The 251,534-nt window shown below is 42.3% G+C and overlaps 1 protein-coding gene and 1 long non-coding RNA gene across 3 annotated transcripts; both read right to left on the reverse strand.

Annotated features, from left to right (window-relative positions):
• Positions 1-53,464: 53,464 nt before the first annotated feature.
• On the reverse strand, positions 53,465-216,465 carry Man2a1 (mannosidase alpha class 2A member 1). The gene is made up of 22 exons (XM_038339431.2): positions 215,804-216,465; positions 191,474-191,725; positions 189,245-189,389; positions 178,101-178,272; positions 162,626-162,753; positions 153,913-154,086; positions 150,518-150,704; positions 146,608-146,785; positions 140,869-141,062; positions 136,510-136,692; positions 132,244-132,358; positions 130,670-130,740; positions 101,141-101,306; positions 98,255-98,473; positions 96,733-96,855; positions 94,017-94,131; positions 76,647-76,780; positions 73,418-73,559; positions 72,229-72,362; positions 67,820-68,023; positions 57,686-57,796; positions 53,465-56,175 (listed from the first exon to the last, which is right to left on the reverse strand). The coding sequence occupies exons 1-22, from the start codon at positions 215,936-215,938 to the stop codon at positions 56,023-56,025; spliced, it is 3,435 nt and encodes a 1,144-aa protein (XP_038195359.1). The 5' UTR covers positions 215,939-216,465; the 3' UTR covers positions 53,465-56,022.
• Positions 216,466-225,152: 8,687 nt separating this feature from the next.
• Positions 225,153-237,383, reverse strand: LOC119820808. Of its 2 annotated transcripts, XR_005286535.1 has the most exons (5): positions 237,298-237,366; positions 235,046-235,126; positions 233,788-233,963; positions 232,746-232,959; positions 225,153-225,507 (listed from the first exon to the last, which is right to left on the reverse strand). It is a non-coding gene; the product is annotated as an uncharacterized LOC119820808 (long non-coding RNA). The 2 variants fall into 2 exon arrangements; XR_005286536.1 differs by lacking the exons at positions 233,788-233,963; positions 235,046-235,126 and having other exon boundaries at positions 237,298-237,383.
• Positions 237,384-251,534: the final 14,151 nt, after the last annotated feature.

Below are 251,534 nucleotides of genomic sequence, written 5' to 3' on the forward strand. Positions count from 1 at the left end.
ATCACCACAAGGTCTTGGCCTAGCAGCAAAAAAAAAAAATTCAGCACATCTACCTCTGGCCTCGGATCCATGGCTTCCCCTGACTCCACCTTCTTCCTCTCAGCATTCCATTTGTTCCCCACCCCTAGCCCCACTCCCACCTAGCTCTGCTATAGGCCCAAAGCAGTTTCTTTATTCATGAACCAATCAAGCAACACATGGACAGAAGGACCTCCCACACCATCAGAGCACCAGTGTTGCATCTCACTTTTACTAATCAGAACAACTTTGGAGCAAGAAGACTTAAAGAGGGGAATCTGGTCCCAGTTTCTTCAGGGAAAATGCTGGGTCATTGTAATTGCCCTGCACAAGGTCATACAAAGACCTGTACAATAGTCCCGGCTCCTTGAGAGTAAGACCTTGAATACTCAAGGGATAGCAAATTAGCGCCTCAAAAGCAGAACACACACGCTAGGGTTTAGATTTGAACCTGTAACCTAGAGGTATCCTCAGTACACTTTAAACCAGGATTCAAGCATGTGGTTCAGGAACTCAGGGAAAGGGCAACCCCCTCACATCTGAGAGAGCACAAAAATGACGTGGGAACGGAAGGCCGGGCAGGTGGGATGGGAATGAAAGAGACCCAGAGGGCAAAGAAGGTTTCTGCTCCCTCGCTTTCAGCAAAAGGTGTCAGAATGACTCGGGAACTTTGCCAGCATGGAAGCATGCCTTGTTCTTTTGAACCGTTTCACTACAGATAGCATCTAAATTCTTGTGCATCTTGCTTATTGTTGGCACTCAAAGTAAATAATGAATAATGGTAAAATTGGACACATAAAGGCTTATTACTGGTGTATATATATATTCTGTCTGTGTGTGTCTGCCACACACCAGTGTGTGCATACCTGTATGTGTGTGTGCTGTATTGTACATATGTGTTCATGAAGGCATACACCTATGTGAGGATCAGACAATGGCTTCTGGAGTCAGTTCTGCCCTTCTGCTGTGGTTTCTTGAGATCAAACTCGGGTCATCATGCGAGTGTAGCAAGCATTTTCACTTGCTGAACCACCTCACTAGCCCAAACCTGTACATTTCTAAGCATCATCCAACTGACTGATGATGAGCATAACCCAGGTGATTATGAGAGAAAGATCTAGAATGTTTTTCTCCCTGGAGTCTTCCCCGAGAGAGCAACTTGGATGCTGTCTCTACTGATTTTATTTTACATCTTGTCTGCTGTGAGACAGGCTGAACAGAAGTCTTGGAAGGAAAGTAACAAGGTTGAAGTTCCAATTTTAAGATTCCTTCAACTCCACCCTTTCTTTGCCTTTTGGCCTCTGTCAAGACAGCAGCAGACAAATGGTAGCTTCTTTGAAAGTCCAGGAGGTATTTATGGTTCAGATGGAAGAGTCAAGTTGATATCTTCTGGTCTGAGCAGAGCTCCCGGCCACAGCCACATCCAAACAGCCAGGCTACTTCTATCTAGGAAATGGCCATTTCTAATATTCTGTCAGAATCCTTTCCTGCACGCTCTCCCTGGCAAGGTTACCATGCATGGAAACTCTTGCCCTCAATAGTCGGCCAAAACTGTGCTTATTAATTAGACCCCACTGTGGTTTTGGGTGAGCGGTCCACATCACCTAATACAAGGCTCATTAACAACTTTACACCATAAGTCAGTGCTTCACACTGGAGTCGGGCATCTCTGGCTCCACAGCTGCCTGTGGAGCACGGCCCAGGGTGGGCTGAGAAGGTCCCCACCTCACCAGATGCCTTGCACTAACCAAGCATGAAGGGAGCAGAACTTCTGACATTTCCAGCTTGGTGTTCGTTGTTTTGCAGCATTGGGACAACTTTGTCCAAGTATTTGACATTCAGCAAACATGTTTAAAATCCTTGTCATGGCCCGGGGATGCAGTCCAGTTGGTGATGTTTGTCTAGCTTGATTAAAGAAGTGTGTTGGCACATGTCTTAGCACTTGGAAGGTGAAAGGAGGACGATCAAATTTTAAGGTTCTGATGGCAGAGCTAGATAGAGAATAGAGGCCAGACTGGGATGCATAAGTCTTTAAAAATAATCCTCTGCATACAGGTATCTACAGAGTCCAAAGAAACTAGGGACATATTAGCAACTATAATTGAGAACAAAGGCAGCCAAAATGCTGTAAAACAGGATGCTACAAGAATTCACGAGAAGCTGCTGATTGCTTCACATTCAAAGCATTGCACACCATCTGAAGAGAGCTATCAACAGTGGGTGGAATTTGAACATGTCTGGATAACAGCCTACAGACACTGACAGTAGCAAGCTTTCTGCTTGTTATCAGTTACACTCTAATATGAACCAATACCTTTTCTCCTGATAATATTTTTTTTTGCATGGATGGCTCATGCCACAAGTCTTCCTAGGATGAGACATGCACTCTAAAGAAGAAGCAGCCGATGGACGGTACAAAAGACCATGCTTGGTTAGCGCCCTTTCTAGATTCCCATTCTTATTGGCATCAGGAAAAATTTTGACTTCCTCCGACAGAAATGACAGAAAGTAAGATTTCTCAGCAACTCCTTTGGGGGATATAGGGCCAGTGGAGACAAATCAATATTTTGCTTGAAAACAGCAAGGTCCCAAATGCCCATGGCTTGGGAAGGCTCTGCAGGCTGAACGTACAGGTGACAGAAGCAGCATCTGGATGCAGAACAAACAACTCTGCTGGAGTGCTGAGTAACTGGCAGCAGCTGGTAAGCCACAGAAGACCTGGGTCACAAGGTCAAGTCCAGAAATTCCCTAAGGTGCTAAGACTGACCACAAGGACTTTGCTGCTCTGTTCCTAATAGACAAGCCTGCAAAAACAGGCAGCGAGCCACTTGGCTCAAGAGTTGGCACAGTGTCAGTCTCCCTCGTATGATGATGGTCTCTAAGTCAGCATGCAAAAATCAGACTCCCTAGAAATTTGTTGAGATGCCTAGGCCAGGCAACTGGACCAGCCTCAAGACTCCTGATAATACGCACTTGCCGCCTAACGTCGGAAGATGCTGTCTTGCCAATCAGCGTAGCTGCTGCAAAAGGTAAGGGCCGTGATTGTTGGCACTGGATAAGGAAAATGTGTTGCTCTGAAGAACATTATAAGGAAGATGAGGGGGAAAGCCAAGATCACCTTCTGAAATCAGAGCTAAGAACTGAGGTGGTGACACCATCTTGGTCAAAGGAATGCTAGCCAGTGTCGAGCCATTAAGCCTGAAGCCTACTCCACCCTGAGCTTGGGACCATCAGTGTGTCAGAAAACACAACTGTCTAGGTGACACGGGGTCCTCATAGCATGTATGTCATCATATGAATTCTTGTGAAAGAATGTCTGTGGGCTGTTGATTAGAGAAAGGGCTGAGTGAGCATGGGGTGAACATAGTGATACTAACAAACCAGAGAGTGAGAGAGACAGCTCAGGTTCATCAGTTAAGAGCAGAAGGCCTGGGTTCAGTTCCAACCACATCATTGTAGCCTGTAATGCCAGTCTAAGTTTCCAGGGGAGTCAATGTCCTCAGACCCCTGGAGACACCTGCGTGCTTGGGATGCATACAAACCTACACACAGACATGTAATGAGAACATGTGTGCAAAAGTGAAATCAGCACATCTATTTTGAAAACCAAAAGCATCCTGAGCAGAAGTTCCAGCCGAAAGAAACACGACTCATCTGCATGTGGCTGAGTCATCACACAATCATCCCTAACCTCCAGCTTACACAAATTCCCAAGTGTGCTTACTCATTTGAACAGGCCACCGTCTTCCGGCTACCACTGATGCTCTCTCCATGGCCATACTGTGTAGAAGCCAGGGTCCACCAGGGTACTCTGTAATCACAGGCGTCCATGAAGTTCTTGCCCCTGGTTCGTTGTTAGGCAGAGGCTCCTCAATCATTTCCTAGTTGCCCGGACCCTAAATAATCACACAGAAACCATATTAATTAAAACACTGCTTGGCCTATTAGCTTATGCATATTTATAGCTAGCTCTTATATCTTAAATTAACCCATTTCTATTAATTTCTATTAATTCTATTATTTAATTAAATTCTATTAAATTCTATTAATCTGTATAACCTGTAAGGTTCTGTCCAGCATCAAGCATCTGTCTCCTGAGACAGCTACATGGCATCTCATTGACTCTGCCTACTCTCTCTACATCTGTCTGCTTGGAATTCCCACCTTGCCCTGTTCTGTGCTGCAATAAGTCCAAAGCAGCTTCTTTATTAGCAACGGTATTCACAGCATACAGAGGGGAATCCTCTATCACCTCCCCTTTTCTGTCTATATAAAAAGGAAGGTTTTAACTTTAACATAGCAAGATTACATACAACAGAACAGGTATCAAGTAAGAATTATAGTTACAATATTTATATCTACTTTATCTTTTATCATAACTAAGGAAAACTATAATTATAACTATCTGTTCTTCAACTCCATCAAAGACTCCAGAAGGATATAATTTTACCTAAGTTAACAGGAAGTACATTGTAAGCAACTTCCAAAACTCTTGAATTGACAGAGACATCTCACTGCCTGGACAGTCACCCAAAGTTCTTCTGTAATGTTGTGGGAACCCATCTTCAGCCTATAGGTCCATAGTATCTGGAAGACTTTTCCACGAAACAGGAAATTTCAAAGACAGTTACACCTATACTGGCCATTTGTCAGTCACTTTCTTTTGTGTCCTGCAGAATATCTGACAGACTCTTTCATAAAGCAGGAACCCCACAGAGCCATCTCACCTTTAGGAAAGTCTAGCACTCATTTTTCTGTTTGTCCTGCCTGCCTAGTTCATCAAGCAGTCCAGGCAAGAGCAGTTTCTTGTAGAAGTAGATTGGTGCTGCCAGGAGCAGCTGTGTCTCATTGTCATGAAAAGCTCTAAGTTCTTAAAACATTTTACATGTCATATTCTGTAGGTCTTTGAACAATTCAAAGAATATCCATCCATCTGAAATATATCTCTGTATATCTAGAAAATCTACCTAACATGGCTACAAGCTTGACTATTATAGATGACTATTAATCTGTATTTCTTAATTATACATTAGATTTTTAAATGAGCTGCAAAAACACAATACCTTAATCAAGAGCAGAAATATACATATAGCAAAATTGATCTTAAATTTGTATCACTAGATCACAATCCATACCAATGCAAAGTATCCATCTCTATAGCATATCCCCCTTTAAATGTAAATAAACATTTATAAACAATATTTGGGAATTTGGGCATAGTTTTCTCCAAACTGCTTCAAGCATTTTGTTGGACAAAGTAATTTTAGGGGGCCTTTCAAGGGTCTTGTTCCATCAAACCGCATTAGTCTGGAAGGATTCCACAGGTTCTCATCCTTTGTGGAAACAAAAGCAGAACCTCTTTTCCAAAGCAACATATCCTTAGACCCAAATTTTGAGTCAAGATACCTTTAAAATATATGTGTGTGTATTAGCTTAGCAGCCTGTGCAATGAAATGTACTTAGCTCATTCACAGTCAAAAAATCTAAAGAAAATACAATAATATGCATAATCTAGACTCTCTGTGTATATTCCATCTTTATATGTGGCTTAGTTTTCTTTACTTCTTTAATCTATGACTGTCTGTACTCTGTCTCTTTAAATACTTTGTTTTATTTTTTTAAAAAACTATTTACTTCTTTTTATAACTGTCTATATTCGTTTTCTTCTCTCTCACAAGCCTATGTACATTTATTCAACACTGTGACCCATTTAGAGGTCTTTTTCATCTGAATCTGTCTTTATTGTGTATCTGTAATCCTTTTCTGACCAGAACTACTTCATAAAATGCTAAGCAGGTGTGGTTAGGACTAAGGCTGCTTTGCTTTTTTCCTAGGCCCAGTACAACATGGTCCATTCACTGCCTCTAAGGCTGCTGGGTGGGAGCTGTTCTCACCTCAACTCTGGTAACCAGATGGCCCATGCTGTCACCAAGTAACTTGCAGCATGCTGCCCACAAATCCCATTTAAATGCTTGGCCTCTTGAAAGAGCCAGAGTTTGTGCTGCCTGAACCAGGAAGCCTTCCTTTCTTATGCTGAGTCAGTAAGCCTTCTCTTAAAGGAGCCACAGCATCCCTGCTCAAAACCAGCAAACCGAGCCCATCTGCAAAAAAAAAAAAAAAAAAAAAAAAATGTGTTACCAAGAAGCTGTGCTAAACTCTGTTTTTCTGTGTCTAAAATTCCTTTTCAAGCTCTCAGGTTTTATATGGAAGTAGTTGCCCACATTGGTGCCAATATGTTGGCAAAGGCTGCTCGTTCATTTCCTAGCCACCCAGATCCAAAATAACCCCAAAATAACCCCACAGATACTGTACTAATTAAAACATTGCTTGGCCTATTAGCTTATGCATATTTCTAACTAGCTCTTATGTCTTAAATTAACCCATTTCTATTAATCTGCATATCACCACATGGTTGTGGCCTACCTGTAAGGTTCTGTCCAGAGTCCAGCATCTGCCTCCTGCTGTGGCTACATGGTGTCTCACTGACTCAGCCTACTCTCTCTCTGTTTGGAATTTCCACCTTGCACTATTCTGTGCTGCACTAGGCCCAAAGCAGCTTTTTTATTAACCAATCGTATTCACAACGTAAAGAGAGGAATCCCACATCAGTTCATGATGCGATTTTGGGATACAATCTGTTATTAAAAAAAAAAAAAAAAAACAGCTGCTGTTGATCTTCTTGGAATGCATGCTGATTTTACGTCAGAATGTCATGCAAGCTTCTTGGACTCTTAGATCACAAGTGAAAGTTTCTTGGAGAAAGATCACAGGTGATAAGAACATTCCTATATATTTTCATGCAGTAAACGTGTACTGTATAATACTGTCCAAACACCACAGGAGATAATATGTCTATTTAACTGACTTTTTCCTAATTCACTAGCCTTGTGAAAGGCAAGGAGAAAAAATAGCAGGGGAGCATCCTGCTGATAGTTTCTTTGGTAAGTGATGAAATAATATAGAAATTCTTTGTTTTCAACAAGATACCTATGTCTTCATGTCTTTTCTTTACGTCACATCTTTGATCCCTAACTTCAATCAGCCTCCACCACCTTCATTTTCCCTAATGTCATGTGCACCCAGGGCTACAAAGGACCAGAAGTGTACTGGACTATGAACACTGTATCTTCCCATCTGTAGTGCTTGGCATTGAGCCTGGCAGTTTGGGCACTTAATAAATTCTTAAATCATCAATTAAGCCAAAGGAAGATTGTGGTCAGTGCTACAGAAGTTTGCTCTGCAAGCTCCCATGGTGAAGTTTGCATCTCCTTTGTTAATTATCTGCCCTGTCAGTGGCTCAGGTCTGTTGTCAATTGGCCATTGATACCTGTCTCCTTTGGCCCCAGGGACCCTTGTCTCTGCCTTATACAACTTGCCAGTGTGTAATTCTGTTTCAGTGTCATGGGGCTCAACCCCATCCTAGCTAAGTCTTTGTCTCTCACCCTCCCTGATTCTTCCTCAGTTCCTATGCCAACATAACTATCTCAGGAAAGGAAGTGACCAAAGAACTCAGGCTTAAAACAACAACCTTCCATCAAAGAGCCGATTCTGAAGCCCATCAAAGTTGGTCAGTTTCCTCTGTGATGTTTGCGATGTTGACATATCTAGAACTTCTTGAGGAGAAATAACACCACCAAGGCTGGGGCTGTAAAGAATCAGCCTCTAAACACACTCTACAGCCCAAGGACAAACAGCAGGACTCTGAAGTCAGTTGACAGAGAAGCATCTCCTGCCTCCAGAAGAAAGATCTTCTTTCCTTGTCCATCCAAGTTACACGCAGAAATGGGAGATAGACCAGTAAGATGCTTGCTGTGCAAGCATGAGAACCGAGTTCAATTCCTAGCACCCAGGAATGGCATTGGTGCACACTTGTCACCCCAGAGCTGGGGAGGTGGAAATTGGAGGATTCGTGGGACTTGCAGACCAACCAACTAGATAAGCTGAAGGTTCAGTGAGAGACCATGTCTCAAAACATATGGTGAGGCACAATTGAGGAAGACACTGGATGGGCGATGGTGCATTGATACGTGCATGCACACACACACACACACACACACACACACACACACACACCCTTAAGCATAACAAATTAACTTTAAAAATGTTTAGACCATTAAGTAAAAGGTAGAAATAAATCACCATGGAACAACAATCTTCTACATTTATTGTACATGTTGAAGACACAATAGTAAACTTTAAAAGTTTGCCTTCGGGGAGCTTATTTTGAGAATATAGAAGAAAGAAATCAAGAATAAATAATTAAAAAGTGTAATGTTATAAACTAATATGTGCTCTAGGGAAGAAAGGTTGGGGGATTGAGGTAAGACATCAGGGAGCAAGAACTGCTGCAGGCAAGAGGCTTGGGGAAAATATTGCAAACTTCCTCAAAGAGCTGAGACGTACATCAGAGGGAAGGGCAGTAACTGAGCAAAGCCTGAAAACCAGATCATACAAACAAACCATGATGAAGACGTGAAACGTCATCACAGGTGTAATGGGAACGCATTGCAGGGCTTTAAATGAAGATCAGAAGGACCTAAAAAGAAATCACTGAGAGTGTAATGTGGAGTCTAGATCTGGAGTAAAATGGTATGTCAGAGCTGTTGGCACTAGTTTACAGGAGAAAGGGTAGTAACCCAGTAGAAGGAAAGGATCGTGGTGCTGATGTTGGTGGAAAGCAACAAGATTTGATGTGGGAGTCTGTGGCTACATGATGTGCAGGGCATGGAGGAGGCAGAACACTTAAAGGACACTCCTGGAAGTCTTTCCTCAGTGGTTGGGTGATACACGGGACTCATGAAGTATGAAAAACGTGTTAGGCTTTGGCGATGCCATGAGGCACCTGGGTATGCGTTTGGAGTTCAGGAAGCTAGAAGCAATAAGGATAGAGAAGAGACTGGATGGGAGAGCCTAAGGATACAGAAAAAAAAAAGATTCCTAAAAGAGAGCTAGGAAGGAAAAGGGAGCCAACAAAGAAACTGAGAAATAGGGGTATAAAATGGACATCAGAAAACTGTGATTTCCTGGATGCCAAGCGTAGTCTGTCATTTAAGGGAAGCGAAAGTTTGCGTTGAATCAGGCTCTGAGTTCACAAGAAATTGCTGCTGCAGAGGTGGTCACCAGAGGTAGCAGTTGGTGGCTTTACCAGATGGTTTCTGAGGAGCAGACTTAACAGATTCAGAGCTGAGAAAGTGAACGCAGATAGTCTTTTGGGAGAGTTCTATGACCAAGGTGAGCAGGAGAAGGGACACCAGTTAGGGGAAGACTCGAGACTTTAGACTGCACCAGGAATCTGCCAGCTTTGTTTCTGTTCTGTTACTATAATCTTATTACATCATCCAGACTGAGCTCAGTCAACTCCCCTACTCTGCTCCTGGTGTTGCCTTGATTAAGACAGAAAATATTAAGAGGGATTACCTGTAGGAATAACCCAGCTGAAGGAAGAAAGCAAATGATATGAGAGAGCAAAGAATTACTACAGATGAGGAAAGGGGGCTAAGCGTCTGTTCTTAACTGGATAATGGAGTTGGCTTTTGATAGGACAAAGTTTTCAATCTATGTGTTTCCCTTTCAGAGTAAAATATACTAATTATTCCCATTGTCTTCCTTAATAAGGACATTCCTCTGGGTTCTATACAAAAGACAAGGAGCTTCCCCCACTTTCCCACATCAGGAAACAGTGACAGCATCTTGTTCCGGGCCGAGAGCAATCTGCTGTAGCTGTGCTTTGGGTTTCCTGTGAGTGGTTTTTATGAATCACGAAGGAAGCGAAAGCAAGAGATTGAGTGGTGGGCAGCAGACAGCGGAACAGCTCTGTCTTAGACAGGGTTTCTGTTGCTGTGAAGAGACACCATGCCCACAGCAACCCTTACAAAGAAAACATTTAACTGGGGTGTCTGGTTTACAGTTTCAGAGGTTTAGTCCATTATCTTCATTGTGGCAAGCACAGTGGCCTGCAGACAGACATGGACTGGAGAAAGTGCGGAGAGTCCAACATCTTGCAGGCAACAGGACGTCAGCTGAGACATTGGATGGTATCCTGAGCATAAGAAACCTCAGAGTTCACCCCCACAGTGACACACTTCCTCCAACAAAGTCATACCCACTCCAACGAAGTCTCATCTCCTAATAGTGCCACTCCCTATGAGAGTGTGGGGCCAATTGTATTCAAATTACCACAATCTCCAAATTGGGCACTTAAGACATCCCCCAGAAATGACTTGCGAATCCCTGAGAGATTTTCAGGTAGCGCAAAGTGGCTTCCCATGGATGAACATCTAGCTCAGCATTCCAGCCGTTAATACTTTATGTTATGGGATAAACAGCAATAATGTCTGTGGAAACGGATTGCCTTACAGCTATGTTGTCTGTGGTTTTCTGTCCTGCCCAGTTCCCACAGTCATTAAGTCCCAAAGAAATCACACAGAGGTCTACATTAAATACATAATGGGCCATTTCACCTGATTGGCCCATTAGCTCAGGCTTCTTATTAACTCTTACAACTTATACTAACCCTTTGTACTTGTCTATGTTAGCCACGTGGCTCAGTACCTTATTCAGTGCAGCAGTCACATCTCCCTTCTTCTGTGGCTGGGTCACGACTACAGAATCCTCTTCCCAGAATTCCCTGTTCTCATTGCCCCACCTATACTTCCTGCCTGTCTACCGGCCAATCAGCATTTTATTAAACAAGTACAAGAAACAAATGCTTACAGGGTAAAACCATTGTCCCACAGCACAGCTATTCTCTTGGGTGTGTTGCTTTTAATACCCTTAGCTGTTAGATGTCACCCTTCCTCCCTTTACAGAGCCAGGGTTCAGCCTGTCCCAGGACAAGGAATCTTAGAGGACACTTGAAATAAATATTCTTGAATCTGAGTGAAGGAGCCCATCTCTTGTTCTCAGAGTCAGCTCTCAACAAAGCAAACAGCACAGGACAGTTTACCAATATAATTCAGATTACACGTAGTCGGTGACTTGTCCAAAGTCACCAGCTGATACCACATTAGATCCAGGACTGAGGCCAAGTACATATCCTGACCACAATTCTTTCTTTTCCAAAATCACCCTATAGGCAACAGGCAATTAAAACACCACGCTCATGGAGTCAATTCAAAGCAATTGGTTTAGTGTCTCATGCAAATTAAATAAGCCAAACTTTGACAAATTCACTCAAAAGTCATGTTTTCAACTTAGACCCACACCTGTCTTTTCCCCAATTATCCTAGACCAGAGATTTAGAGCTAGCAGATGGTCATTACCACTCAACAAGGGAGCGTTTTTCTCCAGCACATCCTGCCTGTCCGTCCAGATGCATTTCCCCTCAGATGGCAGCCTGGTCAAGGTTAAGGTTCATTCTGCTAGCATGCAGCCCGGGGACAGGCTAGAAACACATAGATGGCCAGAGAAAATGATCTGGAATTACCTGCTCACTGGACCTAATGTTTAAATGCATAATTAGTTGACAGTGGTTCTGGTTGGGCAGATCTTATAATGGTCAAATAAAGGCATAGCCTGCAGGACTTAAACATATGCATTTACGATTCTCCTCTTAATATAAATTAGAAACCGTGGCGTTTTCTCCCTTTAACAGAAGTTCCTCTCTCTCTCTCTTTTTCAACTCCACTTAACTATGCTTGCCCTTTAAGAATATGCTCAGAATCCTCCAAGGATAAAACCAAAGTGAGAGACAAGAGGATCCAAATCCAAAAGGTGGTTTTGGCTGCTTTGCCACATCTGCTCAGAGTTCTGCAGCTGGCAGAGTCCCAGGGACTACAGGAACAGCTAATGAATCACACAGCTCCTAGTCTTCAATGTGCTTACGTGAAAGCGCAGGGACTGGACCACAGCTTCGAACATCAAGAACAGGAGGTGTGAGGTTTCCCAGACACCAGCTACCTCATCTCTTACCAGGTCCAAATCTCCCTCCCCTCCCCCCCCTTCCTAGGAGTCTAACAGACAGGTTAGTTGGTCTTTTTAAAATATCTAAATGATGGCCTCCCGGCCGTTTCCACGGAGAGGGTATTACACGGTTCAGTGGATCTGGATGTCGTCTGACTGTGTTTTCCAGAGTCACTCGAAATCCAGCTTCTGCTAATTTCTTAACATAACTCATGTTTATTCATTTTGGCAACTCACCTGCAAGCAGCCTTTCTCCCTCTTTAGCAATTAAACAAGTGATTCCAAAATGAAAGTTCACAAGTTTTTTTTTTTTTTTTTTTTTTTTTACGAATCCAGTATGCTAAGAAGCATTGGGCATTGAACAAACACCCAGTAGCTTTATGTTCCTTCCGCTCTGACTTTCCAGCTTTCACCTCATCAGTCTCTGTCACCGTGTGAACTGTTTTCATCTAGGAGGCCTGGCGGGAGACTCAGTCACCAACACAACGCGGTTCTCCACACTGATTCCTTCCCGGGTCCTAACTGTACCTTTAAAGCTGTCAACAAATTCTACCTGGTCCAGATTCCAGAGTGGGGCGGTCACCAGAAGGTGCACACCGCAGTCAAGGTCAAGGTGGGAGACTCCGTGTCTCCAGCGGGCTCTTCTTTTCCCGCCATCACGGCATCGTCTCTCTTTCCACCCCATCTCCTCCTCACGGTGCAGCCCACTGTCACTCTTCCTCAGCCCGTCCTCCGCTCTGACCACCCACTCCTTTCAACCCCGTTGCTCTCTATGTCCAAATTGTCGCTCAGCCTACTTTTCTGTCTTCCTCCACCTCACTGTTCTTGTCTGGACCCGCACTGCACCCGACTTTCCTACCTGACTACTTGTCTTTCTGGTAAAGATAGCCCGTGTACCACACTAAACTCTTTCTTCTGTTCCTTCACCTTCTCATTTATTGACATCCAAAGACAATGTGACCCGGGGATTTTCAGATGACTTTTCCAAAACATACAATGATTATCGGCATCAGACAAGGATCCATGCTCGGACATTCTGATGGCCTCTCTCTGTGTGCTTCTACACAACACATGTCAGCAACATGCAATGAGACAGACGCTACCAGGAGAGAGCTGCATACCTGACTATACTAATTGCACCTGCTCCTAGCTTTCCTTTATATGAGAGTATGCCTTGGATCTTTTTTTTTTTACATGACTCAAAAAATAAAGGAATAGTTCCTTACAAAGTTAAATTATTTCTTTTTCTTTGCTGCATTTAGGCCAAATATGTTTGCTGAGCAGAAACGCTCGGCAAATTGTATGACAACTGGAAAACATTTTTAAAGGAGTTAAACTTTGCATCAAAATCCATTAGACGGGATTTCTAAAGACAACCTTTCTTTCGCTAAGTACTTGCTCAAATTAAACACCCACCCAGACAGCCAAACACAAAGCTTCCTTTGTCTGAAGAACTGATGTCTTCATGAGTTGTTCTGAAGTGAGGAAAAAACACACACCTGGAGAGAGCAGCCTGGGGGAGGGGACTCACGTGTCTCCACACCAGCTATTAAATCTCTAATTTCTTGTACAATGTGAACTATGGCCAATTTATACCTGGCATTATAGGCATTTTTAAAAATACTCCTCTGATTTCGTATCTTTGAAAAACACACACAACACACATGAATGCACATACACATATATGCACTCAAGTGCACACAAGTGCACACACACACGTGCTTCCCCAGTTAGGGCCAACTGCTTATCCCAGGCAAATTAAATGAAGCCCCTGGCATGCAACTAAAAGTTTGTTTCACCTAATTGAGCAGCTAATGGGTGGGAATGAATTTGAAATTCAGATAAAAAAAAAATACTGCTTTTAAAGAGCCCCTCTGATTAGCATTTCTGAAATGGACAAGGGGAAATATTTATGCAGACATTTTTGTGAGCATGTTCAAATATCAGAGAACTTCCTCCCATATCTATCTAGGAGGGCCTGCTCAGGGCTGAAAGCAGGGCATGAGTGTCTCTCTCCAGGGCTGTGCCGGGCTTGATCTATACCCAGTTCTCTCTAATGAACCTTTGTGGCCTATTCCTATATGTGGTTTCATTCAGTAACTGTGTGGGTCCCCACTCTATTGCCTCGGCCATTAAACAGGCTTGTTTAATAAATGTCCCTCGTGCTGCTGAGCCACTCTTGCAACTGGTAAAGATGGGGGAAAGAACTGACAAGTGGTCCGAGTGTCCTCTAAGGTGGTCTGTTTGGAAACCTGTGGCAGTAGCTCCCTGCCATTTTGCTCTGTCTGCTTTTACAATATTGAATGTCAAGGATGGTGACCATTTTTCTCTTCTACTTAAAAAAAAATGCTTTTAAAATTATCTTTCATGAATACATTTCTTTCCCACAATTCACAGTCCCTCAAGAAACCGAAACCAAAACATTACAGGATTCGGGTGACGTAGATGCTATTCTAAAGTTAGAAAGAAAGAAAGAACTTTAGAAGCAATGATTTTAAATGGCTGTCATTGTCACAGATTTCCTTCAAAGCCCATTTGTTAGCCTTGTACATAGACCGGCTTCTGGGGGTCCCTGTTTGTTTATGGCCTTTAGTCATCTCCTGCCCATGACTGTGGAACTGGGTAAACACTGCATATGGATTAGGACACAAGAGCAGAGCCTGTGTCCCAGAAGTCATTCTCTCTGCCCAAATCAGGGCGCTTCAGCTCAGAGATCTTCCATGGTCCCCCAGTCACTTGCTTCAGTGAATTCACAAGTGAGCTAATCGTTCTCTACCTTCACAAAATCTCATGGATCTTTACAGTTCAGGACTTTTCTGAGCGTCTGTGACTTCCTGGCAGCTGTGCTCTGCTTCCAGGAAACACGCTTCCTGTACTTGCACACAGGAACTAGATGGAGAAAGGAAGACATAATAAACATGACTGTCTCTGTGCAATCTGAGCCCTCTCCTGCTGGTAGGAGGAAATTATCTGACAGAGATTTTCAAGTATGAAGTGCCAATTGACCATCGATTTCTTGGCTGTCCTGAACAACAGGCTTCCAGGGAGACAGATGACCACCCCTCACCCTGAACGGGAAACAATATTTGTAAAGCAAGAAATTGTGGCTTTTCTAGGGTCACTTTCCGGTTGACCCAGATTAAACTCCTCCTGGCTGGGTGACAAAGTTTTGTCCTTGTGGGGTCTGTAAGACTGTGGGACTTTTCTTCCTACAGGTTATTCAGAGCTCAATGAGCTGCTCCTGCCCATGCTGAAACCATTCCGATCACATTTCTGCTGGGCGCTAAAGTGGCAGGTGCTAATAGCACACCATCTCATTGGGGTTCACTCACTAGACCAAAATGTTAGCCCTCAAGACAGACCTTTTAGGATGCAGTGTTGCTTTTGTGGAGACACAATGACCCGGAGAGTGGTCATGGTCCCTTCATTTGAACATTCTCTTTACAAAAGCTATCACTGCTATAGTCCTACATAAATGTGTGTGGTGTGTTCAAAAGCTATCACTGCTATAGTCCTACATAAACGTGTGTGGTATGTTCAAGCTTCCTCCCCACATTGAGGGAACCTGTAAAAAGGTCTAGAAACAGGGACATTGTTTTATCCTTGTGCCCACAGCAGTTTCTCCTTGAAAGTTTCTCCAGCTTGGCAGGACCAGGAGCAGGATGGGAGCTCCTGGAAGTGGAGATCTTCTCCTCCTGGCTGTCAAGGATGTGCTCACAAGCCATCCATCGGGAGCACCTGGAGGTGGAGATCTTCTCCTCCTGGCTGTCAAGGCTGTGCCCACAAGCCATCCATCTCACAAGCCCAGAAGTGTTTAATGAAGCTGATTTGGATCAGTGGAGATCAGTGTTTAGGCTGTTCTCCAAGATTGCTGAATGGCTGGGAAACGTGCCCACCTTGGGCAAGGAGCTCAATATTTCTCGTGGCTTTATTTTCCTTTATTCTAATTTTTATTTAATATGTGTGAGGATTTTGCTCCATATATGTCTGAGCACCACTTGCTTACCTGGTGCCAATGGAGATCAGAAGACAGGGTTGGCTCCCCAGAATTGAAATTAGAAACAGTTGTGAGCTGCAATGTAGGTGCAGGGAATCCAACCCAGGTCCTCTGGAAGAGCACCTAGCAATCGTAACAACTGAGCCATCTCCAGATGCTGGTTTTATTTAAAAATAAATAAAGCAAAGCAAAAACCCACTTTTCTAGCTTTTAGTAGACCATTGAAAGTTTTCACTTATTCCAGTTAAACCAATCAGAAGTATTGAGTGCCTGTTCTGTGCCAACCACAACTACAGAGCACAAAGCTCTGTGACGTACAACTTGAAGAGTTTGTAACGAGCCCCCAAGTAATGCACAGAAGCAGAATACAAGGGTTGTAGAAGAAGCACAGACAGCTGCAGGAATTCAGAGCAAGGATTCCATTAGAAGCCAGAAATCCATTCACAGGTCCATCCGGTGATCAAATGCTTAGTGAGCATAGCCTATATGTCAGACATTTGATAAGAATCAGAGAGACAGGGAGACCTAACCCCTCCCTTCAAGGCGTCTGTATTCTAGCCATAAGACAACAAGAAAATAAATGAATGAATGACACCTTGTGTGGTTAGTAGACTGTAGTGGTCTTTACTTGTTGAGGGAGAGAGGGCCTGCATTTCATCCTGGCTGCCCAGTTAGCTTACACCCGAAATAACCACACAGAAATTGTATTAATTAAAACACTGCTTGGCCATTAGCTCTAGCCTCCTATTGGCTAACTCTCACATCTTGATTCAACCCATTTTTAAGAATCTGTCTGTCACCACGAGGTCGTGGCTTACCGGGAAAGATTTAGCGTGTCTGACCTGGCAGATCCATGGTGGCTCTCTGTCTGCCCTTCTTCCCAGCATTCAGTCCTGTCTACTCCACCTACCTAAGTGCTGTCCTATCAAAAGGCCGAGGCAGTTTCTTTATTCAACCAATGAGAGAAATACATAGACAGAAGAACGTCCTACACCATTCACTAGGTGTCATCCAAAGCAAGAGTCAGGACACATAGTCTTACAATGCTGCCGGGAGCCTAGGGAGTCCCCTTCCTCGATATCCCAAGTTATGTTGCTCAAGTCATGGACAACAAGGTCCAAAAAACTGTGTGAAGCTTAAAGTTGAAGTAGTCTAAAAATTAAGCAAAACTATATGAGTTCGTTTACTTACTTTTCTGAAAGAATTCCCTTTTGTAAGTGAAATTGGGAGGTAGACTAAAAGGAGCGTTGCTGAGATTTATGGATATGTGAGGCATGTGAACGCCGCTAAAGCCAAGGCCGTGGGCATTCTGCACAAAATGGTTTTAATATCCATCCTTGAGGTTTCTTTAGGCAAACAGCACCTTCTCTGTAGGTGCTTTCCATTTTATGCATTATTTGGGTGGGTCCCTTCCTTTGTCCTCTTATTTCTCCCCGTGTTTCTAGCCTGCCTCAGCCCTGCAGGGACGGTACCTTCATTAGAAAAGTCTCAACAAGGATATGGAAGGTCTTCACGAGGATACGATTTGGGGTGGAGACCTGAAAATAAGAACCATTGAGTAGTAGAGAGGTGATAAAGCTAAACTAGAAACAAACAAATAAAAAACAGAGAACTTGAGGTTAACTAGAAAGTCTCAAAAGGTCACTGTGGTCTGCATGTGGAAGCGCAGAGGAGGCCAGCTGGAGAGGCAGCTGGAGAAGCAAATGACTTCCTGTCTCACAAGGCAGCAGCCACCACAAGGAGTGCATTTACCAGACAGTGTCCCGCGGACGTTGTGAGTTCGGAGTACCAAGTAGAGAACAGACTGACTGGGCAGCACAGCACTGCACAGCATCGAACATCTGTGGCTGTGTTTTACAAATCTGGAGGGATAAAGGCAGGTAAATGAGAGATACATGCTGGAAAAAGAATTTACTAGATTGAGTAAGACAATGAGGTAGACATAATATAAATGAAACAATATAAACGAAAACCCAGAGAACGAAAGACATGGGTGGATACAGGTATTAGCGAGGGGGCAGCAGGTAAATCTTGCAGCAGAGTCCTGGGCCATCAAATAGTGCTATTCACCTTTGCACATGGAACTTGACACTGGTTCTCTTCCTTAATCACAGCCTTGTTCCCCTGACCTTCCCTTCCTGTGACATGTGACTCCTGACAATAATCAGAATATTTATGAAGTACAAATTGTAGAGTTTAGACATCTAAGCAAACATTAAACATTCAGAATGTGTTCAGTGTAGTATTTATTGCATAAGATTATGTCCTTTTAAAAATTAAACAAATGAATGAATCAATTAATAAAAGTTAGAAGGGACTTTGTGGCCAGGTTGTTTAGAAAGTGACTTTTGAACCTGAGTTACAAAGCACATTCTTATAGAGAAGACTCTGAGATATCCTTTAATAAATAAACAGTTTTAGTTTTGTTTATTTTTCCCCTTCTAATTAAGCAGGGCTTTAGTCTCTTTGTTGCATGGGTAGACAACAGCAATCCCTGGACTCACTGACATGGGCCACATGCCCATGCATGAGTTGCAGGCATTGTACAAACTAAACCACTGGGCTCCTTGCTAAGAAATCCATGGTGAATTTGAAGACAGAGACAGCACTTCAACAGCACAGGTATGAGGTGTCTGTGAGTGCAGGGTCCCATAGAATCACTCAGAGACCACGCAGCCACAGGCTGGCCCTGTAGACCAATGAACTCACGTGACAGAATAGAAAACAGACCCAGAGAACTGGAGTGGTCGCCTCATGGTGGCAAGTGCAGTCAGGCTTGGCATCAGAGATGAACCTTAGCTGGAAGGTGAGGCAGGCATTTGCACTGGCATTTCCCATGGATCTTGATGTCACTGATGTCAGGCACTGATGCAATAGTGCCGTATTTCGTCTTGTCCTTATTGCATACAGTAGACTCTTAACTTGCTACTCAAGGGGATTCCAGTGCTCTTTGCAGTCACTGCCTTGGATTATAGTCATCAACCACAGAACTTTATTGCAGCTTTGACAGTCATTCTAGGAGCTAAGTGTGGCTTTAGAAATATGAACTGATTCAGAGGAGATGGCTGAGCAGATACAACGCTTGTTGCCAAGATAACCAGAGTTCTGTCCCTGGAGCCCAAGTAAAGGTAGGAAAAGGGAACTAGGGCTGTCTTCCAGCTTTACACAAGGGTACTGGCACACGCAAAATAGTAAATGATAAATAACAGACACTAGTGATTTGGGCCAGAGGGAGTCGCAGCTTTGGTTTGAGTACAAAGATAAGAAGGCAAGAAAGCGTGTTCCAGTTCCAGTGTGGCCAGGCAGAAAGACTTCTCCTTCAGGCTTTCCTTACAGGAATATCTTTTGTTCTGCCCAGGCCTTCAGATGGTTGGATAACCACTGCTACCCTGCAGTGGGTCATCTTGTTCACTCAACTTACCAGTAAAATGTTAGTCCTAGCACCCACCAAGTTAACATTCATCAAGTCTCTGGTCCTAGATTGACTTCACTGAGTTATATATGGCATTGACCACCAGTCCTGTACAACATCCAGTCATCTGTGTTTGCCTTTATGGCAAGATTTGTTTTTTGAGTGGTTGGGGTGGGAGGGAGAGCTACATCTGCCCATGGAGTTAATGTGATTGAGGCTGACCCAAACTCTGGGTCTCTAGGAATAAGTGACAACAGCACTCCAGTGCCCCAGAGAGAGATTTCAGAGAGAGAAGATCAGATGATTAAAATGAAAAAAGAAACTCAACTGGGGTTGCTAAGCCAGGAAGCTATCTGGTAGAAATTACTGGGAATACTATATGAAGAGGATCTACTAATGATGTGGGATGTCATTTTATATGTGTTGCTTTTATTGCTCAATGAATACAGCTGTTTTGACTAATGGCTTAGTAGAAATCAGGAGATAGATGCCAGAACATTAACCAGTAAGCCACAACTTATGGCAATACATAGATGAACAAAAATGGTTTAACTTAAGATGTAAGAGCTAGCTAGGAATACGCCTGAGGCATTAGCCAAATAGTGTTTTAATTAATACAATTTCTGTGTGATTATTTGGGTCTGGGCAGCCAGGAAACAAACAAAAAGAAAGTCTTTGTTTACATAATGGCACACAAACTTCAACAACATACATCCACATAAAGTTTAAGAAAGCTTTTAAAAAAGTGCTGTAGATCCACAAAAACAGGAGTCAATTGCAACTTCTTGGTAGCCACATTTTTTTCAGTTAGGCTGTTTGCAAGCAGAGAGGCAGCTTCTTTAAGAGATGGTTTCCTGGTTTGTGCTAGTGGCACAAATGACTCTGGTCCCTTCTGGAGGTCCTGTGGAGCACTTAAATAGGGTTTGTGAGCAACATGTTACTAGTTGCTTAATGGTGGCATAGACCCGATGCATCCCTGGAGCTGAGGCTCACAGAGGTGGTGAATATACCTCTGCCATGATGCATGGGGCAGAACCGACAGGCAAAGCTGCAGCATTAGTACTAGCCACACCACTTAGAATTTTAAAACACACTCCTAATCGGAAAATGATTACAGATACACAGAAAAGACAGATTCAGATGACAAAAAAGGCTTCTGAACAGGCCATACTGTGTTTGACCAATATACACGGACTTAAGACAGAGATGATAAAAGATAGACAGAATCATAGATAAATAAAATACTTTAAGTATAAGAAACTGAAACTATTTTAAAGGAAAAATAGAATAAAAATGGGCCATGAAAAGATGAAAAAATATGGGCTGGAGAGATGGTTCAAAGGTTAAGAGCATTGCCTGCTCTTCCAAAGGTCCTGAGTTCAATTCCCAGCAACCACATGGTGGCTCACAACTATCTGTAATGAGGTCTGGTGCCCTCTTCTGGCCTGCGGTCATAAACACACAGAATAATGTATACATAATAAATAAATATTAAAAAAAGAAAAAAGAAAAGATGAAAAATAAAGAATCTAGATTATGTATATTATTGTATTTTCTTTGAATTTTTTGACTGCAGAGAGACATTTGATTCTGGGGGCTGTTAAGCTAAACCAACATGTATATTTTAAAGGTACCTTGACTTCAAAATTTGAATCTAAGGATATGTTATTTGGGAAAAGATGTTCTGCTTTTGTGGATTCTGCTTTTGTGGTTCTGCTTCTGTGGATTCCTTCCAGGATAATGGGGTCTGATAGAACAAAGTCCCGTGAAAGGTCTCCATGAACCTTAAAAAGACTTTGACCAACAATCAGCAGAAAGTAGTTTGGAGAAAATTATTCCCAAATTCCCAAAATGATTGTTTATAAATGTTCGTTTTCATTTAAAATGGATTGGCTATAAAGGGTTAGTTGTCACAGTCAATCTCTTTCTTTTTTTTAAAAAAAAGGGGGAGATATAGAAATGAATACTTTACATTGGAATGGATTTTGGTCTATTGATACAAATTTAAGGTCAATTTTGTTATTTCTACTCTTGATTAAGGTATTATGTTTATGCAGCTCATTTAAAAATGTAATGTACAATTAAGAAATACAGATTAAAAAATAATTATCTATAATAATCAAACTTTTAGTCATATTAATTAGGTTTTCTAGGTATAGAGAAATATATATCAGTTAGATAGATAACCTTCAACACTTCAAAGACCAACAGAATACGGCATTTAAAAATGTTTTAAGAAGTTAGACTTTTCCTGGCAGTGAGACATGTCTGCTTCTGGCAGCACCAATTAATTCAGAGAGATTATGGGCATTGAAGAAACTCGTTATGGAATTTGCCTTCAATGTGACAAGGCTAGCCATTTGGGTAAGAAACTGCTCTTTCCTAGACTTCTTGATGGTATGCTGTATAAACTGGACACTCAGGGCCCACAGAAAAGTGACTGATGAACTTTCCAAAAGACAGAATGGCTCTTCAGTGCTCCTGCTTCATAGCAGAAACTGCCAAACATTCTACAGGACACAGAAGAAAGCAATAGATGAACTTTGCCAGTCGAAGGCAAAACAGATCTTCAAATTTCCTGCTTCACTGAAAAGTCTGTCAGATATTATGGGCCTATAGGCTGAAGATGGATGCCCCAACATTACAAAAGAACTTTGGGTGACTATTCAGGCAGCATATTATTTTTGTCAGTTCTGGAGTTTTGGACATTGCTTACAATGCACTTCCTGTTTACTTAGGTAATATTATATCCTTCTGGGGTCTTTGATGGACTTAAAGACTAGATATTTATAATTATAGTTTATAGTAATTTTAGTTGTAATAAATTAGATATAAAACTTTAGACTCACAAATATAGGATAGATGATAGAGTATTTCCTTAATTTGCCAAATGTAAATAGACTAAATACAGTAACTATAATTCTTGCTCGATAACTGTTTTGTATATGTAATTTTACTATGTTAAAGCTAAAACTTTCCTTTTTAATTAGACAGAGAAGGGGAGATGATGTGAGATGTATATCTGTATGTGTTGCTTTTATTGGTGGATGAATAAAGCTGTTTTAGTCAATGGCTTAGCAAAATAAAGCCAGGCAGGAAATCCAAAAAGAGATACAGAAAGAAAGTGGGTGGAGTCAAAGAGAGATCGTAAAGCCACTGAAGGAAAAAAATGCCAGAATATTACTGGTAAGTCACAGCCTCGTGGTGATACATAGATTAATAGAAATGGGTTAATTTAAGATATAAGAGCTAGTTAGAAATACACCTGAGCCACTGGCCAAACAGTGTTGTAGTTAATATAGTTTCTGTATGATTATTCCGGTCTGGGTGGCTGAGAAACAAAAGAGCAGTCTCTGTTTACATACAGCACAAAGAGACACAGTGAGAAGGGTTGTGTGGTATCTAGGGACATGTTCCATTTGACCAGTGACTACATGTTGCCTACAACTTCCAGTTGTGTAAATTACATGTGTTAGCTACAAGGGTTCCATTTCAAACTTAAGTGGGCTTAAGGTAAGTCCTCATCTTCTGCAACTAATGGGTTTTGGCAATCGCTGCGAGCTCAGTCTGCTCAGAAGTCAAGGGAACAGACCTGCCTTATCTGAGAAGCAGCACACTGGCAGCAGGCAGCTCTGAGATGTCCTTTTGAACCGTTACACCATCGGTGGGGTCAGATGATTTAGCTGGACTTAGCTCCTGAGGCTGAAGCTAAATCCATCAACCTACTAATGTCACACCATTAACTGTAAACGATTCCAGCCCTGAAATCCCATCACTTTGACAATGAGAACCATCTCGTGCTTGTTCAATATGGGTATATATAGCACATTGTGGGCCTGGATTGGGGAGTGAGCAGGCTGATAAAATTCCACTCCTATTGCTATGAGGAAGAGCAACATGATTTGAACCCCAGATGGTTTAGATTAGACACGTCGGGTAGGAAGATGGAGGCACACCACACATTAGAGCAAGTTCACACTGGTCCTGTGGCTCCCTGGGTAGTTCCTTTCCCCCTCTTCTCTGTGCCTGCCCCCACCACATACTTGGTTTCTGTGCACTCTCCTATTTCAAGCATGTGTCATAACTATAAAAGCAAGCACACGCACACACCACACACAAACCATTTACAGGCTGAAAAAGCAAGTGCCGTCTATTTCCTCTTTTACACAGAATCTCAAATATATACATTTACACACACACACATATACAAATGAAAGCAGAAGAAAGATTGTGATAAGGAAAAGAACGAGTGAGAATGAGGAAGGAGATGACAGAGGGGAACGGGAGGCAGATAGGATCAAAATATGTTGCATACTTCCTAAGATATCTTTCTGGAAACCCTTCACTTTGTATAATGAAAATATACAAATAAAATGTAAATAAATAATTAGCTAGGGCATTCCCTAATTACCTAGATGTTAGGTGGCGGGATATGGACCATGTGGACTCTTGTTTTCCTAAGCAGTTAAAACATGGCTGGCTGGAAATGCTGTTTGCAGGCTGGCGTTGTGAAGGATCCGGGGGCGGAAGGGTGTGACATATGCAAGGCTGCTCTAGTGCGATGCAGAGAATATGCATAGCCACATGAAAGGGTTCAGGCACATCTAAATTGCTTAAAGCTTTGCTGTGACTCCTGTAGCAAAAATAGGCAGGGGAATTGCCCAGAAGCCCTTGGGCCAGCTCCACTGGAGCTTAGACTGGGATGGCTCCAAGACAGACCCAGCCTCACCAAGCTGGACCTCTGCAAGCTCACCTGTGCCCGCACTCACACAAAAGTACATACCGAATAAATGAATAACTGTTAAAAGACATTCTCCTGCCTTCCTGACGCATGTTGCCATCGCCTTTCTATATAGTTTTATGAATATTTGCCTAGGTTATTTACAGTTGAAAATAAAAACATAAATGCCAGAACCTGAGAAAATTTTTAACTAAGATCTGGTAATTTATACATTAACACACTATGTGTACCAGGCTTTCTTTTTTGGCAGCAGGGGCGGGCGGTGGGTGTCACCACCCAGGTCCCAAATCATGACACAGAGACTTCTTATTAGTTATGAATGCTCAGCCTTAGCTTATGTTCATTTCTTGCTAGCTCTTATAAGTTATACTGTTTCTCTATCTACATTTTGCCTTGAGGCTTTTTTTTTTTTTACCTTTTTCCCCTTCTGTACGTCTTTCTTTCCTGCTGACCTGCTGATTCTATAGCTGGCTGGCTGGTGGCTGGCTGAATGGCCTGGGTGTCTTGTTCTCCTTCTCCCTCATTCTCTTCTCCTTCTCTTGAGTCTAGACATCTTCTCCTTTTTATTCTCTCTGCCTACCAGCCCCGCCCATCCCTCTCCTGCCTAGCTATTGGCCATTCAGCTCTTTATTAGACCAATCAGGTGCCTTAGTCAGACAAGGTAACACAGCAACACAGCTTTTTGTAGTTAAACAAATCCACCAAAAACAAATGTAACACATCCTTCCATCATAAAACAAAGGTAGCAGAAACAAATGGAACGCACCTTTGCATAGTTAAAGTAGTATTCCACAGCATGAACAAATTGTTGCACATCTTTACATAGCTAAGTAGTACACAACAGCTATGCACTCATTTGAATTCATTTTCTTTGTGATAGTCGAATGGTGTAGGCTCTAGAACACTAAGCAGACTGAACAATATGATACAGTATGATACAGTCCTGGTGGGAAAAGATACTCTAAGCAGAAATGGCAAGTCTATCATACTATTAAAATAATGATTCCTGATCAATTGAAGTTCCTCCAGGAATCTCGTGCTGGGAGAAGGCAACAGCTGAAGCCTGGGCCAGCTGGAGGAGGAACTTGTCTCTGGGAATGGGACTGACAACCTGCTAGGCCACCTTGCAGGGAAGACCCAGCAGAGACCGTGATGAGTCAGTGGTGCACAGAACCCCATCTTGATCTGGCCTGCGAGGCTCGACATACCTCTTTTTACCACGGGAGGAGCTTTGGGTGGTGAGGCCTCTTGAATACATCTTTTTCTGATTTTTATCAGTGCTTGTTTAACTGGTCTCCAGGAGACCAGTGCCAGAGCCTGGCTTGTGTGGGCTACTAACAGCTGACCCTAATACTATGGCAACAGTGCTATGCATTATGTACTCATGAGAGGGAGGGTGGGTGAGGAGGGATGAGAGGAGGGAATAGATGACAAGGAGAGTCAATAGTGATCAACTGTAAAGCTGGGGACTTTGCTGTTTCTCTGGATGCCTGCTCGCTTTTCAATGCACTCAGACTCCTTTTGACATCAGAGAGAAAAGTAAATATTAAAAACCATATCGCTCTTCGCATTTCCACAAGCAAAGCAAAGTGGCCTCGCAGACAAGGAGTAGTACCACAGCCCCCAAAGAGTGCAGCAGGCAACCTAAGACTGGTTCTCAGGTTAGAGGCTTTTCTCCCACCCCCAGACCTCTATATAATAAAAACAAAGATATCCTATGGGGCAGTCTGTACTACTGGACATGATCCATGCAAAATGCTAAGTCGTGAGACCGGCAACAGAGCTTTAAACATCTAAACTATTATTTAAAGAAAAAGAAAGGATTTTTCATCCTTCAGGTTGAAAAGATCCTTAAATCATTCATGCGAGCAAGACTGAGATGAAACGGGTCCTTTAATACAGCACGACAGACGCTGAACTTGGTGCTGCTCTCTGGAATGGAATGGTGCAGTGTGTTAATATTCTAATCTCTGCGATCTCCTCTTTCTGCCTAAGGGAACAGTCCTTGATGAGTCAGAGGGTGCTGTGAGGATTGGCACGGAGCGTGCCCTGCCGAAAACTGACAATGTTGGGGATGCCCACAACATCCTAGAATGAGGGTGCAATTAAGGAAAATTTTAAAGTAGCGTAGCGAACTTGAGAAAAAGGCAAGTATTATTTCAAAGCTAAGTTTGTTGTATTCATGTTTCAAAAGCTAGCTTCAAAAAACTAATAATCTAGAAATAAATTTCTAGGCCAGGTGGTGGTGGCACACGCCTTTAATCCCAGCACTCGGGAGGCAGAGGCAGGTGAATCTCTGTGAGTTCGAGGCCAGCCTGGTCTACAAGAGCGAGCGAGTTCCAGAAAGGCTAGGACTGTTACGCAGGGAAACCCTGTCTTGAAAAACCAAAAAAATAAAATAAAATAAAAAATAAATAAATAATAAAAATAAAATAAAAATAAATCTCTAAAGAGCTGGATTTCAAGGCTATGCATGTAAAGCAGTGTAATAAAGTAAGAGATAGTGGGGAAGTCTGTAACTTCCCAGCAGTTGCTTTTTGCTTTTCTCTCAGGTGTCTACCAAGAATGTATGCTCGTTCAGAAGTAAGCCAACATTTTTTTTTTTTTTTTATGTAGAGGCTTTTCAAAAAAGAAAAATCATTTCATTCCCTCTGTAGATTTCATTGATCTTTGGAATGAAGAATGAAAGAAGAAAAAATATTCTTTGAAAAAGTGTATTTTAGGTTCCTATTCCCAAAGCAGCCCTGTGGACTTCCATCTCTTATTCAGGGAAGCAGCCCTGGAAGCAGAATTTCCAAAGCCTGGAAATGGCTAGGGTCTCCTGCAGCTGCACAAGGCACGGTCAGGATGTCCTGTCCTTAGCGCAGGCCCACCTTCCTGGTCTCTTGCACGTCTAGACAGACCAACCTCGTAGACCTTTGCCATTTGTGTGCAAAGTACATTCTGATTGCCGTGTTCCCTCCTGCTCTCATCTCCCTCCCATCCCCGCTCTCTTCACCGTGGGTCTCTTTCTCACATTTGCACCCTCTTGTTTTCACGGGGCAGGCTGTTTCTAAGCTGGGATGACAGAACAGAGCGCGCTCGGAGACTCTGGCTCACCAAGGCCTCCCAAGAACAGGAATGGGGCTGCCTAGAGTAGGGAGGAGAGTTTGTGCTTTGGCATCAAGCAAACCTACCATGCCTTCCCAGTTTCCTTCCTGTGAACTGCCGGAAGCAAAGACCTATATTTTGAGATCTGCCTTTTGTTTACAGCCATCTTAAGTTCACAAGTAAAATGTTCACCTTTGCAGGCAAGTTCGGACCTAGGACCTTAGCCTAGAGAGACCTGCGGGCACCAGGCTTTTAGAAACAATTAGCATTTCCTTTGTTAGTCAACAATCACAGATCCCCAGTATTTACTTATCAGTTAGGGACGTCTCCAGGCCTGAATTCCAGCAGACCTGACACCCCTTCCCTTCCCCCACTTGTCCATTTGCTATATAACAGCTTCTGAGAATAATAAACTCGGCGGGTTGATTAGAAATACTGTCTTGCTGTCATTCTTCAGGTCTCTCGCCCCTCCATTGCTCTCCCCTAGGTTTATCAGGGACCACCGTTTGCACCCCGCTGGCCAGAATAGTGAACAGTGTGTGGAAGATTATTTAACCTCCTCGGGCCTCAGTTTCCTAGATTGTGAAGTAGAGATTGTAATCTTGCTTCTTTCCAGTGGCGCACACTGGTACAGCTATGCTGACCACTAAAACGTGAAATCACTTCAATGCAAGGTGGTGAGCTTCCTTCCCTTCAGGCTCCCCAAAGCTGCCCAGTCGACATCTCTCCCCAGTCCAGCAAGAGCCGCACAGAAGCCCTGGGGTTCCTGCTCACACACTGCCACAGGGTGTCCTTTGAAGAAAACCAGGAGTTGCTCCACGTTTTGAACACCAACTCTGGTTTTTTGGAACATCATCTCCGACTGTGGGAATAAAACATGAGTAGGATGGGTCATGTGGCTGGGATTATAACCGACAGAGCTTTGAAATTTATACAAGAAGCATATGTACACAGAATCTGCTCAAATCAAGAGGGCTTGTTCCCCCAGGGGACGGAGATACCTGCCCTCAAAAGCTGCAGAAACCGAAGTGGGGCCTTGAGAGCACAGCGCAGTGAGACCCGAGTCAACCTCTTGGCCTTTGAGCACTGGCAGCCCAAGCTCAGAGGAGGGGCCGCTCCACCGTCCATTAAGCCTCATAATGAAGCGTTCACAACTTGCTGTCTTTACCTTGTTCTTGCAAAAGGAAAGAGCTAGGTTTATGCAATAAAAATAGTTTTTTGAAGAGAAAGTAAAAAAAAAAATGTCTTTGATTTTTAAGAGATCCTCTGAGATCTTCTGACATTGATGAAGTTGAAAAGTCAAACTTCTGACCCACCTCACTGAAGGCCCAGGCTGCCAACTCTTCAGAAAGCAGCAACTCAGAGGGAGGAAATTCCGAGTGTATGTTTGCCTCAAGGTTCCTTAGTTCAGTCCTCTAGAGACAGGGATATGCCAGTCTTCTAGGAACCCCATGGAAACCGTCACTAATTCTGGTAGCTATTCCCATCACAGACAGTCAACATTCTCGTCCTCCAAAGAGTGTAGTGGGAGAGAGAGACTCTGTGGACAAAATCCCGAGAATCTTCTCACACTAAGACTCCTGCCAACTTGTCAAGAAAGAGCATCATTCCAGGTTTTCGAGACACGTGTTCATTAGTGATACCTAACTAAACACAGGCCATGCAAGAATAACTCCCATCTCGCCCTTGGTGGCCGTCTACACAGAACAGAGCACTGGGAGAGAAATGAGGCAGTTTCCAGGAGCTGTAACGCGTGGCTGGAAGCACAGTTGTCCTAATCTGAGAGCCCTGAAATTAGAATCCAGACCTGGGGTTTTACGTACTCAACTTCCTGTTATACATTCGCCTGTCTTAAGATGGTGTCTGTTCGTTCTCGGCTCTTGTGACATCTGGGCCAAGGCAAGCACCACACACTCGTGTGCGAGTCTTTTCTGGGCACTCACTTTGTATACCTGTCATACTAATTTGGAAACTTGATACTTGAAAGCTCACAGAACCGCTAAAGTCAATTTCAAAAACTATTATTTGGTTTTGTTTTTAATCCTTAGACATCAGAAAATGTCCTGAACTCACGGCTACTCTTTGGACGAGGGCAGCGTTCGCTCCGCAGGTGGTCCGTCTGTGACAAAAGACACACTGAGCTTCGAAAATGTCTCGTCTGCTAGCTTTTTCTGGTGACTTCTATTTCAAGGTCTTCTCTCTCTAATTAGCCTCCCCAAATGGACTGTTGAATGCATAACAATCTTGAGTTTGTTCATTCTCTGACTGGAGAGAAAATTGTGCTTCGTTTTGGTAAGCCATGGTGCTTATGCTGCACATTTATCAACGAGTGATATTTTGGAATCCTACGTAGCAGCTGTTCAGAACTTTCTCACTGGCAATATTAGATTGGGAATTACTAATGATAAATACATAAACTCCTTTTAATATCCAATCATAGTTGTTCTAAATATGAAGCTTCCTAAATTCAAATCGTTTTCCAAAGTAGATTAGTCTGATGAAATATTCTTTTGGTGGATTTACAGAAAGGTTGAAAGCACTTAAAACATTCATACATGTTATTATTGATGCTATGTTATTATTGATAATAGCATAATTCGGGGTGTTGACTTGAACAGCTTCCTAACTCTGCATCTATGCCATTTAAATGTACTTTCTCATTTTCTTCTCAGCAGCAAATAAAATATTTCAAAAAAAAAAAGTTTAGTCAGAGACAGTTGTGCCTGTATCTTGTCTGTTCTCTAAAGGCATTTTTAACATTTGCCTTTATTTGTTATTTTACTGAGAGTAAGGAAGTGGAACGAAGTAAGTACACAGCAGCTAAACTACAACTGGCAAATAGAATTCACAACATGATTCTTGCAATGATTAATGCCACATTTCTCACAAGCAACAAACATGGGTCTCTTCTGTCTCACCAAGCAGAAGGGAATGAGAAACTGATGAGCTCAAGAATCCGTAGGAGGCTAGAGGATGAAGTACAAAGGAGACAAGAGCCAGAGAACCAGTAAATGGTCCCCAAAGGCCTTGCTAAGATCTAAAGCTCGCCATTTTTATGTATAATACCTAGATCAGGTAGACAAGAACAAAGCCCAATATGCCTTGCATTTGTAAATTGGCAGATATACAACAAAAACCTGTTGCATTGTAACAAGATACAGAATCGAAGAATGGATAACGGTATAGAAGTTGTTGTGTCAATGATGTCACAGGAAAAAGGGAGATGGTTATCCAGGGACAGAGGAAATGAAATCCCAAGGACAAGGAATTGTAGAAGCGAGTGAGAGCTCAGAACTAAAGTTAAGACCACACCCTATGCAGATGTGAATCCATTGGAAGACTGCATGGATCTCGACTGCTGGCAGTTGCTACTGATTCCCAAGTGATGTGCAGTGCTGCCTACATAGGACTTGCAGTGAGGTGAACTGAAGCCAGCTTTGCAACCCATAATTTATCTCAAAAGAAGAAAATAAGAGTTGAAATTAAATATCTGGAAAACAGGAATTAGGAAAAAAAAATTGTTTGCACGTCACGTGCTGCAGTGCCCGGTGGAGTCCCTCTAATGCTTTCCCCACCATGCAGAGGGAATACTGGCTCTGTGGTGGCACTAGGAAGGTTTCAAGACATCCCTGTGATGTTTTCTCTGATCCCACACTGGCTGGTATGTGACTCATGCCTGAGAAACAAAAAAGCCATTTTTATGGTCGGAGTAGATGCCTGCCAGGAGGCTATAGGAAAACTGGGCTGTCTTATTGGAAGACATTGTTTACAGAGAGGAAGGTATACCACCATCGGGTACTCAAGGGCTGTGGGAGGGAGACCAAGGGGTTGTTAGCAAAGCAGACGCTCATATAGCAAGGATTTCCAGAAAAGGACAGACCAAAGAACTTAGGAAATCAACTCCAACTGTCCTTCTTAAATTGAGGGCAATTCATTAAGCCCTCTCCATACCCTTACCCCCTACTCCCACCTTGTTCGAGTATTTAAGAAGAATGCCGAGGAGAACTAGCAATAAGGGCAGTCAGATTCTGCTCACTTTCCCCACAGAGGTACCGATAGGAAGGGCTGTAACAAGAGACATTACATGAGATTGGAGTTTTGACTGAACATCCAGGTGATAGAGCTGAGAACACTAGGTTTCATTTTCCAAGGGAAGTCAAGCACACCCACCGCCAATTTCATCTGAGTCAGGTAATTTCCCTAGGAGGGGATTTGCTTGCAGCAGTTGTAAGAAAACAAAATTAAGTAGTTCTGTGATCGTCCCTTAACAGTCTTGTTCGTTCAGTACCGTGGTGGCACGAAAATGAGAAAGTGTAAACAGGCAGGCAGGTTAAATCAGGCTGTAGAATGCGTCTAGAAATGAGAACACGTTTAGCAGAAGAGCTGCAAGACTGGCAAAGCCTAGAAGTTGCTGGAGACACCAGCGCGGGAATCCACGATGTGTTTAGGAAAGAAGAGCTTAGCGCCTTCTGGCTGTGCCTTTCGGAAGAAACCACATCTTGATTCAGTGTCTAGTGTCTCTGTACTGTGGAAACAAAATAAGAGTGGTCTATTTGTACAGAACTAAGCACTCCTCAGTGAACTCATTGTAGTTTTTAAAGAAAGCTGGCATGTGTGGGTGGGTGACTGGTTCTGATTCTGAGATTACACCTGCCTGTCATGGAGGATGTTCATGTCCCAACTTGAAATAGTTTCGTGTGTGAGTCAGGGCAGCAAGTGTTCTCCTCCAGAGACCCATCACTAGCACATGCCGACTGCCCGAGTTCCTATGTGCCTGGGCTGGAAAAGTCGATGCTAAAGGAGTTTACCAAGCTAGCTTCTCCAGTGGAACAATGACATCGAGAGTCATGGTGTACAGAAGGAAAATGAGCACCGTGTGATTAGATGACAGCATCAGCCACTCTAGTGTCTCCCATATACCCACCCCACTCTCTAGCTACTCTCTTTCCTCATATGGTCTTTAGAAATCCCTTGCTTCTGTTAAAGAATTGCCATGAGCCATTCCCATTTCCAACCTTGGCTCTCCCATTCACTAGTGCCACAATCAAGACCAAGCAATTTGCTTTGCCAGACCGAAGCTTTACCATTCATTACAGGAAAGTTTGGGCTAGATCCGTAGAATAAAATAAAACAAGTGAGGTAAAGGGGTATTTTGATTATTGACTGTTTCTGGGTTTTTTTTTTTAATTAAACACCGTAAACCCCTTACTAGAAATTTGTGATTCAGTAGGTCTGTTGACATATCAGCACCTTTAAGATGACAGTGGAAAAGAGGATTTACGACGCATCGAAATATACGGCCTCTAAGGGCTCTAGCGATGCTGACTCCGCCACCTGTTTTAGTCTACCCTAGCTGCTTATTGAGTGTTTTCAGAACAAATGATATCGTGTGAAATCTAGTGGACTTCACGGAAATACTTGAGATCCATAACCCGAGGGTAACAAGGATTCCTGTCATCACCTCCCATCTCAGGGCTCCGCTGACTGCACACTGCCCTGTTTTCCCACTGACATAAGTCAGCTACATGACTGAACAAAACGTCCCCATCAGCCACGAGGTGCTACAATTCCCATCCTAGTCCTCTCATGGCATTAAGCCCAGGAGTTGCCACATCTTTTTTGCCATTTGGTAAAAGCAAGTATTTATTCTTTCAGGAGGCACTGGAGAAGGTTCTCTGTGTGGCTAAGAGTCTCGAGGTTTGCAAGGCTACCGCTCTAGGCATCGACAGAACTTGATTCTCTATTTTCTAGCTAAAGGCAAACTTGGTTTGGGGCAGTTCAAAGTTTAATTTCTTCCTATGTGTTATTCCTTTCCCGTCCTTTCATCTCACCTTTCCTGTATTATCAAAAATACGTTTATGTCACACTTTACTACAGCACATAAGGAAATGTCTTTAGGGTTGTGCATTGCCCTCGGTTCTCAACACTTTCTAGTTCATTTGATCCAGGACCCAGGAAACAGTGCCCGGATCGACTGGAGCGCCTTGTCCTCTTCAGATCTTCATACTGGGCATCCTGTGCCGAAGCCCCGGCTATGGGTGGAAGAACACACTCGCGTCTTTTTCTTTCTCCCTTAGTTCTTTCCTGCTCTGCTGGCTCCTTCATCTTTCATCTTCCTCAGAGAAACAACATCGTGCGGGACAAGAGGAGACTGCGTGAGAGCTAGCGATCAGCCCTCTGGATGATCCGCACAGTTCTAAAGCCCAGCCGGGCACCGTGTTAGATGCACAGTCATGCCAACCATGGTCTGTAGCTATGCCAGGGTGAAGCTGCTATTGTGGTTCCTACCACATCCTCACCGTTTCAATCCCAGCAAAGCCGCTGGGTTCTGCATGTCAGATGACTTGTGGTTCCTCCCTGCGCTCCTCTCAGCCAGCTACTCTGAGAAATGCAAAGGGCTTTTCCGGTCCCTTTCAGGTGGTTGTATTCCCTTCAGTGCCTATCACACCCCCGCCCCTCACCCAGCGTGCTAGATTCCCTGGGCTCACATTTGATTTGTAAAAGAGCTTTTGGCAGAAGGAAGCAACACCTTTTCCTTTCCTGGCAAAGTCTGAAAGCAACACCATGGACCCACTGTGAAGTTTTCAAAAATATAGTTTCCCACTGACAGACAGAAAAATGACTTCCTTCTCTAACTTCCCCCCAGATGAGGAAGACCATCGGTTTAATAAGTGCAGAGGCACACAGCAAATGATTTCTGGAAATGAAAATGTACATGTAATGCTTGCAAAAGTACTATTCTTATAAAATAGTACCCTGGCTAGGCCTGCCTTTGGGAAACTGGTCACCAAGACAATGATTTATGAGAGAGTAACAGTTGCATATAGTGCCATAGATGGTAAGCTGCTTAGGACCAACTATGAGCAAGCAATTGCACAATTTCTGAATCTCCTGATGATGTGGGATGTCTTTCTGTATATGTGTTGCTTTTATTGGTTGATGAATAAAGCTGTTTTGGTCAATTACTTAGCAGAATAATGCCAGGTGGGGAATCTGAGAATCTGAAGGGAGAAAGAGAGAGAGAGAGAGAGAGAGAGAGAGAGAGAGAGAGAGAGAGAGAGAGAGAGATGCAGAGTCAAGGAGACACCATGTAGCCGCCTAAGGAGAAAGATGCAAGAACATTACTGGTAAGCCACAGCTTCATGGAGATAGATAGATGAATAGAAATGGATTATTTTAAGATGTAAGAGCTAGCTAGGGATATGCCTGAGCCATTGGCCAAGCCGTGTATAATATAGTTAAGTCTGGGTAACTGGGAAACAACAGCACAGTCTCCATTTACATCCTGCAACCACCATGGCCTAGCAATCTATCTGAGTGCAGCACATGAAAGGAAAGCACAACAGAACTCCATACACTGAGGACAGGTGGCCTGTCCTAGGGATGGACCACCTCAGCAGTATCAGGTACTCACAGTCTGATAGCAGTCTGGCACTCCCCGCAGTGTTCCTCACCCCTACCTGTGTTAACATACTTCTCCAGCACACCAGGAACCCATGGGTTTGCAGTCCCACCGGAAGCATCCTGAGGGCCATGACTGTTCCTGCAGTTCCTCAGTGGGCACTCCTGGGCATGGGGCTTTTAAGGGACTGGTAAGAGAGAGGAAACATTACAGGAGGGGTAGGTAAGAGAGGGCAATGTGGTACGTGTGATGTGAAGACAGAGAGGAGTGCTGAGGGGAGAGCAAGAGGCCCACAAGAGGGGAGATCAGTGGGGTAACAGGCTGAATCGGAACAAAGTATACCAAAATATACAGAGTTAATTTAAACAGAATAGTGAAAAAGTGAATATTCTAAAAAAATGTGAGAAAATTCATGAACATTATTAAATATCCCATTCTCGCTCATGTTATCTTCATCAGACAGTACTTGTATTGTCATGGGAAGGAAATGCCATGTTTAGTTAGGCACTTTTTAAAAAGTGGCTTATAGTGGTGTCTTCCTTTGAGGGAAAACAGAGCATGCATAATTACTGTTTGCTATAAGCTGTCTATTCTTAAAATAACAAAACAAACATACAAACTTGAGAGTAGGAGCCACAAGGCTGAGTCTGGCTCTGGAGTAAAGGAGAAAATGGATCATAAGCACTAAGTCAGAAGCAGGGAGATGGTGCTTGTTACCGTAGTGATGGACAGCCATCCGGGCTGAATGGTGACAAGCTGACTTGTGCTAGAGAGTGGGGAGAAAATCACTTCCCTTGTGAACTGTGTAGCAGAGGACAGGAAGATCATGGAGAACCAAATCAACTCTCAGCTCGACAGCCTGTACCACGTCTCCATGAAGACGCTGGCTATTTAGGGTACCGTGGCAGCCTACAGACAGCAATCTATGGGTGACAAGCTGTGGGTGACAATCTATGGTGGAAATCTACAGGCGACAATCTACTAGGGACAACGTGTGGGTGGCAATCTATAGGTGACAATCTATGGATGGTAATCTATAGTGGCAATCTATGGTAGTAATATACAGGGTCCGTCTACGAGCCAATTCAGAGGATTTAAAGTACATAGACTCAGAAAGCAAAAGACTGAACTCCCATTTTAAGCATGAAGTACAACAGTTCCAAGGGTGAGAACAATTTGTCTGGCATCTAGTGACCTAGCTTGTAGAAGGACAGACACAAGGGTTATACCCACGTCTCACTTTAATTCAGCCTAATGCATTTTCAGTGGAGACCTAGTTCCATCAGGTCACATGTCATGACAAGAAAATTCTAACCTCACCCACAGCACACTTCAGAAATCCACGGTGGGTGATCACCCCCCAAAGGCCCTGCAGCTCATTATGACTTCCCACGCCTTGCAAGTTTACTAGAGATATAGTGGCTGTCCTGTTTCTGACTTAGTTTTCTGATCACTGCTTAATTAAATGGTTAGGAAATTATCATAAATGACAGGCTTCAATGTTTGTCCATTAATGTGACAATATCACAATTCACTGCCTGTAATTAGTAAAAGGAAATGTACATCAATATACATTAAAATGTTTCTGCATACACAGTGTTCATATAAATGAATTATGGTCTACACATTGAGCTACAGTTCTCATTTATCAGAATCCCTTAACAAATATTTACATGTCTTTATATAAAATCTACTTTATCGATCACAGTATAATGTTCTACATTATGGATATGTAATAATTTTAGACAAATATAATTAATGAATGCTCCAATTGTCTGTAATTTTAATCTACTATACAGAGGAAGGAAGGGTTGCAAACTTCCTATGAAGGATCAGATAATAAATATTCTTGGCTTATGCAAACATAAAGCCACCACGGCAATTATTCAGTTCTATTGTTGTGACAATAAAATAGCTAGAGATGATAAATTTAAAAATTAATGTGGCTATATTCCAATAATGCTTCATTTTAAAAACCAGGCAGTGGGCTGGACCTTGTCATGGTCTGTAACTTATGAACCTCTGGTTTGGATAGCTGTTGCTGTCTTTACAGGGTCTTGCTTCTATTAATGCATATACACATGCATACACATATACAATATCAGATAAGGTCATCATAACAAAATGTCGTAGTCTGGTAGCTTTAAACAATAGAAATGTGTTTTTTTTTTACAGTTCTAGAGACCAGGATGCAAGATGAAAATATGTTCTGGATAGTTATCAGTGAGAGCTCTCCTTACAGAAGCCAGTTGCTTCATGGTTATTCACATCTTCAGGGTTATTAGAGGTGTGGGAAGAAAAAAAGAGATCTCTTTTGATATATATATATATATATATATATATATATATGTGTGTGTGTGTGTGTGTGTGTGTGTGTGTGTGTGTGTTTGTGTGTGTGGTGTGTGTGTGTGTGTATTAGTATACTTAACTTGGTATATTATTTATCTTTGTAAAATGTACAGCATTTAATCCAAACAGTATAATCTATTTTTCAATCTCTCTTGGGGGCCATGTCTTCAAAATTTCTACCCCTCTTTTTATTTGATTACTATTATAATCAAATAGATGTGTGACAAACATGTAAATGTTAACTATAACCTGCTGAGTCCATTTCGTGTTGCTCACATATGCCTTTAGGGCTGACCACTTACTATTGTATGACCAATATATCTGCTGTGAGATTGTGTCTTCTATATAGGACAGAGAAACTGCATCCATTGAATGACAACTGTGGAGGCCCAAAAATGTGAGCCTATTGCCACCTGTCAGAGAGTTTGGAGGTTGTTCAAAATGGTTGACAAGTATGGCTACATGTTCCAAATCAGGACTTGATTACCTTATTCTTCTGACATTAAGATGGGTCATACAGGTAGATCTACTCCATCCTGACAAATGGTCAGGATATACAAACATACATCTGCTCCTTCTTTTGTAATAGGAGGTTACCTGGGGAGTGGCTGCCTTCAGAATACTTGGTCTAGCATAGTTTCACTGCCAAAACAACAGAATGCTAATGACTTGATGCCTCAAAGTGTTAAGGAAATTAACTGTTTGAGTTGTCCTTTGTATCATGTTAAAGAAGTCTTTTGTTGCCTTCATCCTCCTTTTGTATTGGGGTGTAAAAGTGTATGGAAAATTAAATGTGGACAGTTTCAGTATTTACTGGAATGCCCTCGTGGTACTGTGCTATGGTTTCTGTTTTATCATTTTCACATGCATCTTCGTATTCTTTACTAATATTTCTAAATCCCCACACCCCAACCCTGGTAAGAGGTGCTTTTGTGGAGGCCAGTCCTGGACAGTCAACAATGTGGTATCCTGAACAAGATCTGAGCAATAACACCACCACCAGTTTACAAGCCAGCAAAGATGTGGAAGACATCACAAGGCCCCACCCCTACAAAAAGAGTTACAGGCAATTAATGACTGTTGGTACCACTACTTTTAAGGGCACTAAAAACCATCACAAGGGTCCCTCTTTCATGACTGGTCTTTCCAAATATCACATTGTAGGTTAGTTCCCTGCATATAAATTTTAGAGGAACAAAACAGCCAGTGCATAGCATTGAATAGAAAAATGGATTTTAAAATTATGAATATCAATGTATATTATCAGATTTTTCTACAATTTATAGTTCTATCAAAGTCTGTGAGAGCATCTAATTTCCTACATGTCGTCATTAGTACCTTTATATGGGTTATATCATTATATGGTAATCTGGTGGATAAACATAATATTTTTGGTTTGATTTGCATACTTTGATTATTCATAAAAATAATTTCATGTTTATTGGAGAACTGTTATTTTCTCACCTAGGAATCTCCAATGTATATCAGTTTGCCTATGATAACATTTTTCTCATTGACTTTAATAAATTCTTTATACATGAGAGATGTCAAGTCTTGTTTACTTGCCCACATTATATGTTCCCATGACAACTGGATGTGACCTTTATAACACCCATCATATTCTAGAGCTCTTGTCCCATGTTGTCTCTTACTTGCTACATCAAGTTCCTTGAGGTCTAGACTACTTATCTCCAGTTAGTGATGGCCTAGCGTACAGTTTCTGCCCCATAGCTGTTGAACCACAAGTGATTGCAAAATATATTGCAAATATTTTTTTCATTTTATTGTAACTGTAACTTAGAATCTTTAACAACATCATTTTTAAAAAAAATGTTTTTTGGTTTTGTTCTTTTGAGACAGGGTTTCTCTGTAAAACAGCTCTAGCTGTTCTGAAACTCGATGTGTAGAGCAGGCTGGCCTTGAACTCACAGAGCTCCACCTGCCTTTGCCTTCTGAATACTGGAATAATTATCTCCAGCACAGCAGCTACACCTGAATCTATTGCTGCTTCTGCCAGGAATTGTGACTTAGTAGTTGCTGGCCCACTTCTCTGGTAGTGGCCTGGGTGGGACTTTCACATTCCACTAGATCTGCCTCCTGTGCCTGCCACCAAATGCAGTCTTAACTAAATCTCTATCCTTCTATTTTTCAGTAAGACTCGAGAGTCAGAGGCCGGGGTGAAAACGTGCTAGCTCGGAGAGGTTGAGGAGCAACTAACTTACCTTCCTTTTTCACTGGTGTCTCTAAAAAAGCTTCCTTCTGCTCCACCGAACTAAAAGGACTGCCACACTCAAGGTCCCTCCTTACTACTTCCTGTACGTCTCTCTAACCGTCTATGATTACTTTCTAGCACTACTTACTAGTTGCTGACTTTGCCTCTTGGCCCAAGGTCCATCTTACTTAGTTCACGAAAAAGCAAACTCAGGGTTCACAGTGTTATCAGATATCCCACTACTTCTGTCTGCTTTTCTTCCTTTCTGCTTTTTACTCTTTGCTATATTCATATAAGAACGCTTTCCCGGTAAGGCAGTTTTGGTTTTTCAACTCACTGTTGAAGCTGTCAGTCATTCCCCACAGGGTAAGCCAATAAGCAGGGCACTGGGTCGGGAAAGCTTCTTTTTTTCAGCCTGGCTTTCTCTATTGGCTCCCTGGCTTTGTGCCACAAAACTTTCAAGGACCTATCATCAAATGGATGTGACCGGCTTCGGAGTTACCATGAGACATGGGAGTGGAACTTCATCTGCATGTATAAAGCACTCTAAAGATTAAAAGTTCCTGAGACTTGGAAACTACTCATATATCTTATTAAGGACAATCATTACTCAAGATACCTGAAGGTGAAATGAGTGGCATTCTGTTCAAATGGAGGTGAATCATTGAAAGTGTCTCCTGTTTCCCTCCCAGGTATATTCTAAATTTGCACACAGTACACACGCCAATCAAAACTGATGGAGTTCTGAGCACCACTGTGATCTTGGCACACCTGTATCTATTGGGAATCCCCATAATTCTTCACTTAGCTCATCATTTCCTGGCAAAGTCTGCCCTAAGAGGCAGTCAGAATGAATGATTAAAATGCTGTTGTCGCAAAGGGCCACAAACTGGGTAGCCTAACACACCATAATCTTATCCTATCTTGTTCCGATTCCAAGAAAGTCAGCAGGATCAGTCTTCTTCTGGAGAATTTAGGGACACTGTCCCTGGCCTCTCCTGGACATTCCCTAACTTGCAGCCACATGGTAACAGTGGTTATCTCAACAGTTTGGTTCCACCACAGTCATTGTTCCCTGGTTTGTGTGTCTTCTAGTCTGTCTCATTAGTACATCTGGCCGTGAACTCAGGGCCTCTTCAGGAACCCTGAGATGGTGTATTTTCTAAACCTTTAACTTAATAACACCTGCCAAGGCCTTACCTCCAAATAAGGTCCTATTTATAGGTTGCAGGGGTTGGACATGAATGCATCATTTTGGAAGCTCCTATTGAAACCACTACAAGCATCTCATAAGAGGAAATGAATGTAAAGAGGGCTCAGTATATATAGTGCTGAGTCAACATGATAGCCACCTGGGCACAGCTTGTGTTAGCTAAATGAATGCTCATTTTCAGATAATGAGTTTGAACTTCTGATATTTCTCTGTTCCTAAAATACACATATAAATAGACTTGGACTTTACTTTGACTGAGATTGGATTTTAAAAATAAAAACTGAATACCTTCTTCCTCTTTGCATTCTAAATAGAAAAGAGTCAAGACAGAAGCAGCTGACTGACACATGCTTCTGTCATCATGGCCTGCCCTGAGACAAGACAAGGTTTCCATCAGCACCCACTGCTGTAGAAAGTGTTGCTCAGGACCATCCCACAAGGTAGCATTGCCCTTCTTAACCAGTCCTTTCCTTTAGTCTTTCAGGGAAAAGCTATTCTAAGACTAATTTTCAACTACAGATAGCCCACAACTAAAATTTCTTTCTTTCTTCTTGAGATTCACCTATGATGGGGAACTTCCTTCAGCCAATGGCCTTTAAGAGGCTGGACCAGGTTGGGGTGGTATGGTATAAAAAAGATACATTTAAAAAATATTTTACTTTTCCACATGCTTAATTTGTCTATATCATATCTTTCATTGAATATAAGTCTATATGAATAATGTTTAAGTTTTCCACAATGAAAAGTAGATTTTCCTGCAGTAATATTTGAAGTTTCCAGGAAGAAGATGGGGCCCCACAATAATGATTCCACCTGGTTGATATGATGTCATGATGCTTATAACACTACTATAAGACTGGTTTTGGGTACCAACTGCTCAAGATGGTTCCAATTTGATTAGCTGAAATGGTACACCTTCTTACTATGTTCTGGCCAGAACTCCAAATAAGAACTTCAGAAAAGCCTTATCAACTACTCAGAGACCATTTGCAATTATACAAGTCAGTAATCTTGAAACTTAACCATCATTTTACTTTTATAGGATCCCATAAAAAGAACATCACCCCCAAGACAATTGGAAGAAATTCTAGAAGACAACTTCCTCTCTCCCAATGAAGTTTGTCCTCAGGGTTAGGGACATCATTTAGGGGTTGATTTTATTTGTATAGGGTTGGGGGTTGGGGTGAAAATTATGAAGGTCCAGAGATCTCCTTAGAAAAATAAAATAAAATAAAAAATAAAAGGGAAACTGAATGGGATAATAGGTAATAATAATAATAATAAGTAATAGAGTAAATAATTGTGAGCTATTGTTTATGGAAAATTTACAATGGTATAGATTCTTGTATATTGATATAAGTTCAAATTATATTTTTATATTGAATATGCTATTTCTGTTCATAATAACTGTACAACTATGCAAAGTTATTTTGTCAGATTGTATGCATGCATGTTTCTTCCGTTTAAGACATTTTGTATATTGATACAAATTTTAGGATATATTTATCATATTATATTATATATTCCCACCTTTGATCAAGATACATATACATTGTTTACATTTTGAGGTCATTGTTCTCATTTACTGCAGTTGTTTAAAGATTGTTTAATAGTCTGATATGAAGACTTAAAGTTATATAGGTATTAAATATTATAGGTCAATAGTCATTGATGCTTGTCATACTTATAGTCAAGCTAATTAGGTTCTTAGATATGTAGAGATTGTATTCTACCTAAATAGGTAATCTTCAACCACTTCAAAGATCTGTAGAACATGTCATTTAAATAACTTACGGTTCTGTTAATGTGAGACACAATTGTTCCTGGCAACACTGATCTATTTCTGAGAAAATGTTGAGCATTGAAGATACTCCACTTGGAACTTGTTTTCTTCTTGGCACAACTGGCCTTTGGGCAAGGAACTGCCCATGCCTTGACCACTGACAAAGTGCACAATGTCCAGACTGAACAAACAGGATACAGGAAAAAAAGACTGCCAAACCTTGCCAAGACAGGTTAAGATGGTTTTGAAAATTTTTTTCCTGCCTCTAAAAATGGTCTGTCAGTTACTCTAGGCCTTAGCCAAATTTGGTTGCTTTAACATTGCAAATGAGACCTTGGTTGTTTGCCCAGGTAGCCAGTTGTCTCTGTCATCTACTGCTCATTTTGAAAGCTGCTTGATTGCAGTTCCTGCCAACTCAAATAATATTATCTCCCTTCTCAGATCTTTGATGGGGTTGAAGATTAGATAGTCATAGTTACCTTCCTCTTATGATCTAATTAAACCATTTCTAATACAAGACTTAGACTCCTTAGGATAAAATGATTATTAAAACATTTAGCAAATGCTCCTTGCTTAAGGTTTATGCTAGTTGTAATTCTAATTTTATATTTGATATCTGTTCTTAGTATACATAATTTTGTATTGTGTTTGGAACTCTCTTATTTAGACAAAGAGAAAGTGATGGGGAACCTCCTTCAGCCAATGGCTTTTAAGAGGCTGGATCAGGCTGGGGTGTGACTTTTGGGACCCAAAAGCCACTGTTCCACCCAGCTCACTTTCTTCTTCCCATGCTCAATACCTTGAGGTTGGATTCCCATTCCTGTTCCATGAGTTTTCCCTTTCAATAAAGAATAACCTTTTTGAATATTCTTTTTGGAGTCAGTTTGGGATTATTTGACTCGCGTTTTCCCCCACTGGATGCATTCAGCATCACACCTATTCTTTTAATTTTTTTCAATTGTGTGCATGTGTGAGTCTGTGTGTGGGTTTGTATATTGAGTAAGGGTCTGAGGAGACCAGAAGAGGAAGTCATATTTCTTTGGGCTGCAGTTGCAGGCTGTTGTTTGTGTCCTACAAGGAGTTCTAGAACTTACTCAGGGACATCGAGTGCATTAGCGTGTTTACCTGTTGAGTCATCTCTCCAGTTCAATGTCCACGTTTCTGGAGATCTAGTGAGTACCCAGCATCTCAGTTATTCTACTAAAGAGAATTCTTGTTTCTCCTCACTGAGCTGGTCTCGACCCAAGACATTCAAGAGTTCCCAGTGCAGACTCACAGTTGGGAAAGCTGTTTTCAGACAATCCTTTCAGAATTTTTCAGATCACCCTTCAAATTCTTTCATCAACTTCTCCAGAGAAAAAGCTTCAAGAACATAGTTTTTCAGATTTCGGTTGTTTCACGGGGAAGAGACTGCTGGCATTTACAAATATAAAGAAAACAAAAATAAGTTTTTGCATTAAGATCATTCTATTCCCTACCCTAAACATCCAAAGGTGCCCAACCAAAACAGGGAGACTTCAAAAGGTTATTTGAAAATAGCTGTAAGTGTTGCCATGGGGAACCGGTTAAAATACATTTTATTTCATCGTTGAAAGAACTCTTCCCAAACCAGAAAAAGTGTTCAGAAAACCTGATTTGGAAACTCTGCAGTGTGACTTTAATTAGACCAGGGGAAAAAACGATTTCTTAGGAGATGGACTGACTTAGTCAAGGTCCCACAGCAGCATTTGATATAATTAAGACTGGAATCCAGATTGGCAGATACCAATCCAGCATTCCTTCTGTTATTGCTACCACACACTTCCTAGTCTCTTCTCTAATTAACATTTCCTTGAAGTGACAACCCTGCCAATTCCCTCTGAAGTGGAAGATCCTGTAAATAGCCCTATTCCGCAACCCTCTAAGACGTGAGCCCCTCCCCTTTTCTGGAAAGAACCATTAGGGAATGTTTTCAGTCTTGCCAGCTTGTCTCTACCAGTTAGCTATGAAGTAGCCACACGAAGTATATAAACAAACATGACCATTGACTCAGGTTGTTTATGCAAACAGTCGCGGGATAGCTCCCCCTAGGGTTTTCAGACCCCTGCAAAGACAATGGTTGGAACCCAGGTTCCCGAGTCTCCACCTTTCTGGAGTGTAAGATGAGTGTTGCAATGATGTATGCATCATTATATTGGGTCTGGCTGCTAGACAATGCTGGCTATGACAAAACTTGTGCTAGCTACTATTTAACAGGACTATGGCTTTACTTCTGATGTCTTGTGAAAGGTGAAGAGAACCAAGGAGATTAACATTAGAGATACCTTCTTTCCCCTGTCGCCCCCACAACCCTTGCTCCCTCCTTAACATAGCTTGCTTCCTGTTGCTGTGATCACCATCATAACCAAAAAGGAACTTGGAGCAAAAAGGGTTTGGTTCACCTTACCACAGCGGTTCTCAGCCTGCCGAATGCTGTTACCCTTTAATATAGTTCCTTATATTGTGTGGACTCCCAACCATAAAATTATTTTCATTGCTACTTTTTAACTTTGCTACTGTTGTGAATCATAATGTAAATATCCGATATGTAGGATATCTGCTACGGGACCCTGTGAAAGGGTCGTTCGAACCCCAGATTGAGAACCACTGCCTTATTACAGCTTATGAGGAATTGAAGCTGAGCCCATGAAGGAGGGCTGCTTATTTGCTTGCTTCCTGTGTCTTGCTCAGCTTACTTTCTTAGCCAATCTGAGGGTGGAGGCAGATGAATGGGGGTCGGCCTTCAATCATTAGTCAAGAAAACAAACTACACCATACCCACAGCACCCCAGTTGAATGGAGGCACGTCATCAAGTGAAGTTCCTCCTTCGCTCATGATTCAGTTTGTGTTAAGTGAACTAACCAGCACCCTGCTTTTTTGTGGTATCCTGCATCCGGGCAACTACTACTGGGTCCTACTTGGAGGGAAGCATGTGGATTAAGAAAGCAATAGACAAGAGACAAGTGAGAGCATTGCAGGGCATCCAGTAAATACTGAGATTTGCCTTGTGTTTAATCCTCATAGGCTTTATATACCCCAACCCAAAGAGGAGGGCAAGGGCAGGAGACTTCTTTACCAAGATACAAAGAACAAAGTAATTAGCTTCTTAGTACCCAACACCAAGTAACCACACCCTAGGTCAAAACATCCTGGTAGCAGTCACATCCCGGGTCAAACCTCCTGTCGTACAAGAATAGGTCTGAACTCTCTGACCTCTAGTCAAGGTGGAAGGGATCCACATTTGCGGGCTCCCACACTTTCTAAACTTCAGTATTGCACAGCCCAGAGGCAGCATCGCCCTCTACTTTGTAGGGCCGAGACAAGCAATGGGCCTCCCATTTAGTTCTCAGTTCCAGGCAACCTCCTGGCTCCTTGATACCAGGTCCCTGTATAGATGGTTTTTCTCCAAATATTTATCAGGCTCATTTTTATCAATTATTTCTAGAGATTTTAATGAAGCCAGGTGCAGCACTTCAAAGACCAACCGTTCTTGTCATTGGGACTCTGTTCCCTGCACTGCCTTTTAGTCTGAATCGTGTGCATGAAAGAGATTCCCGTTTCTTGTATGTGTTAAAGCATCAAGAATATGCATCTCTGTTAGAACTCTCTAGAAAGCTCTCTCATTTCCCATCACGCAAATATGATGGGATTTGGGAGATGGCGGCTTAATCTCTTTACCCAGTACAGTTTTTTACTGAGTGAAACAACCTCATCATTATAAGAACACTTTAATGGCACAGGCCCAAAAGATTGTATTATGACAAAGGTCTCGAGAACATTAAAATATATTGATCACCTTTAAAGCTAAAACTATTTTCATATTATTGTATTAATTTTTTAATGTCTTGTCCATGTAGCAAATATTTCTAAGTTTATGCTTGACAAATTAAGCCCTGTAGATAGCCCTAAAACAGATTTATGTAGACTAATGAATGGAGTTACTTTAATAACCTTATAATAATCCTGTTCTGTCAAACTTAGGTTATATTTTACTATTCCAGTTTCAGGGTTTCATTGTATTACTTTATTACAGACTCTGGGAGTCAACAGATTCATGTATAAGGCATTTAAATTTCACAATTGCCTTAATGAAGCATGGCATGGCGACAATAAAAAGAATCACAAATTCTGAGGCATGCTTGTCCTTTCCCTCACTACACATTAAGCAATGCAAGCAGCTGAAGGCTTTTCTGGAAACTACACACACTCATATTTCCATTCACAGTCTCAATATTTTAAAACCTGGGTGAACATCCATAGTACCATTCATTTCCTTTCTATAGAGCACAATGTCTGGATCCGGGGTACAGGACTTCTTTAGTCAAAAACACTTTTGGTCTAACCTCTTATCCATTGTTTTTCCCCAGATCCCCGCCAGACCAGGGAGATCTAGGTTTTGCAACACAGTTGTCAACCCTCTCTTCGCTCCCATCCTAACTGCGGATGAACTTACCCTGTAGGCTCAGCTGAGGTCCCCACCTCCTCTGAAATCCCAGAGCATCTGTCCTTTGTGCTAATCTACCCTCTTACTTTCTCATCTCAGGGTCCCTTAATTCTAGCAGACTTCTTAGAGAGGAGTTCCACAGAGCTCAGCAGGGGTCCCTTACCCAATGAAAACCCTAAGTTAATGTTTATTAATGGACAGGATGATGAAAACACTGAACATAGTTGCCTTCAGGTGTTGTGGAATATTATTTTAACCGGCCAAAGATGTGTTATGTTTGTTTATGGTACAGACTATTACTCTGTGTCAGGATGTGTTACATGTTTATGCTGTATGTGTTTAATCATGTAAAGATACGTGGCATTTGTTTCACCTTGCCTGCCTAAGGCACCTGGTTGATCTAATAAAGAGCTGAACAGCTGGTAGCTAAGTGGAGAAAAGATAGGCAGAGCTGGCAGGCAGAGAGAATAAACAGGAGGAAAAATCTAGGCTCAGAGGAGGAAGAACAAGAGAGAAGGATGAGAGAATGAGGGACAGGCGTGGGACAAAATGTCAGGCAGCTGCCAGCCAGCAAAGACAAGAAGCAGTGAAAGTAAGACATACAGAAGGGGAGAAAAGGAAAAAGCCCAAGGCAAAAGGTAGATAAAGAGAAGCAGGTTAATTTAAGTTAAAAGAGATAGCCACAAATGAGCCTAAGCTAGGCTGAACGTTCAAAACTAGTAATAAGCCTCCGTGGCATGATTAGGGAGCTGGTCAGTATCCCCAAAGAAAAAGCCAGGTATATTCAGATTTGATCAAAGATACCATAAATTCTCAGAAGATAAAGATGTAAAATTTACTTAAATTTTACACTTCAAAACAGTATTCGCCGCATTTAAAAAATACATTTAGGAAGACAAAAGACACAAGGCAGGAAATAATAACTTTTTTTTTTCCTGATAAACTCACTTCATAGAGTGGTGGGGATTTATTTTGGCTTTGCATATGACAAAGAAACCCACTCCAAGAAGGGCAAGTACTTTGAGCCTTCAGTTGCAGCCAACCAAGGATGGAAGCCAACCAATGACGAAAGCCAAACAGTCATGGAAGCCAACCAAGGATGGAAGCCTTTGGATTAGTGAAGCAAGACACACTTAGACAGCAGTGACACACTGTCCTCACTAACACTCCCTTATTGATCTTGGACTAGGAAGTGAACCTCGTGGCTCTGTTGTGAATTAAATCAAACACGTGAACAAATAAACATAATCATGAAACAATGCAGAGCCTGGAAATCAAGAACTCTAGACCTTTAAGATCAATGATTTTATTCAACACAGTTCCATTGCTTCCTTTACTTGTAGATTCAGAAATACATACCTAATCTTTCAATGATACGAACCTATTCAAAAGATGGTGTCAGAGTTCCTTCTGTTTGTGTGCTGCTTTCATTGGTTAATGAATAAAGAAACTTCCTTGGCCTAGTTGATAAGGCAGAACTTAGGTAGGTGGAAAAAACAGAACTGAATGCTGGGAGGAAGAAGGGCAGAGTAAGAGATGCCATGGTTCTGCAGCTGGAGGTAGACGTGCTGAAACTTTTCTGGTAGGCCACAACTTCGTAGTGATACACAGCTTGATAGAAATGGGTTAAATTAAGAATTAGAGCTACTAGGCCAAGCAGTGGTTTAATTAATACAATTTCTGTGTTATTTCGGGTGTAAGCTAGCCGGGAGGACAGGACAAACAAAGGGCCACCTCCTCATATAACAGAAAATGTCTGAGAATATTTAAGAGTGAGATAACTCAAAGAAGCTAGCCACCAAAGACTCAGATTCCACACTTAGCCCCTCTCCCTCCCCCACATTGTCTCTGGCTTTTTGGTTGACACTGGGAAGGTTTATCCTATATCACAGGAGCCAAAATCTCACATTTGAGGCAAAAGGTTTTCTGGATGTAAATGTAAAATAACCTTTCACTCACCAAGCATTTTGTTAATTAGTCACATCACTGATTATTTGGCAACTTTTAAATTCCTCTTTTCCACCTTATATTCAAGAAAAAAATCCTCTCTGTAATATAGTGAATTAATCAGTCTTACTAAACATTTTGAGACAAAATGTTCAAGGTAGTTGGCAGCTGCGAAGACGGTATGAAAACCTATATCCTCACGTTCAAGTACATGACCACGGAAAAACCACTCAAGGAACATACAAGATTCAGCGAAGCAACTGCATGGAAGTTGGCTTCCGGCGTAGTCATGACACCCAAGAGCGTAAGCAGAAATGAGCATGAAACAGGACATTAAACTGAAAAGACTTGAGAGTCAAGTGGCTTATCATCTCATATGGAAGAAGTTTGGAGCTGGTTCATGTAGACACTCAGCAACGTCAGAGTCCTCGGCTCCGTCCAGTCTTCACGTGGTTTTATCTCTGTCCTCACACTTGTGCGTGCAGGGTTGCAAATGGCTACAGCAGCCCTACCGTCAGTTATCCCACAGTACTGACTTTGGACTTGTTGACTGCAAGAAAGACCGAGTCAGGGAAAAGGCCTCCTTCACAAGTCCTCAGCTGACTTCCACTGATAGCTCATTGGCTAGCGTGTAAAATATGTCATTTTTCAAGGTAAACAGATAGCCTGGAAAAGGGAGCTAGATCACTATAAGACGGCATAATCCCATTCCCGAAGTTCATGATACACAAATAAACTCAGAGTTTCATTGGGTCCGATGGCCGAGGGGCAATGATTGGTTGGTTGGTAAGCACAGCACATGCCATGAGGTCAAATCCTTTCAAAGGACTAGAAACCCAGCTTCAAAAAGTTTGTGTTCAGCCTGGAAATACCCTGGAGGTTTTGGCAGAAGAGTAATATAAACAAACAAAACATTAAGAGATTTTCAGCCTTTCATTCTGAAATCAAAAGTTTTGCTTCTCAACATTTGCATGAAATGAACCTGTTGTTTACTTATTGAGTGATTGTGGAATATTAGTTTAAGACGTGTTACATTCATTTACTGTGTGGAATATTTGTTTAATGCTGAAAAGATGTGCTGCATTCTTTTATGTTGTATTTGTTAAACTCTGTAAAGTTGTGTTACTGTACCTGCCTAAAACACCTGATTGGTCAAATAAAGAGCTGAACAGCCAATAGCTAGGCAAGAAAAAGGATAGGCCGTGCTGTCAGACAGGAAGAATAGGAGGAGAAATCTAGAGAAGAGAGCCAGGAGCATGTAAAAAAAAAAGAGAGAGAGGATGCCAGGGACTAGTCATACAGCCACACAGCCTGCCATGGAGTAAGAAGGAAAGAAAGATATATAGAATAAAGAAAGTAAAAAGCCCAGAGCCAAAATGTAGTTAAAGAGAAATGAAAAAGTTTAAATTAGAAAAACTGGGTAGAAATAAGCCAAGCTAAGGGGGGATATTCGTAAGTAAGACTAAGTCTCCATGTGCTTATTTGGGAGCAGGGTGGTAGGACTCCAAAGAGGGGGGGGGAAACTACACATGAATATTTAGGGGACTCCTGTGCTATAAAAGATACAGAGCGGACAGGATGAAGAGCTTGCATTCTGGGCAAGTCCAACCTACTGGATGTCAGGCTTGGGAAGAGAAGCAAGGCGAGGAAATGACTTGGAAAAGAGCAGTGCTGGAGGGACCACCACACACCTGCTGGTCAAAAGGAGATTTGCACGATGAACAGGATGAGAAGGCTGCCCCAAGCTAAGCCCCTGTGTTGCACACAGAGATCCATGAGAACAGACAGTGGGGAGAGAGGCCGGGTAGAGGACATGGCAGCTGGTCTGACAGGATTTACTGAACTTGCACAATCAAGTTCAGGTCAGGTAGGGTTCTTTGGCCCAGGCACAACTTGATGCTTTTTCAACTGTATCAGCAAACAAGAACAAACAACAAGGAAGAAGCCTACATATCGCTTTTCAGAAGCTCTCTTTGACATCTGTGTGGGGACAAACAAAGCAAAACCTAAAATCAACAGACCTACAAGCAGTCAGTTGTAGGAGCCAAGAGTAGCAGTCTGGGTGTTTTGGCAACTTAGCACTGGGCATGTTTTCTGGCCTCTGTAGGACATAGGACTATTTCTAAATAGTCAAGGTCTATTTAGGAAACATACAGAGAGACTAGTCCTCACGAAATGTGCTAGGCCAGTGCACAGCGAGGACTGTTCAGATTCCAATTCCCCTGGTCCAGGGTAGAGGCTCCTCAGCTTCCTTGTGCTTCCAGCAAGTTCCCAGGACAAGCCAATGCTTCCAGTCTGACCACCACAGTGGGAGAAGGACTGGAGCAAAATGTAGCCTCAGAGTTAGCTTATGTTTGCCTGTTCTATTCACTTATACTCACGACACGCTCCAGAAGAGGAATCATGTGACACAGTTCAGGTTGGATTACACCACTCAGCAAATGAGCTGTACTCATTGTTTCTAACATCCTGGGGTCGCAATGGCCACTGGCTACCAAGCTGGACAACACACAGGTAGAGGAGTTCTCTTTTGTGGTGCTTTGTTTAGCAGCTCTCTGCAGAGTAGAAACGTGTCCAAGTTGCCACGTTGCGCCAGGTGTTATCATGTTTCCCCATTCTGGTCTTTAACAAGCCAAATCTAAGGTCTTTTCTGCTAAGATCAGAGTAACCTTTGACAAATTACCTCAAGATGATATCTTCTATAAAACCTTTCTTGAAAGTCAAGTTAGCTACACTCTCTACTTAAATTTCCCATCTGCATTCAATTTTCCTCAGCAAAGCATTCCTACTATACTTTGCCTATCTGTATCTAAACCACCAACTCCCATCCAAAACACTGTTATCATCCTCATGCCACTTCCGTGGCTATAGATTCCCATTGTACATGTGCCCATCCATTCTCCCATGTGGTTTCACAAGTTTCTTACGTCTATATCCTTAGTGCAGTTGATGGCATGTGATACAGAAGAGAGCCAGTGATACTAGCTTGACACTAACTACAGGATGTGCTACACACAATGAGATAAAGGCACTGTGCAACATCTATACACAGGGTTTGCAATGTCTACACACATGTCTGGGTCATCTGGTGGACATGTTGCCAACAAACAGCCTGAGAATGAAGACAACAGCAGGAAAGCCAAGCCAAGAGATAAAGGTCAAACCTGGAGAACCTCCCACTTGGCTTCAGCTGAATTAAGTGCCCTGTATCTTGATCACCACTTACGGAAGGCATTTTCCTAGTTTAGATGAAAGCAGTTTAAATGGAAAGATTCTTGTCCATATTGGCCTCAAGGTATTCGTGTTCAGCTTGTTATAGGGCAGCCATGCTTGCTAATTCTTCTCTACTGTAGGTTTTGAGCCAACCATTCAAAACCAGAATCACTTCAGTTGCTTTCAAATCAACATTTATAGGACGTGTTAGAACTCATACTCAACCTAAACCAAAATTTTCTTTACCAGTTTTAATATTAACATTTCTTTAACATGCTGATAATCAAAATTTATGGAGCCAATGACTTACTTTTTATTACTTCCCAGGTAGATATACTTTTACATTTCTCTAGATTCTTACATATTTGTGTATACATATAATTTTTCTTTACTGCACATCACCCGAAATAAGTCTAAGTTTCCCAGTTAGCATGCACTTGTGGACCTTCAGGGCTCTTTGTCCTCACCCACAGAGATTTTTGAAGAAACTCCTCAGGCCCAGATGCTGTGGGATAATGCTCTTATATTCTGTAAAGATTTATCACTCATTTTTGATGGAGGAGTGTCTATGCGTTATTTTCATTGGTTAATAAAGAAACTGCCTTAGCCCCTTTAATAGGACAGAAAATTAGGTAGGCGGAGTAGACAGAACAGAATTTTGGGAGAAAGGAAGCAGAGTCAGGCAGACGCTTCAGGCAGTCGCCATAGTCAGTCACCATGCTTCTCCTCTCCAAGACAGATGCAGGTTAAGATCTCTCCTGGTAAGCGACCACCTCATGGTGCTATATAGATTACTAAATATGGGTTAAAGCAAGATGTGAGAAGTTAGCCAATAGGAGGTTGAAACTAATGGGCCAGGCAATGTTTAAAAGAATACAGTTTCTGTGTAATTATTTTGGGCGTAAAGCTAGCTGAGTGGCGGGACGCAGCCCCGCTGCTCCATCTACACACTTTCATTTAATAAAACACTGACTGGCCAGTAACCAGGCAGGAAGTATAGGCAGGGCAACCAGACTAAGAATTCTGGGAAGAGAAAAGGCTGAGAGTGAGTCACCAGACAGATGCAGAGGAAATAAGATGAGAATGCCTTACTGAGAAAAGTACCAAGCCATGTGGCTAAAGATAGATAAGAATTATAGGTTAATTTAAGTTGTAAGAGCTAGTTAATAATAACCCTGAGCTAACAGACCAAACAGTTTATAATTAATATAATCCTCTGTGTGTTTCTTTGGGACTGAACAGCTGTGGGACAGGACGGGATGGGACAGAAACTTCTATATACACCCTGGAGCTGTGTGTTAGCCTGGACAGAGCAGTGGCAGCCTCAGACATTCTCTCTTCCTACCAGCCGTATTTTCTGGATCAATTTACAAGGAACGTCTTAGCTTCATGTGCTGACTTTCTTCCATTTCCTGTTCTGTCCTATATATAGATCCAAATATAGAACCTAACCAAAGTTTTCCTATCATGTAGCTCGCTAAAGATGGACCCATGGATCCAACAGCTGGAAAGGTCTTCAGACTCCAATCCAAAGGTACTCCAAATACGATGTGAAACATACTAGTATTCATCTGCCACCTGCTCACAGAACCCCTCTTCTAACTAGAGCGGGGCTGAAGAATGACGGTTCCTTCATGAAGGAACAAAGAAAAGCTTCCCAGTGTTCTATTTTTTTGTTAATAGATCTAGTTACAAACAGGATTAAAAACTCCTCTAGACAGTGCACAGGATAAGATTATATTTTATTAGAGATCTTATATTACATATTCCCAAAAAGTTATAAAAATCTTCCAAGAGAAAAATATCAAAACCTGTTGATTTCAATGAGCAAAATAATCAAAATGAAAGTAAACATTTCCTGCTAGACAAAGGACCGTGAAAACATTTTCATCACAAGTACAGACACTGGGAGATAATTACAATGTTTTATAACATCTTACAGCATTTTTATTTAAATCAATACTTCCAGAAAACAAAAATGCTGATATATGAACAATGCACCCAATAAACAAAATTAAAATTTCAAGAAGTGGGGAGAGCGCAGTGAAGCAATGACTTGGTCCACTGAACATCTGTGACGATACATGTGATAAAATCTAACCAAACAGACCACTGAGGTCATGACTGAAACATGGCTGGCTGTTCATGGGAGCCAGAGAAACTCAATTATTTAGTTAGATCTTGACCATAACCCAAAGCAAAAAAAACCCTCTTCTTCATTTCCCTGATGTTGTAGTCTGAACATAACTCTAAAAAGCAGAAATTTGCTGGTTCAAGAGAATTTCTGCTTCACTTGTGAGTCAATGGCTGGTGGGAACAGCGCACACTGAGTGAGACCCCGATCAACACAGGGCAGATCCACTTTTATTGCATCAGCTTTCCTTTAGTCTCATCAGGATTTCCACGGTGATTAAGTACAGCCACTTAACCACAGAACACAGTGAACATCCACAGGAAGGGACACCCTTAAGAAACGCCAAGATTGCTCAAGCTATTCCTGGGATCTGCTCCCGGCTATCCTAGCCAGTGTCTGTAGAGGTCTACAGAAGAAAGCCGCTTTGTTGTATTTTAGTTGCTTATTCCCCAACAAGTGAGGAAGGGAATGTATGCTTATTGCATGGAATTACACCCTTGCAGTATGGTTGTCAACTCTGGCATTGTTTCCTTAATGATTATAGGCAGAGGAGTTTATGAGCAGAACAGAACACTGAACAGTAGGAGCTGTGTCTTGAGTCAAAATCGAGACGACTATCGGAACAAAGGGTGAGGCAGAAATGACTGTCTCCGTAAGGGGACTGGAATGACAGGAGGTAAACGGAAGTTTAGATCAGATAATACTAAACCAGGTTAAGACACCGAAGAGAACTTTTCAAAAGTGTACACAGCCAGAGAATTCTTTCTTTGCTGACATTAAATAAAACTGTTATATTAAAGAAACAATGACCTCAAATTAGCTTAAATGCCCTGTTATGGCACATGGGCGAGAATGACACACCGAGTTCACCACACACAAAAGTTTGGACCGTACTCTTTAGTAAGATACATCAAGATGAGCTACGCGCAGCGGATCTGAAAACAGTCTATTTTAAAGCATTCTCTCTTTAATATGGTTAACTACTGTGAAATGCAAACAGGATTTGGATCTCGTGTTACAAAATCCTCGCTTCAAGTTGCAGTTTCCTTGGCAGCAGCATATTTTAATTAACAATATTTTTCTTCCTTGTTTTGTTTTCTGACATCTCAGTACATTCAAATAGTCAAAATGTTTCGAGTAACACCACCACAAATTTAATGAAATAGATCAGAATGTGGCCAGCATTATCAAGCAAAAAAATTACATAATTTATGTGTCATAGAAAGTACCCACCCCCCTGCCCTGGCCTCCCAACACCCCTCCCCTTCCCAAACAGTAATATGGACACCAAAAGATTTAACAAGACTTATAAAAAAATAAGGCACATTTATTTTTGATATGGTAATTTAAAAATAGAAAACCCCACCTTGGAACACCTGTATTCAAATGAGCTGTGTAAAAAGACACCTTGTGGTACCTAAAATGGAATTGCTTCTTCTGTTTCTGTGACAATGGAATAAATTGCACCGATCCCACATTGTTAAGTAATGAAAATATGCCTCTGTTTCTACTGGTGAATGACTAAAAAATCAGCTATTGTTTTAAATGTATGGGTAGGAAAGGGCAGTCAAGAGTTCGTGGGGAAGAGTATGGAAATGAACTACATTTATCATAAGTGTTGAGGGATTGCACTTTCCCACATATTTTTAAGCACACAAGAAATTTAAATTTGTAGCAATAATCAATGATTACAACTATTTTGGCCATTAAACTATTACCCACCAACTTTTATTTTTTTCTTTCCATTTTCAAATGGGTATTTTTTTTTTTTTATAAAACTAATGATCTGAAACGTGGATATTTTTAAGAATCACTATACGACCCTCAACACAAACATACTTAGCTAGCATTTAACCTGAGATACAGTCTGTTGAGGGGTTGTCTTTCTGTAAGTCTTCATTTCTGTAACACCAGTTCACACTGATGGCGGCAGTTTGTGGACAAACTTAGAAAAAGAAACCTTTTTGAAAGCATGGCTTTTTCTTCTTTTCTTACTAGACTGGTTTTTTAAGAAAAAAAAAAAATAAATCACAGAATTCATGTTCTCACAGTAGCCAGAAGCTAAAGTAATGTGCTTAGTTATTGCACGTAGAAACCACGGAAGGTTACAAAGCCAGAGTTTCTCCACTCAAATCCGGCAGTCAGTTTCACCTCAGGCGGATTCGGAATGTGCTGATTTCCATGGGACTCAGGGTGATGTCACTTATATTCTGGGCATCTGGGGGCGAGTGCATCAAGGACAGTGACGAAGGGGTGAGACTTTCCACAGCAAACTTGTTGAAAAGTTTTGGGACTGACATCTAAAAAGAGCAAGTGACAAGATTTGCATATTCAGATCAACCCTGAGATTTGCATATTCAGATCAGCACTGAGCAAAGACTAGTAGCACATCTATAAAATCAATTTCAGGAAAGCATAGGAAGGAATATGTAATGAAGGAGGAAGGACATTCCTGAACACATGAACTATCTATCCCCTGGAGAGACATGTGGCTGTGGACTGTTCCCTTGCATTTCTTTTAGTATTGATGTGGACATTTTCAATATAAGAGAGGACATTAAGAGCCAACAAGTCCCTATAGTCCCTGAGGACTTTAAAATCATCAAACTCTTTTGGTCAATATTTATCCCTAATAATGGTAATTCTAAACCAATCTCCCCACCCCCCTTTTCCAAAAGAATTGAAAAATGAGACATAGGTCCATTATAGCAATGGTTCAGTATATTACTGACCTCAATCTACAGGGACATTGGAAAAATACATATTCTTCACCTTGCCAGGTCATCCTAAAGTGTCTCAGAATAATATATCTCTATTATCCCTTGTAAGATTAAATGCCCTAACACTAGAAGGTTCATTACACATATTTAGAACATCCCTAATAGAGTGGAAACACACTGGAGAACACACGCACAGGAAGAGTGGGACGAAGACAGTCATCCAAGCAAACCTTCTTCTCAGACCTTAGAATGTGTGATAACTCGCAGCATTGGGGCAAAACCGCTTGAGTCTGTCTGCGGTGTGCCCATGGAGTTCTGACAGAGAGCTGGCTCTGCCAGGCTGCTGGGTGGGCAGGCCAGGCTATATGCAGGGCCCAGGCAGCTGCTCTGTGAGTCACAGCTCACTCAGAGGCAAGCGACTGGATGTTCATCCTTCCAAGGAGAAGCTGATGAACTGCCAGAAGACCAACTTAAGGAGAAAAATCAAGAACAGGCAAGCAGCCAGCAGGGTGCAGCCTCACAAGCCATCTGATCTGCAGTGATGACTCAGACACAAATCTGGATCAATCAGGAGACCCAGACATACATCTACTTCTCCAGATTAATCAACTGACTTGAGCTCTGCACAGCTGCCTCTGGGTTGTGTTCAATTATTCATTGACCATGGTCTTGCTGTTTATGCTCTAGCCTTATCACTATGCCAATCATTGGTTATGTTAAAATCTTTCTCTGCCTTTGTGGAAGGTGGAGTTGACCTGCCGTGACTAAACTACATTGTACGTGAGCACGCATAGCCTGGATAAGTTGAGCATGGGGGAAAGGAGATGTAAGGTGCTTTGTAGTCTCAAAATGGAAGACCAAAGGAATGATAGGAACATTAGCTTCCAAAATTTAGATTCCAGCCATGTATTTTGACGCGGAGAAGAACAGAATTTTAGGTGGAATGAGTGTTTCTGAAGAAACTGCAGGCGGCTTGCAGTCAAGAAGGAACAAGCGGGTTCTGGGCAAGGAAGGACCATATCACACTGTCCGCACAGAGAGAGGATTTCACAGCACACCGTCTGACTAGCAAGCGACATTCTTAACTTACCTTTCCCTGAGTAGTAGAACAGGAGAGTCCCGTGCCTCTACTGGAGAACTGGCAATCGAACCCTTTTCTGTGGAGGATCAAGGCTGCCTCATCTGAATAGTCTTTGCCCATCTGAAAATGATCCGTCACAAGCATTAACATGAGGCTTTACAGTATGTCACGTGGTACTGTTTGATGTCTGCACATTTATTCAGCAATGAGACACGACATGTTCATCTCTTCTATGGTTCCACACTGGTTGGACCCACCAATTTCTATCCCCACTAAAGTTTACCACTAAAGGTCCTGGATCAGTAGCTTTCTGCCTTTGTTTCCCCCATGATCCCTAAAGGGATAGATTTCTTTTTGTCCACATGTTAGTACTGATTTACAAAAGTATCCTCAAATAAAATAATTTAGTTTTTTACATACACATCTACTGAATAAAACATACATAAACTTAGTCTCAGTTTGGTCAAGTGATGATGTAACATCAGCCTGAACGTGGGAAGGCTCTTCTCTATTATAAATACTACTTTCTGCGAGGTACACTAACATTTTCAATCTTTAATGTGTTGGTTCATTATTTTTATACAAGAGACATTTAAATTGAATTAGTTATACTATGCCAGTCCACATATATTATTAACTTGATATATCATTTTAAGTTCACATCACAGGAATCATCCTGGAGCAACGAGAAAAACATCAAACATGACCAGTCAATGATGACGAGAAACATACATTTCATTTATTTATTTATAAAGAAATATTTACAAATATTATTTGTTTATGTATTTGCTTATTAATTGAAATAAACTCTTTTACATCCATCTAAATAGTGATACCATGTATGATTAGATTTTGAGATAGTTGATGTTGAATCATCTTAATATATATTTTTTCTAAAGTGTAAGGATAGGGTCTGAGATGACGCAGTGGGATAAAGCACCTGGTGAGCAAGCTGAATGATCTGAGTTCAGATCCCCAGAACCTACATAAAAGGCAGAAGCAAAATGCGAGCATCTCCACCGTTGGCAGTCCCTACCTGACAATGAGAGACGGAGACGGCATCTCTCTGTGTTCAAAGGCCAGTTACCCTAGCTTACCCAGCAAGCAAAGGTACCCTGCCTCAAACAAGGCAGAAAAGGCAAGAACCAACATCGGGAGGCTTCTTCTAACGTCCACATGTGTACTGCAGCCCCCACACATGCTCACATATACATTCAAACACATGCAAATGAAAAAATGGATACAGGTGTTTGTGAGGGTAAGTGAAATGAATTAAAAATCTTTGGAACTTTTATGTAATGTAAGCTAGTCAAAGGAGAGCTATCTGTTGCTGTCAGTTCTGAGACAGACACAATTTACTTCTCCTCTAGCCAGAGATATGACATGGTCAAGCTCATGGTCATCATCACGAGAGGCCAAGCTTGCTTCATGCGATACAGGGATATCTATTCTGAATAATCGCCAGAAACACTCCAAGTAATTTGGTGCTAAGGGGCCGGAGCAGTTTAAACTACCCTGCCCTTGAGGTCTGCCCTGCGATAGCATGCTATGACACCCTGCACTGGCATTATTTTCAGTGGTGTTGTAAGATTTTGTCTGAAGGGAGAGAAAAAGGTTTAAAGAACTCTGAATCACCGGGGGACCACAATATACACAGCAACTTTAAATCTATAGATAATGAAGATGTCTAATAAAACTTCAACAAAATGTCGTGTCCTGATACATATTTCAGAGCATAAAAATAGCACATAGAAAACCCTTCACTAATTATACACAGAGCATCATAAGAATAGCAAAGAGAACTCGATCTTGTACCAACTGTGACACCTGGGAACAGCAATTTATTTTAAGCATCAATTCGTCTATAAAATAGAACCAATGTTTGCCTACTTGCTGCATGAATTGGTCCTGTGGATGACTCCAGCAGGAATTCGGTCTATAGTGGTCTCACAGAGCCTCAGAGGGACAGGATGTGCTAGCAGAGGAACCAAAGATCAGTGGCTCAGAACCTAGTCAGGACTTGGTCAGCCACTCTGTGCTGTGGCATTTAGTAAAACCAGGTTTTCTCTTTTCTATAAAACAGAAATAAAATGAAATGACCTAGAAAAGATGTGCTCCAATGTTTGATATAGGAAGCCCTTGGCATGTTAGCTATTTGTGTTTTTAAAGAAATTCATCTAGTTAAAATAGGTGATTACTTTATAAACATTACAAATCAATACAAATTGAATTCATATTCATAAATTTCCCCACTGACATTAGAACTTTGTAGTTAAAGAATAAGAGAACTGTCCAATTATATACCTACGGCTATATATCAAAGCCCCAAAGAGTCTATACGTTGATTTACAGATTATATGCATTCTTAATTAAACTCGTCTAGAAGCCCTTGTCACTATCAACCTAAAATATGTGGCATTTTTAACTCTCTGGAGCATTCATAAAAAGCCACTTAACCAAGTACTGTAGAAGATCACACACACACACACACACACACACACACACACGAAAGAAATGGAATAACCAAATAACAAGGAGAATGCCCTAACTAGACATCTTTCACCATCAAGTGAAACTTCCAGTGCCAGGAATGGGTTATATCTAGTAGACTCTTTGGTCAAAATGGCCCCGTGAAAAACACCAAACATCATGGGCTATTGACAAGGTTATTGATTTTCCCCGACAAACTAAAGATAAAGTCCTATTGCTGAAGACAATACTTATATATCTCATGGAGCATGAAGAAACAAACTTCACTTGAATTCCTATTCATAAATTCATAAAACTATTGTTCTGCTAAAGGAGTGTAGCATTAAAATGACTTCTAATGACATCCTACTGTATTGCCAGATCAGTGTCTCGCTCAGCCATCACCAGAGAAGCTTCCTCTTCAGTAGATGGAGACTAACTCAGACACCCACACTAGATAATGTTCAGAGTGAGAGACTTAGAAACCTCAGTCCTGAGTGGGATGCCTCCATCAAATCTCTGCAGAAGAGGAGGAAGGAAGCCTGTAAGAGCCAGAGGGGATGGAGGACTCCAAGGAAACAGCATCTTCCAGACACAACAGGACTGACACACATATGACCTCAGAGACCATGGCAGCATGCACAGGGCCTGCACAAGTTCAAGGCAGATGGGGTTCCAGCGCTGACAGTGGGAACTTGACACCAGCTCCACCCCTAACCATGAAGCTGTCTGCAGCTGACACCCCTTACAAAGGACAAATCGGTTTTCTCCAATGGAGTCTCACTGGGTATATTACCACGCCTCAGGGCAGGCCCATGCCCAGGAGTATGGCCAACTCAGAATGAACTTAATGGTGTTTTTGTAAACTTTTAATTTTATTTTGCTTTGTTTGCGTAGATCTGAGCTCCCTCTTGGAACCAGCCACTTAGGAGGGGACATGTGTAAACACTGGCAATTGACTGTCCCAACTAAACCCTCGGCTGCAGACATCAGTTGACTTCCAGCATTGTGACCAAGTCAACCCTGTCCCTGTGCTGAGGAGGAAAAGGGACTTCAAAAAAACTGAATTTAACCTGAATATGCACTCAAGAAAACTTTTATACATTCAAGCAGGTACAATACGTGTTCTAGAGATGATAAAATGAAAAAAATTCACTAGCATGCTATTAATATCAGAGAAGAAGAGGGGTGTGGGGGAAAATGTATACCCTACAAAAACTGTACCAAGCACTGTTTGGCAACTGTCTCTGTGAAATAGGCCAGGTCATATCTGAGGGTGAATCGCTGAGTTCAGGCTGGGCGTTCAACAGTCAAAAATCCATTACAAAAGTCGCTTCCAGAGATAAACTCCAACATCGAGGGAGCTAGGCTGTGAGGCTATTCCTGTAACTGGATGCAGTATGGGGAAAGATGAACTAGTATGAAGTATGAGTCCCTCAGACAAGGCTAGGATTAGAGAACGCTGGATCCAAGCGAGGTCTGAGTCTACAAACCAGTCACGAGGTTTCAAATAATTATTAAGTTTCAGTAAATGTGGGGAACTGGGTTAGATTCCCGAAGAGCCCCTCTGATGGCCAAGGGCCAACCACTGTGACCATGACAGTGATTACTACACCATGTTGAATACAGGCAGTATGTCAGACAACATGTACAACATTCTTCACTGATGAGCTCACTGTATGCACAATAACCATTAAGATGGTTGACAAATGTAATGAAATAATATAATATCAGCAAGTTTGTCCATGCAGGAAAAGGCCCACCACAAAGCATCCTCTGTCACAGTCAGAGTGAGGATGACTTATGACCCTGCTTCAGCACCCCGAGGACCTTACCATTCAATGGCTACTACACCTCCATAAGAGAAGATAAGAAAGGGCAGTCTACAATAATCAGCAGTGTCTCTCCCTTCTTATTTCAATGCTAAGAGGAAGCACGGGATGAGTCCTGACTGACCAGAGTATCCAAAACCAGCGAGGGCTACACTGCCTCCTCATAGGGCATCAAAGGCATTCACACACTAAGGCACAGCTAAGTACCCTAAATACCATGCAGGGAAATTTTTCTAAACTGCTCAGAATCTTCAAGAATTTAGACTTTTAGAAACATATTTAGTAACTCACACCACATTCATCTTCATTGAATTCTGGCAGTGAGAAACCTTAGAAAATCCCCTACCTCACTGCAAGTCCCGAGGCAGAAAGTAACTGGTAAAAATTCATTTTTTCAGGACACTCATTAAAATGCCCAATAACAGTTCTTGGTTTTGATCAACAAGATAAGATAACAGATATTAAGGGAAGGTGAGCAGTTGTTCTTAGACATGTACAACAAAGGACATTCCACCCCCTCAATTCTCACCTTTTCAGAGGCTAGGGAGATCAATAAAGCACCAATCAATTCTTATAAAAAAGGAAAAAACAAAAACCTCAAAGTGCCATTTATGGGGGGGGTAGTAGAAACAAGTGAAGACAGAAAGTTTCACATTAAAAGTAGCACTGATTTTGAAATGATTGGTTAACTTTTTGCAAGAACATAGTTAACCACAAATAAAAAATAATCACACAGAGAACATAGAGTAATATGTGCAAATTGAATGAAAATGTCAAAACATAAATAACAATGGAGTAAGTTGACAAAATCTGGGCTTCACATTATTTTTCAAAGCATTGAAGTTGAATGGCACCATCTCAAAGCTGAATGTTGGGCTAACTAACATTCTGGCTCTCTCTGTTCCCAGGTTAATTTGCAGGTCCAGTCTTCAGAACTCTGACTCAAGGTCTGTTTACCCGTGAGAGCTGTAGTGATCTGAATGAGAATGGGCCCCACTGGCTCCTATATTTGAATGCTTGTTCCTCATTTGGTGGAATTGTTTGGGAAGGATTAGGAGGTGTGGACTTGTCGGGGGAGGTGTGCCACTGGGGTAAGGTCTGAGGTTTTAAACGCCCACACCCTTCCCAATTAGTCTCCCTTTCTACATCTCCTGGTTGTCCTAACAAGTAAGCTCTCAGCCGCTACTCCAGCGCCATTCCTGCCTGCTGTGCTTCTTACCCTGATGATCATGACTGAGCTTCTGAACCTGCAAGCAAGCTCCCAGCTAAAGGCTTTGTTTTCACAAGCTGTCTTGGTCAAGGTGTCTTATGACAGTGATGAGAAGTAACTAACACAGGCATCTTTCAGCACCGCCTCCGCAAGAGAAAGCACCTTTCCCTTACAGAGTTGCCCTTTCCCAATATCCTGGCTTCCCTGCTTAGCATACTTTGGTGGTGTCTGCGTTACCCAGGCTTCAAACCTTTAGAGAAGCTTCACCTGAAGGGTTTCACAGCAAAGGTGCGAGAGATGATCAAGAGAAGACAGTTCAAAGAAGCGAGGATGGCAAGGCACGCAGCAAGGAGGTTAACAGTTAAACTCGCAGGCAGCTGCTAGGACGAGCCAGCCTACAGTACACCCTGTGGCAGGGCTCCTCAGACACCCGCTCGCCATCTCCTTACAAACACAGCACGGAATCACCTTCCAAATACAGAGAGTGTAAGTGTAAACATGCCTATATAAAAACAGAAGCTCATCTACTAATAACAAGAAAATTATTGCAAGTCTGTAACTTTGGGAAACAGAACTGGTAACTCTAAAGAAAAAAAAAAATCAAACAATGCCTTCACAGCCACAAACAGGATTCAGAATCAACCTACCAGGTGGTTTTATGTTGATTTGATCTCTAGCCCTTCTTTCAAATGGCAGTAATGCACTCATTTCTAGTCTTAAAAGGAAAGGCTTTTCTAAATCATTGTTTTAAATAAATTATTATTAATTCCCTAGGCTCTATTCCCAAAACCTACAGAACCATATCTCTGAGAGGGCACATTTACCAAACTTTCTATTTCTAAAGCTTCCCACACCTGAGCCCGATTTAGAGAACCTGAGACCTGTTGCATAGAACCATAGACTTGCCTTCCTGCCCCACCTGCCTTTCCCACTTTGGTCACACTTGCAGCACACCCCGGGCTGTTCTCACTGGACATTTCTAGCACCCCACCCCCACCCCCGGGCCGCTCTCACTGGACACTTCCAACACACCCCCAGGCCGCTCTCACTGCTCTCTGAACCCATATCTCTTTTACCCATCAGCAGCTAGGATGGCCAGACTGAAATTTAGAACTGAGTGGCCAAGGATGGAAAATGGGCAGAAAAGGTGCCCCCATGATGCTATTACTTGTAGATATCAAGAGGAAGAGCCCAGTATCTTTTATCAGGCCAAGCAGTCCTTAGAGCTACTAGGAAATGTTAATTGACGACATTCTGCCAGTGCAAACCACGGGTCTTGTTAGAAACCAAGAATTTATATCAATAGTACCTTGAGGGAGGGGGAAATAGTTGCAATCTCCAAGTGAATCCACTGTTGTATACTAAACGCTGCCAGCACACAAAGCCAGGAACCCAATTCAGAATATTGAAATCGAGCTTCTGGACTCGCCCATCCAATCCTGTCTGGCCTTCTCTGGCATTACGCTGTCACTTCTTTGGCCTCTTGTGGAGTTACAATGGGTACATTTTTAGGCAGCATTGTTAAGACAATCCTCGCACTGGCTTCACTGAATGCTAACTTTTCTCTTTGCAAAGGTTAAGGGACAAAAAAAATAACTCTTTCTAGGCTTAAATGGACCAATGAACCTCCTCTGTGCTCCGTGACTATTCAAAACGTATGCTCAGAGTCCAAAGCTAACAGAGGAACTGTCACCAGCAGATCCGATAATATAAAAACGGCCTCATGTCCTTAGTTCTGGTTACATGCTGGCATGGTACAATGCCGCTGGCACTTCAGTCTTTCCCTTTCAAATCCTGACGCTCACTTCTCTATTCCCTCCGCTCAAAATCTCCACCTGCTCCTCAGTCACACGCTGTGAGCATCACCAGCACTGTCTCTTTAAGTCTCTGTCTTCCAGAGCCTTCCCAAACATCACTTTCTTCCTCACAATGAGCTCGAGACAGATATATCTGAAATGGCCCCATTTCATAAACTAAGTTAAGTTAGCACTCTTTCGGGCTGCAGCAGAGAACGCAAGGTCCTTGAGGAGGTGGTGGTGACAGTATGTAGGGTGGAGTCTGTATAGAGCCTGGGTGCTCAAGGCTATCAGCTAATCTGGGAGGAAGTTGGATTTCTCTCACAGGTGGTGCTTGGTTGGCCTTGATTGTCAACTTCCTACAGCCACAGCCTAGAATCAGCGGAGAGGAAATCCCAGAGCGAGTAACTGTTTTTCTCAGCTTGGTTTGTAGTAGTACCCACCATTTCCCAGGCAGGTAGTCCAAGGTTATAAAAGAAAATTAGCTAAACCTGAGAGTAGGTATAAGCCAGCAAGAAGCCTCCAGGTTTCCGCCCTGACTTCCTCAGTGATGGATTCGTCCTGAAGTGTAAGCTGAAATCAATCTTTCCCTTCCCTAAACTGCTCTGGTCAGAGTGTTCGATCACAGCACCAGAAACACAAACTGGAAGAGGAAGTAATCAGACTCCACTGGAAGACAGCCAACAGAAAGACTCTAAAGAAGTTACCACTGAAAAGCAGTGCCAGCCTTGGACTACAGAGGCTATGACCCTACCCTCCACCACGTGACCAGGGCACATTGGGCTGCTCCAAGGAAACCATACTATTAACACAGTTACAGGAGAAAGGCCACTTATAAATGAGGCTGAGGGACAGTGGCCAGAACTCCCCCTCACTGGCCTTGGGGCTGTCAGGTTGCTAACGAGCTCGGCATCTACACAAGCAGGGGGATCCTGCGCCCTAGTCTCTGGTGCCCTCTCTTCTTTTCCTTTTGGCCTGTGAACTGATGACATGTTACCTCAAAGCAGCTACCTCAGCTGCTCTTTCCATGGGCCGCGCTGGCCTTCATGGGTGGGAGAGAAAATGCACAGAACGCAAGCGCAGTGGATTTCAGCCTTCCTAGCGCTGTGAGCCTTCATTGCAGCGCCCCGTGTTGTGCTGACCTCAGCAACAAGACCATTCCACTGCTACTTCATGGCTGTAATTTTGCTGCTGTTACGAAGCGTAATTTAAATATTTTTAGAGACAGAGGTTTGCCGAAGGTCTCGCCGACCCACAGGTTGAGAACTGCTGTGTTAAACAGCCTCACAATTCACTCATCCAACAGGAGGTCTCACCCTGTGCCCAGGCTCTGTCCTAGACAGGCGGACATGGCAATGGACAGAAGAACACGGGTGCCTCTCACAGTTTTCATACTTGCTCTTAATTCTGCCGAGATCATTCTCTCACTGTCCCTTACAACCCTCCAGAAATCTTGACCCCTTCCAGGCTTCTACCCCAATTCTCGCCTTCTCTATGGGGATATCTCTACACACCCCAAGCGATCTTGCTGTCTCTGAACTGCTCTAGCTTCCTTCCTTCCCCACTCAGCATCTGGTGTTGACTCTTGGTCTTCTTCTGTCGTTCTCTTCTCCTCCCACAAGGGACTGAGGAGCTGAGGCTGTCAATCTGCTTTGTTGACAGCTATCAGCGCAGTGCCTAGCGAACACCTAGCAAGCATAACACAAATTCTGCATGCCCACCTCACAGGACAAAACAAGTGTTTCCACACAAATAGCATACAGTTACGCCAGCAGCACATGTTTGCATCCTTACAAGTCACACAGCTTCCTTCAGAGCCCGACACAGGTTCCTCATCCTGGGCACGAAGTCTGTAAATCCCTAAACAGCCACCACGCAGACATCCATCCTTACTTGCTTTACTCGGTTTGCTTCCTTTATTCTTAAATCCTTCTCTCATCTTAGGTTGAGCGCCTTCCTTTCTTGACACTGAAGTCGTTTACTGTGAGGTATTTCCCACAGAATCCCTGTCACTTATTACATCCAGCTGTGCACCTACTCACAGCACCAAAACAGCTGCATCCTACATAAGCAGGACAGCAAATGTCTAATCCGTACTCCTTCCATATGGACATAAACCCAAATCAAAACACGCCAGCAGGTGAATCGGATGCCTAATAAATCCTCCCCACGCTCTTTTTCAAACATCCTAGAAGCTGGTTCTCAAGACAAGTTGCAAGGTTTTCAAACAAAAGCTGTGAAAAACAAGGCCTCTATTGTAGAAATGATTAAGCACTACATTTAGTATTTCGCCAACTTTGAGAAACACTGGCTAACAAACAGGAGTAAATGAAACAAGTGACAAGAACCGATGAGTCTGGCCTGAGCCTTAATGATGAGAGTTGAGGCCAGCATTAGCCTCTACGTATGGAAAAGGAGCAAACTCAAGCCTGCTCACCACATAGGACTGTCCTGGGAGGTAAATAAACCAAGTACTGGAATGTTCTCTATACCAGAGCAACTGTCAAATGAACAGCATAGTGAGTGAAAGGGGAAGTCCTTGTGATTATCCCACGAGGCTCAGGGAAGCTCACTATGTGTTATTAAAGATCTACGTGTGTGTGTGTGTGTGTGTGTGTGTGTGTGTACCCAAAGCCCAGCAGAGCAGAGAAGCCTGCTGGAGTTGAGTTACAGGCAAGTGTAAGCCACTCCACCTGGGCGCTGGAAACTGAACTCAAGTCCTCTGCAGGACGAGTGCTGAGCAATTGGTCCAAAGCATTTCCTTCCCCTTCCCTACCTCCTGAACCAAGTAGAGAGAGAAAGAAGCTACTGTGTGCACACACATGTTGGAGTTTACCTTTGACTGTATTGTGCGCAGGTTAACCAGATGGATGTCACACGGTAGAGATGACTGGAGCAGATGCAACTCACTCAGCAGCTCGACAGCGGGCGAGGAGAGCTTGGCAGTTAGTACCATGGGGAGGACGGGATGATTGAGGAAGGACGAAGTCAAGTGGCTGAGGAGGGAGGGATAACTGACTGGACTCTTCTTCTCTTCCTCCTATCAAGGAAAACCGAAAGCGCTTACAAGTTTTGTATTTGCAGCACTCACCAAATTAATTCATCGCCTGACAAAGCTGAAATACAAAACCACAGGAATAACCTAAGGAGTATTTCAAGGTTGACAGTCACAGAAAATCTAAGTAGAGTATCAAGCTCACAGGAGGGGATCTAATAGTGTTCACTAACTCATGATTTAACCATCCCCTCAGTCCAGTTAACACTGAAGATACTGCAGACAGTTTGCACGTGTTTGATAATGAAGAGGATTTTATGGAAACTCCCAACCTATCACAAAACCTTCAAAGTACAAGAAACATAATATCCTCCACATCTCACTTAAACGCTGAATGTCATCATCCCTTTTTACACATACAACAAGGCATATATGGATCTAAAACTAAATTTCATAAATAGTTAAAAAAAAAAACACTTTGAGACTTAAACATTACCAATTGACGCAACTAAAACCAAACCAAAACAAACCAGCTGGTTGTGTTGGCTCATGCCTATAATCGCAACACTGGGAAATCGAAAATAGCAGCCTTGGCTAAATAGTGAGTTAGAAGTCAGTTTGCGCTACATGAGACCCTACCTTAAAAAAATATATGAACAACATAAAATTCTCAAAAGAAACGGATGTTTTCAGGACATAAAAAATACTGGTGACATACTTAGATCATCTGTGACCTTTGAATTTGTCAAGTTACCACCAACTTCATCCCATTTTATTTTAAAACAAGAATGATTCTGTACTATATATTTACATAGTATCCTTTACTCCAGTTTAAAAATACTTCATTCTTTGCTAGGATGTATCTATCCTTAGTAGGCAGCATTTCTATATGTCCAACATCAAATAAGTCTACCAGGGTTAGGGACATACATAAGTAAGATGACATAAAAAATCCAAAGCTCAATGCCTAGGTAGACCCTTAGCTAATAATGCCCAAGGAGCCAACGGACTTGGGAAGAACGGAGAGGAGAAAATGATTTATGAAGGATCCTTTGATCACCAGCTACATTTTATGCAAGTTTAACTTTTTTTTAATGACTTCAGGTTTTGTATCTTTTTGTGTGATACAGGACTCAAAGGCTTGGCTACCTATCTGTGTGAAAAGACTAGATTAATAAAGATCTGGAGCTTAGATTTCACAGTGTCAGAACAGCATTGGACAGAAAGGTGTTAGCAAAAGGTGACTCCCATTATACCCGAAGCTCAGGTAACAGGAGATGTCATTACAATTCAGACGGTGGAGAGGAAAATACTTAATGGCATCAGAGGAACACTGCAATATTAAAATGTTGGCAAAAATAGTTCTGAAGGAATTGTATTAAAGTGTATCAATTCGCCATTCTTTTTTTTAAAATAAAGATTAAATAAAGAACACAAAATACCATTCTCCAAAATACGGCCATTTAATGCAGCTTGCGGAATAGCATGCCTAGAAAGGGAACTGTCTCAACAAGGCACTTAAATGGACTCCCGGATCAAACGACTTCATGATCTAGGTCAGCATTGCTGACAAAATCATTTCTGAGTAATGGAAGATGAAAGATTCCAACAGAAAAGAAAGCAGAGCCTTGTCAGCTCCAAGAGGCATTCAGTCCATTCTTGGGCAGGACGCAACAGCCTCTGGCTGTGTGCTGCACTGGGGGAGTCTTAGACACTGACACTCCGTGACAGATGAGGTACGTCACTCATGAGCCACCTGAGAATGCTAAGCATGTACACGGATCCTCCAAGCCAGATCAGTTCCCGACCCTGGTGCTTCCCTTCTTAGAGCGGGGTGGGGGGTTTTACAAAACCCACTCATGGGTCCTGGTCCACATCTACAGAATCAAGAGCTCCACATATGAGACCTTGGCAATAGACAGCTGAAAAGGCGAAAGATAAAGCTGCAGGTAAAATCCAAGGATTAAGCCACAGGCAGCTCTGTGGGTCTGAGCTAGGAGCTGCACCACAGGCTCTCCCATGAAATCTACAAGGCTCAGAGTCGAAGATGTTTGGACAAAATCTTATAAAAAGGAAACTGTTTGAAATGCAACTAGTCAGAAATTAAAGAATTGGCAGTTTTATTGTTCTCAGCAAGACAAGTGAGTTAAAGGAAAGGTGTAGTTAGTTTTCTTCATAAAAGCACAACGGTGTTGGCCAGTAAATAAAGTCTCAGCCAGGGTCCCCAGTACATCTATTTTCTAATACTGACAGTAACAAGGGCTCAACAGGATGCTTACATGTGAACCACCACACATCTTAACCCCCGAGAAAGGCAATCTTCTAAATTTCAAGTCTTGGGAGAAGCCCAAGTTTCTAAAACATTTGCTACAGAAGTGTCACCTGTTTGATTAAGCTACAGGTAGGTCTGCCAGCCCTGCAGTTACCAACACTGCTACTAAAAGCACTATTTGGTTTCTTGTTTGGAAGGATTTGGATTGCAGGAGTCTAGTCTTCTTTGTACAGTTTAACACTAAAGAGTTTCCAGCTTTTGCTGATTCAACCACATGGACTTGAAACCTTCTTGGTCGTGGTGTTCCCTGATCAGCCTGAAAGCAGGACCCATTGCTCTCAGCCCAGTCAGGGCTTCTAGGAGCCTGAGGACCTCCACCAGCCACTACTCCTTCACCATCACTGCTCTGAGCATGAGAACAGTTGTAGCTAAATCCACTCTACTGAAGTTAAGCCAGAGGGTACAAGTGTCCTTTAGATCAATTTCACTACAAATTAAAATGTATAGTTTCTTCTCTAGTTCATTTTTAATTTAAAAGCAGCTATGGATTCAAGCCCTAGAATCTATAGTTAAATAAAAAGAGAAATTTAACTAACATAGGATTATAGAAATATTGGATCAAATTTAAATCAATTGCTATCCAGGGAGTTTTGAATGGAATCAACAAATTGTTTAACTTCTAAGTGAAGGCTTTATAGGTCTAAAAGGAAATGTTTTATTGCTGTTGTAAACACAGTTGTTTTGTATATTAGTGTCAATATGGAGAGAAGAAACCGACGCAGTTTTAGCTCTTAAAACTAGGCTATCTTGTCAGTGATTAAGACCAGAAGGCTCAAGAACTGACACAAATTTCGACATCTAAAATGAAATATTAATATTTTTCCTAACTAATTCTAAATATTATAAAATTGTTTGTTTTAAATCGTCTGTTTTCATCCCATCATCTATTTGTCTATTTGTAGACACAAGCTGACACCATGGGCAAAGAAGCCCTGCGATGCCTGAAGATGAGGCGGACACATTCCAGGAGTCCAGGAGGAAGACAGCTATGGGGCACCACACAGGAATTCCAGTACAGCACACCCGGCCTTGCAGCCTCATTCACCTATACGTATGGCACACTGGTCCTTCCTCTAAACAGAAATGATCATAGAGACGGGGAAGGACACAGTCCCTACGCTCATGGAATTTATGATCCAAAGTAGGAAAAAAAGACAATGGTTAACTAATCATCCGCAAACATGACTAGGAGATAAACAGCTCAGAGGGGGCATAAGAGGAGATGATGTGGGCAAGGAAGAAGTACTGCTAAGGATTCCCTTGACAGGAAGGAGGAAAGGGATGTACAGAGATGCTATAGAGCAAGAGGGCTTGGGAAGAACTTGGCACTGAATGGAAACGGGTGGGTCTAAAGCAAGAGAGGTGAGAAGCAGGCAAGAGGCTTAGGTGACAAAAGACTCAACAGGAGCGGTCCACAAGCCAGGGGCACATTTTTGACATCAATACTAATATCATGGAGAAGACACAGGTTGCTCACTTGTAGTTCAGCTTCTGTCCCACTGATGGACAAAGTACTGGGTTTTATGTAGAGTAATACTGATATGGAAGCCATGAAGTCAGTCTGTTTTCAAACCATCAGCATTAGACTATGGTATGCTCACTAAGGTTTAGAATACACTGTATAATTAAACCATCTATTCTGTAATTCTTAGGTCAACAGATTAGTCTTTTCTTTGAAAATAACCTCACTCAAATTGCTTCCTTAGAATTATTTTTCGCCATATAGTAAAGAAAAGGAAATATTAATATGGCCCAAATGTAGCTCTTATTCAATATTTCTAACTGAAAAATATTCTAACTAAATATAAGCTAAATCTATTAAAAAGGCATCTCAATATTAGAAATTGGATTAAATTTTATGACTTTGAACTTTGGGGAGAAAGAATCAACACAAGAAAGGCTAGTTAGTGGTTCCTACCATGTTCACACCATTTCTCTTCTCCAGCAAGATTCGAAACAAATTGGCTGTAATCTTATTATCATGGACTCCTTGCCCAAGGCCACGGTTATCATCTTGCATGAGTCTTCGATCCATGAAGACTTCAATTTGACCTAAAAACAAAGAGACAAAGAAATATGACCAGGATGATTGTATGCAGATATTCACAGAGGACCACTTAAACAGAAACCCACGGGTCTTGCTTTGAACTAAGTTCCCTTTGCTTGAAGGAGGGGACCCAGACACTTTACAGGATGAAAGGCTGTCTTTTGATCATAGGTCCAAGTAGCTACTAAAAATACACAAAACCCATTCTCAATTCTGCTCTTCTCCATTACTGCTCAGCCACCACATTCCAATAGCATTGTGGCTGCAGAGCAGGCCTTCAACATGGGAGTCTTTTGAGGGGACAGGTGATGCACCACAATCCAGGAAAACAACACGGTATGCCTGAACTACAACATCACTTCTGCAAGCTTAGGCAAACTGTCTAAACCTCTAGAGTTTGAGGTTTCAACACAGATTTCTGAACATCACAGACTAGCAAAAATTACAGCTGCAACTTGTACGTGAAACGTTTCCCGGAGCCTTTGTTTGGGAGGCCTGGTCCCTAGTTATCAGGGCCACTCGGCAGTGACGAGATCAAAACTAACCTCAGTAAGGGCAGCTCACTGCTCTGTTCACAGCTGAACAAGATGTTATGAGGCAGGGCCAAGTGGAAGGGGGGCGGTCATAGGCCAAAAGTCTGAGAGGTGTACCCTGACCTCAGGTCTGCTCTCTTCCTCTTCCTGCCTCGTTCATTCGTCTTCATAACTACCATGCTGTCAACTCACCACAGCTAAAGTCGGGAGCCAACTGATTATGGCTGGAAGCCTGAGATCATGAGCCAAACTGTAGTTTTCCTGCCTACAGTTGTTTTGGGTATTCTGTCACAATGAAGAACTAACAAATACACTTTTTTTCTTTAAACACAACTGTGTTCTCTTAGTCCCCTGTTTATCTGAAGATTGAGGGCAGTTACCTGACACAGTCCTCAGAATACCCTGGCTTAACTGCTTATCTGATTCTTAAAGGAAAACAGCGAACATGGAGGATAACTGGTATATGTGACCCCAGAAATATCATAGATTCCCAACTAAGAGCTTGCAGAGTAGACTATGGAACATACCAGAAGCCATGCTGGCAGTGCCTAAGGACTGAGCGGAGAGCAGCGTGAGCCGGTGCTCGGCATCCTGGATGTAGGCCATTGTGCTCATAGGGTAAACGTTGGCTTGAAGAGGCAATTTGCTCATTGTCCGTCTAGGCTGAATCTATGGAACCAAGCAATTCTCATTTCATAGATGTATTATTAACACATATACTTTCATAAATTAGATTAGTTATCCCTTTCCCCAAGAGAAAAAGGCATAATTTCTGTTCTTGTCCAAGCAAAGAAATATTTAAAAATTAAAACACTCCTTAAAATCATTTGCAGAGAAACCACAAGGCTCCTAGCAGACAATTTTTAAATGTGGAGGGTAGAACTTGTCTGGATTTTAAAACAGGCATTATTTAAAGTCACAATAAAAAATGCCCACCAGAAGTCGTGCGGTTTCCCATATTTGCATAAAACAAATTATGAAGGTATTAAGTATTCATTTCTCATCTAGATCTAACATGCTGCTTTTGTAATGAATGCTAAGCACAATAACTCTCTCTTCCCATTCAAGAACTATCTATTATTCTTGAATCAGTTTTAATAAATACCACAGAGCTTGCCACCAAATCCTCCAACATATTACATTATAATAACGTACATATCACAGTTTAAAAACCCAGTGTTTACTTTTGTTTATTTTAAATTGAGATAGTTATAAATTCTAGCACACTGCAGCCTCATGTCTGAATGCAGGAAATAGAATTTTACCTTCTCACAGGCTGTCAGTACCTGACAGCATCTCATATCCTCAGGACCCTGTTATCATTGGATTTTACTCATACCACTTAAAATGCCACTTCCTTGTTTAAAATTGTAAAAGTTTAAAATGAAACTCAAAAATAATAAGGCAGGATGTTAATACAGTGGTTTACATGAGCTGAGTACCCATCAATGGAAGGGCGGTCCCGATGAAGAATATCCCAGATTTGACCCTCCGTATTCCCAAAAAGCCCCACCACCAACTGGTTATGCCGAGTCTCTTCAAATTCATATTTAACTATAACTTGTGAAACTGATCCTACTTTGAGATAAGTGTCTTTTCAGAAATCGACATGACCAAAACCTGGCATCCTTATAAGAAAATGTGGACACAGAAACACACACACACACACACACACACACACACACACACACACACAGGAACAATGTTAGAATAGCATGTGACAGTAGAGAAAAAGGCTGGGGAGGCACTTCCACAAAGCCAACAATGCCAGGGATCACCTATATGTAAACTAGAAGCTAGGAAGCAGCAAGGGAGGGTGCTTCCCTTGAGTCTTTGCACACAGCCTGACTTCAGACATTTGGTTTCCAAACGATAGAACGAAGCTCCGATCTTTTAAGATGTCCAGTTTGTGGTAAGACAAATATGCGTGGCAACCGTAGGGACGAAAGATAGCAATTGAGACAGGAGAGAGGGGAGGAGAGAGGAGGACAGCAAGAGAGGACGTTGGGGAAGGAAGACCGCTACTGTCAAAGAATTCTCTATTTCTCTTAAGCCCACTCTCTGCACCCTGCCTGGACTGTAAAGACATCTCGGGTGTGTTCTTGTTTCCTCAGCCCCTGTCCAGGGGTCTCTCTGGGTTATCGTGGATTTGAAATAGTATCAGCATCTTGTTGGATCATTGGAAAGAAAGTACATATTTTTAGCCATTTATCTTTACTAGGGTTTCTTGTGCATGTACACACAAATACACATAAACACTTATTTCTGTGGGATCTTAGGAAAATACTTTCTTTTGTACATGAGAAAAATAAATCACCAAAAAGTTAGTGTTTCCTTTGAAAACCTAAAGGCTGGAGAGAATTAGCATGCTAATCAGAATGCACGCTGCAATTTCTGTTCTCTGGAGAAGGTTTAAATTTAACATTTTTTTTTTTGCAGGAAATCATAGAAGAGGAAATTTATCCAGCCCTTTCCACTTATAGCCAGTTGAAAATCAGACCAAGTAAAAAGCATATGTTGTGAAATTATTTCTATTCATAGCCAGGAATTTTTGAAATGCTAATGTTTAAAAAATATGGTCATGTTTTTAGTGGTATTATTCAAAGACATACTGTCACACATTCAAAATAATAAAAATTAAAGCAACAATCCAAAGAGTTCTCTCAAGTACTTTTAAAAGAATCAACAATATACAAATGAAATGCAAGGATTAATGTTCTTACTATATTTATAGTTGCCATATGATGGTTTTGATTAAATATATAGCAGCCCACATTTCTAAAGTGGCACACACTTCTCCATATACCTGCATGTATGTATAAATGTGCATTCCCACTAAATATTAACAGAACCAAAGAATTATCATAAAACTTATAAGATGTCATTCTTATATCATAAGGAATAATGACATATTTATATGAGGTCTTTATGAAAAAAGGACATCTTTCAAACACTAATTGTTTCCTTTCCAATAGGTTCATATATATAGTTTTAGCAAATTATTTATACTCATCAAATACCCATTTTTAAAGACTTAGGTGTGAGAGAGAGAAAGAAAGGGATGGTGTGTGTGTGTGTGTGTGTGTTGGTGTGTGTGTGTGTGTGTGTGTGTGTGTGTGTGCGCGCGCGTGCGCCTGCCATGTGCAGGCAGGCCAAGTCCTCTGAGACTAGAATTACAAGTGGTTGTGAGCACCTGACATGGGTGCTGGGAACTGAACCAGGTTTTTTTCTAGCAAGTGCTCTCTCTAGCCCCTAGCTTTCAATTTGAAAACAAACAAACAAAAAACCCTTTTACAAATAGATACCCCAAACCGGGCGGTGGTGGCGCACGCCTTTAATCCCAGCACTCGGGAGGCAGAGGCAGGCGGATCTCTGTGAGTTCGAGACCAGCCTGGTCTACAAGAGCTAGTTCCAGGACAGGCTCCAAAGCCACAGAGAAACCCTGTCTCGAAAAACAAAAAAACAAACAAACAAAAAAAAAATAGATACCCCAGAAACATGATCTCTCTCAAAGATTTGTTCTAACTTTGGAAATCTGACTGTAGAATCTAAAAATGTCTGTTAAAATTTGGTTTAATTTAGAAGTAGTTTTTTACTTTGGGAATATTTTTCAAATGACTCAAAATTAATTAATTGGACACTTATCTTCTATAAAATTATACACATGAAGATATACATGCCTGTATATACCACATAAATACATGAACAAAAATTGCACAGAAATACAACCATCACAGTGATTTTAGAGAGAATTACCTGGTATCCATTCAGGTCGGTAAAAAATCTATTTTGGCTGTTTATTTTTGATGAAATTCTCATTACGATCTCACGGTTATGCACACTTCGAATGTCCACAATATTAGAAACTTCCACAGACTGCCTTTCTATTCCTAAATTTAAAAGAATGCATACATTAACGAAAGCAATTTCTGTCTGCGCATTTACTAAATACAGTATAGAAAGCTTCTCTCAAACGTACATATATGTCCTTATTTTCTGATTCTTAACCATTTCTTGTATAGGGAATGGTGTTAAAATTTTAAGATTTTTTTCTTTCTTGGTACCAGACTGTAAAGAACATTTAAGAGTCTATGCAAGTCCACAACAGGATGAGATATAATATACCACATATTTCTCAATGACTTCCGAGGGGAAGGAAGACGTGAAGTGAGAGAGACTGGTTCTCTGCAGGCACCTGTACCACTCTCTCCAATGATGACGTCATGACCTTACCCTTGAATAAGGAACCACTGAGTTTATACTGGATTGACAGAGTATTACTGCCCTGTCGCTATCTCTCTGGGAAACAGGAGATCCCATGAGATAATTTATGGCTGGAACCTCTATTAACATAGTAATATTTATGGATTATAATTTGTAAAGAACCTTAGCAATTAAGTCAATTTTAACTGAGCTTCCTTGTCCTTAAGGTCCCTTGCTATGGCATGATCCATTCTGCCTTTTACCACACAATACAAAAGACAGATGTGTCGAACTCTGGCTTCTCTATTCTTCTGGGGAAACCTGAAGTGATTATTAGTATCTATCTGTTGTCCCTCTGCCTTAACTGCCTCAGGAAAGCCTTGGGTCAGTTTCACAGATGAAGAGAGGGGTTGTGAAGAACTTTAACACATTTAGCAGAGATGGGGAAACGGATGAGAGCTAGCACAGCATCTTCTAGAGAATGGCAAGGAGAGAAGGCAGAGAAGGAGACCCCGTTCTAGCCCTTTTCCATAGCTGATGCCTGTGGGGCTCTGATTACCCTGAACACACTCATGCACGCACACACTCACACACACACTCATGCATGCACACACACTTACACACATGTGCATGCGCACACACACTCACAGACACGTGCATGTGCACACACACCTCTATATACACATACAGGTACACAGCGCCCCCTCTGTGCTGACTGCTAGTAAACTCTTCAACACCACCTTCCACAGTAACAAAAAATTAAGTACAGAAGGTTCCTCCCATCCCCTGCTTATAGGTTCAAAAAGAACCCACTGCTTACAGGAAGTGACCACAAGTCACAGAACGGACTCTGGGGTGTGTGGTGTTTGTGGAAAATGATGTGATGAAGCTAGCTCAGGCACTGCAGGTGTCTGTAAACACACTGGAAGTTAGGAGCCATGTTTCAGCTGGGGTTCCAATTGCTGTGCTGAGGCATTATGACCAGAAGCAAGTAGGGGAAGGCACTGTTTATGTCAGCTGGCATGTCTCTATCACAGATCATCACGAAGAGAAGGACAAGTTGAAGCAAGAACCTGGAGGGAGAAGCTGAAGCAGGCGCCATGGAGGGGAGCTGCTTCCTAGCTCACTCCTCATGGCTTGCTTGGCCTGCTGTCTTCTGGAACCCAGGGCCACAGCAGAGGAGCAGCAATGTCTGCAGTGATCCTGGTCCTCCCACATCAACCATCAATCGAGGAAATGCACCACAGGCTTACCCACAGGCCAATCTGGTGGGGGGGGGGGGCATTTCCTCAGTTGAGGTCACTCTTCTCAAAGTGACCCCAGTTTGTGTGATCCGACATGAAACTAGCCAGCAGAGACTGTGAGTAACAGTATGGTACTGAGGATGGGGGATAGGCTGGCGTCTCCACCAACAGAAACTGAAGGACCTCTCAGAGCTCCTTCCTGACACATGTGGTTCGTCACCTCAGGCACCAAACCTGGCACCAACCTCAGTCTCTCACATGTTTCCAGCTCACAGAACACAAATGTCAGGAATTGGGGGAAAACGTCACCTTTTTTTCAATGACCATAATCAGAACTATGGACCAGACAATTTGAGAGAAAGAATACCTCCACCATCATTGACTTGTTAAATTAATGTGTATGTCTGGGTGTGTGTACACATGCGTATGTAGGGCTGCACTTGTGTTCACCTGTGCACGTGCACGTATGTATTACAGAGCACAGTAGAATCTTCTCTGAGCTAGGCTACACATCACTACAGGTGCAAACATTACATTTATTATATTTACAGAAACCAGAATATTTTTAAATTAAAATGAAATGCACGCGGACTTCTAATAAGCCTAAGACACCCGAATAAGCACCATCGGGCTTGGGGTGTAGCTCAGCAGTAGAGTGCGTGCTTAGCCTAAGTGTGACCTTGAGTTCAATTTGCAGCACCCCAAACCCTCGTTAGATCCCAACAAGAACGAAAGCGCTCCTGCAGCTTGAAGGCGCACAGACTGTGACAGGAAGTAAGCTCCAGCCACTGGGAGTGCCTGCGGGATTTTCAGTGGTGTTTTATCTATGCTTCTCTAGAACAGATATGCTCTCAGGGGTCAAAAGAATGCATGAAATAAAGTCTTAACACGAGAGAATATCATTAATTTCAATTCATGTCTCTGCAGAAAACATTTACAAAGAACATGCTTTAAGGGAAAAATTAGTAATTTCAGGTTACCTCTGGCAATGATAAATTATTCCATTGAGAAAGCCATCCCAAGCCCAGTACTACATTCAGATCCTGCTGTGGCAACACATACTTCAAGCCCCTTAAAAGGAACCCCATATTCATTCACAAATTAGCAAGGTGTTAAATTCTGAACCAGGATGGTGCTCTAAAATAAGATCAAACTTAAAATATCCATTATGGAAAAAAATGAAAACCTATAATTGCAATAAAAGCATGTCAGTACACCTGAGCCCTCAAAGAATATGTGTGAGTAGGAAGGAAGACGCTCAACCTTCCATTCCCTGTGTCAAGAGTTCCCTGAGCTTCTCCAGAGAAGCTTGCAGGTCTGAGTTCTAGACATAAGGGGCGTGAGATAGTTGATTTTACCAAAGTGGTTCTCTCTGGCTTGGGCAGCCAGAGCTTGCTAGGCTCTCATAGGTTTTCTGTAATCTTGGGAAAGAAAACTGGTTCCAAAGGTTTAAGGTCCCTGTAAAGAGGAGACAAGCAAAGACACAATTGGGATGCAGCAACAAAATAAATGCTAAGACCTTCCCTCTGCGACAAACGGAATGGAGGATGTTCACCGTGATCAACACAAAGCAAGATCAGAGATGGCAAAAAGTGGAGCTGCTGTCCAGATAAGATAGAGTCCAGCCTCAGGGGTGTGTCTTCTCCCCGGAGTCCACTGGCTTCTCAAAGACATCCTATTTCACACACACTCCTGACATTCCAGTTCTCACCTCTGGGCACAGCAGAAGTAGTCAAGAAAGAAAAATCCATCCCTCATCAAGCAGAAATGACCTGACGGGGAGGAAACACAACTGGACTATGGTGAAGTGAAGGTATCTGGGGAAACAGAGCAACAGTGGTTTGCAGCACGGGCAAGGGCACACATGCGGGAATGCGGGTCCCTCACAGCGTACAGGCATGTTTATGTCTGCTCATCGAAGGCAGAAGCTAAGAGCAAGAGAACAGCCAGCAGACACTCACACTCTGTTAACACAGTCTCACTGTGTGCTTCATAAGCTCTAGCACGATTAACAGAATACCCAGAGACAGGCATTGGGGTTCAACCTGAAGGTCAGAAAAGCAAAGCAGCCAGCCACTGGCTCTTACCTCTACCTGTGTCCGAAATGGCGATCCTGCCTCCAGGAATCTCAGAACAAGACTGTATGTGAGAGCTGTCTCCTCCCATCTTATATTCCTCTCTAGTGCTGGGATTAAAGGCATGCACCACTACCGCCCGGTTTCTGTGGCAAACTAGTGTGGCTACTGGGATTAAAGGTGAGTGTCACCACTGCCTGGTTGTAAGGCTGATCAGTGTGGCTGTTTTATTCTCTGAACTTCAGGCATGCTTTATTTATTAAAATACAAATGAAATAACACTATGATGGGCCATTTATTGAATCCTGACCCTAAGCTTGGGAGCAAGCCACTTGCTGATGGTACCAAGGCTAATACCATCAGGGCTAAACCACTATCATCAATGACTGGGAAGTTGAAGTTACTTTGGAAGAGAGGTCTGGGAGAGGAGAAGCCATGCTTGTATTAACTCTGAGTAGAAAGATCTTGAGCCACCAGGTGGGGAGAGCAGGAATGGAATAAGGTAAAGGAGAGGGGGGTAAGGAAGAAAGAGAAGGGAGAGCCGGGCGGCTGTGGCGCACGCCTTTAATCCCAGCACTTGGGAGGCAGAGGCAGGCGGATCTCTGTGAGTTCGAGGCCAACCTGGGCTACAAGAGCTAGTTCCGGGACAGTCTCCAAAAGCTACAGAAGAAACCCTGTCTCAAAAAACCCAAATAAATAAATAAATAAATAAATAAATAAATAAATAAAATAAAAAGAGAAGGGAGGTAGATGTTGAGTTGATATACAGCAAGAGGGCAATCTAGTGAAATCCAGTTAAGCGACAAAGCTTGCCAGCACCCAAGCCTCTTTACAAAAAAAATCCCAAGTCCTATTTTTAAAAGGCTACTTTCTTTAGAAGCCAAGAAAATTATATGTATTTAAAACCCTGGCTATTTCAACTGTGTACAGGTTCGTAGAGATGTATAGTCTTTGGGTCGGTTGGTTTTGGTGATTTTCATTTGCAAACTTCTTGTAATGACGTTTATTTTTAAATGACCGCAGGGACTACAGTTCCTACTGACTGGACTATACTTGATCTTCTCCAGAAGGCCCAGAGTGATTCCCCCCACTTCAGAGGTGAGATGAACGCAGCTGTTAGCACAGGAAGCACACATTTGCATGCTCTCTACCTACCCCTTCTAAGAGTAGAACACAGGAGAACATTCCAGATGTCTGTCCACAAGGAAATGATTAGAAAACTACCGTGCTATGGCAGACAGTGCCCGCTGAGAAGGAGAATGAGGGAGTTGTCTATCCAGGCAGGAAGACCCCTGGAGAGAATGCGCACTTGTATAGCGTCATAAACCTTAGGCTGAAAAATAGACACAAATACAATGCTGTGTGTGACTAGAGGCATGGAGGTGTCTATGTGCACATGTGGACACACCTGCATTTCTTCTCCTAAGAACACAGAGGGCAGAGATTCCAAAGGGCTTTATATGACATGCGCAGTGTGTTAAAAGTGTGGTAAAAGAGTACGTATTGCTATATGTATTTACAAAAATACTTTAAAGCATTAGGTTAGTGACCTAAGATGCGTATTCCTTGAGAGAGCAAAGTCAGTGGCCATGCTTACCATGCACTGGGTCTGAGGGTGAGGAAACAACCAGAGCTGTAAAGACTGCATGGCAGGAGGGCCTCATGATGATGGCCCATAGTGACACCTCCCCCACCCACACCCTCATTGCCACTACCTACTGCCTGCTACCTGTGCCTCTTGCCACATCTTTGCCATACCTAACTCAGCAGCCTAACTCAGTCCTAAGAGATCAGTGTTGGCCCCTTCCACATCTCCACACCAGCTCATTAGCTCTGAAATACGGAGCGTATTTATTTCCATGAGACAGATTCTGCTAAGTCAGAGAGCACGTTGTCATATCCAATCAGATACAGCAATGAGAGGAAAGGACGTAGAATAAAGAGCAAGAGAGCCCTGCTCACTTCCCAGCAAGAAGTCAGAATCTTATTAAGAGGCCTTCAGTCTGTGATTAGGTCAAGAAAGAATGAGGGTATCTGGCCTGTACCCATCTAGAAAAAAAATAGTCACATATCCTTTCCTATGGATTCTAGCTTCAAATCTGTTTTTTTTTTTGTTTTATTATTTGTTCATTCATTCATCTGGGGGTGGGGGGTGTATGTATGTATTTAATCTGGAGTACATGTGGAAGCCAAGAAACTAGAATTGGGGCATTGAGTGATAGTTTACTAAGGGAGAGGTTGTCATTGCTCTTGATTGCCCCTCCCCCCCATAAGTGGGAAGATGGTATTGCTGAAGACACTACAGTCTTCCATTGAAAGAGAAAAAGAAATCAGTCTTGAACTGACCAGGAAACTCTCCCTGATGCCTAACTTTTATAGTGCTGGAGGTGCTGTATAGGATTCTGGGAGACAAAAGACATCAGTGGTCCCAGCCAGTGCTGACTCCTCAATGTTACAATGCTGACCAGCAGGCGAGATGTACACCCTGGTGCACTGGTGTCGAGACTGTCTGTGGGGGTGTTCTAATTACCTTTCCGCTGCTGCGACGAAACCCTCGGACCAGAAGCAGCCTTGAGGATCGTGCTTCTCCCATATTATACTTGTAAGTCACGGTCCACTACTGGGGGAAATCAAGGCAGGACCCCATGGTAGGGACCAGGAGGGAATACCACTGTTGGCTTGCTCTCTCTGCCTTATCCCTTGCTCGTACACACACACACACACACACACACACACACACCCCTGCCTGAGGAATGGTGGCACCCACAGTGGGCTTCTGCATCACTAATTCAGACATGAATTACCAACGTGACCTAGGCAACTCCTTAATTGAGGCTTCTCCTTTAAAATAACCTAGGCTGTGCCATGTTGACACTTATGGTAGCCAGAATGCCAACCACTCTCTTGATTAGATTTGAGATCTGCTCCACAGAAGGATACACATGTTTAATATTATAAACATAGTCAGAAATCACAGTAAGAGGGTCATATGTTCTACCCCTAAGTTGTTTTGGTAAACAGTCATGCTAAACTGTCTTCTAAATATTTGTGTTTATATCCCTAGATTTGTGCTTTTCTCAACCTTGATCAGAGCAGATTTTTATTGCAGTGGGTTGTGGTCAATGCATAACCATAACCATTCCAAGTACTAATCATAAGTGACTAGGGGTGTTCATCTGTAGATGGGACATCCACATCAACCCGTACCTCCCTGCACCCCCCCGCCCAAGGCTCAGGAATCATGTGGCATTCTGCTGGAACTGTCTTCATTGCCTTTCGCCCATGTCTGAGCTGAGAGGGACTAAGCCATTACTGCGCAACAGAGTCAGGGCCACAAGAGCGGTTGCCAAAAATAAGTGCTTTTGACTTTGAATAGTTCCCTCTGAAATCTTCAGAATATTTCTAATTTAAATTATCAAAACTATAAGAACTACTACTCTGACAGAGATATGTGTACTTCCATATGTATTGTATGTATTATTGCACTGGTCACAATAGCTACGAAATGGACCTGAAAACTTTCTGCACTCCGATAAGTCTCTCTGCCGATGCAGTAATCCAAATCAGACCGAATCAAACTGAATGAGAAAAGGCTTAAAAAGTTTAATGGATAAAAATGCTCCCAGATGACTTTGCAGCCCCCCAAAGAGGAGCACAATGGTGTTCTGGGGGAGAAAGGAGCATAGTTTAAATACCCTGTGGGAGTGGGCTTGAGCATCTCTGGGGGAGGAGTCATTATTTGGCAGAATTTCTGAGACGTGGCAGGGTTTGGAGAGAGATGGGGATGTGGGCGAAACTTTCACCAGAACATTCCAGATTCTTTGGGTATAGGGATGCCAGGGGCTGGGGAGAAGCTTCCAGCAGAACAGAAACCAGGCTAGATATTCATCAATGGACGAATGAATAAAGAAAATGTGATACATTCAGAGTGGAATTTTATTCAGTTATAAAAAAATAAGAAAAAGTTTTTAAAAATGAAGCATGACAATTACAGGAAAAATCTGTGGATCTGTAAGTCACTGGGTTAAGTAAAATACACCAGAAAGAGAAATCACACGTTTTCTCTGTTATGTGGGTACTAGGTGTGAGTGAGTGACAGCTCAGGGGTCTAGAAGGGACTATGAAAGGGGAAAAGAAAATTTCAGGGGGAGGAAAACAAAGAGGGAGAAGGCACTGGAATGCAGGCTCCTGGGGAACAGATGGGGCCATCAGGAAGAAGGGGAGGGACCAGCGAAGGAGAACAGGAGAGGGGAGAGCGATCTGGTCCAGATGGTCTGCAGTTCCTTCTCTGGCACAAACCCTGACCCAGATGTGTCCCAGCAACAGCAGGCACAAGACACAGCCTAGGAGGAATATCCTGGGGCAAAACAAGGCCAGGGGGCGGGGTGTTGGGGGATGGAGGGGGGGTGAGGGGAAGCCAAGTGCTTAGTAAGGGGCTCAAAGACACTGTTTACACAGCACAGAAGAAAGTATCAGATGAGAGGGGAAAGACTGTTTGCTCTGGTTCTGCTGGCAACACTATCTCTACTAGCCAGCTAAGGAATATATAAGCAGAGCAGGATAAACAAAAGATTGTTCATTCTTGAAGTGAGGCCAGAGTCTTGTTCTGTGTCCACCATGCCCTCGTTCCCAGGGCCCCGTGATGCCCACAGCTGCACTGAGAAGCAGCAGCAGAGGCGTGGGAAGTGGTACCAACAGGAGCAAAGTACTTACAAAAGTGACATAATGAAATATATTACTCTGCGTGTTAACTTTAAAATAGAGAATCAATAACAATGTTTTTTTTCCTGTTATGTATACACATTTGTAACACTGTTGTTTTGCTGAACCTTATGGGGAGTTCGACAGGGTCACAAACACACATTATTTAATTCAATAGTACACCTGGATGACAGTTCTTACAATGATGGATTAACATGGAAATACTGCATGCAAAAAGCAAATATTTCTGTGACTATATATTTTTTAAAACTGGACTTCTATCAGAGGGCAAGAGAACCAACCTGGCCATAGCTGCCAGGTGGGTGATGATGTTCTCCACATTGCCTCTCCCGAGTTTATCTAGCACAGTGTGTAGTTTGTTCTCCGAGGCTCTGCTTACTTCCAGGTTTGAAAATGTTTATACTGATTCCTTCTCTACAAGTAAATATAAATAAATATCACCTGCTTTCATGAAAGTTGTCCTTTAGGAAATTTCACTCCAACTCTCAAATCCACAAAATTGAAGACACATCATTTTGTTCTATTGGTAAAATGAGAGATAGATAACCATTTTCATGATTGACTACTTATAAGGATGGTACTAGTCTCCACAGTTTATGCCTATCTTTTCATAACCCTTGTAACAACAAGAAACAAATTTAAAACAGGAAAATTAGAGCACTAAAAATTTGCAAATTTGGTTAAGATGAGATCAATTAGGAATGACTCATTTGAAGAAGGCGTAAAAGATGCCCAGCAAAACCAGAAAAGGCTGCTTTTCAACAAAGAAGACAATGATTTCATGAACCAACAGGTCTGGTAAGGAACGTAACACAGCAAACAGCTCTCATCTTGAAATAAACCAGCAACACAAGACAGTCAACAAGATTCGGCACTGCTGGAAGGGCAGGAGAGCAGCTCAAAGGCCCAGGCTTCTGGGGGCTTGCCCCACGCCCCAGACTTGTCCTGGCCAAGGACAGAAAAGCAGATAACCAAAGCCACCAGGCACTGAAGAAATGCACTCAACCCACTTCAGCTCCCTGATGTGCTCCTGTCTCAGGTGCCTTTCAAGGAAGGATGTAGTTCATCAATCACCCCACACTGATGGGTCTGAAACACTCCTTCCTGCCTTGGAGGCACATGTCTGTAATCTGCCCTTCCCACCACTTCCTTAGTATTTCCTCCACGTTACACGGGAGGGCGGGGGGGAAGGAAGGAAGGAGAGGAGGAGAGAGGGAGAAGGGGGAGGAGGTAGTGTGGAACAGAAGCATATTTCTCAAACATTCCCACTCACATGGGTGCTGTGCAAATATAATTTGAAATATTGGTGCCTGATTGGACTTTGATGATTAACAAATACTTCTGTTAAACACAGCTTCCAATTGTTTGCCTTTAACAAAATAGAAGGGATGGCCAATCAGACTGACAGGCAGTAGAACATTAAAATAATTAGCTAAATGTTTGACAGGCATTCTGCGACTGACAGTGCCTAATCAGAAGGAGTTTAAAGTGTTAACAATATTGCTATAACCCTGTTTCAATTACCAGCTTCTAATTTGTATAAGCACCATTCTTTTGCATTTGGTGCTTACGAAACCAAAAGGTACACTTCACCGAAAGAAACATTTCCATTAAAATTTATAAATTCTCAAAATAGGAAAGTATTATTTACATCGTTTTGATAACTCAATCCAGAAAAGCACAACACTTAGAGAGCCTTAGGAAGAGTGTTTAAATTTGAAACACACACATGCGCTCAACAGATATGATTACAGTACCAAGGAAGTCATGAAAAGTTGACCAACAAACAAGACCCTCAACACGAAAATACAATATTATGATATATCTGGTGGGGACTCGGAATGCAAATATGAGGGCAAGGAGAAAATGAAGATGTGTAACTCTGACCGCCAGAGACAGAACAGCTTTTTAAAAATGGATGACTGGGCAATGAATTGCTACCCGTGGGTATGTTTGCTTTAAATGTCACTGTTTACAATACCAAAATAAAGTCCTCTGCAATTACTTAAATGTACCACAAAAAGTATCATGTTAATTAGAAAACAATATATAGGGGACACAGAGTCCTTCAAATTCTTACAGGTACCAGAGAGTTTTCTCTAACTCTCTGTTTTCCCTTTATGCTCTTCCTTTCTTCCTTTCTTTCTGCCCACTCAAGTGATGTCTTGCCAAAACCTAGCAGCTCAAAACTCGCCCCCTACTCCAAACCTTTTACCTCCCTTAACTCCCAATGATCACTCTTGGTCTCATAAATTGTCTAACTTGCCGGGCCTGCTCTGTGTCTTAAGCAGATACAACACTTGCCAATTCACCAGGCTTCCTGTATTGTGACTTAGTTATTATGGCCCGGAAAGCCCCTATGAGGTGGAATCTGTAACTGTCACCTTTGCAAAGTTCCAGCGAGGACGTGCGCAGAGTCAAACAGTTTGAAGGAGTATGCTTCCCCGTGCTTCGCACTCTGGGACCCCGCGTCAGAGTTCAGCACAACACATGCTCGCCAGGGACGTCACTTCCCTGCTAAGGAGCTGTATGCTTCTGGTGAAGCAGCTGCCGTCCAACAGCCCCAAGATACCCCGAGACTGAATTGGTGCAACCAGAATGTACTTATGGGCCCTTAAATAACTTCCCTTGCCTGCCTGTAGGGAATAATCAGGTTCCACACACAGTGACTAACTTCAATTTTTTAAAAGTTCCAATTAACAGCGAAAAAAAGTTCCCTAGCAGGCAACTGCACGTTATGATATTCCAAAAATGTTTTAATTACCTAGGTTTGCCTAGCTGTAACTTAATGGTTCTCACCCTTATACTAAATATGGAATATAGCTCTGGGGTAAAACAGGAGATTGATTGCAAAGCCACTTTAACATTCTCACAAATCTTTTTAAAGAAAGGAAAACAACTTCAGTGAAGCCCTGGGACCTTGGTTCTCAGGGGTGGACCCTGAGGCCCCCAGACTCGGGCATCCTTAGCAGATGGCTTTGGAACTAAGCAACCAAGCACAGGGGATGTCATGTGCTTCTGAGGACTCTGATGTTATTTGTAACTGTCCCCATGCTCTTTCTATAGATTAAGAGAGTCCCTAAGAACTTAAAGGACAAATCCAAAAGGTTATGTCGATTTCAGAGGTGACAGGAAGGATTTGCACTAAAGACTGGGGTCCCTCACTCTCCATGTGAACACCATCCACGATTAAGCAGGTGAAGGTCATCTTGAAGCTCTAAAAGTCAAGCATCGTGTAATAAAGTCACCGAGACTTATGTAACACATTCAGAATGGCTCTGAGAGAAGCAAGCGCTCTGGTTGCTGCCTCTATCAGCCCAGGCTATTACTCCCTCTCTGAGCCGCGTGGGTCTGTCCTCCCGCACTTCTGACAGCAGTTCATTACATTTTGGCCTCTGGCTACTTGCTTTCTTTTAGCAAGATCCATTACACGTATACAGTACTGTTATAATATGTTGGCGAAAACAGGATAAAAATATTGCAGTTCAGATATTTCTCCTAAGGCTGAAACATGGCTCATGCAGACTTACTCACTCATTCACAACCACCTGCCCAGAGAAACACAGCCTTGAGGCAGTGGGCAGGTGGAGGGAAGATAGTTAACAGATTTGGGACCTAAGCCAGTGAAAACATACACGACACGCTGGTAACCCATAGCAACCTAATTCTTCCAAGCAGTGGCTGATGTCAGGAAACTGGGGCGCTAAAAAGGTCTAATAATTACAAGCGTGAAGTAAAAATGAAGCTTTAGTTGGCCATGCCGCTTCTTATCGTTATGTTATTCCTTTTGTAAATATTCGATATCAAATATGACATATGCTCACATCATATACGCTCCTCTACTACAGGACCACAGGAGGAAGCTTCAAATGTCAACTTAATGAAAAGAAAAATTAATTCCAAACCCCACCAAGTTTTATTGCCAGAAAGATGTCATTTTTCCTACACACTGGATAATCTTTTAGAAGATGCTTCCAAATGCTTCCAAACGGGCATCACACTGAGTTATGTGGGCTATAAAATGGTTTTCCTACTTAATCTCACAAAAAAGCAAAGAATTTCCTCAGACATTGCTGCAGTTGCTCTGCTCTTGATTTTTTAGATTTTTAGATTTTTTTCAGATCTTAGTTTTAGATTTAGAATATAAGATTGCCTTTGATACTTCCTTCTGGAACCTTTCTGAACGGGACATGAGAGAGATAATAAAAAGACAGACATTTGATTTTCTTAAAACTTATTTAGGTGTGTGTGTGTGTGTGTGTACACAACATGCATGCAGTGCCCGAGGATGTGACATCACTGCAACTGGAGTTAAGTTAACCACCATGTGGGTGTTGGTTACTGAGCTTGGGTCTTCTGCAAGAACAGCTAGTGTTCTTAATCACTGAGCCATTTCTCCAGCCCTCACACAAGGTCTTTGTGACTAGCTAAGTGATATTAGGAAAGAGAGAGCCTTTCAACTGAACTAATTATTTTCCAGATCTGTGCAGAATGCAAACAGAGAAACGGCAGTCCAATACCCAAAGCCGTGACTAACTATACGAAGGCCTCTCAACACAGTTGGTTTTACAATCAATAACGACCAACTGGCCTGTGAAATTTGGGAAGTGTTGTTTGATTTATGTTCTTAACAAAAGTTACTTTAGAGGAAAAAAGAGCAGAAAGCAAGTAGAGCAGACACTGAGAACTGGGAAGATGTGTGATCAGGTCCACACATTTCAGAAAGACTATTTCATTAAATTGAATACTTCACATAGACTATCAATTAAGAGATGAGCTGCAATAGTAACGCACTTTCTATTTATCGATGTTACTAAAAAAATATATTAAAGTGTGTTGTAAAATTAGCAGGTAACAACCTAATACAATGGAATGTACATGAGCACACAATACTAACAATCCCACTACTTCCTGTCTCATAAATTTGTACTTGTATGAAAATGCCATAAGGAAAATCATTACTTCATATGCTTACTTAATATCTTAATAAGGGGCTGGAGAGATGGTTCAGAGGTTAAGAGAATGTTTTGCTCTTGCATAAGACCCAAGTCTTGTTCCCAGCTTGTAGCACCAGGTCCAGGGAATCTGACACCCTCTCTGGCCTCTCGAAGCACCATCATGCACGTGCATGTGTGTGTGCATACACAAGAATGCACACATACAAAATAAATCTTAAAATATTCCTAAAAATTAAAATTAAGGCCGGGCGGTGGTGGCGCACGCCTTTAATCCCAGCACTCGGGAGGCAGAGGCAGGCGGATCTCTGTGAGTTCGAGACCAGCCTGGTCTACAAGAGCTAGCTCCAGGACAGGCCCTAAAGCTGCAGAGAAACCCTGTCTCAAAAAACCAAAAAAAAAGAAAAAAAAATTAAAATTAAGAAGAAATTTGATACCCAAACCAAACAGGTTCCATTCATGAATACTCATCCAGTAAACAATGGGCCACTGGAGAGGGCAGAATTGGCATATACATAGAAACAGCTCAGGAACTTTAGTCTGGGGAGGAATATTTTTGTTATTTTAAGAGCTATTAAACTAAGAGTGAATCTACAGAAATGTAAACATTGCCTGTAGGTGTCTTTCTATATAAGAAACTGACGCTTCGACTCTGCATTTTGTCTAGTCATCTAAAACTGTCTACCTACGAAGCCAAACTGCAACATGATGAAGAACGTTTGGGTGATCCCAAACACCTAGAACTACTACAGTTTAAACATCCAACGACCCCCTTTTCCAGCACAAGCCTTGTGAGGAAGTGACTTCATCACAAACTCCATGAACCAGCACCCAGGGGCTGCGGCCTCAGGCAGTGATGGAAGAGGCGTCACACTTGGGTCACTGAGACCAGGAAGAAGAGGGTCGGCCTGAAGTCTCTCCTGGGTGTGGCTCATCTCTTCTAGCAGGGAACTTATTGAAAGGAGATCAAATCCGGATGTGAGAGGGAACGCAGTTTGTAGGAAAAGCCTTTAGATGAATCAGGAGTCTCATCTCCCACCCGACTGCTTCCGTGTTAGAATAAATAAGTATGAACACTCACGGCTAGAGGGAATACAAGATTTCTATGTCACTTCACGTTTGTAGGCGCTGACTTCAGGCTTAATCCAGACAACTGGAATAAAACCCATCCAGAAAAGCACTCAGTCAGCTTCACATTGTGCTTCCTCGACTGTCATTTCCCTCCTGCTTTTAAGCTACAAAAACGCAATATTGGCACAAAACTGTGTCATTCTGTTTTTTCTACCCATTGAGAAATCTAGAGACAACAGAGAGCCTGCATTTTTAAAAAACTATGTCAATATTGTTTGTGCCCTATTCCGCGTTCTCTCCGTTTCTTAACTGACTGAAGTACCTCCATTCCCTAGAGGCAAGACTTCTGGAGATTTCAAGAACAGGCAAGAAGGTATACTCTTAGATTTTAGAAATATTTATCTAGCAGCTAGAGTGAACAGATTATGAATCCCGAGGAAAGGGGAGCCTCAGTTAAAGCCCAGACTTCAACAGCTGCTGACAAGCAAGGCTGCTCAGTTTGGTGATGACAGACACCTGCCCATTGGTAGTACCTCTAAATTCTAGGCACCTAAAAAAGAGCAAGGGCACGAGGAAGAACAATCCAGGAAGAAAACGTTAGGAAATAAAAGGACAAAATGAAGCAGGGAAGAGAGAGAAGCAAGCCATAAACAGACATGGAGCCCTGGCAGAGGGCCCGCAACTGCCGATCAAATAGTCAGCAAAAGCTGCCACTCTGGAAGCCAGAGCCACTGGGACCTCAGGCCCTGGCTTCAGCTGCTGAGCTGCCAGTCAGGCTGGACAGGGCTGTGTCCAGGAGTGGGAAGAGGGGGAAGACAGAGGAAAGATGACAGCCACTTAGTTCTGATGAGCAGGGTTTCTTGGCAGAAGGAAGCAGCCAGGTCAGAGTCGATTAATTTCCAAGTAGGCTGCTGGTCTATGACAGCAGGTGAAGCTGCCGCCACCAGCGGCAGCAGAGAAGGATCCACTTTACACAGGCCTTCCTGACACAGGACTTCAGGGGTCCTGGAGAATCCGAGGAACACTCAGGAGATGCCATGACATAGACGGCAGACTCAATAAAAGCAGAAGTAACTAAGGAAATGGATTTGATGAGGTTAGGATTTCACAGGCGACGTCTCTGTAATTATTCTGAAACATCTTCTATGGAAGAACAAAGGTAAATGAGACATGGGTCTAGGCCAGGCTGCACCCAAGGGGATGTCTTCTGTGGGAAGAAGGGACAAAGAGAAACAGAAGGGGTGAATATGATTGAAGTACAGTATATGAGGTATGGAAATGCCATAATGAAACCCTTTACTTTATACAATTAATATATACTAATAAAATAGATGTTCTTGGTGAAGGCAATGCTGAGGACTGAAGCCAGGATCTTACACACGCAGGGAACCTAGGGAACCATTCCACTTCCAGACCACATCCCTAGTCTGCTTTCTTGCTTTCAGACAATGTCTCACAAATTTGCCCTGGCCTTTGTTCAAACTGGCAAGGCTCCCCTCCCCCCCCGACACACACACACCCGACTCAGTCTCTCAAGTAACTTGGGCTATAGGCCTGCAAGTAAAACTAAAGCCAGATGAGTGTATCTATGTGTGATGCTATTTTCTATTTATGATATGAAACAGCTGGCAATAGTTGAAAATGTGATGTTAGTGTGTTCAGGGGTGAATTACTAAAAATTGTCAAAGAGAAGGCCCACCTCCACGGTTCTGACTTACTGGAGGTTTTGGGAAACTCGACAGAGGGTTATTCTATAACTGCTGGCTTTCCTGATGGTAGAGAAGCCTCTCTATGCACCACAGAAGTCACACTTAGGCACAGAGTTCATGTCTACTGTTAGCTTTCATAGCACTAGAGGATGTCCTGGTTCAACCCAGGAACCATGGGCTAGTTAGAAAACACACTGTGTTAGTCCCAAAGGTCCTAGGAGAAGAAAAGGCAAAAGTAGTGAAATATGAAGTTACAAAATTAAATAAGAGTAAAATTGAGTTTAGATTATGAAATCAAGAAATTGAGCAAGGGCTACATAGAAATTCTGTGACTATGACGTCCTTCCCCTCTAAGCGAAAATAATCCACGTGTGTTGGCAGTTCACGGCTAGCGGGTGGCACTCCTTATTTTCTATCTGTATGCACAGTCAAGGGAGAAATATTTTCTCTTCCCTAAGTTTTTCCAGCTTAGGCAAGTCTTCAAGGGTCACATCTCTAAGGACCTTTTCTAAGAGAGCTGTTGATCTGGTAAGTAACCTGGAAAGAGGGATTAAGTTTGTGATTGGAAAAGCACTCTATCCTAAAAGCTCTGAAGTTCCAAAATAACTCGCCAAGGTTAGGGCTCCGGGAGACTAAAACAAGCCACATTCCAAGAAAGGACAAGTTAACGGCCTAGGACTCGAGCTGAGGAGCTCCCAGAATGAATAAATAAAAGGATGAAAGCTTATTCCACATCACTTTCACTAGCAAAGATACTGCATGAAATTAGCTAAAGAAATGTACCAGACAGAAATGTGAACCAAAAGCACTAACCGCCTCCTACATTAAAGAGGCAGTTGTGTCGTGTGTGTGTGTATGTGTGCGTACAGCATATATCATATATACTCATCATAGTCAGCGGTCTAGCTAGTAACCATGCCTAACGACTGAATTGCTATGAGGAAGAGGTTGATGTAGAAGGATGAATGCTTCATCATTCCCATTATCTGGAGGTAGACATAACATTGGAAGTCAGAGTGCAGGCACAAAGGCAGTTTAAAAAGAATTAAATTGCTTCTAAAACAACTTCTAACCCTGTGACAAGATGGAAGGAAAGTAAGTTTCCACCACCACGCCTACGTGATTGACAGCCGCGCTGTTTCCTTACCCTGTACGTTGTACAGTCGGACTGTATGAGTCACGTGTTCAAAGAAGGAGGTCACTTCCGAATAGATCCTTCCGTGTGTCACTCTGACAAAGGGCGGCCGTAGGGAAACATATGGCTGAAGAGGAAAAGACATCTTTAGCAAAAGCACTTGGTTTCTAAACCTTCCCCAAGTGTTTAGAATAGCTTGTGAAATGACAGATCCCTATCATTCACTATTCATAACTTGATTGAAAATCTTATAACTTATCAGAATACAGATGATATAAGCAATGGATATAAGGTAAGATTTTTTTTCTTAAAAACATTATAAAGTCAGGATTTGCAAATGCTTACAATTTGATTGGGCTTAGAAAATCTACATACATTCTCCTCATCTAAAAAACTAATTAACATTCTGCTATCGTCCATACAGTTGTTTATTGGAAAGGAAATCATTCTAAGTAGTAACATTTCTCAAGCCGGCATTTATGACCAGGTCCCCCTGCCAGCAATCAGATGGGCGGGTGGTGGGACTAAGCAAATAGGACACAAAATTCACAGGCAGTTTAATCACAGTGAGGCTTACTGAGCTAGGAAGCACTCTGCCCTCTGGCAGGAGAGAGCTGGCTCAATAGAAAGCATGTGAAAGTCACTGGTTTAGCTTTCATTATTTAGAATCAAGAAAATTAGGGAATAAAGTACAGAATTTATGCGACTTGAGAATAAATTTAAGGCATCTAGTTAAGTATTATTTTCCTTGGCTCAATGGGAGCATGAAACAAGGTTTTCGGTGGAGCACTCTTGAGAAGCAAGAGACTCTCAGCACTGTGTGACTTTATTGCAAGCCTACCTCTTTGTCCATAGGAAAATACACTAACGCCAATAAAATAGGTACCATCTGCAATAATTTTACATAATTACCAAACAACTAGGAAATGGGTGGAGGGATGGGAACTGGGGTGGAGTCTGGGTATCTCCTTTCTTCTAGGTAGTCAGCTACCTCCTTCCCTGCTATTCTAACATTTGTACTTTGTCCTTTATAATATTTTCCTCACCTTTTCATCTAATATCACAGCCTATTTTATGATAAAATAATTTAATTACTATTATCCACACATCATTTTCCATAATCATGATGAGAGGCTGAGGCAGGTTGGACATGAGTTTGAAGCCAGCCTAAGTTACATACATATTAAGACCCAGTCTTAATCTAAGAAAAAATAATAATGAAGAAATTAAATCAAAACAAACAAAAAATTCTCTGAACCAATAACTATCCAATGAAAAAGCTACAAAGTGAGACACATCCCAATAGCTCAGAAGTAAGATTCTCTGCCTCCTCTGGAAAAGGTCCTAGAAGCTGTAACTTACCTACACTTTTTCACTGGCTTGAACCTAAACAAACAAATAAACCACCTTGGGGTGGCCTATATAATCCCTAAAAATCTAAACTAAATAATAGTGGGCAGCTTCTCTAAACTGTAGATGAAGAAAATAACTTTCTCAGAAGATTAGTCATGGGGCAACAAATCACTGAGAAGAGTACCTCATCTTGAGGGAGGGGAAACCCGGAGGCATGGAGGTAATTGTTACTGGCAACACTTTTGACAGGGCTAATTCTTAGAACTTAGGAAAGAGACAAAAAACATGGGTGGAAATGAACTCTTGTACAGTATTTCCAGAGGCAAGACAATCAATGATTTTTAAAAAGCCTTGCTTCAGACACTGAATCGAAATGTCTCTGCTCAGCTTCTCAGGAAATAATCAGAACTGCATGCATAGAAGCTACAAAGAGAGCTACAAGGTCACTCTCGTGAGGAAGTGGGACAACGTGGATGAGCAACATTGGGAGAATCTGAAACACAAGAGCCAGTGTCAGAATTAGGCTTCCAACAAACATGCCATCCGATTGAGTTAGGAATGAAAACCCAGGTATGTAAAGGCAGTAAGACAATGCTGGAAAGGGAATGTGTGGATATGCTCAAAATAAAAGATCAAAAACATGCCTACATGCTGGCGGGGATCTTCATGGGCTGCAGATTACCATAAACTTCACTGTTTTCCTCACGTTAGCTACATTTTCAAAATGTGCCAGACTCTGGATGTATTGCTTTTATTGCCAAGAGTAGGAAAAAAAAAAAAGCTGTGTATTAAATCCCCAAAGGACAGAGAGAAGTGATCCAGTGAACGAGATTGTCCCCACGGGACCAGGCACTTACTGAGTGCCTCTACATGCACAGTGTAGCACCGCTGGGCAGAACCTCACATCACCTCCCTGTGAGCCAGGTCTGGGTTAGCTTCCTCCATGGAGAACGTGAGCCAGGAGCCAGGCCTAGGTTAGCTTCCTCCATGGAGAACGTGAGCCAGGAGCCAGGCCTAGGTCAGCTTCCTTCATGGAGAGCGCTCATTCTTGTGTCTTCCTAACTGAACTGCAGCTCTGACACATCTAATGTTCCAGTACAAACTGCCAGCCTTTAATAAGAGTGAATCTGGTTCCGCAGCCGAGAGTTGACCGACCCCGATGTTGACTAGTGAGGCATGCTGACCTGTGCCCTCGGCACTCTCCTGCCCTTCCTTTTTCAGTCAGCGTTCCTTGGTGGAGACCTGGCTGGCCTCGAGCTCACAGAACTCTGCCCACCTCTGCACCCTGAGTACTGGGATTAGAGGTGGGTGCCGCCATCCAGTAAGCACTGCTCCAATAAGCATGCGTGCCGACCAATCCTGTAGCAACACTCACCTGGCCCTGCCCATCGGGCAAGAAGAGATAGGCACCACTTTTGTCTCTTTTACTTGTGGTTCCATACCAGAGAAATTGCACCTTCATTTCATGGTGTTTAGCGTCTTCTTTCATTCTCACTTTCTAGGGATTGCAGAACAAAGCAAAAACACCAGAAACAACAATTCATTACCAAAATGTCATCAGATCGAGTGAAGAACGAAAACCAAAATACATAAAGGCAGTAAGACAAAACTGAAAATGGGGACTGTGAATATGCTCAAAATAAAAGACAAAATCAACCAAGACCATTAAAATGCTCAAGAAGGGCTAGAGAGATGGCTCAGTGGTTAAGAGCAGTTGCTGCTCTTGCAGAGGACCTGGGTTTGGTTCCCAGCACCCAGATGGCAGTTCACTACCATCTGAAACTCCGGTTATTGGAAATCAGATGCCCACATGACTGTCTCAGGTACTAGGCACCCGGGCACCTATGCACCTAAGCACACACAAGCATGAAAGGAAAATATACAAACACATAACATTTTTAAATGCTCATGTATTTATAAGACTAAAGCAGAAGGATTTTATAAGCTTAAGGTTAACCTGGGATTGATAATGAGTTCCAGGCAACTCGGGCTACAAAGTCTCACCCTGTCTCAGAAAAGAAAAGGGGATTGGGGTGGGACTAAAAGTTGCTAAGGTAAGCCTCTAGCATTAAAAATACTTGGTTGAGCATCAAAATTTTATAGTTAGCCTCAGATTTTAAACCCTTCAAATAGGAACAAAAAGTTAAAATATATTTTAGCAAGGAACAAGCAGCTTAGACTTAACACTTAGCAAACTTGCTATAGAAGGAGATCTGTTTAACTGTCAATATGCATGAGCCAGTTTAAAAACATAATAAAAGTGAACCAAAAATAAGAAAATAATTATTTTATTCAATAGATATTGTATTCTACTAAACCTCTTTCCAAAGTTTAGATAAACACTTTAAACTACTACATTTACCTAATGGATGAGCAACACCACTGCACACACACTGTGAGTGGCACCACTGCACATACAATATGAGCAACACTACTGCACACACACTGTGAGCAACACCACTGCACACACACTGTGAGTGGCACCACTGCACACACAATGTGAGCAACACCACTGCACACACACTGTGAGTGGCACCACTGCACATACAATATGAGCAACACTACTGCACACACACTGTGAGCAACACCACTGCACACACACTGTGAGTGGCACCACTGCACACACAATGTGAGCAACAATACTGCACACACACTGTGGGCAACACCACTGCACACACACTGTGGGCAACACCACTGCACACACCCCGTGAACAGCACCACTGCACACACACCATGAGCAGCACACCCACAGAAGGTAGGCAGCAGCTAACCAATCCTATCTCCCAGCGTGTCTGCCGCAGCCCTAGGTTGAGAGGACTTCCCCATCTGCATAGTCATGGACACACGCAGTAAATACAATAAGCTCTCTATGGTTACCACAGCTATTAAGAACATACCTCCATAAGCCCAGATCGGTCAAACCAGAGCGCAAGGAAGGAGTTCTCTATAGTTATAGCCTCCCCCGCACCTATCATGTTCTTCACACGGAATATTCCATTTTCTGCTACGCCACCATTATACAGGAAATAGTCAGCCATGTGTGAACTCGAACTCTGTGATTCTACGATCTTGTACACTTTCATTCCCAGTGGTGGTATGTGAGCTAGAAAAGACACCTTTAAAGACAGGAGAGCGGTTACTACAGAGAAAAGTATCAAAGGGAAACATTTATATTTGTAATAAAATCATGACATATCATTATTGTATAAACGCTTTAGTAGGCTGGTCAGACTGCCCATTCCTCAGTTCATCCAGGAAACCAGTCAGCTCAGGTTGGAAGGCTTACTGAAGGCATCAACGTTTTCATGGCCCCTAAGAAATTATATGACCATCCTTCTAACATTCCATAGTGTTCTCAACAGACACCCAGAGGCAGAAACTCCCCCAGAAAGGTGAGGACTTAATGTAAACAATGCTTTCTTCTTAATTATCACAACACCTTTTATAACGTTATATCCAGTGTGTTAAGAAGGTAAGTATAGTTATAATACGGTATAATCAGCTCAGCTAGCAGTAGCCATTGCAAGCTGTCCTGGAGCTAGTGGACGCTGAGCAAGGCCTGGAGGAGGCACCCTGTGCGCTGGGCCCCTGCCTTTGGAGAGCTGTTTCACTTTCGAGGTAGGCTGTCCGATCTTGCCTGAGCACAGACTCTACTTCCCATTTTATTTACAGGACAATGATTATCTGAGCCGTACCAGCAATAGTGTTTGAAAAGCAGAAGTAACTCCCTCTTAAGTTGCTAGTTTATCACCGTATCTCTATAAGGCTTTAAATTACCTCCAGACTCCAAATACTTAATGTTTCTAGTGATACAGGGTTCATTTAAAAACTGCTTATCTAAGACACAAACACACACAGAGAGACACACAGATACATACATACACATACACACATGCGCAGACAACACAGACACACACACACAGAGACACCACATACAGACATACACACATGTACACATGTAGACAACATGAGATATCCACATATACACACACATAGATACATATACACACACAGACAACACAGAGATACCATATACACACAGACAACACACAGAAACACACACACCACACACACATACACAGTGTCTATTGGTTGAATTCCCCAATTAAATCTCAAAAAAGATATTTTATAATCTTAGTTAAAAGCCTCTCTCCCAGGACATATTAAGGCACCACTGCTATGAAAAATGGCAACTAACCAACATTACTACTAAAATATAGTACAATTTACCTCAGTTCTATGTGTACTGACTTACATACAAAGGTTCCAAAATTTATTAGTTTATTGTTTTGGAATCCAGTTAAAATATTAATAAAATAGAAAGATATACACACCCCACTGTAAAATGGTACCTGCTAAAAAAATACTAATATTTTTCCTTTAGTACCATTAACCACCCAGTTAAATCCTCTGGGGTTAGACTTTTACTCCCACACAACAGCTCGATGGATATGCCGTGGGTCATTATGCAGGTACAAGCTAAGGACCCTATTATGCAGGTACAGGCTAAGGACCCTATAATGCAGGTACAGCTATGGACCCTATAATGCAGGTACAGCTATGGACCCTATTATGCAGGTACAAGCTATGGACCCTATTATGCAGGTACAAGCTAAGGACCCTATTATGCAGGTACAAGCTAAGGACCCTATTATGCAGGTACAAGCTAAGGACCCCATTATGCAGGTACAAGCTAAGGACCCTATTGTGCAGGTACAAGCTATGGACCCTATAATGCAGGTACAGCTCTGGACCCTATTATGCAGGTACAAGCTAAGGACCCTATTATGCAGGTACAAGCTAAGGACCCTATTATGCAGGTATAAGCTATGGACCCTATAATGCAGGTACAGCTCTGGACCCTATTATGCAGGTACAGCTATGAACCCTATTATGCAGGTACAGCTCTGGACCCCATTATGCAGGTACAAGCTATGGACCCTATTATGCAGGTATAAGCTAAGGACCCTATAATGCAGGTACAGGCTATGGACCCTATTATGCAGGTACAGCTATGGACCCCATTATGCAGGTACAGCTCTGGACCCCATTATGCAGGTACAAGCTATGGACCCTATTATGCAGGTACAAGCTAAGGACCCTATTATGCAGGTACAAGCTAAGGACCCCATTATGCAGGTACAAGCTAAGGACCCCATTATGCAGGTACAAGCTAAGGACCCTATTGTGCAGGTACAAGCTATGGACCCTATAATGCAGGTACAGCTCTGGACCCTATTATGCAGGTACAAGCTAAGGACCCTATTATGCAGGTACAAGCTAAGGACCCTATTATGCAGGTATAAGCTATGGACCCTATAATGCAGGTACAGCTCTGGACCCTATTATGCAGGTACAGCTATGAACCCTATTATGCAGGTACAGCTCTGGACCCCATTATGCAGGTACAAGCTATGGACCCTATTATGCAGGTATAAGCTAAGGACCCTATAATGCAGGTACAGGCTATGGACCCTATTATGCAGGTACAGCTATGGACCCCATTATGCAGGTACAGCTCTGGACCCCATTATGCAGGTACAAGCTATGGACCCTATTATGCAGGTACAGCTCTGGACCCCATTATGCAGGTACAGTTATGGATCCTATTATGCAGGTACAGCTATGAACCCCATTATGCAGGTACAAGCTAAGGACCCTATTATGCAGGTACAAGCTCTGGACCCCATTATTCAGGTACAAGCTATGGACCCTGACCACGCTTTTTTCTTTTTGTCCTTTATCTTTTTCAGGGTCTCTTCTGTTCTATGGCCACTGTGTACCTCATAGGCTGTTTGTGACATGGTTCTCGCGTCATTCCAGACTGCGCTGACTTGAACCTCCACGGGCTTTCCTGTATCAGACAGCACTTGCACTGCGGCGGAGTTCACACAGACAGACACCACCGAGGCCCGTTCTTGTTCAAAAGGATTGTAGACCACGAGATACCTGCAAAGACAGCTGTGTCAATGCTGCAATCGCCAACCACTTTCATTTCTCCAACACTCTTCCTAAGGCTCCAGTTCCCAGGCATATACACAGGGAAGCCGGGCATGGTGGCATACGCCTTTAATCCCAGCGCTTAGGAGGCAGGCAGGTCTGAGTTTGGGACCAGCCTGGTCTACAGAGTGAGTTCCAAGACAGCCAGGGCTACACAGAGAAACCATCCCGAGAGAATGCCCAGAGTGACTTTCCTCACAGCAAACACCACACACCTTGAAAGAGGAGAACAGCCTAGCAAGTCTTCATATTAATATGTATATTAAACACTTTCTATATCCCCCAAAGACATAGGAGTATCATTTTAGCTATCTAAAAGAATCAGTGCTCTCATATTTTTGTCTAATATTTTGTTCACTGTGTTGACTAAAAATAAAAATTTTAAAAATCATAAATTGTCTGCAATTTACACATAATTAACTTCAAATAAAAATCTGACACTCATTTTAGAACTTGTATGATTATACATGCAAATCCCATAATACACGTGTATATTTTATAGAGGGGTCCCTTATTGGTGTGCTCAAGAAATTTGGTTCTTGGACTTAAAAAAAAGAAGTTTACTTAAAGTAAATCTACCTATAAGAAGGTCCAAAATGTTATGACAAATATAATTGAGAAAAAAAGACTTGGTGGGGACTCAGTCAAGCAAAGGAAAATGAGAGTCATGAGAGTAGCTTCCATCAGTATCCACATCAGCACCGTTCTCAGCAGGAACAGACCACTAACTGCTTTCTCGGTGGGATCTCTGCTATGCTGGCAAACGCTTACTGTGGTACACCATGTTTAATTTTACAGGGTGCTTTCAGACAGAACTCTTCACAAATGGTTTCTAAGCCTCTCCTCCTCTTTGCTGTGTTCTCTCAACCATTCTCCATTGAAGCACGTACATCTTATTTCCTCACTGTCCTGACTTCTCATGACCTGCTCCACAGTGTGACAGGCATGATGCGCACCACCAGGTGACAGAGCTCGGGAAGTCTAGGGACTTATGGGCTTACATCACAGCTCATTTACATAAATAAATAAACAAACCAGCATTCCAAAAGGAACAGGGGTTGATGCTGTTCACTGATTCACTAGTGAATATTTTTATGATCTAAAATCTTTAATTTTCCTAGAAAATATGTTAACAGCAGGAACATCAAACAGTCAGACAGTAATGACCTTCCTGTTACATATCTAGAACAGTTGCCACCTCCCCCATTAAAACATCTAGAGAAATCCCTACCTCCTGTTAACACAGAACATCTAGAGCAGTCCCCACCTTCCCCAGTAACACAGAGCATCTAGAGCAGTCCCCACCTCCTATTAACACAGAATATCTAGAGTAGTCACCACCTCTATTAACACAGAGCATCTAGAGCAGTCCCCACCTCCTATTAACACAGAACATCTAGAGTAGTCACCACCTCTATTAACACAGAACATATAGAGCAGTCCCCACCTCCCCTATTAACACAGAACCTCTACAGTAGTTTGACATAGCTTGTATTTGCTCAACAACATCAGAAAGTCTTCATACGCGTGTTCTTATACATCTTCATTTCCATACATATTATAGCTCATTCATTAAGAAATAAAGTATCTAACAAAGCAAAACAAAGAACACAGAAGAAAAAAATGAAAGATGATAAGGCACAAAATGTATAAACCATTTCACTTATACATTGCTTAGCAGGAGACACATTTATGTCTTAAGTATTACTCTGGAATATTGCAGGTGATATAACTGTAAGAATGCCCCTAGTCCTGTAGGCTGGTACTCAACAGGACAAGAGGACCTAACTTGCAGCCCTGTCTCCACTGACTCATTGATATGCCATACACATGAACAAGAACAGATGAAAGAAGCCATCGGGCTCAAGCATATTTATAGAGAGCACTGAACATCCTACCACTCATTAGAGCCCCACCTTAGCCCCAGGAGCAATTTTCAAGGAAAGTCAGTGTGGGGCCTGGGGAGGGGTCAGTGTGGAGCCTGGGGAGGGGTCAGGTCAGTGTGGAGCCTGGGGAGGGGCCCGTGTGGAGCCTGGGGAGGGGTTGGTCAGTGTGGAGCCTGGGGAGGGGGTCAGAGTGGAGCCTGGGGAGGGGGTCAGAGTGGAGCCTGGGGAGGGGGTCAGTGTGGAGCCTGGGGAGGGGTCAGTATGGAGCCTGGGGAGGGGTCAGTGTGGAGCCTGGGGAGGGGGTCAGTGTGGAGCTGAGGGAGAGGCATCCAACAGATCTATCAGACAAATCTGACAATCTATTCAAACCTTCTCACTCCTCACAGCGACAGATTTTGCTTTTGCCTGGCGACCCTCTGATCACAACCACACCCAGAGTATCACAGTACTGGGATTTTGTGTTGCCAGAGAGAATATGTGAGACTCCATATGTGTGCACTGGAGAGAATGGCGGAGGCCACACATCCCAGAGCACCGTAAATGAGTGATTTAAGACTAAAATCTACAGTTTCAGCAGCTTCCAAAGCGAGGATGTGAAGGATTGCACACCCCTGGTGCACCCCAGCAGCGAAGTACACTGAATTGGGAAGCCTGCTGGTAGGGACTCTGGACAGAGCGGTCATGAAGGCCGTGATACAGAAGCTGAAGTAAGAGATTAATACGCACCCGAAGTACTGATTCCTTCCCAACTGAAAGAAAATTTGAAAACTGACTCACACTTACTCAGAGTTTTAAGCATACACTTGGTTCTGTACCATATGAAAGCACATCCTACAGTAAGCTGTGAACTAGGTTTTGTTTTGTTTCATTTAAGTAGATAATTAGTATTTGACCATAATGATGTTTCTACTGTATTGAATGATTATGTAATTATTGTGCCAAGAATCTATTAAAAAAACTAAATATGTAGAATATTAATGAGTAAAACGCAGGGGTAAGAAAATAAATTCTAACGTAATTAGAGATTCACAGCATGCTGTTCAAGGACCTGACAATACAAATTTGTCTGGCATACACATGAACTCGTAGTTTACATTTTAAGTGGAATGCAGAGAAAGAATAATCATGAGTTACATTTTCTTATGAATAAGTAGACCCTCCAAATTACCTAAATTTCCTGGCTATGACCATGTTTGGCGGTCAAGTAATCACCTGAGCAACAATGCCAAACTCTCAGCAGGAGTTCTTTTTCCAAAAAATATACTAATTCTCTGGGAATTTTGTACAGTTTGTTTTCGGTAAGACCCTACTGCTGAAGACACCACATACCCGAGAACACAGAAAAATCAAACCAGAACTGACATGAAGTTTCTCCGGCCCTCTGCCCCCCAGGTATTTCACATATATGAGAAGGTGCTATACAGGCTACCAGAGGAGAAAGGTAACCACCGATCTCACCCTGGTAGAAGCCCTGCCAGTCACAATAACGAATGACAGGGCAAGGTGTGCTGCTGTTGTAACAATGGCATGAACGTTTTTAGGAGTAGAGAACACATGAATCCTTTCAAGCTCTTTGGGAGTGAAGGACAAGTTTCAATAGATTATTATCACTTACCTACTTATCTCCATAGTAACAAGAATATTACTGATATTCTGGGAATGGGGAGGGTTTGTTTCTCCTTTATGTAATTCCCGACTGAACAGGGACCTTGTTTTGTTAATAGCCTCTTTCCTCCAATTTCGTTCACATTCCCATTAGCTCCTGAGACACTATCTGTCACCAAGTCATGTCTGGCCCCCCAGTTCTCACTGTGACATCAGGGTTTCACAACTTGGTGTTATGGGCAATTATTTCAATTCTTTAGAAGAACAGCTCATCTCGTGAAGAAAAAGCCCTCATTTGTTATCTGTCAATCAAATTACAAAACAGGAGAATAATGGACTTCAGCAAGGAGAAAAATAATGAAAGGCCAGGCGAATGCTCACGCCAATCTGAAGACTAATAGAGGAGCCAGATTCTCACTGCTGAAAGCGTCTGTCCTTTGAAGCCCACCGAGAAGGAGGACATTCAGACTTCCTTCACCCTTTGGGCAGCAACAGTTGACATCACGTTAAGAAGGACAACAGCGGCAATCACTGAACTGTCTCTATGGCACAGGCCGATTCAGGGCCTAGTAACCGCTGTGCGGAGTGCTTCTTATGTCTGGGATGGTCCTTGGGATTGTGTGGCGCTCTGGAAGGCCCAGCATCTCATCCTTGTCACAAGGGAGGTGCTACCGGGTCAGGCATGTCACCAAGACCTATTCAGCTAACGGCATCATAACGCCGAGCCATTTTTGTAACCACACTGCTCAGAGCCAAGGGCATGACGGCCATTCTGGCAGCTGGGCTTCTCTGTGCAGATTCCTATACTGCTGAGTCCATGTGAAGGACTTTCTATACAGCTGCCCTGACCATGCTCACAGGGACTCTCCTCAGGAAATGTGGGATGAACAAAAAGTGCTACCTTAAAATATACATGTAAAAGAAAACTTATAAACAAAAATGGTAGAACAATAACAAAAACCATCCCTTACAATATATACCAAGGGGTTAATCTTATGACCTCACTGTATGCAGTAAGTCAACACTGAGGGAACATTCTAGAAACACGGCGTGTTTTTATCATTGTGTAAGAAAGATCAAAATCTACGGGAAAATGTTCAGGAGATATAGCTAATGAATGAAGAGCATAGAAAATTTTAAATTGCAGAATTTATCATTTATAAGTAATACTATTGTGGGGCTTTATAATTTTATTAGGGCATTTCACTTTGATTATTTTTTACTCCTCAAAATATTCAAGGGTAGTTAATCAAATCCTGTGTAAAAAGGAGGGAACTGACAGACCCATCCAAGGTCACACAGAAAGTTAGGGACAAAGCAAAGACCGAAGCTCATTTTGTGTGATTCTTAACAGTGACAGCACATTGAAAATTTCATTTCAAACGAGAATGTCCTCACCATTCACACTGAAACATAATCTAAAGAACGGAGTTTAGCACCCAGACTATGGAAATATGTAGATTAAAATGTTAAGAAACATGGCAATTCTAGATTTGAAGTCCTTTAACTTTCTACTTCATTTCTATGAGAATAAAACACTTATGATAACAATTACCAAAAAAATAAAGATATCAAAAACAAAAATGGTCTTTTTGGAGATGTTAGATTTCAAAAGCCAAAGTCCTGTGACTTCTGGGACCTGGGAGTCAGAAACATTGAATGCCAAATTCTCACCATGACATTAGATTAAGATTTCATTTCTCCAAGACATAATAAAATGAAAAGCCAAGATTCAGGGCAAAGCACAATACTAAGCAAACCTTACTATCAGCTGTCATAAGCAGAGCCTGGTAGCCACTCATTTCCATCATCACCTACTTCTTGGCCATGGCAGCCTATTCAAAGATCCTGGGATAGTATCACACCAGATGGAGCAATGACTGAGTCAACTGGCCCAACATACTGTACCACTACGTGTGTGTGTGTGTGTGTGAGAGAGAGAGAGAGAGAGAGAGAGAGAGAGAGAGAGAGAGAGAGAGAGAGAGAGAGAGAGAGAGAGAGAGAGAGAGAGACGCAAACCTAGACAAAAGAATGACAAATGGGTTATCAGTAACACATTGACCCAAAGGAAGGTTCTGGTGACATGGTAGTGGGACACAAGTTGGGAGATCTATACTCTAGCTCAGAGGACACACACATACAAGGTAACCACAGGCTTACAATCAAAGTAGGAAGAAAGAAGAGAAGGAGATCTTCCTGCATGTGTGGCTATGAATGTACGTATGTAAACACACACAGTCCCTCCTGACATGGAAACATCTATAAAAGAGAAGGAAGAAACACAAACTAATAACTTATTTCAATACCAGATCAAGCAAAAATACGTATGTTCCTGTCATATGGAAAATACACAGAATGAGGGTAGTTAAGATGATTAAAAAATTAGTCAGAAGCAATGAATTAACTGTTTTATAAACTCATTTTATACCAAATTGAGCAGTCAGTACAGAAGTTGAAAAAATTTTACTGAGAAAAATAAAAGGAGAAAAAATCCTAAATAATGTAAAACCCCTCCCAAATTAATTCATGAATCTTATTCAATGTGAACATTAAAATAACATACTGATTCCTGGTGAATTTAAAAATTAGAAGGAGCCTACAAAGTAACAGCTAAAAAGCTAGATTTAAAAAAAGAGATTAAATTCTTCAGCCTCAACTCAGCACATTCCAGGTTACAGCGATGGCATCTAACAAAGTATAATTTCAACACAATATCTAACACTCAGTACAAATCAGGAATCCTCTCAAGAGACAAAGTCATGTGACTAAGCCCTAAGAGAAAATGGCACATGACCCAAATTCTGTTGTGAGCTGATAACTTTAACATACCTAAGAGTACATCCAGGAAAGGAGAAAAACATGAAAAAGCACTTGAGAAGGTAGAAAATTACAACAAAGAAATCAACAAATAGAGTCCAAAGGGGTTACATATACAAAATGCACACAAGAGATACACTGGGCACTGGGGTGCAGCCAGCAGGAGAAAGGTCGACACGCAACATCCGTATGCAGACAAAACAGAAAGGTAAATGGACAGAAGAAAACACTGAAAAGAACGAGTCAGATCCAAGAAAGGAAATCCAAAACAAAACTCTCTCCGCACACCAAACAGACGATACACATGACGGTCATGGTGTCCTCTCAAATCCTTGACATTCTTCAAAGCAGCCAGGGACCTCAAGATAAGATTTGATAGGGTCAAATCAAAGAAGCAAAATTAAGCCCATCAGTGACACATTAGAGATGAGGAGCAATATTTAAAGTGATTAAATTCTTTAGAAAATTAAAAGAATAGTTTCAGAAACTGAGATTGCTTTCTTTCTTTTTCTTTCTTTTCTTTTCTTTTTCCTTTCACATCAAACTTGTACTAAATGAAATACTAAATCCCTCAAGCAGAGGAAAAATAATCTCAGGGAAACATGGAATTGTAGAAAATAAAAAAGGAAAGCGGAGCATAAAGGGAGGCTAGTTAGTATATAGGAAAACACAGGTGGAAATCTGCTCTACAAAAGCTGCAGCTCGAATTAGACCACACTAAATCCTCCATGCTACTGCATGATAAGCACTAAAATCACAGTGAAATTATCGACAGCCATGAGTTGGGACGGAAAATGCAATTAAAGTAAATGCAATTAAATTCAAGCTGTTGGAGCAGGGGAGATTACCGAAGACTTAAACTGGGCCAGTACACCCCACAAGGCCCCTCACAGGAGTGTGGACAGAGGAAAAGGCAACAGGGAAGCCATGAGGAGGGAGACGCTGCAGGGGAAAAGTAGAAGAAGAAAAGACAGGCTCAGGCTCTTCCCTTGGGGCTGCCAGGAGCAATAAGATAAAAATGAAGTCTAAAAGAAAAAGGCCATGGAGGAAATTTCCCAAAATACTAGCAAGAGCTATGTTCAAGAGGCAGTATTATATCCATTATTTTTTAAAAATAATTTCGTCTTTCTTATATCAAGTATTTATAAGTTGAGAATAAGAAAAATCAGAAAAAAATGTACTTTGAGAATAGTCTTTCCCTTCTAGTCTACTAATCCCTTCTTTTAGAAATGCATTATGAGGAGCAGAAAAAGAAACAGATTAATAAGTAAAATATATTCAAAGTTATATTATATATGAACAATCTTACTATTTTAAGTGCTACCCAAAGTATTACATTTCTTATTTAAGTAGCATAATGGTTGAGATTGAGAGACGCAATTAACAAATAAAATCATACTTATGGTTTACAGTATTAACCACTTTAAAGTTCTTGAGAAACAAATTCAAATACTAGAAAATGTTATACTATTAACTACAAAAAAATATTCTGGACTATAAACAAGGAATGAAGTAAAAAAAAAAAAAAACCAATGTAAATTCTTAAAGAAAAACAAATTGGTAATTGGGCCTTCTAGGTGCCAGGCTTCTAGTGAACGGTGTCTCCTTTTTGTGCTGCTAGACATGTTATTTTTCTCAGGGCAGAGGGCATCAGTAACACTAGAATCTATCTAGCAGTGTAGGCCATTTCACAAGGAGACTTGTCTTCAAGCCTGCGGGACAATCAGAGCTTATTATGCACAATGGTAACTAAGTGGAAGGATTACCATCGTCAACTTTTCTTTTTCTATTCTGAGACATTTTCATGTATCCCAGGCTGGCCTCAAACATGTTACCAAACCTGATCTTCGAATCTCCACGGTGCTGGTAATTAAAGATACACACTATCAAGCCTGAAGCGGCATGATGCTGAGGATTAAATCCACAGTTTTGTGCGTGCTAGGCAAGCACTCTACCCGATGATATATGTCCCCTATCTCAACAAGGTCAATTTTTCATTTTTAATATCTACTTCCCAATGTGAGAAGGTGATGGGAGGTTTTGAGGGGGTCAAAGTCCTGACTCAAAGCAGGAAGAGCAAGCAGATAATTCCAATAGGTCAGGAAGCCAAGGGAAAACAGAAGTAAGAGAAATACAAACACGGGAATAAACTCTGGAACCCTTGGCAAGTATGTGTTGGTGATAGTTATTCCCAAAAGGTGGCATTCCAATCCATTCTTAAAATGTTTTATAAACTATAATTAGGTAGATTATAAAATTCAGAAAATATTTTAAAATAGTAAATATTGATTACTATTAAAAGAATGGCTGTCTTTTAATCTAGCCATTCCTACTTTTTGAGATCTATTATAAGAAGCTAACAGAAAGAGAGATTGATAGTAGGGTACTTTTGGGTTCCTTGGCAACAGTAGTAAAAGCCAAGGATCTGCTACAATACCTAGTTTGTGCTGAGTAGACCTTAGCCCTGTGCCGCCGCTAGCCAAAGCTGAACACTAAAGGCTAGGCTCTGGATTCAGGTAACCAGTCCAGGTTTAGACTTCATAAACTGCAGCTCCAGTATCAATCAGGATGCGCCTGAGGACTGTCCATACAGACTGACTCTGAAGTCTTAACCTATAACTTAGGATATAGCTTTCTTGTGGAAAACCAGAACTCGGGATTTCAAGAGAGACGGCTGACATGACTGTCCTGTGAAGTTAGTTTTGCACCTGCTGACAGAAGCTAGAGTCATTTGGAGAAAGGGAACCATAATTGAGAAAATGCCCCAACTAGATTTGCCTGTAAGCAAGTCTATGGTGCACTTTATTGATTGATAACTGACATGGAAAGGCACAGCTCACTGTGGGTAGTGCCACCCATGAGCTGGTTGGTCCCGAATGCTATGAGTGAGCAGGCTGAGAAAGTTGAAGCACAATTAAAAACTCAGAGACAGAAACTGGGGTTCAATCTGAAGACCAGAAAAGCAAAACAGTCAGCCACTGGCTCTTACCACAACCTCAGTCCAAAAATGGTGATCCTGTCTCTAGTAATCTCAGAATGAGACTAAGACTGAGGGCTGTCTCCTCCCATTTTATAACCCTCTCTAGTTCTTGGATTAAGGGTGTGCACCACTACTGCCTGGCTTCTATGGCAAACTAGTGTGGTGATGATGGTGTGTGTCATTGCTGCCTGGTCTGTAAGGCTGGCCAGTGTGGCTGTTTTACTTTGCTGATCCTCAGTCAAGTTTTATTTATTAAAATACAAATGAAATGCCACTACAGAAAGCCTCAAGGAGCAGGCCAGTGAGTAGCACTCCTTCATGGTCTCTGCATCAGCTCCTGCCTCCAGGTTGCTGCCTTGAGTTCCTGCCCTGCCTTCCCTGGATGATGGACTCAAAGCAGTAACATGGAATCAACCCTTTTCTCCCCAGGTTGCTTTTGGTCATACTGTTTTATCCCAACAGTATAAGCCCTAATGGTCCCCACAACATCCACACTCTAAGCTCCAGAAACCCCAAACCATTACCTTATGTAGTTCAAGTGACTCCATAGATGCCAATTAAAGTCAGGATCTTAGGGTGACGTGGCTATCTATTTACAACGGAAACAGGACATTAAACATAGGTTCTTAGGAAGGGAATATGCAAAAGAGAAAAAAGCCAAATGATAACCCAAGCATGGGTTGCATACTGAAAAAAGGAACCAGAAGCCAAAGATTATAGGTAGCCTCTAATAGATGAAAAAACAGAGAATTGGATTCTTCAGGGGTCATGGAAGAGGGAGAGAGGAAAACAGGGGCAGGAGAGACTAAGTTTGTTGGTAATTTGCTACAGGTAACTAATCGCCAGACTACACTATTCCTACTGATCATGGAGCCTAAGACCCAGTTCTATACCACAAAGACTGGTGGTATTTACTATTAAACATATATAAAAGACAACCTGGAGACCTGGGAGAGGAGACAGGGTGGGCAAAGAACAAGAAAGACAGCTCAGGGTCCTCAGAACTATGGCCAGAGCCTGATAAAGTATGCTCAGCTGTCTGTTCCTTCCTTTGATATCTGGATCCACTGGCTACCAGGCCCAATGAGCTTAGACCGAAACTGTCCCAGAACCAGTACTCTTTAGTATGAGGAGAAAGAAACCTACACCTTCTCAAATGCAAATGACTCACAGTTCCTTAAACTGTCCAAGGCAGAGACTTTAAAACTCTAGTTATGCTTTAGCCTTTGAATACCCCACACTGGACCCCCAGTCACTGGAGATGTGCACAGATGTGCAAGACATTTCATAGCCCTAAGGACTCTAGCTTTCAAAATCTTTTTATTCCAATAAAGCAGATGTCAACATTTAACAGGGTTCTCATAAAAATCCCTCTAAAAGCTAAACATTAACAATCACACTTATTATTTTCAATTGATATTGAAGCTTATGCTTGCCAAGGGGAAAAACTAAAAATGATGGTTTCTAGAAGATTCTAGTTAAGTAATAAGTATGTCCCAAACTAATAAGAAAAAAAGTTTAACATGTAGGTATAGAAAATTACCAGAAAAGTATATTCCATTTTATGTAATGCATTAAGTTATTATTAGATTCCCCAAGTATTTACGAAAAGTAACTTTGTTTGAGTTGGTGGACAAAAAGATTATAAACTTATTATTCAGTAGAGAGTCAAGTCCAAAGACAAGACTCAAAGGGAAGATGAAGGCTCATGGCGGATGGAGATCGAAGCAGGTGCAACATGGCCCTTCACAAAAGAAATACCAGAGCTCAGAGCTGCCATGGTCTGTGGGCACTTTCTGCAGATGCTGCATCTCCTCGCATTCCACAGCTTCAGATGTTTTCCCAAACACACGTTCTTTGTTTAAAGCAAATACTCAGACATCGGGAATCACGTGCTTTATATTTCTACTAGACCATATTTATTGACTAGCAGTCAGTAAATACAAGCGTTAGGAGTATTTTTGTTAGTTTAACACTAAGCATTTTTGACACAGCAAGGGTACCGCCTTTCAGTATCGAGGCAATGCCAGCATCAGCACCAACGGCAGCAGCTGAGTCTTTAGAACAGGCCACCAGGAGGTACAGGTTTCACCTGAACTAAGCTGCTACTGCTTCACATCACCCCATGCCACCTGAAAACAACACCGGATTTGGATTTACACAGAGCGATTTTGAATTCTGCTCAAGGACATGTCATCATCGAAAGGGCAGATTTAAGATTCAAACTCGATGAGGCAGCTTGGAGGAAGCCTTGCCACCCGGTGTCTATGCAATGTCAAAGTGCTCAGGGGCTGTATCCCCACCACAGAGCCTCAGAATCCCCAGCAAAGGTTCTTCAGAGTATCCACCCCACCTTTCAAGTGTAAGTCGGTGTGAAGATGTCACTGCAGTGACAAAGATCACCTGCAATTCTTTGAGTAATTCCTACTTCTTATAAGAGGCTGAAGACCTGCTGCTACCCCAAGTCCTGCTGCGATGCTAGGATGCCCTGGAAGAGTTCATCCAGTGTGCGCGGTGCTGGACAGACCACAATGTTTTCCAGAGCTGAGCTTGAGTGCTTGGCTCCAGAATAGCTTTTCCTGCTGTGATTCCCCAGACAAAGGGAACCAAATGTGACCGGAGAAATCCTCTTTCAACCCTACCTATCCCAACACAGGCAGCAACTGAGAGGGAAGTTCCAGAAATCTGAAGATCGTGAGCGACCATGTGGGACGGGAATCAGCTCCCCCACCCCTGCTCTCAGCAGGGGCCCCCACCTCCATGTCTCGCTCATGAGTGACCACGTGGGATGGGAATCAGCCCCTGCTCTCAGCAGGAGCCCCCACGTCCATGTCTCGCTCATGAGTGACCACATGGGACGGGAATCAGCCTCCGCTCTCAGCAGGGGCGCCCATCTCCATGTCTCGCTCATGAGTGACCGCGTGGGACGGGAATCAGCCCCTGCTCTCAGCAGGGGCGCCCATCTCCATGTCTCGCTCATGAGTGACCACGTGGGACGGGAATCAGCCTCCGCTCTCAGCAGGGGCGCCCACCTCCATGTCTCGCTCATGAGTGACCGCGTGGGACAGGAATCAGCCTCCGCTCTCAGCAGGGGCCCCCATCTCCATGTCTCGCTCATGAGTGACCACGTGGGACGGGAATCAGCCTCCGCTCTCAGCAGGGGCGCCCACCTCCATGTCTCGCTCATGAGTGACCGCGTGGGACGGGAATCAGCCTCCGCTCTCAGCAGGGGCCCCCACCTCCATGTCTCGGTCTTTGCAGGTTCTGACAGTAAGACCTGTCAAAGTGCAATGACACAAAAACAAAGAGTATGAGAAATGTCATCACAATTTGTAGCAACAAATGCCACTTGGAACAGCACTGTATTAACCCTTGGCAGTGCAATTCAAACTGCAGGATTTCTTCACATCATAAAAATCACTTCCAAAATGATGAATGTGGGCAAAGTAGAACCACAATGGGATCTTGAAAATTTCATGAATAAAAACAGACTAAAGATTCTTACACTTTATCCAGGACACGGCAGGAAAAAAAAAGCAATTAAAAGAGTAAATATTCCTTTTAAGTATTGTAAATCTTCTGATAGTAAGCCAATTAAAAAGAGAACAGACAGAAAATTTGTATTTCATTTCGCTGATCCCAGGAGTCTTGTCACCAATCACGTTGCTTTTACTCTACAGAGTTCTGTCGAAAACAAAAATACCATCTGTTCCACCTAAAACAGGAGATGTTCTGTTTTCTCGTCAATTCAGAATCACATCTGCAGTCATTTCCAGAAATGACAGCAAAAGACATTATATTTATGGGTGACTGCATAAGAAATGATTTTCAGTCAAAACGTAATTCTCATCTACCGGAAGGAAATCTCATTTTTCTGAAGAACATACAGTACATAAACAGAATGATTCTCACAAATAAAAATCGTAACGGTTAACACGGTAAGACAAAGCCACTCTGCTGTTAAACAGAGAGTTCAGACTCGCTTTGTGTATCTTTGCTGATGAGCGGAATCTGGCATCTACCGAGCTCCCAGGTGATGAGAGGGGGCAACAGTGTTTATGGGCCCTGTCTGTCTTCCTGTGAGTGAGCCATGCCACCGTGTTAGAGACGGGAAGACTACTAAACACCTGCCACTTCTGAGTCTCAGAAACACTGTTAGAAACAGCACTGGTCCAGAAGACTCCTCCCCGTGTACTCCAAAGAACTGTCCGAGAGAGACAGAAAACACTACGGAGACATCTCTCCCAGTGAACACATACATGGGGTCACTGCCGATGAGAGGCATGTTCTGAAGACAGACACACACCGTCCAATTACTCGGTTGGTTCTGAGCATGTATCAGGAATCTACAACAAATATGAAACCCATGGATGGTTTCCTGAGTGGCCCAATTTCATATATAAGATTCCTGCCTAAAAATAAAAGTGAGGCTACTCTCCAATACAGGTGGGAGGATGAGTCCACAGGTTCTTTTTATTTGAATTTTTAACCACAAAGTTGTAAAGTGCTCTGAAGTCTAAGATGGGCTTGAAGTCCCCCGAGTTTTTCAGGGTTAGGATACCTTCCCTAAACTCCTTTTCCCTGCTCCTCTTGTACTGCATACTTTATTAATCTGCATTTAGAAGGAAAAAAATAATCTGGCTTGGAAGAATGGCAGACCTTAAAATGATCGCCACACCACTTTATACTCTGAACTGCTTTCTCTTAACTGCTTCATGTTCGCAACCCTGGCAGGCCTGAGGGACTCTGAGGGGACTGAGGGACACCCAGCGGGACTGAGGGACACCAGGCAGGCCTGAGGGACACCCAGCAGGCCTGAGGGACTCTTAGGGGACTGAGGGACACCCGGCAGGCCTGAGGGACTCTTAGGGGACTGAGGGACACCCGGCAGGCCTGAGGGACTCTGAGGGGACTGAGGGACACCCGGCAGGCCTGAGGGACTCTGAGGGGACTGAGGGACACCCAGCAGGCCTGAGGGACACCAGGCAGGCCTGAGGGACACCCAGCAGGCTGAGGGACTCTGAGGGGACTGAGGGCCACCCGGCAGGCCTGAGGGACTCCGAGGGGACTGAGGAACTCCTGAAGGAATCTCCAAGGTGCTAGAAATTAGTTAAGGACTAAGTGTGTGAAAAGCCAGAAAAGAAACACATAACAATGGTATCTGTGACAGAATCATCCCTTACTCTCCCCCGTTGAGCACTTAAAATCACTCATAGTCCACATACTTAAATATAAAACACTTGAAGTTCCTCTCTCAACAACTAGCAAGAAAAAAAAAATCAGGGGACTGGAGAGATAGCTCAGTGTTTGAGAGAACTGACTGTTCTTCCAGAGGACCCAAGTTCAATTCCCAGCACCCACATGGCAGTTCACAACTGTCTGTAAATCCAATTCCAGGGGCATCTTACACCTTCACACAGAAATACATGTAGGCAAAGCACCAATGCACATAAAATAAAAATAAATTAAAATTTAAAAAATTTCAGCATAGCAGACATGTAAGCGCTAACAAACTAGAGCACTGACAGACAGACCGTCAATGCCAGCAACTCCTGACAGCACCTGACCCCTTAAAGTCTTTCTTAGGTACTGTGTCGTTACAAATTTCCAAGCACCCCAAAAGTAGAAATGACTGCAATCTTTGCTGGACTGCACATGTGGTATTTATGCTCACTCTGACCTCTTATCAGGAAGGATCAAAATACTTCATCATACTTCACATATTTTCCCTCCATCTCTTTGCTCCACTGATCATGGTTGTTAATGGGAAGTCACACAATGCTCTGAGCCCCAACCAGTCACTTTAATCTCATCAGACCAACCACATAACTAAAATATACGGTGTACAAACTCAATTAATTATACAATAATCTGATAACAAACTAGAACCATATGGCTAGTGAAGAAAGCCTGATTTAAAATAAAGGACAATTACAATCCAGTCTAACAAGGCCACTTAGCAGGTGTTCTTTGAACACTTAGATCATTGACATCATTTCAAGGAATGAAACTTAAAACCATCATTTTAAACGCAATCTATCTAATTCCTTCCACAAGTAGAAGATCAAATAATTTATTCCAAGGAACGAAATCACAGCTGACTAATTATAAAACCTCAGGGGCGAGTCTTTTAAAAGGCAAGTGACAACGTGGAAGGCAGGGTTTCAGAGGACATTCCTTAGAAGCATTAAGGAGGAAGAGTCCACACTAACAATTTCCTCAAACTCCTAAAAGACAGCTACAATGTATATAATTTACAATTGCTTTGTTTAACGTGAGCTGTTGCAAACATTAAACTGCCTGAAGGAAGAATTGTCTAAGGAATGTTATTTCGGGGATTGCACCAATGGAACAAGAAAATAAAAACGAGACAATGAGTCCTGATATTGAGCAAGCTCGCGGGCTCAGTGAACAGAGCCTTGCAAAGCTTGGAGGGCAGCGCTAGTGCTTCACGCTCAGGAGGTGCAGCGCAGTGAACTCAGCTCTGCAGCTCAGGGCAGTGAAATGAGCAGGGCTTTGCCGGCACAAACTCCTGGAGTCACACGGTCTTCAACAGGTCTTAAAGGGACAGAAACTCGGTCAGGAAAAAAGCCCAAGCGTGGAAGGAGCAGTGCGTACACAGACTCTCAGCACAACTCAGGACAGTAAGGTGCATCCTGTGACAGTCTCTCTTCTACAAAGTTGCTAACTATCTTAATCAAGTTCTTAATTTTCCAAAGCCATTATTCTATTCTTTTTTCTCTCTAATCTATAAAATCCAAACAGTTCTGGAGGAAAAAAAATAAATCAAAAAGGCTTTTTATATAGCTCATTTGGTGGGAAAACCTACAATGAACTCACACTATGCAGTATAGGATTTTTGTTTTATCATATTTGACCTGAACATCCAGAAATGTTGCAGCAGAATCTATACTTTCATGCCATGAATAAATATTACTTCCCAAAAATTAAAAGCAAAAACAAAACCAGAAAACAACCCTCACAAACATCTTTCTCTCTGAAGGCTTCAGGTAAGGTAATGGTGGTTGGCTCTTGCCAGCATTCCAAACTGCAGATTCCACTGCAGAGACCAGTACAAAAAAAACACTGGAGATTCTGAGGGAGTAACACTCTAGAAATCAAAGTATCTAGAAATCAAAGAAAACACACCTCTCCACCGCTAATATCCCAAGTCCCACCCAATAGAAGATATTTATTCTTATTTCATAGACTTTTACTTTATATCTTTTCTGATTCATAAGTTTTTAGGATCCAATTATGTCTTAATTTTGGAATAAAATGAACTTTCTCATTTCCATTAACAAGTGTTTAATACGATTTTCCACCTGGTGTCTTGGGGTCAAATTGTTAAGACTTTTCTAGCTTTGCAAAAAGCTCATTTCCCTGGCATATCTGATGGTATACAACGCAGGACTCCAGTTAACAGTGTGGGGGAAACAGCCAATAGGGATGGCAGCCACTGTTTGATCTGGTTAACCAGCCTGAGCTGAAGCTGCAGCTGCCGATCCAACAGCAATTACTGACAAATAGAAACCCAATTTGCTTCAAGTTGGCAACAGTTCTAGTTTGGGGCGGGGGGGAACATTCAAATGTTGGTAAGGATGCATTTCAGTGGTAGAACACTAGCCTGGTATATCCAGGATGCAAATACTTCAATACCTAGCAACACACACACACACACACACACACACACACACACACACACACACACTAAAATGGGTATCTACCGATTTCCCTATCCAGTGGTGGCTACAGGGCATTCTTCTAGCTGTAAATCATCATTATTCTAGTACAAGGAGATTCTGAGCAATTTATTATGTTCCCATTGAATGAAAAGTCTTCATCATGTTCTAGCTGAATGGCACATGCAATGAATAGAGAAGCCTGGACTATCAGGGACCAAAGGAGTAAAAGCCATACGCTGCTGGAAGAATTAAAAGGTCAGAGGAGCCTAGGCTGTTGATGACACCAGGGGAACATACCATGAGACCTCGACTGCCTGTCCTGAGGCTTCACAGGACAAAATCAACTTCCTTCTTGTGACAACACCGTAAGTTTCTGCTGCAGTGGCTGAGCACAATATACAATAAAGTACTCACTCCACTTACAAGAAGAAGTACCAATCACAAAGGGAAACCAGCAAGTACCAAAATCATAATCTAAGAAGGCAACACGACTCCAAAGTGATTCGAATTTGCTAAAGTTCCAATAAAGACCTGCAATTGTAGGGATGCAATATTGTAAAAATATCTCTTACATTCTAAGAGACTGGAACATCAGAGGCAGAGCTAATAATCCACCCTGAGGTGACTTAGGACTTAAAACTACTATCCTATTTGTTCTCAAACTGTTTAAACTACCTTTAAGAAAACAATGTAACCCACTAGAGTGATGCCTCCCTCGCTCAGGGTGCTCGCTGCTCTTCCAGAGGACCAGGTTTTGATTCCCAGCACCCACACAGCAGCTCATAACCATCTGTAACTCTGGTCCCAGGGGATCTGTCACTTCTGGCCTCAGAAAGTACCACATAAAGGTGGTACAAAGACAGACGTGCAGGCAAAACACCCTTGCACACAGAATAAAACACAAATAAAATGGAACACAAAGGTCACAAGAGAAGAAAACAAAGAAATAGTCAGTCGGACTTGCTTTCTGTTTCACATGTGGTCAACTTTGACAACCACAGCTGCAATCTCATTGTCCACGCCCCTGACTCTGATAACCCATGTCTGTCATTTGCTGAGAGCAGCAAATACAGAAAGCAACGTCCTAAAATCTCCCATAAAGGTCAAAAGCAGCAATTAGCAGATACGGGTTACAAACAATACCAATCAGACAGGATTATTTGAGTGACAGCAACTTAATCCCTTGTAAAACTATTGAAGATTTCTGTAAAGTATCCCATTCCAGCACCCTGTGATGCTTTCTGCGGTATTCAATGCAGACAGAACCAAACCCTTTATAGACTTACAGAATCAGGCAGACACACAGACACCTCTCACAGACAGAGAAACATTCCGCAGATGCTCAGATAGGATAGACGCACACAGGGACAGACAGAGACACAGAAGGAGACAGCACAGGGCAGCCTTCAGGAAGGCACAGATCCAGACTCATGCAAGAGTCAGAGGGCGGATGACAAAGGGAACGAAGCAGGGAATTCCAACCTGGATTTGCTCCTGGTTAAATGACTGAAGGGGAAGTGGATTTTGTTAACAGACAAGTTCTGCTTAGTCAAATAACACATGTAACTTTTTTTTCTAGTATTTCACCATGCTCACATCCAAGTTGTAGCTAGCAAAAATTTACTAGACTCAGTAAACATTTCCTATTTGCTAAGTCCATCTTACATACTTTACTATTCATAATTTCTTTAATTCAAACACATCATCTTTATTTTCTCCAAGGAATTTAAAAAGAAAAATTTGAAAAAATATTAAGCTAAGATTTAATAAATAGTAAACCTCAGAATTTACTATTTCCACATTGTTCTCTTTATTATAAAAATATTAAGGTAATTTTAAGTTTTTTAAACTTTATGTGACACTCTGCAAATGCTGGATTTTGGTTAATCCTTCCTTACTGATGAGCACCTTAGTTCTTTCGAGATGTTTGTTCCCTTGCCACATAGTGTTGGGAAGCAAGCTCTGTCTACAATACCAGCTCATCCCAACCCCTGATTTTTGGAAGGACTGATTCCTTCCAGTGCAATTTATAGATATTGTAGGGCTGCTTTCCTCAGAGACTTCTGGATATCAGTGACAATAATGAACCAGAAACCACTGACTTGTAACAGGCTTATACCAAGTCCCTTCAGAGGGACATCATACATGTGGTCAGTAGGACCCGTCGAGGTAGGGTGACATCTTCCTCCTGGATCTTAAAGAAAGGTTCCAAACAAGCTGAGTCTTAAAAGGCCTGCAATGTGGCTGAGCTAGGTGGGAAGGTTTTCTGCTGGTGGTAATCTAGCTCATTCCAAGCAGAAAGAGCCCAGAGGTAACAGAATACAGCATCTCCAAGAATTAACAGTTACTAAGAGACTGCAGCACACAGGACAGGCTAGAGCGGTACAGGACACAATTCTAGAGTCTAAAGTGCAGATACAAGCCATGTCGAATGCCCTACAGTTTATATTTAGGGCAGTGGAAACATGGGTTTTGAGCTAAGGAATTAGCATACAATTACGACCACTGATTACATGACTAGTTCACACACGTAATTTGATTTTGCCCATTCAGCAATATGTTTCAGTTGTCCAGATAGCAGCAGCACAGTAGTGATATTTAAGGTAGTCTTCTGTCATTAAACTGACCAATGTAATGACAAAATTGAGATCCTTTTAGAAAGCAGAACTAAAAGATCTAATGTACATTTAAGACAGATATATATTTCTTAGAGATCAAAGCTCAAGCTTCAAGAATTCCAAGTAGCTCCTTTTTCCTCTTGAGTGGCCTCAGCACCAAATCATTTAGGAGCTAAGTTGCTTTTTCATGTCTTCTTGTTTCCTAGTTCTGGTCACTGTGCAGTTTGCTTCTGAGTTTCCTCCAGCTTCTTCCTATTCACTCATTCTCCAGGCAGTAGAACTCTGCCGAGACTCTGTCCTGTTTAGCCCTGGCTGGAGGTCTTCTTTTAGATAGAGTGAATCTGATAAGTATTTGTGAGCAGCCTACGATGCCTCAGATACCTGCCAGGGAATTCGAAGGCAAACCTCTCCCTACTCTCATGGAGCTAATATTTTAGCAAGGGAAATACACAGCAAGAAAAGAAAAAGAAAAGACTAAATCACCTAGTTAGGCTCATGAAGAATATGAAGAAGATAGCAACCAGAGGCCAGCAAGCCCACAGGCAGATCCAGATTGACATCGAGTTCCCAGAAGGCTAGTACCCGAGACGACTGTGCCTAATTGGCATTCAGTCTTCCACCGCAGCTCTGAACAGGCAGTCTGAACAGATAGAGAGCTTCTCTCTTCAGCACCGACCACCCCAGTAATCTTCTGGCCCATGCTGCCGACATCAGCAGTTTCCTTGAGCAAACACTTTCCTCGATCATTGATCTACCATCAGTCTCAACTTGTTTCTAACTAGTCTATTTCTGGCAGATTCAGTTCTCCAATTTATTACAAAATATAGGCAGTGAAAGCACTTGGGCTAATGTGAGCAAGGCTGGCAACGGATCCGTCAAATCAGAGATCAAGTTGACCTGGGGGTGTAAGCAGGGGACTGCTCAGGCAAACATGCTTATTCTCCAGATTTTACTTTACCATAAAACATATAAATGTGCATCATATTCTTATCTACTGATGTTACAGCAGAACCTCTGCTTTTAGGATAAGACTACTAATTGCCGTTTTATGCATTACTTTCTGCATAGCCGTATGCATTTATTTACACACATAAATCACCCATTGTGTTGAGCTTGGGTTTCCTATAAAACACTAAGAACTTAGATATTAAGCAATCTGTCATCAGATTGCGTCTATCGTTTATGATTTCTTTTCATATCTTACACAGCCATTTGACCAACATTCTTCAGTGATGCAGTTTCTTGGACTCTTTCCAAAACAAGCAACTTAATATAAAAGAGACTCTTTTCTATAATTTATTAGTTTCATAAAAATTAACAAAGTCATAAAAGAAAAATAACAATAAAATGTGGTTAGGAAATAAGAAGCTGATTCATGATAAGCGTACAGAAATGAAATGCACTGGGCTTCCCAGCACCATGGGCCCAGACAAGGACTGGAAAGCACTGTGAAGAGGAATTGGTCAACTGAGACGTGAGGAAGGGAAGGTGGAGGGGGGGTCTACTTCCTAGGAGCCTTGAAAGAGCATCTCCTGACCAAAATTTCAAAGGCGCGGGGGTAAATGTTCTGAAACAGAAAGGGTTTACTCTCACACTTGTTTCTAGAGACGTCTTGGACTCACTTCCAGCTGGGCCAGCAGGTCTTCAGTTCCAGCATCTCTGTAGTCTGTGGATAGCATAGCCGACAGTGGTGGGCTCACTGTCTATGCTCTGAGACCTTTTTGTTTTCATGAACACTGATAGGAAACTGAGAGTCTCAGTGTCCCTGGTCAACCATCATGCAAACTGGAAGGATCATATTTTTTTCCACTAATATAATAGATGTTACTTCATGTAAGTCAATGAGAGGTTGAAACAGTGTTTTAGAAATTAATATTCATGATTCTTGATGTCATGAAATAAATAGAATAGTAAGGATGAAGAGAACATCCTGGGGATGGCAGAGTCAAAACTTTGTTTCCCTAAAAAAAATAGGCATGTTGCGGGTATATGCTTCCGGTTCCCTTAGTCTTTTCAACTATTTTGTTTAAGTTCTATATTCTGTTTGGTCCTTCAGGCATATCCTAAAAATATTTCAACAGACTGAAATCAGAAATTGAATCAGCAGGATGAAATCAGAAAACTGGTCAAACACTATTTTGAAAAAGCCAAATTAACAAAACAACACAGATAGAGAAGGTACAAATATGCAAATACTTTTTACATGCAAATTATATTTAAACAGAAAAGTTTCTCAGGAAAGTCTATGAACTCAGGCCTTAAATCTCATATAGAGCCATAGAGCATTGTGCTATTGTACTTAGAGACCTGTACTAGATTAACTCAGCTTTTATGGTTTTCAGACTCTCCAGTCCTACCAGTCAGCAGTTCTCCCACAGGAAAACAACAACAACAACAACAACAACAACCACCCATGAGATAGTCTTGATAGGTAAGAGTATTTGAGTTGTTTTCGGAACCAGTGGGAGGTCTCAGGCACAGAGTTCTAATACATTCATGTTGCCTATTACTGTCTTGAATTCCCCTAGGATAAACTTCTATGCTGTGAGGTGCCATGTGTGGGGAAGCAAGCCATCAGACTTCCTGGTGTTAAAAGCGCAACTGTCTGCTAAGCAATGTGAAGGCATTTCTACCAAACTTTCCAGCACACAGAATTTGAGTTTAAATAATTACGGTCCACAAGTGTAGGCAAAGACTGCTTGTTTGTTTCCTGGCCGCCCAGCCCAAAAAAACATATGGAAACTATACTAATTGTAACACTGTTTGGCCTATTAGCGTAGGCTTTTTACTAACTAACTTTTACATTTTAAATTAATCGATTTGTAGCCTGTAGTCTTTATTATCGTTGCTAGCAATCTTCCATCTTCCCACAACCAAGCATTAGGCAAGTTCCCTCTGCATGTATCTCTTCTCCTGGGACACGCATCTCGAGCTACAGCAACCTCAGTTCAGGCGTCTCAGTTACATTTGAAACTACACCCGCTTCTGCCGATTCTATTCTACAATAATAAATAGTAATAAATGTTATAATAGATAACAATGCCAGGTATAAGTAGATAATGAATTCTATTCTCTAGCAAAAATAAGGATGCAAACTTGGTTTGGTGATTTAAAATCCGCACTTACACACCTGGTTAGCTCTACCAGCTATTTGCCTGAGTGCAACTCTCATTCAGTACGCAAGCTGTCAGAGACGTAACAAGTGAGGAAGAAGTCACCTGAAGCCGTGAGCTCCATCACCCAGTTGGCATCGACGGCAGAAGAACTACTCTCAGAAATGAAGAGACACTCGATTGTCAACCACAGCCAAGCACCGAGTGTGAAAGCAGACGTGATGAGGTGAACTCACTCAGACATCTGTAGGCCCTTTACACATCCTTGTCCTGAAGACGCTTCCAGAATGTAACCTCAAAGGTGGTGGCTTCATGAGAATGCAACAATTAGATGAAGCCTTAAAGTCTTTCATGTCTCATAATATAGAAACTCTAACATCTCAAATGATAAGTTACACAAATTCAAGTCTGTATCAGATTGTTATTTTATGTGTACTAAGTTCATTAGGAAGCACTCAGATGCCCTACTTCCCAATAACAAATGGGACAGAAAAGTAGAAGCTACACCAGGACATGGAACACAGGACATGTTTTATGCACATTAGCGTCTAAAGTTTAATATTCTCTTCCATCAATAATTAGATATATCCTAATGAACCTTGATAACGAATACTCACCACATCAAAAATACAGGCACAGTGATCACAGTAAATTAAAGAAATATATATGTATGTGATGTGGGATTCCCCTCTGTATGATGTGAATACTATTAAAGAAATGGTCTTGGATCTGTGGAGGGAATAGAGGTAGGAGTGGGAAACTAAACTGAATGCTGGGAGAAAGGAGGCAGAGTCATAGAGAAGCCATGGAACTGCCGCCAGAGACAAACACAGAATCTTGCTGGTAAGCCACAACCAACCATGTGGCTATACACAGATTAATGGAAATGGATTAAAGCTAGCCAATAAGAAGTTAGCGCTAATAGGCCAAACAGTGATTTAATTAATACAGTTTCTGTGTGGTTATTTCAGGAGTCTGAGCGGCCAGGAAAACAAACAAGTGGCCTCCCTACAACACATATGAAAATGAAAGAACCTTAGTCCCATTACTTTGTATTATTAATTTTTATTTGGAATATAATAACTGTTAAGAGTGTACATAGTTTCCACTACCAATGACATTATAATTGAGTGAAATTATTGTAACATAATTATACTGGCAGAAACAAGCCACCATTAGCTGCCAAGGAAGGAAGGAAGGAAGGAAGAAAGAAAGAAAGGAAGGAAGGAAAACAACAACAAAAATCCTAGCAATAAAATGACTCCTACTGACATTTTGCTATACTCATAGATTAGTACCTTGCTCAGACATATTGGAGAAGCTCCCTCCTACAGTAGAGGGCAACAAATACAGAGACACACAGCCAGACATTGTGCAGAGTGTAAGAGTTCTTGAAATATTCAATCCCTGGGGTATCTCCATGAAAACCCTCCCATCAGGGCTCAGGAAACCCTGTGGAAGACTAGGTGGAAACAATGTAGACCCAGAGAGGACAGAGGGCACCAAGAAAACAAGGCCTTTGAAACCAACAAGATTTATACACATATTGAACTCACTGAGACCGTGACAGCATACACAGAGCCTGTAAAGGGTGTGCCCCAGATGGGGTCCTAGATCAAAATGGAGATGTGCACACATGCCTCAACCCTAACCCAGAAATAATCTCCAATTGATAACCACTTGCAAATGAAAATTTAGTTTCCTCCCAGAGATTTTTCTCTAGGGAAACAAAATACTCTTAAGGACAGGCTGCATGGCCAGCAGTGGATGACAATGGAAAATGAACTCGGTGTCATCTTCAAAATGTCCATGTCACAGCTCTTTTCAAATATAGTTTAGATTTCATCTTATTGCTTTTATTTTTGTTATATATATATAACAAATATACATATTATATATATTATATGTATACACATTTCTTCTCTCTTTATCCTCCAACTCCTTGCCATATATATGGTTTCCCATTTAGTGTTTTTATGGGATGTCTGAGTATGTGAATGAGTGGGTCTCTGTGTCTCACTCAGCCATCATTAGAGAATCTTCCTCTTGCAGTAGATGTGTTGGCACAGAGACCCACAAGTGAACAGAGTGGGGACAGCGAGAGGCTTTAGAGATCTTTTTCAGTCGTGAATAGAATGTTTTCATCAAATCCCTCCCCTTGGGGCTCAGGGATCAATGTGGGAAGGAGAGGCAGGAAGACGGTAAGAGCCAGAGGGGAGGGATGACTCCAAGGAAAAGGTGTCTTCTAGACACAACAGGACTGACACACAGATAAACTCAGAGACTTCTGTGGGAGCACAGTCCATGTCTTCAGCCAAAAGCCTTTAAGATGCCAGCCCACTTGGGTGTGGTCTCTTATACTATAAAAGCAGCTGTAAAGAGTGCACCCACCCTCTTGCTTCCAGTTCGACTCTGTCCCTGTTTGTGCAAAGGACTGTTATCTAGGACAGTTATCTCTAAGTTTTCCCTAAAATAAATAACCCTTTTATTATTCTTTAATGCTGAACTGGTGTGGGATTATTTTGTGACTTCCATCATTATCTGGTGCCCAACGTTTGGTTTTGACATGAGCTCCACCCCTAACCATGAAGCTGTCTGCAACTGACACCCCTTACAAAAGACAAATCAGTTTTCTCCAGTGGAGTCTCACTGAGTATACTCCATGCCCAGGAGTATGGCCAACTCAAAATGAACTCAATGGTGTTTTTGTACACTTTTAATCTGATTTTGCTTTGTTTGGGTAGCTTTGAGACTCCCTCTTGGAACTAGCTGCTCTGGAGGGGACATGTGTAAACACTGGCAATTGACTGCCCCACTAAGCCATCAGCAATAGACAGCAGTAATTTCCAGCAATATGAGAAACTTTGCCAAGACACTTGGGCCTGCCAAGCTTGGGGGAGTGCAGTCCCAAACTCTGCCCTAAGCAGGAACTGGACAGCAGTTCTCCTGAGAGGTGTAACAAACTGTTTTTAACATGCTACAATTGAGATGATTTTTTTGTTTGTTTTTTAGCAGACTATTAAAACAACTATTTGTCATACTTCCTACACAGGTCATAAATTTCCTGGAGAATGTGATGAGGAATTTTCTGAGAGCACTATATTTGAATAGCTGCCACCAATACCTGCAGGAAATAAAAAATACTATAGGAGACTGGAGAGAAAAGAGCAAGAGGACTATAGTCATTCAAGCAGATCATAAAGGGCAGCTAAGACCCAGAGCAATGGAAGGAGATGGAGCAGGTGAGAACCAGAGCAGTGGAAGGAGGTACCAAGGAAGGGTTCTTCAACCAGCAAAGGGCAAGACCAATACGGAGGGCCTTGTCTGAATTAGGTAGTTTTTATTCCTGTTGATATTAGGAAGCATCCAAACCATTGATTCCTGTGTCAAATTAATTCTACCCCCCTCTATCCCTCCCTCCCTCCCTCCCTCTCTCCCTTCTTTCCTCCCTCCCTCCCTCCCTCCCTCCCTCTTTACCTCTCCTTTTTAAAAAAGAGAGGAAGTAAAGATGGAAAAGAAGGAGGAATAGAATTAAAAAAGGAGAGAAAAAGATTATTTGCCAAGAAATACCTTACTAAAAATTAAAACCTCTTACAGGTAAATTTGTAATGGTTTAAATAAATTTATCTCAAACTAAAATCACCTGCCATGGTTTGAATGTTCCTGTACTAAGTAAGTAAAAGTGTTGAATGCTGAGACCCTGAGGATGTGGTTAGGTAATCTGGGATCTGCTACATCAGAGAAATGGGCTCATTAATTGAAAGTAGCTCCTGATAAAATGATGCATTTACCGCCAACACAACTACTTCTGGGACCCCACTGCCACCATGGGCTGACTCAGCACCGTGGATGAGTCAGCACGGAGGCCCTCTTCAGATGCGGCGGCTCCACCTTGGACTTCCCAACCTCCGGAGCATGAACCATTTAAACTCATGGTCATTAAAGCTCAGTCAACCTAGTTTTCTGTCACAACATCAAAAACGAAGCAAAACTATTTAACTTGAAGATTTCCCATTCTCAGGTTTATGAATTTGTTTTTACTCTTAGTGACGTTTCAGAAAATCCACCTGACAGAGAGAAGCTGCCTTTACGGTCAAAGTGGCCTCCGGGCCTGAGTGACAGTGAAATTCATTCTTGTCTTTCCTGAATAGAAGGAACTCAGGTGTGTGTACACACACCCTGTACTATTGGTGTCGTACAAGACACTAAACTTTCTAGTAGGGGTCTTTATAGTCAATTTCCTTAGAAAACTGAGAGTAGAAGAAAGAGAAAGAAAAAATTCTTTCTGAATCCAAGCACTCCTTGGGTTCCTACACTTTAATTTCTTTAAGCATTGCTCAGGAAGCCCTGGCAATTAACCACGCGCATCAGCAGTGTGATGTCACTTGCACTGCTTTCTGAATATGAAGCAAATTGTATTAGGTCATAATTAACAACACCAATGGCATGAGTAAATCCATTTGTATGCACTACTTAAAATTTATCGGTTTGTATCAAAACTCTTCTTACTTTTTTTTTACATTATCAACTCCCTAAGTCTCTGTTTTTCCTAAACACCCCCAGAATATTAATCCTACGTGTAACTGCTCACCTCTACCAAATGCATCTGTATTATAGCTACAAATAAGAATAATACTTTTCACTCTCTGTGTGTCATCTTCCACACTGTGAATGTTTGGTTTACTTACATTAATAATTGGCTACTCAAATGAGAACTGAACTTAAAATTACATCCAAGAAAATTCTAGAAGATTCATGAGAAACTCTCAGCACCACAATTCTAAACTTTCTGTTTAAAGACCCAGAAGAGCTATTGAATTTGCCTGACCAGCTAAGTAAAACTGTTGAGATCTTTTTAAAGGCCGCTGTCATTCTTTTAGCTCATAGGCGATTTTACTAGCATATCAATAACTATGTGATTTGTAGCTACCAAGTAAAAACTAGATATTAAAACATAAGATACAAAACAGATAGAGACAGAAACAGAACCCAACAGTCAAATTACAGAAGAGGCCGCACTGCCCTTTGGCAGGAGTGTACTTGAAAAGAAGGCAGTAGAAGAAAACCTTGCTTAAATATGAGCTGCTCAAGGGCATATTTGACCAGAAGCCTTAAAATTTTCATCTGTGCTGATCCATAAGTAAACCCGTCTCCATAACTATAAACATCACTGCAGACTATTTCTAATGTTACTGTATTTATGTTCCCCAATTTTAATGAATCATACTTAGCTGAAAGTCACAAATCAACTTTAAAACATAAAACTATAACATGTGTTCTACCTTTCTTCCTCCAGCTTAGGGAAGGCTAAATGACCTATGCCCTGCCCAAGGCACAGGCTCTCCCTCTGACCTGCTGAGACCCCAGCCTGCCTCAATGCACAACAACATGCAACCAGGGAGGGCAGCAATGACATCTGTCACCATCACTTGTTGAAGTACTTAGCATCCTTAGGGCCAGCAAACAAAAGATCTTCCCATGTCAAAACAGGAGATAGAAAAAAAAGTTCCTATGATTATTAAAGCCAAATAGCTTATTATTATACGATATTTAAGAAGCAGACGCCTACCCGCAAATACATTCAAACATTATTTCTTTTAAAACAAAGGAAACATTTTATAATTGAGGCTTCTTCCCATGCCGTTATCTTTCCACGCTATGAGCTGGCAGTAAAAGATTTAATGAGCTCAGCAGAGTTTCTGAGTACCCCAGAAAGTAAAGAACCCCCATTTCTTGTTAGGAACAAGCTGCAAAGGTCTCTACTTATGGAAGAAATCAGACAACCATGGATTTGCCGAGTGCCTCATCAAAACGTCAACTTCATTAGTACTGCAGACTGTTTTTAATGTTACTGTATTTATGTTCCCTAATTTTAATGAATCATACTTAGCTGAAAGTCACAAATCAACTTTAAAACATTTTAGTCTTCAACTTGAAAGAGGTGACACTAAATTTCTCAATTAAAATTTAAAAATTACATTATGACAAAATAGCACAGGCCCAGGTTCACGGGTAGTAACTGACTGATACTTGGTCAGGAAACATGGAGGGTGAGAGAGGACCAACGCAAACAGCTGCCCTTCTTTATAACTCAAAGGCACCCACGAGTTATGCTGACTTTTATTTAATAAACAACCTGACCATTTACTTCAGTACGCATCAACAATGTTGTAGTCTAAGAAGAAACAGGGTAGTTTTCCAATGAAAATGGAAGAGACGAAACTGTGGTCTGCCAGTTATTAGATTATTTCTTCCTTTAAAATACTTAGGATCTGGGATTAATGAAAACCAAGGAACTTCATGGAAGATCAATGCAAAAACCCAATAATCTAAAAACAGCATTACAAAGATACAGAAATATCTGGATCACAAGCTACATTATTTTCCAACCCCTGACTTCCATTTATATAAATATTATAATCATAAACACAGTAATCGCCGTACCAAGTTAGTTCTGAGCACTGAATATGACTGTCATATTTCTTCAGAAAAAAAGTAATTGATTTAAAGAAAAACTTCCTTAAAATATGTGCTGAATGAAGGTCCAAGCCATAGAAACAAGGATTGCCAGGGAAGTGGCAAACACCTACAAGGAATTACAGATTTACCTGGGCTCCTGTGCATTCAGTTGTATCACAGTTTTTTTTGGCAGAGAATCTTGTGAAATTTGCTTCGTGTCCTGTAAGAAAGGCATCGTATTCTTAAATTTAACTTTTAAAAACTAAGCATTGAAATTAGCTATCCAATACCACCTTACAACATTTTTGGAAGGAATCACAATATGGTGACAATGATTCTCTTTCAAGGTATAGGAAGCCTGCCAAAATTCAAAGCAAATCCTAATTTGTGTATATGTGTGTGAGAGCGAGAGAGAGAGACACAGACAGACAGACAGACAGACAGACAGACAGACAGACTGACAGACAGACAGACAGACAGACAGACAGGGATGATACACAGACAAAGAGAGACAGAGATAAGAGTATCAGACCTAAGTACAATATGTATTACACAGTCTACAATGATACAATGGGTTGCTCCATTTTCTAACTAAGTAAATCTGAGCGCTAGAGAAAATTCTCCAATCTTTGCATTCTGTATCTCGCAACCTTGGGAAATGTACACCCACTTCTTGTGGTTTTTTTTTTTTTTTTTCACTTTAAAATGAAAATTTGGCCGGGAGGCAGAGGCAGGCGGATCTCTGTGAGTTCGAGACCAGCCTGGTCTACAAGAGCTAGCTCCAGGACAGGCTCTAAAGCTGCAGAGAAACCCTGTCTCAAAAAACCAAAAAAAAAAAAAAATAAATAAATAAATAAAATGAAAATTTGTAATCATGACTTGATTACAAGCAGCCATCTAAGAAAATATTGAAGCTGCATCTCTAATTCCAGACGTGTAAATTCAAATTGCACATAACATTCCAAATCCCAACATTCATAAAAGATACTAATGCTACCTAAGTTACAATTTTGAATATCCATGTTGTGAAGAGGATGTGTAGAGGGTGGTACTCAGCCATCTTCTCCATGGCTCTTCTGGATGAGGGGAGGCATGTCCCTCTCGGTGCACTTTCTGCTGTATTGACTCTCCTGCTCCCCTACTACCGGCCCGAGCCAAGGCAGATACCACCACCCTATTCACAGATGCTGAAAATGAACTAGGAAAACATCCAAGGCCCTCAGAGGTCCAGGTGGAGGCAGATAGCTAGTCTCCTAGTTCCTTAAGCTCTGCACCGTCAATATGCACACCTCTGCACTGTCCAATGAATCTATCCTGACACCAAAAACGACACTCAAAATCAGTTTTATCAGAAGCAGATTAGGGGCTGAAAAAATTCAAGTATCAAGTGGTTTCTAATTATAGCCAAGAGGAATAATTAATTATAATGCCTGGTTATTTTATAATGAAACAGTGTTCAAAAAGTCTATTTTGTCTACTGTTAAATAAGCTCATGCTAAGATTTAGGCAGAATGAATTACAGGCAGAAATTAATGCAAACGCACCTACAGAAAAGAGATGGTTGAATATGCAGACATTTATACAAAGTGATAAAAATTCTTTAAATAATGGACAAAACAATTTTAATACTTTAATGTTATTTTAATGGAGCTTCTCATCACTTTTCTAATCCAAGTACAAAAGAATCAAATGGTTTTTGCAATCATAGAATAAATCAACTAACCATCTCTAAGAAGGTGTCAGAAGGCTGAGACTGGTACATCTTTTTGTCCTTTAAGATGAGGAGAAATGCAGAATCTCCAATTATCTTCTCCAAAAAATTTAGTGACTGAAAGAGTCTGTAAAGCAAAATTGTATTAGTTTGAGAACTCCAAATTCTGCATATTTTCATTTTGAAAACAATGGCCAAGTCACCACTATTTTCATCTTATTTTCATAAGGCTAAATACATTGAGATTCTATAATGAACTAGCTCTCTGTTTTCCTCTAGAATCAAATACTAAGGGGTAAATACTAGGTCAGAAGATTCCACCAGTAAATAAACTGGTTCAGCTAAAATAAAGCTCTCCTGGACATATCCAAATCACACTCATTTATTCAAAATGCTTACAAACATGCCAAATAAGTATATCTATCACGATTATTCCAAGAGCTACAAAAAATATATTACACAGCAATTATTTACTTCTTCATTCCAGGAGGGAAAAAAAGTTGAGTGTTAATAGAACTGCAAAAGGAAATACACTATTAACTCTAGGTTAGCAAGACTATCCAATCTGTACGTAAGCTGTTCCCGAGGACTAACAGTGATATCTGGTTGGATTTATGTCATGTTCTTGTTCAAGACAATTACGAAGAAGAGGAGTTCTCACAGATCTGAATGGCAGGGTGGTCTTCATCCTTGTTGCTCTGCTTGGGCACTGACATTAGTAACTACACTCAAGTTTTATGCTATGTCTGAGAAACAAATGGAGACTCAAGACTCCCCTGATTCTGGGCTCTGAAGTGTACTCTCAGCAAACCACCTGTAACTGCTGAGGCAACCCCGAGGGAAAGGACTTGGTGTGAATTCTCTATAATTTTCCAAACCCAGGCTTGTATAAGGTTTTATGGACCAAGCATCCTTAAACAAACACTTGATCAGAACTTGCAAATAAGCTTTGCCAACCATGTTAAATGATCGGAAAGACCTACTGTGCTCATAGACTCGACCATCGCTTTCTCTACTACAGGGAGCAAACTGGTATCTGCGTGCTAAAACATGTTTGCTAGCATTCTACAACAGCAGCAAACATTTATAAAAGGCGCTGGACATGGTCTCGGCATGCAGGTGGACCAGTAAGATCACCACAAAGTTGATACCAGTCAAGAATACAGCGTGAGAGTTCAAGCCTGAAATACAGAGGCTTTGTCTCAAAACAAACAAAAATCTCTACGTCAGTTAGAAAAAACCCAAACCAACCAAACAAAAGTACCAACTTCCTATGGCAGAACATAAAACCTTAAGTGTACATGATTAATATTATTAATTAAATAATTTGCATAGTAAATCTTTAACATTAATAATAAAATCTTATTATGGACTCTAGTTCGTACCATTATCCAGAAGAATTTCTCGGCATGCCACCTTTGCCCTTGGTATTAGGTGTTCTCAACAGACTAAAGGCCAGATGACTGAAGGTAGTTTAGTTAAGGAAATAATTCCTTCAACCAACGCTTGTTTCTAGTAGCTGTATGGCTATCTTTACCAGACAGCTAAACCTGTAGAGTCATTTTCGACGATATTAAACAGTCCTAATTAAAGTGAGCTAAAGATTGATGCTTGCATCTATCCCATACACTCCCGGCGTCCTAATGAGATCAGCACTGACGTAGAATGGAGCATTCCCACAAACACTCCTCATAGATGCAAAGCTGCCCTGATTAAAACGTAGCTAAACAAAGCCCAGTAAGTAAGTTCAAGAAACATGGGGCAGAACGAAATTTAAACATTTAAACCTCTCATCAATGTGAGATTTCTCGGTGCCTCGAACATCTTAACACGAGCTCGGCCTATTAATACAGAACATGGTCCAGAGAACACGCACTCGGGGATCACAGCTTTTCCGTTTATGGTCACGGCTGTGTTTGAACAGCTGGTATCGTTTCTGTCGGTCAACAGTTTCATCTGTGCGTTTGGACGCTCACACTCACCTTGCAGTTAGCTTTCTCCTGCTACTGTAATTACAACATAGGGAAAGAGGAAAGACTTTTAAATCTTTACATAACTGACTTCTTCCCTTCTATAAGCCATGTTATCGACATGTGACACTACATATCCATCCTTCTGTCCCAGGTAACTTCCTTTTTTTTCATGTTATGATTAAAATTAACCCTCAAATCAGCCACGGGGCATTCTCTTTCTCTATCTTAAACAACCGGGCCTCCAGAGAGAATTCTAGGAAAACCAGGGCTACACAGAGAAACCCTGTTTAACAAAAGAAAAAACAAAAACAAAAATAACAAATAGGTAAATATTTAGCTACTGCTGAAAGCACAGCTCTCAGGCTCACCCTGGGGAAAGAGAAAGAGGTCGGAAGGGCCTGAATCCCTTGGGCACCGTGGAGCTGGCATACTGACTGGGGTATCTACAGATTTCTAAAATATGACATGAAGATAAACAGAGCAGGATTAATCCTGCTTGGAACTGCTCTTAGTAGCCATCAGTCCGTCACTCGCACGACTGTTCGCAGGGACGTGCCTGCCAACATCTGAGTGAACAGCAGTCAGCAGTGTGAGCGTAAGGAAGTGCCAGTGCTAGCTGCCTCTTTGTCTCTAATTCTCTAAACATGTGTTTTGAAATCTCTTTCTTCAAAGCGTCTGTGCTAATGACTTGATAATTGTTTACGACTTCTCGGTTGAAGTGTGAAGTACTGGCAGGGTAAATTCACAAATGTCAAGAACAATTTGAAAATGACTGTGTCTTTCCACCCCCTCTAATAGGCCGTGCTGCACAGGCCTGGTTTATTAAGCTCAAGTATCAGAACCCACACTGGGCACCTAGTGTTGGCCTCCTACAAAAGACAAGAGACGGAGAGTGGACAAAAATTCAGTGTCTGATGGCAGCCACACAGAGCAGGTGAGGTAGAGCAGAGGCATGGCTACCCCCTGCCCCGCGAGTCCAAGACTTTCATAGAAATCCTCCTTAAGCCAGAGGCAAGAACAAGGACAAGCAGGTACTGACCTTGCTTTCCACCTGCTTGTTATGAGAGAAACAGACAATGCTGACACTAATGCCAGCTCAACCTCTGTACAGAATACAATCGTGAAAACTGAGAAGATATGCAAGATGCTACCTTAGACATACTTTTTGAAGGGCTCGAGTCAATAGTGAGCCTTTAAGAAAAATCTATTTCCTCTTTGTTTCTAGAAAACTAGTTAAAATATTGTAACTAAAAACTTTAGCCCTTAGTAATGTCAATGCTTGCAAACCAATTGTTTAGATCCACAGCCTTCTCACCTACAGGAATAGTTTCGAAACAAATCAAGTTCCAAATGTATAAGAACATCACAGCATATGTCTGATGGTTTTAAGATATTACAAAGTGTAGTATCTTTTATGCGCATTTTGTAGCACAAGGGATTACACTAGTAGATCCCATGCATGGTAGACACACTCCCTACCACTGGATACAGCATCCCTGCATAGCAAAGAAACGGTAAGAAAATCAGAAGAAACCACAGTCGACACATAGTAAGACAACGGGTAAGCTGTCCTGTCCAATGTGAAACCCTCCCCAAGTAGGTCGATCCCCATGCCTGTTATCCACACTGGCATGATGATAGAGGTCTCCACCACTGAAGGTCAGCCTTTCCACTGCTGGGAAGCACTCGTTAGAAAGACGGCCTTTCCAAGCCACAGTGTACACAACAGCTTCTAATTCTTCAATAGTCTTTAATCTAAAAATTCTTTAAGTACATGCGTTCTCGATTGTCTGAGACCCTCCATGAAGATCCTTTATCTCCATGCCCCAGCCACCATTCTCACTTCCAACTGCTGTCACCACCCATACACAACTGACTTCCCTCACTACACGTTCCTATTGGTGTCCCTCTAAGAATACGTCAAGCATCCGTGAACAAGCGGGTATGAAAGAAAACACGACTGAGCTACCTGATAAAGAAGATAACCTCAACTGTCAAACTATACTTAGGAGAAAGCAGGTCTTCCTTTAAGACAGTGCCTAATATCTGGAGACTGGAGGTGGGAGCTGAGGCTACCATGATGCTTACAGAATTCTGGAAAATTGGTGATGGTCGGCTATAGGAATATATAGAACAAATAACACTATGTATGTGATCTGTTATACACAAGCAGCTTTGTATCCAAATACACACACACATACACACACACACACACACACACACACACACACACACACACGTATATATCGGTATGACTCAAGTTAAAAAGACTTTACTTGAATCTGTGTTTCAATAATTACGTTACCTGGTACCATAATCCACGACCACCCAGTCTTTCGCAGTTCCTGTGATGGCATCGTGATGCTGAAACAGTCCTAAGTTCCTTCTGGCTTCTGTCAGTGTTGTGTAGTGTGGTAATGAGAGGAACTTATTTATCTTATATTTCTGAGCTTGCTTCAAGGCCAAATGGTAAAGAATTTCAGCAGTCCTAAGTGCATAAAAGAGCCATTAATATATTTTCTGAAGAAAACATTTGAGCTTACAATCATTGATGCTTTTGTTGCTGTTGCTTTTATAGATGAGACAGGATATTATTATGTAGGCCAGGCTAGCCTTGAACTCATAGAGATCCACCTGTCTCTGCCCACACCCACCACTAGCCCCACTGGTGCTGGGTTTAACAAATATACTACCATGCCTAGCTCACTGATGACTTTCAAACACAGTGTTAAAAAGAAATCTACAATGTTAATTCATTAAAAAGAAGACACTAATGATAACCTTTTCTATGAAACCAACATTGTACCTAGTAAATGTATTTAGGTTCTCAATCACCAATGACTACTGTGTTTACAATAACCCTGGAAAAAAACCAGAGCCTATTGGTGGAAGGTAGGGCCAACTGTACATAACACAGTGAGAAAAATGAAAGCAGGCAGAGTGAGAGACTGGGCCGGGTGTGAACTCATCCTCTAGTAACATACCTTCTCCAACAAGGCCACACCCCAATTCTTCCCAAACAGTTCCACCAACTAGGAACCAAACATTCAAATCTGAGCCTATGAGGACAAACTACCACAAAGAGCAAGTAACACAGTTGTTATAAGTTGATGTAGGCAGCTTAACAGAGCAAAGCCAGGCTGAAAGAGATATATAAAGAGAGTAGGCAGAGTCAGAGAGAAGCCATGTAGCCACCTTCATGAGACAGATGCAATTGAACTTTAGTGGTAAGCCACAGCCACATGGCAATACACAGATTAAAAGCAATGGGTTAATTTAAGATATACAAGTTGGCCAGAAATATACTTAAGCTATTGGTCAAATAGTATTGCAAATAATATAGTTTCTGAGTGATTATTTTGGGTCTGGACAGCCAGGAATGAATGAATGGCCTCTCCTCTGCCAACAGTATGTGAACTTTCTTTTTAGGTTTTGTTTTGTTTTTCAAGGTCAGTTTCTACTTTGTAGCCCAGACTGGCCTCTAACTCCTGAAAATCCTCCTACCTCTTAGGTGCTGGCACAAAGTACTGTATCTGTCTTTTTCATATGTTTTAATGACTTTAGACAAGAATGTAAGCTTATGGTTTTGAAGACAGTCTTCAAAACAGGTTTAATTTAAAATGTTTTTAAAGGCAACGTGGACCTAAAGGCCTAAGAAGGTTCTACATAACAAACATGCTAAAGAGAATGGATAAAGGCATCTTAAAATGTATCAATATTCAGAAAAAAGTATATATTAGAAGTCCATTTTTTGTAAAAGGTTATGAGCGATCTAAATTGTAAAAATATGGAAAAGATAAATAACCACCATTTCGAATTTCTTTTCCAGACTCATGCCATGGGAATGAGCAGGTCAGAGTTAGACAAATCATATGTATGGTCACTTACATTTTGGTAAAGATTCCTGCTTTGAAAAACAGTGAACATACTGGAGCGGTGGTTCTCAACTTTCCTAATGATGTGACCCTGTGTTGTGGTAACCCCCATTAATAAAATTATTTTGTTACTACTTCATAACTGTAATTTTGCTACTGTTATGAATCCTAATGTAACTATCTGATATTGATATGCAACCCCCCTTGGGGGGGTCACACCTCACAAGTTGAGAACCACGGTACTATACAGGGTTATCTCAAAATATTCCACTAAAAAATAAAATTCCACTAAAGATTTTGAAATGATTCTTCTCCCTTGTATGTACCGTATGCTATGAGCTGAACTGAGAGCCTCAAACACTTAAGTAACACTATAGCAGTATATCAGACGGTCAGATCTGTTTTCTTCTTTATACCTCTCTATTCTTTTTTTTTTCTTAATTTTTTGAAGCAGGATTTCTCTGTGTAGCTTTGGAGCCTGTCCTTGCACTCACTCTGTAGACCAGGCTGGTCTCGAATTCACAGGTATTCCCCTGCCTCTGCTTCTGAGTGCTGAGATTAAAGGCATGCACCACTACTGCCTGACTTATACCTTTATATTTTTATCTATACTTTACAGATGAGAATGGAATATTACTGCCAGATAATAAACTTGTTTTTCCATAAACTAATAGACTCAGAAATTCAAAACTGTGTACTTTTAACTTTGCCATAAAACTTAATTTAAAAATACAGTTTTAGTCATAACCACTGTGCTTGAATATATTTCATAAATTAACATATTCACAACTGTCTGCCATTAGAAAATAAGTAATACTTAAATGCCACTAATTCATTGGTATAAATCTTTATACTATTTATCATTTATTACATCTTATCATCAAAAATTTATAATAGCAGACATTACTTTATGGATATTTGTTCAGTGCATAGCAACTATTTTATAATAATATAATCATAATACATGTAATAAATATATGATAATATAAAAACTCTTCTTTCATACCTAAGATATTTTCTTAAAGAAATTCATGATTTTTAAAAAATGTATTTCTAAAATGTACTGACAAGACACTATCACATGAAGGAGGATGGGTAAGATTTAACTTAATTTTAATAGCAAGACTCAAGAGGAGAGGCTGGAGATGGCTGGATGGGTGGTTCAGAGCACTAGCTGCTCTTCCAAGAGGACTTGGGTTTGGTTCCCAGTTCCAAGCATCCACATGGCAACTCTAGTTCCAGAGGATCTGATATCTTTTTCTGGCTTCTGCAGGCATCAGGCATACATGGGATGCACACATATACATACATGTAAGCAAAACACATGTATACATAAAAATAAAAACAAAAAACTCTTTTTGATGTAGGTGTGTCTTCTATCTATCTGATGATTTCATTGGTTAATTAATAAAGAAACTGCTTGGCCTGATAGGTCAGAACATAGGTGGGTGGAGTAGACAGAACAGGATGCTGGGAGTGAGGCAGATGCCTCGGGCAGTCACCATGCCTCTCCTCTCTGGGACAGATGCAATGGAGCCAGCCACCAGGTCAGACATGCTGAATCTTTCCCGGTAAGACACCACTTCGTGGTGCTACACAGATTATTAGAAATGGGTTGATCAAGATGTGAGAATTAGACAATAAGAGGCTGAAACTAATGGGCAAGGCAGTGTTTAAATGAATACAGTTTGTGTGTTGTTATTTCTGGGACTAAGCTAGCTATGCGGGAGCTGGGTGGGATGAAAAGCAGGCCTGCCTGCAGCCCCTCACTACATCTTTTTAAAAAAGAAATATCATGTTGAGAATAAATTTCTCAACTGGGTCAGAGGTGAAAGGAAAGAAAGACTTAGGCATCTCAGGCTAATTAATTTCACAGAACATCCGACTTGGATTCTTAGAAACCTGTTTCTTGCCGAATGGTGATGGTGCATGCCTTTAATCCAAGGACACTGGAGGCAGAAGCAGGTGGATCTCTGTGAGTTAGAGACCAGCCTGGTCTACAGAACAAGTTCCAGGATAGCCAGGACTGTTACACAGAGAAACCCTGTCTCGAAAAACCAAAAAAACAAACAAACAACAACAACAAAATAACAGTTTCCTAATGTGATCATACATGGCTTCAGGCATGTGGATGAAATGTAGACTCCACACTGGCCAGAGTTCCAGCTCTCTCAGTGGACATCACAGAAACGCAAAACTCTGCCGGTAATGATGATTCTACTTGACATGCTGTTTGATGCTCTTGTGCTTCCTACCGGCATTTCCACAGAATCAACCAGTTCACTTATTCAACCAATCATTTGCTTGCCCCATCAATTTTCATCTCTTTCAAATTTTGCTCTTCTAGCAGAAACATCGTATCTATAGAAAGATACTTAAAATAAACCAGCGCTGAGACGGCGCCTCTGAAGATCCCCCACGTAGAAAATACACTCATTTTAGAGTGTGCACTTAGAGGCCCACTTGCAGCTGCTGAGAAGCCCTATGTGCCTTTCTGTCTCTAACAGGAACCTGCCAGCAGATCACATGATAAGAACCAGAACAGAAATGATGCAGGAAAATTATTTAGGAAAATATGGGCTGCAAATTGAAAAAAAAAAAAAAAAAAAACGCAACTCCATAGCTTGCTTTTCCCTCAGAAGAAGAAAAGTGTGGTAATTTGATCTGACTACATTAAAACTTTGGAATTATATTAAAATATAGCAGCACATACAGGATGCATGCACAGTTGCTATGATGCTACAATGGCTAAAACGATGAACAAATGGTGCTGTCTCAGGGCCTAGTACCGGAGACGCGATTCCATGGTCCTATCCATGCGTTTGTAGAAAGGTCTGGATGTGAAGTAGCCACTCCAGTAATGATCGTCTCGGTCGGCGTAAGTGAAGAAGTCTCCACTCAGGACAGGGAACAGGGACTGGGAACTCTTCTCAGCTGCTTTTTCCAGTGCATCAAAATAGTCAGATAAAGTTCCAAATTGAATCTAGGAAAGGAAGTGTAAAAGAGGTGTGTTTTAATTATCCACGCATATCTGAAACTGAGTACTTTTTATGCAGAAAGGAAATGTTAATGAGTATTTAGGAAGAGTTTCCAAGTCAGCAAGAGCATAGAGGTTACACTCATGAATGGGGAGTGAAGGATGCCACTGACTCGGGTGTACTCACGAGTGCAACGTGGGGGTGGAGGGTGCCGCTGAGCCCTTCTATGACTTGCACCACAGCCCAAATTTAACTAAGAGAAAACATGCCTACCTAAAGAGTTTAAAGAACGACTTAGATCTACAAGTCTATAGACCCCCCAAACCACATAAAGGTTCAAAGTGCTAAAGGATTCAAAGAGCAGTTCAGCTAGAGGTAGACAGAACAGCAGTAAAGATCTGAAGGGTGCAGAATGCTCCAGAAATCTGGAAACATGTTCAGCCACAAGGCATCTCACAGATTATACTTCTGACCTCAGTTCTTGTGAGAGAATGGAGAGGCCATTTACAAAGTGACATCCTCTGAACTGAGTGTAAGTAAGCAGCGAGAGTGACAGGGATCGCACGGTTGGTACAGAGGACCAGAAAAGGCCTGAAGAGACAGAGTAAGATGGGAGGGGACAAACACTGGGAGAGTGGAGCACAAGCGGAGGGCTGTGCATCCACCACACTCCACAGGGGGCGCCTGTCCAGTCACTGATGAGACGCGAAGACCTAGCAGAGGACACACAACTCAGCAACTGCTCACAGAAAACGTAAGAAACAGTGAAAACGAGGAACACCGGAGGAGGGGGTCACCCTGACAAAGTGGCTCTGGCAAACCCTCAGCAAGCAGCTAAAGTCAATAAATGGCTATGAGACATACCGTTAAACTACAAAAGCCAACGGCATTTCATACACAGCATATATAAAATTCATAATACCAAAAAGTTAGCTGCGCTCATCCAGAACCACAGATGTGATGCAGTCCACACAAGAGACCAACGTCTTGGGCTTTTTTGGTTTTGTTCTGTTTTTGTTTCATTCAAAAATTAGAGAGTTTACACACACACACACACACACACACACACACACACACACACATATATACATATACATACATATATACATACATACACACACATACACACACACACACACACACACACACACATATATATATATATATATATATATATATATATAGAGAGAGAGAGAGAGAGAGAACTACAAAAGACTATGCCCTGTGTATCCTCACAGGCCAGTGGTTTTCAACCTGTGGGTCATGACGCCTTTAGGGGGACCAAACAACCCTTTTAGGGGTCCCTGAGGCCATCAGAAAACACAGATATTTATGTTATGATTCATCACAGCAGCAAAATTACAGTTATGAAGTAGCAACAAATCATGTTATGGCTGGGGCCCCCACAAAAAGAGGAACTATATTAAAGGGTCACAGCGCTAGGAACGCTGACCACCGCTGTCACAGGCATAAGTCTACCTTGATCCCAGCCCCACAGCAGTCACTGCACCCTATTCAAGATGTGACTGTGGATCTGATAGGAAATGCACTGAGCTTAACCTGGAGGAATAAGGCACTGTCCAATGCAGAAACCTGTAAGCGCATGTTTGTTGCAGTACCATCTGCCATAGCCACGTTAGGGATTCCGCCTAGATGGCTCTCAGTGGATGAATGGAAAAGGGGATGTGGCATATGCACACAATGAATTATTACTCAACCGAGAGAAAGGAAGAGAAAAAAACAACATCACCAATAATGACCATACTGGATACAGTAAAACAGGTGGACCTGGAGATCATTCTGACTCAGAAAGTCAGAAAAACATGCATGAGGTTTTCTCTCATATGTGGACTCTAAAGGGGAAAAATGGAACTAGAAAGAAGTTAATCAAGAGTAGAAAGAGACTCTCATGAGAAAGAAGTAGGGATTAATATGGATAGCATGAACTCAACACCTGACATATGTATATGAAAAGACCACAGGGAAATACATTATATAGTGCAATTACCATACACTAATGGGCATCTGACTTACGCCCAGGGAAAAAGAAAATAAGCGACCAAGTCTATCACTCTGGTTTGGTTCTGAGTTCCCCAATGGGGTTCTTATTGCTGGCACAGTAGGAGTGAGGGACTCTTTAGGAGGTAGGACCTATGGAGAGGAAGCAGCTCATTGGGTGTGCTCATCAGGCAGAACTGGGACCCTCAGCATCCCTCTTCTGTGCCCTCCCACCGTGATGTGCAGCTGCCTCACAAGGGCAGAAACACTGAGACAAGGAACCTTAAGGTGTCTAGAACTGTGAGCCATGAGAAATCCTCCCCATGTTTAAGGTGTTTGCCATCTGCCACACTGACAGAAAGCCTGACGCATCATTTAGAAGGATACAACTGGAAGGTGGGCTGTGGAGAGATGGCTCAATGGTCAGAACACTGGCCGCCCTTCTACAGGACCTGGGTTCAGTTCCCGGCACCCAGACGGCAGCTCACCACCTTCTGTAACTCCAGTTCCAGGGGCCTCAACACCCTCTACTGGCCTCCTTGAGCAATTCATTCATGTAGCACACAGACATCCATGCAACATCCACACAACATGCATGCATCTATACGCATAAAATGAATATAAACAATGTTTAAAAAGAAGGACAAAAATGCAAGAAAAACCAATTCTGGTAATTCAAAGTCTGCTTGAGGCTGTGGAGCAAGCCACTCCGTAAGAAACAGCAGCTGAAGCACCGGAGTGCCCTGGTGTGCCTACCAAATGACAAGGGCCCCATATGAATTCACCCATATGAATTCACATGGTAGCCAAAGCCTACCTGACATGCTCGAGCAGTTTTATGTGTATTGAGGAGAAACTGAAAACAACCTAAATATCAAAAAAAGTAGACATGTTTATAGTAGGTGATAAACACTAAATGGATACCAGAGATGCTGAACACAGCACAGCAACTAGCAGAATGAAGAGAATTCTCCTTGATGAGGGGCGAGGGCCGTGCTTCTCTGTGGATATACGGACAAGGACTTAGAAAGCAGTTAGGGATTCTGTGGTTTAGCAAGCTGGCAGTGGTGGAATGTGTCTGCTAGGACCGGTGAAGTCTCACCAACATGACTGCCTGAACGTGAGCTGAACAAGGACAGCAGCAGACATGGAAAGCAGACAGGGAAAAGAGCAGGAGGCCTCAACCTACACAAAGAGCTACAGGCAGGGAAGGAATGCTGAGCGGGACCAGTCTTCCAATACCTATACCAAACGGTCATTCCCGAAAACATACAAGCAAGTAACAATACACACACTGGGCAGGTTACATCTAAGGATATGTATGTATACATGCACACACACACACACACACACACACACACACACACAATCAATAAAAAAAGAGTTCATGAATTCAAAAGAGAGCAAGGATGCGTATATAGGAGGGGTGAAGGGAGAAAAGGAAGGGAGAATGATGCAATTATAATCTCAAAAAATAAAAGAAAGTCACTTTTTAAAAAGGAATGAAGAGGGTGGTTGAGACTCAAAACACCATCTAAAAGAAAGCAGGCAGACACTTGCGATTCCCTTCCTGAAACTCAAGAAGGAGGGATGGAGTGAGAACTCGAGGTGTTTCTGCAGCAGCTGGCGGTTAGTAGGAGGGGCCCTGAGAGCTGCTGCTGGGTGTGATGTCCTAAGCCTGAGGCTGGATGATGCATACAAAGGAGTCTGCTGCACTAAAATAATAACATTCTCTGCATACTTACTCTCTGTACAAGTTTTTGCATATGTCACTAAGTTGTTTTCAAATTTGCTTTAATGAGAATACAAGACAAGAAAAGGGAAAAATAACAAAATTATGATCTAATTACTTAAGGTCAAGTAGGAAATTAGACTAGAAATCATTCTCAAATAAGATGCATTCGGGGGGCTCAGCGGAAAAAGCACTGGCCACAAAGCATGAGGACCAGAGTCCGGATCCCCAGCGCCCGCATAAGAAAGCCATACACAGTGATATGCACCTACAAAGCAACAGCAGGGAGGTGGAGACAGGTGGGTCACTGGAACTCACTGGTCAGACTGCTGTCACATATGTCAACTCCAGGTTCAGTGAGAGATTCTGCCTCAAATGATAAGGTGAGGACTGATTCAAAGAAGGCACTCAATGTGAACTTGTGGCCTTTACACTCATGCATACAAAATAAACAAAAATATAAAAATAAAAATGATGCATTTAATCTAGATCTTCACATACCCTTCTCTGATCATAGATGTGCTTCACTTTTGAGGATAGAGACTTCCTTAAATACATTTCCTTTTCTTAACTGCATACCCTTGCAAAAATTTAACTGTAAATATTTGGGATAATTTTTTAATTTTTTTTTTTTTTTAAATTGAGGACTGGGGAGGTAGCTCTGTGTTTGAGAGCACTGGCTGCTCTTCTAGAGGACCTAGGTTCAAGTCCCAGCATATACATGGCAGCTGATGACTCCTTGTAACTCTAGTTCCAGGGGACCTGACATCCTCACACAGACATACATGCAGGTCAAGCGCCAATCCACATAAAAAGAAATGAGCTTACTTGGCATTATAGAGGTTTATGTAATGAACTTAAACTGTTACCACACAAACTATGAACCACTACTTATTTTTCAAACTTTCTACAAGGAGCCTGTACTTCCTTCCTCCCACAGGCCTACCGTGCTGTGGATACATGTATGACTATGGCAAACATGTCCAAGGGTGAACTTCCCCACACGCGGTCTCTAAGACGCATCTGAAACAAGACTTTGCTGACCACATACAATGTATGTGTCAGACTGAAACTGGTCTTAGTAAGGACAGAGGAAATTCCAGTCTATCCACATTCATGTCACTAGATCATGTCTAATTTCTGGTATGATAGTGATACTGTTATTACAGCTTTATGCAGAATTCTTATCATTTTGAGGTGCATTCTAAAAATGTTGTGGATGAGTTCTGTTCCCAAAGGATGTGGGAGGACACATTCTGAGCTGACAAGCGCTGCAACTGAGCTATGGGGTTGAAGAGAAGGTAGCTACCTCTGCTCTTTCCAGAACATTTTAAATTGCCCACAAGTAAAAAACAGGCAACCAAACAAACAAAAAAACAGTAAAAATCACAAGCAAATAATTATTTTTCAAGATCTCTCACTTAGGAAAAATGCAAGTGTACTGTTCTCTGAACACAAGGTATTTGTAAAACTCATGACACGCTCATTTGTAACAGCCAGTCACATCACCAAATCACAAGGATGAGACCGCCAGAAGAAAACAATAAACTTCCCAGGCTGTAAAGAAGGCAGACACCCCAAAAGAGATACCGTGACTTAGTAGGTACACATTTCCTCTCTAACCCTAAAGCACTGAATGTCCTCACATGGGGAGAAAGGAAGACTTTTGGGAACGGAACCACAGGGTATGGTAAATTTATATTGTGTGTGAAAGCAAGTTCCAGGGACATAGGTAGGACAGAGATGCTGGACGCTGTGCTGGGGCCTCATTTAAAGATGGAGGCTCAACTTCAAAGACATCATCAAGACCCCCTTGTTACCTTCACTTTAAGACTGGGTTGAGAGTTCATGTAATTAAATAGTTGCTCGTAATTCCTGTACTGCAGATCCCACTCTGTGTATTCACTGAACCGGAAATCGTCTCCCAGAGGAGCCAGGAGAACTTTAGTACGGAAAAGTTTGGACTTTTTCCGGTACTGATCTAATAGCATTTGAGCCCTGTGAAAGAAAAGGAAAAACCATGAAAACGTATATCAGGAAAAGCTGACACCACAGCTCTGTAAAAAGATAACTTAGGGATTCAAGGGCATATTATATGGAAAGGTATCATTAATTTAAAAAAAATAGGTATAAGACAGACTTTTCCCATCACTTTTTGTCTATAAAACCAAAAATTCTGATTGTAGGGAAACCATATAGTTTTCCAACAGATATCCCTTTGAAAAATTACAGCACACTGAGAAGTTAATCTGCTAGAATCAACCCCCTTCCTTACCACAGCATTAGAGAGCAGGCAGCCCACACATTAAAACAATCTCATACAGGAAGATACAAGGATTCTCAACTACGTATCAATACTGAACTTGGCTCTACTTCAATATTCCACTTTCTAACTTAATTAAAAAAAAATTCTAATAGTTTGGTAAAACACAGAAGTACGCAAACTTTGAAAAAGATTAAAAGGTATAAATCATAACCCATAACATTTTATAGAATTTTATATTTCCTTTTCCAAAGGGACACCCATCCCTGCACACCTGCCACCAGCAGTCCCATCACTGTCACCGGGCCCTTTCTATCAGCAACAGACTCCTGCTTGGGAGCTGAACTCGCTCTTCTGGTTCCCGCCCTCCTGGACTTTGAACCATGACCCTCAAAGCCAGCCAAACACAATGTGCTGACTTCAACAGCCTTTCCACTTGAGATTCAGCATTCTGGAGTCACGCCTTTGGAGGATGCTGAGTTGGGGCAGCATTGAGAAAACAGGAAGAGAGGCTCACGAGATGAAATTAAGTAAGCAGATGAGCCCAGAATCACTCCGTGTACAGAAAGTCGAAGCTGAGGAAACTAGTGTTTAAATGACAAGGGTATTTTCTCGCCTGGTATTCCAATTTTCACTTCTAAGATTATCCAAAAGTAAATTCCAATTCCCAATAGAAAACTTATGAAAGTACCTCAAAGAACATCAGTGAGGAGCATTTTATGAAAAATAACATTTAATTAAACTTAGAGTCCCATACGGACTTTCTGAAATTTATAGTCTCTGAGACTGCTTTGCAAATAAAATTTCAGCAATCATTTAGCAGCTTGATAAGTAGAATATAACGCACAGTTATCACATGATTCTTAGTTTTCTGAGCTTAGCTTAGGTTTGTAACCATAGTGATCACACGATTCTTACTTTTCTGAGATTAGCTTCTGGTCAGGTTTTAATCCTTTTTACCAAGTAAATAACATTTCACATTTCCTAAAAACACTTTTAGATTATTACTCATAAATTCAAATGCATATGAGCAATGAGATTAACCACATATAAACAGAACTTCCTCCCCAGAAAAAGGAATAAAAAGAAAATATAACAACAGATAAAAAACATGTACCAAGAATGAGCACCCAATTACACTCCTGAGGTAGCCAAAATTTAGAAAAAAAAAATAGTAGACTAATAGAGGAAACATAGCTTAAATATACATGGCTTATAACAGAGAGAAAAGGCAGTACAAATATTGCCATGTCTTTACCTTTGATATCCTTCATAACCTGTGAACCCAGCTGAGAAAAACCAGCTACTACCTCATCCCTTGCAGCATCCTGTAGACACTCAAGAGATGGTGGGTGGGTGGATGGATGGATGGATGGATGGATGGATGGACAGCTAACTGGCCAGCACCCACAACTGAAGGCATGCAGCTACTATTTGTTCTTAACTTAGTCTATGCTAACAAATGTCAACTAAATCCCTAACTCTAAGATTGTCTGATATTCAGTGAAAAGAAGCAATTCAAAATACGATAGGTCAAAAATTAAAATGGTGGATGTTATTTCCTCTTTTGAAAATTAGAGGAAGCCAATGAACCAAAACTATCAAAAGATGGCACCTGTCTATTACAATTAAGTCTAATTCTCTTTAGCTACTGAACAGGGGGAAAGATGTCACTAAGTTAGCTGGAATCACTATAATTGATTTATTCTTATGACAATTTTTTAAAACAATAATAAGACGGCATATGGATATTAAGCAACCAGCAGCTCACATTTCAAAAAGTTTTTAAAACTCTACACAAGTATAGTACAGCTCATTCTCTCACATCCCTGAGGAGTCTGAAGCAACTTGAGAATCTCTGCACTCGGTAGGAGGTATATATTTGAGGAACAGTCTCTGAAAGGTTGCATAGCAATACAATTACACAAAATGAGTTTTGTCTCTAATAACACACCTCCACCAACAGGCACCTTCAGTAGCACCAAAACACTAAAGGGGTCCTCCCCAACTGAAACATCCGGATAACCAGGCAACGCCACTCACGGCCACTCTCCTCTTCACTATAGCCGCTGATAAATAAAGCCAAGCTAGCTCTCAAATGCCTGGCCAACCTCTCCTAGAGGTACCCTAGGCCCGGTCAGTGTCACAACCACTGTGAAGTGAGAAATCTGACGAAACACAGCCTCGTACACTCGAGAAGGCCGGCACAGGTCTGATACAATGAGGGGCTCACACTGGCGTGTATCCCTGATGACAATCCATCAAGGTCAAAGGGCCCAGTATCACTTTCCTCCTTTCAAACATTTGAAAAAGACTGTTTCAGTTTTTGAAATCAAAACATAAACATGTAATTTCCCCCTTCCTTTTCCTCCCTCCACTCTTTCCCATGTAACTTCCCCCTTGCTCTCTCTTAAAATTCCTGACTTCTATTTCTTTAATCGTTGATCTGTGTGTGCATGTGTGTGTGTGTGTGTGTGTGTGAGAGAGAGAGAGAGAGAGAGAGAGTGATCTGTGTGTTTAGTCTAAGTATATAGAAATCCTACAACTGCCACTTTACCAAACCACACATTTTTTCAAGTAATTTCTAAATACATAGATAGGATGCTATATAAATCCTAATTTATTTGTGAGATGAACTACACATAAACAGAACTCCCTTCTGGTTTATGCACCATCGTATCAATTTATTTAAAAAGTTATTCAACCATCCCCATGTAACCTCCCCCTTGCTCTCTCTCAAATTTATAACCTCTACTTCTGATACATATATATGTACATATATATATATGAAATATATACACATAATATATCACACCCCTCTCACTTTAAGTGTAAGAACTGAGTTTTGTAAGAGCCAAAGTGAGAAACTCTAAGTAACTTGAGACATTCCCTTCACCACGACACTTTTGCTGAAGAAACAGCCCATCCTTGCGACTTTTATTCACATGTATCTAAACATAAATAATTCTAATTTACGTCTTCTATAAGTCAAAAACATCAGAAAGATGCAAAGCTGTGTATTCAACTGAGCTGTGCATACTCACCATTATTGAAATCGTTATTAAGGTAAGAGATAATTATACTCTTCATGTGTTCCATTCCAATAAATATGTTTTTGCAGGTGAGTTACTTTTCTTACCAATTTGTACAACGGGGACCAAAAGTCTTATTATCAACAGAAGTATATGAAATCAATCAAACCCAGTAGAAAGCTTTTATAATGAGTATAAAGGAGATGGTAATAACAGCATATCACAGGCTAGCCATTGTATATTGATCCACCATTGTTCACTTGCCATTAAATTATAACCCCTAGAGGTATAGTCGAGGTGCTGGCATTTTGAAGTTGCTTTAGATCTGGTTTGAATGAGGATAATGCTGGCTGCCAACACCCATTTATTCGATCCTTCAACAATTCAGAGTAGCCACGGTGTTCTTGGTGTCTCACAAACCATGCATTTTTATACCTGCTTTGCACATTTCCCGGAGATATTGCTTCTGGTGGGACTCCCCAGGGACAACCATATCTGCCTCCAGGAAGCCGTTTAAAATCAAACTGGCAGCATATTTTAGGGTCAGGTCCACAGGTGTGAGGGATGTCATAGCTGTAGAAGGGCATCATGTGGCACAAAATATCTGTGACGGATCCGAGATCTAAAATAAAAAGCCAACATATTTCTGTTCACAAAACTGTTTCTCCCTAGAACTCTTCGAATGCCATGACTTCATACAAATCTAGGCAATGCAAGCTGTGCCCTAGACCAGCAGTCACTCTTCCACCCCAGAAGCACTTCCCAGTCACAGCTGAAGGAAGATCTGAGGCTCACCCTCATCCACCTCTTCTGTCTGCTGGAACTGAAATAGAAAAGTCCCCGATGAACCAGCGATTGCTGACGTGGAGAATACAACCTGAGCAAAAGTAAAAGTTACAGCTGGCTCATGCAAAATCATGACCTTGTCCACCCCAGGCTGCCAGCTTCTGCTACATCTGTTCCTAGGGGCACACTGTGACAGCTCCATCAGCCAGAGAGGCTAGGTGAGACAAGGAACAGGGGGAGAGCCGAAGGAACAAAGAAGAAAGGGTGGGCAGAGGAGGAGGAGAAAGCCCTGGCCAGAGGCCAGTTCCCTGCAGCAGGAGAGAAAGTAGAACACTGGAAAGTTCATGAAATGTCTCCTGCTGGTCCCCAGCAATGAGTCAGTGGCATTTTCCATCACAAAGGATAGACAGGAAAGGGGAATTTCCAATTCAAAAATCAAAGCAAGCCAAAATAGTATAGAAACTAAGTACAAGCTGCTGAGAGAGGATTGTGTTTTAGTTAAGCCCTCCATGTCAGCGTGAAACGGCTGCCCTGAACAGTCAGAAGCAGACCTCCAGGTGGGTAGAGGTTTGAGAGAATGACTCTACGCGTTAATGGCCCCTCCTTTTATGCATGTGTGCATTTCCAGTTTCTACGATGGGTATTGCTTCTTTAATAAAGACAAAGCAATCAACACATATTTTTAACAATGAAAATAATTGCTTCATTAAGAATAAAACACACATACAAACTCCACCTAATTTGAAAACATCTTTCAAGCAGCCACATACTCAAGCCTATTAGAGAAGACCTAACCAGTTTTAACTACTTCTTTGGCAAAACTTTACACTATTCAAAAACCCATGTTCCTGTGCTATACCCTGCAAGAGTCAATAAACTACACCCCCAAGTGACAGGACAATGGTCACTGATATTGACGCAGGCATACAGCCTGTCATGAGTCCCAAGTGGTGGTAACAGCCTCCAACTTTCTTCTTCTGACCAAGACATGGACCCAGTGTCTTTCCTAACGCCTGCCATTAGGCAGCTTATTTTACATAGTTCAGTCTCCTGTGTTTGGTTGTGTCTATATTGTATTAAATCAAAATACAATTTCCTTATACACAGGCTATTTTCTATATTCTGTCCTAGCTGTTGTAAATACATAAAACTACTCAATAATTTCTTGCCAACTGTACTAAATCAAAATATAATTTCCTTATACACAGGATATTTTCTATATTCTGTGCTAGCTTCTGTAAATACATAAAACTATTCAATAATTTCGTGCCAACTGATAGTTATAAACAATCTGAAACATGCCAATTTTTAAGCAAAGCATCTTCAAATTACTTTTTTTGTTTTTCACGTTAAGATGTATTATATCACCCCACACATGATGTAACACCCTGCAAAGTTTAGTCTTCGCTCTTCATTAAGGAAACTTCACTTGCAACAAACAGAAAACCACGACCAATCAAAACGCAGAGTCGTGGGGCACAGTCCCTTTGGATACAGCTACAAAACACTCCTGCACCTAAGGCTCAGGGAATATTGTGGAAGAAGGAGTAAAAAGATTGCAAGAGGCAGAAGACCAGAAAACTTGCTATGAGGCTGTCCTATCAACTCATGTCATAAGTTACATCCACAAACTCTAAGCACCCTGACTGCCCAAACGAGTATGAATGAGGAGGACACCAATGGACGTGCAAAAGTGGATGGGGAAAAAGCCAAGAGGCCTCAAAACCCTAAGCGAAGAGCTACACACAACTAAGGAATGCTGAGAGCAAAACAAATGGTCTTCTCAAGGAAGAACATATGAACTGGTTACTCAATACTAAATGTCAGCTCTGAAAACATGCATAAAAGTAATACTATACAGACTGTGCAGGCTACATTTAGAAAATATGTATAATATATGCATATAATAACAACAAAAACAGAGGACATTAATTTGAAAGAGAGCAAGCAGAGTATATGGGAGAGTCTGGAAGGAAGAAGGGAAAGGGAGAAATGTTTCAATTACATTATATATAAAAAAACAAAGAAGTAATAAATAAGATAAATTAAGATGTTCCTATTCAATGGGTGGTGTGAAGGTAGAGACCTTCCATGAAACCTAAACCCAGTCTCCCCCAGATAAAGCTGGATAAAATTTGCTTCCATTTGTCTGCTTACAGGAACGCTAAGGTCTCCCTGGTAGGAGAGGATCAAGGCCAGTTCGAGGCACTTTCTTATAAGACACAAAGACAAGAGAGAAGGAACACCAGCTGTGTGAGACACACAACTGCACAAGTTCTAAGGCATGCCCAACTCCCTGAGAAAACAGTGCTTTCCCCACGAGACCAAAGGGGAAGCATAAGCTGCCGCAATACTAAACGCTGTGCCTCTTTTGCTTCTGTTGGTCATAGAAATAACTCCACGGTTTTCCAAACATGAACGGACATCGATGTTTATAAGAATCTTGACATAACTACATGGAAAATAATTGTCCTATAACAAAAACTACCTTTTTGCAGTCCGGTGTACAAGGCCTGCGCTGTAAATAACACCCACTGTGGTGTGGTGCTTTGAATGAGAATTGCCTCATAGGCTCCTATGTTTGAACACTTGGTCCCAGCTGGTAAAACTTCTTGGAAAGGATTAGGAGGTGTGGCCTTGTTGGAAGGGTTGTGGTGGTGATGGTGTTGTAAGAGGTTGAAAAAGTGGTGAATTTGAGGTTTCAAAAGCCAATGCCATTCTAGTTGGCTCCCTATTTCATGGTTATGTCTCAAGATGCAAATTCTCAGCTACTGTTCCAGGACCATGCCAGCCTGCCTGATGGCATGTTCACACACACACACACAGTCATGATGATCATAGATTCTAACCCTCTGGAACTATGAGCCTCAATAAGCATTTTCTTTTCTAAGTAGGCTTGGTCTTGGTGTCTCTTGATAGCAATAGGAAAATGACTAAGACACCCACACTGGTGTAAGTTCAGAACCATACAGCTCAGTCAAATGGAATCATTGGCTTTCATCAAATACTATGTACCCCAGTTCTGCCTCCAAAACACTACATACCCCAATTCTGTCTCCAAAAGAATTCCAGAGTTTTTTGCAAAGAGAAGTGTTTTTTCACGGCATAATGGATTCTCTGGACAAGCATGTGTGAAAATCCAGAACGTTTTAGAAGATAAGCCATTGTAGGTGAATGTCCAAAAGGATCTATGGCCCAACCTGATCGAGGTTTCACTCCTGTTGATGAAGAAAAGAAGTGTTAGTTTTCTTTGTTTTTTTTTTTTGAAGGTAAGTGAAATAAAAAGAAGTTACAATACGTTGAGACTCATCAGAGTTTCACAGACTCCTGGGCTTAAAGAGAAAGGAAACAGTCACCATACCACCTCACAGCTATGATTAAGTGACTGCCAGCCACTGGAGGTAGACCAACACTCAGTCTGTCACAGAGGATTAGACAACCCAGAGACTGGATGATCTGTCACTTCAGGTTACCCATCAAATCTCAACAGCCTGCCATTAACACCTTTAAACAGCCCAGCATCACCATGTCACCCAAGGCAGACCTGATTGACATGACTGCCCTGCATGCTCCACTGAGTCTCAATGCATCCTGACGCTCTTCCTTTCTCCCTACCTAGAATGAGGTCAATGGAAGGTTTTGAACATGGCTCAGAGCAGTTACAGGAGCCATCATCTAAAACGTCCCTCTGCTTCACGGAGGACAAACAGTGACAAAAATAAATAAAGGCACAGGTTAGAGTTAATGACACAAGAACATTCATCTAGCATTATAAAATCTGATCACTCAGTTAGTCAAGACTCTCAAAGACGTCTTCTACACACAGTATAAAACTTGGCAAAACTAATAGAGCTGTGCTCAGATGTTGAGCATTCTCACACATCTGCAGTGCTGAGAGGCCTGAGGGTTACGACAATGGGTTACGGCTGAACCTGGCTTGGGTAGCAGTTATCAGTCAAGTAGCTATGACACAAAGAAACTCCTAAGACAGGAGAAAAAGGAACCTTGCTGAATAATTCTAAAGAATAATGCAGGAAGTAGCAAAGGAGACTGAGAGAAAAAGCAAAGACACATGCAAGACTCAATTAAGTCAAAATACACACACACACACACACACACACACACACGAGTTGGTGAGGAGAAGTAGGATAGTTAGTATTCTTGATGTATCTTCTATAAATTTATTATATTTAATTTCATCAATTGTGCTGGACAGTTTCATGTTGACTCAAGACAAGCTATAGTCATGTGAGGAGGGAACCTCATCTGAGAAAATCCCTCCACAAGGTTGGGCTGCAGGCAAGCCTGTAGGTCATTTCCTTAATTAGTGATTGATGGTGGAGGGCCCTGTCCATTGTGAGTGGGCCCCTGGGCTGGGGGTCTGGGCTTCTATAAGAAAGCAGGCTGAACAACAAACCTATGAGCAGCGATCCTCCATGGCCTCTGCATCAGCTCCTGCCTCATCTGAGTTCCTGTCCTGACGTCATCCTTCATGACAAACCATGGGTTTGAAGTGTAAGCCAAATAAACCATTTTGCTCCCCAAGTTGCTTTTGGTCACGGTGTTCCGTCATGGCAACAGTAAACCTAACTACGACATAATTATTCACATATCTGGGGAGAGTATGTGTGGGCAGAGTGGAGTCCAGAGGTGGGTACTGGATTCCCTGAAGCTGGAATTACAGGCGGTTGTAAGTTACCCAGTGTAGTTCTGTGAACCAAAAGCATCCTCTAGAAGAGCAGTCACTGCTCTTAACTGCAGAGCCTTCTCTCTAGTCCTCTCCTCCAAACTATTAATTATAAAGAAAAACTTTAATAAAGAAGTGTAGCAGATACCTTAGGCTGATCAAGGTTAACACTGCCAACATTGGCACAGGGAGGAACCATGTGCTGCTCCGAAGATGTAGTACTGGGATGTGCTGGCCAAAGAGATAAATACTACAGCACTAATTTAGCCTAACCCCGAGGAAACGAATTCAGATTGACAGACTTTTTCCAAAATTGGCTTGTACTCTTCAAAATACTGTTGTCAAGAAACCCCAAGAGAAGCTGAGGAAATGATCGAGATTAAGGAAAACTTAAGAGATGTGACAGCTAAATGTAACACGTGAACCTGGACCACACCCTTGACTCTGAGTGAGGATGAGCAACCTCTATAGGCTGTGGTGATGAGGGAGCTGAGATGCTCTGGAGCCTATGAACTATCCTGCCCTGCTACATCACTACTAACACGCCTGGTTTGACAACTATCTTCTAATTACAAATACAGGAGTCCTGATTTCTTAGCAAATAGACTACCAGGTGTTTATAGATCGAGACAAGAGCACCTCTGACTTACTGTCATGTGGTTCATTAAATCACACACACACATGAACCTATGTTCAGGATCTATGGCAGGCAGTCTCTCCCAGCAAACGCTCTAGAACACTTTACGAATTTGCAACTTAAGGAGTAAGTATCGTCACAAACAAAGGGGAAAGTGGGATTCTAAGTAGGCCTCCAAATGTCAGAGACTTTAGTATCCATCAGTTTAGAACTGCAGCGCCATTGGGGATTTTCCCCCTATGGAAATCACTGGAACCACACAGGAACAACCAGCTGCAATGGGAAAAGAAATCCAAACAACAAAAACACTGAAAAGAAAATACATACTGCATCAAAAAACAAAACAACAAAAAACAAACAAACAAACAAACAAAAACACAAAAAACAAAAAACTTGGCTATGAAAGGAGGTAAGGACTGGGAAGAGACGTCTGGATTCCAGAACTTACCAGGGTTTTCCTTGGCACTAAACAAATAATTTTTTAAGGGTAAGAGAAACATTCAGGAGTTATATAAAAAAACAAACTTTTTATAATTAAGAATAAATAGGAAATTCAGACTACTATAATAGTGTATGTCACAAGCAGTTACAAATTATGTTTGTTCTTCCTTCTGCTGAAATGCTACCATCCTGTTTTTCTATGCAGAATACCAACTACTTACATAAAGTATTGTTTAATACAGAAATTACTACATATAATTATTATTTTATGTTATAAAGAAAATGTTGGGCTTGTCATTGACATTTAGATAGAAAGCAGATTATATCTAAAATTACAGAAATAATTTTAGCATTATTTTAAAAATCTGCCTCAAACAGAAGGTTCTGTAGACATAAACTGTGGCAGTAAGTTTTTCCAAATGCCCATAACATTTTTGGAATGTAAAGGGTGCAATGCTGACTAGTTATGACATTAAATATCATAAACCAATAAATAATTCATATAAATGTAGCACATTAAGAAAGAAATCTCATCTCACTTATGAAAACAAATATAAAAATCATAAAACAAAACAAAAAAAAAACTACACAAATTGAACTCCACAGCACCCAAGCCAGAAGGGACTTGTTCTGGAAGTCAATGACTTTTTAATTGAGCAAACTGCCATCACACTCACACAACAAATTAGAAAACCCACATAACGTTAATAGTCATCTAAAAGAAATGCAGTATTACTGCAAATTAGAAAGTACTGAAAGGAATTTTCTCAACACTATTAAAAAATATCTACATAAAATAGATAACATCTACTATCTTTTTTTTAAAATATTTGTTTATTTATTATGTATACAATATTCTGTCTGTATGTATGCCAAAAGGCCAGAAGAGGGCACCAGACCCCATTGCAGATGGTTGTGAGCCACCATGTGGTTGCTGGGAATTGAACTCAGGACCTTTGGAAGAGCAGGCAATGCTCTTAACCTCTGAGCCATCTCTCCAGCCCAACATCTACTATCTTTAACCAATTTCATAAGTATCTGAAATAAGAAAGGCAATTGCCATTTTTAACATGTGACTATGACAGAATGTTTGAACAAAGAAAACAATATATGCTCTAAATACTAACTGTATTAAACAGATAATTATAGTAGGACAGTTACCATACGATAAATTATCTAAAATATTAGCAGTAATAAAGAGAGAAATTAAACTCACCACTCACACATACAAATCAAAAGGTGTCTTAAATACTAGTATTAAACAGTTAAAAGAAAGAAGAAAGGTACTGTGTCATGGCTGAGTTAATTGTAGACTTGGCAGATTCTAAAACCATCTGGGTGATGGGCCTTGGACATATCTGTGGGGAACTGTCTCGACCATGTCAACTGATGGGCAAAGACACTTCTCAGTTGCAGTTAGGGCCCGGGCTACATGTGTGGACACAGTGGGTTAAGCACTGGTTGGCACTCACTGCTCTCTTCTTAAGGTGGATTCAAGGGAGCAACTGCTTCATCTCCTAACACCTTAACTTTCCCCTCGTGACTGACTGTGACACGGAGCTGTGAGCTAAAATAAATTCTTTGTCCAATAAGTTGCATTGTGAGAGTATTTTATCACAGCAACGGTAGAAGAAACTAAGACAGGTCTCATCAAAAATCAAGGAACAGAGGCTGGCAAGATGGCTCAGTGGTAAAAGCACTCACTGTGTCGGCCTCATGACCCGAGTTCAACCCCCAGAACTCATGGTGGAAGGAGAAAGCAAACTCCTAAAAGCTGTCTTCTGACTCCCATGCATGTACTGTATGTAGTACACATATATCTGCATGCACCTACACACCACACATGTACATGGGGGACGGGCAACACTCAGAGACAGAGGGAATAAAATCTTAAACAAAAAATGAACAATCACAAAACGGTAGAAAAATGTCATACAGCATATATATGAACACACACACAAAGGTAACAACCCAATTGAAAAGAGTGAGACTTTAAAGCCTCAAAATAAGCAAAACAACGGGCAATAAACACAAAAGTGTACTCAACATTCTTAGCTGTGAAATAAACGCAAGCTGAAACAATAAAATCATTTTATCTCTACTGAAATCATTACTTGAAAAGACTGGCATTAGAAATGTTGGCAAAATATGGAACAAATTCATTGCTGGTTGAATGTACAATAGCAAAAGCACTCTGCAAAGCTTTGCCATACCTATAAAGTTAAGCACAATGGACCCAGCAATTCTATTCCCAGTATTTATCAATGACAAGGAAATATGCTTTAAAAAGAGCTCGTGAAAGCCTGTGTCATACAGCTAGCACCTAGAAGCACACTACAGACATTTCACAGGAATATGCTTTAAAAACCAAAAGCTGCCCAGCCATGAAAGGAGTGAATTAACAACATATGCAAGTCCCAAATGCAAAACCCAATCACTGCTTTATGGTAGTGACAAGATATAAAATAGCTATACAAAAATCAACACACAGAGTTATATACACCACCAATAACTACTCCTAACTGAATCAAAAAAATAAATCCCACTTACAGTGGCAACTAACAAAATAAAATATCTAGAAGCAAATACAACAAAGAAACGACAATAAAAGCCATGAAAACATTACTGAGGAAAACAGGATCTACACGAATGGAAACACAGCTCATGTTCACATAACAGGATTTCATGTGGCTAACACAGCAGTGTTTCTTGTTTGGCCAACATTCTACACATTCATACCAAAATCACAACTTGTATTTATTTATTTTTATCTTATGTATAAAAGTGTTTTTGCCTCCCTATAAAGTTATGTGCACAAATTTGCATGAAGTGCCCAAGAAGGCCAGAGGAGAGCAACAGATCCCCTAGAACTGGAGTTATAAGCAGGTTTCAGTGTTTACAAGTTATAGAGGTTCACAGATCCCAGGCTAGCCCGGACTCTACTAGGTAGACCAGGATGACCTCAACCTCCTGAGCTTTGGGACTACAGGTACACACCACCATGTCCAGTTTATGTGGTGCTAGGAACTAAACCCAGTGCCTTGTGCATGCGAAGCACTCTACCTACTGAGCCACATCCCCAAGCACAGCTAGTAGTACTGCAAATATTAATTAGGTGACCTAACATTCATGGACACGTATGTGCATGTACGTGAGCATGCGCGCGCACACACACAAACACACACACATACACACAAGTAAACAATTTTTTTCTCTTAAGTTGGTATGATCATGCTTCTTCTGAATATCACATTTTAATACAAAGCTATATAATCAAGACAGTACGATACTGGCATGAGGGTAGACATTCTCAGCAAGAATGACAGGACAATTCAAGAAGAGAAGAAGCATCTTTTCAACAGGGGTGTTAGGACAAAAAGACATCGTCATACAAAAGAATGAGTGTGGAATTCTACCCATATCTCACACATACACAGGCTAACTGAACCACAGATATAAAACCTAACCCCCAAAAATTATCAGAAAGAAAACTAACCCATGGTGTTGGCTCAGAAAATATCTTCTTACTATGCCATCAAAACCACGAGTGACAAAGAACATGGAAATCAGACATACTTGGGGACAAAACTGAACCTGAGCAGAATATGCACAGATTTTTCTTGGCCAAAACACTATTTATACAGCATGCACATTTTTTAATATTATAAAAAAAGATTGATTTAAAATATAAAGGAAGAGTATTTCACTGAAGGCACCCTGCATTTTGATATCTGTGGGGAATTCTAGACCCAATCTCCAAAGCTTATATTAAAAAAAAAAGGTGAGTGGGAGCCGAGAACAGAGGCAGGGAAGTCACAAGAGAGGTGGGCACTAACAAATATGAGGTTTGTTGTGTAGATGTGTAAAAGTTATAAAAAACAGATCATGGGATATCTGTGCAACTCTGTGAGCATAACATACCACCAAACTGTAGACTTTAAATAAGCACACTTTGTTATATGTAAATCTGTCACAATCAAGTTATAAGAAAAAATTATACTGTGCAAAGAAACTAGATGCAAAGGAGTATACTATGAATCCATATGTGAGCTCTTCAAAAAGCAAAATGCATCTACAAAAGCAGAAATCCAGGAGCATTTGACTGGAAGGAGGGAGGGGAGGGGAGGAGAAAGCACTCTCAGGTGATATATAAAATGAGTATATATGTATATCTGCCAAAACTCACCAACCTCTATGTTGAAGATGTATACATTGTACAGCATGCAAGTTATATTTCAACGAAAGCTGAACATTAAGAAAAACCCACAAGTGCAGTGAGGTGGTTTGAAAGAAAATGGCCCCCAAAGGGAATGTTACTATTAAGAGGTGTGGCTTTGTTGGGGTGGGTGTGGCCTTGTTGAAGGAAGTGTGTCACTGTAAAGGTGGAGCTTTGAGGTCTCAGATATGCTCAAGCCACACCCAGTGTCTCAGTTCACTTCCTGTTGCCTGTAAGTCAAGACATAGAATATTGCACTCCTTCTCCAGCACCATGTCTGCCTGCATGCCACCATGCTCTCTGCCATGATGATAATGGACTCAAGCTCTGAAAATGTAAGCCAGCCCAGGTAAATGTTTTCCTTTACAGGAGTTGCTGTGGTCATGGTGTCTCTTCACAGCAACAGAAACCCTGACTAAGATGTGAGGTTTATAACCAGTGGCTCTCTCGGCTTATGACATATGTCAGTGTTTAAGGAAAGTGGTTATTGTGTACAGATCTGAAAGCTTCCCCTGTCCCCACACGATCACCTAGGCTTGCTGACTTGTTAGAACTTGAGTGTCCGAATACTGTCACACAGCTGTGACTTAGGACAGGGAAAGGACAGAGTAAAAGCATCAAAGATAAAAGGCACCACAACAATGGTATGGGAAGAGAAAAAAAAAATCTGTTAGTAACTGGTATGTGTGGAAGTTTTGTAGGATTTCTTTGCAGTAGATGTAACTGTGTTAGAATAAAAAGGAAAGAAATAATTATAATAGTGAGGAATTCTTATCCCTAACAGAGAAAAAGTTAAATAATAAATTATCTAGAAATAAATTCAATAAAAATCATAAATGCTTATCATATAAATGCTATAAAAGTTATGGTGAGATATGAAATATTTGAAAAGAGCTTCATGCCATGTTATAGGCAGGAGAAGATGTCAGTCCATTCCAGGTTTTAGTGAATTGTAGAAGATGCTGTCAACCCCACAACCTTCTCCTCATTTCTCTTGGGAGAAGTCTTTTCTCAGATGGACTGTCTGCATAGGTCCAGGCACAAAAAGGACTGACTGCCCTCTACAGTACCATCTCCCTGGAGACCATCACCATTGAAACAAGTCCTGTCTGTACCTCAGTGATAAGCACCCGACTCATCAACTCAATGAGATAAAATATTCAAAAAATGCCTTATCCTCAAGGTACTGTTTGCTAAACTGGGTGGTAGGGGAGTGTTTCTGCTACCAAGTGCCCTCTTTCTTACACATTGCTTAGAGAAACTAGGGTAAAGACCAAAGCACAAGCAAGATGCGCCCAATGAAACACTCTCAACAGTGTACACTTTATGTCCCTGTCTCCAGAATCGTCCACGATACTACAAAGGCCTTTACTTTTTCTTCTCCCCATACTCATTTTGGATTAAGCAAATAGGGTTTTGCCTCCTATGATCAAGGCTTAACCAATATATAATTAAAATAATAAACTAAACAAAATAAAAAATGGAAAAAATAAGATATAAAACAAGATCAATGACCTTAAATGGAACTATCGTGTCTATGAAATTGAGATAATAACCTAATAAATACGATTAGCGAAGAATAAATTATTCAACAATTACGAGGACTATTAGTTCAGATTCCCTAAGTGCAACTTCCCCAAACAGCCCAAAATGAAAGGGGAGAGGGGGACACATGAATACATACCTAAGGGGGGGAGGAACACATGAATACATACCTAAGCGGGGGAGGAACACATGAATACATACCTAAGGGGAGGGGGACACATGAATACATACCTAGATTTTTTTCCAGCCATTGATGCCCTTCAATTAGTTGGTCAATTAAGGCAAAATAATGTGCCGTGGCTTCATCAGGCATAACCCAGCCACCGGTCACAATCTCGAGCTGACCATTCTGCAGTAAGCTAGGAGAAAATAGATAGAGGTTAAGGTAACAACGGCGACAAAGTTCCGAGAAGAAACTGAAATACACCAACATAATGATGAACCTTTACAAGTGGCCTGCACTTAAGTGGGGGTGGGGGTGGGTGGAGGGAGTGGGCATTTCTTTTGAAAGCAGTCACTGAGTTTCAACTCCAGCCCCCAGGGATGAAGTACCCATGGTAAAGGATTATTTTCCCAGGACATGATTTCCATGGAGGTATAGTAGGAAGAAGACTTCTGGGGTCGGGAGCTCTGGGGTTTATTTTTGAACCTCACAGTCACTGAGCAACATGCTCTACTCAGGCGATGAACCTGGTGTTTCCTGGAGGGCTGTCATTTCAAAGATGGTGTCTACTTCAAAATGCCAGTATCAAAAAGCGTTATTTACCTCTGCTCTGTCAAGGTAATTAAGCACACCACTCAGTAAATGCAATAATTAAGCACTGTGTTTCAGTTTTAGTAAAATGTGGGCGATATGGCTTTTTTGGGGACTGTTGAAAGCTATACCATTACTGTTATTTGTTTGCTGAGTATTCCTTTGCAATAACGCCATGCAAGACAATGGTTACTAATTGTTAGTTACTAGCATCTCTTTCTTTTTCTTTTGTGTTTCCAATATAACCACCTGTCCATTTGAGAGGTGTGGAAGTTCGCAGAGCCAGGAAGCTTTTATGAGTATTCACTAAGACGTGATGAAAAAGAAAAAAAGCTAGAATTTCTAAAAACTTCATTTATTTAAGGACACAATTAAGTCCAAGAGTGCTGTTCCCTCCCATCTTCTGGACAATGGGCTTTTACTCAGTTAGTTCTTTTGTGCTGACCCTTGTATCTAAGTCTGCCACACTCCAGAGACCGCTGGACTAGAAACCCGAGGTTGATAACCAGACTTGTAAGCACAGAGTGGAGTTTAGCTCCTGCCCATCAAATATGGACATGCTTTCAATTTCATTGTTTCACTATCCTAACGAACACATAGTTTAGAAATTTTCAGATATAACTGCTTAAAAACAAATGATTTGCTGGGCTTAACTAGGCAGAAACTTCAACTAAAATGAAAGAAAAAATATTCCAAAGATAGAACTTTTCCTTTTCAATTTATATCAGCTTTATTTTGCTTGGAAAAAAAAATAGTCCTATCCTATTTGCTATAGGCCTGAATGGTCTCCAAGAACAGCCAACTAAGGAAAGCATTATGCAATATATTCAGGAGGGTGATTTCTCCTGCTGCGCTTGTTAGTAACACATCCCTTCCTTGGGAAGCCTTGGCTGCTACTCCGAAGGTACTCCGAGTTCTTATCTGTACACAATGGGTACTATAAAGATGCCTCTTTCTGACTGAGACATTATCAAGTGATCTCATACTGCTCCTCTTCATCTAACCTGGACAGTTCTAGCTACCTAGGTGTCTCAACCCAAATACAGTTTACCCAGAAGTGTCCAGGGGGCCCTGAGCAAGTCAACACTCCCCCTGCCTCCTCACTGTATGACAACACAGCTTTTATCACAAACCAAAAGTACCTGTTTATTCCTATCTGTCATCTGCCCTCCCTCCCACCCACCGACATAATGCAGGCAACAAGGGAACAGGGATCAGACAGGCAGTTACATGCCCAACACTGAGAAGCCTGCTTTTGAGTAATGGTTCGTGAGACTTTCCGTTTAACATCGGTAATTAACAAGTAGTTCAAATTAGGTCAGACTTGCATACAAAATAAATCAATAAGGATAAAGTCGGTTAGAATGGCGTTTCAATGATGCAGACGGTGGTAGAAAATATGGAAGAGGGGGAAATAAGGTTCCTAAGAACATATCTGCGAGAACTCAGGCTATGATTGGGACAAGAAGAAACGAGTACTGGCAACACCGCAAAGGTGACTCAGAGTTCCCCAGTCCAGGTGTTTAATAGAGTGATGTTAACCAACATTAGACTGAGTGGGGAGAAGTCGCTCTGCAGTATGAACGTAATTCCGTCTGGGCCAGGCCACAACAGCAGTGTTTCCAAAGGGGGTTGACGGCAATGGCCAGTTAGATCAGGGGGAGTCCCCTGGATAAAAATCGGTTTCCCAGACAGAAAGGGAAGGAAATCAGGATGGACAAGGAGTCTTTAAAAAGAAAATTGAACAGAGTCAAAGGTAGGAAAATGAGCAAAAATGGAATTGATAAGAAATGTTAAAGATAAATAAATCTATGAAAAACATCTAGAAAAGAGTCAAGCAGCAAAACCTGCCCTTATAGTTTGTAAAAAGTGCTAACGTCACTGTAACTATGACAGAATAGACACAAAGTGGGTCAGATGGTAAAACTGAGAAGCGAGTTGTTCAAATACTGGCATAAATACAGGCATCAGAGTGATTAGAAGAAAGATCACATGAGAAAACTAAAGATCACATGGAAACCCAGGGACTTTTTCCGAACACTGTGTTCATGCAGGCCTTTAAGAAAAACTGATAAGCAGGCCCAGACCAGAGCAAGAGCGGTTTCAGTTTCTCCGAGCATCGTTTATCCAGACAAGACAAAACACTAAGTAGGAGAAAACAGTGTGAATCTTAAATATGCAGTCACAGCCTGTACTGTGACAGGGGACAGGCTTAATGAGGTTAGCAAACCCACCTAGTCTGTGGCGGCATCTGTCTTCCTACTCTGTGAGCCTGGGAGCCATCCACAAGAATAGGAAAAACCAGATTATCAAGCCAAGCTTCTCACAGCCAGGAAGGTTTGGTTTGACATAAATACTTACTGAAGCGGACAAAAGAACCTGCCATGCCTTCATTCACACATTCACCGTGTCAACAAGAACAAGAGAAGTGCAGCCAAACGATGGGTCTACAGCAGCATCACACTTACAATCCATACTGTTTGCAGTCACGTGACAGTTCCTAAGACAGATTGTGACTGTACTTTCTAGACTTCAATATTCAAAAGAAAAACAACGGGAAATACCTATAGCTACAGAAATATTTACTTAAATATAATGTACTCAGTGTTCAACAGGACCAAATAAAGCATCATCTGGATGAGCAGAAGAAAACAATCAGACAAGGCATGTCTGCCACGTAAAGGCTCTCTGCTGTCTGTCAGACTTTCCGATGCACATGTCCAATCCTAACTTGTAAACATGAGACCTACATGCAAACATAAGCAGAGAATACACGCCTAGCAAATCCAACAGCCCAGAAGCCAGCCCCTAACTTCCAAAATCACTAAAGCTCACACTTCACTTTTTACAGCGGCGGCTAGCTGCCTGGTAGAAGACACTAACCACAGATCCAACTCTCCTTCAGTGCTGGGGAATTTCATAGAAAACGCTGAGAGAAATTACTGATCAAAAATAAGCCGAGTGTGTCTGTCGCTGCTCATTTGGCCCAAGACACAGCTCTTAGACTTAAGAATTCACTGCAATGCTCGAGAAGCGGTAAATCATTTTTAGTGAGTGTCATGTCTTCCTCCATGTAGACTCATCAGACAGACATTTGCAATTTGGTCACACACAGAAGGAGACACTCAAAGAGCTTTTCTCCCTAATGGGGAAATTGTTACAGACAACTTAGTAGCAAACAATGCATCATTTAGCAAGCTTCAAAGAATCACAAATTAATTTCACATGAGAAAATGAGATGAATTTGTAATTATGCATTGGGGGAAATATGAAATAATGTAAGATGACATCCTGGGTTTCATTCTTAAATACAAAATTAGTTAAATGGAAAAATTAAAAAAAAACCCAAGATGATGTCTCCTAAAGAATCAACTAATGCCCTGAAGACTTTTGCCAATCAGATCAACCGATGCGCACTCCTTTTGTGTGCACTATCTAGTAGGAGAACACAAGCAGAACTTTTTTAACCCCCATATGATAACCCCTGATTCCTGGACTTCCTAATGCCCTGGACACGAGACTTCAGAGACTGCATATAAGAGAATAAGAAGACATGAGTCATCTCCATTATTCCTTCATTTACTTCATATCAACTTGTTCCCTCCCCCAGTTTGTCATGTCTTAGCAGCCTAGAACATCTTCCCTGCTAACACTGGTCTACCTAGCTCTTAGGAATGAATTCACTATTAGCCATCACATCCTACCCAAACTTCAACGAAGCTATCACCTTTCATAAGCTCACCAACCATCTTTCATAACATTTACAACTTAAACTAATTATACATCTGCATGTTTACTGTCTTTTTCCTCCAATAGAGCACAAGCTCCAGGCAAACGGGAATTCCATCTGTTGAACATTTAACATTTAGGGGTTCCTACCAGTACAAAAACGTGAGAGAGGGGTACCAATAACACGCGAGGCAAATAAAGAGCAGGCGTCAGAGATGACAGAAATAACTGAGCTCTACAAAAGAAAAAGAAATGTAACCTCATTCAGAAGGAAACACAAGCTGAACAGAAAGTGGCCTGCCGCGTCCCCTATCAGGTTACACAGATCAGAAGGTTGCGCAACATTCTATGACGCCGCAGATGCGTGGACACAGGTATTCACACACGCTAACGCCAGGATTGATCCAGCTGCAGACTGCATATATATCCAGAGGCACTCAGAAAAGTCAGCAAGAATTAATACTAAGACAAAAGATAGGCTCTGTATTTAGCAAGGAGCCGGAAGTTAACAACTGGGTCACAGTTGGCCCTGATAAATTAAGCAAGTTTCTTTCATAAGAGACTTTCTAAAAGTTCTTCAAGATATGCATTTCAAGGCTGGGCATGGTGGCACACACCTTTAATCCCAGTATTTGAGAGGCAGGAGGATCTCTGTGAGTTCAAGGCCAGCCTGGTCTACAAAGTGAGTTCCAGGACAGTCAGGGCTACACAGGGAAACCCTGTCTCAAAAAAACAAAAAATATGTACATTTTATTAATTCATCTTTTATTGCCAAGTAGTGTTCTATTTTTTTAATCCATCATCTTGTTGACAGACATCTGAACTATTTCTAGTCTACTGTGGAAATGTAAGCACAAATCTTTTTGTGAGCATGATTTCATTCCTCTCAGATCAGTTTCCAGACCAGCACGTATCATGCGTGTTCATTTGGAAAACTCTTGAGAAGTCACCCTCTTTAAGCTCCTCCCAGCAAGCCACTCGAGTGTCCCAGGGGCTGCACATTGTCCCCGACCTTTGCTGCCATTCACCTTTTACACCGTAACTGCCTGGAACAGTAACTTCCCCCAGCCTCTGCAATATCCTCTGCGCTGACCAATTTGCAGGTCAATTTGAGACGCCATGTACTTGCTAATCTTTGGACTTTAATCGAAGCTTTCTCCTTTCTCCTCAGAACCTGGAATTCCTTCCCCGTCCTCTCTTCTCGCTAGTCACTCTCAGGTTTCATCCCGAATACTACAAGCCTCCAAACTCTACTGAAAACAACGGTTTCTTACAGTGGTATGTTTAACTGTGCTTTGCCTCTTCCCTGAGGGCTTACCTTGGATCTTAGCACAGTAAATATTTGTTGGATGAATAGCACAGTAAACAGGGGAAGGCTTCTGGGATGAGGTAATATTTTACCTGAGTCATGGGAAAGATTAGATATGAAATTACCCAATGTATAAAACAACAATGTGTGTATGAGGCCATCCCGGCCTGGAAATTACTGAGGCATGCCTAGGGGCAAAATTTAAGATGGGAGGCAATCAGGGACAAAGGCAGAAAGCTGAGCAAGAACACAATGGTTGCACTTTTGAACTTGAGTGTCACCGAACACCTCAGAGCACGGAGGTAACATGGCAAGAAAACTGTTGGTGACACAGAAGGCACTCAGAAGTGGCAGGATGCTGACTAGGCAGAACTGACAAGGATTTGGACCTAATTGGTCATGGTCTGAAAAACAAGGAGCCACAGAGGTCAAGAGCACTGAGTTCAAGGGCAGCAGCACCACCCTGGTCCTTTCTCCATTGCTAGTGGGGAGGATAACAGAGCCCCAGCAAGGAAAGCTAGAGAGCTCTGAGGCTTAACATGCCTGCCACACAGCACACACCCAACAGGCCTGGGATTCTCCTACCAGATCATTACTGGGCTTTAGACCCAGAAGTACTTCAAATGCTGGGCAACCGGACCCTGGAGGCAGAGGTGGGCCAGATCTCTATGAGCTCAACAAGGCCAGCCTGATCTCAACGGACAACTAGGGTTACACAGGTAGACCCTGTCTCAAAACAAAACAAAAAAAAACACTCACACAAAAACAACAACAAACACAGCCATCGTGAATGAAGAGAAGTGGTAAAGGTGACGGAGAGTGTCCCCTCAACAGGTGAGGAACTGAGCAGAGGAAGAGCCCAGGAAACAGCTGCTTCCTGTCAGCAGTGCTCTGGTCTCTGATGAAATGCCGCAGGCTCTACGAACAATTCAAATCTGCAGCTGACTCTAGACTTCACAAGACACACGGACTTCACACTGCTCTGGAGATTTTACAGCAGCCTTTGGTTAGACACCATAAAACCCGACCTCTATAAATGTGTAATAAATGAGTCGGTGTAAGAGCATTAATGGCCCATTCTTCTGGGAAAACCCAAAGTGTGCATCCGCTAAAGTCTTAGTACTTAAGCAAGTAGCGGCAAATATTTCTGCGCTCAATGAAATGTTCGGCTTAAGTACAAGGCTGGATAAATGTAACAGGAGGCTTAATATATTAGAGGAATAGATATGCCTCCTTGAAAAAATAACAATAAACCTACAAATATGGCAAATTACAATGTCTACACTGAACAGTAGGCAGCAGACATGAATACAATTTCACACCGACCAAAATAAACCCACAGTGAGGCTAGTCATGAGTAAACACACAATGTTCCCGGTTCCAGGCACCCAGTGGGTTTCTGCACTAAACACTGCCCGTGACAGCAGGAGCAGATGCAGCCCAAAGGCCATTCCACTGTCTCTGGGCCCAGGCAGGAAGTTCAACAGAAACAAACATTATCCAGCTGGTCCGCATTTCAATGGGTGCAGACAGCATGTAGTACCTAACCACACACAGCCCGGGATATCCCAATGTGAAGCCAGAAAGGTAACAAAACAAGCGCAGACCGAAAACATGCTGATGACTTAATGGACGGAAGTTTCTTCTAAATCCTCCAGACACATCTTCAAAGGGGGCACTGCGACCGTAATGGATTAAATTATTCTGAATTATAAAAAGCAATAAAAAGCTCAATGTTGTTTGAATGGATCTCTCAGTTAACTTGATTCTCATCTTTAAAGGTTTATGAAGCTATGGGGAAAGAAGGCAACAAATCATTGATAGAGTTGTTCCCAGGATCACTTCTGCTGCTTCTGCTAAGTTCCCCCCACATCAGCTGGTTTTCTTCTGGGGACAAGGAAGGCTTCAAGGGACTCTGTTAGAATCCAGAGGCCTGTGGGGCAGCAGCTTTCTACATTTAGGTTTAGGCATTATCTTCATAAAGTAGGAGGGGGGGTGGACATTGCATTAACATTTTAGCAGGCATCAAAAAAATCTTATCAGTCACCTACTTAGCACTAGTTAAGAATTTTAAATAATGGGAACAAAAATCTAAAGATGTGTTAAGTTTGCTACAAAAGGGACAGATGTGGCCTATGTTTACACAACAAGCACTATGGGCACTGGGTTCAAGTAAGAAAATAAATGCAACTTCTCTAGATAAGCAGTTCTCAACCCCTGGGTCACAACCCTTTCAAGGGTTGCCTAAGACCATCAGAAAACACAGGTATTTACATTATAATTCATAAATAGTAGCAAAATGACAGCTATGAAGTAGCAATGAAAGTAATCTCACGGTTGGGGTCACCACAACACAAGGAACTGTATTTCAGGGTCACAGCATCAGGAAGGTTGGGAACCACTGCTCTAGATCCGTAGTCAGATGGCATAATGGAACACATGTGAGTAGTCATAGCCAGGAGACAGTTTCAACAAACTTAAGGAAAACCAAAACTCAATTTTCTGAAAGAGCTGTAATTAATACACACACACACACACACACACACACACACACACATCTATTGCCTAGCAAAATGGCGTCACTAACCATCAAATCCTTTACTTCCCAATGCCAAAGAAGCAGCAGCTTCCATAAGATGAAGAGACTGAGAGCTGGGCTCTAATCTGAATCCTACCACCAACTACCATCCTCTGTCTTAAACACTGAGTTGAATCATATGAAACTGGCAGTTTTGCACATATCAAAAAGAGTAACAGTTTTCGATGGCTCAGCCTAAATAAAGTGAACAACAAGCAAAGGAAAAATAAAGAGACGAAAACACACCAGAGAAGAATTGAGAAGGGGCCATGCAAATGCCACGAAGTTGGCAGCATTTCTCTCTCTTTTTTTTTTTTTTTTTTTTTGGTTTTTTTTTCGAGACAGAGTTTCTCTGTGGCTTTGGAGCCTGTCCTGGAACTAGCTCTTGTAGACCAGGCTGGCCTCGAACTCACAGAGATCCGTCTGCCTCTGCCTCCCGAGTGCTGGGATTAAAGGCGTGCGCCACCACCGCCCGGCTTGGCAGCATTTCTTACAGCGCACGGAAGCGTAACATAAATTTGACTCCGAACCCACCGCTGACTATACGGAAAACTGGACAGAGTCCTCTGTATGAATGAGGATTCTCGGGGGCTCTGGTGTAGCCCCTATTTTGTGGACTGCGAGAAAGCTAACAGTTGGGACCTTTCTCCCCTTGCATGCTGTTTCCAGGTACAATCCAAAAACCTACCACCGTGGTTTCTCTGTATTTCAAAAGCAATTAGAAAAAGGGTAATTAGTGAAGGAAAATGGATTTCTCTAGAGTATGTCCAGAACTAGAGAGAGAAAGCCTTCCCGGTGTTAGTGTCAAAGTCCTATAGGATAGATAATTCAAAGGCCCCCTGAACAGCAGATGCTGATTTCCTTGTGGGAAGCTGTCAGATCTGTACAGTACAAAGTCTCTCCCGGAGACTAGTTCCTCCTCAGCCCCCTCAGCCTTCCCTCCACCAGCTGAGGAAATCGTCATTCCTAGAGGTCCCGACTTCACAGCGTGCAGCACCTGAACCCCCATGTGCACTTTGCCAAACACAGTAGGCAGCAAGCACAGTCAGTCCTAAAGAACCTAGATTGCACCTGACTCACCGAGGACACACAGCCTACCAACGAAGCCTCCAGGTGACACCCGTACACAGAAATGCCGGATACAGAAAGTCAGGCCAGGCTCAGGACTCAGCAGCTTCACCGAAGAAAAGAGAAAAGTGGCAGAGAGAGGAATCTTCTCCCCAGGTCTTCTCAACTGTCCTGCTCCCCAACTGCCATGGCCTCTGACCCACTGCCAGAATCCTGACTCTCAAAAACTCTTCCAGGATTCCTTTCCCCAGCAAAGGTGCAAAGGAGGGATGCCATCCAGCTCAGAAGAGAAACTGTGTTGGGAGAACATTCCTGGGCACAAACCATCAAGGGCAAGGCTAAACTTCCAGGTTCAATGACGGCTGGGGGAGGGGGAGGTCAGGACGGTCCACAGGACCACGCCAGGACAGGGCAGACAGACTTCGCTTGTCTGCTCCCCTCCATTTCTCAACCTTCAGGAGTCAAAGTCCTGAAAACTAATACACTAACAGTCTAGATCTTACCTGAGCTGTCTGGCGAAGGGCAGCATGGTGGAGAATTGGACTTCTCTGCCTGAGAGACCATTTCCCAAAACAAACAGCTGAAGTCATGTGATAAATACAGAAAAAAAAAAAAAAACTGGCACCATTTGAACAGAGAAGCAAAAGCTGTTAAGCACTTTAGACTGAATTTGCCAACAAATTGAAGCTATGGATAAACCTGTTTACACTCAAGAATGAACATAAATACATAATTAAAGTTAAGGCAAAGCATTCCAAGTGAGGAAGAGAAAGACCCAGTAGAGAGTTGGGGTGGGGAGGAGACCCTTGAGAAGGAGCTCCCAAATGCAAGCAGTGAACACTGAGACGAATATAGCAAATAAGCCAGACTCAGGGAGTCAAGTAGTGAGGTTCTGAGACAAATGGGACAACAGCAGTATGCATCTAAGAACTGCAGCACACCCATGCTGAGGACTGCAGCACACATGCTGAGGACTGCAGCACACATGCTGAAGACTAAAGCACACCCATGCTGAGGGCTGCAGCACACACGCTGAGGACTGCAGAACATACATGCTGAGGACTGCAGCACACCCATGATGAGGACTGCAGCACATGCATGCTGAGGACTGCAGCACACCCATACTGAGGACTGCAACACACATGCTGAGGATTACAGCACATGTATGCTGAGGACTGCAGCACACCCATGCTGAAGACTGCAGCACACCCATGCTGAAGACTGCAGCACACCCATGCTGAAGACTGCAGCACACACATGCTGAAGACTGCAGCATACATGCTGGGAAATGCAGCACATGAATGCTGAGGATTGCAGCACACATGCTGAGGACTGTAGCACACCCATGCTGAGGACTGTAGCACACATGCTGAGGACTGCAGCACACATGCTGAGGACTGCAGCACACATGCTGAGGACTGTAGCACACCCATGCTGAGGACTGCAGCACACATGCTGAGGACTGCAGCACACACATGCTGAGGACTCAGCACACCCATGCTCAGGATTGCAGTACACATACTAAGGACTGCAGCACACATGCTGAGGACTGCAGCACACATGCTGAGGACTGCAGCACACCCATGCTGAGGATTGCAGCACACATGCTGAGGACTGCAGCACACATGCTGAGGACTGTAGCACACCCATGCTGAGGACTGCAGCACACATGCTGAGGACTGCAGCACACATGCTGAGGATTGCAGCACACCCATGCTGAGGATTGCAGCACACACACGCTGAGGATTGCAGCACACCCATGCTGAAGACTACAGCACACACACACTGAGGACTGCAGAATTCACATGCTAAGGACTGCAGCACAGATGCTGAGGACTGCAGCACACCCATGCTGAGTACTGCAGAACACACAGGCTGAGGACTGCAGCACACACATGTTGAAGAAATCGAGCTACCAATGGAAAACAATGAAAAGGTCCATGCACCTGGATAGGTAACGATGAGAACTTAGAGTTTCATGGTTTTAAATACTAAAGAGCATCTGAGCACAGAAAATCCTCAATGAAGCCTTATATAAGCCAGCTTTTTAAAAACAGAAAAATAAATTTATAATTAACTTCCTATTAAAAGATGAATACTTTCAAAGATGACTTCAGAACTAAAAATTTTATAAGGTGTCCAAGAAAAATAGTCCAAATAGAAAATAAAAGTTTCAAAAATAAGAACCACAAATATTTATTATGAGTTTTTTAAGTCTCTTCAGGCTAGGAATAATATATAGGTGTGTAGCAAAGGACTTGTCCAGTATGCAAGAAGCCCTGGGTTCATTTCTCAGCACTTCAAAAATAATAAAAGAAATGTTAATCATCATATTTATATTAATTCAATCCTCATAAAAAAAAAAACCTAACAGGCTTGATCCCAATGTTAAATCCATTTGACAAATACACCACAACACAGAAAAATTAAGTGACTTGCCCAAAAGTAATGAAGATTGTCAGGATTTGAACCCAGGCAGCCTTTCCACACTTAATTCCAAACTGGCTGCCTTTCCAGTCAAAAGGAACAACAAAGGGGTAGTGACAGCAATACTAGTCATTCAAAGGAAAACCAGCTCTTCAATGCTGAAACAGATGATTGATTCTTGAAGAATCAATAGCCAGGGAGTGCCCAGAGCTTTTCAATTCTTGCCCTATACCTGACTTTCAGGACTGCCTGGTTGGTGGGTAGATGGATGGATGGATGAAGAAGTGAGCAAAAGGATCAAGGGGGAAAAGAGGAGACGAAGGGAAGCTGGCAAGTAAACAGTACCAATAAATCCTGTCCATTCTGCTATGAATACTTGCTTTAGAAATGAGAATCTGGGCCGGAGAGATAGTTCGGTGTGTAGAGGTGCTTACTGTCAAGACTGGTGACCCAAGTTACATCTCTAGGAACCATGATGGAGATAACTAATTCCCACGGTCTGTCCTCTGACCTCTGCATGCCCACATGCGCACACAACACATAAACCAAAAAACAAGCAAATCAATGTAGGAAAAAATTTGTTCCAAGGTGATGATTGATCTAATCAGTGAAAAAAACTTGCAATGCCTTTGTACAATTTATTCCCTGTGAAGCAGTAGATGAAGGCGGATGGCTGTGCCTAGCTGAACCCAGGCCTGCTGGGTTACACACGTGGGTATCAACCAGCTCCCTCGGCTCATCATGAAGCAAGTCATGCACACACCCTCTGTGCAACGTTACAATGGATCTCAGAGAACACACTTGCCACAATTTCACAATAACATCGCTCTGTCCTACTCGGGCAGGATACCCAAAATACCAGCACACTCCAGATCTGATACAAAATAAGTTGACATGTTTTTCATAACAGGTATGCAACTCTTACCTAATTGAATCTACATAGGCAAACTGGACCGGTACCTTTATTGGGCATCCCTTTCTGGGTTCTTTCGGTGTCATTAAGGAGATTATTGAATGTTCAGCCATCTCACCCTTACCTATTTTTTCACAACCCCTGTACTTGCATTGTGCAATTTTGCATAATTTAGGAATGGTTATGTGGCACAGCAGAAGACCTGACTGTACCCAGGTGAGAACAATAATTATAAAACACATACTCATCAAAATGCAGTTTAACACACTCCCCTCTTCAGGTACCAATATAAGGTTCATCACTGGTCATATACTGAGGTGGCACATCTGAATGAAGCTAGTAGAGCCCACACTCTCAGGCCACTAGAGATTCAAGCTAACTAGACACTTGGAAAATAGCACTTCAGGTTGCGAAGTATTCTCTAGCATTCAAGTCAGAAAAAAAAAAAAAGCCACAACTGTTAACTATAGCTGCTGAGTAGGAATAATAGAATGAGAAAATGAGGGGGGAAAGACAACACTAGTTAGTTAAAATAGTGATAAAAGGAAAGCAGGCAGAAGTGTACTGTCTATTAGGATAAATGGACTGTTCATTTAACACTAGTGTAAGCAGGGAGAAGGAATCATGAAAGAGAAAAAGAAGAAAAGAAAGAGGGTAATACCCAGCAAACTACAAATTCATTCTTGGCATTATGGGCAAAAGTAATGAAAAGTTTTCACCAGTCTAATTTTAAAATGAATTTAAAAAAATCAGATAATCAATTCTGAAAACAAAAAATAACTATAAATGGGATAAACTCATCAAATTTAAGCAATTTCAATAAAATTTCTCTTATATTTTATAAAATATGTATCAGTGAGTAAGATGTAAACAAACAAAAATCTTCTTAAATCTTAGTTCTTAAGAATTAAAAATTCATAGAGCATTCACCAGTTCTATGTAACTTTCTAAGAGTCCAAATTTTTAAAAGGTACCAAAGGGTAGCTAGATCTAATCTATGGATTCAGTATGCTGTTTGGTGTTCTCTCTCTCCCCTCCCTCGTTTCCTCTCTATGTTTGCATGTCTCTGTCTGTTCTCCCCTCTGCCCCACGTGTGAAGGAGCGAGAGCATGATGTTAATCTAAAGCATTGCTAATATTTCCACTTAGAAAGTCAAGATACATTATATAACACTTTGGAATTGCAGATTGCAGATTCTCTTGTGTTAACTGGATCCTGTCGACCCTGGTTGCTATGGCAGCACATGCCTATGGAGGAAGAGTGGCTTCTCCTATGACCACGGTAGCTCTCCAGTCTATTTATTCCCCTGTCCTCAAAACCTGTGTCTCTCTCCTAACCAACCATGTGAGCCTGTTACCAGTGAGAAAAAAATACTCTCCAATGAATATGATAGTCATCAATTTTCCTCAAATTATCCTCAAATGTTCGTGTCAATCTATTAAAATCTAAAGATACTTTCTGATGAGGTAGGAAGAAACTTAAATTAATTCTAAAACCCGTTGGGAAAATTAAACTGTTACTCATTAAAAGGCTTTTCAATACAAAAAGACAAGATTTAAACTGCCAGTTTTTAAAACATTATAAAATTCCAATAATTTTAGACAAAAGTCATCAGAATCCATCAAACAGAACAGAAGGCCCAAGCCTGTGAATATTTTAGTACACTAAAGATGATACTTTCTATCAGTAGAAAAAGATGGACACATTAAAACTCAGTGAAGTGAGCTGGAGAGATGGCTCAGCAGTTAAGGGCACCGACTGCTCTTCCAGAGGACCCAGTTCAATGCCCAGTACCTACATGGCAGCTCACTACTGTCTGTAACTCCAAGATCTAACACCCTCACATGACAGATATACATGCAGGCAAAACACCAGTGCACATAAAATAAAATAATAATAATAATAAATAGAAAGAGTTTTTTAATAAACAACCTCAAAGAAGCGCCATGTGTACAAAGGACTCAGCAGGTGGACAGCCTGGGCAGGGTGGAGCACCAGTCCTGTCACGTACAGTTTAGTGACCCCTCAGTGAGCCAGTGCCCTGGACTGTACAGCAAGAGCATACTTCATAGAGCTGCAGAGAGGAGTATCTGTCACGACTGGCAATACTCAGTGCAGTGACTACTTTATCAAGAGCTCTTCGGGGACAATGAGCAGTAATCCCGGACAATGCCTAACTCTTCAGAACAAATGCACTTGGATCAGAGAGCCTCCCCAAAGACCAACTTTCAAATCATTAAGTAAGAGTTTTAGAACTGAGGATTTAAAAAAAAATTAACATGGTGGATGAAAAAATGAACTATTTACCTTAACTGTGGGTTGAGGAAGACCTAACTCTGGCAGCAGACAAAACAGCAAAAGAAAAAAGATTAACAATTTGACTTCATAAAAAATTGATCTGTCTATCATGAACTAATTAGAAAATGAAATCTTCAATAGATATATCCTCACAAATCAGTAAAAAAAGAATATGAGCCAAGCTCCCAAAACAAAACCAGAAACCAACAACCATTGTTCATATGAGAAAATTATTAGCAAAAAATAAAAGCAAATGCTTTTTCAGATAGGTTAGCCATGGTTTTCAAAAATTACATAGTGAAAAGAGGAAGAAACACTGGCACATTTATATTTAGAAAACTGAGCAATGGCCCTACTGAAAGGCCCTTACAATAACAACTCCTTTGACCTAGCAAGCCCATTTCTAGGACAGGGGATGAACATACGGATTTCAGTGGAAAGACTTTGCATTCCTTTCTCAGGGATGGACTAAAATCAATGCAAATAAGATGTGGATCATACTCAAGTTCAGCTATAAAGCTAAAAGTGCACCAAAAAAAAAAAAAAGCTAAACGTTCACCTTCTAAAAATACTACATTTGTTATGGATCTTTAATATTACTAAATTAAAACAAAAAGTTTTGAGACAAACCTTTTAACTGCTTCCTTCTTCGGAATATCTATAATATCCCACCACTTTGAAAGGTAGGAGATCTCAGACCATATAAACTTCCTGCTTGAGTCTTCTTTCAGCTTTAGGACCATGTTATTAAAAATATACTGAGTCTTGTCTCTAAAGTAGTCATTGAAAGTCTTCAACCAACCTAAATCAAGACACAAATACACCACAAAGGTCCAGTTGATATGACTGATTTCAACTTAGTCCCGTTCCACCGAATTACTATTGGATACCCTTAGCTCTTTTGTTCAAATAAAACCCACATCTTAAAAGCGAACAGTATGCTCAATCAATAAAATTCTCTTTTAGTTGACAGGGAAGTAAAAACCTATTGCCATTGAAATGATGAAATATTCAGACACTGACAAAAATTCAGACATAAATGAAAACAATGAACTAAGCCTTTTTTTTTTTAAAAAAAAAAAGGCAGTTATTGCTATGTAACAATTAATTCAATTACTTAACGCCAGGCATGGACTTTTGTTATCCTAGATTTAAAAATCTAAATAGTACTAACAAGTATTCTCATAATTTGGGATTAGAATAGCACCCTTTCATCATACCTCAGAAATCCCCACCCACCCAATAAGTAAAAGCTAAAACAAAGCAAGGCAAATTCAAGCTAGGCCCTGACATTCCCAGCAAAGCAAACAGTGATTACAGAGCTGATAAGAATATTGAGCATAGCATTCTGCCTAAACACAGGCATTTGTTCCCATCATGCAACTGTCTAGGAGCACAAAGTAACTAAATAAACAACAAATGTGAACATGTTAATGTTTTCCCCCAAGAAGAGAACTTGGTTCCCTAATTTATCCTACTACTCCCCAAATAACTTGGAAATTATTCCCCCAAATCATTAGACTTGACATAACAGGAAACATTAACAAGACTCACAGGTCTACCAGATGGATGACTAAAATGCCCACGGCTACAATCCACGTGGCCACCAATTACACAGACTGGTGACAGACAGAATGGACCCTGTGGAGGATGATATGTTCCCATGACTACAATCTTAAAGGGAGGAGAACTGCTACTTCCAAGCTGGACTACTGTCCAGCTGCTACCAAAATCCACACATTCAAGAGACATGAAGGAGAGCGAGTCCAAACAGTACTTCTGTTTGCCTATGATTAACTTAAAACTCAGTCGATATTGTGCTTGCTAGGGAAGAAAGAAAAGAGAAAGCCCTTGATGGGGAAGAGCATATGATCCACTTGTTTTAACAGGGTACTCTGAAACAGATGCGTCTGAAAAGGGCACTGCATCTATGAGAATCTCTCCCAGTTGTTGGGCACCTGCGATATTCAGGTGTGTCACGAGGAGTCAAACAGGAATACAATGTCAAGTTTTGTTCTACGACTTTCTCAACCTAGGGTACATTTGAGCTGGTTTGTCATCAAAGAATGCTTTCTGGATGAAATAACTTTCCCATGTTAGACTAAAAAGCCTTTGCCTTCAGCAAAACTCCAACATCTCTTGTGCAAGAGTGGTGTGCAAGAAATCCCGCCGTGTTTTATCAGGGTACTAACCCAAGACTGGCACAGGGCCATGACCTATACCTGGATTCCCAGAGAGGAGCAAAGAAATAGCAGTCTACTCCTAAATGAGGATGTCCATCCCAACAATCTTGAGCCTAAAGGTATGAGTACTCAAGACTAAGCTTGGAAGATGTAACACAGAACCTGAAGAATAATAGAGTACTTGGGAGGTTTTTTTTCTTCTGTCAACAGCCTGGCCTTGACCATTTGTACAAGCAAATGAGGGAAAGGCAAAATGTAAAAAGGCATTTCTCTGACAGACGAAATCCTAACTCCTCCTGCCTCAGAATGTGATTGTATTGGAGATAAGGTTTTTAAATGGTTAATTCATGTAAAATAAAGTAAGGAAGATGGTTCTTAATCTTAAATAATATTAGGACCCAGGCACATACAGAGAAACCTGGCCAGGAAGATGAGGAAGAAGGTCATTAAAGCCAAAAGCCAAGGATAGAGGCCAAAAACCTTCCAGTCTCTAGCCTGATTCTTGGAAGCCACTCAGTCTGTGGTGCTCTGTCATGGACTGGGAGACATATGCAGCCTGAGATCGAGAGCTACTGCTTTCCAAAAACTAAAGATCACAATGCTGATTTATCAACTAGTATCACAATGCTTGATTTAACATTCTCTATCTACCTACACAGCACAAGATTAACCTGAATTCACAGATGTCAAAGCAAATGCACTTCTGTGCCATCATCATATATGTGCAGAACAAGGAGCACTAAAACTCCCTGAAGGGCTCAATTAGAATTATCATCTCTCAAATGTCACATGTCCCTCTTGCCTGAATTTTAGCAAAGGTCAGTTACTTGCGTATGAACAAAACTGAGGAACTCCGGACAGTGTAAACCCTCCAACATTAATTAAAAACAAAAACAAACCCCATAATCTGGCATAAAAGGCAAACTAAGACGGACAACTATTTTCTCATCAATAGGTGAAAGACCCTTGTAAAATTACAACTACGCATTTCCAACAGCTGGAACTTGCTACTAACAGAGATCCCTGAATTCCAAAGACAGTTTATCACAAGAATTTTCATAGAGAAACTACAGTGACTGATTCATCCACTCTGCCTTCAACACTTCATTCGCCCTTCAACAATCAGGCAGAAAATATGTCAAAGATATTTACGTGAGGCAAAATACAACTCAGAGATGTCAACGTAAAAGCCTTCCATAAAACCTGTCTATAATTGATACTAATACTGCTACAATATAGCATAATTAATGAATAAAGAACGAAGAGAGTTTCTTGCAGCTTTCAATATTGAGCAATATAACAGTAAATTAGCTTTTATTGCTCTTATACAATAGACTAATCAAGTATTCCCTTTTACTCTGAATTGGGTCTTTCTTCCTCTAAATTACTAGAAAAACTACACTTGCATATTAACGGGAGACCAATCAGAAAGATAATGTTTTATGCAAAGCTGCATGGGATGAATTTTTGTGATGTGAAATTATATTCCTACCTCTAGATTTAATAATCTGAGGACACAGAGTTTCAGGTTCATTTACGTAAGCGGTCAATTCACAGCCTTCCTCTTCCCATTTAATACACAAGAAACTGAACCAGGACTAGAACCATATTAAGAATACGTTTCTTTTTATCCATTTTCACTCCAACAATGTTGTCGCCCATATAAGAACTAACAGCTACTTTAAATTAGCTAGAAAGAAACTAAAATGAGTGAAAAATTAGTTAAATGAAGAAGGTATAAATCCCAATTCAATGCCATTGTTTTAAGTTTACAATTAAAAAAAAAAAACTAGCAATGTTAAAAGCCCAGCTGTCTATTTTATGTGCAGTGAAGCAGTCTAGCGTTTCCTAGTCACTGGCAAGCTGTGTTTCATGTTTTGAACTCCGGATCATAGCTTGGAAGCCTGGAGAAGAATCCTCTCAAGCGACACTGCCTTTCATACAAGGTACTACCCTCCCACCCCTCCCCATCCTACACCCCACCCCCACCCCATACCTGGCCAAAAGGCGCCTGGCCAGAGAACAGGGCTCCAGAAATATTTCCTCATTATCCCACTGGCCATACCTCTCTCTACGACAGTACCCCAGAGCAAAGAATTTGCCCACTCGGAGTGTGCCCTGCCCACTAAGTGAGAGTCCAACAGCCCCAAGGTGACTTTCACAGCCTGCTAAGTCCCTCCCTTCCCCTTTAGGACGCTCAGCCCTACAGTAGGACCTTCAGCCTGAGAGTATCCAAGAGGCCGACAATCTGCAGTGTGTAGATAACAATATAGTATCTGCAAGCACAGCTCCTATTGGATGGGGACACACCCACATCTGGGAGGAAAGAGAGTCTGGCTACCCCACAGGTTGTCCCTTCCTGAATATGCCATGGCCAAATACGCCACGCCATTTCTGTGAGAAACTGCAACCTGGGAAGCCTATTCAATCTCTGAGCCCTGAGTTACTTCTATTTCTTGAGGTAAGCAGAAGGCCCCCAACACCTCTCCTCACTTCCCATCTCATCTCTTCATCTCTCTACAATCAATTTCCTTTATTTATAACTTTTAAATATTTAGTAAAAAAGAATGTTGTGCCCTTTGTGTATTCTGGCCCTAGTTCCTGAAAAATTTAAAAGCAGGATTGGGCATACACCACAACTAGAAATTCAAACCAAGCAATTCTCATGAATCTAAGAGTTTAGGGAGTATGTTGCTTGACAGAGGAACAAAGAAACAAAAGCACATGGACTTCATATGAACATCTATTCAACTAGAATGAAACCAAACAACTTACTACAGTCAACGTTAATATGTTCTGCTACCCTCACGATCACTGCCCAGTAGCTCCAAGCTGCTCCATTAGTTAAAGTCTAAGAGTTGCTAGTAGGCCAGGCGCAGTGGGTGCAAACCTTTAATCCCAGCACTTTGAAGGTAGAGGCAGGATGATCACTGTTAACTTCCAGGTCATCCTGGTCTATGTAGTGAGTTCCAGGACAGCCAGGGCTATACATCTTGTCTTTAAGGGGGCGGGGGGAAGCCTCTATAAGGAACATACATCCCCCCAAAAAGGGAGCCTCTCTCAATAATATTACTGAATTTGTGAAGTTCATAGCTGCTGTAATCACTTTCTTTAAATAACATTAATTCCATTCAAAAGTTAAGTAAGCACTAACTTTTGGGAATTTGTTGATTTTGAGTTGAATTATTATAGTGAGGTAAGTGACATACTGGTAATCACGTAAAAACCCTGCAACTCAAACTTTGAATTACTTCCACTGCACTGTTAACAGTATCCTCAAATTTAAAAGTAATGCAAAGGGAGTTTACGGCTAAAAGAAACCTTCTTTATCTTAGTAATAAAGTTATTTTCTATCGACAGATGATCAACAAGTTTCTCCCATCACTTGCTAATCCTTCAATATCAAACTGCAACATACAACCTTATACCTGAGGGACAGCATATAATCTTAATTGTTATTACCATTATTTGATTACGCCGCTGATTAATTTTAATTCCAATGTTTCTATTATAAATTAGGTTCCTCTGTCCCCCTAATAAACTGGAAGATCTTTAATTAACATTCCAGTTTACTCATCCAAACACGTATTGAGGAACTAATGAGGGCTAAGTAAGTCCATAAGGCAAAGCTAAATAAAAACAGATTCCACAGAGAATATCAGAACAACAAGCCGAGGGAATAGAGAGAGCGGGGCCCTAGCAGGACAACAAAAGTCTTAGCATGTGCAGCGTCGGACAGGGGCAAGAGCACATGGGCAAACAATAAGCCACTAAGTGAGCTGGGGCGCAACCAGGTGAGCATTGTACACTGCAGGACACATGACCAGACCATGGAAAGCAATTTAATAACAATAGCAGTGAGCTACTAAACATCTTCTAAACATTGTCTTGTCTTAAAGGAACACAGAGGAGGGGAGTTAAGGCTTTCTATCATTGCTCACACACTGTAGACACAATAAGAACGCTAGGCACAAAGTAAAATGTAAAGTTGAAACAGAAGAACAGGAAGCAAGATAATTGTAGCTCTGTTTAAAATGGTTACAGAGTGGAGTCAAAACGGGGCAAAGGATTCAAGAGGGCATCCAGGTGAAGTTAAGAGAACTTCGTGCCTGAAGTAAAGTTTCCAGGATATGCCGAGTGCCAAAAATGAGGTTGAGGCTCCTCCAAAGACTCTGCAAACCTACAAACCTGCTGATTCCTCTAAAATTCTAGACGCTTTGAACTCAGGTTTCTGAAGGAAGATAACCTTTCGTTCTCGGTGGCTCAGCATCATCTAATAGTTTTCCAAGCCTATCAGCTTCACTCCTGTAACACTGTTTGAGATATGGGGCTTTTTAATGCATCTGAGAGGCCTATGTTGGAAACGTCACCCCACACCACAGAAGTGAGCTGCATTACCCCTTAGAATAGCTGAGGGTGGGCTCGTCTTGCAGCTGTGTAATTCCTGAGATCCTCACCCGTACTGATTGCCTAAGTGCCCATTAAGAGACCTGCATACCTCGATATCTGATACTAAAAACTATGAGATCAGGCTTCCAAAGAAGTTATCCATCTATGCTAAGCTTATCCCTTTTCTCTGCTAAGGGGACTCTATGAACATCTACTGGCACATCCCCACACAGAGAGTAGCTAATTAAAGTTTGGGGGGACGGGGTTATGTTAAAGACATTGATGGGCAATTCTTACACTACACACATGGGTTATTCAGACTTAGGGTCACACAAGTTATGCAAAGCATCACAGTTTCTGGAAATCACTTTAAAGCTGGAAAACACTGCTTCTAACTCATGCCTAATCATAGAAAAAAAAAAAACATAGCAATAAAAAAGGCCCTGTATTTCAAGGCACGGACATCCATTTCAACAGGAATAAATCAAAAGGAAAAAAGAATAGGAAATAGCATAATGCTGTGTCTACTTTTGCATGAAGTTAATAAGATCATTTTTGTGTTTAATATTACTAGCGTAGATGATGCTAGCCATGACAGTACTTAACTTCTTCATGTGCTCTGCCCGTGGCTTCAGTAATGTACCAATGAAAGGTAGTTTTATATTGAAGAACCATTCTCAAGTCATGGTTCAGAAGCCAATGTCACATGTGCTAAGTCCACTCTGCCATCGGCAGATCTCTTATTATCTCTCCTGACTTTTTTCTGCAAAATGAGGGTAATGTTATAGAATTATCTTAGTGCTGCTGAGTGGAGTAATGGTTTTAACACACATAAAATGCCCAGAGTGACAGGAAACGTCTGGAACATGGACCTAAGTATTAGTACTAGCTTTTGTTACTAGGGCATTGGTGAGTTCTCACACATTCCAGCTAAGAAAATAGATGGAGGCTGAAATCAGTCAGATGTACAATGGTCACCCACATTCCTCAAGAGCAACTGACATGTGTATTCCTCAAGAAAGAAGTCCACCAATGGCCAAAATCACCAGATCTTTCTTCCTCTAAAAACGAATCTTCAACACTCACATTTTGGATGCCTCTTAAACACAGAATTCCACAAAGCTGTTATTTAATTCCCAAATGCTATCATTCAGATAAAGAGCAAGATGCCAAGTTAAATCTGAATTTCAAATAAATAGTAAGTAAACATTTAATATAAATATGTCTGATTTAAAATTTGGAATACACATACTTGTATTCCTATCCATTGTTTACTAGAAATTCAAGTTTGGCTAAGTGTCCTGAATTTTTATTTGCTAACTTTATTAACAACTCAGACATTCAGGCAAATGTGTTAGATTGGCTACTCCTCATTTAAAAAAGGAGATACAGAATCTGTTTGAATTAAATAAATGTCCTAAGAAACAGGGTGGCAAATGGGAAGAACATGAATTTTAGAATGAATAAGCTTTGATTCACCAGCCTCTGAGAATTTATCATTGACTGGCTTCCAACAACTTACTATACCATTTAACATGGCTTAGCATACGACTCTCCCCTTACCTGGTACAGGATGGACAAAAAAAAAAACCCTGTCCCTCAGTTCTTCCTCATGCTATGTGGGCTGAGGAACCAAAGAACACAGTTTAACCTGCACTAGCTAAGCAGAGTTGGACTTTCTCCCCACGCTGACACCACACACCTGGCCACTGTCTATCTATCTCACTGGCTCCCTTCTCCACTTTGATATATGTAGACATTCACCAACAACAGCTGGCCAAACACTTTGAAATTCCAACAGTGTAATATTTAACCAAAAATCTTTGAAATTCAGACTGTGATTTCATGTTTTTAGTCTTTTTGAAATTTAGCCACAGATGTATAAACAAATCTATTTCTAATTATTTTGTAATACGAAACACACAAGAAATGCATTTTCCTAGTTTTAAAAATGGGCAAAATCCCATCATGCATTAAATCAATATTTTTTTTTCTAAAGAGCTATAAATGCACAAAAGAAAATTGCTTTCTGGTATTACTTAGTGACTAGCTCTCCCTACTGTTTAGAGTCCCACCACAAGGGCATTACAATCTACTGTGCATTTTACAAACTGCCTCCGTGACAAGATGCTGTGCACACTTCCAACCAGTCTACCTTATCTTTTCTCTACACACTGGGATTTCTTTGAAGGAAAATTAACTAAATATTTTGGCAGTTTAACTAGTGGGAAGTGAAGAATTAAGACTGTAGATACAAAGGTGCTGTAATTGTGTTCTAATCAGTTTATTAAATATAACATGAACATGTATCCATCAACTCATATTTAATTTCATGGTCTATGCATCAAAACTTTTCAAATCCATAACGAGCTATCAGCATTTACTTAACAACTCCTTCTCTGTTCTAATTCGTGTAAACCATTTGAATGCTAGATGACATATACCTTGTGGCCTCGAAGACTTAATTAGGAAATTTATTAAGATACTGTTTTTTAAAATGTATCTTGTCTTAGCTACTAGTATGAACTCATCCCCCAAAGGAAACAATCTGCACACATGTGTGTGTATCTATGTATGCATGTACATATACACACCATAAATTCTTTGTGAAGGGACAAAGACATGACTCGTTTAAAAATCTATTTCAAATATTTCTATTCCCAACAGACATAAACCCACTGATGAAACAAACTACTGAGTCAAAGCTTGTTTTAAATTATTGCTGCAGAAAATGCAAACAACTTTCTATAAATCTCATTTAGAAAGTAAATTGCCTAATTGCACATTCATTTGGGAGTATTCTACAAAGATTTCCCATTACAGTCGTAGTTTGACTTAGAATACACACGCACATATTTTCCTGTTTTCTCCCTATTAACACAGTGATTTTTCATGATCTGAATGTTTTCATTTGTCGCAGGATAATTTAGGTGATCAATGCTTTATTTTGCTAGCGAATCGTGAAAATAACGAAGAAAGTCAGTGGGTTCTTCTCTATCATTTTGCTTCATGAAGCATTAGGTTTAATGGGTCTGTTTCTGACCACTATTTTTAACTCACGTGGCAAAGGGCCTTAGGGTAAGGGTCATTAACATCTTCTACTAAGACAAAAGAGTCCACTATGGTTGCTAGGATACCAACAGACAGATCCATTTATTGCAGTCAGAAACAGTTATTATGGATGTCCTCGCACAAAACAGCATACTACAGCTGGAACTATAATGCAAACAAACGGGGAATCTAAGAAATCTCTGCCCTCAAAGAACTTAATACTGCTGTTACTCTACAGAGTGCAAAGAGCGTTGTCAAAAAAATGCTTCTTAAAGAGATAGAAATAGGGAGACACAGAAAAGATGGGAGTTAATGCAAAACATGAGACAAGCAATAGGCCAAGTGTTTGACCCTAACCTAGAGAGTCGATTATTATTGCAATGACTTGGGAGCAGAACCGAGAAGAGGCGCCAGGTGTGGGTTGCTGGTCTAGCTGGACCACAAGAGGCAGTAGGTGAGACAAAGCCCTAGCCCTGAGTGAGTAGGCTCAGTACAAACACTGTATATTTCTAAACTCGTGCATATGTGCAGTGTGGGTATGCGTACGGTGTGTGCCTACAGTCAAGGAATACAGACAGCCCAGAGAAGAGCTTCCATATTTGCAAGTTACTCCGTGCCTAGTATTAGACAGAGAATCAGCCATAGGCAAGAGGAGACACGTGTGCTTTGTCACGCGGGTTTACTCGAGAGAGAAACGCAGGTGAGCACGACATGAGGGATCCCAGTACTCTCACTGCTGTGTCACCGTGACAAGATGATAGCACCTTTCCCGTGATGGGTGCCACCAACCTCCTCTCCTCGGCATCAGCTATTTGCAAAACACTCAGCAGCCTGCCTGGTAAACCACGACTTTTAATATTATGGTTGAGTGCTTAAGTCACAGAGCAACGAGGAAGGGAGCCGGTGGGAACTGAGCACAGAGGGAAGGGGAAATGGCGGAAAAAAGACTTCGGAGAAACCAAAAGAGAAAAGCGATGAATCGCGGTCAGACCCGAAGCTGCGAGTTGCACTTACATCACAGGAAGAGGACATCGGAAAGAGAGCGTTCAGTAAACTAGTAAAGGATGGAAGAAGGTGAGTCACGCATGCAGATGTGAGTTACAAAAAAAAAAATCCTTGAAAGTAAGAGGCAAGCTAGAGAGAATGAGGTTCTTGAGAAAGGTAAGAAACACAAGCTCGGTGAATTCTTTCAAAAAAGTGTTTAGAAATTCAGCCTCAAGAACTACTGTACTAAATTCACTGGGCTCTCACTCTGTGCTGTGTGTTCACACCAGTAAGCACGCACATCTAATCACGTGCGCCGCTGAAATTATAGCAATTTCCCCTTACCTTGGGGGAGGGGGATCACTGGTCTCGACAAATAAAAGCCTTCGTGGGAAATAACAGTAATTACAATAATCACAGCTATCTTGGTGTCACGCAGGGTTCCTTTACATCTCATCCTGGGAAGATACTATCATCCTAATTCTTCTGGATAAAAACCTTATCCACTGAGGGATTAAGTGACCTGCCTAAAGTCATCTTGGTCTACGGGCCCAGGCTAGGACTTAGACCCCTCCACCAAAGCTCCCAAACCACTGCTTCTACTTCTCTGGGTTAAAGACTCAAATCTTCCAATGAACACTCTACCTTTTGGAAGTGGAATTTACAGGAGAAAGTGATTCTCTCATGAAGTATTTTTTTAACATGTTAGATTTATTTTATTTTATATGTATGAACACTTTGCCTGCTCGTCAACGTGCATACCCCAGACCAGCTGACATCAGAAGAGGGTTAGGCATCTGCTGGAACTGGAATTACGATGGTTGTGAACCACCATGCGGGGTCTGAAATTGATCTGGGTCTTGTCAAGAATGATAAGTGCTCTTAACTCATTACTAGGCCTCCAGCCCTCCCATGCAATATTTCACCAGAAGCAAATAAAATAAACCACAGTACCCTGAAATGTATGTCCCCAAAATCCTTCTTGTGTTTATCATTGTTTCCTGCTCTACAAGTCCTACCTGGTAACGGCACATAAATTGGTACAATGAGGATGGGATCTAAGAAGACCACTATGAGGTCAGAGAGACAGGAAATTGACCGGACCCTCATTACGGGGCACGGGTGCTGGGCAAGCTTGTCAGAGCTATTAGGGAGTGCGGCCTTTACCTGGGTCATTATGGGAATGAGGTACCACAAAAACTTGAAGGGGCTCACTGTCCCACTCATCAGCTTCATACTTAATGTCAAATCCTTGCTTCCAAACGCCACCATCTGGGTTATCAAAAGGAATCAGATCATAAACATCCAACATCTAAAAATATGAAAGAAAAATAGTTAAACTTTAACCATGATTAAGCTATACTTAAGGCTGGTCAATATTTGCTAAAAGATATTCTTTGCTGTTTCTTTTATCAATATATAATCAAATAAAACTATATAAAAAATCAATTAAAATTTTTAAGGCCAAAATCATTCAAAGGCTTGAAAGGCTAATTGTGCTACATAAGTACCCTCATAAGTAAGCCCGCCCCATCTGCTTTTGATAAATATGATTTCATTCATTTATTAGAATTCCTCCTTTTGCTTTTAGTGCCAGTGTGATTTAACAGGAAAACAGAAATGCAACAAAAGATTTCTCGTGAAGTTTGGTTATGACCAAATATTTCAACATTTGCAAATACATCCTCAACACAACTTCTTACCTCACTTGGGGCATCAGCTTCATAATCAGCCTCAGCTACCTTCTAAGTCTGTATCTGACTGAGAACTCAAGTGTATTTTTCTATTTGTCAAATGCTATATTTATTTTTTTTATTCTAAAATACACATGGAATGAAATTTTTTAAACTGAGATTTAACTTTAAGTAGTCCAATGTGTTTCTACAGCCAGGTGTAGCAGTGTATACCTACAGTCCCAACACAACGCTAAGGCAGGAAGGTCACCACAAAATGAGACCTCATCTCAAAAACCAAGTAAATGTCGTCTAGCTTCTGAATGCATAATTCCTTGTAGATAATAATTCATTTTGGACATAAAGGAAAAAAACAGTGTCCCACCCAAAACACAAAACTTGACTTTTATCCTTCATATTCTCTGAGATACTAAACGTGACCACACAACCAAAAACATTTAAATTGTTAAAACTTGACAGGCTACAAAAACTATATATTAATATAAAATATCACAAAAAATAAGAATATCAGAAAATTAAGTAACGTGATCATGAAGTAGTTTAAGACAATAACTATCTCTTGTTTTGGGACTCATGCCTTGAATGAATAAAACTAAGACTCCAAGGATAAGGCAGAAAATCTGTGGAGCACAGCTGGGCAGAGGGAAGCATTAGGAGGAACTGCCAATCCCTTCTTCTTCAGCCCTATAGTAAACATTCTCCCTCCTCCCTCTGACACAGGCATAGGGGCTCTGCAACCCCAGTAAAAACAGCCCACGTTTAGACCAAACAAACACAACAACAAATGAACCTGCCATTTTGCCATCCCCCTACCACAGTGGACAAAGGTGGTACAAAAAAGAACTCAGTAAGAAACAAAACGAAACCAAGCCCCAAGGAAACAGGTAACCTGGAAAGCCCAGGACTCTGGCCCCACCAGGATCTGCCCATACATTAGCTAACCATGAGGGTATGGGTACAGGGCCTGGCCAGCTGCACTGTTTCCTGCTGGCAGCTTGGCCTGAGAGCCATGGCCTCAAGAGTATATCAAGTTCTACCCCCTCTCTGGATTTTCAGTTCCATTACCCCTAGAACAGGTTGTCCAAATGAAAGAGTTCAAGTCCAACATGGCAATCTTAAATAATCTAATAAAATGAAAACAATAAAATTTTAATTATAGATTTTATCTAAGTTACCCATGGTATTATCAAACCAACCTATAATTAATACAAAAATAAAGACACTTTACACACGAAGGCCAGAACACTCTGTGTTTCCATTACAAACTTTCAGAGTGCATCTCAAATCAAAGGGCAACATTGTGAGTGCTTGCAGCCATGTGTGGAGGGCACTCCCCATAGTGGAAAGTACAGCTCTAGATTACTCCCTGCCTTACCGGAGGATCTTTCTCCAAATATCTACTCTGATGCTGCATAGGGAAGGTGCAGAGTGACATTGGAATGTGACTGTAGATACAGTCTATCTACAGTAGATAAAAAGACAGTAAAGCAAGCGAAATGGTGGGGTTCCGAAGAAAATAGACAGAAGCACAGGAGGAGTGGATTACACCACCAACAAAGCAAAATGATGGTGAGAACAAAGAGATCTCGGCAAAAGGAGAAACCAGAGCCCAGAGCTTAAAATGTTGCCGAAAAAGAACAGACACAAAAGTGACTCTGAAAACAAGCAAAAAAGTCGCTGGCTATCAGTGACTCTCCATTACCTGCACATCTGGATGCTGACTTCCACTCTGTGAGGCAAACAAACAGTCGTTGGGGTCAGCCTGGAGGGCTGACTGTGAGGAAAGCAGGCGTGCCAAGCCCTGGCTGCCGTTGCCCGGTGAACCTTTCGGACCGTCCTCCACAGACTCGCTCAGGTTGATGACTGAGTCTCTGATATTTGAGATGATCTCATTATTTTCAGCTAGCAAGCGCTCCAAATGGTCTATCTTCTCTTGCAATATTGAAAGCTGGCCCTGAAAGAAAAGAAAGAGGTAGCTATATGAACCGTGATTGTGGTTCCACCAAACTACACAGTCACTTGCCCTTCCCACTTCTGTGAGCACAGACGCACAATGGAAGCGCTGCTGGGACTGAACCACCACTCTGTAGCCGCCATCTTTATCCAAACATATTTAAAAAGTACAAGAGAATGACCACGCTATTTGGGGACTGTTTCCTGTTCAGGTCTCCAGAATCACGAACACTGTCACATGCTATATTCATGAGGGAGATTTTAAATTTAAGCAAAAATAGATTGGAGTTAATTTGCCGAGTCAGAAAAACAAAGAAACTGAACAAGATTATACCACTTTAGCCCTTAACAAATATTGGCCAAACCAAATAAAAATCAGTTCATCAACTTTTAACTGCAATAGACACAAGTGTGCCCTACCACATCATTGGGGATGCTTTTATTTCGCTTGTGTGACATTCAGGGCATGGTGGTGGTGTTAACTGATCCCCACATTCAGAGGCTTGCCATCCCAACAATCTTGTTTTACAGAACAGAGCAGCTAATGGCAAGAGGAACCATCTCTGACTTTGTTCCCACCCCATGTACTCAGTTCCCAGTATAGGAAAGATGTGCACGCATCTGTCATGTTTCTAGACAATAGTTCTAAACAGAAAGCCCAGGGTTGGGCATAATGGCACACAGTGGGAAGACAAAAACACCTAAGGTATATACTGATGTCTTTGAATATATGACATTGTAAGAACACACACATGCACGCATTCACAGACATAAACACTCACACACACGCACACCAGCACACATATACAAAAGCCTGTGCACCAGGTCCCAAAAAGCTCATCTTAGGGTTTAAAATAATATTTATCTCCATGGAGAACAATTAACTTCCATTATCAGAAAGGCAAAAAGGAAAGAGGAAGAGAAAAAAAACCACCAAAATGTTCTAAAGTCGATCATCACGGGGTAGAAACAATCATGATGTTTCATGACTTTAGCTGCTAAAAATTGAAAAAGAAAATCCTTCTTGATTTTCATTTTTATTATGTGCCTGAGTGTTTTGCCTGTGTGTGCCACGTGCCCTTGTGGATCAGAAGACAGCATCAGATCTCCTAGAATTGAAGTTACAGACACTTGGGACCTGTCCTGTGGGTACTAGGAATTGGACACAGGTCCTCTGAAAGAGCAGCCAGTGTTCTCAAACACTGGGCCATCTCGTTACCCTAACAACAACAAAAAATAAAATAAAATAAAATAATAAAAATATAAAGATGGTTATTTCCAGGAAAGTATCAAAATAGTGAAAATATTGTTACAAAAAGCAGGAATACCCAGGGTGTGCCACCAAGCTTGGTACATTGACCTTGATCCCCAGGACCCAAATGGCAGGAGGAGAAAGCTCAACTCCTGGAACTTGTTCTCTGACTTACACAAGCACATAAATAAATACAGTAGTAAAAAACAGTAGAGAGAGGAGGCAGAGGCAGGAGGATATCTGCGACTTCAAGGCCAGTTTGGTCTACCTCGCAAGTTCTAGGCCAGCAAGAGCTATGCGGTGAGATCCTGTAAGCAGCTGAGGCTTGCAAAGGCGTGGTATTTGGCCCTAACAAGCCACACGTGCAAGATGAAGACCTGCCACACTGGGTGTGGTGTGTCATGCCCCTCCCTCCAGCTCTGGGCACATGGGGGAGGAAGGGTGCAAAATCACAGTTATCCGAAACTGTGGCTTTCAACACAGCTTGGGAGCTGACAGAACCACGTCCAACCTACTGAAACTTTCATTCTCCAAGTGGGAAAGCTAGGTGATGTTACAAATAAATGAAAAGCTACCTCCAGCTGTAGCCCCAAGTCCAAACCCCCAACATAAAAATGTTTAAGAGTCAAACGCACGGCATCTCTGTCCATACCTTCCTAAACATCGTGTGGAGCAAATGGAGACATTCCTTCACGCATTATCACAGCACAGCAGACTGGAGCCACTTCCTGAAATCGCTATGACTCACCCTGCTGAGTTCCAGTACTGGAAACAATCATCCCTCCAATGGGGCCTGCTCACCACAGATGCCGCAGTCAAGCAAGTTCCCAACCCGAGTGGACTCAGAACTTCAGGTCTGCCTCACACATCTCCCTAAAATGAGGCTTTAGTGGACTCGCAGAGCTTTTAGAGGTACTGCGTGTGGGTGCCAGATTTGAATGCATCCTTCTGGAGCTATCTTGTCGGGAGGGGAGTTTGCTTTGGATCCACGTACACAGCCAAGCTGCCTGTAGTTCAACATGCTCAATGGGAGGGGGAGAAAGCAGTCTAGGGAAAGCTTTTGCTATGAGGCCTTGCTCCCAAACCTGCGTATTACCCAATACAAATATGACGGGAGACATTTCAGGAAGAGGGAGCCGACGGGCATTAAAGAGGACTTTCACTTTCACTGTAACTCTAAAGATACAATTAATGACCAATGCCCGGGATTTGATATTGAGTTAAGTACACGTAGAAAAGTAGAGCCTGGGGCTATAGCAGTATTAATGGTCTAATGAAAACCATTTTTAAAGTATATTACGCACTAGAATAAAGTCTCCCTCTAAACAGCCAAAGTCCTTAATATATACCTCATGAGCAAATTCCATACACATGGCTGGGGGTGGGGGTGGGGGGGGGCGCGTGACCTAAAACGGATATACTCAGAGTGTGCATTAAAGAAACAGAAATGATAGATAACGTTCCAATTATGCTGACAAGTTGAAGAATACTGACAGGAATATTGAAAATGACAGTTTTCTGTAGGGCAAGAAAATCACTTGTGAGAAAGGCACGCTAGCCTTTGATTTGCTAATCAGTTCTATAGGGAGGCATCCTCGGTGCTGTACTGCAGACACAGGCAGGGAAGAAGGTCGTATCTGATTTTCTCTGCTAGTAGTGAGAGACAAAAAGCTGAGGGGAAAACAAAACCACACATATCAAAGACGTAGGGCAGAGCTAATTTAGAGCCTACAACAAGGTAGACCAGTAGACCAGGATCAGTGCCCACTCGATCCTATGAACAAAATCAATGACTGCATTCACAGCTGGATCTGAACACATTGCATAACGATCTGCCCCCAGGAGGACACTAGCTGCTGGGGACTAGTTACTGTGGTCACTCAAGCACAGCTGATCTGACACCTTCTTCCTTAAGTTACACCTGGAAAGATGGCTGTCTTTCCCTCTCCCACCCCAAAGGCCTCACATTCAGAGACCACGGCTCTTCTAACTTCCAAGTCCATCTGTATCAGCTGCTCAGAGGCCTCCTCTTGGTGCTGCTGTGTCAGACTCCCCTTCGAAAGCAATCCATTCCCTGTGGTGCGGCTGTCCTCTGACACCAAACCACAAGAGGCAGCCACTCCCATATGACTATGGGATAACAGAGTTTAATTTTTGAATGTTTTAATTTATTTTTACGTGTATGGATTTTTTGACTGAGCGTATGTCCCGGCACCACATGTGTGTAATGCCCAAGGAAGGTAGAAGAGGGTATCAGATTCCCGGGCATTGGAGGTGCAGACAGTTCAGTCAGCATGCATGTAGGTGCTGGGACAAGAACCTGGGTTTTCTGGAAGAGCAGCCAGTGCTGTTAACGGATGAGCCATCTGCCCAGTCCCACTATCTCCATTTTTAAAAGTCAGCCACACCTCTAGGTCCCCCTTAACTACATGAGATGGCTGACTAGGACGCTACCTAACTGGACTGCAGGGTCTTGAAAAGGAATAAAATACAACCATCATTAGGACTGGGCCCCTTGCTGCTTCTGTTAATGGGAGAAATCCAGGCAATGTTGCCCTGAATAGCATCACAGGGCTGGCCCTGTGTGCCTAGAAGGCATGTCTAGAGAATGCTGGGCCAGAGGACTGCAGGGGAAACACCTGCTCTAAGTGGGCCAGCAACACCTGTCACCAAGGACTTGTTTGGGGCAAAAATGCAGAAGGAGCAAATTCTTGCTTTGCCTTCTAGACAGCTCCGGGTTCTTCAAGTCTTTATCGCCAGACTCTGTCACAGAATCCAGGCTCTCAGTCCAAGCCTGAGTTTTGGCACCAAGGGCTTCCTGGAGCCAGGGTCAGGGACTGTGAACTTGGAGGGAGGCAGAAAATGAGTTTCTGTGGCTCTGTCACCTGCAGACTGTCCATGTTTCCTGGACACCTGGGGATTACCAAGGCCTGTACTCAACACTCCTTTTGCCTTATGATCCTCAGCTCGCTCACCTGCAGGCCCACTGCATTCAGTTCCTGTCCGCCTCACTAAACTGCCCACATAAATTCCCCAGATGCACATACTTCTCGCCTGATGCAAAGCATGCTGGGACCTCATCATCTCCAGGAGCACACACACACACACACACACACACACACACACACACACACACAGCACCCTTCATCCTGGAAACAGCCATCACTAATTCGATTTGTGGCACAGTATGCCCTTGGCTTTTTTCCTGTGGCTTACTAATCGGTGTCCTTTGCTGGCTCCTCTCTCTGACCTCCAAATGTCAGCCTCCAGGTTGGTTCCTGAGCCTGCTACCTCTCTACACTTATGATCTCATCCACTCCGTGACTTAAATGCCACGTTGTACTCCCGCCTCCAGGATTTACATATTCTGCTGATAACTCTGAAATTCACATCCTGGTGGTGGCTCTATTTAACATCAACCCTACATGCTGGACACACCCTTCTCTCAAACCCACAGCCCTTCTCACGTCTCCAGTTCCTTCAAAATGCTGGTGCCCTGATTCTCCCCCTGGCCTCGCAATGCTGCCACGCCCAACTTATCTTTAAAGGCTTTTCCTTCCTATCTCCAAACACTCACTGAAACAACAAACCCCTTCCCCTTTAGCCTCCTCACACTCTGCCCACAAGGCACCAATAATTTTCTGCATCACTTCCCTCTCCCTAGGTACGTATTTACTCTTCCACGCCTTGCTCAGATAGTGCGCCCGATGGAATCTCCACTGCTACTTCCTTGCTGCACTGGCACAACACTAAGATACCCGTATTCTTTATCACCATCAAAACACACAAGGATGCAGTGTTTTTTTCCCAACCAAGCTTTTCCCTAATTGTAACTAAGCTCCGAGCCAGCTCATTCTCACCAATTTTCAGTACCTTCAGGCATACTTTTTTCTCTATACAATGCTTCAACTCTCCCTAAAATACACCGCTACACAGCCTTCCTGGCTGTTCTATCTGAACTAGCCCTCTGTACATTATTCTTCCTCAACTTCGCTTTCATTTTCTCTACAGCATTTTAGTGTACTCATGCACGGCACCCCTCTTTCCCCACTAAGTGGGCAGCTGTTCTGCTCCCCATGCTTGATGCCTGGCACAACACCTGACTCACAGGACCATCTCAATTATGCATTACAAGAGAAAACCAAGGAAAGTACCAAAGGCTGTGGCCCATCATTGTCTAGAACAAAGAGTATTTGACATATAAACCATCAATCTTCCCCCTCCTCAAAAAATACAAAACATTTATAATCCATTATAAAAAAATTTAATTTTCATTGCATCAAAAAACAAATTAAAAAATAAGAAAAAGTGGTAATGTTAGTAGGAGAGATGGATCAACAATTACAAATACATGCTGCTCTTCCAGAGGACCTGGGGTTCAATTCCCAACACCCACGCCAAGTAGTTAGCAATTGTCTGTAATCCCAGTTCCAAGGGGGGACCCAGCACCTCTGGCCTCTGTGGGTATATGCAAACCTATACACCTACACACGTACATACACACACTAGAAAATATTAAAACATTTTTTAAAGGAATGGAAAGGTCTACGTTAATGGAGTGCTCTCTAAGGTCCAGTTGGAAGCGAGCCTGACTTGGCTTGGCCCTGGGTTGACAGTCATAGCCTCATGAGCAGGGCAGTAATTGTGGCACCCTTCTAAGGGCAAAGATTCCGAGTCTCCGCGGTTCATCTTCAAGTTTCAGCATTTACAGTTCTAGCAGCTGGTTTCTACAAACTGTAGAGAACGCAAAAGAAGGTTAAGGGGAAACTCGAAACAATGAATGCTTTGTCCCATCTTGGTGATCGGATTTTGCACTTGAGTTTCTAACTAGGCTAATTTCAGGAGAGATGGCTACATGTCACGCATGTTATATATAACCACCAAACAATGATCTGAACCTCCTGATCAACTCCATCCTTTTTACCTCTTTCTTTTCTAATGACGTTGAAATCTGCATATCACTTCACTACAAGATGTTCTGATAGGGACTGAAGAGATAGCTCAGCACTAAAGAACACCTACGACTATGCCAGGAGACCAGCGTTCAGCTCCCAACACCCACACCCTGAAACGCCAGGAGAAGTATTGCAGTCTCCATGAGTCTGTCATGGAACATGACCATTACGCAACACCAAATAATGGTTAATCTTTTTCTAAACATGTCCTCATCAGGTAAAGCAAAAACAACGAAGTAGGATGGTCACAGTTCAGATCACGTGTTCTGGTTTTAGCATTTGCTATCTGTGTGACCTTGAGGCAGGAACGTGGTGAACACACAGATGCTAATTCCCATTGCTCGAAATGATTCCATCTAGACTTCAAACAGGAGGAGCCACCAAGCACTCCGGGAGGCATGATTATCACCACTGTATGGTTTTCGAACATCATACTGAAGGATACATTAGACACCTGCAAAAACAGTATGCATCCTGATTACAAAAAGTGACATGTGAACTCCAGCATCACTACCTAGTGGCATGAAACCAGGAACAAGTTTCATAACCTCCCTGTGCCTCACTTTCCCCAGCTATAAAGTAGGGGCAGTGAATAACACCTAAACCAAGAGAGTTGTTGAAGATTAATTGATACATGTAAATAAATTTAAATAGTGTTTGCTGAGGTAAACAGGAAAAATGCTTACTCGAAGATGTCCGTGCCCCAATTCCAGATGCTAAAATATGGTAGGTATGTGGCGAAATGAGCTTTGATGATAAAATTTAAGATGGTGAGATTATCCTAGAATATCCAGAGACAGCTCCTAAAAGCACAGGATCCTCGAAAGAAAAAGAACAAAGCCCAAAAAAGAAACAGAGAACAGAAGAGTGTAGAATGATGCTCCTGCAAGATCCCAGTCTGGGAACAGACTGTTCAACTTCTAGAAGCTGGAGAAGACAAGAAACAGTCTTCCCCAGAGAGAGAATCCAATGCCGTTCTGCACTGTCTGAGCTTCCACCCAGCCCAGCCTGTCTCACACTCTAACCTCCAGATTTTCCTTGTTTGTTTGTTTACAGTTAGAGCAGCGCACGACTGACTATACCAGGTAAAGACAGCGCTATGTGAGTAACACTGAGAAAGTGTTCTACACCGGCGGTGGTGTGAGCCGCTCTGCTCACAGTCCCAGCAGGACTGGAGAGACTCAGACTCCTTGCAGGAAAGGAGGATAAGAGGGAACTGCAGCAGTCCATCCCCAGAGCACAGCTTGGTCAGACAGCCCACATTTCCCTCTGCTCTGGGAGATGAGGAAATACTGAGTCAGCCTTTATTAGTAAAACTAATTTCCAGGGAGACTGGAGAGACAGATCAGCAGTTAAGAAAGAGTGCTTACTATTCATACGGAGGACCTGAATCCAGTTCCCAGTTCCCACAAGCTGCCTCAGAACTGCCTATAACTCCAGTTTCAGGAATCCATTGCCCTCTTCTGGCCTCTGCAGGTTCCTGCACACACATGGTACATATAAACTTACACAGGCACATACACACATACATAAAAATAATAAATATTTATGCCAGGTGGTGATGGCACATGCCCTTAATCCCCCACACTCAGGAAGCAGAGGCAGGCGCATCTCTGTGAGTTCGAGGCCAGCCTGCTCTACAACAGCTAGCTCCAGAACAGGCTCCAAAATTAAAGAGAAACTCTGTCTCACAAATCAATTAATCAATCAATCAATAAATATTTTAATTAATTTCCAAGAAAAGAAACAACAATGGAGTCATCTTGAACACTGTTTTAAAGTTGAGGAATTTAAAATACATTCAAGCTACTCTGAACCTCTGAAGGGGCAAGTACATTTCAGAAGGGATCTCAGTTTGCCCAAGAAAAGCCACGTGGCTTAGTCCAGGACAAGCAGAACAGCAAATGTGGCAGGAAGGAAATCAAATAATGAGAACAATAAAAGCAGATTGGTCTCCTGGTGTGTGACACTGGGGCAACTGAGTCCATGACAGCGTCACTGAAGGAAACCGGGGTGCTGAAGGAGAAAACAGAGGGGTAGTCCTGCAGCTGCCGGGTGTCCGGTGGTATCAGTGTGCATGCAAGTCTGGAGCTGAAAAGAGAAGTCAAGGATGGATACCTAAGCAGCCAATATAATCGAGGATTTCAAGCACCGAGAACAAGTGAGATCACCTGGGGAGCACGCACATGCCCGCTTTTTATCATGGGAAATGGCTTACAGCAAAGTTCTCACACATCCTCAATTAAGAACCCCTGCATTCGAGCTAAATATAGGCACTGCAACTTGGTTCAGGAGGGTCTGCCTTCCCAACACCCCTGGTGTCATGACTACTGAGCATTATCTAGTCAGTACGCAGCCCTATCCCACCTATCCGGGGGGGGGGGGGGGGGAACACTGCAAGTCAATCAATCCCAGGCACTTCACAGGGTTTCCTAACAGGACAAGCAGCCCTTCAAATGCCAGCTTGACCCCTGCTGACACGGACTGCTGAGGCCCAAGAGAGAAAGAGAGACCTGGCCTGTCTGGTCACAATCAACAAGTCACAGACCACTGCTATATGGGTTTCCTAATGGAATGGGTTTCATTCCAGATCTGGAGCTTAATACACCTGGATGTCTTCCAGGAGACCGTGTGCAGAGAAGTGACATCACCATGTGACCATAAAGAATATTCAATTAGATACATAAGAATATTCAATTAGATACTGTCCTCCCAAAACTCAGTCATGACTCACAAATCTCCCACGTGCTCAGGTAAAACTGACAGAAGCCACTCAGACACAGGTAGCAGACAAGAGTGTCACGTGACTACAGAGGAGCTGAGGTTCCTGACATGTTCTTGCTGGGAATTCGGGGGCCTTGTGACTGCACCTGGCAGCTGCTAGTCCCCAGGCAGGATCTGAACACTGACCAAGAATGACAGCACCTTAGGACCACTCTGCTCCTAAACAGAGGCTGGTGCTCCTGGTGCTGGCACTTCCGGCAGGCACAGACCAGAGTGCTGTTCCCCATCTCCACCCCACCTCCTCCCTGCCAGTCACCAAAGGGATGTTCAGATGAAAACCAAGTGGCTTCACCTGCACACGCCCAGGAACGCTGCATGGAACCACCTCCTCTGCACTAAGGCAACATTTTAGGCACCAAGTTATCATATAAAATAACATTTTTGCAAGACAGATCATCTTTTTCAAATAATTACTGAAGGAAGTAGAACAAATATCTGGACTATAAAATATTTTAATAAAATGCAACTTTACCACTTAGAAATCCACTAAATAACGACAATTAAGTGGCACTGTGCAAATTGACTATTGTCTAATGGAGTTCTTTCTTTAATTCACCACTTCCAAATCTGTTCCCCACCCTCTGCTCCCCAAAATGTTTATGAACGAAATTACTGGCATTTCTCTCACAACTTACTGTGGTAGCATTTCAACTGTATTTTAATAAATAAAGACTGCCTGAAGATCTAAGAGTAAAACAGTCCCACTGGTCAGCCTTGCAACCAGGTTATGGTAACACACACCTTTAATCCCAGTAGCCACACTAGTTGCCATAGAAACTGGGTGGTGCATATGTTTAATGACAGTGGTGCATGCCTTTAATCCCAGCCCTAGAGAGGACTGTAAGATAGGGGAAGACAGCTCTCAGGCACAGTCTCTTTCGGAGATTCCAGGAGGCAGAATTGACATTTCATACTGAGGTCAAAACAGTGGCTGGCTGTTTTGCTTTTTGGATCTTAAGGTTGAACCCCAATTTCTGACCCTGAGCTTTTATTAATTGTGCTTCAACTTCCTTTTAATATCTTACATTCTTTTTTAAAGCTTTTTAAAAAATGTTTATTGTAGTTATTTATTGGAAGGACACCCACATGCCACAGCACAAGTGTAAAAGTCACAGGACAGCCTGCAGGAGTTGGTTCTCTGCTCCCATCATGTAGGACTCAAGAATCAAACACAGCTTTTCGGGCTTGGGAGCATGCATCTTGACCCACTGAGACAGCCCTGATACATTTTTATTCTTATACGTAGCATTCTGAGATAATCTTTGAAGAGTGGATCTATTCCTCACCCAAGAAGTTGCATGCACTCTCACGTGGTCACATGGTCCACTTTAGGTGGCAACAGTGCCCAAATAGCACAGTTCTGTTGGTGGATACCACCCCATTAAGTATTCTGGTCTATTCTGGTCTCTGACTTCTATCTATGCCATCTGCCTATCTCTTTATCCACAAGGTAATTATGATGTATATTTATACTCAACTCACTCTCCAAAGATGAAGGGTCTGTACTGAATCTTAGAAACTTTTTGCTGGCAAAAGTTTTATCAACATAGCAATTTTGAGAAAGCACAATTTCAATGTAAAAAGAGAATAAATGTCTGTAAATGGGAAAAGTCAATCAACCCAAACAGTGTTATTCTATTAAAATAAATGCAATTGACATGCGTGAGATCACTTCTCATTCAGAAATGGTTTGGGAAAGCCTTTGAAAATGGGGTTGTTCCAGTAATACCACTTTTGGGTATATATCCAAAGGATGCTCAATCGTGCCACAAGGACATGTGCTCAACTATGGTCATAGCAGCATTGTTTGTCATAGCCAGAACCTGGAAACAACCTAAATGCCCCTTGACCAAAGAATAGATAAGGAAAATGTGGTACATTTACACAATGAAGTACTACACAGCAGAAAAAAAATAACATCTTGAAATTTGCAGGAAAATGGATGGCACTTGAAAACATCATTTTGAGTAAGGTAGCTCAGACCCAGAAAGATAATTATCACACATACTCACTCATAGGTGGTTTTAAAACATAAAGCAAAGAAAACCAGCCTACAAACCACAATCCCAGAGAACTTAGACAACAATGTGGACACTAAGAGAGACTGACATAGATCTAAACTACGCGGGTAGTAGAAAAAGACAATCTCCTGAGTAAATTGGGAGCATGGGAACCTTGGGGGAGTGCTGAAAGGGGGGAGGGGAGAGGCAGGGAGGGGAGCAGAGAAAAATGTAGAGCTCAGTAAAAATCAATTAGAAAAGGAAAATGGGGTTGTTATTAAGTGGATTATCAGTCTGCCCCACAATCTTATTTATAGGAATCCTTCCCCCAATAGGTCCCTTCTAGTCGTTACTAACAGAGAACAGACATGTAGACAAGTTCCATCTCTAGTCACAGAAACTCCGAACTTCCTGAGCATCAGAGACTCTAAAGTGTCACAGCGTTTCTCCTATTGTATAAACAACAAGCTGAACCAGCTGGCCACATGCAAAGTGAGACAGTCAGCAACAGCAGGCAGAACACAGTCCCGAATACCATGGAGGACAGTAGCTCCATGGCTAAGACTATGTACTGCCCAAGTTCAGTTCCCAGCACCATGACTAACAACTCTCAACCACATACCTCCAGCTCCAGGGCATCTGATGCTCTCTTCCCCATTCTGCAAGCACCTTAACTCAAACATGCATGCACACACGCACACACACACGCACACATGCACGCATGCACACGAGGGCACAAACATATATTTAATTAAAAATAAGACACATCTTTTTAGAAAAAAACACAATAGTAATAAATTTCTAAGAATGCCCTGAGCTGTAAAAGATACGTTAAGGATATGAACTTCTTGAGTCTCACTTTTTTTTTTTCAATAGTTACTAGTTAGATTTTCTTACCCTAAAAGTTCCCAGAAATATTTTGCATTTCAAGTTTTGTAACTCTTTGGCCCTGCAAGTTTTCAAGAGATGGTCTTGGGCCAAAAGCAATTCATAGTTCTTCCACATGTGGGTCAGCCAAACCAGAGCAGCTCTGTCAGGCACAGGGCATTTGGAGGGTGTTTTTAGCAAGATGACTGGCCTCCGACCAACCTTGAGCTATCTCGCTGGAGTCACTGCCTTTTGACTCTTTATGAATCTCTCTCTTCATCCTCATCTCTCCCAACCATACACAAAAACAGTCCATGTTCTGCCTTATGACCTAGGAAAATAATAACTTGGTCCCATCAAGGGTGATAAAGATGAGACAGGTCTTTGTGGGTCTCCTGTTGAGAAGCATCTCTGAAACGCTTCCTCCTGGCATCATCTTTCTGTAGGTATGTTCATCCATGTGCTGGCTTCTGACGAACTGAACACAAGCTGCTTTGTTTTATTAACATCTGCTGCAGGATAATCTTCATGTGAGAAGTTCAGATCTTGGCTATAAGCAATGTGCTTGGCTCGGGGCTCTCTTAACCAGGCACAGACCCAGAGTGAAGTCATTCTTCCTCAACTCTAATGACTCCCCAGTCGGCATCTCCTTCCTTGATCTCTCAGCCCACTTGGCTATTTCCATTAATGTCCACTCCATCATAAATAAAACTGAACTTGGCTTCCCAAACTACCTTGTCTTTGCCAACAGTATAACTTGTCTCCAATACCCCAAAAGGGAAAAGTCAAGGAAGAGCACATGACTCGAACCAGCCACCACTGCCCTTCAACCATCCATTACAAAGTCTTGGTGTCCCCCTCACAAAATGTCTGCACATTTTTTCTCCTTTTTGACTGTAGCGGATTCGATACTGGAACAAAGATTTATACCCTTATGTCTGTTACATTACCTCACGCAGATTCTCAGCTGCCTTCCTGTTTCTGAGTCTTCCTACACACTGCTACCAGAATAATCTAGATTGAATATTCTTTTCACTCCCTTCCAGGTCTAAAATTTTCTACAAAATGAATTCTCTAATACTGCTTCTCTCAAGCAGCTGCCTGGCACACAGTAACTCTGAGAAGATTGCCACCGCCTGACTCCCAACTCTAGCCTGACTCCAGGCAACTCACTATTGCATTACAAACTACTCTTTTGTTTTGTTTTGTTTTGTTTTGTTCCATGTTTTTGTTTTTGAGATGGAGTCTCTCTATGCAGCCCTGGTGTCCAGGAACTCACAGTGTTGGCCAGGCTGACCTTGACCTCAGAGAATCTGCCTGCCTTTGACTCTGGAATCAAAGGTTTGCGCCATCATGCCTGGCTCCAAACTACCTTTTAAAGCACCAAGGGACGTATCTAGACAAGGCACTGTCCTCAGTTCTTCTCAAACGCCCAAGTTCAGGACTACAGGGCTAGCAAAGAGTTGTATTTCACACCAGCAAGGACCCTACTGCCTGCCAAAGCCAATTGCAAATGCTCAACTTCTTCCCCTTCTTGAGTCCAGCAAACTAGGTCATCATCTGAGCATAGCTATGCTTCTGACTTTCCTTTGAAGTCTACACCTTGAGAGATAAGAACATGGGCATCGGCCGGGCGGTGGTGGTGCACACCTTTAATCCTAGCACTCGGGAGGCAGAGGCAGGCGGATCTCTGTGAGTTCGAGGCCAGCCTGGTCTACAAGAGCTAGTTCCAGGACAGGCTCCAAAGCTACAGAGAAACCCTGTCTCGAAAAACCAAAAAAAAAAAAAAAAAAAAAAAAAAAAAAAAAAGAACATGGGCATCTGCAGGCATGCCCAATCTACTGCCAACAGCCTTCCCCGATCCCAGGACAGCTAGACAACAAGTGAGGCACACCAACATTTGTAGATGTCTACGTCCACTTGTCTACATCATGTCACGATGCTGAAAGGCTTGAACACCTAGAGCTCAGCCTTGGTCTTCACCCCTGAACCCCAGAATGTGCAACGGTACGTAGGGCCCATGACCTGTGCACCGTGTATTTCCACACACTTGCGAAGTTTAGCATGTCTTCGATATTTGACATCTGCCCAATATCATCCTAATCACATTAACGCCTAATGAAAAAGTGAACGGCACTTAGCTATCTGCTTCCCATACAATAATTATATTTCCCAAAATAACTTAAGCAGCACTTTCTAGGTGAGAAGCATATCTAGTATATCCATCAAAATCTCTGTAATATCTATCATTCAGCTAAGCTCATAAACCTATGCTTGTGGCGGTGCATAAGAAAAGCCACTGAACCACAGCTCAGGACACCCCCATGTCCAGGTATGTATTGGTGATGACTGGGCACAGTGCCGAGGTCTAGTCACCCAGTGTCCATATCTGAAAAATCAAAGACTAAATGAACTAGCCTAAGCACCCTATCTACACTCAGATTCTATACCTATTTTTTTATGCATGACTTATCTGGGATGCTGATGATTGCTAAAATGAACGTTTTACTCTGAAACAGCAAATTGTAGAATTTTCCCCCTAAGACAGACAATGATTCTAAGGATGATTCAGTATTGGGCCTCCATCCTTGAGTGTTCCAGTCACTGGTTCCTATCCTCCAGAGAAAGTCACCACAAGGCCCCCACCCATGAATTCCATGCCTCTAGCACAAAAGAACTCAGAGGTCTACCCCATCTGTGCTGGACTGTCAACTAGTGGTGTCAGGAGTTGAAGTCTTGTTAAAGCAGCCACACTACTGAGAGTCCGTGGGTGTGGTTTCCTTGTCATATCCAAAAGACACATTCTCTAACATATATCCGGGTCCTCTTCTCTCTCACACCTTCTTCTACATGCTCCCTGAAGCTTAGGTGTGGGCATTACTGTGCTGTAAATGTATCAACCCTATGCTCAGCTGTCCTCTGCATTCCGACCAGCGGTGGCTTTCTGGAATGGTCGCCATCTGCTGCAAAAAGAAGCTTCCTTGATGAACGGTGAGGGCTACAGGTATCTGTGGATATAAGACGTACATACAAACTACACCAAACAGACCCAGCAGATGTGACATATATTTTATATATTTACAAATACACACACACACACACACACACACTAATAATAATTAAAGAAAAAGGGACCATGGATTTGAGAGCAAGTTGGGTCCATGGGTAGATTGAACAGGGAAGACGTTATATTTTAATTTAAAAATTTGTTTTAAAAAAGAATGTAAACCCCCATCTTAATTGTTATTTAAGCATTTAACATAAACAAAATGTATTTAAATCAAGCAAAAGATAATAATAGAAGACCTCAGAGAGACTGCTGCAAAGGATGCAGAAGCCCAAGTACCCACCCTGAAGGGTGGGTTCCTCATGGGAACAGAGACAAAACAGTGCTCACCCTGGAGGAAGTGTGGCAATCTGAGCCAACATTAACAGTGGACAACAACTTGAAAGGACAGAACTTCTTTCTTTTGATCCCATAAAACCTTAAGAGTCCAACTACTTTTAATATAACAAGATGCAAGAGACAGAACTTAATTATTTCCATTTCCACTGTCAGTAATATAAAAAATAAATTAGAAATAGACATGGAAAACAAAAGCTACAAGAAAGCCACAGCCCAGATGTGAACGAGATGAAAACAGCATGGTTTTTAACAGATGGAATGTAAGATATGAGAATCTGCTTGCCCAGATGCCAAGTGGAACGTACTGAAGAATGCAGTATCACCCTACTTTCCCTATGAAGCCAAATTACCTGACAGAGTGAAATACACTATGCTATCAATATTTGCAATGTTCATTATAGTTAAACATTTTGATATATTTTGAATGATAAATAAAAATAATACACACTTATCAGGTAGAACATGTTTTCAAAATGTCTATACATTTTGAAACATTTAATCAAGTTAACATGTGCTAGTTCTTAAAATTAGCACTTCTGTAATAAGAACCCTTGGAATCTACTCTTAGCAGTTTTGAAGACAACAATACATAGTTACTATCCATAGCTACCATATTATACAATAAATCTCTTAGGTTTATTCCTCCATTGGAAATTCTGCATCCTTTGTTTTTGGTTTTCAACCTTTGTAGCCAATAGGCAGAGCATGTAAGACATGAAGTCCTGAAATGAAATGCAAATTATTTAAAGCTTGTGGGTAATAAGAAGACTCAAGGAATATGGAGAATGGAAAGAAAAAGAAACAAGTAGAAGGTGGTTGAAAACCACTACCTTCCCCAGCCGAAAGGTGGAGACTTGAGAGCTCATACCTAATGGTGATAGATTAGGAAAGCAAGCAGAATTCTATCCTTCTAAGTGATATCAAACAGAAGAATTAAGTAGCAAACTAACTTTATAAAGGGGAGAGAAGAATCCCTAATCTTTTATGAAAGGAAACAGTAGCTGAAGATGAAACAATGCTGTTTGTTATAGTGCATGAGTGTATGTTAGATTTAGAAAGAGAAACCTAGTGGAGTAAGGCCCCCACAGGAGGAGGACTGGGAACCACTGAGCTGGCCAGCAGAGAAGAAAGATTGCAGTTGTCAATGCACACTTTTCTGTGTCAATGCACACCTGTGTCGATCCACACCTCTCCGTGGCGATGCACACCTCCCTGTGGCGATGCACACCTCCCTGTGTCGATGCACACCTCTCTGTGTTGATGCACACCACTCTGTGGCGATGCACACCTCCCTACTTTAGGGTTTTTTGTTTCTCTTATTATTCCTATGTGTAACTATGCCTTCACGAAAGTATTTAAAACAGATCACTGTCAAGGCTGCCAATTCTGATCCAAGATAAAGTGGTTCATTAAAAAGACCACAGCATAAGGTCTGGTTCAGGAACTGCTGGCTTTTCAGAACCAAAAAATAAATAATTGGTGTGGGAGGTCCTTCTGTCTATGTGTTGCTTTTATTGGTTAGTGAAAAAGAAACTGCTTTGAGCCTGTAACAGAGCAGGGCATAACAGTGCTGGGCGGGAAAAACTAAACTGAATGCTTGGAGAAAGAAGGCAGAGTTAGGGAAAGCCATGGAGACACCACCAGAGACAGACACACTCAAACTTTCCCTGTAGGCCAGGAGCCTAATGGTAAAATATAAAATAATGGAGATGGGTTAACTTTAGATGTAAGAGCTAGCTAGCAACATGCTTAAGTAATTGGCCAAGCAGTGATTCAATTAATACAATATCTGTGTGGTTAATTCAGGAGTCTGGGCAGCCGGGAAACAAACAAGCGGCCTCCTTACAACAAACAATGATGATGATAATCCTAGACTCAAAAACAACGCCATCTGAAAATCCACAATACATAAATTAAAAGGAGGAAGAGAATAAAGAAAAAGAAAACAGACTTTAAAATATCAATCATAGAAACGACTTAATGAGAGCACCACACCCATTTGGTTCAGACCAGGTGTGCTCTGACTTAAAGCTGGTGATCTGATCTCCAAAGATCCAACTAAGATCAAAGGTAGACGTAAGCTTTAAGAGTGATGATACAGAAGGGCGAGTTATTCTTTAGTGAGCAGACCAGCAGTCTAGAGCCTAGGCAATCCTCCGGACCGAGGAGAGCCTTGCACCGTCCTATATACGAAACAGTTTATGACAGATATCCACACGTGGGGTCTGCTGAATTCAGCATTACCGACTAACCCAAATGTTCAGATTGGGCTCTGTACTCTGGCCATCTAGGACTTACAGCAGCAAGACACAACAAAGTCAAGCCTTCCCATCTCGAAGGTATAAACTCATTCATGGTCCAAAACACACACTGAGCAGTCAAGTGAGAAAGTTCAAGTTTTAGGGTCTCGTAGCACATGTTGTAATCCTAGCTACTCTAAAGGCTAAGACAGGAAGAACACATGTTCAAGGCCTGCCTGGACTACACAGTGAGTTCTAAACCAGGTTACACAATGCATTAAGACCTTGTCTCAAAATAAAAAAGTGTAAAAACAAAGGGAAGGGAGATGGGAACGTGGTTCAGTGGGAGAATACTTGCCTAGCGTGTGTAAGGTCCCAGGTTCAAGTCCCAGTACACTAGTAAATCAGTAAGTAAATAGTCAATTAATTTCAAATCTCAGGTGATATACAGAAAGTAGTTAAGTGTATCGTGCATGTCTATGTATTAGCATGGATGGTCCCCAAGGATACCTGGAAATCTATGTAGCAAGTAGACAGACATAAGTTTCAAGACACAAATTTAGACCAGTGTTTATTTAATAGCCAGTTTATAAGAATGTTGCTTTCAGTGACTCTACTGCTTCAGCATACAGTTTGCCTCCAATAACAGAGAAGAACAGTTTAAACCCAGGATTACCAAGTCCTTTTCTGAGAAATGTCAGGTAAATATTTTAGGTTTTATGTTTTCTGCCCAGCCACTTCACTCAGCTAAGAGAGTTCACACACAACTAGCCACGGAGATGCCATGAAATGAAAATAACTACTCAAAAATGGAAAAACCATTCTTAGCTTCCACCCTACAAAAAGAGGCATTAGATCAATCTGTTTCACCATCAGCTGCCTTAGACGTGAGGACAACAGAAAAAGAAGACAGGGATTCATTAAGACCTTCCTTGTTTTCCTGCTCATCTCTCCATTCCTTCTTCAAAAATACCATTTGGAAGACAAATTGAAATGCACAGTAGGAAATACTGTATTTCCCAGTTTCCTCCTCTGCTTTTTCCCATCCCAAGAGGGCACACAAAATGCAAGCACCAGAATCATCAAACTGAACAAGAAATCCAAGCTGAGAAAGTTTCAGACTTTCAAATAATGCTTGCGAATGATTTTATACCACCTTATTGCTGATCGATAGAGCTTGCCTTCCCATTCCAAAAGGCAAGGAGAATAAATCTGGACTGCTGCCAGCCAGTCTCCAATGAGCTTGGAACACCACCTAATCGCTATGACGTGCACAGAATGTTTTTATTAGAATGTATACATTCAACTGGTAAACACGAAGAAGGAAAGTTCTGTTAACCTTCCCTTTTTCCCTTTAATTTGTATATGAACATAACGCATCCTTATGTTTTCTGTAACATATTGCAATTTACAATCTTAGATATGTAACTGAATTTTAGGCACCCAGAAAGAAATAACAGGGTAGGAGCATCTAAATATGCTACGTATCCTTCGGAGCCTTAGAACTAGACCTTTCAATCACTCCTTCCCAAAATGCAAAATGCCCAGAAAGTATACTGTGTATAAAAAACAAACAAACAAAAAAAAAAACAGACCTCAGGCAAACTGATTTTCAGTGGGGACAGTTTCCCCCACCAGAGGCTATTTATATCTAGCAGATGTCTGGGGACATTTTTTGATTGCTACAAATGGGGGACAAGAAAGGAGACAAGTGGCTGCTTGCAGTACCGCAGAGACAAGCCCCAACAACAATTGTCAGACCCCAAAACATATCAACAGCAAAGGGGTTAAAAACCCCCGGACTGAAGGAGCGGAAAGATAGTGTGTGCAGTTATAAACTCAAGTGCCTCAGTACTGGCCTTTTCCTTAGGAAACACTATGTTACATTCAGAAACTGAACACCAAAGACTGATGATGTCTACTATCTGTATAACAGTACGAACGATATTACCTTAAACACACTCTCTCTCCAATACTCCGTCTAGACTTACTCAACAAACAGAATGTATTCAAATCAAGTAGTTTATTTCTTCTGTTGTCTACCTCATAGCATCCCTCTCCACGGGTCTACAGCTGCTGCCACATCAAGAACAGGACCCAGAAATAGAGCAAGCCCTACAGAAGTCAGAAACCACAGTTCACCTAACAGATGACTAGCCTTTGATTTTCTTATGGGGTTGTCTATGGAAATAGGGAAACAACAAGGGGAAATTGGGGCCTCTGAATGAAGAAAGCTGGAGACCAGAGGGGACCTGCAAGAATGGCCCCTTCGTCTTCTAGGTAAACATTTTAACATCACAAAAACCAATAGCAAACTCAGAGTAAAAAAAACCACAAAAGTGGTCAATTTCATCAATGTTCCATCCATACTACAGAAATCCCTTAAGGCTAATGAATGTCTAACAGAACAATCCCTTTCCAATAAATAGAATCTTGATACCTGTTATCAAAGTACTTCCTCGGGTCTTGATTCAGGAACAATATACATGCAAATCAGTTTTAAAAATAAAGCCTTCAGATCAGTCAGGGCATGTGGTTCAGCTTTTCCTCAGAAGCCCATGTCTGAGATCTGTGCTTGGCAGAGGAGTCCCAGAAGACTACTGACCTCGGGACGAGATGGAGGGGACTCACCTCAGAGAAGATCCAGAAGACTACTGACCTCGGGATGGGATGGAGGGGACCCTTAATCAAGATTCTTAAAGTTCTTGAATTTCTAATCATGGTTGCCATCAAAGCTCCACCCTTTCCCAAAAGTCCTAGATCTCCACCGTTACAGCTCAGGAAACCAGACAACCCCACTGTGCTCCCTACGCAAACCCCAGCAGCAACACCTATTGTTGCAAATACAGTGCTCTGGCGGCGGTGGGAGAGGACTGTCATAGATACATCATGCTTCAGACTAAATGACTTACAGAAACCAGGAAACAGCAGCTAGGACACGAGGGTCCTCATGCCTACTGCGGCGGTTATTAATATGTTCTGTGCTGCACTGGAACACTACTAGTGTGGTTTGGGTTGTGCGAGGGTGTTCGCTTAGACGCTGCTAAGGTCTACACGCCTTAGGCTGGCCCAGGACATGCATCCATACTCCTGCCTCAGTTTCCCAAATGCTAAAAGATGCTAGTGGTGGAACGCATTTAAACAGACTTCTATATATACATCTAGTTTCAAAGATTTGCTTAAGGCATCAAATCCTGACCATAGGGCTTCCAGATCACGTACTTCAACACATTTTCATTTTCTCCCTTGATAAATGTTACCTGAGCCCAACGATCAAGTCTGGACTTCACCTGCACATTTTTCGTCATTGTCTAACTTCCACAGGGATTTCAGAAGCTAACATTGGTCCCCATGTCTGATGATAAACTAGTTAAAGACAGTCGCTGTTACAGATCCTGATTCCTTGTTTGAATCCCCTAGATGCAAGCACAGGACTGGTGCTTTTTCCTGGTGGTCGCAGGAGCAACAAGGGAAACTGCCTGGTCGGATGGCCAGCCCTTTCAAGGAAATGTAACATTTCTCAATCTCACCTGCTCATACTCTCATAGCTAGCATTAGGTCCCACCAACCTCTCATTCAGATTGAAGGGGTTTTTGTTTTTTTTTTTTTTTTTTTTTTTGTGGAGGAAGGGTAATTAGCCTTTGGTTTTGCTTTTTGTTTCTTTTGTTTTTGTTTTATTCAGTTATTTTTATTGTTTAGCTGAGACAAAAAGAACCTTAAGAATGTAGCCACCTAATACTCAGGGAAAGACCTCTAGGTAGTTTCCCCGGAGGCGGGCAGGGTTCTGGGGGTGGGGCGGGGCGGAGCTAGGTTGGGGTGTGTAGGAGTTGGGGGCGCTGGGGTGGGGGCACTGGGAGCTGGAGTGGGGCAGCGCTGAAGTGCAGTGGAGTACTCTAGACCCAGGACTGATCAGGTGGCAGGAAACAAAACTGCAAGAGGGGAAAGAACAAAAGTCCAAAGAACTGCAAACACAGATTGCTTTCAACCTAGGATGGTCTTAAAATACTGTTTGCATACTAAATGAGATGCACACCTTAACAAAGTTACCACATCAAGTGAAAGAAACTAGAATTGACAATGTAACCTCTGGTTGTGTTGTTACAAGACACTAAACACTGGCAAAACGGGTGCTACTTAAACTCAAGAATTCACCACCAAAACCTGTTCAAGAACCAGACTGTAACACAGTTTTTGCTATGCCTGGTAGTGTTGTGCAATTAAAGTTAACATATAGTTTAGATATAGAAAAATATTAAAAAACGTTGGATGCTCTGCTTCGTAATGGTTTTCGTCGTAATAATGTCTGGCTGCGAAGTAACTTAGAAGACATTCTGGGAAAGCATAAATCCAAAGCGGCGAACATGCCAGCAAAAGGACCACATTCATTATGCCTTCATAATAAAAGCTACTCTTCAGCGGTCAGGAGGTCATAAGCTAAACTGCCACCACCAAGTTTGTTTCTGCTGGACACAGATCTGGCAGCGAGCAGGCTAGAGGCTCTCACCAGCAGGCTCCCAGGAGGAAGATGGCTCTATGGCTCTGAGATGACACTATTCAGAGCTACCTGTTCCAGTCCCGGATTTTGTCTGTGTGACCTTGGGCATGGTAAAGTCTCGCCTGCCTCCTTTCCCCACCCACTGAATGGTAGTTGGGGAAATCAAGTTCATCATGTGATGCACTCTGGTTAATGCCAAACACATGATTCTCAGGCTTCCAGAGAGGGCTTACAAAGTCTATCCACTAGGAGATTCCGAGGCCCACCACTGCTAAACCTTTCAAGTGAGGTCCAGATGAGAACAAGGCTACCACCCCCAAGCCTCTCTCCCTGTCCAGAAAACACGCCACTACAGGTGCCTCTCTGGAAACCCACCTCCACAGCTCTAAACGCTGCATACTCTAAGCAGAACTTCCACTTCTCAGTGAGCAGGGGCTCATATGGAAACGGGAGAACTGAGTGCTTAAGATTTCTCAGTGACGGAATGAGTCACCCACTGCTTTAGAAACAGAGGGAAATGTCAAGGTTGTCAGAGAACCCCGTGCAGATGTTAGCATAAATCATGCTCAAGTGATCACCCAGCCAAAGCCAGAGGATGTTATTAAGACATCACTAAGTAAAAGGGTACCCGTTTTATATTTCCTGTAATGGAGACAATTCTGAAAATGGGGTTAAGAGGATCGCAGTAACTTTAACTCCGCAATTACAGAGAACTTCAAACAAAGCTCAGAACTCCTGGGCTCTGGCCACAAGGATTTACCTGTTGTCAAACTATTTACTTCAGCCTCATCAACAAGCCTGGCGCAAACTCCACGTTCAAGATTTAAAGGCAGCCAATAGGGCTTGTAATATATTTTCTCTATCATACTACCACCTAGGGAGAGCAGAAGCTGTAAACATTTGGAAACATCTGTCTGCGGCCAGGTTTTCAATTCCACTCTTCTAAAAATTATTTCTACAAGAGCTAGCTCCAGGACAGGCTCTAAAGCTGCAGAGAAACCCTGTCTCGAAAAACCAAAAAAAAAAAAAAAAATTATTTCTCGTGTTCTGTACTAATGACAGAATCCCTAAGTCCTCGCGTCAATTTCATAATACTTCAAATAGAGCATGTACTTTAAATTCCAGTTCCCACCAGGCCATTAACCCTAGCACAGCAGAAGCAAGGATAGTTTTCAATCATTTCAACCGTGAAAGGAAAAAAAAATTAAACATCAGCCTCATTGGAATAGGTCATAGATTTCTCTAGTCGACTGGTTGTTAGCTCGTCAATATTTGAATTCTTCAGAGTTCTCCACACCTCATCTGCTTCCACTGAAATGTGTGTGTTTCAACAGCAAAGAGCAGCTATAAAAGCCACTCGCAATCGCAGCGTGGTAACCTTCCAAACAGAACCCATTGCATCGATTTGCTTATTTTTAGCAACTTTTCCTGAAAGAACTGGGTGGGTCTTTTTTTTCCCCCTTTGCCAGTTTGACCACCCCGCACAGAACTGAGCGCCGCACAGCTTCCAGCAGGAGTATAACACGCGCTTCCCGGCTCTGCTCCAAATCAATCCGATGTAACAGCTGAGGAATGACGACACTAAAATCAACGCTACTATCCACCTCCAAAAGGGTTGCAACAGGAAATAAACTTTCTACGTCTTAAGAGGCAGTGAAGGGGGACGGGGGCAAAAAACAGAAATCTGTTTTTTTTTTAGGTGAGCTAGGTGCGCTGCGCTTCGGGTGTGCACAGGGGCATTTGAGCAACCTCTGGCAGCTTTAATCCTGAGCTAGCCGAGGGGGCGACCCACAGAGACACTCGTGCGGCGCCGGTTCCCCGCCAGCAGGTGCCCGAGGCCACTTCCACAGACCCGGAGCGAATGCCGGAACAAGGCCACTTCTGGCGAGCGCCAGGCTGCCGCCGAACGACGCCCAGCACTTTGCGAACTCGGGGGTCCGAGCGCGGCACAGCCTGAGCCGGGAGCAGGCTCTGCCGCGCCGTCGGGTGTGGCCTCACCCTGCCCCGGAGCCGAGCGTCGGCGACAAGTGAGAGCCCCCAAGCTAGCCCTCCGGCCCGGCGCCCGACACCAGGTGCTTACCTGCGGGAAGGAGCCCTCCCGGCGCGGGCCCCGAGGGTAGTCCAAGTGACCCCTGTCCAGCATCAGGTAGAGTGAGAAAATTACGACGCAGAAGATAGCGCTGCCGAACACGGTGAACTGGCGACTTAACTTCATTTTTTTCCTCGATAGACTCGGGGCCAGGACACGGTCCTCACACGAAAGAAGCAGAGGACTGGCGACTCCAGCCGGCGATCGCCGAAGGCTCTCTGCTCTGGGCTGCACACCCGTCGCGCTCTACAGCGCGGGTTCCGGCCGCGCTCCGCACCTCGTTCCCGGAGCCACCACGCGCCCTCGGCCTAAGCTCTCCGCTGCCCTCCCCGGGGCTGGCCGTCCCTGCGAGGCGGACTCCTGAGCAGCCAGGAAAGGGTCCCCACAAACTTGCTCTCCTGCTGGGGACCGACACCCGGTAGGGAGCGCGGAGAAGGCAGAGGAGAGGTCGCTGCCCCGACTTCCTGCCACCGCCGCCACGACTGAGTCGGCAGGAAAAGTTTTCTCGACAAGGGCAGGCGTGTCCTCGGCGCCCAGAGAACGCGCGGGTTCCGCGGCTCCAGGGCCGAGCGTGCAGCGCTGGCAACGAGGAACGCGCGCGCCGAAGGAGGAACTGGACCTGGAGGCGCCGTACCCCACAACTTAGCGCCGGGACACCCAGGCCCGCCCCCGCCACACCGCCCCCGCGTCCCCGCCGGAGCCCCTTCCTGCCTCGGCTACTGCGGGGGCCCGGCCGGGGTGTACCCTGGGTTCCGGGGCGCTGCGATCCAGGACTTTCCTCGGGGTGTGTGTCCGTTCCCCGGCCTCTCCCGGCCCCCCCGCCGCCCCTACCTTCCCCCTCCCGGGCCCGAGCTGCACGCGGAGGGCGCAGGGGGCGGGCGGCGCCGGGAGGAGGCAAAGCAGAGCAAGGAGAGGACCGTCCCCGGAGAGGAGCCCGCTCCAGCTGCAGCCCTGAGCACCCCCTCCTTCCCGCCCCGAAAACGCGGAGATGGCGGCGGCGGTCACGAAAGGAAGAGCCGTTTCCCCAGCGCCACTCGGCGCTCCAGGACCGCCCGCCACGAGCCTGAGGAGACGGTAGCGGCGGCGCGGCGGCCGCTGGGTCAATAGGCGCCCGTAGCCCTGGAGCTGGGCAGCCGGCTGGCCCCGCCCCCTCCCGACGCGCCGGGATGAGGGGGCGGGCCCCCTGGCGCCCAATCACAGCGCGCCGCCCGCCAGGCCCGCCCAGCGCCTGCCTCACTGGGCCCTGACAGTAGGAAGACCTCAAGAGGCTTCGGTGACAAGGGAGGCGGCTTGGCAGGAACCGGGGCCAGCAGTAGCCGGAGCTCCATAGCGCCTGTGGTTCATTGCCCAAATTCCATCCTCTGGTCGGGTCTTCTCTCCTTGAACACCCAGACCAGCCTTGGAAAGGTCGGTGAAGGGCTGCTGTCAGGAAAGGTAGACAAGAAATCTGACGATCCTCTTTGGACTCATCTCTTCTTCCTCTTGGCTTTTGGCGACACCCTGGTGAAACCTGGGAGCCAAAGAGGCGGACGAAGCCTCATCCAGGCAGATGTAGACATCAGTCGACAAAAATCTAATGAGAGGGAGGGGAGAAAAGCTTGTGCCGACTGTTGAATTATAGCCTCTGGGCTCCAAATTCACCCTTTCTCACTGCGCCGTGAACATGAATCTGGGCCTTTGGAGTAGGTTTAGCTTCTCCTTCTGGGACATTTTGTCAGTAGAGGGTGCTGAAGAGACATTACTGGAAATCAAGGAACTTGCTTCCTGGTTCTGGTATATCTGATAAGCAGTTTCTCCTAGCCTACCTGACTTTTTCAAGTCCCAAACTCCTCGCTGGCCGGCAGTTTTTGTAGTGGCGGAAGGCCTGAACAGCTTTCCTGACTGTCTAGCAACAACACAAAGCAAGTTCGGGGCGGGGAAGCGGTATCACAATGACCTCTGTTCTATCACCCAGACCGCAGTTGCCATGAGATCTCTAGCTTAGCCTCTGACTGGATGGGCAGGGTAATCTTTAGGGGGCCTTTATCAGCTCAAGAGGTAACTATAGGGTTTGCTCCCAGCAGCTGCTGTCTATATTCTTTCTGTGAATATAGTGAATCCCTCGTTATTTAATTCTCTATTAGAGTTAAGAATTCGTTCTATTAAGCCTTCAGTGTCCAGGAAGTAGTCCCACGAGATAGACCTGCGAAGACAGGATTTAAAGGTCAAATTGCCTGATCTTTGCCTAGAGCGCCTTGCCAAAGGGAAATAGAATGGTAATTTGGGTCATGAAGAGCAACTCAGTTAATTGAGCAATCACCTGTGGTTGATTCTGATGAAATGCCAATGGAGCAAATACGTGGGGGACTTGGTGATAGCTGCGTTTGACCTCATGGCTATAGACAGGGCCACAGGGAGACTGGTGGGGGAGGATGCTTATAAAGAGAATACTTATAAAGAGAAACGACAAACGCGGGTCCATCAGTTCTCCTATGGTATGAGAATCAAAGAGATTCCATTAACAATCCTAAGAGGACCCCTCTTGTAGCAATGAGAATTACATAACTGAAGATCAAATGTTTTATTTTGGTTTTGGAGCGGCTGACTTATTAACTACTGAATTCACAGACATGACAAGTTTTTTTTCCCCTCTAAAGAGGGGATGGATTAATTGGTGAACGATAAAATGCTAAGGTTTGAAGTAAGTCAGACACATGAATCTAGCAGTCCAGCGCTGTATGCCCCACCCCTCCCCCAACACATACCTGTGTGGTCACGCTATGCTTCTCTCACCAGTAGAAGCAGTGGCCACTCTGTGGTTAGCACACTTGAGTTTCCTTTGCTTGAAAACCTTGTCAGTTTGGACTGCAGAGATGGCTTAGAGGTTGGATCATTGGCCATTCTTCTAGAAGACCTGGGTTCTGCACCCACATGGCAGCTCACAACCATCTCTTAACTCCAGTTCCATATGGGAATTTGGCACCTTCTGGTCTCTTTGGAGACCAGGCATACATGTAGTGCACAGACATACATGTAGGCAAAACATCCATATAACCAAAAGGTTAAAAAAATTTTAAAAATCTTGTCATATTTAGGGTTTGGGGGATTGTACACATATGTATGTTTTTCTAAAATACTCATCTTTTCTATGAATTCCACCAGAAGTGGTTGTCCTCATCTGAAGCATATTCTTTGACTTGGAATTTATACCTTTCTCAAAAAACTACTAGTCAACTTCTGCACCACTATAATTGAGACAATGATCACATTTTTGTGTGTAATCTTGTAAAGTAGAAAAGAGCAGTAGTTCACACATCAAAATAACTATAATTGTACCTAATATATGTTGGCAAAAATCTGGGAACCATATATAGAAATGGTTTCTAAGGGTTTGGAGGGCATAAAAGATAGAATGTAACACTAGATGTAGTCAAAGTTTATTTCTGATCTGGCTTAGAGATTAAGAGCACTTGATGCTCTCACAGAGGACTCAGGTTGTGTTCCCAGCATCAATATGACAACTCAGAACCCGATCTAACTCCAGCCCAGATGATCTGATATCCTCCTTGGGCACTGCATGCGTGTGGCACACAGAATCACATACAAGCGAAACACCAATATGCAGAAAATAAATAAATAAATAAATCTTTTTAAGGCATTTAGTTCATGCAGTTAAAATTGATTTGAGTAATGGGCAGTTTAGGAGTTTTGAGATACCAGAGCTTCCTAGCATGATGTGGAAAAGGAAAGCCAATGATTTAGAAAAAAACAAATATTGCATTGGATTTATCATATGCCACAACGTGCAAACCCATCCCCCAGCTGTGCCCCATGCTGAGACACAGAAGGTACACCCTTCACTGAAGTGTTGAGAAAGACACTAAAGAAATCTCTGAAGATTCTGCCCCTCTGGGCCAGCTATGACTACAGGCGATGGCACTGTTTAGCTGGCCTCTCTGGTTTACATGAAGATGGCAGGATTCCCAGAACAGCAGAAGCCTAGCAGCACTCAACCAACGAAGTCAGAGTGGACCCCTTCATCTTTACAAGTGGCAGACTACCTGGGCCCAGAGATGTCTGCAGAGCATAGTGCATAGGCAGCCTAGGTAGAGAGTTTTTTTCTGTTTTTAACACATGAAGCTCTAGACCAGTTAGCCAAACTCTGACTTGAGTTGCCACCCTTTCAGATTTCAAACCCAAATCAACTCACAGGCCTGGGTCATTTGGTTGCCTTTATAGGGAAGACCTTATTCTGTAGTCATAATGCACAAACAAAGAGGCATACTGCTTTGCAGGCAGGAGGAGGGGAAGCTGTTTATTTACTTTCAGGACTACTTATTACCAAATTTCAAATGAAATCATAAGGTGGGAGCCCTAATCCAATCCAACTGAGGTCCTTGTAAGAGAGAAACACACTATACCATACATGATGCACACCACGACCATCTGATGACACAGTGAAAAGGTGGCCGGCTCTAAGCCATGAAAGACAACCCAGTCCTGCTGAAACTTTGGTTTGGGGCTGCTGGTCTGGAGACTCTGAGAAAATGAACTAATGTTATTTGTGGCACCCTATCTCATGGTGACAGCCTAAGTGTGCATACACTGGTACAGAAAACAGCCACCCACCTGGTACAAGGTATTTTTTTAAATAATACAATAGGAAAATAAAACAATTGTGGTACATTTTTTCCATTGAAGACATACCAATGGCCCACAGCTATATAAAAAGTTTTCAGCATTGATCATCAGATACTTAAAATCACATATTAAAATCACAACAGATATCACTTTATACCTGTTATGATGGTTTTGGAAACAAGTAAAATAATAATATTGAGGGTATGCTATAATGGGGGGCCCTTGTAAACTGTCAGAGGGATGGTAAACAGTTATATTAATAGAAACAATTGGGGGTGTAATTTCAAATAGCACTGTACAAATTGGCACAGGTTATGGAAAACAGTATGAAAGTCCCTTCAAACTGAAAACAGAACTTCGCTACGGCCCAGCAATACCACTACTAGGTGTGTGTGTGTGTGTGTGTGTGTGTGTACAACCTACAGTCTACAAGCAGCTTGTCTTTTCTAGAAAATTAATTTATATCATATCAATTATGATTTACTCCACTAAGACCTTTCACCGTAGTATCTTGGCCATTGGAAATAATGCTGCAACAACAACATAGGAGAGCAAATGATATCTGCTAAGGTACGTCTCTACTCAGGCTGGAGACGTGTTCAGCAGTGAATCGCTTGCTGAGCACAAATGAAGACCAGAGATTTTAAATCCCCAGGATCCAAATAAAGCTGGACAATGTAGATTGCATCTGTAATTCCAGACCTCCTTTAGCAAGATGGGAGGTGGAAACAGGAGCCTCCCTGGTCTCATTGGCCAACTAGTCCAGCACGTACAGCACAGTGGTGAACAAGAGGCCCTGTCTCAAGGTTCGAGTGTCAACCCATACTCAAGGTTGTCCACCACCATAAAAGGTTCATTTTTTTAGATACTGCTTCACATCTGTTCAAGTTGTGTCTTAGTAATGAGGAAAATAATATTTTAGTATGTGAGTTGCTGTCTCCTAGCATTGGTAATAACTATTCTACTGAGGGAAGGAATACTTCAGTAGAGACATTCTCTCTTATGCTCACTGAACTTTTAAAAATTTTATAGTTATGATTGTGGAACACTAAAAGGCATAGAAGGGTTGGCTCTCCTGGATGTTGGGACAGTCTGTCTTCCAAATGGCCTAAGCATTCGTAGGTATTCTTCCTGGATATGCCGAAAATGCAAACCTTGGCCACTTTTAAAGTAGGGCCACTGCTCAGGGCTGCCTTTGTCCAAAACAACCAGATAACCAAATTATATCTCCTCCCAATTTGCTTACCACATACCACAGAAATAGGAAATGCCCTAATTCAGTATTCCTCAACTATGACACAAACCTGCTATACATGTGGTTCCACCTGAACCCCTCACCTTAGACACAGCAGGGCTCCACGGACATGGAGAACCAGCACCACCTAAGACATACAACACGGACAAGTCTCTACCTCGTGCTTTCTACCAGGATCTATATAGCAATAACTGACCACAGATCCTTCCTGAGTCCCAAAACCACCCACCCACCTAAGATAGTGCTGATGCTACGCCATATTCTCTATCTGCCTGTGCTTTCTCCCCATGGCACAAACGTGGGGAGTCAGGAAGTATAACAAGCCACTGAAGGGGCATCAGAAGGATAAAGAAGCTGGATGACCACCCTATCTTCAGAATTCTTCCCATTACTGACTGACTTGGTTTGCATCTGGCTTTCCCAGTAGGCTACAAGCTCCTGGAATATGGCTTGCCATTGTACCTCAATGGGCAGAATAGTGTCTATCAATAGTGAGGCTTAATAAACACCTTCTGAATTAATTGACTTGTTCTGAGGTACCAGTGAGGGTGAACTTACTAGTGCTAGGAAAGAGGTAGTTGTCCTGGCTTATATAAGGGTCTGTTTGCTAGTCTACATTCAAAACTGTTCTTTGGGTTGGAAAGAGATGGCTTGTTGGTTAAGGTCACTGGCTGCTCTTCCAGGGGTCCCCCACATGGCAGCAAGCAACAGTTTATAACTTCAGTTCTAGGGGATCCAGCATCCTCTTCTGACCAATGTGGGCACCTGGCATACATGCACATGGTACACAGACATACGTGAGGGAAAAACTCCCTCACACATAACATAAAAATAAATTTTAAAAAGATATTCTTAGCTTTATGAATTAGCACATTTTCCCCCAAAGTACTTTCTTCAAAGCCCATTAAAGAGGATTCCTGAAAAGAAAATTTGCTAATCTTCATCATTACAGGAAGCCAATATTTTGATATAAAGAAATAAGGCAAATAAGTCTATGCTGGGTGTTTAACATGTTTCCTTGATTAGCTTTTATAATACTGCCACTTTAGTGTGCAGATACCTATTCCATCTATAATGAAACTTAGATGCAGAAAGATTAACATGGCTTAAAGTATAACTACTAAATGCACACTTGGTTCTTCTGATTTCAAAACTTCTGTTTCCTCCAGTATGCTATAGAATTGAAGATACTACCCCAACATTTGGGAGGCAGAGGCAGGTGGCTCTCTGAGTTCAAGGCTAGCTTGGTCTAAAGAGTGAGTTCCAGGGTAGACCAGGCTAGCTAATGCTACACAGGAAAAACCTTGTCTCGATAAAATAAAATAAAATAAAATAAAATTGCATGCAATCATATTGGGTAGAGTGGGTGGATTTTGCATGGCTACTCTTGGGACTGTGGTATCCTGATTCAGTGTAAAGTGCTATAAACATGTCTAGGTGCTTTAAGCTATTTAACAGGGGACATTTACAAAATCTGGGTCCACGCCGCCGAGGAAGGATTCAGACAAGCCTCGAAGAATGATCACCAGAACAATGCAGAGCTGGCCTGTCAGTGCAGCTAACAGCTCTAGCACAAGGTCAGAGCTTTGTGGGTAGGTGTGTCCAAACACTACTGTTCTCTTCCATCTCTGCTTATTGTTCCTCAGGGTCTGAGTAATGAATTAGGAACGCCAGTGCAGAAATGGGAGTCACTGTCAAGTCAGAAGAGTGCTCATAACACTTCTTTCTAAATCTATTGTGGGTATAGTCTATGGACAAACACAATCCAGATCTACAGCTCGAGGTACAAAGTCTGGGAAATGGAGGCTACTGGTCTCTGCAGCGTGAAAGCAATAGGACAGAGTGGGGAGGCACATGAAAGCCAGCAGCACTTGTCATAGCCAGCATTAGTAGGAAAAGCTGCTTCTACAGGGAGGATGGAGTACGTATTCCAACACCATCTCTGCCCAGGAAGACCTGTAATATACAATGTGTGATAAGTTATTCAAACTCCAAACTCCTGGCATCCAAATCTTTATGACTATGGTTTACTCTGAGGAAGATGTCTTCTACTCACATGATAATTAAGACCAACAGTGTATCTAACTATGTACACACTAGAGACAAAGCGGTTTGTGGCGTAGGTTCATCACTTTTATTTCCAAGAGCCCTCTGCTTGCTGTCGCTGCTGTTGGCATGATGTGAAGACCAGGCTTACTTCCAGCCGCCCTAAGCTGTTTTCTCTGGATTCTCTCTGGCTCTGATTTCTCCTCTGCCACACTCAACATGGAAAGGCTTAGTAACTGAGTATCCTAAAGCTTCAAAGACAGCACATCCAACCTCAAGGGGAGAAAACTTTGCCCTAGGTTTCAGAAAGAGTGGATAGGAAGCCAAGCTCAGGTTTCCTGTCAAAGCCTTTTTTTCTTCACAACAGAAGCAAGCTTGAGATTGTGATCTGTCTAGATACCAAATGGTGGTGGTGAGTGTGTGTGCATGCATGTGTGCATGCGTGCGTGCGTGTGTGCGTGCGTGTGTGCGTGTGTGTGTGTGTGTGTGTGTGTGTGTGTGTGTGTGTTTCAATTTATATCAAGTTCAATAGCAGGCAGAAACTCAGCTATCTCTTTAAGGAAGTGTTCTGGTATGTAAATTATGAAACAAAGCAATAGCACTCAGCAAGAAAATAATGGCAGAGAGAAAGGGGATGTGGGGGTTTCAAAGTGAGGACGAGTTCCCAGGAAACCCCATTTTATAAAATGTTTTCACATAATTTTTGAAGTCAAATGCAACTGGTTTTTTTTGCCTTTGATAATTTTTGGGCCAGGCCAAGTACTTCCCAGGGATTCTTTCCTTGACTCTACCAGGAACGTTCAGAGAGGGGGAGTGTTGTTAGCTCTCTTAGTGGATGGGAAACAGAGGCACACCTTCCTCTAGTCTTTCTGCATCCATGTTGCTTCATGGCAGAAGAGGCGTGTTATGTCTAATGACAACATTGTTCTGCTTCCCCAGCCAGAATGGAACCCTATTTTTAATTATTATTTTATAATCAGAAAGGTTAAGAGAAACAGGATGAAAAACTATACACACAGACACATCATACGTAACTAAGATTATATCTGTTACTAATATGCATGTGTAAAGATAAGAGACTAGACCATAGGATACTGATGAGGTAAGGTGACGGAAATATTTGTGTTTCCATCATTTCTCTGTTTCTAAGATTTCTCATGAATCAATCATACCAAATTACAAAGGAAAAATAAATGGCCTAAGATTTACTCCCCACTTAGCTGGAATATAAAAGTTCATTTCTGCTCTCTCCTTTCCTACAGCTTTGGAAACCTCTCCTGCTCAATGAGTGACTTCAATTACCAAATTGATGGCACCAGATCATTCTAGCCATGCAAATCACAAGGCCACAGCCAGCCGAGGAGAAGGCGGATAAAAAGATTACATTAAAAATTAAAGCGATGCGTAGCGACATCGAGATAACGTGCTTACGATTATTTCTACATATTTAATATTCATGCAATTGCAGAGCCGGTCACGACAAATATTAACTCTTGAAACAGATCCCTTTGGCTCTCTGATACTGCGACCTTGAACTGCAACCACCAGATCATACAAGAGCCACAGCTTCCGGAGAAGCATCTCTTCAGACTGTAAATGATAAATGCCTTTTTCTTGGAACGTCATCACGGTGCTTCCTGGCTTTGTTTCTTTCCAGTGCCCTGTAGCTTCTCGCTCTAGTATATGTTGGTCACACCGAAAGGCTCAGCTTTCCATCTTCTACGATGTGTGTGCCTGTGTGGTTCGCTGCCACTCCTGTGATGTGATGTGTTTTCTGTCAGAAGAAAGTTACAGGCACATTAGCCTACCTGACAGGCACAGAGAGCCACTAGGCTTTCCTAAAGAGAAGCTTCCCCCAGGCTGGAGGCCGCTCTGTCCCAGTAGCTCATCCCCGCTCTCCAGCCCTGCTATACCACAATAGCTCAAGTACACACCCCAGCTTCTTTGCCTGTGTGTATTGCCTTGGAGCCTAGTTTCAATTCTCCTGTGCCCAATGCTCAACATTGAGGCAGTTCTGCAGTAATTCATATTTCCACGGCAATCTGATGGCTGCAGTCTGCAGATAAAAGCTAATGTCTTTCCTTACAAGCCATACAGACACCACAGAAGAGATAGGCAGAAAAAGTGAGTCCTGGACACCAGGGAGGAAAGGTAGCATTCAAGAGATATACAAATATAATTAACTTTTATAGTGTTTAGAGAGAACATTCTAGAAAAATTTGCTTTCCTTGGTGTGTCTAGGAAAAAAGTCAACAAGAAAAGAAATTTACTGAAAACTCATAAAGTGAAACAGCTAAAATTATTTTCTTAGAAAATTTCGACTAAATGAAAATATTTCCCTCACGTTTGTTGAAAACCAAAAGCCTATGCATTTTCAGTTTCTTGAATATTATTTCTGCGCGTTGGGGAGTTTGTTAAGATCAAGCAATTCTGGTTCGGGTCCCTTCATATGGTGGCTGAATCTCAGGCATGTGTACTGTGTGAGAACCTTTAGGCCTTCTAAATCATGTCCTATTTTGAGAGTGTGTCCTTTGTCCTCCTTAGATTTGAGTCCTCAGCATGTAACTAGGTAACCCACAGAAGCTATTTCCCATAGTCCAAAATCATACGTGCCTCCAGTGATTCTCATAGTTGTCAAGGGCATCCATGCTATTGGTCTGAGCCACTCGCAGAATGGGGAAGTAAGTCAAGGAACCTAGCACAGTTTGCAAACCTGGAGTGGGCAGTTTTCTTGGGACTCACTCTATAGAAATTTATCTGGGAGATTCTCCTTTGTTCTCTTTGTCTTTCTGTCTTGGCTCACGATCCTCAGATGTTTCAGACAAGGCAACTCCAGCTGTTTTTTTGCCCATGACCACTGTCCCTTCCATCTTCAGAGTTCAAATGAGAAGTCTCCCTTGTTTCTAGTAGCCTGTTCATCCTCAGAGAGAGCAGCTCCTTCTGGATTTTGATCTGTATCCTAGTTCTTCCCTAGTCTGCTTTTCCACAATGACAGGAAATGTCTTGGTCTTTTGCAGTCTGGATGGAATAAGGATCCAGACTAGGGTTGCAGTTTTCAAACTGCTTTGATGACTGCTGGCCAACTCTTCACTCCATGGCAGTAGCATCCCCAGTCCAGCTAGCCATTAGGGAGGCATGGAAACCTGAAGACAGAGAATCATTTTCCCCGACACCTTGGGAAGCAGAGTACCAGCCACTAGGTTTTGGTATATGACCACTCTACACTGAAAGGTATTTAGAAAAACAATTCATTTTTCTAGGGAAGTTTGAGTAGCAGTCTTGCTGAAACAGAAGATCAGTTTAGGTGACAACTCAAAGTGTTATAAGTTCATTTGTGTGTTGCTTTGTTTAACTCACAGGATTTTAAAACAATAACAACATTCATTTCATAAACAATGTACATTCATGCTTATATCTAAACCACCGGGAAAGGTTTTCTAATTTTCACATTGAATTATTTGAACAAGTAACTGTCAAATGCTGACCATGTGCCAGGGAGACCCTGTTGCAGGCTCTTAAACTATATTATATGATGAAATACATACTAAGCCTTCAGTATACAAGTTGTAACTAGAAGCCAAGAATTCCTGGGTCCTTCTGACACATCACCCATCATTCCGATAGCTGCTAATTCTCTACATTCTCCAAACCATGAGTTTCAGTTTCCCCTACATCTTCTAGCACTAAACCTCAGACACCCCAGCATGAAGGACCCATTCTCCCTAAGATGAGAACCTCCAGGACTTGAATTTATCATCTTTATAGAAGTCTTCAGAGTCTGTTGCCTTTGTCATGGAGAGTTCTACTGAAACTCTGTGCCTAGACAGTCAAACTGATAAAATGGACCATGGAACATGGAAGCCTTCAGCAGTCTGGGTGGCTACACTCCCAGCCATCTGGGAAGCACTCTTGGTGAGATGGATACAGAGGGAGAATTACTCACCTAGAAACCTGGATGTCAAGAGAAAAATTCAAACCCAGGAGCTTTTCTCCTAAGAGCCCCAGTGACATTTTATTCTTTAAATAAATCTTTTCTTCCTCTCTTTAGGTAAGAGATTGACATTTTAAGATCAATCATCCTCTGCTTTGCCGGTTTGGTAGACTGAGAACAAGATAAATGGAAATTAGGCACAATTTCCATCTTTTGAATAAAAGTACCCAAAATAACTGCATCTTAACTCAGTACAAAAGAAGAGATCTTGTTTCCCCAACAGCCGTGCTCTTTGTGGTGGTTCTCGATATATTTGAATATCAAAATCCTGCCCTGTTTTCTCCTGAAGATTCACTCTGAGCAGTTAGCTGCTGCTTGTGCTTCAGTGGAAAACAATGCATCTCATGCCAGGCTTTTCTCCATTACAGTCAAGGATGCTTTAGGCCTCCACAGATGCTTGCTCTTGCTCTCTTTGTCAACCCTTCTCCTTCTGCAGAGAAACTGGGCTTTTAATATAAAGCATGCTTTTTGCACAGTGACTCATCAGAGAAATTTTTATAAAACTCTAGATATCTAGGTGTAAATAGTAGATCTATAAATCAAGCATCTATATAAATCATAAATAAATGTGTTTCCACCCAATTCTTTGCTACAGTTACTAAAGACAAAAGCAAATTTGTATACTAATTAGACAAATTGCTTATTTTTTGACATAATGTAATCTTGGCTGAATATTTAATACTGCAGGACATAGAGCACCTTCAATACGTTTTTAACATTATTTGAACTTTTTTTTTTTTTTTTTTTTTTTTTTTTTTTGGTTTTTCGAGACAGGGTTTCTCTGTAGCTTTGGAGCCTGTCCTGGAACTAGCTCTTATAGACCAGGCTGGCCTCGAACTCACAGAGATCGGTCCACCTCTGCCTCCCAAGTGCTGGGATTAAAGGCATGCACCACCACCGCCCAGCTCTTGAACATGATTTTGATTCTCAATTCTGAGAATGCTTCTTCTCATAGATACACAGCACAAAATCACAGAAGTATATTTAGGGCCATTTCAGAAAGTAATAGAAATTCTGTCTTAATCCCAAGACAAAGTTCGTTAATGATTTTTTGTGAGTGACTCGGAGCAGTAACTTAAAAGCAGTTCTTACAACCAAACATTCATACAGCACAATCCAAAAATCTACTTGTCTTCTACATGCTGAGAAATGGTGGCAGAAAAATATTACAAGCCTTTGGTTTTCATTAAGTTTCTATAGGAGCAAAATATTTGTGCATACAGCAAAAACAATATAAATTCATGACATACAGTAATCTTGAATCTGAGCAACACTATGAGGTGTGGGGGCATGCCTGCAGAAAGTACATGCGGTATGTTCAGATCCAAGGCTTCAGTGGAGCAACACAGTTGAACGCTGCCTCAGAGACCTCAGGTCCATGTAATTACACATGTGATATTGAACTAGTTTTCCGTTGTGGCATGTTCAAAAACCTTTTACCATTGTCAAAACTTTCACAGCCCCCACATCCAGTTATGCAACCCACAGTTTAAGAAGATAGAGTGATTATAAGCTAATGTAGAATTTTTCGCCTTAGTTCATAATAGTCAGTACCTTGTGTTTAAGACCCTTCCTATTACTGTGGCACACTACCTTTGGTAAGGAAGACAGGGCTCATCTGGGAATCATCATTTACAGGAGTTATAGTAAATCATGGCAGAGAAGGCAGGAAGCAGCAGCCACCCGAAGTAGCTGGTCACATAATATATACAGGCAGAAAGTGGAAGAAAATGAATGTGGTGTTCAGTTTGCATTCTATTTTTCCTTTTTTATTCAGTCCTGGACCCTAGCCCAAGAAGACAGTGGCTACCACACACACACACACACACACACACACACACACACACACACACACCTGCAGAGAGAGACAGAGACAGAAAGAGATCAGGATGTCACTTAAACCTCTGTGAAAATACCCTCACAGATACATGCAAAGGTAAGCCTCACTAATGCCATAGGGGTTCCTTAATCTAATCAAAGTAACAATAGAAACCAACTATGACTTGCCTTATTCTTTAGTTGACATCAGGTAAGTGCTGGGTGCCAAAGACTCTTCAGAGGCTTGCTGTGGAGAGCGGCACTGGCTGGAGCCGGGCAGAACCTTTCTGCCATGTCTTCTCTCTGACTAACTAGTGTGTGACCTGAGCCAGGGCGCCAGTCTCCGAGACTCCAGCTCTTTCACTGCAGGAAGGGTTGCCTTTCTTCACTCACTCACATGTTCCGGCTGCTGCCGGTTTGATGAACACACCGCAGTGGACACCCCGAGGCCTCACAAAGGCAAATGCTCTCTCAAGGCTCCCAAGAATTCCTGACTCTAATGCACAGGACTGTTCTAATGTTAAGAGTTATAAAAGACCCGAAAAATATATTTTAAGGGAGTACATATGTAGAACAGTTACTCTAGTGTAGATTTAAATATATTCCCCTGCCCCAGGTTTATCCTTCTCCTAGGATGCTATACAATATAAAGGGTAATCGTGGTGAGTGGTTGAGAATTCCAAGCACCATGATCTAATCTCAACAGCACAATAATGCACCAGGTTACAAGAGTTATCAGTAAGTCCAGATAGTACTGGACCTACCCTGTGACAGCTAATTGGCACAACTCCTCCATTCTGTGGCATTTCGGTATTTTGAAGGGTTTCCCAAGCATCTGCATCTCATGGTCGTTACTGTTGATCTGTTTTTATCAGTAAATGAATGCCTTCTGTTTGCACAACACTGCATTGTCTTCTTATTTGCAAGTCAACCGATAGTCTTTTCAACATCGTGAGAGAACTGTCCTTTTCCTTTCTGTCTTCTCACTGACCGGAAGGTGTTCTGTAAAAATGCTTTCTAAAGTTCAACCAGACTTGTGAAATGTGCAACAGTTTGGTACTGCGACCAGGCTGATTATGTGAAATGAAGTATAATTCTTTCTAGCAGAGAGAGAGAGAGAGAGAGAGAGAGAGAGAGAGAGAGAGAGAGAGAGAGAGAGAGAGAGAGAGGCAGAAAAGAAAACTTGGAAGTGCTTCTTAGATATCATCTGTGTACATCTCCACTTAGTACATCTCAGTGTCTTATACCAAAAAAAGACTCACCACATGCCATTGGTCGGAGAGAGGACAGGTTCTAAACTCCCTTTCTCAAAGTGAGCCCTACTGATGCATCATGCATGTGCAAAGTCAAGTAGTCCAGTGTGAGTTATAGCGAGGCGCTCTCTCCACTGCTCTGACTCCCTAATAACATTTCACGGCTTTCTCTTCTTTCTTTCCTCAGTCTCGCTATAAATATCAGAGCTGATGACTGACTTTTATTGCTGCCTTTCATGCCGGCTCCTCAGGCTTGCAAATCAGCCACAGATTCTGGGAACGATCTCCCAGTCCCCTGCCCTCACTCACACACTTTCCTGGTGGAGCTTGGGGCAGGGAAGAATGCAGAAACACTGTACAGAACATGAATATGAATGAACTCGGGTTGAATTTTTTGACTGCTGTTCCAGCCATTTAGGCCTCCTCAGCGCGTGAACCAGAGAAGCCGCACCCCGAGATAGTTCCCCTGCTGAAAGGGTGGTAGACGGCCAGCTTAGACAGACAGCACCCTTGGGAATGGAGAACTGAAACACAGGGACAAAACAGAAACGGGAACAAACAGAACTATAGTAGTAAAAGCTTCCCACAAGCAGGAATTCTACTCCTACTGCAAGTACCTCTGCTCTGTAAACATAAGGTTCCAAGGTGATTCACTTTTGAAGTGAGCTGCCATTTCCTAGCAATGGTCCAGATTAACACTTAAGCTGCTGCCTTCCAGCCTGCCCATAGCACCACACATCCGTCTCTCATCCTGCCTCACTGAAACTTAGGAAGCAAGTCTAGCGGTTCTGTCACTATTTAGATAAACACTTGTATGTGTGCACAGACACCATGCTGAAACAGGAAAGAATGGGATAATGAATCAGAATGATTAACACTTTTGAGGACCTAATAAGCACTTTATTGCCCACACGCCTACTCTCATTTAACAGGACTGTTTGACATAAAACCAATCTGTGCTCAGTTTTGTAAATGAGGAAACGAAGGCACAAAGGCATCGAGTGACTCATGGAGGTCAAATGTAGGATGGCGTCTGAGCAGACGTGGCCCCCTCGGCACTGCACCCCGCTCTCCAGAACAGATGTCCGCATCACCCAACAAGTGCCACTTGAGGATGCTGTTTGGGTACTCGGTGCAAACGTCAGCTAACCCTGAGAGTTACTGCAAAACGTCTGTGTTATGTGGGCGATTTCAACCTCCCGTGAATCTTAGACTGTGCTGGGCCATATAATGGCTACTAACCCTGAGTCAATATTACAACTAAATTAAATTAATACCGTCACTGAAGTTTCCATGGGTAAGGGCTACACATACCATTAAAGATTCCATAAGGCCGATTAACAGATTTAAACTTGAGTGATTGATTGTGGAGTTAAAATGATATAGGTGCAGACCCAATTACCTTGGCTTTAGTTAGCCCCTTAAATCGACATTTATTGCCCACCTCTGTGTTTGATCTAACATACTTCACACGATTTGCTGGATCCTTTTGGAATATACAAACAGAGCCCTAATTTCCACCCACCCAAAAGTTAAGAATGTTATCAGACAGCGTCTGAGGCCCCAAGCAGAACCTCCCTCCTCAGCTGTAACTGTCTACCTGATGCTTCCAACAACACATTTTTTAAATGTCATCACTTGTAACTTTCTTTGTTTTGTTACCACAGAAGACTTCATGAAACTGTTACCACATTGCAACACCGTATTTGAACAAACCCAAACCTGTATTTCTGGAGCCTGGTCACTCTGTTTTGGTTCCAGAATAAACAACCTTTTATTTCTTTAGAGACGAGAGCTGTGTTTTGGGCATCAAAATTATAACCCCCCCTCCCAAGTTGGGCTAGTCATATTCCAGTTGCTTATTATATACCACAAGCAGAATAAGCCTCATCAGAATAAGAACTGATGGGTACTTCCAAGGAAGGGCTTTTACTGAGAATGTGCTCTGACCTTGGTGTGGCCAGCAATAATCAACAAGGAGCAATAAGGCAGACACAATCTCCAGCCACCGTGTAGCTCCCAGTGGCTGCCAGAGCCAGTCTCCTGGGAGCATCTCTTTCATGAGGCGGATTCAGGGAGCAAGGGACGATGAAGGCCTACAAGATGAACATCAAAGTTGACTTCGGGGCCAGATCCAAGCAAAGCTTTCTGAGGAGGCAGAAACCTAAACAAACATAAAGAAGATATAAACAAATACGAGATGGAAAATGTTCTTGACAAAGGAATAGACTGTGTGAAGACTCTGGAGGAGCAGGGGGCATCAAACTTGTGGAAATTTAAAAAAGGACGGTAAAAATGCTTCCTCGGCCCTTTCTGTCTCTTAAGATTTGAGGTAAAATTTCTTTTCCTTTCTTCTTCTGTTTTTAGCATTTTATCTGAGATGCTGAGCACTAGAGAAGAAAAAGGCAAGGAGTCATTTGAGCAGAGATCCAGAAGCCAGAAGTAGCTAATAACTTCCACGCCCCATGTCCCACACGTTCCCATACAGAGACTATACGCGGACAGTATCCTTGACCTGACAGCAAACAAGCAGCTGCCCTACGTGAAAGGCAGGTGGAGGCCCGGGCTGGGTGGTATACCAGCACCACGTTACTCAACCCAGCACAAGCCTCGACCTTCCCTCTCTGTCGAGTTACACAACTGGAATTTGCTAGAAATGTCTGTCTGCTTGAATGCCAGGTTCTACAAAGCCCCAACAGTGTTAATGCGACACAGTAAAGTATAAAAGCTCTTTTTAGAGAGAAAATAAAAGTTCTCCAGTGACTGCTGCCCTTGCCCCTGGCTAGCATTACCTAATGTGGCCAGCCAGAGGGAGAATTCAGATGAATGAAGTCTTGGATACAGAAGCCAAACAAAAGAAATAAAAAGAAACTAATGCAGAGAAATGTGGTACAAATGTGTGTCACCCCCTCACAGAGCAAGTGATGTGGGCAATGCCCTCCCTCTCTTTGAGAAGTTTAAATAAGTCAAAGATTTATCAGTATTCACTAACCATGGGAGAATTTTCTTTGGGGCTCCAGAATTTTCCAGAAAAGTATTCAAGTGGGATCATTTGTGCTTGCTGTCTTCTACAATGGTGGTCAAGTTGATCGAAAACATCTAAGACTCCCAGCAAGCTACTCCAAGCAGACTCCCTTCACAAAGGTGATATTCCTCCTTGAAGATCACCTTATTAATATGTTGAAAGAGATTTCGTGACTGAACATAGGTAAGATTTCTGTGGCTCCTATCTTTGGATAAAACGCTTCATTCATATCAAGCAGTGATTAAATATGCAGGGCATGAAATAAGCAGCAAGTTTGGCTTCAAAGCCATCTTGCAAATTGTACGCCATCCAAGCCAGACCATATGCCTTTAAATCTAGATGGCTGCCTACGTATCCAAGTAGTATCCAAGTGCTACTTCTGTACGGCAAGAACCTTCAGAAAAGCAATAGAGGCGGATCAGGGTAGCTGGTAGATAAATGCATGATGATAAATGGTTGAGTCCACCGAGACTCAGCTAATCACCCTTCACCATCTCTTTGGGGAGGATTATTCTGTTCTGTCAGAGAAAAGCATCCGAACTGGCAGCTCAAACCCACGTTACTCCTGAGCAGCTCACTGTGACGTCTGCAGTAGTCCTTGACTAGGAAGTATTGTCACCATCTTCTTTTGGCTCCTTCAAAAAACTCCTCCCCTACTTCACACCCGACCGGCCTACTCCTGTGCCTCACACTCCAAACTCTGAGCAGAGGATGCAGGTCAGTCATGGGCATGTGACACAGTCAGGCCAATCTGAATCTTCCTTGAGATTGGTACCCAGACATGAGAGGAAGAGTCTTCTGCCCATTGGGTTGATTAAACTAGGAGGATGGAGGCCAGGGAGATGCTGGTGGCTTCCTTCCCTCAATGGGGCAACTCAGTGGAATCAAAATCACTCATGAAAAAGAAAAACAGGAGGAAAAGCACAACAGCCCCAAGGGCACTGTCGATGCCACCGGTGCTGTTCATTATCACAAGGGACCTCATGAGCATGAGTTAATCAGTATCTGACAGCACGGGAAGGCCCAAGACATGTTACCAACCAACTGCTTTTCCTCCTTCTTCCATGTCAGCAACCTCCAGAGCAGCGTTAAAGCCATCCTCAGCAGCATGCCTACTTGTCTCTTAGGAAAGCCCGTGAGACACAAAGGACACAGGTGGACCTGCCCCCCTACTTCAAAGCAGAGCTCCCGGGAAGCTCAGAGATGCCCTTGCGGCCAGAAATACCTTTCCCCACTCCACTCGAACACTCACACAGCCGTCCCACCATAATCAGGGGAGTATTTTTAAAGAATGACACGTCGCTTCCTGGAAGAGGAAGGAAAAGCATTAGTTAAGCCCTAAAGTGGAACCCACGGCAGGAAGTAGGTTACATAAGCACTTGACAGGCATGTGGTTTTCTAAGGGTATGAAGCGCCAATCTGTGCTTATTTGGCTGTTAGCCAGTGGTACCATCCTAGGAAGCAGGCAAGCTAGAGTGTTAAAAATACAAAATTTATCAACTGACAGTGTTTAACCTCATGAAAACAAGAGAGCACGGTGGTAATTAGTGCTAAATATTAATTGTGATTTAAAATTCAATTACTATAGGGCAAGTAAAACCACCATTAATGAATGGTGTCTGCAAAACATACATCTTGCCACCTCTGCACTTTGGGGCAGATAAACCATTTGCTTGCTCAATAAGTGCTGTTGGTTGGTGATCAAATTGGGTTGTTTTTGTCGCACAATCTGCGTGGTGCAAAAAAAAAATCTTAAAGGTAATTCCTAAGACCTTATGTTTGTGATATTTTCAGACTCAATAAGCAGTGCCATAAAACTGTACAATTTAGAACTGAAATGGCTCTTGCAGACTAAAGAAACTAAGGCTCAGAGAGGATTAATGATCTGGTAAATGGCAAGGCTGGGACCTCACGTCATGTGTTCTTGATTTCCACCGGACGTCTCTCTTCTCTACCCTATCTCATAAGCAATAACACAGAACATTAGTGGTCTAGGGGAGAAGGTTCTTGACGTCATCTCGCCTTAACTTGTTCATTTACAGGTAGGAAATGAGGCTCAGAAAATGAGGTTCTTGCCAAAGGAGGGAAAGAAAAGCTAAACGTATTGATCCCTAAGGCAGTGCTCTTACCTTCTAGCCACAGATAAGCATCTGTATCAACAGGCACAAAGTATCCCACCATTTAATTTTTCCCAGCTTACAAATACCCCATCATTCACAGGAAAACCCTGGCGATGTGCCTGGTTAAGTTAGTAAGTTTTGAGAGGGCCTGGGGGTCTCTTAGTCAAGCAAGTGCACGGTCAAATATAAACAGCTGAGCCGAAAACTAGAGCCTCCCACGGATGTTTTTGGTGCCTTGCTTCTCCCCCATTCCTACTAGATATAGAGGCTGCAGCTATTTCTGAAAGTAAAACTTGCCTGGCTTTCAGCAAGAACGTTCTTAAATAGCCCAAAGTATCAAGTTCCATTTCTGGTGGAGGCCCTTAATAACTCTGCTGTGGAACTGTGGGGTTAAACACCGCGTCCTCCATCTCCCCGGGCTGCACCTTTGGTGCCGTTGCTCCCTGCTTCCCACTTTCCCATAGGACGTGTGTGACGGCGTGGAGATTCCTGAAGACCGCCTCAGCTCCCCACCCCCACTCTTTCCCCACCCCCACCTCTCCACCCCCACCCGCCTTTGAAAAATTAGGGGAGCGAAGTCACTCTATCTAAGGCAGAGCAGGGAGGTGAGAAGCCACCCTGAGAGTTGCCTGTCCGCCTACAAGAGAGTATTAACATTGTTAATCTGCTGGAGGCTTGGCTTGGCTTCCCAGGGAAATGGCTGATAGAGGAAGAAAATGTTTCAGTGGTTTCCTAGCCAAGGGGGAGGGCACGCTGGTTACTGTTGTTTTATCTTGTTTCACTTGGACTATCTCGCAACCTGGTGGTTTGGTATCACTAACACGGAACAAACAAATGTCAAATCAGAATACAGAGGAATTACCCACTGCTTGCTCTCTCCCAAGTAACCTTCTAAGCCCCTACCAGATGTTCAGAAAATAATACCACCTTTGCCCTAGAAGGGTTCACGGATCTCTTAGAAGAGGATATTCAATAACAAAACAATAAAATGTCCCATAGATACTTTGAATTTGGGTAGAACTCACCCTTGCCCTGTAGGCTGGGAATGAAAGGAACGTGGTTCTGAGTAACAAGGCAGCCCCTGGACAAAGAGAGTCTCTTGTAACCCCCCTGGGACTTAAAAGATTTTGGTTTGTTTCCTTGCTTGCTTTCCCCTCCAACGACCAAAACTCTTCCAGTGACATTTGCCCTACATCCTCACATTCTACCCCCTTTGTCTCTTGTATCCGAAAAGCAAGATACCCACAGTCACAGAGATGGTGTGAAGGGTCCTTTCCTTCAGTCCTGGCTTGCCACGTCGGTGGCCTCAGACCCAGGGAACACGGGGACCCTGATCAAAGTTTCAATTGATCCTGACCTTGAGTGATTAGGTTGAGATCAAACCCGAGGTCGTCACTCCCTGGATGTGGCTCTGTGGCTGTTTTCCTCCTTTTTCTATTTCCCCAGCCTGTGTACCTTGGTCTTTTATACAAATAGTTCCCCTGTTGAGCCACTTTATTTGTTCTTCAGTTATGTTCTGATTTGCCTGAGTCTCCGGTAAACAAAGGAGGCTGCAGCTACCACCCTTAAACAAAGCATACTAGTCCGTCAGCCCATTAATCCCTGCTGGGGCAGTGGACTGTCTGCCAGCTCCGTTCTGGCTTTGTTACAGTTACAGGCAAGCGCCTTTCAGGCAGGTCCAACATCCTATGCATTTCTAAAGAAGATTTTTAACCTTTCAGGGTCTGGCTCTCCTCACCTGTCAGGAGGATGAAATGGAGAGATAAATATTGCCTTGTGTCAGACAAAGAGGAAGGTATACTTGCCATGGATGTGTGTGTGTGTGTGTGTGTGTGTCGTCTGTCTGTCTGTGATGTTGGCATTTATTTTTGTCATTTGGGTTCTCATTCTAGTTCAGTTTGACTGGATGGAATAATGTTGGAGCTCAGACGAAGTGTACACTTGATCAGCCAGTAGTAAAAGGACAACACTGGATTTGGCTGACAGCATACACAGATGTCAGAACTTCCAGTTGCTCGGTTAGTAGCACACCACTAAAAGGCAAAAACGTTAGCAACATGCCTGATACGCCCTCACCCAACCTCTCAGCTATGATTCCCCATGTTCTTGGCTCCACAGTTGTCTTTCATGATAGTTTAGATCCATTTGAAAAACAAATAGTCCCTTGAACTATGTACTGACTACTGACTGCTCACTAAGAGGAAGTAGAGACACAAAGAAAAGAAAAGCCTTGCCGGGCGGTGGTGGCGCACGCCTTTAATCCCAGCACTCGGGAGGCAGAGTCAGGCGGATCTCTGTGAGTTCGAGGCCATCCTGGTCTACAAGAGCTAGTTCCAGGACAGGCTCTAAAAAAGCTGCAGAGAAACCCTGTCTCGAAAAACCAAACAAAAAAAACAAAACAAAACAAACAAACAAAAAAAAAAAACAAAAAAAAAAAGAAAAGCCTTTCAAAAAGTTACAATCTAAATTAAGTATTAGGAATGTTATGATTTCAGCCACAATAATGCTGACACTTCCAGGTTCTAGGGCCATCCAGGTGCAGACGAGTCCTCGGGCAGAAGCGCATAATGGCCCCGCATGACCCATGTGTGGTGTAATTGCATCACCCAAGTATGACTCAGCTAAGCCCTTGCACGCATTTGTGAGCCCTGTCATCCGTGTATGATATAGTCACATCAACCTTCTGTGCACATACGCTAGGTAGCTTTTAAAAGCTAGATGTACCCCCCCTCTGCACACTGACTTCCCCAGGCCTGTACATGCCCCCTCTAATAAACTCCTAAGTGAGTTTGTTGCATGTTCCATGTTTCCTTCTCACTCATGCCAGGTAATTTCATTGGTGCCATGAGACTCAGGAGGCTCTCCTGCTCCGAGCCCCTCTGCTGGGGTCAGGTTCCGGAACGAGGTATATTTTCCTGCAATAACCACATGTTCCATCTGCCTGAGTGTGACATCTATACAGACCACTGGCTTCAGTTGGTGAGTTTCCCCCATTCTGGTGAGCTTAACCATTTCTCCGAACCCAAGGAATTGACTTTTGAGCTCCCAGCAATCTTCTGATGTTCCTAGAAATGGGGGGACAGCCCCCAACAACGGTCTTTAAGGTTACGGTTTAGCTCTTTGCTGACATTCATCTCTGGATTGCTTCCCTTAGCTAAAGTCATGTTTGGATGATCCAGGGACAGCTGGGGGCCCTGGGTCCCTCAGATTTTTCTTTCTCCTTTTTTCTTTTCTTTTAGACCATTTGTCAGTGGTCCCCACAGTAGCATCTCTGGCTTCTGAGTCACCCTGACCGGAACCATTCAGGTTCTAACACTCTACCTGTGGGTAAAGGACACTCTCCTACACGCCCTATGGTGTTCACTGATATTTCACACTCTGCCTATAGAGGGGAGACGTACCCCTATAAGCCTCGTTATGTTGCCGTTTTCGCTGGTTTTCATGGTTTCAGCTACGGTTAGCAAGCTATCCAAGACTATCAATCCAGCCCCTCCCATGCCTTTTAGAGGCCCTAAAACCCCAGGCTTTAATGCCCTACTTACAGATTTCCACACTTGTCCATCTGTGTTCAAACAATGGCCTCATTACAATTTAGACAACAATTTAAAGTGGCTGCCTAACGGCGCCTTTGATCCCAAATTTCTATGGGAGCTTTCTAACTACTGTCAGCACACAGGCAAATGGAAGAAGTTTCCTTATATCCAAGCCTTTTACTATCTAAATTCTAGGTCCCAATCTTGTAATTTCTCCTTTCATGATATCTATATGATCCTACTTAATAACCTACTTCCTGAAGATTGCAGGGGAGTTTGGGAGCAGGCCAGACTACATGCAGACAAGATTCACCGAATATATACAACACCCCATCCCCCCACCCCCGCCACAGGGGCAAAGGCAGTCACCAAGCGGAACCACAACGCCCCAAGTGGAATTTTAGCGAGGAACCGATTTTTGACTTGCCTTCTAGCAGGTCTCTGTAAGCTGTCCTCAAGCCAGTAAACTATAATAATCTCTCAGAGGTCATTAAAGATATGAAGGAAAATCCTTCTGCATTTTTGGAATACCTCACTAAAGTCCTGTTACAATATACTAACTTAGATCCAGAAACCACTCATGACTCATCTTTTTTTCCTCAGTGCTACCCAACATTAAGGGTAAATTTAGACATTTGGAGAAAGGCCCCTTGACCCCACAGGCAGAAGTCTTAAAGTTGGCTTTTAAGGTGTACCATGCTAGGAATGACAAAGCTTAGAATCATTACTATCACATGCTAGCCATGGCCCTCCAGCTGAGGTGACAGACTGCCCGATTCGTGCTGTCCGTCCATGCTGCTCCCTTGCCCCCTGGGGCTCAAGAACCACCAGGCCCGTGTTTCAAATGTGGTAGAACTGGTCACTGGGCCTGAGCATGCCCTAATCTCATCTTGGTCCTGCAAGACCTTGTCTAAGATGTCATAGGGAAGGACATTGGGCAGCCAATTGTCCTTGAGTACACTGTGGCATGGAGACATCAAACCCAGAAAATTTCCAAGTTGACCTTCTAGGTCTAGCCATGGAAGAGTGAGGCTGCCCGGGCTCCTTTGGCCGGACCACAATTGTCATCTGTAACAGGAAGCCACGGGTAAACATCATGGTATCAGGATGGCCCATCTCCTTTCTCTTGGACACCAGAGCCATATACTCAGTACTGAGGGAATTCTGGGGGCCTACCTCTCCTTCTAGTTTCCCTATTTTGGGGGTAGGAAGACAGCCTTATCTACCTCAGCAGACCCCACCACTTAACTGTGTTTTTAGGGGTATTTATCTCACTCATTCATTTTTAGTCATGCCAGCCTGCATGATACCTCTTATGGGAAGAGATTTTTTTTTTTTTTTTTTTTTTTTTTTTTTTTTTTTTTTTTTTTTTTTTGCAAAAATAGGAGCTTCCATTTCATTTGTCCCTTCCATTCACCTTACCTCAGACTGGCCAACAGTTCCCCTCCTCCTCCCTCTAACCTCCAACCTCCCAGTTCCAATGTGTCTTTTCCTCTACCAGCCTCTCAGGTGGGCACCCAAAACCTCTCTGTTGCTAAACACCATTCCCCCATCGTTATCCAATTACGAGTTCCTACTAAGTACATTACCCAAGCTCACTAACCCCTCTCTCTCCAGAGCCTTAGGGGACTTAAGCCTATTATCTCTGATCTTCTAAGAAAAAAGCTACTTCAACCCACCTCTTCTCCCTTTAACACCCCATTCATGCTATTCAAAAACCTGATGGAACCTATCACTTGGTTCAAGATCTCCAGCTCACTAACTCCACAGTGGTCCTGTAGTACCTAATCCTTACATACTTACATACTTCTTTCCACTATCTCCCCAGGAACCTTCCACTTCTCAGTTCTAGATCTTTTTTTTTTTTTTTTTCCTCATGGTTTATTTTTTTTTATATTTAAAAATTTCCATCTCCTTCCCTCCTCCTCCCCCCTCCCTCCCCTCCTTCTCCCCTTTCTCTCCCCTCCTTCTCCCCCTTCCCTCCCCTCCCCTCCACCCATACCTCCCCTCCCTCCCTCTCAAGGCCAAGGAGCCATCAGGGTTCCCCACTCTATGCTAAGACCAAGGTCCTCCCAACTCCCCCCAGGTCCAGGAACACTGGACTGAGCTCCCAAGGTCCCGATGAGGAGCAGAAGGAGCGAGAACATGAGGGAGAAAGTCAGGAACGAGAGGGGTGCGTTCACTCATGGAGACGGTGGGACAGAACTAATGGGAGATCACCAACTCCAGTTGGAATGGGACTGATGGATCATGCGACCAAACCCGTCTCTCTGAGTGTGACCAACAGCGGGGGCTGACTGAGAAGCAAAGGACAATGGCTCTGGGCTCTGATTGTTCTTCATGGACGGGCTCTGTGGGAGCCTTCTCAGCTTGGTCGATCAGTTCTAGATCTTAAGGATGCTTTTTTATCTATTCCTCCCAGCTCTCAATCTCAAATTAACTTTGCCTTCACTGGGCTGACCAAACTGCTAGAACAGCAGCATTCCAGAGCCCAAACATATCTCAGTCACCTCAGGGGGTTCATACAGTACAGCCCACATTCTCGAAGACACCCCCTGATACCCAGCAAATGCTGTCCTACCTACATCAGTTCTTTTATCCTAATCGCAAAGCTCTTTCATTTTGTCAAGGCTCACCTCCATTCCACCCCTGGGGACTTAGAGTTCATATATATATTATGTATACAATATTCTGTCTGTGTGTTTGCCTGCAGGCCAGACGAGGGCACCAGACCTCATTACAGATGGTTGTGAGCCACCATGTGGTTTCTGGGAATTGAACTCAGGACCTTTGGAAGAGCAGGCAATGCTCTTAACCTCTGAGCCATCTCTCCAGCCCTGGGACTTAGAGTTCTTAAAAGCTATCACTGCCTCATGTAAAATCTGTCAAAAGTCAGATCCCAAGACCAAATATTATAGCTTCCCCTTTTCTACCCACCAGTCCAGGGGTTCCCTTCCAGGAACTGACTGGCAGCTTGATTTTAGTTATATGCCCACAGATGAGTTAAATATCTCCTAGTTTTGGTGGACTGATGTAGGTGTGTCAGACGGCATGGAGCCAGCTGCCAGGTCAGACATGCTGAATCTTTCCCAGTAAACCACCACCTCGTGGTGTTACACAGATTACTAAATATGGGATAATCAAGATGTGAGAGTTAGCCAGTAAGAGGCTAGAGCTAATGGGCCAAGCAGTGTTTGAAAGAATACAATTTGTGTGTTGTTATTTCGGGTGTAAAGCTAGCCGTGCGGGATCTGGGCAGGATGAAAAGCAGGCCTTAACACTCTTATCTAAGGCTCTTAACACTCCCTGGCATTTTCATATCCCATACCATCCTCAGCCTTCAGGGAAGGTAGAACGAACTAACTGTTCCTTTAAAAATGTTCTTGTTAAGATGTCACAGGACCTTCACCTCGACTGGGTAAAACTTTTGCCTCTGGCCCTTCTTAGGCATAGGGCTCTCCCCCAAAGCCCCCTTTTTATCTCATCATTTGAACTCATGTATGAGCAGTCAGTTTTAACCCCCAGCCTCTCACTTAAAACCTCTCCCCTTCCTGATCACCTGCTTACTCCGCTGTTATCCCACCTTTGCTCCCTATTATGGGATTTTACCAACTACTCATTAGCTCAACCATGTGCCAATTCATGCCCACTGCCTATTAAATAAGAACTCAGGTACTATTTTCTCCCCCAGACCAATGCCCCTCACCCCTTCCCCCTAAATGGCAGGGCCCCTTTTTGTAACTCCCACAACTCCCAAGCTAAAGGGAGTCTCTCTACCTGTCTCATCTTAAACCTTTTACTCTTCCAGCTCAAGATACCCCTTCATATACAGTAACTCAAACAGGGCCCTGTTCCCTTAAGCTCTAGAGAACAGCAAGATCAGTCACTTTTTTTCCAGTTCCAGAAAATTAAAAGTTACATCACTGTACTCAACCCTCCTGTACCAAAAACTCCATATACTTTCCCTCTTCCTCTTTCTCCCATCTGCGTTACCAACTTCTCTGTATCTCCAATGTCATATTGAAATTTCCAGTTAACCACTCAGCTGTTATTACAGGGACCATCATTAAACATAGAGCTGGAGGTACAAGGATTGCCAAGAGCCTAGGTGGTAAGAAACAATAATGAGCTTGGTGACACTCACAGCCCCAGACTCTAAAAACTCACAAACCAGATTTTAACATAACAGGTTTATCACTGACTGCAGCAGTGACTCCTGGATGTTAAGGTAATACCATGATGCTAAAGAGAACAACCGCCTTAACATTTGCTTTAGGTAAAACATTGAGGGGTCTAATAATTCCCCTATCTAATTATTCCCCCTTCTTTTCCTCATTCCTCCCCACTGTCTTCCATTCAATCAAACACTATATCATCATAATCATAAGCTTTTACTATGTCTAAAATTTATTTCTTTTCAAACATTTTTTTCATGAGCTCCAGGGAGCCAATTGGACCTATCTAAATGGATCAAACTCACCTGGAATAAGTATCATTTAATTCTTCTTTTACCATTCCTGGTCTCAGGAACCCCTGGCAAATTCCCTCCTCCACCCCCCCAAAACCCTCTATCTTCCATCTTGGGATTCTCTTCCCTTAATCACTGGGATCTAAATTTTTTTCCAGACATAATTCTCTGTCTTTCCAGCATCTTGAGAGGTCCAAGCTGCCAGCCAGCCAGTTCCACTGAGCCCGGAAAAAACACAAAAGTAATCAGCTACCCCAGGATGTGGTCAAGCATCTTAACTCTCTGATGTCTACAAAATCAGCAGGAAGCAGTCACGAGAGACCTGGCAACGCCCCATTCCCACCCATTAAAGACCTCAAACTCCCCAAATTTTTTTATTATATATTTTTAAAAATACCAATCCAAGTTCTCACTCCCTCTAAAATCAGGAACAAGACAAGGTTGTCCACCCTCTCCATATCTCTTCAACACAGTTCTTGAAGTTTTAGCAATAGCAATAAGACATAGGAGATCAAGGGGATTCAAATTGAAAAGGAACAAGTCAAACTTTAGTGATTTGGAGATGATATGATAGTGTACATAAGTGACCCCCAAAACTCTACCAGAGAACTCCTACAGCTGATAAATACCTTCAGTGATGTGACAAGATACAAGATCAACTCAAAAAATCAGTAGCCTTCCAAACCACAAATGATAAAGAAGCTGAGAGGGAAATCAGAGAAACCTCACCTTTCACAATAGCCCCAAATTTTTATAATAAACAAAAGGGTGGAATGTTATGATTTCAGCCATATAAGGCTGGCAATTCTAGGGCCATGCATGTGCAAACAAGCCCTCAAACTGAAGTGTCTAATGGCCCCAGGGATGTTAAAGGGCCCCGCATGACCCATGTGTGGCATGGATTATATCATCTACACATGACTCAGCTAATCCCTTGTGCGCATTCGTGAGCCTTGCCATCTGTGTATGACATAGTCATGTCAACACACTGTGCGCATGTGCTAGGCTGCTTTTAAAAGCGGGATATGCCCCCCCTCTCTCTGCACACTGACTTCCCCAGGTCTGTACATGCCCCCTCTAATAAACTCCAAAGTGGATTTGTTGTGTGGAATTCCAAGAATTCCAAGGAGTTCTTGTTTTCTTAAACAAATACACACACACATACATATGAATGAACATATGCATATACATGTAAGTATATACACATATACATACGTGTATACACATGTATATATACATATATGGTTCCAGAGGACAATTTTACATGCTGATATTGAATTAGAGAAATAATTAGGAAACAGGAAAGTAATGTTGACTTTAGTGCTGACAGCAAGATAGAGGAGAGACACTGCCTGACTAGTCAAGCCACTATAGATAAGTCTTCTCAAGAGGTGTGTGTTCAGGTGGGAGATCCATCTCACCCCCATTCCCTGTCTCTCTCTCTCTAAACCCTGCCCCCACTGAGAAGGCACACCAAGCAGAAACTACTCCCCCTTAGATGCTCAAGGTCTTACCTACAGGGTATTTAAGACATGGTCCCTAGACTTGCCACATAATTTTATTTCCTACTTTCTTCTCCTGAGAATCACCGGGGGTAACTTTGCTCAGATTAAACCTGGTTTTATTAATTTGGCTGGGTTTGGTGTATTGTATAAGTGGAGAAACCCACTAACTGGGGATTCAAAAATAATTATCAGTGTGCGTATGTCCATTTACATTACAGAAACGATGAAGTTAAGAATTATTAGAATAAGGATGTGTAGTGGTATAAACCAAAGTTCCTGACAAAAAGGTGTATGCCTTAGCCAAGGTTTTATTGCTGGGAAGACACCATGAGCATGGCAACTCTTACAAAGAAAAACATTTAATTGGGGCTGGTTTACAGTTTCAGAGGTTTAGTCCATTGTCATCATGGTGGGAAGCATGGCAGCATGCAGAAAGACACGGTCTGGAGAAGGAGCTTGTTCTACATCTTGATCTGCAGGCAGGAGAAAAGGAGACTGTGTGTCACTCTGGGCCTAGCTTGAGCATGTAAGACCTCAAAGCCCATGCCCACAGTAACACACTTCCTCCAACAAGGCCACATCCCCTAATAGCGTCACTCCTTATGGGCCAAACATTCAAATACATGAGTCTCTGAGGGCCATACCTATTCAAACCACCACAATGTGTCTGCAGAGACTGATTGGTTGAATAAGAATCCAGTAGCATGGGGAGGCTGGAACGTTGCAGGTCAAAAGGCTAGATACTAGGGCTAGTTTTAGTCCTCAGAACAGCCATTCCTTGCTCAACTCTGTGTCGGAGCCAACATCCTGTGAGCATTTGATGGAAAGCTTTTGGAATGTATGAACTTAGCAGACCACCAATGGTGAGTGTTGCGTCTCTCCTTTCGTTGGGTGTATATACTGTAACAGGAGAGACATTTTAGTTGCCATCAGTCACTTTTATTAAAGAGAAATCCTCAAAATATCTTAAATGTCCTTAAACTGAACACAAAAAATTATGATTCAGGGCAATGGAATACAAATCAGCTGCTAAAATAATATACATAAGCAAGCGTGTATGGGAATCATGTACATAAGTAGGATATGGATTACATACATACTCATATGTATGTATACATATGAATATAAGCCCACAGCTATGCAGGGGTATTTCAGATAGCCACTATATGGAGAAATATAGTGTCACCATATACATCTTTTGATACATTTCAAGGTAGAACAATGCACATATTGCCTCTACAAGAGGCTCTGAGCAGAGAAGGCCATAGGAATATCTCTGTGACTATTTTTGTGTGTTCCTGTTTACACACTTTCGTATCTTTTGAGTTTTTAAAAGTGAATATGCATCACTGTAATATAAACCAGCTTAAAACGGAAAGATGCTTAATAAAAGCTGTTGCAAATATAGCTAATGGCAAAAATCAAATGTATCAAGGAAAAAAAAATGAAAGCTTAATCATGGGAAATCGTTCCTCAGTCCAAAAACAGTGAGATAAATAGTTTTCAATCAAACTAAATTATATCTCACGACTCCAAAGTAATACAACCAGAAAACAGAATGCCAAACAACACATTAAGCCCATTAGCGGCCACGCGCTGACAGTTTAAACCGCAAGGAAAACCGGGAAGTCAATGGCTCCTTTTCACTCGATTTGCGGTGACTATCAAGAATCAAATATCTAAATGGAACTTTCCTCCAAAGAACTTTGGGAGTTCCACATGAATATGCATCAAAAAAGACAGAAGGGCCTCTCTCCCTGCTTCCTCTCCACACATGCGGCTCTGCCATGCACTTTCAACATATGCTCGCTCCCGAGGAGAATTTCATTTCATGACCCACCTAAAATATCAGCATCTAAATGTAGACATTCTGTTTGTGGGACTAGCTGCGGCAGCCATACCCTTACAAGGTAAAGGAAAAACTCAAAGCAAATTTTGTGATCAATCGGATGAAGGGGTATGTGTGGCCCACACGCCGAGGACAGGCTCTGGGGTGAGAGGCACTTTTCTCCTGCTACAGCACAGGGCCAGCAGATGTCTCCTATCCCCAGGTGAGCCTTTCCTCTCCTCTGGAATTAATATTCAAGGAGAGTTTCTGTACTAACAATGGGAAGGGGTAAAGTCCACCGTGGAGAATGAATATACAAGCTCTTAGCAGACAAATAAAGCCTGGCAGGTGGACACAGGCGGGTGGTGGAGACTCCGCACAGCATACAGACACTCCCCGCTTCGTTTCCTCATCCCGGGCAGAGGACTCGGCCTCTGTTTCAAATGATGTGCGCTTAGGATTCAAGTCCAAGGTCTTTAGCGCACAGGTTCCTACTGTGTTGACTACTTCTTTGTCCACTTTGTAATTGTGTGGATGCAAACTCAAGTGGCTTTAGGCAGGTCTGGGGGATTGGTGCTAACACAGGTTTTCCGTATTTCTTTGCATCTCTTTATTCTGTCCAGGAGGAGAAAGATTACTCAGATCTTTGGAGAAAAAAATATCTATTTATATTTTAAACAAGATCGCTTTGTGAGAAAAAGTGGCCACACAGCTCTTGCTTAAAGGCACTCCTGAAATAATAAAGATGCAACTTCAGCTTGCTGCTCAGTTAGGACTTGAGGTTTACGCTATGCTGTACTGAGAGATTGTGTTTTCAGGACTCTTGACACCTCCCTGTCTAGTCCAAACAGACTTGCGATGAGATTAAGACTGATGTACTCATTGTAAATGTAAATGTTAGATTCTCAGATCTTAGAAATATGCAACAGATGTTACAAAATATATGTGAAAATCCCAAACCATGTTTAACTAAATGCCTCTGAAAAAAATCAGAGCCAGAAAAGTGCAAATAGGTATAAATACTATGGTCTCATTTGTGAAAGAAATAAGGGAATAAGAATAACACATACCTGTGCTTATCTTCATACACTCAAACACACATGAGAAAGAGAGAGAGAGAGAGAGAGAGAGAGAGAGAGAGAGAGAGACTAAATCCTCTAAAAAATCTACATATCGAAGCACCAACTTCTAGTGTTCTAAAATGCGACCATATTTGGAGATGGAGCTCAAACATAACAAACGGGATCGTTGGACCTTTATGACAGTCTAACTGGACTGGAGTCGCCCTAAGAGGTTAGGGCACAGAAGAGACACCAAGGCGATGTATGTATGCACAAACATGTACCTCTGTGACGAGACAATGATAGGAAGACCACCTGTAAGTCAAGATGCCTCCAAGGGAAACCAACTACTGTGTATTGATCTGAAATCCCAGGCCCAAGAACTGGGAGAAAATAAATATGTCACGTCATCCACACAGTCTTCAGTGTTATCCTGGCTGTCCTGGTGGACTAGATTTAAAGAATAAAATAGTAAACACTGACCTCAGTTACCTCAATGGAATTAGGGAGCAAGGCATGAAGGGGTGTAGGGAGGGACTTCATTTCTCTCTTTGTACCAATTGGCAGTTTGGAGGTTCAGAGGCATGCTAATGTTCTACAAATTTAAAATAAGGCTAAGTCAACCTGGGTGAGAAAAGGGAGGGGGGGGGACTGATCAGAAAACAACCTACAGCAAATAAGCCGTGTTCTATTCCAAACGTATATCAAGACAGGAGAGAGGGAACACTGATCCCAGTAACGTGCAGACAGGATGCATTTGTCCGTATGTACTGAATCTTAGTTGCAGGGCAGAACAGGCAATCACTGAAGGAAAAAAAATTATCTTAAGTTTTATTAGTTTTACTTGTGCTATAGTGATACGGGCAAAGCAATGTGGAGGCTATATGAAGCATTATAGAATTAAGCAAATGAATATGTGTTGGTATTGTTGAGAGCAAAGAACGTCACTATGGAAGAAGGGACCTACAGATGCAGAACCAATAAAGGGACCTACAAATACAGAACTAAGACAAGAATTTATGGGGATGATTAAGAATAGGAGGCACCATTGTGAATCCATACATTCTAAGATATGTGTTTGTATATATAAGTATATATATAAATAAACATATACATACAAATACACACGTACATGTAAATGTGCATGCTTATGTATTCATGAATACTCATGCTTTCTAGTATTGGCCACTGAAAGCATCTAAAGGCACGGCATGTGATGAGCTGAATGCGAATGACCCCATAGGCTCATGTGTTTGAATACGTGGTCCCTAGTTGGTGGAACTGTTCAGGAAGGATTAGGAGGTTTAGTCTTGTTGGAGGAGGTGTGTCACTAAGGGTGAACTTTGAAGTTTCAAAAGTCCATACATTCCTAGTAAAGCATTCTCGTATTCTCTCTCTCTCTCTCTCTCTCTCTCTCTCTCTCTCTCTCTCTCTCTCTCTCTCTCTCTCTCTCTCTCTCTCTCTCCCTCTCTCTCTCTCTCTGTCTTCTGGTTGTTGTCTCAATTGTAAGCTCTCAACTACTAGTCTGGCACCATGTCTGTCTGTCCGTCGCCATGCTCCCAACCCTCATGGTCATGGACTACCTTCTGGAACCATGCACCCCAAATTAAATGCTGTTTATAAGTTGCCTTAATCATAGTGTGTTATCACAGCAGTTAAAAGATAACAAAGACACCACAGTCGCGATGAACACACTTATCCTACGTTTTTTTTTTTTTTGTGTCTATTCTTTCTGACTAGAGGAACAAAGGCTTCCTAGAGAAACAGTCGATCATAAGACTAGCGGAGAATAAACACGAGATGAGCATATCATGTGTCAACGTGCCAGAAATAAAATGTGCTAAAAAAAATTCAGAAGGACTTGGAGGAGCTAACATTGACCACATCTAGAGCAACTTCAGGGCCAAAATAACTGAGTATGGCAGTGAATGATAGAAAAGGGGCACAGAGCAAACTGATACTATAGTCCACACTACCTGTGAAAGGCAAATAAGTGTCATTTGCTTACAGACACATACATCGAGAAGGGTGCATTGTATGCATCTGTCCAGTAGTACAGAACTGGTGGTACAGTACCAAGCGGTTGACCCTGAAAACATACATGCAGGTTACATTATATAGACTCAGAGGTGATATTTGGGAATACAGAAGTATATACAAATGCATATGTGCGTGCAATAACAACTCATGAAAAGGAGGTCATGGATTTGTAGGAGAGATGAGAGGAGAATACTGGAGGTTTTAGAAGGAGGAAAGGGAGAAACTTTGTAGCTAAATTACATATAAAAACTAAAAAAATAATAAAGTGGCCGGCAGCCTGTTCCTGTAACCCTAGCTCTGGTGTGTAAGAGAAAGAGAACCTCTGACGCTCACCGGACAGCCTGTCTAACAGATTAAATGGGCTACAAGATCAGTGAGAGACCCTGCATCAAAAGTTAACATGGAGATCAATTGAGAAAGATGCCCTTAAGTGACCTTGGGTCTCCACTCGAGTTTGCATGTGCGTGCGCACACACACGCACGCACACACACACACACACGCGCATAAATAAAGAGGAAACCAATATTCTAAAAGATGAAGAGAGCCAGTGGAAATAGTTCAAGGTCATTAGCCAAATCCAGTATTTGATCCTAGCCTAGACAACACACTATGATGTGTGTGTGTGTGTGTGTGTGTGTGTGTGTGTGTGTGTGTATTGTACATCCAACCCTGACCTCACTTTGCTCTGCCCAAGCTGGGGTGGGAGAAGAGGGCCTGTCCCTCACTCCCTCACACTTAAAAATTAATCATCCCCTCTACTCCTCAGATTTGGCCACACAGTGGCAGTGCCTACAGTTGGCCAGCCCAGAGGTTTGTGTATACTAAGAGTCCTCTGCTCCACCACCCGCAGGGCTGAATGACTCTCTAAGATGTTGGACAGAACTCTGGTTCAGATGAGCAGCACAGACTTCTTGCCATGACTGTGGTGAAAATCTATTCCTAGTTAAGCTACTGGCCCTCGCCGAACAAAAGCTTCTAAATCCAGCACTCAGGAGGCGGCGGCAGGTGGATCTCTATGAGTTTGAGGTCAGCCTGATCTACAGTGCTAGTTCCAGGACAGCCAGGGCTGCACAGAGAAACCCTGTCTTGAAAACCAAAACAAAGCAAAACAAAAAAAAACCAAAACACAAGAAACAAAAAACCAAGGATATTGGCCCT

The sequence above is a fragment of the Arvicola amphibius genome, chromosome 8 (genome assembly GCF_903992535.2).
Source record: "Arvicola amphibius chromosome 8, mArvAmp1.2, whole genome shotgun sequence".
Taxonomy (NCBI): Eukaryota; Metazoa; Chordata; class Mammalia; order Rodentia; family Cricetidae; genus Arvicola; species Arvicola amphibius.

What these genes read in the sequence shown, in the direction of transcription:
- Man2a1 (XM_038339431.2), bottom strand. Translation starts at nt 215,938, where the DNA reads ATGAAGTTAAGTCGCCAGTTCACCGTGTTCGGCAGCGCTATCTTCTGC. An exon ending in GGGAGGGCTCCTTCCCGCAG is followed by an intron (nt 191,726 to 215,803) that starts GTAAGCACCTGG and finishes CTTTTCTTTCAG; the next exon opens with GGCCAGCTTTCAATATTGCA. An exon ending in GTTCTACTACTCAGGGAAAG is followed by an intron (nt 56,176 to 57,685) that starts GTAAGTTAAGAA and finishes TGCTCTTTTTAG; the next exon opens with ATGTCAGTCCCAAAACTTTT.